The sequence below is a fragment of the Brachyistius frenatus genome, unplaced genomic scaffold, assembly GCF_029030835.1.
Source record: "Brachyistius frenatus isolate BFR_SWC_R1_liver_20210118 unplaced genomic scaffold, ASM2903083v1 Contig_32, whole genome shotgun sequence".
In the NCBI taxonomy this organism is placed as follows: Eukaryota; Metazoa; Chordata; class Actinopteri; family Embiotocidae; genus Brachyistius; species Brachyistius frenatus.
The window spans coordinates 440,943-729,300 of NW_027210631.1; the positions used below are offsets into that span (position 1 = coordinate 440,943).

The 288,358-nt window shown below is 42.0% G+C and overlaps 11 protein-coding genes, 1 long non-coding RNA gene and 1 pseudogene across 30 annotated transcripts in view; 10 read left to right on the forward strand and 3 right to left on the reverse strand.

The window, feature by feature from the left end:
• Nucleotides 1-6,570: 6,570 nt before the first annotated feature.
• Nucleotides 6,571-21,696, forward strand: nudt4b (nudix (nucleoside diphosphate linked moiety X)-type motif 4b). Its single transcript, XM_069699961.1, has 5 exons — nt 6,571-6,998; nt 15,671-15,781; nt 17,119-17,163; nt 17,418-17,505; nt 18,451-21,696. The coding sequence occupies exons 1-5, from the start codon at nt 6,903-6,905 to the stop codon at nt 18,669-18,671; spliced, it is 561 nt and encodes a 186-aa protein (XP_069556062.1). The 5' UTR covers nt 6,571-6,902; the 3' UTR covers nt 18,672-21,696.
• A 1,982-nt stretch (nt 21,697-23,678) lies between these two features.
• On the forward strand, nt 23,679-35,013 carry pkp2 (plakophilin 2). Its single transcript, XM_069699930.1, has 13 exons — nt 23,679-23,871; nt 25,189-25,259; nt 26,792-27,411; nt 27,520-27,658; nt 28,271-28,478; nt 28,648-28,825; nt 29,875-29,992; nt 30,288-30,440; nt 31,100-31,276; nt 31,925-32,078; nt 32,241-32,433; nt 32,863-32,938; nt 34,201-35,013. Exons 1-13 carry the CDS (start codon nt 23,679-23,681, stop codon nt 34,261-34,263), a joined length of 2,343 nt encoding a protein of 780 aa, XP_069556031.1. The 3' UTR covers nt 34,264-35,013.
• A 9,957-nt stretch (nt 35,014-44,970) lies between these two features.
• LOC138621726 (major histocompatibility complex class I-related gene protein-like) lies at nt 44,971-47,038 on the forward strand (annotated as a pseudogene).
• A 2,311-nt stretch (nt 47,039-49,349) lies between these two features.
• On the forward strand, nt 49,350-68,241 carry rassf8b (Ras association domain family member 8b). Its single transcript, XM_069699965.1, is given in 10 exon segments — nt 49,350-49,764; nt 59,002-59,172; nt 61,058-61,408; nt 61,557-61,762; nt 61,889-62,092; nt 62,274-62,348; nt 63,296-63,418; nt 64,216-64,249; nt 64,252-64,341; nt 64,876-68,241. Coding segments are annotated over 9 exon segments (1,311 nt in total). The 5' UTR covers nt 49,350-49,764; nt 59,002-59,060; the 3' UTR covers nt 64,992-68,241.
• Nucleotides 68,242-83,145: 14,904 nt separating this feature from the next.
• Nucleotides 83,146-133,857, forward strand: LOC138621728 (uncharacterized). Its single transcript, XR_011310957.1, has 4 exons — nt 83,146-83,273; nt 92,188-92,261; nt 129,274-129,362; nt 131,067-133,857. It is a non-coding gene; the product is annotated as an uncharacterized lncRNA (long non-coding RNA).
• A 12,466-nt stretch (nt 133,858-146,323) lies between these two features.
• Nucleotides 146,324-151,137, reverse strand: LOC138621729 (zinc finger protein 260-like). 3 transcript variants are annotated; one of them, XM_069699968.1, is made up of 8 exons: nt 150,942-151,137; nt 150,203-150,405; nt 149,799-149,891; nt 149,501-149,596; nt 149,287-149,397; nt 148,843-148,954; nt 148,269-148,577; nt 146,324-147,476 (listed from the first exon to the last, which is right to left on the reverse strand). In XM_069699968.1, the coding sequence occupies exons 1-8, from the start codon at nt 151,135-151,137 to the stop codon at nt 146,530-146,532; spliced, it is 2,067 nt and encodes a 688-aa protein (XP_069556069.1). In that variant the 3' UTR covers nt 146,324-146,529. The 3 variants fall into 3 exon arrangements, with proteins under 3 accessions (XP_069556069.1, XP_069556068.1, XP_069556067.1); XM_069699967.1 differs by having other exon boundaries at nt 148,272-148,577; nt 149,787-149,891; XM_069699966.1 differs by having other exon boundaries at nt 149,787-149,891.
• Nucleotides 151,138-152,756: 1,619 nt separating this feature from the next.
• Nucleotides 152,757-154,548, forward strand: LOC138621730 (transcription factor Adf-1-like). The gene is made up of 2 exons (XM_069699969.1): nt 152,757-153,075; nt 153,927-154,548. Exons 1-2 carry the CDS (start codon nt 152,761-152,763, stop codon nt 154,392-154,394), a joined length of 783 nt encoding a protein of 260 aa, XP_069556070.1. The 5' UTR covers nt 152,757-152,760; the 3' UTR covers nt 154,395-154,548.
• Nucleotides 154,549-157,183: 2,635 nt separating this feature from the next.
• Nucleotides 157,184-179,226, forward strand: LOC138621731 (uncharacterized). 4 transcript variants are annotated; one of them, XM_069699971.1, is made up of 24 exons: nt 157,184-157,494; nt 159,861-160,063; nt 160,373-160,477; nt 160,630-160,725; nt 164,048-164,158; nt 165,244-165,367; nt 165,721-166,159; nt 167,545-167,612; nt 167,700-167,946; nt 168,111-168,289; nt 169,280-169,502; nt 169,595-169,743; nt 170,707-170,798; nt 171,458-171,615; nt 171,704-171,849; nt 172,732-172,978; nt 173,068-173,183; nt 173,288-173,522; nt 173,594-173,733; nt 173,825-174,077; nt 174,631-174,761; nt 175,446-175,689; nt 175,881-175,987; nt 177,174-179,226. In XM_069699971.1, the coding sequence occupies exons 1-24, from the start codon at nt 157,455-157,457 to the stop codon at nt 177,179-177,181; spliced, it is 3,861 nt and encodes a 1,286-aa protein (XP_069556072.1). In that variant the 5' UTR covers nt 157,184-157,454; the 3' UTR covers nt 177,182-179,226. The 4 variants fall into 4 exon arrangements, with proteins under 4 accessions (XP_069556072.1, XP_069556073.1, XP_069556075.1 ...); XM_069699972.1 differs by having other exon boundaries at nt 173,828-174,077; XM_069699974.1 differs by having other exon boundaries at nt 173,597-173,733.
• A 333-nt stretch (nt 179,227-179,559) lies between these two features.
• Nucleotides 179,560-184,161, reverse strand: LOC138621734 (uncharacterized). Of its 4 annotated transcripts, XM_069699975.1 has the most exons (10): nt 183,848-184,160; nt 183,595-183,678; nt 183,097-183,219; nt 182,912-182,989; nt 181,845-181,973; nt 181,535-181,627; nt 180,832-180,864; nt 180,593-180,664; nt 180,267-180,338; nt 179,560-180,163 (listed from the first exon to the last, which is right to left on the reverse strand). In XM_069699975.1, the coding sequence occupies exons 1-10, from the start codon at nt 183,926-183,928 to the stop codon at nt 179,624-179,626; spliced, it is 1,305 nt and encodes a 434-aa protein (XP_069556076.1). In that variant the 5' UTR covers nt 183,929-184,160; the 3' UTR covers nt 179,560-179,623. The 4 variants fall into 4 exon arrangements, with proteins under 4 accessions (XP_069556076.1, XP_069556078.1, XP_069556079.1 ...); XM_069699977.1 differs by lacking the exon at nt 183,595-183,678 and having other exon boundaries at nt 183,848-184,161; XM_069699978.1 differs by lacking the exon at nt 183,097-183,219 and having other exon boundaries at nt 183,848-184,161.
• Nucleotides 184,162-194,572: 10,411 nt separating this feature from the next.
• Nucleotides 194,573-239,647, forward strand: ptpn12 (protein tyrosine phosphatase non-receptor type 12). 4 transcript variants are annotated; one of them, XM_069699993.1, is made up of 18 exons: nt 194,573-194,702; nt 212,060-212,168; nt 213,778-213,854; nt 213,974-214,069; nt 215,787-215,825; nt 216,418-216,489; nt 216,635-216,694; nt 216,956-217,098; nt 218,373-218,439; nt 218,591-218,668; nt 219,894-219,992; nt 222,501-222,586; nt 228,361-228,550; nt 229,455-230,424; nt 235,089-235,160; nt 236,204-236,257; nt 237,860-237,947; nt 238,346-239,647. In XM_069699993.1, exons 1-18 carry the CDS (start codon nt 194,601-194,603, stop codon nt 238,353-238,355), a joined length of 2,412 nt encoding a protein of 803 aa, XP_069556094.1. In that variant the 5' UTR covers nt 194,573-194,600; the 3' UTR covers nt 238,356-239,647. The 4 variants fall into 4 exon arrangements, with proteins under 4 accessions (XP_069556094.1, XP_069556093.1, XP_069556095.1 ...); XM_069699992.1 differs by having other exon boundaries at nt 237,860-237,943; XM_069699994.1 differs by lacking the exons at nt 237,860-237,947; nt 238,346-239,647 and adding an exon at nt 236,383-236,746.
• A 5,276-nt stretch (nt 239,648-244,923) lies between these two features.
• On the forward strand, nt 244,924-279,591 carry LOC138621739 (lysine-specific demethylase RSBN1L-like). Of its 2 annotated transcripts, XM_069699984.1 has the most exons (9): nt 244,924-245,635; nt 254,337-254,471; nt 259,109-259,716; nt 259,956-260,114; nt 267,508-267,645; nt 268,511-268,653; nt 273,507-273,677; nt 273,848-273,956; nt 275,011-279,591. In XM_069699984.1, the coding sequence occupies exons 1-9, from the start codon at nt 244,981-244,983 to the stop codon at nt 276,820-276,822; spliced, it is 3,930 nt and encodes a 1,309-aa protein (XP_069556085.1). In that variant the 5' UTR covers nt 244,924-244,980; the 3' UTR covers nt 276,823-279,591. The 2 variants fall into 2 exon arrangements, with proteins under 2 accessions (XP_069556085.1, XP_069556086.1); XM_069699985.1 differs by lacking the exon at nt 254,337-254,471.
• Nucleotides 279,592-281,848: 2,257 nt separating this feature from the next.
• LOC138621755 (transmembrane protein 60-like) lies at nt 281,849-283,541 on the reverse strand. Its single transcript, XM_069700030.1, has 2 exons — nt 283,458-283,541; nt 281,849-283,300 (listed from the first exon to the last, which is right to left on the reverse strand). Exons 1-2 carry the CDS (start codon nt 283,539-283,541, stop codon nt 282,983-282,985), a joined length of 402 nt encoding a protein of 133 aa, XP_069556131.1. The 3' UTR covers nt 281,849-282,982.
• Nucleotides 283,536-288,358, forward strand: part of LOC138621743 (protein PHTF2-like) — a 45,449-nt gene continuing 40,626 nt past the window's right edge. For all 7 annotated transcript variants that reach the window (XM_069700001.1, XM_069699997.1, XM_069699999.1 and 4 more), the window contains exons 1-2: nt 283,536-283,595; nt 284,452-284,630. The gene's annotated coding sequence lies outside the window, so the exon portion shown is untranslated. The remainder of the gene's footprint in view (nt 283,596-284,451; nt 284,631-288,358) is intronic.

Sequence of the window (288,358 nt, forward strand, 5' to 3'; positions counted from 1 at the left end):
TGCAGTTACTAACTTCATAGTTGCCACCGGTCATGCCAGAAATCCTAATGCTCCCCTTTCGGTTCCAGCTGCATGAGGCAGCTGTGGTCAGCAGAAAAGCCACCATGCGCACCTGCCCTGCACCAACAGTTAAACAGATCAAATGAATGACTCTTCATCTGCTGACAAGTCTGATCATTTCTTCATGATTGGTGGAGACCAAAAAAAACAGAGCTAAAAATGACGTGAATATTGGACTTACTGGCTAAAACTACAACTCCAAATGACAGTTTATGTGGTACTGTCTTTTCTGGACATGTAAATTAGTCAATTTTTGCCAACACATTTGTCATATCAATCTTTTTTTATAGTTTGATTTTGCCCCCAGGTGACCAAAAACACAAGAGTATAACTGTAATTTCTAAAGATATCACAGTGAAGCTCTTTACTGAGAAACTGAAGGCTGAAGGCTGTCGGCGGGGCATAGTGTCCTCGGGTTCACAATCAGACCAACTGCTCGTTCCTCCCAGCTCGTCCAAATATGGTCACTTCTGGCTCCAAAATAGAAAGATGTTGACGTCAAGGATTCATAACGGCAGTTCACAAACTAACGGGTGACATCACTGTTGGTTTTTGCTTGGTCTGACCACCACAAAGATAGTTTAATGATCATTTACTATTAGGGAGGCTAACAATGAGGGAGTCAAGTTGGTACACTAACAGATGTTAAAAACTGAGGTTTTGACGAAGCTAACATTAGGATCAGATTCTCTGACTTCTCTGTTGCTATCTTGTTTCAGAAACATCTTAGTAGAGGGCATGGATTCATTAACAGAGGCGTCACAGGCTCTATATCCAACAGCCGACAGCAGCTCACATCCATCTTAGCAGCCTTGGCTAGTTGCCTGGAGCTCACTTCATCATCAGATGAGCCTCCATCCCCTGAAAACATTTACCTCAACCCTCAGTGCCTGCAAACAGTTGTCCCACCTTTGCTTGTAGTGGTGAATAAATAGGGGAGTGATGCTCAAGCTTAGGTTTAAACTGAAGTGTCTAATAATGGAGACCGTAGGGGGAAAGCAGATGGCCCAATCTAATATTAGCCTGATGGCTTCAGTTCATGATCATCCACGAGCTAAATTTAGGAGGGGGATAAATTATGCCTCATTGTCCTGATCTTGACGAGGACATTTACATCTTTTATGTTATAAGACATCAGCGTTGTGACTCAAATGTTTCCTGTCTGGCCAGTAGCCATTCCCTCACATAGCTCATGTCTGAAGGCTCAGCGCTGAGGTCAAAGAAGAGACTTATGGGCGAGCTAATAGGCTCAGGATTTTATACGCATAATCGGAGTTGGCTGCAAACACAGACTGGATCACAGGCAAATGAAAAGACAGATTAGATGTTCATGTGGGAGAGTGTATATGTCTGTCTGAGAGTGTGTCCATAGATGTGACCAAACACCAGATCTCGGCGCTCAAATCGTACTAAATATGTGTCACATATATTCATGTGTACATTTCCTGGCCAAGGATGTCTACTTTGCCAGAAAGCAGACGTCATCCGATTTTCCTAAAAAAAAAAAAAAAGGGAAGACAGCGACAGGCAGACGTTCAGCTCTGTCTCCTCCGTCCCTCCATCTGTCTCCGTGTGATCCAGGAGGAACCGGATCCTTCTATTCCCCTCACACCTCGGCTAAAAGGAGTCTTCTTAATTGCCTTCCTTTGCTATACAAGACGGTGATCATAAACCACTTCAAGTATATGATGACGGAAAGATTTATTTTCCTCTGAGGTGACTGATGCCAGTGAGATTACCACATCTGTTGTTATATTTGGGAGCATGCAGGATTGGGATCAGCAAGTTAGTCTTTAATTTCAGTCCATTAAAAATGACTTATTATATATCATTATGCAAACAACTTAACCACTCTATAAATACATAGATTTTCCAACATATCACCCTAACCCTACAGTAATGATCTGAGGTTAGAATATTAATTACTAATCCATCAAACATACAGTTGTCTTGACTGTAAATAGCAATCTACATGTTTACTACAATGTGGGGTTTGTTTTTGCCTACAGCCATTATTTCAAGAAATGAATACCAAGAAATTGTTTTTCATTCTTTATTCATCACTTGACATTAAGTGGAAAATGTGCTGCAGTTATGACTCCAGTAATCAGATCAGTGCAGAGGCAGTATAACCTTGCTAAAATGGCATAATGATGCTGTTTGACTTCCAGTGACGCGATCATCTGGAGGCTCGTTGTATTTACATCACAGCCAAGTGATAACCACTGCGGTCAACAGCAGGACTTGTGTGAGTAGTGACTTTTTCTTTTTTTTTTTGCCACATCGAGAAGTTTCTGGATCATCTGGAGAGAAATGTCCTCAACGTTGAAGATTTTGTATGTGTGCAACACAGGGGAACGCGTGTGAGGAAAAAAGGGGGCGATTCATGTTAAGGTGTGTTTGAGTAACTGTTAGTCCCACGACACCAGTGAGCTCGTCAGTTCGCTCTGCAACCAGTCCCACTGACTTTCAGTAACTTTACATCACTAAAAAAACAACATTAGGAGTCTGGACGTGCTGGTTACTCTGAGCTAAATGCTAACTCCACATGTTCACACGGGCAGTGCCAACAGGTATAAGGTTCACTCTGTTCATAGTTTAGACAGGGACAGGTTTCAGCATGATAACTTTCATTGATTATTCCAAACTAAGTCTCATATTAAAAGTCACTGGATCGCCAGTTCTTACAATTCAACCAAAGAGGTACATAAATGTTTGAACCATATTTTATTGTAGTGCCTCTAATGGTTCTTGAGACATTTCCCACGAAACCACAAATCCCGTTCCGTTGGTGGCACTTTCGAGAAAAGTCAGGAGAATCTGTGATGGTCTGGTCTAGTGTACCCTATCTTCACCCAAAGGCTGCTGGGATAGGCGCCGCCCCCTGTGACCCTCTATGGGACAAATATATGTATACATACATATATATACATAATGTATGGACAGTTCCTTTTACTATTTACATCAACAATATTGTTTCATCTTTGGTCAATTGTCATTCACATCTGTACGTGGACGACACAGTGATGTACCACGTTGCCGATTCTGTACAAGTGGCAGTGGAAAACTTACAATGCTCTTTTATTGCTCTCCAGCAAGCTCTTAAATATGTAAGACTTCTATTAAATGCAAGCAAAACAAAGTTAATGTTATTTTCCAGAAGCAGATCCATAGATTACAATAATCTCAATATTTCTACCTTGAATGGATTTACAATTGAAAGAGTCGCAGAATATCTCGGCATTTGGGTTTGATGAAAAACTCACATTCAAATTTCACATCGATAATCTTGTGTGCAGACTCAGACAAAAGGTTGGCTACCTCTACAGAAACAAAACCATGTTTCCCATGTTTTGCAGGAAAAGGGTTGTCGAGGCAGTCTTCATGTCAATCTTAGACTGTGGAGTTGTGATTTATAGACATGCATCAGCCTCAACACTTAAATCTCTGGATTGTGCCTCCCATTCCACTCTCAGATTTATTACAGGTAACGGCTACAATACCTGTCACTGCCTTTTATATGATGTGGTTGGATGGTCCTGTCTTCACCAGAGACGTGACATCTCTTTATTTATAAAGCCCTGATTGGAAAACTGCCCCGTTACCGGTCTGATGCTCGTATACACAGACGGGCCTCATCAGAAACGTTCCACCGACCGGCTCTTATTACGTGTTGCACACGTTAGGACTCATCTGGGAAAGTCTGCTTTTAACTTTAGTGCACCTGACTCCTGGAAGAAAATACACAATCTCCTTAAAATCAATTCACTTGCTCCTTTCACACATTTCCGAAGCGTGATCTTAAATCTCTAAAACTGTACTTGTAGTTGTTTTATATAACTGCATTTAACTCCGTTTTGTCTACTCAAACTACCTAACTTATATTTGTGTATTTTGTTGATTTTAATTCATCTTTCAGGTTAATCTTCCTTTATCTGACAGTAAATGGTTAACTATGAGATCAACTGTGGTACAAACTCTCATTGTTCATTGCTTTTTATTGTACAGTGACTTCATACTTTTCATTTACTCTGTCATAATTTTGTTATTAATTTGCACATACAGTATATATTAAAAAAAATTGTCCACATTTCAGATTCCACAATGTTGAAAACATTATCACAATATTTTTAAGTAAAGCTTGTGATTTCTAATGGTGAATACAAAACAAAAGGAAATCAACCCACTCCTGCATTTTGCAAAAGTAAAAAGAAATACATTCATAATGACCACAGAAGTCAAAATTTCACAAATAACTGTTAGAAAGAAAACGTGGTCAGTTGTTCTGAAAAGTTGCTCTGTCAGCTTGTCTTATTGCTGTGATCACTGCCATTGTTTTTATTTGGTCTTTGCTCGGTAAATGATTCGATGTCATTGTAAATGAGAGTCACCCTCAATGATTTTTCGAGTATAAATTAATGTTGAATGAATGAATGAATGTATGGGTGGAAGTTGTTGTAATATTTCAATCTGGACCAAAGTCATGGGCCTCCTGAATAAAGATACACACTGTATTTTATTTTGTTCATCCATATACTGTAAACACAGAACCAGCTTCCTCCATATGTTATGACAGCTGAGAGTCAGATGGAGTTAAATTGGCACATTTCGTCAACCTGAAAGACACTCAGATAAGATAAAAAATCACTTGATTACACAAGTGGATTGTCTGATTCTCTACGGCCCGCTCAGTAAGTTGTTGATCTTTGTCTCCCGAGGATCACTTGGCTTTTGATATTATCTAGGGAGTTACAACATGTGGGTTACAGCCTGCAGGTCAAAGGTGAACTCAGGCTGAAGGAGGGTGTTACAGCATCTGGAGACAGATTTCCCCTCAACCAAAATGTGTCATCAACACTCCACTCTGTCACCATTAAAAAAAACAATTTGATTATCCACTGCAGTTTGACTTGACATCATTGAAACACTGACCACATTTACTCAGTTAATAAGTTACAGCGCTTTCTGAAATCCCACCTGTTGATCGAAGGAAGCTTATCTCTGATTCACTTTATGAGTTGAATATGAACGCAGCCATAATATGGGAGCGCCATGGTATATATATATATTTCTAAATAGCTCTGAATTGAATGTGCTTGGCAATAAGAGGGAGTCGTTAGGCGTGGTGCTTATTCACAAAGACAACCTCCCTCACGAAAAACAAGTGTCGCATAACTGTGACCTCTGATCCTAAAAAAATATGTTTAATAGCAGGTGATAAAATGATTGTGTAAATCACTCCTCCGTATTGTTTTCAATTGATTGACACGGTCATAAAATGACCTCAGTAATTCAATAAAGTCAGGAGTCGCTGACTGATTTCCCAACACTGGACTGAGCATGTCGTACGTGATTAATTTGGCCAAAAACTCCCTCGAAGCGGAATCTAGGAGGCGTTAATCACTTTGAACATAGAGAAATGGTTAGTATATTATCTGATTGTATAAAAGGTGGAACCTTTAATGTGGACCTTTCAAAACATAAATTCAATAAATAGTGCAATAAAACAGTCATGGTTGACTCTATCATGACAAATGTGATATTACGCCCCGGGTGGGTTTTATTTGTTGGATCTGAGCTGAGCCCTAATAATTTGAGAGGAAGTGAAACTGCAGGCCTGTTGTGGTATGATTAATATGATTAACAGATTTTGTGGACTTTAAAGCTTTGATTTCAGAATTGTAATGTTTCATGTAACATGGAGATGGATGAAGACAGGGTAAGGATGTGATCTGTTCACATCCTTTGAGTCTCACTGATAACAATAAGACTTTTCATAGAAGGAAAAGAACAGTAATAACAACATTAGTAAATCATGGGAGGGTGACCGTGAGCCAAATGCCATGACCCTGAAGCTGAAGTGGTTCGATATAATCCATTTTGGGTCGCAACCCACCATTTGAGAACCACTGGTCTCGAGTGACCAACGATGTTTTTCAAACAATACTAACATTTCTCGCCCGGATTGAAAAGCTGTCGTGGTAACATAGATCGTGTTGCATTAAAAGATTACAGTGGCTGGTAGCCGTTGTGGAAGCTGAGTGGATTTAGGGGTTGCAGCACATGGGGGAGATGCCTTTTCATCGTCTTTTTCCAATGCACTCAATTTGATAGTTTTCATATAGCAAAGAGAGAAAGATCAAAATCAGATGTCTACTTGTGGTAAGTGTGAAGAAGGCTATGAAACAGAATTTAGATGTCCATGTTGTTACACAAAACATTTGAGGTCAGGGTTGTACCAGAGGACTACAATGGACTAAAGTGTGTACAAGCTGTCAAATAGTCCCACTGCTGAAAATAGGCCCAGGCATATGTTTATTATCATTGTTTTTTAGCAGAAAGTTAAGCTCCACCCATTTCGACAGGCCCAACCAATTAGCTCATCGCTGCCTCAGAGGAGTGATCTGTATATGTTAAACTCCGCTGTGCGTGTTCATCGCACTGAGTCTGCGGCCATGCGCAAATGGTTTCGGGGGAGGGCTGTGCTGTGTAGGCTGTAGTCTACATAAGATCTCTCCCTGCACACACACACACACACACCGCCGACTGGAGATCACAGGTAGCATCTGGACCTTTGGCTTGTGTCTATCGTCCAGATTGTATGAGGAAAAGACAAGTCCAGGATCGCGTAACGGGATCTCCGCTGTCCCCCCCTCTCCCCACCCTCTGAGGACCGACCGTCTCGGACCACGGACGCAGAGAGCAGCAACGATGCGGCGGCTCTGCTGTTAACTCGCCGGACCTTCCTCCCCCTCCTCCTCCTCCTCTCTCTCTCTCTCTCTCTCTCTCTCCCTCTCCACCTCTCTTGTTTTGTTGCCGGCTTTATCTGAAGGAGATCCACAATGAAGCTCAAACCGAACCAGACCAGGACATACGATGGCGATGGTTTCAAGAAAAGAGCTGCATGTCTGTGCTTCAAGAATGAACGTGAAGAAGAGGTAGGAGACCCTGCAGCGCAGCGTGTAGACGATATGTTGTGTTGTGACTTCGTGGCCTAGTCATCCCCTGTCTGTCTTGCACCCAGTCATTCAGGAGACAACAGGGGTGCTCATGGGTAAAATAGACTAGATCCCCTTCATAAAACACGTGGGCTTTGATTTATGGAGTCTACTCCTAGGTGTAGCTGCATCCGTGTAGTTTTGTGCGCTTCCCTCGGGGGCCCCGCTGGTTTGATTTGTGTCTCCGGTGCTGCTGTGTCTGCTGTTGTTGATGCGCCTCGGGCCATCCAGTTTAGGCTAGTTTGAGGAGCACGTAGAGAAAAGAGAAGAAAAAAAAAAAAAAAAAAAGCGTTGTTGTCAAGTAGGTTTTACTCGTCAACATACAACCGACAATCGTGACTTTCAGAATAATACCCACGTCCTTAAACCCCTGCTTTAAAACGGCAGTCAGTCAAAGCAGCGCTCTTACTTTGAAGGCGATTAAAGCTCTACTTCCGGTTAGTTTCCGGCGAGCTTGAAGGAGCCGCAAGAGGGGGGCGAGGCGCACTCTTGCACGTTTCTTTTAATAGCGGGGTTTTAACGTCGGCTTGTGTCGGAGTGAGGGGATGCGAATATAGGCCACACATCTATCGCTAAATATATCTCGTCAAATGTCGCGTCACTTGAGCACATCTAATACCACGACAGCGTCCGGAGCCAAAGCAGCGGGCATTCACGAAAACGCTGCTGCATCCCGCCGGCCTCCAGCGGGCAGCTGCGTAGCAATGCTGTGGATGAGAATTTAAAGGGACCTTTACTGTGTAAATAATGAATGTTAGGTGACGGACACTTATTGTTGTTGTGTCTTCCAAGATCCCCCCCGTGAAGCTCAACACTTTAGACCCTCTTCATGTGTTTTCCCACCCAAATTAACAGAGCTGCGAATGATTATTTTCATGATTGAATTTTTATTATTATTATTTTTTTTTTTTTCTTCCATTTAATCAATTAGCCGTTTGGTCTTTAAAATTTTCAACCAGTGTCTCCCAAAGCCCAAGATGCAGCTTTAAATCCCAACCAGCAGTCGACAACCAAAAGATATGCAGTTTATTATGCTACTAAAAGAGCTGACCGATGGATCTTGGATTTTTTTGGACATAATGTATTTCTTTTCACTGTTTTGTTACCCTTATCAAATACTATACATATATAAATGTATACAAATAAAGATGCAGAAGATAAACGAACAAAATAAATGGATAAACTTTGGAAAAAGATTAGTTTGAAGTCAGTCTTGGTACTTTATCAAAACAGTACGATCAAAAGCACAGACAGACAAAGTGAGCCATTTGTTGTTTATTAGGCAGTGGAGATGATACAATCTGTTAAATGAACATCTGTATTTTCAAGTCCTTATGAGTACAGTATAGGCTGATTAAGCTTATAACCGGCAGGCAAATCTCTGAGTAAACCTGGTGTTTGGTACCTGCATTTCCGTGCTGGCCAGGTGAATGCAAACGGTGTATTCTTTAAGTTTAAGTACTTTGGGTTTTGCTTATACTATTTTTATTGCATATTTTTTGTTGTTGTCGTAATTCACTGTTTTAGATTCACTGACATTTCCCTCGTTAGTCGTACTTATGTCCAAAAATCAGTCCTACTTCCATATTGTCGCTTGTCTAAATTTAGGCTCCAGTTTGAGTGAGGTGTAATCAAACTGTTACACAGTATACAGTAAACAGCCCAGTCTGGTACAAAGAGATCTGCCCGTGTTTGGCTGCGCAACACTTATCTACAAATTTACACAAATACACACAGCATAACTGCTCACTGAGTCATGATGTTATGTCATCATTATGTATGAGCTCCAAAAAGATTTAGATTTTTTTTAATAAAATTTCTGATATAGAATTAGAGATTTGCATTTCCGTGTTATATTTATTATAACACTTGTACCTTCAGACCCTAGATATGGCCTCAGAACTGGTTTGATCACCAGGATTCTTCTCTTATGACTAGTAATTACACGGAAGGACAGTCAGAGAATATTATGGTAACAACAGAAGTGTGTAGGTGTGACCACCACCCTCAGGATTTTCAGGCTTTGACAGGCATGTCTACTCATGCAATCACAAATATGACACTGTTTGAAGTAAGAGAACCAATCTGCTGCTCTGATTGTAATTAGAGGTCTGAGATATTGGGCTTCGTGATGTCTACGCTTTCCTTAAACTCATGCCAACACACGCATTTACAGTCAGTTCCTGGACACAGGACACTCAACTGTGATGAAATAGGAGCTGTATATGCTGCTCAGCTGTTTTGTTTTGGAGAGGAAAGGAGAAAGCAGAGCCCTCAGGACAAGGTACAGCAATTAAACTCCCAACAAGGGCAAATGGGAACCTGACAGTGCAGAGGGACAGTAGTGATAGCTGAGTAGGCCACCTGAGTTCAGCAGCAAGTGGAGTCTGTGTGCCAAGACAGCCTCTTTAATTATTTTACATTACAATAATGCAGTGATATGCTGTAGAAACCCATAATTATGCAAGAGGTCAGAGTGTTTTTCTTATAAATATTTAAACTGAACGTCTTCTAAGAACTTGTGAAGCGCAGAGTGAAAGCCACAAGTTTATGGGTGTGTTAGCTGTATATTTTCAGTAAAAAAATGGACTTGGGTTCATCAGAAGGTCAGAAATATGACTCCATATGAATGCAAAATTGTTCCGTGTTGTTCCTGAATGTGTGAATGGGCAACTGTTTGCTAAGAATTTCATGTCCATCTGTATTTAGTAATAATTTAATGTGTCACTCTTGTCAACATAAATGGGTCTATTTCCAACAACTCCCAAAACAACATACGTGTAGAGGTACAGCAGGACCGACACCTCGTTTGCCAAAGCAACATGTGTATATATATATATATAACTGATGGACAGTGCCAAGGACAGGCATACTGGACCTTTTGTTGTGATGGTAATAGTAATAAACACATGGTTAATGTTGTGAATCGGTCACAGTTTGGATAGATTGAAGCACCGTGACTACTTGGCTGGGTTTAGGAAAAGATTATGGTTTGGCTTTTAAAAGGTGACATAAATTAAATATGTTACGCAAATGAACTTGTCTTCATACTATTTCACCTGAATTCCTCCTTTTCTCCCGACACAGATACCACGGCCACTACGTAAACATTGTTCATTCTGATCCCCTTAAACAATCGACCAGTGTTGCTGTTTTCTGCTGAAGTCAGACTGCTTTTATTGTAGGTTTAAATTAACCATTACAATGTTCATATCTGATTTTAAGTTTTAAATTTGTAGCAATGAAATCATTCCGTTTGTTTCATGATTGAGAAGCAACCTAATATGTACCGAACTCTTGTGGAGTCAGCGTTTGGCAGGGGCTTTCATCAGAGTGATGCCATTAATTCATAGACCCTTATAGGGAAACTCTACCTCTGACCGAGGCAGCAGTTTCAGCAGTAACCTCCATGTTCATCTGATTTATAACGCAGAGGCTACGTATTGAAAGTACTGCAGCAGACCGTAAATAAAGTCAGGCAGGGGGAGCGTCATCAAGAAATCAGAACCATAAGTATTCAGCCTCTCTGTCTTCACTCCTCTATTAGATGTTGTATAATGCAGCGACCATATTACTGTCTTAGCACTATTGATTCGGCCTGTGCACTCGTGTATGTGAGCGTCTGTGACTTTCCATCATGCTCTCCTCCCGGCATGGCCTGGCATTTGGAGCTTTCTTTATTTGACAGCTCCAGGCGTTGCTCCTTGGGGGGAGGAGGAGGAGGAGGAGGAGGGAGGAGGAGGAAGAGGTGTTTATGTCCTCCAGAATATTCCTGCCTGCTGTCCCCATTTGAGGCCATGCCAGCGGAGTCTTTATCAGAGCCTGTGTTTTACTGCCAGTGAAAGATCCGCTATCTCAAATCCGAGAAGGACGTTTTTGTTTTAAGTAAATAGTGACTTTACAGCTGATTGCATGTCATTTTGTTCCAGGAGTTGAAGCTTATTCTTGTGTAGCTTTGCATCGTTTGATTGCTTTTTGGATAAGAGAGAGGTCGGCTAATTGCGGATTAGTGTGACATTTGTCTGTAATGTTTTTCATCTGCCAGAGGAGATTTACTGTATGTATGCTGTGTGGCCTTTTTCACAGTGGGTGGGGGGCTGGGAAGTGGCTTGAGTTACAAAATAGTAAAATGTCTCTGGCAAACAGCAGAGCTCCCTCTGAAGTTTCTCCTTCACCCTGACCCTCTTTCCAAACAAAAGTGGGTTTTCTGTGCTCGGAGTTTAGCTGTCAGCTGACCGTTGACCTGTATGTCATGATGGTGAGAGTTATTTTGTTTCAGGTTTTTTTTTAGTTTTTTTTTTTTTTTTTTTTTAGCCCGCTTTAAATAGTTGCCTGTGTAAGGCAGTGCTGTTTTTGATCCTTGTCAAAAGTTATTTGCAACCTTTTAAAGTGCACGCTATACTGGAGATTATGTATCAATCATGTCAACTAAGTTGGCAAAATGGAAGTCACAAAAAAATACAGTACAGTGAACCCTCGCTATAACGCGGTTCACCTTTCACGGTCTCGCTGCTTCACGGATTTGCATCGTGCATTGTGTTCTGCATTCTGATTGGCTAAACAGTCTCTCCGCTTCTTCTCTACCTGTTTGTCAATAACGTTGCGGTTTAATATGTACACGTACGTAAAACAGCTTGCCAAATTAAAAATAATCGATGGTGGCATGTCGGTTTATAAGAATCTTTTTGCCCAGAAGAAAAAAGAGCGACAACAACTACCGATAACTATGTTCTTCTCTCGAAAAACCACACCTGCACCGCCGGCTTTAGAAGAAAGAACCGCTGCAGAGCGGAGTCAGGATGCAGCGGCTCAGTCAGAAGAGCAGTGAAATACACGAGTCACTATTTGTCCTACTGTACTTTGTATTTGTTTTCATAATCATTTTTCATTTCCTCCCGTTCTAATCCAATGACTCGGGTCGCAGTGGGGTGGTGCCGATCTCAGCAATTTGAAGCCTTCAGTTCGTATTGATGATTAAAATGATTATTTTACAGTACAGTAGTTATTTGTAAAAAAAAAAACATTTATACAGTACTTTTATTTGTTAAACAAATGCTTGGGCCTGTAAAAAGGTTTTGTTCTTTGGTTTCAATGTATTATGGAGTATTTCATTGTATAATAATTGTAAAAAAAAAAAAAAGGTTACTACTTCACGGATTTCACCTATCACGGTCTCTATTTGGAACGTAACCCCCGCGATAAACGAGGGTTCACTGTATTGCAAAAAATTAAATCATCGCTTCCAGCTTGAAATGTAGCCAAAGGTGCAAGTAGGTAAAGCTAAACAATTAGATCAATTAGAAAAGGCTCAGAACAGTCATCTAAAAGTAATGAATAAAGAATTCATACATTGTAATTATGTAATGGATGATATGATAATTAGTTAAAAAGTGATAAATGCATTTTTGATGGCTCTTCAGTCTAAAAAGGTCGGGAACCACCGTCCTCATCGTTGAGTTCTCACTGATGACCACTTGATAATCTTGAAATGCTTGCATTGAAGTGAAGTTCCATGTAGAGATAAATGGAAGCTGGCAGGCTTGATGTTGCTATGATGACTAAATGTTTCTTCTCGCAGGTCTCAAAGGCAGCACCTCACCACTGCTGCTGCTCCCTGTTATGAAACGTGTAGCTGTGTTCATCTCAGAACCACATGTGAAGCAACACGTTTTTAATTAAACACCGTTTGTAATATGTAGATTCAACGCTCTACATTCCTAAATCCATTACAAAAAGCTAAATGAAGGCGGGCCGTATGTTAGGAGCATCAAGCAAAAGATGAAATCCATCTTGTCCTTGCTGACCCGGAGTACATGTGGCTTTTGTTTTGTATACATCCCACACTGTCGGTTTAGGATGCGTCAACACCAGTGATCTCCCCTTTAAGCCTTGCTGGCTGCAGCTCCACACACACACACACACACGCACACACACACACACGCGCGCACGCACACACACACACACGCACACACGCACGCACGCACACACACACACACACACACACACACACACACACACACACACACACACACACACACACACACACACACACACACACACACACACACACACTTAGACAGGGAGGGCCAGAGGTTGGATGGCTCTGAAATATTTTAACACACCCAGAGCATAAAAAAAAAGAAAGAAAGAATGAATCTTTTATTATGTCACCTCCCTGAAATAGCCGATCCGACGTGGAACTGCACAATTATGAAAACAGACTTCTGGAAGGTCACATTCACTTTCAAAGAGAGCGAATAAATTCACTGCTGCGTATGACACTTCTGAATCTTTCAAACAAAACTTATCACCACTGTTATTTTTCTTAGTTTTTTCTTTGCTCAACAGCCGTCAGAGCTCACTGAGGCAGGTTACCAGGCTCAGCTTGGCACATTTCTTCCAGTTTGCACTCTCCTGAGAAGACGTCATGCCCTGCACTAACCGTGTAAATGGCCCCATATGTCATTTACTGTACACCAAATAAGACATGCACCTGCCATATAGCGTAAAAACCTGTTTTGTGTTTCTTTCTTGAACCTTTTCATCGGAGGGAAATGTTTACTGAGCGTGCACACACCTAATCCACATCCTCATAGTTGCCATTCAAGCCTCCGTACCCCCCACACCCCCACCCCCACCCGCCCGTCGGCAACTTGTATCGTCTGGGTAAAAGCAGGTGGCTTGAGTTGGATGAGGGTGGCACGTGAGGGCATGTGGCGTACAATCGGTTTGGCCCTCAGTCCCGGCCCAATTAGAGGAGCCTCAGAAGGCCTTCGGTGGCTGCATCCGCAATCCCATTAGAGAACGTAAGGAAAGCTCTACAGAAGCTGAGTTAAGATTTAGTGACAGACTGACTCCTGTGGCAGATTACTGGATATGCTGATCAGATGGGTGGCGGAGCTGGACGTCACCATTTGCCGCACGGGCTGCTTAACACACGTCTCTCCTTTTTAATGCACGTATGTTTACATTCACTGCCTGAGGTGTGTTAAAGAATAATTCCTGCACTGACAAAGCTTATGGCGAGTTGATAGCTTATCAGATTTCCTTGAGCATGACCCTGCTGCTTTTAGGATGTCCCGTTAACTTGACCCCACTGGTGAAACAGATGCTACGTGTTCCCGTTTCTTTTGGATTGGCTGCTAATATATTACGACCTTTGTCCCGTCACAGACCGTGTGCGCTAATGATGAGTGAATTGCTCCATGCAAATGTGATAACGTTTTCAGCAGGTGTGATCGTCTCTGTTTTCATTGCCATATGGGTCCTGCCAGAAATCGTGGACACAGGCTCATCTGATCTGTGCATATCAGTGTACATTGCAACTGCGCTGTAATTCAAACCCTCGCAGGCCGCTCAGGGGAGCACTGGCTGAATTTCAGTGGCTCATGCTGGGTGTACATGCATTGTTTGCGGGGTTGTGTTTGTGTTGGAACCGCGGCGACGACACAGACTTCAATCGAATCCAAAATATGTTATTTTTCAGAAATGTCTTTTCACTGATATTTCTACACCTTTTTCCACTGTGTGAGGTTTGACTGGCGCTCATGAGTGGAGAATTAGCGCCACCAGTTAACCACCAATGACCATCTATTGACAGTGACCTTATGGATTTAGTTTGAAAGCCAGACGTCGCAGCCAACAAATTTGTATGTGTATTATCAAACTATGATTAACTTTATTATTTATTAAATAAACAGAAAAATCATTTGTAGCAATTATTTAAATGACAACTAATCCTCTACTAAAACTTGTGACAACCCTGGGTTTGATGAAATTTGAAAAGTCTAGAAGACTTTTCAAATGAATTGAATTTTTATTTTTTTTTAATCTCCATTCAAGTTAGCATAGTTGCAGAGTTAGCTGACTCAGCTGATGGACATGCTCTGTCCATTGAGAATACCCAGTTTGCATTCTTCCAGCCAGAGCAGGAATGTCTCACCAGACACCAGATTTAAAGACTCTGCATACTGTGAAATACAGACAGATTTACCTGGCAGTGATTTGGCTTAATCAGCACTTTGTGAACTTAAGAATTGGTAAAGGCTCGAATTCAATGGATGTTAATTTACATGTCAGAGCAGCGTTACCTAAATACACTTCATGTCATATTTGATAAGAATTAAGAAGTGAAGTTTGGATGGAATAAATTCAAAGATATCAGTGTGAATCGTTTAGCGCCCATTTTCCATCACTTAAATGTACTTGTTGCACTCGGAACACAAAATGAAATGGTTACTGCGAATGTGTGGGTGCTGTGGTAGACTTCGTATCCTGTAAGCAACAGCAGAGAATAAATAGAAGAGCCATCACCAATCATCACTCGTCGTGTCCTTGGTTCCCGAGTCCACAGGGTCATGGGTCATGTCAGGTCCTCAGTACGTGTCATGCGCGAAAATCAGTCAAGTCAAGGACACTGAGAATGAATACAGCCTCTGAAGTCCATCTGAATGTGCTACTGTGAAAGTTTCCATCAAAACTAAATCATATCAGTTAAAGGAAAAAATGCGAGAGCTCATCCTGTCTGTGTCATTACGCCTGCATTCAAAGACGCACATCCTCATTGAGTCGGTGAAATACAAAGACGACCAACATGTTGTTTTGTCCGACAGGTTCTGCTGGTCAGCAGCAGTCGGCACCCGGACCAGTGGATCGTCCCCGGAGGAGGGATGGAGCCAGAAGAGGAGCCATGCGGTGCTGCCATGCGAGAGGTGTTCGAGGAGGTGAGTAAATCTTTGTTTTAATATCACATGAAGTAAGTCTGGACTCCGAAGTGAGGTCATTCGGTGCGATCATAAAATGAGCAAATGCAGAGACAAAGCGAAGTCTTCAGAAATGGTGATACACACCAGTTTCCAGCCCAAAAAAACTGTTTTGATGGATCATTTTGTGTTTTACTATGTTTTGTGTTGATCTACATCTAAGAGCCTCCTGCTCATAGTAGCAGGTAAAAAAAAAGAAAAGAAGAGAGGACTTGATATTTAAAGAAAAATGCAGTAAGGGTTGCAGGAAACATCATAGCTGTGGTGTTTTGAATATTACAAATCCTGTAAAATGTCTCAAATAAACACCCCTCTGACTCTTTCACACCATTACCAGTGGTCATTTCCAGTAAGAAAAAAACCCCTGAAATGAAGCGGTATGCATGCCAAGGGTGAGGTTTGTGAAGGGCCACGATGTCAGTATCCAGGTGACCGAGGAGTTCGCTGGTATTTCTGAGGTCCCACTGGTGTGGGAACCTTGTGTTCTTGTCCACGTCATCGGTCTAAACTTGGCTCCTCGCTGGATTCCTGTGCATTCACAGAGCCGGCAGCCTCTCCTGCTCCGCACATCAGTGGGACAGTGACACCTGTGAAGTATGCTGAGCCGGAGAAATGACAGACGTCATACGTCTTGACAGTAATTTGATTCCCCGAGGAGCACATCTGAATTAGTGAAACAACTGTTGTGAAAGGGACATAATTACATTTCTGTTCTAACACTCGTTGAAGATTGATGCCAGGCTTTTTCCAGGCTCGTATTGTATAATGTCCTGAAGTCAATTTTAAAGACTTTATGTCATACAGCCATTACACCTTGAGGAGAAACGACGGTTGGGGTTTGGTTTTCTACAAAACACACCACAGACATCGAACACATACTTTATTCTGTAGTTTAGGCCTCATTTGTTTGTCGTTGAAGAAACTGATTGTCAAACATTTCTATATCGAAACAAAGCCTGCAAGGTCACAGTCAGGTTCAGCACTCAGACGTTCTTGAAAACATTGAAATGTAATACACAATTTCCATTGTTCTGACACAGAATATAATCGGGTTGGATCACTGCTCTTCTATTGTGGTCATCTTCTATTCATTGTGTGAGCGACTCTTTTGTGAGGCCATAAAAACCTCACCCCAAAAAAAAAAAATCACATACAAGACTCCTTCTGCTGCGTGTCTGTACACACAGAAGAAGACACTCCCGTATGTGATTTTTTTATTTTTTATTTTATTTATTTATTTATTTTTTACAAATAAAAGCCAAAAGAAATAAAAACAAAGTTTTTGTTTTCATCCTCAGGCCGGTGTGAAGGGCAAGCTGGGGCGTCTGCTCGGTGTATTTGAGGTGAGATTTTCACGTATGTATTTTAAAGTGAAAGGTTTAAAATGCACGTATAATCATATAAAATTTGCACCTTTTCCAATTCAAATTCCCTGCACGTGTCAGGGAAATAGGCCATAAAACTTGACTGTGATTCTAATATATATTTTTCACATAACACACGGCTTTGTTGACTCACAGTATTACTGTATTGACTTGTGTTTATTTCAGTGTATCATAGTTCAATATTCTGTTTCCTTTCCTTCTGTTCCTTAAAGCAAAACCAAGATCGGAAGCACCGGACGTACGTGTACGTGTTGACTGTCACGGAAACACTGGAGGCCTGGGAAGACTCGGTCAACATAGGTACAGTTTCCCTTCCCCCTCCCGTGAATGTTTGCAGCCGCCCTCTGCAATATACTGCATCTTGTTTTTTTGATTTATGTGAAGGCCGGTACACTGCATGCAGACTGTACTGGCACCGGGGTATGCAGTGACAGCAGGTGCCTGTAAATCAGAGCCGCTGATGTTAGCTGCAGTATATTACAGCTGTCAGTACTGTGGACGCCAGTATCCTGCCTCACTTTGTTTGGTGCTCTGTAATCCAGAGCCCGATGCAGCCACGCTTAACATCTTTACAGCACACGTCCTGTCTGTTTTAATGTATCTATGCACATTTATATATTTATTTATATTTATATATTACATTTATATATTTATATTTACAACGAGATGAATTAAAGCGAGCTGAAGCTGGATAGTGTGTCTTAAGGACCACACACACCAATACATGCTTACATATATAAACATTTAAAACATGATATGTATATATATATATGCAGCACCTAAGTCTAACAAGGACAAACATGATATGTGTGTGTATGTATGTGTGTATGTATGTATATATATATATATATATATATATATATATATATATATATATATATATATATATATATAGCTTCAGCTCGCTTTAATTCATCTCGTTAACCAGACAAACCTGTTCGGTGCAGATAAAATGTGAACATACACGTCCTCTTATTGGGGACTCGCTGCAGAATATTTCACATTATTGTCACATTATTACAGTAATATTTCTTAGTGTGGTGAAGACAGAGTTACTGAAGCTACAACAAATAGCTGTAATTCAATGTAAAATCAACATGTGGAAAAAGGGTTGAGTTCCTTTATCTCAGGCTGTATTATATGAATCCACCCCGTGTAATAACACAAAACGAGGTGTTTTGTATGTGTTTGTGAACCTGAGAGTGACAGCTCCTCTCACCTCCTCTTCTCTGTCTCCACCTGCAGGCCGTAAGCGGGAGTGGTTCACCGTGGATGAGGCCATCAAAGTGCTGCAGAGCCACAAGCCCGTTCACGCCGAGTACCTGCGGAGGCTCCAGGTCAGCTGCTCCCCCACCAACGGCAACTCCATCCTCCCGAGCCCGCCGCCCAACGACAACTACCCCCACTACAGCGCCACCGCCACCACGCCGTCGACGGGCAGCGTGCTGGGCTCCTCCCGCAGATAGGACTGCACCTCCAACACCTCCCCCTTTCCTCCGACCGTCCTGTCCGGCTCGGACAGTTCACTGAAAGTCTGTACAGTCTCTTTGCATGAATCTAATGACTTTTCAGAGTCGTGGCGCTCTTGTATGTATCGTGTCTGATCTTAGCCGCGGGACAGATCAAAGCCGTCACCAGAACTGCGTGAAAAGGACCGAGCAGGAGAAGCTGGTGACGCTCCGACAGGACAAACTGTGGATACGTCTAACTCCAGAACACATTTTCTTTTGCTGGAAAACACCAGACTGATGAGCTGACGTTTGGGAAGCTGCAGACTCTGCTGGCGTCAACGACACTAGTGAAGGAATGCCTTACAGAAACTTTGTATTAATGTTGTATTTCGCTTGTTTTATTTCACTAACGGTCTTTTTCACTTTCTCTTAGCAGAATATGGTGAGTAGTCAATAAAAGGGGAATGACCCCAAAGCACATCAACGTGGGGAATGTTTCCAGACTTAATAATGTCATGGATGAGAACAGCAAATACATGGATATTCATTTTAAAAAAAAGACAAATAATAATTAACAGATTAACCGAAATCTGTAGATCCACTTCCTAACATTCAAAATTATGGTGACTTCAAAATAAAAGTGGGTGAAGTGAAAGTAGTAGAATATTATCAACACTACATATAAAACATAAATACAAAGTTTCCATGATAGAACTTATGTGAGTTGCTACCTCAGTAAACTGAAAACTGGACTTGATTAACCTGTGTGTCGACGAGCTTTCACACAGCACCGCTTTTAGTGTGTTTAGGTAAACTTTAGCCAAAAGCCACGGTCATGAATCATCTCACCTCGACTGATCCAACAAGTCACTGTTGACTGTTTAACACCACACACCTTTTCATCGACTGCTTTTCCCTGTGAAAGTATTTCATGGTGCAAAGTGGATTTGTATCGTTTACACTGAATGAAACGATAGTGATCGCCTGCTCTTTCTTTAAGCTGCAGCAATTCTATCATGTCTCATGGTGCTGCAGTGCAATCTGGTAAAACTGTCAACTAATGACATCATTTCCGTGTACAATATGATTGTTTTTGCAAGTAACTGAGGTTTCTTGCACCCAGGGCTGAAACTAATGCAACAAATGAATCTGCCAACACTATTATTAGTGATTAATCTAATAATGTTGTAGTTTTTAAAATGCAGGAAAATAGTGAAAAATGTCCACAAAAGTCAACTTAACAGGTTTGAAGAGTCACTTATCATAGTTTGATGAAAAAAAGAAAAAAGTAATACTGTTAAGTTTTGTAATATTTCTCCCTGTTTGCCCCCACCTTCACCCAAATATGAAACAGAAGACTGTAATCCAAAGAAAATGGCTCACAGTAGCTGTTGATTATCACATTTCAAATTCATATTTTTTTTGTTTACTCATCCAATGATGAAAACTCTCTCCTGCTTTGACCGCTGAATGACGACAAAGAACCACACAGAGATTTGTAAATAGCTTTGAGGAGAAACCGTTGAAAATGTGTTTTTAACCTGAATGAACCTGTACATTTTTCTCTTTAATATTTTATATATTTTTTAACAATGTACAAATGTCAGAAAAAGACATGTAAAAACTCCCCTCCCCCCTCACTGAGTATGTACAGTACAGGATGTTTGTATCACATATGACGACGTGCCACAGGTTGAGGATGTGACGGCTGGTTTGTATGGAGGGAATGCATCTTCAAAATCAGGAGTAATTTCATGCTGTTAAAGGATCAAGAGTTACATTTCCGACCTGAGACGTCCAGTGAAATGTTGTCTTATTAAAACGACTGACAGCACAGAATGAACATAGTTGATAACCTGAAACCATAAAGTTTTAGAGAAATGGGGAAAATGTAAAGCTATTTTCTTTGACTTTAAACAAAATGTATTCAGCATTTTGCTAACAAACTTGTGTTTGTTATGGCCCACCAGGCACACAAGTATTAAGACATATAAATGAGGAAATGTTTTTTTTTTTTTTTAAATACAAATATATAACATTTTGAAAAACTGCAGTTTTAGAAAGAATAGTCAAAATCAGAGGAACATTTTGGAAATTAAAAATGTATTTTATTCTTAAAGTTTTGTGAGAGTTAACAGATATTTCCTCTTTTAAAAGTGAAACAGACTTTATCTGTTGCTTCAAAACTTTGGGATCCCTTTAACTTCTCTATTGTCGCTGCTTTGTTACAAAATCTTATCCGCAGTATCACAAACTGAATCACCGGTTCAGCTATCATGAAGTTTTGGCCTTGTCTGACAGGTGTGTGTGTGTGTGTGTGTGTGTGTGTGTGTGTGTGTGTGTGTGTGTGTGTGTGTGTGTGTGTGTGTGTGTGTGTGTGTGTGTGTGTGTGTGTGTGTGTGTGTGTGTGTGTGTGTGTGTGTGTGTGTGTGTTACAGGTTGATGAATGTGAACTCTAATGTGCCAAATTAAAAAAAAAATTGTTTGTGTTCAGATGGAAAAAAAAAATCTTGATGTCAACATTTTACAGATCTATATGTCAACATCTTTGTGAAAAAAAAAAGATCTTAAACTTTGCTTGATTAAGTCTGTTAATGTTATTTCAGAATATAATCATTTATAATGTGAAAATAATGTGTTTCTCGAGATTGACTGCATCCTCCAATGTTCAAATTATGACTCGACACTACTCGTTCTTTACCCCACACCATTAATTTACTATTTTAAGACTATTTCAGACTCTAATTCGACCATGAATTCAGCTTTAAGCTGTTAACCCGGATGTTTTGCAGCTTCATGTCAGCCTGGTGCTCTCTGAAACACCTTGTTCGTCCACTTGCTGAAACGCTGTTTGATGCTCGGGTGTTTGTTGATCTTCTCCTGTTAACGTCTCCAGAGCATTTTAATCAAGGCAATCTAAAGATTTGTCACTGTTAATTTGAAAATTATGCAAGTTTAATGTGAAAGTGATTTAAAGAATTGGACTGGAAAGTTTGTTTTTGAGAAAAAGTTGCATTAAAGGGGAAAAATCTTATTGCAACTGCTGTTGAATATTCATTTATGTGACGGTAACGTTACTGTGTTTGAGGCTAAACGTCATGTCCATGTTTTGAAGTTATTTCTGGAAAAAAAGATCATGTTTAATTTAAAAGAAAACATATTGAAGGTTTAGTGTGTTATGACCAGATTAATCATCTGTTGGGCCTGAAGGCAAAGAAACAGACTAATAATTCCCACCCCCGCCCTCCACTCTCAGCAGGGATTAGCATCTGTAATGCAAAACATGTTTTGGCTGGCATATTAAGGTTAGACAGTTTGCGCAGTATGAGATGACGGGGGAAGTAAAACTTTGACTCCGAGTCAAGACTCAAGACCAGGATGCAGGTGACCCTCCGAATACCCCCATAGTATCACTGATCATTCTCAAAGTCAGTCTTTGTCAAAGTAACCCTCAGGACAGCTTTAACTCATAGCAGCTTTGTTTGGAAGGAAGCTAATTTGAGCGTATTATCTTATCAATAGAATAGAAGTTTGGACTTTGTTCTCATCTGACATTAAAACATGCTGAGCTGCCACCTTTTGCACACAGTTAACATCATCATGCAGAGCCGGGGAGGTTTTTATCACGAGTGTTTGGCGGTTATTAACTGTAGCTCATCTCTGGAAAGACACCTGGTGGGATCTATCTCTTGTGTCTGGCAGCGGTTTCCTCTTACAATTCAAAGTGTGGGAAATGGATCACAGAGACAACTACCGCTGACTCCTAAAGTAGTCCATGACTTCCTGATCTCTGTTCCAAACACCTGCGGATGAACACTGAGTCATTGTTTGGCATTTACTGCAGATTAAATATTAATAGATAAAAGTAATTAAATGTTTGGCTCGGTGTCCCTAAGGCAGGTTAGGTATGATTATGATAAGCAGTGTAACCCTAGTGGAAGAAGTATTCAGATCCTAAATAGTAAAAATGCCTTGGTTTAATACTCGTATCATCCTATTTTCAAACTTCACTGAGGCAAAAAGCACCGTAATTATTGGTATTACTTAATAATACGTAATTATTAGAATACCATAACTGATGCATTTTTTTGTTGAGCTATTTTTAAGAAATAGTTTGATATTTTGACCCTCCTGCCTCCATTAAATGTTAAAGGTTAAAGGTAACAGCCAGCAGCCGGCTAGTTTAGCTTAGCATAAAGACTGGAAGAAAGGGGAAACAACTTGGTATGGCTCTCAAATGGTAAAAAGAAATCCACCTACCAGCTCCTCTAAAGCTCATTATTTAGAGCTGTGACGATTAGTTGATCAGCAGATTAACAGGAAATAAATAGTCAACTATTTTAATAATCTATTAATCCTTTTTTGGATATTTTCACTGTTCATTTCTGAGGTGATCCTCCAGAAAATGTAACATATCGAGATATAAAAGTCTAACAGCGTTTTGGAAACACAAAAAGGTCCAAATTAATAACTTGTGTATCTGGTTGCTGATAGTGCGGATTTTTAGGGTACCTGTACAAGTATACAGATTAGAGCTGCAGCAATTTGTTTATTCGTCGATTAGTTGATCGGCAGAAAATTACTATTTGAATAGCAAATTAAAAAAAATAAAAAATTATCGTTTTTTTTAATGTTGGAAGTGAGTTCACAACAATGCATCATTTATCAACAATTTTAAACCTTTAAAAAGCGGAGTTAAAAAGTGTCTCCCTGAAGGAGTGAAATAGCCGAAATTTGAAATTCTTAAATTCGGCAACATGGCAAAATTAATAACAGTATTTGAGTAACTGTACGTAGTTACATTGATAATCGAAGTAAGGTGAACCGATACCTCCCGGCGGAGACACCTGACACCTCAGGTGCGCCTCTAGCCCCGCCCTCCTCTCTGTCTCGACGCTGGTCGACCCACCTGAGCGAGTGACAACAAAGCAGGACGGACTGTCCACCCGGGACCCGTTCCTTTCTGGTTAAATGAAGAGACCGAGCTAGACTCTGTGTGTTTGTATTTTTTTTTCCCCCACGATGGAAGAGGTGTTTTTTAAATCCGCTTTACCTGCGCGGGGCCCGATCGTGCTGGACGACACCAGTCTGGCTCTGCCGGCCGAGCAGAGTCTCAGGTCGTCGCTGAAACCTGCTTCAAACGAGCGGAGCCTGCGCGTCCACCAGCAAGTTCAGCTGACACTGTCACGGAAGACAAAGAAGCCTGTGTCAAACGGTAATGCCCAGTTTATAGTACGCTTTATACGCGGTTTATATAAAGTGACGTTATTATTTTTTTTTTTTGATCCACTATCGGGCTGTTTCCACCTGAAGGGAGAATTTTTCAGTGAAAACTGGAAATGACTGAGGGTGATACTCTGAGGGGAGCAAGAGCTCTCGTCCTCCTCCCACTGCTCCTACTGCAATCCCACCGTACAGTATATCTAAGTTTTAAACAGTAGTCTATGTAAAGTGCTGTATTGGACCATTGAAACACACTATTAAGCTGTAGTTTCTAACATTTCTGACTTTTAACAGCGCCGTCCTGCAGTTGAATTTGTGTTTATTTGCCAACAAACCTTCTAAAGAGATAAACTATCCAGTAATGTACTAGAGAAGCTATCTAAATTAGAAAAGCAGAACAATATGTTTTGTCTTTCTTGATATGATCCCTCTTCAAGGGAATCATCTTGGGAACCATTTCTATACTCTTGACAAACCCTACCAGGGGCCCTCCCTGTCCAGAGGATCTGCAGTGCAGCCCACTGGAGTGATTTAGGCTGAATGCAGGCATTTTTTTTGGTGACTGGAAGTCACGACTGCTCAGTCGTTCCCTGGTCCAACAGGTTCCTGCAGTTTCGTCTGTCTGCCGAAAGGCTGATGGAAGTGATAGCTGGTAGAACCTCAGTTTTAATATCTCACCTACAGACCTGCATTCCAGATGCTTATGGTCTCATTCATTATATTCTGGTAGCCAAAATAAAGACGAAGGCCGGGCAGCTGGGAAGCCTGTTCATCAGTTTGTAAGAAAAATAATAACAATAATAACAACAAGGACAGCATTCATTTCATAAAACATCGGTTGGTCACTGCTTATTATATGTAAATGTACAGGGGGATTTGCATGTCGTTTTACACTTTGGGAAGTAAAAATGAAATAATTGATGAAAAATAAACTCCTGCAATAAACCGGGAACAAAAAGATTTTCAGACTTAATGCTTTCATCCTTAAAGCTGACCAACCAAAAGTTGCACGAGAGTGTAGTATGATGAACACAGTAGATAGTTGTTCTGTAAGTAGCAGCCAGGGTTTGATACCGCTTTGATCTTTGCTCTTCCTCTCCCTTTATCTTGCCACTCCTTCTTCATGTAAATAATCTCAACATTTGGTTAGCAGCTCACAAGTCGCTCGAATCCCTGTGTGTCTGTACTTCTACTGCTGAGGCAGCCAGGGTGGGATTCACACCCCTGACACGAGAAAGTGTTGCCATGAGTTTAGATAATTACCACGTGCAACAATATACTCTGATAAAACCTCTTTGGCTTGTTTCAGGTGGTGTCCACTTACAGAAAAACACCGCGAGGAGCTTTGATGTTACAGATGGATTTTTGGCAAACATGAAGGTGAGGCACGATTTTACCTTTGTCAACTTTTACCTGTGTATGTACCAACACACAAACTAACAATTTATTGACATCTTAATCTGCCACTGTCTGTCTGTCATTTTTACATGCAAGCTCTCTTGCCAACGTCCACCATAAGAAAATAAACTCACTGGAGTTTGGCCTCATATAATGCTGCACATTGAATGCTGTACTCCGTCGTATGAATCTAATCAAATGAGATTGTCTGTGGTCTGCTGCTGCTTTACTGAATCTTCACAGCCTCCAAGGCCATCACATTAATCACTGTGTTCTTACCTTCAGCCTGACTTTGTAGATAATCTGTGACTATTAAGCAGTGTTTGCTGTTGTTGTATACAGTCCTGAAAGTGACAAAACAAAATAAGTGAAATTTTAATTTACAAATGGAGTGTTTTTTTTTTTTTTTAATTTTTTTTTTTAAATGAAGTATTATTTCCAACCACTTATTAGTTGTTTGGAAAATCCATCCAATCCATCCATCCATCCATCCATCCATCCATCCATTTTCTGCCTTTTATCCGGGGTTGGGTCACGTTGGTAGCAGGTCGAGCTGGTGAGCCCTGCAACATGTTCAAGCTTCTCCTTGAGGATCCCGAGGCGTTCCCAGACCAGGTGGGATATATAATTCCTCCAGCGTGTTGACGGTCTACCCTGGCGGTCTCCTACCAGTTGGACCTGCCTGGAGAACACCTAATGTATGCGCCCAGGAGGAATCCTGATCAGATGCCCAAACCGCATCAGCTTGTTCCTTTCGACATGAAGGAGTAGCAGATCTAATCCGATCTCTCTCCAGATGTCGGAGGTCCTCACCCTACGTCTACGGCTGAGACCGGACACTTTGCGGAGGAAACTCATTTCAGCCTCGTATTTACAATCAGGACCCTCGTCTTTCTGTCACTACCCAAAGCTCGTAACCGTATGTGAGGGTTGGAACGGAGGTCAACTTGTGAATTTAAAAGCTTTGCCTTGACGAGCTCCTTCTTTACCAAAATGGCCTGGTACAACAACTGCTTCACTGCCGATGCCTCACTGTTCCGCCATCCTACCCTCACTTTAAACAAGACCTCGACACACTTAACCTCCTTAAATGGGCCAGGAACTCCGCCCAAATCCAGTGGGAGCAAATCTGCTGTTTTCTGGCAGAGATCCATGACCTCAGACTTGGAGGTGCTGACTGTTATCCCAGCTGCTTCACACTCATCAACTGAATCACATCATCTGCAAACATGGTGATGTAAATCATCATTTAAGACAGTTTAATCATATAATTTAAGATGCACCTTTATTCCTTTGTACTGAAGTTTGTTCTGTATACTGGTGCTCTATGCATGCATTGGAATTGGGCTTCCTTTGCCCTTATCCTAATGACCTTTTACACATTTAATTAGTTTGTAATACGGAGCATCTGGGGCTATTATGGCTTGTAAATTTAAAGTCAACTAAAAGAGAGAGTAGAATAAATAGGTCACAATCTATTTAAGTGTAATTGTCTTTTTTTTTTTTTTTTACAGGTAAAAGAATTGGGCTTCACCAACCCTTACCTCTCCAGCAACCATGTGCAGAGACCATCCAGAAGGGTGGAGGTGTCTCCACCACTGAGCCCCGAGTTGCCTCGCGGCCGGTTTAATTACAGCGCCTACCACCATAGGATGCACAGCCTCCCAGGATCCAACCAGTCACACATGGTGGGCACTCTGCTGTACCGCTCACCAAGGTCCAATTCATTTCAGCGCTACGCTTTCTCAGAAGCGCCTCGTGGCACGCAGATGCACGCCTCCACATCTGCACGTGGGACATTGCGCCTGAGGTCACTCAGACACACAACAGGACCACAATCTATGTTTGCCAACTCAACCTTTCAGCGGAGCAATGATTGGGGCTCAATGAGGAGCCATGAACCAAATATTGTGAACCAGGAGAAATGCACCGTGCAGGGACACGATGCTGACATGATGCTTAGTCCCGTCCAGCCTGATGGAGGCATGTCCTGGCTGACTCAGGTCAGGAGGGGGGCTCAGCGGTCCCTCAAACTGAACTCCCACCCGCCCTCTGTCACCAGCTCCGAGGTGGTCGTGGGGAGGCAGGTGGACGTAGAAATCCCCATCCAGCAGATAAAGACTGTCATGACAGTGTAAGATCTGCGTGTTCCCTTTTAGCTTTTAATAATTCAACATATTGCTGCCGGTTCTTGATTCACGCCACGGACTGTATTTTGAATCATTTGTGTTTTCTCACGCAGGAAGTCGGAGAACAAGCCTCCAGAGATGACGTTGGAGAGGGCCGTGAACCTTTTGACTCAGGATAATGAGGAAACACTGATCTGTGCAGCCAGGTTCATACAAAGTCAATGTTTCGAGAGTGCCAACGCTAAAAAGATGGTAGGTTTAATCGTGTGCACTGAGTGGGATCATTGTACAGTGACTCAGCGTGGAATTTGTTGGAGTTAAAGATGCAAAACAGAACTGAGGATGTGAAAGAAATAATAAATCTGGATACAGTTTGACTCAGTCTTCATTAATATGCAAACAGATAGACAGAATATTTTCCTGTGCCAGGTTTGCAGACATGCTAATCTGATGCATTTATGGTTTTGCAAATAATCCCTAGAGGAAAGAAAACAACACATGAGCTTCCCATGTTTTCCACATTGAACACAAGTGATTACATGTATGATACACGTTTACCACATGTTGCAACATATAGTAACGTGGGAAAAATATGTCAAAAGGTTTTCAAATGGGAGTCTACAATGAGCTTCACACATTAAACCATGAAAATGTTCCAAAAACCACGTTTCCCCCAATACATGTTTCACGTGCACAATCACAGTCACTTGTGATCACATGAGTTTTTGCATGTGAAATTCATGTAAATCTTCTGTAAGGGGATATCGGTTCTTTCGTGTTGATGAATGTCTGTTTATTTATTATTTCATGTCTGAATCTGTTGGTTTATTAATCCCTCAGTCAACAATCCTCTCGTGTTTTCAGGTGTATTATCTCCGCGGGATCGGAAAGCTCCTGCAGCTCCTCAACAACGACAGCGAGGAGGTGCAGCGCGTCTCTGCCGGGGCGCTGCGCAATGTCATTTACCAGAGCAGCAAAAATAAGATGGAAGTGAAGGAAAATGATGGTTTGGCTCCTATTTTGCATACACTGCGGAGCAGCCGTGACATGGAGACCAGACGGCAGCTCACTGGTCAGTTTTTATTATTTATTTATATAAATAGAAACTCTGATGTATGATAACCAGGCAGATTTCAATCCCTGTCACCCAAACAGGCTTTAATACCTATGAGATCTTACTTTAGCTATAAATGTCCTTGCAAATTGACATTGACAAGTACATTTCCACATGTCACTCCCAGGGCTTCTGTGGAACCTCTCCTCTCATGACATGTTGAAGGAGCATCTGTCCAGAGAGGCCATATCTGTCCTCACACACTCAGTCCTGGTGCCCAGCTCGGGCATTTCTGAGGGCGAGAACCCAAAAGACGAGCTCCTCGCTGATGATATTGCTTTCCACAATGCAACCGGCTGCCTGCGGTAGGCGTTTTTTAGATTATACATCACAGGTTTGATCACCTCCACCCCAAAAAAAATCCTACTTTCTGATCAGTTTGGATCAGAGTGGAAAAGTTCTTCATCAGCAGTGAAAAGAAGCTCAGTAGTGCCTGTATTTGGTCATTGCGCAACACAAGGCAATCGTTTTCTGAGTTAACAGATGGCAGAACCACAATATACAGTATCAGTCTGTACCAAGCAGAGTTATGAGGAAGCAGTGTTTCCACTTGGTAAACTGAAATCATCCTTCCTCCGAATCCTTCTGTACAAAACAAAAGGAAATACTTTTGTGTACAGAGCCGTCACCCTTTTGAATTTAAGAAGACAACAAAGAGCAGAACATCCTGCCAGCAGCTCTGTGAAGCTGTTAAGCTTAATCACCAGAATTGATAAGCAATCGCGATCCTAATTTTACTTGTAGTTTCTACACAATCATGTCGTGGTTTGACAATATGCATCATATTGTTGCCCTCTACTTGTTTCGACACACATCATCTCTCTGTTTACGAAGCAGGAGCTATCAGACGCTCTGCTCCCCTGGCAACTACAGCCAGATGAAAAGAGTGAAAGACTGAATTATTCATCAGGCTCCCTCTCTTGTCTCCTCTCTCAACTGAAATCATTCAGTTCCCGGTCGGACAAATGTTATCAAGTTCTCCTCATCATGCTCTGAAACCTTTTTGAGCTCCCAGGGGATGAAAACAAAATTATGAGTTCCTCTTCCTCGTGTGTTCCAACACTGCACAAAAGGGCCTGTTGTGTGGATGTAGAATGTTAATTGTAGTATTTATTTTCCTGGAAAGGTCAGGCTACATGAAAACGGTTTAGTGGTATGTGAGATCATCTGTTGTGATTGCTACTAATGATGGGAAGGTACAAAACAGTGCATCCATTAACAGTTATATGGTTGACAGGAGGATTAGCATTGCTAATGATTAGCATTTAAAATGGATTAATATGAAACAGAACTGACTGAAACACACACACACACACACACACACGATATTTGTTTTGCCTGTTTTTGTTTCCAGAAATCTGAGCTCTGCTGGCCCGGATGTCAGGAGAGCAATGAGGGAGTGTGAGATTCTCATCGACTCTCTGGTCTACTATGTCCGAGGAACCGTAGCTAACTATAAGACAGATGACAAGGTGAAATGAAAATGAAAAGCAGTCCAGAGAAAACATTTGTCTTCATAATTGTTCAGGTTAAAAAGTAGGAATCTCTAAGTCTGCACATTTTTTTAAGAGTCAGATATTGTGTATATATATATATAAAAAAAAAAAAAAAAAAAAAAATCGAATTTCAAACATACATAAATGGTTTATGGTCGTTTGGGTTTTAAAGTTTACTATACTCACGGTCATAACTCCTATTTAAATTCCAGTATGTTTGCCACACATGCTTTTGATAAATTTTTTATCTGCATCTCCATCTCCTCTAAAGTCCACAGAGAACTGCGTCTGTATCCTACACAACCTGTCTTATCAGATGGAGTCGGAGCATTACACCCAAGATCTCAGAGAGTCTCAACAAAACCTGGCTCCCAAGCCCACCATCCTCGCCTGTTTCGGTTACCGCAGCGCTGAGATCACAGAGGTAATCCCCCGAACGGTAATCTACTCTGACAATACAGTAGATGTCCTGGTGGTTTGAGAGTCTTTAATCATCCGTAAAGGAACTTCTTAGAAGGCAATCATATTTCCTAATCTCTTATGTTAGATGAGAGAAACTTCTGAGTTAATGACACATTTTTACATTATTGCTTCGTCAGATGTGTCTGTGTGCAGTTCCCCTCAGCTCTACGGAGGCATTTTATCTTCTTTAAGTCCCAAGTTCACCCTCACTGTCACATGCTTGAATATATTTACCGGCCTACAAATGTGGAATATTGAGTATGTCTTTCCACACCGATGGGCAGTAATATGCTGCTGAAACAACCTCCATTGTTTGAATCCTGGCTGCAGGGATTTGGTCCCATTAAGCCACAGCAGCATTAGTGAGGTCCAACACTGATGGTGGGTGATGAGGCCTAGCTGTGCTCAAATCCATCCCTAGTGTTGTTTGACCCGGTTTGTGTCAGGGCTCGGTAGCAGGCCAGTCAAGATCAGGCACACAAAACAAAACAGGATGTTGAACTTACAGTATGATGGTGCGGCATGACGTCTTCCCTGGTTCAGTAAACGTCAGATGTCTCTCGTTATCATCGTGAACCCACTGACCTGAAATCTGCAGCTCACCTACTGTTTTTTTCTCAGCATCTGGAGCGTCGGCGCCCCTTGCTGGAGGAGAAGGCCAACCCGAAGGGCGCTGAGTGGCTGCGCAGCCCCATCACCGTCCGGATGTACCTGTCACTGCTGGCCTGCAGTGTGCTGCCCTACACCCAGGAGGCTGCGGTCGGGGCGCTGCAGAACATCACAGCTGGAAACGGAGCGGTAAAATGGAACAGAGGTCGGCTCGGTGTCTTTTTATAGTTTCACAGGTTCACTGTGTACGAAGAAAAGAAGCACAGAGATGGAATTGTTATGGATTTGTACAGTGACTATTTATATACACTCTATTAGACACATATTTAGTTGTGGGTCAGAAGAAGTTTATAATTTAGATTATATTAGTATAAAGTAGGAGCTTCTGCTTCTGCTTCTGTTTGCATTAAAATAGCTCTCCAGAATTGTGGCAGAATTATTTTTGTATCAGTTAATTCATCAAATATTATGATAAATAATACTGAGGTCTCAAAATAACTTTTCTTATGATTCACATTTAATTCATATTAATCATTTCGGTTTAATATTTAGCCAATAAAGTGATCCATATAAACAGGAAGTATTGAATATAAGTTTAATGTTTTCACAAATGCTGTCACTAAATTATCCTTCTTTTTTCTATTTTAAAGTCAGAATGAATATTTTTTTGACAATATGTACCGGTATTCACACAATGAATTGATTTCTACAGGACAAACAAGCACTTCTGTTTTTTCACCCATATCATGATCTTTTTAGTTTTGTTTGGCTTCAGAAAACAATGGTAGAAATGCAGTACAGCCAACATATTTAATAGATTTTTTTGTGGCCTGCCAGACGACTGAAGCTATCGCCTTCACCATTGTTCAGCGGGAAAATGGTCTGCAGCATGTCAAGAAGATTTTAAAGGAGGGAGAGAGTGACGCGAAGAGAACGGCCATATCTCTAATAAGAAACCTCTCTCGCTACCAGGAGCTGCTCCCCGCAATCGGTAACTTTACAGTCAACCTTTAGAAACTTTATTTTTTCTCTTCTAAGCATTTGCTTGCTTCTTATTTTGTTTCCCTCCTGACCTCAAACGGCACCTTCAATTTTGCACAACCACATTTACACACATTCAACACATTTTATATCTGTTTTTTTCCTCTTGAAGCGAACCAGGTGTTGCCGGAGGTGGTGAAGATGCTGCCCAACGACGACACGGGCACCGACATGCGCAGCGAGGTGACGACTTCTCTGTGTCAAATCCTGAATAACTTGAGTCATAGCGACATCAAGAACGTCAAAGCCATCGTCAACCACCAAGCCCTCCCAAAGATTATCAACATCAGCAACTCAGACAATTGGTGAGTCAGCGCTCACACTATCACTGCTCATAAAGTGTTCTTGTGTAAAGCTTAGTAATTCCCTGTTTGATGATGAGCAGTTCGTCAAGAATGAAGACACTCTTATTAATGAGACCAGAAAATACAAACCACAATTTAAAACAGTATTTGTACTGTATTTAATATCTGGTGTCCCTAAATATATTGCTCTAATATAACGTTACGCATACCTACTGTATCGTATTCAAGTACTTTAGTCACATAAAAGTGGCAATAACATAAAGGACGTGCACCAGGATCAAAGTACTTCTTGTAAAATTGCCTCATTCAACATCAGACTCGAGAAAAAAACTGTGTTATAAGCAAACTTCACTTTACGCAACAAAAGCAAAAGTGTGTCATGATGAAGAAAAATGTTACCTGACCTAATTTCACCTCCGTTTCCTCAAGCCGAACTAGTCAGGTGGCATGCATCCTGTTGCACACAATGTGGAAACACAGCGATCTCCACGGGGCCCTTAAGAAGGTGAGTTCCTGCTCACATCACACTGCATCACATCACATGGTGTCTTGAAGGATAGTGACATTGTGTCTGTCATCTGTGTTTCGACAAGTGTGTGCTCGTGTTTTGCCTGCATACAATCAACATCGGAGACAACATTTTGGGGACACTGCTGCCTGCATGTGTTCTTGCAACCTATTAAATATACTGCATTGTTTGATGAGGCCCCTATTTGAGGCTTTAATAAGCATTTTCAGTTTTTTTGTTGCAGCACAGATAGTAAGGGTGAAATTATTTATTATAGGTGTAGGGAATTGAATTGGTGACTTGCTGCTGGTCATTTTTATACAACACAACACAGACATCACATACATTGGTGCAGGGTGCATTGAATGTTTGGTTCTGACTAACTACTATCACAAAGAATGACTCCACTCCAAACTAATCAACCTGTTGCAGATGCTACGTTTGCTTACAAGGGTTTTCTATGATAAGAAGATATACTACACATTTTTTTCATTGATTTATTCTGACGGAGCTCACCCTTTAATTAATCGTTGTATTTGTCTATTGTGGTCAAATGTGACAAATAAAGTAATAAATAAAGCTATTTAAAACAACCTTATGCTACTTTTGCTGAGATATAGCAACAGCGGCCTCACGTGGCCACAAGTAGTAATCACACAAAAATAGAAGTTACTGGACGTAACTCCAGCTCTATGAGTATGTGCATAACCCGTTAGAGGGCGAAGTACATCCAAAATAGAATCATAATTTTAATATGAGCCATACACTCACGTCAGCTCAAAGAACAGCTACTCAATTAAATAAACCTCACAAAACCTGGATTCCTCTGATACAAAGGCTAGCTAGCCAAAATAGCTGGACAGTATCGGAGGCAGTACTTAATGATGTGTGACGTAGTGGCGTAAAGTGTTACGCACTTTCATTGGAGATTGTACCCAGTTATATAAATGCTAGAACAGATGTTTGGGGTGAAACTAAAAGAGGTGCCCTTCTAACTATTACAAGTCAGAGTACCATCGGAATGATTTTGAAGCCTTTGAAGAAGTTACTTAAAGGCAAAATAGTTGCATAATGTTGCATTAGTTCATACATTTTGCCATCTTATAGCTGCTAGTATTTGATGTCTGCTGGTGTCATTTTTGACGTTACCACCAGAAGGCACCAAAGATTCAAACAAAATATAAATTAGCTTTAAGAACTGCAATGCGGCATGCTGTAAATAAATGGTTCTTAATTAAGACTTTCTTCTTTCTCAACAGAATGGGTTCAAGAAATCTGACTTCATCAACACAAGGACAACAAAGCTTGTGAACTCTAGATGAGACTTAGAAGAAGATACAAAACCAGAGACACAAAGTGTCGGCACAAATCACTCGAAGCAGTGTTTCCCTGTAGTACAGCATCTACGTAGATGTACTGATTTCTCAGATTTTTCATTAAGCATGATATAAACAGAATATTGGAACACCTACATTTCCTTTAATGATCCTTTTCTTTGGTTTGTGTTGGGATACGTTTCCAGTGCTGCTTAAGGACAAAATGTCAAAAAAATATATGCAATAATGTTTTATTAAAATAGAGGTAATAGATGTTAGGACCACAAACCCACTGATGACGGAAGTACATTAGTGGACCTTTAAAGCACCTTTTAGATTTGCTGACATTCCTCATTATGATATATAAGATACTTCTGGCCGCTTTTGTTGCGCCGTACAGTCAGAATAACTGACAAATGAATGTAGAAGCTTTTGAAAACACGATGTGTCTCTAGCAAAGACAATGAATTCTGTCTGTTTTGTGGCAGCTAAACAGTTAATAATACTGCTCATTATTTTTTTGAGCACTTAAGGTGATACATTAATTATGTAGAAAACCACAATGAAAATATAAATATTCACAGCAAAGAAATTGTGACAGATGAAAGCTGCATTAATATTTTGACAAACTGAACATGTTGGTATACATGAAATGTATACAAAATATATTTTAAACTGTAGTTTCCAAAAACAAGCAGATATCTTGTCCTCTGATTTGAGTTGTTTCCAGAAACTAATAAAACTGTTTTGATTGAACTTGTTCTGGGAAAGTTTGCCAATTATTTAAGGAAATGTCTGATTACAACAGCTCACAAAATTGCTGGGTAGATAACTTTAATCTACAGTAAACCATTCCCCTCTAGTAAATCACTTTTTCCTTTTTAATGATTGCTACAAACTAAACTATGCATTGTTGAGAAAGGTCAGTCATTGCTTGGCATTACCGAATGACAAATGACTCCAGTCTAATTTGTGTAACCCCTTATACGACCATTTCTCTAAATTAATCTGTTAGCTGAGAAAAGGTTCACTCATTTATCAAAATAGCAATTCAAAAGATCAATATAGAGTATGTATGTTTAGGTTTGAAAATGAGTTTTGATGATTATATTTTGGAAAACCCGACAGTGCTCAAACCAAGATTTTAAAAATTCTCTCGATCATTTGGAAAAAAAGGTGAGGAAGAGGATGTCCGTGCTTGTGGGAAAAATATCTCAGAGATTTGGCTTCTCTGTTCATTTGTCGGGCCTCCCAATGACTTTGACACCTCGAGGCAGTGTTAACCTTGTGAGGCCTGGCAGGTCGAGCTGCACTGCAGTACAGATAAAGAGTAGAGGGAGGAGTCGGGAGGCTGTGTGCCAGTAAACATCACCCCTCCCGGATAACATTTTTAAGATCAGATTTTTTTTGGAGAAATCAACATAAAATTTTTGACTGATACTACCAAAAGACGTTGTAATTTACAAAAAAAGGGATATGACAGGAAATACATTTGAGCAAGTCACAACTCTGATATGAAGAAAAACTGTGCCAAACTCATTTTCTGAGCGCGGGTGGTCCTACTCAGACACTTTTTTATTTTTTTATTTAAAACAGCCAAATTCCCCCGGAGAGTCACTTCGGCTAATGAAGCTGGTGACAACTGGGAAATCTGTCAAGGCCTCACTTGATTTCAGGAGGTGGTTAAATTCTCTGAATCAAATTAACAGTATCCCACAAAGCAATTACAGCTTTGAGCCAGAGATCCTCCTTGTATCATGCACAGCCATCCTGCACAGTGTCAGGACATGTTCTGGGTGCACAGTGTGTTTCTGCCATTACACAGGACATAAACTAGCATGACATAACAGAAAAGTGCTTTCGAAACTGATATGATTTTCTTTTTCCCTCTAAAAGCAGAGGAGACTGGATTAAAAGTACATTTCTTATGATCCAAGTTTATGTACTATAAGACGGAAAATTCAACATAATTCTCAGAGGACACTGAATAATTTAATTAATCCACTTCTCAGCTGTAAATATGCTTCCATAAAAGATGCAGAACCCCTTTTCAAGTCAGGAAATAAAATACTTAACTTAAAGAAAAATATAATATGATGTTGGTATATCCTGCAGAGGGCAGTGGTGTAGCATCAATAGCACTGCAGCATGCATTTTTACTGCTCATCAGTCAGAGAAAAGATTCAGTTTTGATCTAGGAAACTGTCCCCAACTGCTCTTTGTCCTCTAATAACATTTTTCATATTCATAAAATCTTTATCCTTCATGTTTCCAAGTGGTTTAGCTCCCCGATTAAACCCTAAGCATTTCTATTTGAAGAACTAAACCCTGCACTTTCTTCTTTTTTCACTAATAATCTCTAATTCACCCGCTTTGTGAACTATTTTGGCGACAAAGGCAGTGATTTCCAAGTCCTGGTTTTGGCTGAAGGAGAGAAAAGCTAAGAAGGAGCCAAATCCTTTTAACAATAGATTACTTGTCTCTCCACAGCTTATGCTGCTCTGAGAATTGGTCCGATTTCTTATTTTACAAGAATTGCTTCATCTTGTCGTAACAAAATAAGGTGGCAAGACTTAAACAAAAGCAGCAGGGGATTAGTCGATAGAACTAAATTATGTATTCAGGCTTAATTTTCCCTCAAAACTCTAAGATATGTTACTCTCCTGGTCAGGGTGAGGAATAAAGTGAAGTCAGAAGCCCAAAGAATATTTATAGACCAACACAGAAATAATATGTCAGAAATACCAAAATAGCCGATGGTAACAGGTGTGGAGAAACACGAGAGTAGGTTTGTTTGCTACTGGATCAGGGTAGTGAAGATGGCCATGCTGAAGTTATCACATATCCACTGAGCATGTTTAATACAGAGACAGAAAGAGAGAAAGGATTCATTCAGAGATCTCTTGCAGTGAAAAAAAAAAAGGCAGAAGTGAAGCCAGATTTTACTTTACACTGAGGCCATTGTCAGGAGTGTCAGCAATCAGGGCAAATTGCTACCCACTGACATGATCACTCAAGAACATGTGCAATCTAAACTGAAGTAGGCCTAATAACAAAAAAAAAAAGTCGGCTCAGATTTTCATGGTTTCCTGAGACGAGAAGTGTCTCGACCTCTCAGATCTTTGAAGAATGTCTGGAATGAAGAACCGAGTTTTAATGTCCCAAAGTAGGATAGACTGTGTTTCTGGGAACAGTCCAGCCGAAGCTTGCAGGTGTTTAGTCATAAACCAATGCTGTGTTCAAATGAAACTTGTTGCGCCGTATGTTTGGCGTTCAAGTGGTTAAGTTTTAAAAAGGCAACGGCAACATGGACAGCGTCTAGAAGCCTCAGAGACTAACAATTTAGCAAGCTAACAGGGATTTGAAAGATGAAGCCGTTGGGAAGATCAACATTTTCCTCAGACGCACACTATTATCTCCATGAATAAAATTACAATATGTTAGCCTAACATCCAGCAAAAAAAATTACTTGCATGGCCTCTGCCATTTCCATTAATGTCAGCAAACACGTCACAACTTGTGAACTCGGGGCTGATATAAAATCTTTGAGTTTCGGCGTCACGAAAACCACGAGTTCATATGGACTGTTCTCGCGTACGCGATGAATACGACCCCATCTGAACGCAACAACAGCACAGCTGAAGCTTGCAGGTGTATTGGACAACTTGAAATGTCACACTCAACCACCTAAAAGACAATAACATGAATGTTCAGCAAGTTTATTATATTATGCCTGTCTGCCGAGTAACAAAGCATCCTGTTTGAGCTGCTTTAAAAAGCACACTTTTAAATGATTAAAAGTTTGATTCATGTTCATTTTTTTAACCACCCATCGCTAACGAGCTGAGCTGCAGGCACTGCTCGCTTGTTAGGAGGAAATCACCTACAGCTGTGCTTCGTTTTTAAAGCTCCTCAGCCTGCTGAAGCAGCCGGTCACTTGTTCTGGGGCTCGGAGGCTGTGATGGGTGCGGAGGCGCGCCATGAGAGAGGAGGCAGAACAGAGGGATCTTCTTAGGAAAGTGGGACAAAGGTTGGTTTTTTTTGTTTTTTTTTTACCAGAGAGACCCTCCTCAGAGTTTGTCAAGTCTGTGCAGTCTCAAGCATGCTAATACAACTGCCTGAACTGAAGCAAGAAATGAAAAGACATAAAACAGAAATGCTGATAAAAAAAAACAACACTGAGGGGGAGGAAAGCAGAAAAACAGTAAAGCAACACAAAGTTGGACTATAAAATTTCAGATTTTCCTCTCGTCGTTTTTCTTGTGGAAAAACTGGATCATTTTAATGCCGTTACAGCAAAGAAAATCCCGCTTACAACCACTAGAGTTGAACTGGTGATAGAAGAAAGGCGTTTGCTTCATTTTTAGTGATCAGGAGCAGAAAAGGCTTTGGGACACAAGTCTCCACCTAAAAGCTGCCTTAGTGTCCAGAAAGATCATTTTCACACAGATGGCTGTAAGATACGCTTTCATGTTGAGTGCACATGATAAGCATAAAATACAAAAGAATGAGTGATTAAAAAATGTTTTATCGGGGTGAGTTCAAATTTCTCAGGCACACATTTAAATGAGCACAACTTGAGCATTACAACAAAATCTGTAATCACAAATCCGAGTACTGAAAGTTTTAAAGTGTTTTTGTCGTTATAGGGAAGAAAAATCTTTTCGTAGCACCACAATTTAATTTGATCTGCCAGGCTCAGTTTCAGATATATCATGTCAGGTTGGTACTCTGAGCACAGAAACTCTAGATCACATGTGAGGACTCAGATCTGGATTTAGGTCAGAGGGAAGGAGAATCTGTCTGAACATTTTCAGCCTGAGACATAAAAGGAAATTTTACCTGAGAGGGAAAGATCAATTGAGTACTTGGAAAGCAAGGCAAGGAGGGAGCCAAAGACTGAGTAGTTGAAGGATCCCAGCAATAAAACCTGATCAATGCGATCAGTCAGGTAGAAAGAGACCATATTCTTTTGAATCGTCACATCTCGAGGTCTTCAGTCAGACACCAGAACAAGGCTGGCTTTGCCAAACACGGCGAAACAGGTCAACAGGGATGAGGACCATGAAAAGGGGGAAGCAGCGTGAGAAGTGTGGAGGGCTTTTGAAATTCTGAGAGGGACCGTGCTTGCTTGACTCGTGACTGATTGGGGTCGGGGAGGTCGTGTTGTGACTGGTACAGAGCAACCTGGTTAGAGAGGGCCGGCTGAAGAGTTTGAGAAAAGAGATAGATTTTGGTGCGTAGGTCCCGACAACAGAGGGATCAGGAGGTGGCCTGTTGACCTGACTGCAAAAAGCACACAGCCACACGGACATAAGAAAGAACAGAAGGTCAGCAGCGGTCTGAAAAACGGGATGCTGTCAGTGGAGAAATTGTTTGGTTCTGCCAGACACAAATTTCAAGAATTTATCAGGCTGGTGAAGAAAAATGATAAAAGTAGAGCCCAATTTACCCTTAACCTTCTCAAAGTCAGATGAAATCTGAGCAATATGTGGAGGATTTAAGAACTGAAAAGAGAGCAGAGAAGAGTTATAGAGATGATTTGATAACTGAGAGAAAACAAAGAGGTCAGACAAGCTGTTATTACATTTCCTCCTCTAGCTACCAGAGGCTTTGTTTGTTCAACCATGTAAACAGGAAGTTGTTGTCGCATCATTGGCTGTATATAAACTTAAAGTGATAATCTCTGTCTGTAATGTCTGTAAAGTTAGAGTAAACACAATAGTGTTACTGGCCATGGCATTTTTGGTATTATGAATTGAACAGGCGTCATGTCAGTGGTAACTTTCCTGGGAAAAGTCACAAGTGGTGCAACAGTCTCACCTGTCAGCCTACTTGTGACTTCAGTGGTGCACTGGGATGAAGAAGAAGAAGAAGAACCGCTGTACTGTTTTTCTGGTCTCCTCTAGTGTTGCTAATAAACGGTTGCTGTGGCCGAATACACGAAGAAAAAAAATAATCAATTATTACAGAATGAAACTTCAAAAACAAGAGCAAATCCAAAGACAAAGAAATGACGTCACACAGGCGGCTCTGTTTGGATCTCTGGGAAGTCCAAAAACACAGCTGCAATCACAGCTTAGTGAGAGTTGTGCCACCAAAGAAAACAAAACCGAATTTTGAGATTGTAACTTTAACTGCCAGAAAAGGAAGAGCAAAAAAAGGAGGAGGAGCAAACTATAATCTTAAAAAAACTCTAATGAAATTAAACACATAATCCACACTGAAAGCAGCACATCTGCCGCTGTTAAATGATGGAAGGATGTGCAAAAAAATAGCCAGCTGCGTGAATGTGTTGGTGGGGTTGAAAGATTTAGCCTATAATATCACCATACCATAATGTGCACAGGAAGATCGGAATATGACATGTGCATATTTTTGTCTCACTCCTCAGAGGACTGTTTCACTCCACGTACCGAGCTCCACTGGATCTTCTCCGATTGGTGATGACAATTTTCAGGGAGAATTGATTGGTCAGTAGGCGGTACTTTCTTACGTTTTGATCCGATATCTCCAACATAACCTGCTCCGGACCAGGTTAAGTTTGCAGCATCAGTTACCATGGTGATCTAGTCAGTTTCAAAGAGAGCCAGCTTCGTGACAGAGTAAGTCTAAGCTTTGGTCTGCTTTTAAATCAAAAACATGACACCATCACCAGCTGGTTGGAGACGGGCTTTAAATCCTGAACGCATCTGTCAAATGTTAGCACCACTGCCTGCAAGAAGACATCAATCATGCATGACTTGATTGTCACCACGGCTGAAGCATATGCTGAGGATTAATTGCAAGAGTTTGGTTCTAAATGGATATACAGGCCCACAACACTGGAACAAATGGCTGCTATTAAATATTAGAGCTGGCAAGAAAAAGAACCATATCATTGGTTTTATCAAATTTATTACTCAAGTAAGGACATTTGCTCACAAAGTGGATTTATGAGAGACTTCCCAGTTGAGCAACAAGGAACAGATTAAATGATGCAGCAACTATTGTGTGCAAGTATTAAACTTTTTGACAGATGAGAACAAAAATACTTCTCTTTTAGTGGGAACAGTTAACAACGCAGCAGCACTGAAATTACAGTATATTGAAAAGATGAAGGTCATCTGTGATTCTGCCTGATCAGCACAACAGGCAGCTGTCATGATTAATGATCTGAGACATGAAGATGTGAGGGGTGGCTGGAATTTAAAGTGAGGACAAATGCAGAGACGTCGAGTAAAAATGCTCTGAAATGAAACATGTTGCAAATAAATCCCTGCATGTAAAATTAAAAGTGACAAGACATAGAATATAAATCCACATTTTCTTCTCAAAAGGAAACAAAACACTCGCTGTTTTTATGATTTAGCTTCCTAATCTGTCCTGAAACTGTCAGTGAGTCGGTCTAACTTCATGCTGCGCACCGAAGCATCGCTCAAACCCACAGACGTGTCTTTAAATTCTAGTGGAGATCCCAAAAGTTTCCAAGGATACCAATTACAGTGTGTCAGCCTGTATTTTGGGGACCTGTGTGAGAAATAATGCACTAGACATCTGGATTATTTTCATTTGATGGCAGGGTGCAGTCAGAGAAGACACTGTGTGTTGGCTCGAACATTTCACTCAGTTTAGAGACGCCTCTCATACATTTTCAGGGAATTACTCAAACACAAAGATATGCAGTGTTTTTAGGGCCCGAGCACCTAGCATCGGTGCGAAAGCCCTAAAGAGGTGCCCCGGCGGCCACATTTACCTAAATCCACCAAATCCGGTGGACACGTGTATCACACCTGGACGCACAAAAAAGTTACATTGCACCATTACGTCAACTCGACAGGAAGTCCACCATTTTGAATTTAGTCGCCATTTTGGGCGATTCTGACACGCTGTACTTTGTCGAACTCCTCCGAGGGATTTTGTCAGACCGATTTGAATTTAGGTTCTACGGATAGAAAACATGTTTGGGATTAAATCTTCTTAAAATAATTTGTTTTCATCGATGTGTCTGCCCGTAAAGAGGCGGCCATTTTGAGCGTCTCGCCATGAAACTACGAGTTGCTTTAAATCTTATGTACATGGACCGACCTTCTCCAAACATCACAGGTATGATAACAGCCCCGCCCTGAAGACCCCTGTGGGGTAATATTCGCTCATAGTCATAGCGCCTCCTGGTGGACACTGGAAATGACACTTTTCATACTTTCACGTTCTACGTCGAGCTGGTTGATCACATGAACGTAAAGTCGGGTCACAATAACCTAAACATGTAGTTGATGATATATTGAGACATTCGTTCGACTTTGTCAACGGGCGTCGCCGTGACAATGCGGCAAAGTTTGACGTCTCGCCGTGACACAGGAAGTTGATGTTTAAGGTCAAAGGATGCTTGAAACCCCATGAAACGTGTCACATACATCTGGCGTGGTGAGACGAAACATCTGATGTGTTTTGCGAGTGGGCGTGGCCAAACGGCTCGCCAGCGCCCCCTGCTGGAGACAGGAAACGAGACAAAAATAGCAACTTTAAGTGGGGATACACGGTCCCCTCGCGCGCTGCACGTCGGGGAGGCGGCTTCGGGGAGGCGGCGCGCTAGAGTGCGAGGGCCCGTACATCACTGCTTGCAGTTTTAATTGTTGATGTTTTGGATCACAACTGTTGTCATTTGGTTTTTTTAAACTTGATGTAAATATGAATTTAAGGTCCGTTTGATGCTTCTGATGTTTAGTTTCAGGACTTACTTGACTGATTACTGATTTCTAATATTTTTAAACAACGACAACCTGAAGTCTGTTTCTGAAAAGTTTTTTTGTGTGTGTGTCTTATAGTTTTGAAAAATTCCGAGCTGGTTTCATTTAGCGTGGCGGCATAATTACGCAGCACAACATAAATAAATGAAGAAAAAGACCCAAAAAAAACACCTAAATGAGAGATTAAATTAAACCGTGTTGGTCCACCACTGTGTATTGTTCACTGAACATTGTTTGTATAGTATAAATTTGTGTGCTGTCACTGTTTAAGAGAAATCACATGCTCGGTGAGAAGTCCTTAATATATTGATATCGGTCATGTATGTTATTAAAAAAAAAAACTGTTTAAAAATAGTAGCCTCATTTTCATCAAGTGTAATTAAAAAAAATGGAGTATCAAAACAGTTGATCAAAATGGACATAAAGGCTAAAAAAGCTAACTGACTTCCTGCTTTGTTGGTGCATCCAATAGCCCATCATTCACTAAAGCTGTGTGAAAAGCCTATTTTCTGTTTGTCAGTATGTGCACACACACATTCACGATGGATAACAACCTCCTGAACTTGAATAGTAGTTTATTGTTTCAGCGCTGAGTTTTTTTTTTTTAATGAGGCTAAATTATAAAATATTTGAATCTATTCCCCAGAGAAGTTTAGAGTTTCTTTTATTAGTTTGGTTATTACGTTGACTTTATGTACAGTGGTGTGAAAAAGTATTTGCCCCCTTCCTGATTTCTTTGCATGTTTGTCACACTTAAATGTTTCAGATCATCAAACAAATTTAAATATTAGTCAAAGATAACACAAGTAAACACAAAATGCAGTTTTTAAATGAAGGTTTTTATATTAAGGGAGAAAAAAAAATCCAAACCCACGTGGCCCTGTGTGAAAAAGTGTTTGCCCCCTAAACCTAATAACTGGTTGGGCCACCCTTAGCAGCAACAACTGCAATCAAGAGTTTGTGATAACTTGCAATGAGTCTTTTACAGCTGTGGAGGAATTTTGGCCGACTCATCTTTGCAGAGTTGTTGTAATTCAGCCACATTGGAGTTTTTTGTTTTTTCCAGCACCATGAGAGTGCTGGGGAAAAAAAAAAATATATATATATATATATATATTTTTTTAATCAAATATGAACATTTTCTCCTTTTAACTGTTTTCTGACTGTGGTGGCAGGGTGTGGTTAGCTCAGGAAAAAAACGTTTGCACAGAGACATTGTTGTGTGGGCCAGGCAAATAAAGGCATTTTACACCCGAACGTCTGACTGAGCACGTCATCTGTGTCCAGGAGAAACCCCGGTAGCACAAACACTGACATTTTTAAAATAGTTAATTATTGATTAACTAATAAAGAATAAATATATGAATTGATACTGATGAGAATAATGTGTTCCAGTCCTAAATATAGTCGGACTGGAAATGAGATGAGGACACAGACTGCCTCCCTGTCTCCACAGTGGTCCTGCTGGTCTCTGGTTTATTGTGAGCAGTTGTAGTAACACACTGCTGAACAGGACTCACTGTCCTGGCTGAGCAGGTGGAGTCTAGTGATTCATCCTGGACTCAAACTCTCCTTCAGTGGAAGCTTGTAGAAAAACGTCAGGAGCATCTGGTCTGTGGTATCTCACAGGAAGAGGACGTTGTTGGACTGATCCACTGGCTGCAGACTTTCAGAGGATGTGATGTGAAATCCAAGATCAGGTTTAATCTGCCTGTGTGTGTGTGTGTGTGTGTGTGTGTGTGTGTGTGAGAGTGATTGTGTGTGTGTCTGTGTGTTGTGTGTGTTTGTGTGTGTGTGTGTGTGTGTGTGTGTGTGTGTGTGTGTGTGTGTGTGTGTGTGTGTGTGTGTGTGTGTGTGTGTGTGTGTGTGTGTGTGTGTGTGTGTGTGTGTGTGTGTGTGTGTGTGTGTGTGTGTGTGTGTGTGTGTGTGCTGTGTTTGTGTGCTGTGATCTCACTCTGGTTTAATGCTGTCTATGTCTCTGTCTCTGTCTCTGTCTCAGGTGTCCACATTTACCAGTGGATGTACGGCTGTGAATGGGATGATGAGACTGGAGAGGTTAATGGATATCATCAGCACGGTTATGATGGAGAAGACTTCGTAATATTTGACATGAAGACACAGACATGGATCGCTCCACAACAACAGGCTGTCATTACCAAACTCAAGTGGGAGAATGACAAAGCTTTGATCGCATAGAAGAAGAAATACTTCACCCAGATTTGTCCTGAGTGGCTGAAGAAGTATGTGAACTATGGAAGAAGCTCTCTGATGAGAACAGGTAGAATCACATGACCTGCTGCAGCTTCATGAACACAACAGTCTTCATTTGCCTCTGTATGTTTCTAACCAGCAGTAACATCACAGTAAACATGAACCAACATACAAAGACCCTCTGTGTCTCTGTTTACATCCATTTACTCTTCCTGTGGTTTCCTCTCTCTCCTCTTTGCCTCGCTCTCCTTTTCACCACATTTTCTCTGTCACTCTCTTTCATATTTATGACCACTGTTTTCCTCCAGTTGTGTCTTTCTGTCTGTCCTTTCTAACCTGTCTCACTCCCTCCTCATGTCTCTTTCTATGTCTTTCCTTTTCTTCTGTATCATCATTCCCTTTTATTTGGTACATTATGTGTAATAATATGTGTAACTACAGTCTTCAAACTACATTAAATCAAACAGAAACAGTAACATTAATATTTACTTCGTAATAATATAACTATAAACTGTCTTGTTATCTCTGCAGAGCTTCCCTCAGTGTCTCTCCTCCAGAAGACTTCCTCCTCTCCAGTCACCTGCCACGCTACAGGTTTCCACCCTGACATAGCCATGATGTTCTGGAGGAAAGACGGAGAGGAGTTTCATGAGGGCGTCGACGAGGGAGAGATCCTCCACAACAACGATGGCACCTTCCAGAAGAGTGTCGACCTGGATCTCACATCTGTCCCACCTGAAGACTGGAAGAGGTACGAGTGTGTGTTTCAGCTCTCTGGAGTCAATGAGGACCAAATCATCATCCTGGACAAAGCAGTGATCAGGACCAATGAAGGTAAGACTTCAATCAGAAGGGATGAATGTGGGAAACACATTTAGTTTACTGTTACAGTTTTATTTTAAATTCAATTTTAAGGCCTAAATCCTTTGTTTGCCAGTTTGGGATCATTATGTGACACATTCCTGTCTTTAATCACATTTAATTGATACAGAACAATGCCAATAATGAAAACTAAATTAAGTGCTTTTAAACACAAATTGTAGGACTTTTTTCAGACCATGTTTCAACACAATTAAAGAATTGTATCTTGTGTATTTAGCTAACTGTTAAATAGTGCTGGAAGATGGGTAGAAGGAGTTATACATATAAATGGGTGAACAAATGTACTGTATGATTAAATACATCAGTCTGAATCACATATATTGGCCAAGTGCAGCATACTGACACTTCAACAGGAATTCAAATATTGTTAGCAGCTCTCATTGTGCTTGTACACGGTTCACAAATGAGGTCCAACAAAACTAATCGAGGAGACGTCGGCACAGACGCAGGAATTATGTTCAGATAAATGAAATCAAGCAGGACAAACATGTTGTTCCCTGATTATCACATGAAGGTTCCTTTCTTGTAACCTGCTTTGTTTCTTCCGGTGGTGATTTGTTTGTTGTTGTTTTATCAGCAGGGAATCACCATGTTTTATCAGCAGGGAATCCCATCATCATGATCACCGTCATCACAGCGATTGTTCTCGTTGTTGTTCTCGCTGCGATTGGATTCCTTGTTTACAAGATGATGACAGGTGAGAGACCAAAACAGAAACTGTGTCTCATATTATTTTTATGTAAAAGTGAAACAAACCTTTATTCCCAACACACTTAAAATAGTTTCAACCAACATTAAGCGATGTAATCCTCAGCTCTACGGTTTTAATGATAACAGGACGATGCAAGGGAGAAGTGAAAGGAAATAAAAATAATGTACAACTATTAACAACTGAAATTATTTTTCTTGTCATTTCAGACAGGCGCCCTCTATCCCATAATTAAAACCTGTTTGGATTTAGTTTTCTCTTATCTCACATGTATTATAGCTTAAAAAAACCAAAATGTTTCTGACCTTCCAGCTGTGGAGAACCGTGAGGTCCAGCAGCAAATGCTTCCAACGGCCTAAATGACAAACACAACCCTGCACACAGGTGAGTTGCTTCATATGTTGAAGAAAGTGTCCTTGTAAAATGTGTAGAGGAACCGTACGAGTGTTTCACTGTCAAAACCTCGCTGACATGTTGGAGTTAAATATCTGTAGTGAACAAAATCTCTCCGTCAATTATATTTTCACAACAAACGCGAAGCTGTTTTATGTTAAGTGAGAAAAGGTTCGATAAATAATAACTTTTAATATCAAGATTTAGAAATCTGGTTGAACCAATTTATCAAAATGTTTCAACCAAAATAAAACAAATAATTGTGCCTCAAAAGCAAAACAGTTAAATACTTATATGGATCTTTCATATTTTAGTTCTTAATGATACAACAAATACTCGGTTTTGTGCAATAAAATTCTCTTTTAGCTATTATTTTCTGTTATATATCATCTTTTTTTTCTTTTTGTGTCTTTAGGTTTATGGACAAATCTTGGCCTGAAACGAGGAGCGATGTCGCCACGTTCTTCTCCATAAACTGGGAATTTATTGGTTCTTTGTCATTCGAATTGTAAACTGAGTGAATAAAGTGGTGTGATTCTAGTTATAGAAATTCAGAGGAAATAAAACCAAAACATGAATTGACAAGGTATTTCTCAAACTCATAAATGGTGACAAAAATTATTTTGATGACATATTGAAAGGTGGATTTTCTTCTGGTAAAATATTTCAACATTGATAAATCAATTAAGGATGATGAAGTAAAACACTATCAAACATGTTCAATATAATGATAAAGCTGCGACTGACTCCAGTCCTCTTTAACTCCGCTGAACAACAGCACAGGAAATGGATGAAGGGAGTTTTGCATCACTGTGGTGCTTGATGCTAATTAGTCGGTTAATTTAATACCCAGAATATAACGCATGAAGTAAAAACATGAAATTACAATATGAGGTTGCATCAATGCGTACAGACACAAAATTTAAGCATCAGTTAAAATGTTGTTTTCTAGTTAGGGCCCGAGCATCGGTGCGAAAGCCCTATTGTATTTCGTAAAAATGTTCTTGGTCGTTCTTTTTATCCTTACGTAAGGTGATTTTCCTTTTTGGAATCTTTATCATATTCATAAACTCATGAAAGTGGATACACACATGTCTCCCGGCGAAAAACTTCGTATTCTAGTGGAGTCGCGAGTGGGCGTGGCCAAATGGCTCGCCAGCGCCCCCTACAGAGATGCCCCGGTGGCCACATTTACCTAAATCCACCAAATCCAGTGGACACGTGTATCACACCTAGACGCACAAAAAAGTTACATTGCACCATTGTGTCAACTCGACAGGAAGTCCACCATTTTGAATTTAGTCGCCATTTTGGGCGATTCTGACACGTTGTACTTTGTCGAACTCCTCCGAGGGATTTTGTCGGACCGACTTGAATTTAGGTTCTACGGATAGAAAACATGTTTGGGATTAAAAGTTATCAAAATAATTCGTTTTCGTCGATGTGTGTGCCCGTAAAAAGGCGGCCATTTTGAGCGTCTCACCATGAAACTGGGAGTTGCTTTAAATCTTATGTACGTGGACCGACCTTCTCCAAACATCACAGGTATGATAACAGCCCCGCCCTGAAGACACCTGTGGGGTAATATTCGCTCATAGTCATAGCGCCCCCTGTTGGCCACTGGAAATGACACTTTTCATACTTTCTCATTCTACGTCAAGCTGGTTGATCCCATGAACGTAAAGTCGGGTCACAATAACCTAAACATGCAGTTGATGATATATTGAGACATTCGTTCGACTTTGTCAACGGGCGTCGCCGTCACGATGCGGCAAAGTTTGACGTCTCGCCGTGACACAGGAAGTTGATGTTTAAGGTCAAAGGATGCTTGAAACCTCACGAAACGTGTCACATACACCCGGTGTGGTGAGACCATACATCTGATGTGTTTTTGCGAGTGGGCGTGGCCAAACGGCTCGCCAGCGCCCCCTGCTGGAGACAGGAAACGAGACAAAAATAGCAAACTTTAATTTTCTTTTCTTTCTTAGTTTCACTAAATGTCTCGTGACAAAGGTGAAATCACTAAACTCAAACCAATAAAATCCTTATTACTTATAAATAAATCACAGTGTAACTTAGGATGTAACGCCAACATGTTTTCTTACTCTTCCTATCCAAACACTCAGCCTCGCTGTGTCTGCATGGGGAGCACAGCGGATAACTCGGTCCATTTGCGTCGCCAGTGCATTGCGGCTTTAACTGGTCCATAATGCCTTGCGGTGTCCCAGTTCTGTTCCGATGTAATTTACAAGTGAGGTCTCCGCCACTGATGGGGCAGAGCGGCAGGCTAACTGGCAGAGCAGCAGATGCTGAAAGCCCCGCGTCGGATGTCCGATGACCGGACGGACTCGTGTTTACAATCCACGCGGGTTTATAGAGGCGGAGATGCACGCCGAGCGTTTACTCTGATGCGGGCGCGGAACGGCGCGGACTAAACCAGGGATCTCCCCGCCAGTGGCCCGCATTACACGCCGCGGAAAGTACCGGATTTTTTTTTTTTTATTCCAGAGAGAGACACCGGGGCCACAAAACAACAGGAGATTTCCACATGCTCCTCACACGGTGAGCTGCGGCTGTAAAGAGGTATGTTGTTGCGCCTGTCACGCGGCTGAAACGCTGAGGCGTCAATCACTGCAGCTTTTCAAAGCGGTTGCCATTTAAACAAGGCTGTAAGCTATTTAAATGATCTGTTACATTACACACACTGCGAAATGCTTTTGGTTTGCTTATATGTGTGGCAGACAAACATTTAGGAGACTGATTGGCTGTAGCTGCATAACTTTATTTAGCAGATTAATTCATGTTCCTCCTCCTTTTTTATTTAAAAAAAAAAATGTTTTTTTTTATCATGAGTACCTCAGCACATCCTCAATTTGTGCTCATGACGGAACATACCAGATCAATGAGCCAGCAGGAAGTGAGGGAGTGTATGAGTGAGTGGTCAGTGTGTGCGAGTTGATCTGCTGAGCCCTGCTATGATGAATCTCTTAATAGACTTGGGCTATAAGCACTCACTCAGCAGTGGTTTTAATCAGAGTTCCTTCAACTGTGTCATAAAGATACAGCAGAGAGCAAAAAGTCACTGAAGCACATGTGTGATGGAAGCAAGGGCAAAACTCATGGCGTGTGTTTGTAGTAGAAATACTTTGATTTACAAAAACACAATGAAAACTTTTCCTGTCCCGTTCAGCTTAACTATTATGTTACCCAATCGACACTTGCATGATTAAATCACAAAATTTGACATGTGCACCTATTTGCTATGACACTCTACTTCCTCTGAAAACAACCGTCTACTTAAAGAATAATTTACCATCACTTTTATATAGATGAGGAATCATTTTAAAATCTCGTCTGTGCCTTATACTCCATGTTTTCATCTTTTTAGTTTATGTCCTACAGATGTTGAAAGACTGTTTTTTAATTAAAAAAAACAAACATGTGATTTGACAAGATAATGTTGTTTGAAACTGTGCACACAAGATTAGAGAGAAATATTTACATTATCGAGGAATCTGCTGATCATTTTCAAACTATTGTATTGCTCTTTTGGTCTATAAAATATTAAAATATAAAAACAAAATACACATCGAACACCCTTTTAACCCACAGTGCACCATTTTCAAGTCCAAATATATTCAGGTTATTATTATGAAGCAAAGAAAAGCAGCAAACCCTCACAAGCGAGAGGCAGGAACTCATTAAAGTTGCCAGTTAACTTTTGGTTGATTTAATTATTTCAGCTGTGAGACATCAATAAAACAGAACAAATGATTTTCTATTTTCACCTTCGTCCTTAAAATGAGTTATAATATAATTGCAAGTGCACTGACTTTATTAAACGTCCCATCTGTTTGGGTTTGTTTGTCAAAAACTGAACATCCTACCCATACTGTTCTTTTTTTTCTTCCCTTCAGCCATATTCATTATTCAAATGATTGATTTCACCAGGCAGTTGTTGTCTATACTCGCAGACACATCACTCCACGTGGTCAATATTTGCCTCAAAGATCAGGCCTGTGCTACCGAGTTGGAAAACTCTTAACAGACTTTACAGGATAAATCCAGTCCAGTTGATCTTTCAGCAGCCTCCCCCTCCCACCAGCTAAGCTGCGAGTCTTACAGGGTTAAAGGCTTATTGTCTCCACCAAGCTGATTAGTTTTAACTTTTGAGACTGCAAGGTGGCTGTTTGGTCACTTAATTCCAATATTGTTTGCTGCACCAAATAAAACATACGATGCTGTGTGGGATTTTGAGCACGGTTTTCCCTCCCATAATGAAGGAGATGGTTACAAACACCTGCCCACTGCCCTTCAAGATGTTTGCAGTAGTTTGGATTAAAGTGTCGACCGAGTGCTGCATGGTGCATCCATGTGAACTCGGCTGCTTGTTTGTTCTCAGGGAGCATTGTTTCTTCGATGACTGACAGCACCTGAATGCAAAGCTGCTCCATCCGATTACTCCCTCCGAAACTTTTCACTTAGCCTATTCCATCTTTTGTTAAACCTGCAGACACCTCTCTGCCTTCAGCTGACAAAGTTGACGTGGAGGTAATCTCTAAAAGACACTGAGCAGCACTCGACTGCATCGGTCTGAGCCAGAGGTGGAAAAATACAAAGACCACAGGAGGCTGAAAGGTGCAGGATTCAGTTCAAGATTGCAGTACTTTCTCACAGAATCTATTCGCATTATTAGTGTAATAGTATGAGTCTGGAGAAAAAGGGAGGATGAGTGCGATACTGCTGAATAATATGTAGTCTGTGTGCCAGTTCAAAAGCTCAGTCATGAGTATATTGCTGCACATGCGAGGGCTGCTGAGCTGCCAGGATACTTCATCAAGGAAAGTGACATCTTGTCTGAGGACAGAGGTCAAAATCTAATTTCATTAGCTTTTTGTATTTGAAATACCTGCTGACATCAGCATGTCTTGTTTTAGCCATGTTAGCTGCATGGCCTTGGAGAGGACAATGTCAGTCAGACTGAAGTGTCCCAACAGATGCAGTATTGGACAGGTTGCCATTGACTTTCTTTTTTCTCGTACAGCCAATCATGGTACCCGGGGGATTAATCCTTTAGTGTCACCATGAGGTTAACGTCTGTGGTTTTGAATGAGTCACACCCGTTGGATGGATTTTCATTGATTTTGTTTTGAACATACTTGTTTCCCTGAGAAGGAATCCCTAACGATCAGATTTTTCATCCCGTGTGTCAAAAGTTTTCTAGTACTTTGGTAAAAGATGACACACCATCAAGTGTGCTGATACTGGTTAGCATTTAGCTCCAAGTTCCACTGTGCCTAAATATAACCTCACAGAGCTGCTAGCTTCACTGTGCTCGTTTTGTTACCTCATTTATGCAGAGAAGAACTTGTTTCAGAGTCATTAGAGTGCACTTTTATGACTTCTATTAAATGCTAAACAGCTGACTTTTGTTCGTAGGTCTGGCAAGCAATGAAAGTTGAAAGCCCCCCCTCCACTAAAAGCTGTGTTTTGGTTATTGTTTGATCACAGTTGTAGAGTGACACGTGTTCAGATTTTGAGATTAGAGGACTGTTTGACTGTTGGAAAATTGCTCTGAGCTTGAAGTTCTTTATAGGAAAATCACTTTGTTGTCCCTCAAAGCATGCATCTCTAAAAATGTCTCCAGGCGAATAGCCTTATTATATACAGAGGACTTAACATTGGATTTTTTTTTTTTTTTTTTTAATGTGAACCAGATGTTGTTATTTTGCGTTTAAGTCGGACTCTTGGAGGTCATCTACTCGCTCCAGTTGCTCCAGCTGAAACTTGTTCATCTTCAGCAGACGGCCAACTTTCCAGGAGCACCCCTGTTACTCCTGAGTTTGAGGAGCCCCGCTGTGTTACACACCTCTCTGTTTTCTCGCGGCCCACATTCAGAGGAGACAAAGAGGAAGTGACAGGAAAGCACGGGTTTGCTTCTTAATTGTTGCTGATTGTTTGGTCTCCTTTCCCAGAACGTACCCTCCAATCAATCCAGTCATCTGTGCGAGGCTCGGACAAAGCCAGAGCTGTGTTGCCATGGCGAGGGATTGTTTGCATCCAGTCATGCTGCTTGCCATGTGGGCCCGCGCGCGCACGCACACACACACACACACACACACACACACACACACACACACACACACACACACACACACACACACACACACGCGCGCGCACGCGCACGCTTTTGTTTGTGCACCACTTGTTGCAGTGGACCCCCTTCCTGCTTCCACAACCTCCTTTTAAAGCAGCTTTTGATTGCATCATCGTCTGTTGTTGAACTGCTTTCTACTTCCGCTTGAAAAAGTCACGCGTAATACCAAGTTTCCATATTATATTTTTGGACTGAGAGTATTGATTTAAAAAATTTGCAGCAATACGGTGTTCGTGTCTTTGGTCAGAGATCAGAGTCTTGATGGAGACGGTGTTGCGTTGGCTGTTGGCAGAGTAATAAGGGTTCAAATGTAGTCAATGGGTTTGTGAGAGTTTAACTTAGCATTGGATTCGGAGAGCAACGAGCTGAACGAGGCAGGAAATGAACCCAAACTTTGAGTTTGTGTGAAATTTAGAGGCATTTATTTTACAAATTGTCCATCGTAATATCTTCGTAGCTTCAGTTCTGATGTCTGTGACATTGAAGGAGCTTTCAGTGGCACTTTCGTTCTGACCCGTCTCATGAGTTGCATCTGTGTCTGAGGAAATTCAAATAGGACTCTCTGACTTCTCGCACTGCGTCCCCTCCCAAGCTCTGCCTTCCTGTGGCATCCTGAGAATGAAACTTCAGGGGAGGCAGACTGAAGTCACGACTAAGTTTAGCTCAACGCTTCACAGCCCAGACGACACAATATTCTTCATGTCTGAAACCAAATGGCTGCGGCAAAGGTTGTCTTGACTGCAAGGATTTGTACAGATGGCAGCAACCTTTTCCCTCCCTCAGCAGAGTCATTCTCCATATTTTCAGCTATTTCCTCTTATGACGACCAAAATGAACGCTGCTGCGTCTCCTCTACTGAAGACGTTCTGTGTCTGTAGTCCCCCGTTTTCCTCTCTCTTCTGTTCATTGCCCTGTTCTGTTATTTATTTGTGTGTATTCGGTGTTGTTCCACTTCCTGCAGGAAACTTCATGAATATGTGACTAAATACAAATCCTGGAAGCTCAAATAACGCAAAACCATATCTATTTTATAGCGTAAATTACTGTCATGATTAAGACAAATAAAATGTAGTACACTGTGCTACATACAGGCATTCTGTTTGTAGCATCTTGTAGTTTCACAGTCTCAAAAATGAAGAACAACACACCAGTTTTCTTTTTTTTTTTTTATTTTTGGTCATGTAGCAAGACAAATAAATACAATAAACACACATCGTACTGTGAGCTGAATGCTATCGGTGCGTTTATGAACAGCTGTTGAACTGAAATATCCGAGAAAGAAAGTCTGAGGTTTTTTGACAGCTCTGAAAAGTAACTTTAATGTCACAGCGTTTGTGTTGAAAGGAAGAAATGTGCCTGCTTTGAAAATGAGGTGAAAATAGCCAGAATTTGTTCGCTCAGCCTACCTAGTTTGCCTGGCTGCGTTAAATGTTAAAACTAGCAGTCCATGAAAATATAATGTGGTAATAATATTGACATCCTTGCTCCCTTTGTTGGTTTACATGGACGATGACGAGGTTGTATGTCACTTTTCTTTTATTCTGACTGCGGATGCAAAGCAGATTTTCTTGAGGCGACCACGTTGTCTGTTTGTGAACGCTCTCGACTTAAAAGTACGATGTTATACGGTGTTATGCGGTTCCCAGCTGCCTGAACGAGAAATAGTCGTTACTGGATTTAACTCCAGTTCTATGAATACTCTCTGCAGTCGCAAGGACGACTACGTAGCACGACCACTTCACCACACACCTCCTGAGATACCTAACCCTAACTGTAACCCGAGCTGTCATGTAGTAGGCGTGCCGTGTGCTGTGCATCTGCAGAAGGACATATTTGGCCCAAACACGCAATGACGTCATTATGCTAAAAAAATAATCACAGCGAGAATGCGAACGTGTTGATGTTTAGCAAGTGTACAGTTCACAGTGTAAACAGGGCATCGGCGTTGCAAAGTAAAAGTTGTCCAGTACAGAGGCTGGAGGGACTGTCATTAGTTTTATTGGTGTTTTTTCTAAATATGATAATCGAACAAACTGACAACACTCGACCAAAAGGTAAGGGAATCACAACACGACACAAATGTCTAAATTTCCCGGGAATTCATCCAATATTAATGGAAATATAATTTTTATAAGTTTGAATCCATTCATTCATTCATTTAACTTTTATTTAAATTCTCAGGGAAACATTGAGGATAACCCTAATTTTCAATAATGCCGAGATTACGTTGATCAGCAAATAAAAGATTAAACTAATAAAATATGTAATAAGCGTAAAGGAACTTGACAATAAAACAAAATGGGCAAAATGAAAATAATAAAATACAGATAAGATTTACGTAAGTTAGATAAAACAACATCAGCGAGCACAACAAAACCTACAGACAAGGCACCAACAAAGTCTGTTAAAACAGTGGCAAGTGTGAGCAATTAAAATTTAGAACAAAATGTAAAGATATTTCCACCTGATTCTACAGAAATGTAACATGGTCACATTCTTCTGTTCTTTATGCTGAAGGTGGTGGATGCCCATCCTGAATTAAGTAGCCTGGGTGCTCTGCGAATGGATTACTACGTGAAGCAGGAATGTGGTCCTTCAGTTTATTAAACTGTGACTAATGGAAAAGGAAATTCCAGCAGCACCTTTCCCACAGGTTCTGACTAACATGAGCGGGCCTAAATATGGAAGTTTACATTTAAAATGAACCAAAGTAGAAACCTAATACTAATTTGTGCATACTCGCCTCTGTATGATTTATTTATTCACACGCCGGCATCAAAGTAGCTGTAATTTAGACATTGAAGGGGAACTAGTGTGATGAAAATTTGCGACAGTAATGGCGATGGATGGAGAGGGAGCGTGTGGCGGAGGGCGCTGAGGCGTAGCAGGCCTCCATAGTGGTTCAAGAGTTGGATCTTGGCAGCAGCGTGGAAAAAAGAATCGAAGCTAATTTCCACCAGGAAACAAGCTTCAGTGGTCGTGTTGTTGGAGCAAAGAGTTCAGTTTCTCTGACACTGATGAGTCTGCAGAGCGCTGTGGTGCGACACCTTGACCTTCAGGTTTCCAGGTCAGAGCTTCTGTAAACTGTGTACCTCAGCTCACAGTCGCAATGATTCTCTTTGGATTCACAGCGTCTGAGCTGATTAAGGATCAAAGCTATAGAGCCTATAGCCCGCTCAGTTTGACCAACGAGCTCCTGAACATCTGCTCCTACAGCTGCCTGCTCCTATGGTACTGTATATGAGCTGCTTCAGGTAAAAGTAAACACCTGCCAGCATATGGCCATATGCCTCTGAGTCGAGGAATGAAAGTAATTTTACCTTCAACACAAGAAACATGCTACTGCAGTCAGTTTTAATGCAACGTTTTCTCGTTTCCGTGGTCATGTTTGATATTTTAATTGACCGCATCCTGTCTGGTCTCGTAGCCAAAAAGTCTCTCCAAGTATATGAATCATCTTTTATTCCAATATAACTGCTGGCTTGGTGGAAAAGATGACTTGGAGTCCCGAAAAGATGCTCCAGCCTGTTTTTAGGAAAGCACTCTGTCCTGCCAGACTTATGTTTCATGTGAACATGTTTAAATTTGACCATATTTACCAGTGAATTCTCTCAGTACTGATTTGTACTTGAATTTTCTGTCTCTTCTTTTGCTCTGCTTCGATAGTAGAGTTATGATCATTGTATCACAGAGGAGTGAATGACTTCAGTACGCCTTTCTCACATAGACGTGCCCGTAGACCGTGTGTGTATGCATACGGCGTGCGACTGCATTTTCATAAGTGTGTGTGGGAGAGACAGAGGGACAGTCCACGTTCACAGGTTTGTGTAAACTGGCGTTTCCTCCGAGGTAAGACCTCAGTGTGATTTGGATATCACTCATCACAACAAGCAGTGCAGTTACAACATTTCAGCTGCAGTTGTGAAAATGTAAAGGTGCCTGCACGTCATTTAGGATACGGTGTGTCAATGGTTTTACTCAGTAAATTCTTTGTACATATTGGCTCTCTCTCTGATAAAATAATACGACGGTAATTATGGATTTTTCTGCATAAACAATCTAATGAGTCGTCTTGTTTTGGGCCTCATTCATCCGTAAAGTGTTTTCACTCTTTCTTCGGGCCACCCCGACTTCTTCCCCTTCTTTTCATCCACCTGCTTTGTTTTGTTTTGTTTTATTTATCAATCTGTCCCTCCACTCTTTCACCGTTTTTCTCTCTTGTCATTGTCCCTCCTCTATTCCCCAACCCACCGAGCTATTTTCACGGGAATAGTCTCATTTATCAGGCTGTGAAAGGGCGTCTGAATTTAAATGCGTCCTGCAGCATCTGCCTGAAGTAACAAATCAGGCCGCTTCCCGCCAAATGCAGGCCTTGCCCTTACCAGATGCCTTCAGCGCAGAGGGGTGTGCAGCATAGTGCAGTCTCAGTAGGAGACGGCCTCGAGGGGGACCGGTAGTTAAATTGCAGGAGGGATGGGAGCCCCATTCCAGCTGTGATGAAGATGGAAGGCGCCTACATTGTTAAGGGAGGCCTCAAGCGATATGGAAGTCAAGGATCGAAGCAAAGCTGATGGCCCAGTCAGGAGGGAGGGAGCGCTGCTGCCCAGTAAGGCTGCGAAACTGAGCATTAGGCACCTGCTACTTCACTGCTCTGTTGCTCTGGCTCGCTGTCGTGGCCTTGCCAGGTTCATAATGACTGCCTCGCTGCTGAGGTGCTTGTGTCAGCAGTTTGAAATGGCTCTCATTCTGCGTGCATGTAAGCTTTCCTGCGCTGAACACCAGCAAATGAAAAATATATTGGAGGGAGTCGGTTACGCGGTCACAGTCGCTGCACCGCAGGGGTGTTCTCGCTGCAATTTATCAGCAGTATTACATGAAACCACTTCAAGAGAACAAGTGTTGTGTGATGTTGTGAGTTGACAACAGGTTCGAGCTGTTTCTGTCCACATTGTAGTGTGCTCTTTAGTGGTGGTCAAGTCATTTAGGACATCACCAACTTAACCCTATTGTGTTGTTTAAAAAAAAACAACCCTCTGGTGGCCACTTTAAGTATTATATTAAAATTTAAGCCAAAAAAAAGCTTTATGAAGAAAATTCCACCCAAATCTACCAGTAGAAATGTTTGAAGGTCATATTTTTTGTGTGTATTTTTTGGCTGCTGCTCCTAAATTAGTAGTTTATTTGCACATCAGGCAGACACGGAGCGACACTCGTGTGAATTCTAAGTCACGTTTGTTTCCACCTGATACAGTATATGTCATGAGTGTTGGTCTCCACAAACTCCTTAGGGAGATATATGGCTCTTTACCTGCTAAATGCTCCACTATGTTCAGCTGGTAGCTCACGGTTCACTTCTTAGAGCTGTTTCATTGATTATTGACTGTTCTGAACCTGAATAGTAAAACTGTGGGCTGTAAAACCAAAACAATCAGCTGAAAGACATTAAAACGCTCCATAGATTTGAAGGGAACTGTAGAGATGGTTTGTCACTTTGAACGACATTTTTCATTTGATTTTACACCTAGTAATTAGATTAATACTAAAATATGAACGGCTGCTTTTAGGATTATTTTTGTTTCACAAACGTGACCAATTTTTCTGATGCTTAACTTTTGGACACAATTTATTACACTGAACATTGTTTTGTGTATTTTTTCTTCAAGGATGGAAAATAACCCCGTACTAGCACCGCCTTGTGGTGTGGAGGAATGAGGGTCTCTGGATGAGGGCGATGGAGCTGAAAGTGTGGGTGGACGGAGTGCAGCGCATTGTGTGCGGGGTCACGGAGTTCACCACATGCCAGGAAGTGGTCATTGCTTTGGCTCAAGCCATTGGTAAGCTCAAAACTACTTATTAAATGTGAGAGAAAAGTACTTTACTCTCATGTCTCCTGTTCACAGGTGCTTGAAGAAGAAAATCCAATATCGGTAGAGTGTAAAATAGTATTATATAATGTGAAAAAAGCAGCCTAACACGAGTCTAGGAAAAGTGATGTAAATTATATTTTGTCCTAACTCCCCATAGGGATATTCAGTGATGTGGGCTGGGTCCGATATTGGCCAGGCAGGATGTCAGACATACTGGAGGTGATAAATTGCATGAAAATGAAAAGTGACTCGAGGGCACAAAGAGATTTTCACCATAAATGGGCTTCACAACACAAGATGAGTCATGCTGCAGTCCTTGCTGTATTGACATGTGCTGTACAGTTGCAGAAAAAGAAGTTGACTCTCTGCCTCTGTGGGACATTATGTGACTCGTACCGTACATGTTTTCTACAAATTGAGACACGGGTGGTGTTAAGACGGACAGATTTGTTACTTGATTTTTTTCAATAACAACATAAACAGTTTAGAGTTGAAACGTGTGTGTCTTTCCCAGTGACAGCAGGAGTTATGACATTCACTGTTCTTTGTGTTGGCTGTGCCTTTTGTCTTGGTCGGAGCACTTTGATGTCAACGGCTGTAGTGATGAATGCACCTCTTTTTTTAAAAGGACCCTTGCTGTGTGAGAATTGGGGGGCGTAGGGGGCTGAGGGTGCAATGGTCAGCGCTCTGCTCTTATCTATATGTGTACAGACGAGAACACAGGAGTACACAGATGCACACAAAAAAGCCGTGAACCACTGAACCTCGTCCTTTAAGCCAACACAATCGCTGTTTGTTGAGTTGGACTGTAAAGCTCTTTCACCAAACACGGTGCTGAAGTTCTTTGAATGTGCTAGCGGTGCACGAGTGTGGGAGAGCTGCGAAAGAATTCAACAGATTGGTTTTGTTCTTTTGTCTGCGTTTAATCTGTTTTCACTGCAACACACGCTGAACTGTGTTTTGATCATTTTCAGAGGTCGCTTCGCACCTGCCGCACTGTGACAACATACATTAATGTGGCGTCTCTTGATGTAAATGTTTACTATAAGTAGTACTAATGCTTTCTTAAATGCGCCTCAGAAGTCCTCACTGGCCGCAAGAGATATTTTTACTGCACTTGTGTGAGCTGAATCCGTCTGAGGCAGTATCCCTGATGAAACTCTTCTTCTGAGCAACTATATTAAAGTGAGGGATCATACAGGTCAAATGCAAAGCAAGTCAAATTTACAGGTCGACACTTCTGATTCCCAAATTTAGCATCTCCCTGTTTCTCTGTTATGCCCCAGCCATGGAGAAACCTGAGCATAACATGAAGAGAATTCCCGCTTTCCCAATTCCCAAAGATGAACAGCCACAACGGATTCAGTCTAAAAGAAAAGATATTTATTATTTTCAACTAAAGCAAATTATGTGTCAGGGTGGGCACAGGCAAAACAAAAAAAAACAATCCCGCTCCAATATTATTAATTTAGCTTGACTAAGTAAAAAAATAAAATAAAAATGCAGGGGCCTGCGCTACCTCAACAAATCAAAAACAGGAGAAAACGATTCAACAAAGCTGCTTCTCACCACTACAGTACCCGGACTGCTTATTAAAATACTTGTTAAACTCTTAAAGAGAAATCTGTATCAATTATTAAGAGCTGAACATTTGGCTAATCTGTTTCATCAGGACTGTGAAGGGAGCGGTTTGATCACATTTGCCTCCCAGCATGAGAAAACAACCCTACAGCTGTCTGTTCCCACAGTTTAATAAAACCTGATTAGTGCACAACATCAACTTTTTCCTATTTGAGCACCCTTTGGCTTCTTTCAATATGAGTATGAGTCTGAGTTTTGGTTTTTGTTCCAGGACGGACTGGCAGATACACTTTGATCGAGAAATGGCGGGAGACAGAACGTCACCTGGCTCCGAATGAGAACCCCGTGGTGTCCCTTAACAAGTGGGGTCAGTATGCCAGCGACGTGCAGCTCATCCTCCAACGAACCGGCCCGTCCGTCAGCGAGCGGCCGACCTCCGACGGGCTGGCTCGTGTCCCCGAGCGGGGCCTCTACCGTCAGAGCCTCCCACCTCTGGCCAAGCTCCGCCCATCTGGGACGGACCGCTCGCTCAAACGAAAGGAGCCCAAACGCAAGTCTCTGACCTTCACTGGAGGAGCAAAGGGTCTGCGGGACCTATTTGGGAAAAGCAGAGATGCTGAAGGTAGCATGTTTAGTCTGTATATTTAGTATGTTTACACTTATTTGTGCCAATGACAGTTTTTTTTAATTTTTTTTTTATTTTTTTTTACTTCCAACCTCTATTTATCTTCTATTCATCTCCCACCTACCATCCTCATCTCTACATGCAGCCAAACAGCCGCCGCAGCACGGTGTGAGCCTGAACCTGAGCAGAGTCGGAGGAGGTGGAATAGCATCTGTACCTGGGAGTCCGTCCAGAGAGCTGGGCCGACTGGTGCAGCTGCAGAGAGACAAACTCCAGGCCCTGGAGAGCCGTGTGCTGGGCTGCGAGGCTGAGCTGCGAGACTGGGAGGACGCCACGGGCGAGCCCGGTGAAGTGAGTTTATCCGGGAGCTGTCAGCAGTTCAAAATTAGATATGTGCAGATCTTCAGATCATCTGATGTCTTTAAATCCATTTATTTCCTACAGCATCTTTTAACCCAATCATTTTCCACTTAAAAGGAAGGAAACCTGGAGGAGGAGCTGCTGCTGTTAGAGCAGCAGGTGAGGAGGAACGATGCTGAGATGGAGGAGGAGGAATTCTGGCAAAACGAGCTGCAGATCGAGCAGGAAAGCGAACGCCAACTGAGGCAGCAGCTAGCCGAGCTGCAGGCCCGTGTACGCGACTGCGAGGCCAAACTTTCAGAGTACCTAGCACGCGTACAGGTGAGCTGGGCATCATAGAGAAGGCTGTTTTTATTGGGTTTATGAACAGCATGAACACTTGTAGGATTTTTCTTACCAGGAAAAGCTCGCTGTGGCTCTTTAGCTGCAAATGCTTGTAGAACAAAAACAATCTGTGGTATTTGTAGAATGAAACTGAGTTGATATCTGCTGCATTACATAGAGCATGGAGGCAGGCCTGGAGCAGGAGCGACTGCAGAAGGAAGCAGAGCTCAACCAGAGAGTCAATGAGGAGGAGGTACAACCCAGTCTGTCTCGGTTTCCAAAGCACGCACACGCAACAGTAGAGTTTCCTTAAGTTTATGAAAGACTTAGGCGCATGTATTTAGTGCAAGGTTTTAAGGGTCACTCCCCAAGAAAATGTTATGTTTTTCATCTAAAAACATGCAATTTCAGATCATTTTGGACCACAATTAGTACCACATCTGTGTAAAATGTTCCCAATGAAGCAGATAATAAATACACAACAGCTGAAAAAGACAAAACTTTTTAAAGAAGTCCACTTGGGAACAGCTGCAACATAAAATCTGGGAAATGCCTCTTAGCTTGTTTTTATGTTCTCCACAATGATTCGGTGTAGTTGGTACCCAAAGCAGCTTGTATGCTGCACCTAAGTCTTTTAATGGGTGGGAAAACCCTTCGCCAGCATGCAAACACAGAATAATGTGTTCTGTTGAACTGCTCAGATCTCAGTCAGGTCTCTGCAGCCAAAGACCCTCGCTGTCATACAAAATTTACATTAGATTTGACATTGTTGTGCCTTATGGTACAGTTTATGTATCATGCTATGAAAATATACTCTATTGAAAGCCCACAAACCAAGCAGAGGATACAGCTTCATAGCCAGAGGTTGATTGCTTGCTTTCAGTCTCTCCAGTTACAGCCTTAACAGTGATTGCAGCACTCTCAAACCTATTTAATAAAAGACAAAAAAAAAACCAACTCTTCTTTTATTAGAACGTAATAAAAACATTTCAAAACTCTGTTGATAAAGTCCAAGATGAATACTGCATGATTTTTTTTTTTGGACAGCAGATGAGCAGAAGTTTAAGTTCTAATCACATTAAAGCATGAAGGAGACCTCCTCCATGTTTCTCTGTGAGGATGACTTTATTTTGGCAAGTCCTCCTGAAGAGTTGTGATGAGCGTTAGCTTTTCTCTCTTCGCTTCAACTCTGGATTTCAGGTGCAGATCCAGCTGCAGAAAGTGAGGGTAGAGTTGGAGATGCAGAGCCAACAAACGGCTCGGCTGGAGAGCAGCTGCAGGGCGTTGGAACGCTCACTCGGCCAGTCAGGCAAGAGATTACAGGTCAGCTCTCAGTATACTGCTTAGTATTTTGATGTTTTTGTTTTTTTAACACCATAGCCTCAAAATTGACAAGGTCTTGAAGCACCTCTGGCATTTCGCTAACAAATATGGTGCCCCTAGTATGTTCGCAAGATGAAGAAGTTTTGATTCCAGAATTTTTTTTAAAAATTCGTATTAAAACTTTGGCAAAGCGAAGTGTGTGAAAATTCACTCCTGCACACAGGTTGGAACCACAGAAATCTAAGCTCATTAAGTTGTGGGCAGCGAAGCGAAGTTTTATCTGTGGCCTGCAGGGATGTGCAGTGGATCCTCCCTGCGTGTGTCCTAGTATGAACTGTAGGTCTGTATGTACAGGCGAGGACCAGAAGGGTGTGGGAAGCATGAAGTAATGAGAAGGGAAAGGGAGGGAGGGAGGGTATTAACAGCATTCTTTGCCTGATTAGAGAATAAGTACACAATCCGTTGCCTGCAGTTGTGTAACCATCTGGGAGCTAACTCTTTTCTTTAGCTGTCTCAGCCCGGGTTATGACTTCTGTAAAAACTCCGGAGCAGAGCACGATCCCTCTTGCGTGTTCGCCTATTAAATTCAGCTCAGTTGAAGCTGAGCGAATGTGGTAAAAGGTGCAAATTATTGTGCAGCAACTGAAATCATATATTATCTTTTACTTTCAGTGAATTCACTTTCTGTAACTCCAAATTTACCTGTGATTTTTGGAAGGTGGTAGAGTCCATTATTATATTTACACTCCTTTTTTTAACACTTCATTTTGTTGTCATGGTGTTTCTCTCCGTCACAGGAGAAGGAGCAGGAGCTGGAGCAGCTGACTAAAGAGCTCGACAGGTCAACCTGCAGCAGTTCATTCAGCAGACTGGTACCAAGGTCACTGTGCTGCCTGCTCAACCCACAGGAGAGAACAGCAACGGTATACATGGCATACAAATACATGTACACACCAACAAAATTTCTCTGACCAACACAATATTACCGCCCTTTAAAAAAAAGTGCCGTTTCATAGCAGACCTCAGTTTGTCTGAGGTATTTTGTATACAGTGTTGTTGGTACATGTGTAGGGACACAGTGCCACCTTTTGGTCAGTCCGAGAACAACACGTGAGACGGCAGGGTGGTGAGGCAAGACTGTTGTGCCGTGACAGCTTAAGTCTGTAACCCCATTACATAGACCAAATCACTAGCAGCTTTGAAATGCTTCAGAAAGTCAAAAGGAAAATCCTCCATTCTCAATCTCAAAAGAAAAAAAAAAATCCCCAGAATGTTTTTTGTCACGTAGTAAACTCTCTCGGTTCGAGTTCACTTTGATGTCCTATCGTTGTTTAAATGGGCAACTTTGTGACGGATTCAGTAACGAGCCACATCTGGAAAGTGATTCATAAAAAGCTAAATATCGCAACATTACTAAACAACAGAATAACACATGCTCTCCTTTCTTCGTGCCACAGAGGACGAGTGTGGCTCTCTGAAACGACTTGGCTCCGCTCGTCTCTTACCCAGTGACCTTCGCGCTCTTCAGAGCACCGTTTCCTCCAGCCTCAACCCTGAAGGCATCTACGTTTGACCTCCAAGCTGTCCAAGAGACTATTTTGGGAGGGAGGGGGCAGCAGCAGGGCAGCCCGATGTTACTGGGACAGATTTTACTCCTGGAATTGGCCCAATAAATGAACTACAAACTGCTGAAAGGTACTGGAGCGGCGCCTCAGTGTGGAGGTTGGTGGCGAAAAAGGTTTGAGGAGAAAACATATCATCCGTTTTGCATCTTTTCCTGCACTGCCTCCTCTTCCATGTCACCGGGACTCAAACTGATGTCAATATCCATTTTCATTCTGACATTTAATGTACTGTCTGAACTCTCTCTGAGTTTAAAATGAACTACAAGCCAGCATATTTTTTTTCGGGAGGCCAGAGGACACCAGTGCAGTGCTGTAAATCATGACAGAAATGACATTTACACATATGCATACACTAAAAATAAGAAATGCATGAGCATGCACAAAACGACAACACCACACCTGTGCTATAACCATAGCCATATCTGATTGCCTTACTCTGGTAAGTTAAAACCAGATGTCAATAAATGTAATGTTAAAGCAGAACTCAAGGTAGCTACTGAACACTATGCGCCATGGTAACGTGATAAAATGCTTAGCACCAATTCAGGTGACTCTTAGTCATGGTAACTGATGTCAGTATTAATCAACATTCAATCAGTCCTTTCTTTTATACACGAGTTTGAACTTTTTGTATTGCTTTGAATAGGAAATAAATTAGCCTCATATTTCTTGTGTTTAGACAATAAATGGAAAAACTATCATAAAGTAAATGATATAAGTGACAGAGTTGAAAGCAGATTTTAAAGGGCCCCTGGAGTAACATCATCAACTATGTGACAAAAAGCTCAGACAGGCATTTTGAGTCCGCAGTGTACATCCAGCCTGCAACATTGTGACCACTGGGTGGCGACAAAACATATATTATTCAGACGGGTGAAAGTTAACTGTGTGAAAGTTACTCCAGGAGCTCAGCAGATATGACGAGTCTGTATTCATTTACATCGGTCATATATGCATATTGTTTTATAACAAAGCCTCAGCACTTTAGCTTTCGGAGTATTAAGGTGCCACTTAAAATATTGTGTTTGACATGTTTCACTGTGTTTATTAAGCAGGGATGTACACACACTTTAAGGCTGTATTCATTTATCTCATCTTATTTTTTTAACATTTTAACAAACTAAAGATGTCTCATATGAACCAAAGCTAGAGTAAAGAAAAGGGTTAGATGAATGTACTTTTTTATGTGTGTGCAACTCATGTCCATGAAGTGTTCCAGTGTGAGTCAAACAGCAAATACATACATTGTATTGTTCACAGTTTTCTGTCACTGGGTGCCAGCGGGTTTAGCTCTGTCACACAGGAGGACATAGTTTCTGACAGAGTTTCACAGCAAAGGAAAATATTGTAAACTTGAAATGCAGAAAATAATCGACAGTATAATTCAGACACCAGTCAGTCTAATCTGAGAAACCCAAACTGCATACGAATACTGTGTATGGTCTGAAAAAACTCAGATTATGAATGTTTAAAAATAGATTTAAAGTTAGACTTTTTTTTTTTTTTTTTTTTTTAACTTTTATCTAATTTTCTAGGTTGAATTTTGGCCCCTATTTTTCTCAGGCCTAAGATGTGGGCCAAAATTTCACACTTGCAACTTAAATGCGTGCGGGTTGGTGTAACTTCAGTGTGATGCACACAGTTTTCTGCTTTGAATCACAGAGGCACTTCTCTTGTTCCAGAATTGATTTAATTTGTGCAACTACAAATCTTTTCTTCTCATTCACAAACTTGAATTGCCATCGCAGTATTTTTTTTTTCAGGGTCTTGGTACAATCACAGCTTTCATTTTACACAACCTGGAAATCTTATCGGCTTACTCGAGCCCATTCGAGGAAGCTCATGTTTGTGCTGTGAATGTACAACAACAAAGTGAGTTCCTCCCTCCAGCATGAAGGGAGTTGTTTGCTTTGCAGTGCAAAGGTAACCAGAAAAATTCACATTGCAACTTTTCAAAGTCCTATCTGATACTGTTCAGTGACAGCTACAGAGTATTGCAGTATTATCGTCATGGCAACAACTTCAGCTGTGACACGGAGAGTGTAACTCGCTAACAAAGGAATCACAGCCCTTGTTGGCTGAAAAGTTTGAATAATGGCATGCCTTACTAAGAAATAAAATGTAAATATCTACATATCACATCAGTCTTTTGGCTATTTTTTAAAGTAGATTGAAGTCTGAAATATGCAGAGTGCTAAAGAGGTTAGATTTTAATGCTGCCGGTCAATTGGCAGCGTGTGCATGCAATAATGTGTGATTGGTTTATTTGGACTCCCAGTTAGTGGCTACCAAGGATGCAACAATTCATCCGAGGCTCATTTTTTTCCTGTTGTTCTTTGTTTTTGTCCTTTTTTGCCTTGTTGACATGGACAATGATAGATGAGCTTGTTAGAAAAATGGCAAAACCTCCACATTATTTTCATGCTTTTTAATTTAATTTTGGCAAAGATAATAATAAAAAAAAAAAAAGAGATCCATGTTGCATTGATACCTGGCAGTAGTTCACCGACTTCCCTGGTTGTATCTCTTTTTCTTTTTTTTTTCTTTTTTTCCCCCCCTGTTTCCTTCTTGGAGAAATTACTAATAATTGGCTTCTGTTGTGCCATCAATGCCACTTTTCAGTAAAAGTGCATATACAAATGAGATGATGGAGCCATTATGGAAACAGCCATCAAGTGGTTTTGAAAGCTATTTTAGAAAGCCTGTGGCTCAGGGATATTTCAAGACACAGAATTATCCAGACAAGAGTGGACAGAAAGTAATTATGGATAAATGCTGTTTGCAGCGTCTCGAGCCATTTGACAAGTTAAAGTGCGTTTGCTCTCATGGGGACTTCAACAGCTGTCTGACGAGTTCAACATGTCGCACTGAGTCCAGACAAAACAAATATAACCGAAGTAATGATTCTATGCTGAAGGAGATACTTTACTGTATGCTAATGAATTATGCTTAGATAACATCAATGCATAAATTCTGCTATTGTGTATTCAAAATGTTATAATTTTGCATTGTTTACCTACAAATTGCCGTGCTGCATTTTTTATGTCAGATTCTATCAAAATATCCTCTTTTTGGGTCATCGTTCGGCCACAATGTATAAAAGACATTAAAATCAGTTTCAAGAATGATGTAAAATATACAAATAAATGATTAAATATATTTAAAAACATGCCAGAAATCAATAAACTGCTATATAGTGCTGAATAGTGTTCTTTTGGTTTTTATATCTAATTGTGCTTCTCAGAATATACCGGATTGGCTTGACATGTAACCTATAAGGGGGCCCTTGAAAGAAAATTTGCCATTGGATCCTCTATATCACACACTGCAAACTAAACTTTATAAAATACAATTATAAGGTCTTTAAATTTTGCTTTTGATTTTAAATCCTAAAATAAATACAATTAAAACTGTTGCTAGCAGGCTAACGGTGCCAAGCTGCCTGATCAAACCAACGTTCGCTCCATGAGTTTCAAATTCCTCCTTCAACTTATTTTTAGTGTTTCCAGCTGACTTCTTTAAAAATGTAAGTCGTATATATGAACAAGTATGTTGCATGTCCCTCGACGTACTTGTGTTACATACCACTGGCATTGCAAGTATTGACTACTCTGTAGTACCTTTGCTGGTTAAGCTCAACGTGCTCACTTTTGAAGACAAACACACAGCTGAATCTGTTCCTTTCACTTTTTCTGTATTTTTGGTTTTGGAGAGGGTAAAAAAAAAAAAAAAAAAAAAAAGAAACCAACGATCAAAATCTTTTGATAAGAAGTGCTGCTCATAACAGCCTCAACATGTGACGAAATCCAAAGCTTGCAGAGGTGCTGCAACTGCAGTCATGACTGGACAACTACTGGGGAGATTTCGCTAACGGTCAATTACCAAAAACCCAAGAGACACACAGCAAAGCTGCAGCTTTAGGGGCCCCTACGGTCTGAGGCAGTTGCCCACTTTTGCCTGGGCGGGAAATCCACCATTGGATGGACGGAGAAGAAATGAGAGAGAGAAAAGAATGTGTGTGGGCTGCCAGTCCTGCAGTGTACAACAAAAAACAAATACTACCACCATTTCAAATGCTGGCAATATAAACGGGAAACGTCGGTGTAACATTCATTGCACAAGAGAAGGCAGATTTATCTTTCGGCGTGCGTCTTTTGAAGGCCTTACAGCCGAAAGCTGCCCCCTGAACACGCCGGGGACGTGTGTTACTTTCGCAGTTGCCTAAACGAGATAAAAGTACGGATGACCTTCTCCAAATCTCCGAAGGATAAGAACAAATACATTTTTCATATGTTTCTGAATTGCAGGAAGCTGAGCATCAGCAGCCTCTTTACTTGCTCTTCAGAAGTCAAGTAACTGTCAGAATCACTCCCAAGTCTCTGGCCTGCCGGCTTTGTTTTGGAAGACGGACAGATGGGCTATTGCCAAGATCGAGTGGTATAAAAGTTTCTCCAAAAATACCCAATTTCAGATTCATTTACAACTTTGGAGGAACACTTTTGATACTTTACAGAGTTGGAGAACTTCGGTTATCACACTGGGTGTTTTTAGTGAGAAAAGTCATTTGTCCCCCCAGTTTCTCCCCGGTGTATTCCAGCTTTAAATGGAGCTCAACAGCTGGGTCAGAGGGGCTCTGATTACATCTGTGACCCTCTCACACCAGAAGATTCTTGAAGATTTGTGGCCTTAAATGCTATTAACTTTATCCAACCTGTCCTTTTTTCTTTTTTTTTAAACTGCAGTTGTCTCGTTGTTTATCAGGTGCCATGATTAGATTTCCTAATTTGTTATTTTTAGCAGGTGTCACTTTTGCTGATGGATTCATACTGTACATCTCATTAGGGAATACAACTCTTGAGTGACAGCTGCTCTCAGCAAGCTGGCATCAGCCGAGCCTCCAGCTATTAAAACTGTGTGTTGTACTAGAGGATTCCACTGGAGGACACACCATAGAACGAAGGACATGTATAGACTTCCAGATGTGCATGATATAAACAATGAACAAGGTGACATTACACTATTATTTTGTAGAAAATTAGTCTCCGTAGACCGGTGATGGATTACATTGCTTAGTTAGTTCAGACTTCTCGTCATGACTGGGGGACAAAACACGCCCACTTTGACTTTCAAAATGGTCTCATGCTTGTCTCTCTTATTTTTGCCGTTTTTCACGTCAGCTTCTAAAATGTTACTGTTCCCACGCCAGTTATTCTAATTTTAGTCGAGTTATTTGTCTCTGTGAAGCCACGATGACTTGTCGTACAGATACAACTCGTGACACACCGCCCCCTACCGTTCATGGGCTTGTTGTATCTTGCAGACACATAGTGTTCATTTTCTGAAGATGTGCAACGTTGCCAAACAGAACAAACAAACAAAATATGACGGGTCATAAAAGCTACTCTAGGTTGTTCCCCAATGTCTTTTTTTTTTTTTTTTATTGATAGATTGATGCCATAACCAAGAATATAATTTTTAAGCATATCATAATTTTGAAATAAATAATAATCAACAGTATTCCCGTTTTCTTAATATTTCTCGTCTTGTTGCCCAGTAATACTATTACTAATATCATATAAGATCACGTAAGAAAATATTTAAAGTCTTTCAAATTTTGTAAAAGAGGGAAAATACAGATTCTTATCGCTCACAGGAAAAGTCAGATGTGGTTCCTTATTGACTTCTTTATGACTAAAATGTTTTGTTGGAGGAGAGTTTATCCCTGATTCATACAACAAATCCTCTTCCCATATCAGCATCTTTCTCTACCCCGAGCTCTCCGGATTCAATCAATTGCACAGCAGTCCCAGGGCTCGCAATAACATCAAAGTAGTTTGATTTTATCAGAATAAAATCTGCACAATGCCGGAGTGCAACAAGACTTTTGTGAAAAAACTGTCTGGATGGAGAGCAGAGATTTTATGAGAGTCGTGAGTTGAATGAGAGTCTTCTAAAGGCACCGTGTGATCAGGATGAGAAATAGTGCTACATTTAGGAAGCCTAATTGGTTAACCTCAGTTTGTAAATTATGATGCAAATTTTTGCACCTTAGATGGATTAAACAATTGTGTTTAGAATGAATTATCGTTCATGCCGGAAGATTGATGAGACTATGTTGGGTGCGCGTGGTGTGTGTGTGTTCCCTGCCATGTGTATGTGTGGATATTTGCACAAGCCATGGCTGATGCTGTCATTAAATAGCCCCTTGGCCCCTCTCCTGAATTTGTTTATTCTGCACTGGGCATGGGAGTAGGTGGCAAACAGATGGGCACCCATGAATTATGGAAATTATAGGCTTTGATTAAGCACCACACACTCTGCTGGATAAAAGTAACTCCAGGGTTGCCAAGTTATGTGGTGCAGTGGGCTGTGCCGTCAGTCACTCAGCAGCGTGATGGACCTGATGCTTGATTGATGTTGTTTACTGTTCTGTCTTTAAATAAACAAAGAAGAAAACTGCTGCATTTTTAATGCTGCGTTTCCTGTTCGGTTTGGTCCAGGAGAAAGAGCGCCGTGGTTGGTCCCGTCGTTTTATTTGTAATTCTTGTCTGACTTCTTGATAGAACCGTGTTGAACATGGTTTCTTGCTGAGAGTCACAGGAAAAGATTGATACCAATTTTATATCTGAGAGTGGTATCGATCTTCTCATGTAACTCCTGGCGTGAAAGCGGAAAAAGCATAATTCCCCAAAATGTTGAACTGCTCCTTTGAATGGAATCTCTAACCATCTTAAATTCTCTGGTGGATCCTGATTTACTATGTGGTCAAATTATATTGATTTATTCTGATCATTAATTGTCCAACAAGCTCAGTTTTGAAAATATACCATAAATACAAGAAGTATTTGGCTCCTCGGCTCTCTTTAGCGCCGTAATTCGTCCTTTAAGGATGAGTGTTTGATGCAATTCTGGGCAAATTCGTTCAGGAGCTGGCTGCCAGATAGTTAATCATGTCGCCCATACAATAATCATTGAATTCTTCAGTTATTTTCATCAAATAAAGTCACATTTGTGGTGTTTAATCAAAGCTCTTTTAAAAAGTATTTGATTTGTTTAAAACAGCTCCCAATTATCTCAGCCTTCCCTGCAACACTCCTGCTTCAGCATCTGATACCCCCAGCCCCTCACACACACACACACACACACACACACACACACACACACACACACACACACACACACACACACACACACACACACACACACACACACACACACACACACACACACACACACACACACACACACACATCATCATCATCATCAGCTGTCCACACACACACACACACACACACACACACACACACACACACACACACACACACACACACACACACACACACACACACACACACACACACACCACTGTCCCCATCTCTCTGCTTTCATAAATGAAGAGAGACAGCCTTATCCCGGAACCAACACGGAAAAGCAATTAAAAAGGAATTAAGGGTGTGCAGGGAGAAATTGGATATGTTATCCAACGCCTATTGTAAATGTCAACATTATTACTGTGTTGTTGTTTCCCGGTCCTTTGGCCGCCTTGCCCGTTTTCAGGAGTGACAGTCCATCGTCTGGTGGGCTTAATGAAGCCGTCTCAGCAGCCAGGGTCTCGGTATGTAAGGTGAAGAGTGCTGCTTATCCTCTTCTGCATGCAGCTCTCATTAAGATCCATTTTGCTGGTGAATACAAACACCCCCCCCCACCACTCTTCTCTGTCCCTGTCCTCGAGCAAAATGTCTGTTAAACTTATTTAACACTGCTGCCCTAATACTATGTGAGTTGATACAGTGCTGTAGATTTATCCAGTGGTGTTTTCAGCTCAGATGACACCACCGGGGAGTCGAGATCGTTTCAGCGACGGGTGTTTCTGATAAATCAAAGTCAGATAAATACACAGACAACATCGTTTTTACACTTCACGCTGACATTATTGTGGTAAATTTAAAAAAAAAAATAAGCAGTGGACATGGATTAGAAAATCAAATCTACCTGTTGGTATCATTACGTGAAAGGTGCAAATTCATTTATCTTTCCACCCTTTTCTTTGCCTTGAGATGGTTTTCTATAGTACTTAGAGATGTTAAATCAGATCTGTTTTAGTCTTGGTTATTCAGAGACACAGAGTTTCTCATATGGCCACCAACAAATGTTAGGGTGAATCATCGATGTAGCAGATTCTACTTGTTTTTAAAAAGAAAATGTGACATGAAATAAATGTGTTTCTACACAGTTAGATAAAAAGTATTTCAGGTAATTGAGGTTTTCTCTCAACTCCCTGTCTTAACATATTTATAATATATATAGTTATCATTTACCATGAATATGAATTAACATTGTATGATGTAAATGTGTCAACTTTTCATCTTCTGTCCTCTTTTGTTCTTCTTCTAAGTGGATTTTGGAAATGAATGAAAGTGGAGTTGGAGTTTTTGGAAAAAGTTCTATATGTTCGAGACAGAGTTCAAAGGTCAGTCCAACTAACATTGTAGGTGTTTACTATCTTGACAAAGAACCCTCAAGCATATTTCTAACATGGCAGCTCATATTTGCTCTGATATTTGCTCTGATATACAACTAATTAATAGTTAGTATATTTCATATTTTGATTAAACTCGTTATAAATTAATCACAGCACAGTGTAGAACAGCAAGGACGCCATAATTTTTTGTATATTGGTGAGTGAAAGTGCCATTTACTCAGTGAGAAGGAAATTTACCTGTAAATGAGAGTTTGGAGACAGCGAAAAAGCAATTTCAGTTCCCGTCGGTTCCTGTTGACTGCTGTCCGAGCCGTCAGTGAAAGCAGAAGATGTGACTGTGATGGCAGAGAGAGGAGGAATTACACCGGGATCGAGGCTATCCGAGGTGAACACGGCTCGCTGTATTACTGTAATATGGGAATGTCCTGTTTTATCACACTTTAATTTCCCTAAGGGACTTTTTATTCCACTCCTTGGAGATTTGGTTTCACTGAATTGCTGTTCCTCTGGGTTATGCCTGCTTCTTTTTAGCCTCGTTCTTCAAATTCATGCAGACACTCAGTCAGTACAGCCACAGTCTGCTGCTGTTGGCCACTGAGCAGCTCCACTGGAGCGGGTTGGGGTTTAAGTGGCTTCCTCAAGGGCACCACAGTGGTGTTTGTTGAGAGAGCTCAGTGTTGCTCATTCATTTTCCACACCCAGACATCCCCGGAATTATCTGCCCTGAAATCTTATACCGCAGGTTCAAGTAAGAAGAATAATTCCTTCCTGTGTCTGTGATTATGACACATCCGAGCAGACCACGAAGGTGTGTCTGTCTGTGTGTGTGTGTGGTGTGTGTGTGTGTGTGTGTGTGTGTGTGTGGGTGTGTGGGTGTGTGTGTGGGGGTGTGTGTGTTTTCTTGGCTTCCTTTGTTCTCGCACTCCTGTCTTACAGTCTGTCTTGTGTGTCCCACTTCATCCTGCTGTATAATGGAAGTGGATGACAGCCACATCTGAAGTCATGAGATGAAAGACATCATTTACAAGTTGGTGTCTGGTCTCCCTCTGTGCACCTTTTTCACACGCACGCACGCACGCACACACACACACACACACACACACACACACACACACACACACACACACACACACACACACACACACACACACACACACACACACACACACACACACACACACACACACACACAGACCACTGCTTCACTGATACAAAAAAAACACCAATGAAAGCTTCGTTTCTTTATGAACCTTCTGCATATACAGTGGTCATTTCTATCATATTTTACATTGTACTTCACTGTCACACAAGCTAAATGTATAAATTATAATGTTATGTAAATGTAAATTGGACCAATTGCTCCAAATGATGTCAGTAATTTAAGACAGCACATGCTGAATTACCACATCTTGGAAGTCATCACGTCCCCTGCAGAGCGTTTCTAAATGTACACTGCACTGATGCAACCTTTGACGATAGATTCATCGGTTAGTTTAGAGATGACATTTAACTTTTCAGCTCATTAATAGGAAGGTTGTATATGATGAAATAAAATAAAATTCTACCTTTAGATTGGTAATATAATAGTAAAGCCTTTTCTGTGGGCCATTAACATCTGAAACTTGTTATGGGTATGGACTTTCTGCCACTCTGTTTTTTTCCCGTTTCACTCCTGCCTACAAGGTAGTGCTACATGTGGAAAATGTTGTAATAAATCCTTCAATAGCTCCAGCGGGAGTTGTGTGAAGCAGAATGAACTGCCTCGAGCGATGTCACTTAGTGGGATGAGTCTCAAGACAACAAGTTTGTTTATCTTATCATCTATATCTTGTGTTTCTTCTGGGGAGACGCCCGCTCGGGGCTACATTACCCACCACTACCACGAACTGAATCCTAAACCAAAATGTCAATGGTTTGGTTGCATTGTGGGTAATGTATGCACCAGATTTAGAAAAAAAAAATGGTTCTGTTGCATTACTTTGGATTCTTAACAAAAAAAAAAAAAAAAAAAAAAACGTTCACTGTGAGTCTGAAAACGTTACAAAAGGGAAACGTTAATACTTCTCGGGGTTCGTCAGTCTCAGGTTTCCAAACAAAGCTCATGTCAGTTCGTCAGCTCAACAGGAAAGATGTGAGATTGTGTTCCAAATGTTGTACTTTCGTACTAACACTCACTATATTGAGTGCATAAGTGTGTTCACATTGTCAAGTACGGAAATATGAGTGTGAAACTCTGGACACTTTCCACAAGTAACAATCACCATTTTGGCAAAGTGGCGAGAAGGAACTGCTTGCGATTGCCAACTTGTAAGAGTACTATATCTTCTTATTTTAAGGGAAGAATGGCATGTTAAACAGAGCCATTGGCCTAAGGGCCAGCACACAATTCAACTATGTGTATGAAGAATTTTCTACTAATAACAGTGTTTATTTGGGTTTAGATTAAGCTTTTCATTTAAGCAAATATCTATTTTTCCTGTAATTAGTATCAATTTACATTTACATTGGTCTTTCCTAGGAGCCTACAAGGATATTATTAAGAATTGATGGACTTGTGAAGCCTCACCAGGGTAATTAAATATGAAACAAGTGATCCTGAGCTCCTATACGGCCATAATAAATAATTAGACCTGTTGGCAGCTTAAAGGCTGCACAATGGAAAAAAAAAAAAAATGTTGGAGGGGAGATAATCTTGTTTTTAGTAGATACATGCAATAACTGACAATGACACATGGTTGTTATTCACCTCCTACTTCTTCCTTTGTGTCTGCAGCTTGAGAGTGAAACCTTGAAACAGTCTTTTTCTTCCAATTACGAGAGACATAACCTGCCAGGTCTCATTGTGTTACCGTAATATCTGTTGCTCCTTTTCTCTGCATCCTACTGTACCCTCTGGCATACACAAACGCCACGAGGGGTTAAAGTACAACCTGCACCGGCGTCAACCCTCTGCACCTTGTCTTGATGCCCTTGAGCGGTAATTGGTTGAATCCCCGCAGAATCTGACTTGAGGGCACAGAAATCCACAGCTCCCCAATCAGCCGGCTGTCAATCATTCTGCCAACTAAACTTAAAGCCAGGGATAACTAACAGGCTGAGATTGGAATTTAGAGTTAGAGAGACATAAATCTTTCCGACAAGTTTGTGCTTGGCCAGGTAGTACTCTTATAGGCACGGCTATCACCAAATTGGATGATGGTGATGCTGCCGATATGTCGGTTAGAGGGAAGCCCAACATCTAATTTGTCTTTCACAGCCAGAGAGGATGTGGAATTTTCTTGTTTCAAATATGTAAAAGTGACAACAGCGAGACAGCTCGAATAAAAACACTGAATGGATGTTTTGGCTCTGAATCACAGACAAATCAAAATATATGGGCTTCAGATTGAAATCTCAGTCTTCTTACAGTATTTGTACCAGAAGATGCACACAAACATGTACCATGTGTCAATATATAAATCTAATCTATTGTGTGTTCTTTGCATGAATATTGGGTGATATCGCTAATGCTGCTAAGGCTATTAAACAAAGCCAGTGATACTATGGACGTTTTTTGTTACACATTTATGAATTCAGGAAATGGGTAATTTGACAGTAACTGCCAGAAAGGTGGCCGGTTCAATTACTCAGACCAGCAAGGAAAACAACATCCACGGCTGAGGTGCCCTTGAGCAAAGCATCTAGCCTCAACTACTCCCCAGCTGCAGCAGCTTCCCACTTCTCCATGTGTGTGTGTTTACTTCTCAACAATGGGTTGAATGGAGGTCAAAATCTTGTGTAAAAAAAAAAAAAAAAAATCGTACGATGTAACATCGTGACAAAACGATTCTTCTGCTGAATCCCAATGTCCACTCTCTGGACTTGCAATTTGATCCCTTGTGGACATAATTCACACGTACTGTGATTTGTTCACCATCATTATGTCATGTTTTTGAGGCTACGATAGGCTGTATAGTTTCCTGATAGACGTGCCTTAAGAATACAACAATAACAGGTGTTTTGATTACCTCGATAGACTTTTCCATACTTCTGCATCATAATGTGGTTGAATAGTGTTTCTTGCCAACACGTTTCAAGTTAATTAAGCAGCTTTTTTACACATTCATTTTAAAGTCTTTATTTTTGATTTTTTGTCAACAATTGGAAAGACTACAAAGTCACGTCTGTATTGCTATGAATTGTGGGTTATTAAATCAGTGGCATCTATTGAAGTCAGCATCCCAGGCAGACTCTCTGAAGTCTGCAGAAAGTCTGCTTGAGGCCCCTCGTGGGCTGAATGAATTGTGGGTTTGGACGGCCCTCAGCACTCTGCATCGTCTTTCATGCATTGGATTCAGCCTTCGTCTTTCCTTCCTCCTCCTCTTCTCTCATGGTTTTGGTCTGTGTGCTTGCTTTTAAGTTTTGGTTGTTCTCTGTACTACTTCCTTTGTCTCTCGATTTTTCCCACCAGACGTCTCCTGTGTGTCTCATCGATCTTTGGCTGCATTCCAAAATGTAAAAAGAAAAAGGAGATGATTTGGAACAAATATGTTCCCTTTTAATGCTTCTTCTCTTCTTCCTTTTTGCTAATTGCAACCGGGCGGAGCATTAGCGCCACCAACTCTCTCGACGGCTCAGTCGATGTGACATATCTTATGCTGCACAGAGGATTGTGGGTCAGAACAGTCTGAGTAGCATGCTGGCCTGCAGACTGTAAAAAATATGACCGGATGCAGTTGGACATCCTGGTACTTTTTGGCATACTACCTTTCACATACTATGTATTGGGACATACTAAATCTTTTCCTGGCATGCTAAATAGTATAGTACTATTGATATTGGAACGAACAGCATCCCTTTAAGTATGTTCTCCTGCCTGCCACACCCACCTCACCTGCTCCCAGTTCCCCAGTCTGCCCCACCTGCTTTAACTTGACAATCACCAAGTCAGTATTATAGCGTTCACTTCAGCAGCATGCCTTTGCCTGTGTTCCTCGTGTTTTTGGTGTAATCTTGTTTTGTTCTGGCTTTTCATTTGTTGTGTTTATTTTAATTTTGCCTGGACTTTTTGGTTTCCCAGGAAAGTAAGTAAAGTTATTTTGTTGCTTTAAATGCTTGTGTCTCAGTCATAGGCCCAATCCCAATGTCCACCCTCACAGACTCACAGACTTTGGGGCGTATTCCCGGCCAGTCCGCAAGGGTTTAGGGCTGTCCCACTGTCAAATCACTGAGTCCATGAGGGCTCCCTGGCGGACATTTTGAGCCCTTTAAGCCTTTCCGTAAGTATGCATTTCTGCAGATTTTGCCTAACAGTTCACAGCCCACAGTTCACAGCAAATTTTGCGACATATTAAACGTGATCGTCTTCTCTCTAATAAGGTCCGGCTGCAGCTGGAGCCTTCTCGTTGTCCTGCCCATTGTCTGCTGCCCACAGAATGTAAACAAACTAAGCATGGAGGGTGTTAAAAGTGACAGCGCTTGCTGCTGTGGTTACTTATTGCACGTTTGTAAGTTAAATGTCTGCATTTGATTTACCAATGTTAATGCCTTTTCTGGTAATTAGCTAAAATGAATAAACATTATACAGGCCTAAATATAGCCAACGTATGGGCATCTATCTATCTATCTATCTATCTATCTATCTATCTATCTATCTATCTATCTATCTATCTATCTATCTATCTATCTATCTATCTATCTATCTATCTATGTACCTATGTACCTATGTATTTATCTATCTATCTATCTATCTATCTATCTATCTATCTATCTATCTATCTATCTATCTATCTATCTATCTATCTATCTATCTATCTATCTATCTATCTATCTATATTTTTCATTATTCATTTAATCATTCTTTTTTTGGGGGGGAGGAGGGTTCTTTTCTAATGGCAGTACAAGCAGGATGTGATGTCACAATGGAGTGTCTCATTTTGCTTTTTCTTTTGTCCCCTCATGAACTCAAACACTACAGCTGTGACATCAGCTAATTCAGTGAGGGTTTAGGGTGGACATTGGGATCGGGCCATTCATTTGGGTCCTTCCTCCTGCTCAATCATGGCATCTTCTGCTGTAGTAGCCATTCCAGAGGAAGAATTTGGTTTCCAAGGTCTGTTTATCTGTAAATATAAGTGGAACACAATGTTTGATGATTATGTGTACAATATTTGTATTTCTCCAGTTTGACATTTTGTTCTTTTGCATTTAAAAAGATTTCAAATAAAATGTAAAAATAAATCTGACCAAGTTATGCAAATTACTGACAATGTATATATATTGGGTAATGGTGCATTGGGAAAAAACAACAACTGTGAAATGCAAAAATAACACAACTGTTATTGCTTTATTCTGGTTGGGACCACTAATACCAAAAGATGATATTCTCTGAAGTGGTGGCATAAAAACAATTCTGCTTTTCAAAGCAGTATTAAAGAGCAATTTATTTCCTCTCGGTGTTGTGTACGTTTTCCTTGAGGGCAACAACAGCGGAAGAGCCTTGTGGTCAGAAAAGGCGTCCTCCGCCTCATGTTCGAGCCCTATAACCCTCACATTGTCCCTGCAGAAGCGTCCTTGTAATCATGACTCTAAATCTGTACGGGGTCCATGAGTGGCTGACCCTGCCGGCAGTAACGCAGCAGCTCGGGAATCGATAGAAAATTTGAAGTTTCACAGGCCATACTGCTGCTGATCGTTGATCACAGGAAGGACAGCAGCTGACAGTAATCCCATTCAATAGTGACGAATGCCACAAAGGATTATCTGCTCCTACACTCGGGGGCACTCCATGCTATTTCTAAAGTAAACAGTTGTAACTTAAGAAACATATTACCCTTTATTTGTCCAAATTTGTTGAGCATGTATTTACTACTCCTGTCCTTGCAACATTAAGTACTTTTAATCATGTTGATGTTTCTTCAAGGGTTTGTCGCTAGCAAGCGAAGAGCACAACCAATTGAAAACTAGAATAATCGCCTTGCGGTTGTTCACCTCCTCCAACCAGTTGCAATGTATATCCATTCTGTGCAGACTCCTATTATATGCAGTGAAGACGTTGAAGGAATGTTTTGGCTGATAAAGCGGATTCTGATCGAACACGGCCTTGTAGCCATGATACATTGTGTAGTGTCGCTTCAAATATGTATGTTGCAGCAAAGAAGCTGCACATTCGGGAACATGAAGGCTTCACACACATCTTCAACTCATGACTGACACTCAAGATTATTGTCACTAATTCCATTTCCAATTTAGTATTGGCCCTTCTCTTACTAAGTCATGTTTTTTTTTTTAAATAAAAAATAATGATGTCACAGGGAAGTTGAACTTTTCAATATATAATGTTATCACTGCATCATCTTATACACTTAGACATGCATCTGAAATATTGCCATAATAAGCACATGAATTCTTGAGTTATGGCCACAAACACCATTGAAAGTCGAAATCAAATCAAAACAATTGAGCCAAATTTGAAGAAATTCCTTTAAGATGTTTCTCCTCTACTTTGACAAAATGAAAGTGTCTGAGAGCTACTCGTGTTCGGTTGAAGACCCCTGCTTTAGACCAAGTGAATGTTTGTACCAAATGTGAAGGAATTTCCTCTTGGCAAAATTGCCTTCACGAGCGTGAAACAAACATCCTGCATCCATTCTGCCAACTGGATAATGCTGGCGTCTGTGAAATTCAATGGCCGGCTGTTTGTAATTGGTCCAGGCAGGAGGAGGGACTTTGATACCACATGACCTACCAGCTCTGGTTGCAAATAATCACCCGTGCAAGATATGAGTGCCCAACTTTAGGCAGAGTCTGTGATCGAGTGCATAGGTATCTTACAAGATTCAACTGGTATGCAATAGTAGATGAAAAGTTATGACCAGCCTTTACTAATTTCAAGGGAATCCATCCGATAGCTGTTGACACATTTGACTGAAAACCAAACATGTCTTCATGTTGGAATTCAGAGTCAGTGGCTCACCACGCTTGGTCGGATTCATCATCGCAGGGACATGAATGTGAGCAAAAAAAAAAAGATTGGATATCCATCACAAAGAGTGATGGACCAACCAGCAGACAGACCCACGCTGCTGTGTGGCTGAAACATCGCAGAAGAATGACTGGTGCTGCCACATTTACTCAAAATGTTGTGCACATTTTTATTCCAGCATTCGAAGAGGTCTGCGCCATCTCCGCCTGCCTCGTGCAGCAAACCCACGCTGAGCACCGCTCCCATTAACATTCAGATTGATCAACTCTCTCCCATAATTCATTTCTGCTCTGGTGGGAGCATTGTCACAAAGCACAAGTGGCCATCCAGTTGTTTGATGAGCATGATAATTATTTTTGCCATATGCCAAGGCTTTCTGAAGCACCTGATCTGAACCCGGCATGAGACAGAGATGGGCGGAAGCCAGGCGACACTGTTTGCCGCCGACAAACCATCTTTATTGACAATCTCTTTATTCATTATTTACTCCTTTATCTTTCACTGTTTGCCCCTTTTTTTTTTTTTTAAACAACAAAAAAAAAATCGTTCTCGTCTTGGCCATTCCTTCAACTGCCCTCCCTCCCTCCCCTCTTTTCACTCTCTCACCCCCAGCCCCCACCCCCCATCCCGTTCACTTGATTATGTCGAGCCAGAGTCAGGGAAAGTGTCACTATGGAAACAGGGGCAGAGGCAGTGGAGGGCTGTCTATGGGAGAGGGGGGTGTGTGTGTGTGTGGGGGGGGGGGGGCGGTTTGGGGGTGGTGATGAAAAGGAAGAAAAAGGCTGAGAACAGGCCAGCGCTAAGGAACCAACGAGGGGTCATCTTACGCAGATCTTATTAAAAAAAAAAAAAAAAAACGGGCAGGAAACAAATTAATTTTATTCACCAGTGAGAGGAAAGTGGAAACGCACAGCTGGGTGATATGTTCTTATCAAAAAAACCTGACTGTGCCTTAAGTGAATCTCTTTTATCCCAGCATCTGTCAGCCCGCTCTCAACACACTGTATTCTGAATGACCAGAAACCTTAAAGTCCTTCATCATCCCCTGGTTAGTGTCTTCCAGTTGCAGGTCTTTAAATGCATCTTATATGAAAGCAAACTAAATATCTTTGGGGTTTCGGTCTGTTGACCGAATGTAGAAATACCTCAAGTTGAATAAAGGAGAATCTTATCACAGCCATTTTTAACCATTTTTGGGATATTATAGAGACAAAACAATTCGTCAATCTTCTGAAAAACAACCAGATTATGAAAATAATTGTTACTAGAAGCCTGAGCCACATGTCATATTGCAATATGTACTGTCATCTTCCAGAGTTTGTATTGTTCTGAACCACAGAGTGCAGAAAACTCACCTTTAATGGGATGAGTTTTTGATTTAATTTTTAGCAACACATCAGCCCTACTTTGTAGAAAAAGTCACGATAAAAGCTCCGATTTCCTTTGTCACCCCTGAGTTCGAGGAGCAGGCTGGTGTAGGAGAAAAGGAAAAGACAGGAAGGAGCAGGTTAGAGAAGGGGAGGAGTAGAAAGAGGAGGGGAAAAGAGGAGGAGAGGCAGCATGGGAGGGAGGGAGGGAGGGAGGGAGGTATGTTAGTGAGAGGGGCTGAGACAGTGGCAGAGCGAACCAGAGGCAGGAGGGAGGCGCAGAAGGAGCAGTTCTCCTCCCGAGTCCCCATCCCAGAGAAGACAGAGAGGGAGAAGACAGAGAGAAGTCGACAGTCCCGCCTCGCCGGTGCATCCCCTGCAGCTCCTGAAGTTCAAAACCAAGATGTCCTTTACAGAGGTACGTTACCTCTCACTGTCTCCTCTCCACCTTTTCATCTCTCCTCGTCAGGGGTGTCAAGTAGTGTGTACAAAGATCCTGCCAAGTACAAGGCTTTTTTTTTCAGCAGCAGGTTGCTCTGTGTGTGTGTGTGTGTGTGTGTGTGTGTGTGTGTGTGTGTGTGTGTGTGTGTGTGTGTGTGTGTGTGTGTGTGTGTGTGTGTGTGTGTGTGTGTGTGTGTGTGTGTGTGTGTGTGTGTGTGTGTGTGTGTGTGTGACTAGATGGAGCAAAATGGGGTTGGATTTATCAAAATGTCAGGAGCGATTCTGCTGAGATGTAGTTTCTTTGACATTTGAAGACTAAAAACATTTCCTGCAATCAGAGTCGTCCTCAGCGCAGTGTGACCTGGTGTTACAAAGGACAGTCAGTCAGTTCACAAACTTGATTCTCAGGGTGTTGCTGTTCTCTCATCTTCTCATCCTTTTTTTTGACAAATAACTGACCGAGAACTACAAAAAGGAGCTTGTTTGGTCTCTTTCTTACTTGCATGTGCTCAAATAAAGCTATCATATTTTTGTTTTTGTACATTCTTGGTTTAAAGTAGTCATACTGATAATGTTGCACTTATTTTAAATGATTCCCTGATAGATTTCTGCTCAGTAATAGCACACAATAGTCACTGAAACCTCAGTTCTCAGCCACATTTCATCTGATGAAGTGTATTTGCAGCTAACAGACTGCTCCTCTGACCTAAGTCTCCCTCAGTATCTGTCAACCACTCTCTTCATTAGTGCCATTAAGGTCAGTCTAATGTTATCAGACACGTTGGTGATATTGATCTCTCCTCGGCTGTTCCCGGGGGAGCTATAGCCCAGACGAGCTCCTGTAGTCTTAATTTTTTTTAAACTATGCTTCTCGTGCAGCGGATACCGTTCCAGAGGGGAGTGGAGGATTATTGAGTGCAATAGCGCAGGGTTTGTCTTTGTGCAGATGTCATGATGTCATACTAACTGGACCCTCATGGCTGCACAGCAGATTTTTTTTTTTTACATGATAGAGGGGAAGCAATTTATCCTGTGATGAAGATGTGGTGTTAATGTCATGGTTAAGTGAGATGATGCCAGTGTTTTCTTTTTATTAAAGGTTTGTGGAGCAGATAGAGCATGATATGATCCTGTGTTTTTTGACATTGTGATGTTGCAGGAATTGTGCGACAGCCTCATGTAGTAGTATGATGTCATTTTGGCTGCTTCAACTCATCTTAAAGCAAATTACTGTCTCACAGCTAGAAGGCGGATTATCCTTTGAAATACATGTCAGAAACAGAATACATTAGACTGTTGATTATTTGTGGAAAATGTTCCTCGTTTCAGCAAATAATTCTGTAATTACCATAATTTCCACGGCCTCACAGAAGCAAATAAGAGCTTTTTACAGAGCTTTTTGCTGCTTTGTTCCAGTTTGCTGTATAATTTAGTGGCTTAGCATTCCTATCTTGTTATAGAAAATACCTCATTATTAATTTTCAGTGAGCATCCTAATGTTCTCTGTGTAATCTCAGCTCAACCGCTGTTTATTTACTTATGTCTTCTATGAAAAATGAAGGGACCGTTTGTTTTGCATAATACCTGTTGGTGAGAACATAAAGGACAAGGTTATCCCACTAAATAAATACATTTTTTATTTTTGATTAACCTGGGGATGACTTCCCTCTTTAATCAATTATTTGTTTTGTCTATAAAATGTAAGAAAATAGTGAAAAATATGCATCATAGGTTTCCAGATCCCAATATGAAATCTTCACAGTGCTTCAGTCCAACAATTTAGACCTAAAAGATATTCAGTTTATCAGCTGAACTTAAACAGTTAATCATTTATCAGAATTAGTGCTGAAACAGAAAACTATTCTGTGTCTTGACTTATCGATGAATCTACTAACTATATTTTCTACACTGTGAAGTGGTTGTGAGACTGATATGCTGGTAGTGTTGTGGCCAGACTGTACTAACTGTAGTCCTACAGTAGATGCATGTATTCATGTGCCTGTGGGCAGCATCTGTGGATGTGTGGACGTGTGTGCGGATGGCAAAGAAAGTATATGGAGATCAATGCAAGCAGCTGTTCTCTCTATACTTCAAACGGCGCTCTGTTGTTGGCGCGGCAACGCTCCGACAGGCCTTGCGCGAGGGGATCAAAGGCTAATGAGACAGCCATCGCACAAACGCACCCGGCAGACCCATGAATATTGATTCGGCTCAGGAGAGAGATGGAGGCAGGGTGTCTTCACTCGCTCAACAGCAGCCGGATAAATTAAAGAGGGGGAGGGGGCGAAGCTGGATGTCGGAAGGACTTTGGGGTTTAAAACGTGCTGAAATACTGTATGTGGTCAAGAGCTGAACGTGCTCGTGGAAGATCTCATTTAAACTGGTTAAAGGTGCTGAAAATGTCGATTTTACTTCATCTATAGTCCACGTCGGAGCTGCTGGGAGTACTGCAGCTGCCACTATTACTTGCATCAACTTAAAGTACAGTGAGTGCAGTACTGAAATACGTCCAAACTCCTACAGCAACTCCTACACTACAAACAACAAACTAATAAATATATAGCCAGATTAATCAATAATATTAAATAAATTATTAGTTTCAGACCTTTCATCAAATAAGACAGTATTTTATTGTGTTGTGAAGGAAGTGTCTGAAGGACAATGCAATTTATCTTCTTTCTATCTTTGCTGTAAAATATTTATCCTTATTTGAAATTAGTTGTGAATGAGGACTAAATCCGCATCTAAAAAGGCGACTGCAATGGGACACTAAGGCGTGTTGATTCTGCAACCATCAGAATGAAGACCATAACCTAACTTTTGCTACAACACTGCGTTGTGCAACATATGATCGCCTGAAGGTGAAATTCTCCCAATAAAACAATGCTTCTTACTGCAGGGTGGCTGTTTTATCTTGCAGCGCCTCCTGAGTGTCAGCCCTTTCTTTCCGCCAGTGATCGACAGCTACATGACGTGTTAGAATTATCTCCTTCTCTAAACATCGGCAAGCATCTTCCCCCCTTTGGCTAAGTTTGTAAAACAAATGAGTAAAACAAGGTGACATTTAGGATTTCACCATCCACTACCCGGCTGAAGGTAAAGAACACAATGAAATGTTTCTCAGCCCATTCCTGCTGTCAGCAGGCAGGCAAATAGACACTGGAAGGAGGACAAGTGGAGAGGCAGGCAGGCAGGGAGAGGAAGACTGATGTTGCAGGAAGGCCGTCTACAGCATGTGGGCGACCGTGCTTCTATCTTGACTCTGGGTCGTAAATCAAGCCTCCCCTGCGGGCCCTATCTTCCATGCTCAGACCTTCACAACAGCTTGTTCTCCAGCCTGTGACGAGAAGGGCTGTTGTCACAGCAGCTATCGATCGTGTGGGATGAGTTTGTCGGACCGGGGGATTTCACCCATCTGAGCGTGGCCACTGAAGTGTCCCGTCTTGTCTGTGGGCTACATAGTCTGCTGAATGCCAAGCCGCCACGAGCGACTGTCAGCTGTAGCTCACACAGTTTCAGTCCAAAGAAAAGGTCTCTGTGAGTCAGAATAAACTAAGAAGAAGGACTGTAGTCTGTTTAGATGGTAAGTTTGTAATATTTTATACTTTAGTAGACTGGCAACACAGTCTGTTTTCCTTTCATTTAGTGCATGCTGGGACTGCTTCCAAACCAAAATGGCCCCAAAAAGAGAAATAATCTGGTGTAGAAATGTTGAACATTTAAAGGACAATTTGACATTTAATGAAAATGGGAGCTGAGTGGATTCATAACCGCTTTCATGTTTGCTCGGTATGAAGCCTCAGCCAGTTAGCTTAACTTAGCATATAGAGTAGAAACGTTGTGAAACAGCAAACCTGCGTGTTTCCTTCAGCCCCTTTAAAGCTCACAAATGAAGAAATTTGATCTTGTTTGTTAATCCGAGGTAAACCAAAGTGTAAAAAACATCAAGTTGTGGTTTAATGGAGAGTTACATGCTGAACTATGTCTTGGCCAGGCGCAGTGGAAGCTGGTGGCAGTTTTTGGTTTTTGGAATTTTTAGCGTGGGCAGTTTTTGTTGGACGCCGTTGCCAAAAGAGAGACGTATGCGAGTTATGCAGGAAAGTGTGATGCCTTACCTCGACAAAGGTGTACTGGAGACCTTTAAAATGCAGATAAACCGGGAAAGACAATTAAAACCAGCAGGGCTGAGCGGGCAGATGCCCTTCAAGTGTCACGTAATACTACATTTAGACCTATAAAAAGCAGCTTAGGGGCGTGATACACGGCTTTCTCAACTTGTGTTGTTGGTGTTTTTAATAGCTGCTAACGTTACGGCTAGAATTGTGTCTGCAAACGATAATGTCTGGCAGTTTATAGTTTTTGGTTGAGTTCAGGAGAAACTTTGCAAAGGGAACCAAAGAATTTGGAGGCGTCAGAAGCTCACGTGCAATGCATTCTGGTACATGTGGGCACTGCTGACACGCCTCTGGGGCTATGGTGAATATAGCACACACTGACGAATTTATTGCTTCAGCTGACTACATTTACCATCAACACTGAGTGGACAGCCACATAAAAAGTGCCGAATTTTTCCTTTGAGACAAAGCATTCAATGTACCCTCGGCGACGCCACAGTGTTGTGGAGGCTACATCCGTACACTTTATCATCCACTCAGTCGCTCCTGCTTGGTTCATACATGACCAGACTGACAATATGTTTTAATGAGTACTTGGTGAAAAACTGAAATTAAATCAAAGCCAATGCAACTTTAATTTCAGAATAGTGCTCCTTAAAAAAAACAAAAAAAAACCTGTGCAGTAATGGATTTCCAATGGCATGCTCACCAAAATCAGCCTACTTTAAAACTAAGTGGGTGAATTATTCACTATTGCTCGCGCCACTCTTTAAAAGCCAATTAGGTGAAAGTTTCATGGAAATCAGGGAAAGTATTTGATCTCTTGATGTCATTTTGAATTCAAGGGGGAATAAATTACACAAATTTGACAGTTCCAAAATTAAAGAGCCCATCCCTCTGACACTTCTGTCAGGTGAATACTTAACAAGCTAAATTATGGGATTTTATTTTATTTTCCACCACTTTGGCTTGTTTGATACATGCGTGCACCGATCTTCTGTTTCATTTAGCAACGCATATTTTGAAAGATTTTCTGATTTATGAGACAATAAAGGTGTCGTTTATTCACGGAAGTCCATTTTAAAGAAAGGTTTAAATGTCCAAGCAAAAACATCTTTGACATCGGCGCCTAAACTCCTTTCATCGCAGAGAGGCACCAAAAAAAATTAGTAATTTCTGAAACAGAAAATTAATTTCATTTAACTGGTCTCAGAAGTGGCATGCAAATGTATTGAAAGTGATAAAAGCAGTAATATTGCGCCACCATGTCACCAGTGCCTCAACGTTCTTTGTCCTCAGGCAGTTTCAAAGCATTTCTTCATCTTGTTTCCTCAGCCTGAAAGCCGAGTTTGTGAAACTCCACCGGCGCTGCACACACCCACTCAACCTCCCAGCCTGCTGAGAGCACTTGAAAGCAATTTTCTTTTAATCAAGTTCACTATAAAGGCCCCTATGATGCCAACCTCGGCAACACTACCATTTTGTTTTTTTCACCTCCATCTTTCTGCATTATATTGATTTCTTTATGAGCGGCATGAAATACTGTTTACTGACGGAGTGAGAATTCCCTGGGTTTATTGGTCTTTCAGGACACATACAAATACCGGTGCACTCGTAAGTGAATTATTTCAAATATTTACATAGGGCTACACCTAACAATTATTTCCATCATTAAGTAATCTGATGTAGGTATTGAAATGCCTGAAAGATAGAAAAATATAGGGCCCAATAAAAACAATTCGCTTTGATTTGCCTGATCATCAGTCCAAAACTCTAAATTAACTAACAAACACTAGAAAAAGGAAAACAATGCTGTTGTTTGTTTGTAAGGGACAAAGCATAAAGGTGCAATGATAAAAGTGTAAAAAGGTTAAATTTCTGATTTTTATTTCAAGACAAAATTGTTAACAAATGGCAAAGTCTAAAAAAATTGAAATACACCAAAAGAATCTCCACTGAACAAAAAGTTGCAAAGACTTGAGGATAACTCAACAGACCTAACCTGGCAAATGACACAGCAGGGGGGTAAACACACAAACCTAAAGCTATCCCCAAAATAAATAACTATCAAAACAACTATCATTACAAACCAGGAATAATTCTTAATTTAATTACAGAGGACAGAATAAACATCTTCTTTAAGATGTTCCACCGGTGGCCCCCCCCCTTCTCTCATTTAAATATTGGACTCTTCCATTTCCTGTCTGCTGGTGTAAGAGGCCATCTTTCCCTTCAATTAGGCTTTTTGTTTGTAAGAGGAGCGCGGCAAGAAGAAAAAATGTAAGTACTAGCTGTAAATTAAAGACACATAAAGCAGCACGTTAATTAAAATGTGTGCACCCAAATTAGAAAACAAACTGTCCACGGAATGAAGCCTGTAATGAAATGGGCAGTGTGACTTAATTGTGTTTGTTCATTTCATACTTTATTAGTTGGATACAATATAAGCTGGCAGTATAGGGACACGCATTGAATCAATGTCAGATATTTAGTGTGATCGATAACTTTCAAAAAAAATTATTTAGTGTTTGAGGAAGAATAGCAGCAAATGTTCGACACAAGCTTAAAAAAGTGACTGAAATATTTAATCTATCATCAGAATAGTTGCCAATTTATTTTCTATTTGGTCAACTGCTCGATTAATCAGTGCAGTTGTATTCATTTTACAGGTGGCCGAGGTGGAGCTACTGTTAAATCGATCCCAAACCAGGCTTTGGATAAATCTCAACTAAATATTGAGTGATATAGGCCTGGAAAATTTATATTAAACCATCTGAGATGTGACAGCGGAAATCACTCTTTGGTGAAACTGTAAAAATAACAACTCACAGATGCTTGAAATGTGCCCCAACCAAAAATTTTAATCATTCAAGATCTTAATCTGTAATATAACAAGTATATATAACTGCTAGATAAATGCAGTGAATTAAAAGGCACAATGTTTCCCTCTGAATTGTACATTGAAATATTAAAGTATGGTAATACGTGGTTTTGTTGGCTCAGTATGAGCACATCTCGTGCTCCTCCACTTCTTCCATCCCTCCTGATGTCCTCAGGGAGAGAAGTTTGCTGTATCATATAAGTGGAGAGCACATCTTACAACCACTTAATAGTCACTGACCTTGAGAGTAAAGTGAGTGTTGCCCTGCTGCATTGTTAATTCAGGTGAGTGTTTAGACAAGAGCACCTTCTTTGACACATTAAGACTGCAGCCGTGTACTTTATCTCGCAGCTTCAGAAAGGCCTCTAGTGATAAGTGACAGAACAGCAAACAAGAAAATAGACTTCTAAAGAAGGATTTATGCACCTTTTAGTACAGCAAAGGCATCATTTGCCAGATTTATGGCCTGTTGTGATGAAAAATCTAAGCTTCCTTCCTCCAAGTTTGAAGTTGTCCCTTAATTTACACTCTCATCAGTCAAAAAGGAATGATTTTCTCTACCCTAATGAACAAACTGCCAAAATGTGACGGTAATTATTATGACAAACAGCCGTCTGACAAAGCGTTTAAAATGTTCTGACCTGAATGTTGATGACTTTTAGACTGACCCACTGACACAATTTGCCTCTTAAAGCTACAGTGAATTTTTTGCTCACATGGGGGAAGCTAAAACAAGCTGTAAACACAATATTTCTGTTAATCTTCATGACTAACGTGTTAAAAAAAAAAGCACCTATTTACACATCCAGCAGGTACAGAGCAAAATTATTTTTCATTTAGAGTAGTGTTCCTGCCCATCTGGTGATTCTCTCTTTTTAGCTCTAGTTTTGGTCTAGTCCAACTTCTGAAAAAATATTTCTAAAACCATTACTCTGCTAACCGAGTCTGTTTGCTGTTTCCTTCTGCCAGATAATTTGCAGTGGGAGCTGTTTCAGAGAGACAGCTACGTACTGCAACCATAGACTATATAAAAGTGGACGTAGTTTTCAGGCCTGAGTGATGCCGATGCGAAAGTGCCTTAAACTACGATGCCACTGAGGTTCACAAGAGGCTGGCTCCAAAAAGGCCCTGGCTCCATTTAACTTCTCTCCATATCATCTGAACATAATTTCATCATTAATTCGATATTAGACCTAAAAAAAAAAAAAAAGCAGAATGTTTGGGTGCGTGTCGGTTTGATTGACAAGCCTGTGGTGCAGTCAGGTTTCCACCATAGGTGGGCGTGGTGTAGTGTCTTCAGAGATATGGTCACTTTTGGCATCCAAAATACCAAGATGGCAATGGCCAAAATGTCAAAATCGAGGCTTCAGAACGGCAGTTCACAAACCAAAGGGTGACGTCGCTGTTGGTGCAGCTTGGCTGTTATCAGGCTAGGATGCGCATGCTGAAAATTCACTACGCGCAACACCCTGCACGTTACAGTCATTTGATCTTTTCATGTCGTAAAAACCTTCATTATGTTTCTTCTCTTTAAGATGTTGCACATAATATATACAGTTTTAGTGTTTGTACACAATTTGGTATCCTTTATGTTTGGATGTTTGAAAGCAGATGTAATTCCTTGATAAGTTTTGGTCGACTCTGTGTACGTACTAGATGTATATGGGCACAGATGAAATGCAACACAAGTCTAACTCATAGTCTGCCCTATTATCATGTGGCACAAATGTTTGTTCAAACTCTAAAAAATTATTGAACTGAAATGTCAGCCTTGCAAAGATTTCTACATCCAGGCTTAAAAAATGTGCCGAAAATCATTTAGTGTGACAAGAATGAGACGAGCGTCTCCAATTGTACCGATTTATTTTTTTTATTTTTTTTTACACATCTTGCAGGTCAAGAGAACATGATGTACTGAAAATGTTGGCTGTGAGTGAACCTGAAGAGACTGACTGTCCTGAACACACAGGTGAGTCTCTACTCTTACCATCTCCTCGCAAAGAGTAATGACTAAAATCCTTGAAATGATGGATGGCAGCTCAGAGTTAAGATCAGACATTATGAAGTGTGAGCAGTGCATGATGTGTCAGGATGTTGAGTCAAGTGATCCCTCAATGTATCTGTAGTGTTTTATAATAGGAGTCATCTATTAATTACAGAATGGTTTAATTTGTATATAATCTACTGCAACAAAAAACAATGAAATATCAATATGAATGATGCATTTTCCATTTGCTGATTTATGTACAGACTCCAAAGTACATCAAGCTTGTAAAAAAAGAAGAATCTCAGATCAATACTGTAATCCTCGACTCTCGTTTCTATGATTTTTAAAGTGGTACACATGGCACCATCAGAGAAGCTGCACATTTCACCTGCATCTCAACCTCTCCTGCTGCCAATGAATTCAATTCAATTTTATTCATATAGCCCCAAATCACAATGCAGGTTATTTCATGGTACTTAACACTTTAAAGTCCTTACAGCAGAACTTTACAACATTATACAGAGAAACCCAACAATTCAACAATTCCCACATAAGCTAGGAGGGAAAAACTTCTCTTTAAGGGAGAAAAAAACATTCATTCCCAAGAGGAAAAACCTGTTGTGCCCATACAGACTACAACACTGAGAGCTTCAGCAATGTGGCTTCAGCCTGCAGAGACACACACACACACACACACACACATTCCCAGGAATAATGACCATTGCCTACACTATAAAGCTTTTACAAACAAAGCGCACACTTCCATTGAATGCATAAAAAATGAGCTTCCCTGCTCAGACTCACTCAAACAACACTGAGACTTAAACTGAAAAAATGAATCGATAGAAATTAAAAGTTGCTTAATCAAATGTGCAAAACCATATTAAAGTAAATTAAACCCCTCCATGACCATCTAATAAGAAAAACTATTTTCAGGAAATACTGAAAAATATAATGGTTAAAAGCGCTGAAGCCAAAGCAAAGCAATTTATAACCTACTAATCAGGAGGTAACAGCATAAGCGGAACTATTGTCACATAGATCAAGTATGAAAATTACATCCTTCCCAGCTGCCTGCTTAATGTGTTTTAATGAAACTCCAAAAAGAACCACTTTAAACTTTAAAAGGTTCTTTAACCAGTGAAATGAGAAATGAATACAGCCCTGCAATATCTTTATATTGGTTATTAAAGTGTGCCGCTTGCGCTGCAGAACTTTGGTGAGAATGTGAATTCAAGTGAAAAACAGAATCAAAGCTACATTTCCTCGACTTGGGCTCTCATCCTCCGTATCAGTTTTCCATTTTCCGTGGCTCCATTTATTTTCAGGGGGAAAACTGCACCACTGCAAAACACCCAAGGTGATTATTTTCAGTATCTGTTTGTAGCTACCAATAATGGTGACGATACGCTGAGCTTTAGTTGCGCAGGAATAATGCAGAGTTGGCCCTCCAGTGTGTGTGTTAATGAGGCGACTCCTGTGTCCGCATGTTGCCGTTTCATTTATGGAAAGCTGCACACGGGCTATATGAAGACTACTAATGAAATCATTGTGTCGATTCAGGTAGGATATGAAATACCTGCACGCATAGAGCTGTAGTTCATGTCCAGCTGTGCACATCCTCCCTGAGGTAGTTATACAGGAACGGATGATGTGAGTGGGGTAAAATATCTGCTCTATAGAGCACAAGTTGTTACGGTTTTAATGATGGTCCCCTCACTAAGCTCAGGTTTGCATCGTATCAGCGCTGACCCTCGTGGGCTGAGCTCTGGTGACACCTTCCAATCTGTGTTAATGAGATGACTCCACTCCGTCTGCGGGTCACGGTGATATTTACGGAGACCGTTGTAGCGGCAGAGATCCAGGCCTCCCTGTGGCGCACCCTCGCCTCATTTGCATAGCTTTCAGACTTCCCTCTCTCGCTCTCCCTGTTCCATCGCTCGCGCCGTGCTCCTCCATGATCGACAGGCTCCTTCACACTTCTCTCCAGTTTGTGTCGCACATGTTAATTAAAGCCTCTAATTAGCTTTCCCCACTAAAAGGCCGCATTAAATCAGAGTTGGAATGGCAAATGATTCCTGGCATTAGCATAATTGTGTTTTTGAAGTGTAAAGATTCGGGCATTAGGGATGCTAGCACGCGTTTTTGTTTCAGTGATTTGTTGTGTTTGTGACTCGGGGCCCGAGGGGCCACCGGAGGTTGGCTGGTTGGGCCCCGGTAACCTACAGGGGCCACACGCTAATGAGCCCTGCTACTCTCTGATGGAGCAGATACAGGAAAAACAAACCTGCGATGTGGTACCCTCAGGTGGTCAAGAGAGTCCGTCAGAGCGGAACAAGACACTTCTGGTGTGTGTGTGTGTGTGTGTGTGTGTGTGTGTGTGTGTGTGTGTGTGTGTGTGTGTGTGTGTGTGTGTGTGTGTGTGTGTGTGTGTGTGTGTGTGTGTGTGTGTGTGTGTGTGTGTGTGTTACAGAGAGTAACGGATAGGAGACACAATAGAAAACACAATAACTCGTATTATTTTTATTCCTAGAGCGACTGGCTGACTTTTTACCCCCGACTTGTCGTTGCCGCTGACTACTTGGTTCATTTACTTTTTTCTAAAGTAGGTAGTTGGGTCATCGTTCAAATGTATAACAGTCAGGGAACACATCACCATATTAAGACCTCAAGGTTTTTAACATTGTTAACATGTCCAAGTGGTGTTTTGTTTTTTATACGCTTGAGAAGACATGAGGGAAATCTAACAATCCACACCACGGCAGAGTATTTCTGTTTTGGAGCCGACAGTCTCAACAAATACACATGTTCAGCCAGCCAGGGTTTCTCACGTCACACAACTAAGGAGGCAATCCCATCAACTCGCAGGGTGGTTCTTATCATGTCATCAAGCTGCAGGCTTGAGTGTCAGGAAAGCGATGGAGGGGTCGGTGAAGAAAGACTTTTTACAATAAAACACCCTGTGCAGACTCACCTTGGCATACCACGTCACTCACCCTGTCGTCTTTCATGTAAAGGAGAAGAAATGCCATCTCCTCCTGCTAACGGGCTTTATGTGAAATATAGAAATGAAATAGTTACAAGGATGAAGGTTTAAACAACTAAAACAGACAATGCTATCAACTCTGTCAGTAGGTTGCAGCACAAAATAGGAAATAACAAAGTAGGTAGTTGGGTCAAAAAACAGAAAACGAACATAAGAGTAAACTTACAAATAAGTAATTTTGATGACCAACTATGCTGGCACTGATTAAAGCCCGAAATACTCAGAGAAACTTTGTAGTTTTTTTTTAGTATGTACAACAGCGGGGGATCTCCACTCATCTACTAATTTGATCAGTATTTTCAGTTCACTTAAAAAAAAAAGGTTGATAAAGATTTGTTTGTACGTGGACTGATCACCTGTTTATTATGTAAGCCCATCAAAAGTTTAGCAGGTTGAAGCAAAGTCAGACTGTCTGTTCAGGGTGGTGCTGTTGTGCCAAGTTATTACATCGAGCTTGAACTCATGAAATGTTGTTGTAGCATCTTTCGATTTATTCGTATGGATTCAATCACTGGCTGCCACCATGTAGACAGGAGCTCACTAAAACCACTTTAATTCCACATACAGTGGCTTTACAGTGAAAGCGAAAAAGTAGAAAAACTTTTAAAGTCATTTCGGATGAAATCGCAAACAGCAGCGGTTTGTTTTCACGGTAACGCAAAGCTGCATCTCGTTTTTTTTTCTTCTTTTTTTGTTTCAAACGTGCATCCTGAGAGCGGGATCTTCTAATTAGCTTCTTCATGTTCAGGTCTGCAGGGTGTGTTGTTAAAATTAAAGTGCGAGTCCCCTGCAAACTGCTGCAACTTTCAGTGACCCATAAAAGTCTCCTCTGCGTAGACCCACAGAGATGTTTGTGTATATCTTTGGAGAATTCCCCCCTAATATGAGACCATATACAACATGTATCCATCAGCTGTACTTTGACAGTCCTGTCCGGGGAGAGTGATGATTTCAGAGTCCACTTTCTTATTAGTGTTGGTGAATGCACAGAAACTCTCACGCTCCAGGTCATGTCCTCTATTACAGCGTGACATATCTAGATTTACTAGTGATTAGTGCTGTGCACGTCCCCACCTATCAAACATGACTGAAGCTGTCACCGGCCCATGAATCGGGCCTCAGGGCAGACATGATGTACTTTTCAGGAGCTTCCTCTGGGCGAACTTGCTCACTGCCACTGTGGTGAAATTATTCAGGGTGAACTTTTCTACCCAACGGCGCAATGACAGTTCGGGGGTTGTGTGATAGCTGAGAGTGTTGTCATACGAGTTATTATTGAACCAGCCAGATATACCACAATGCAGCAGATTCCTGCTCCGGCCTTGAATATGCTCCAGGCACGAAAACCCATTAAGATGCATTGCAGGAAGCAGAGAAAGAGTTGAAGACATGATGTAAGGAGGAAAAGAAGGCTGCAGAAAGAATTATCCGCACTTCTATACAAGGCTGCCTTTAATTTCAGAGATTCTAATTAAAAGATTTGTGTGTCACTAATTAAATAATTTGTTTCTCCAAAAGACCACAGTTGATTACACGAGGACATGTTCCTTAGGTGACAAATGTTTTTGAATTATTTAATAGCATAACATTTTCTTGTTCAGTTTTGTTTTTTTTAAATGTGAGAGGGAGAATTGGACAACACATTTTAAAAACACAGAAGGCATGAGTTATGGAGACTGCGTGCAATGCCAGACTCTGTTGGGAAGTCTAACATTCATTATGTCTGTTTTACTAGTGCTGGTATATTCAGAGCTCAGTAGGAGATCGCAGCCAGCCAGCCAGCAGAAGAACCAAGGGCACTGCCAGAGGCTTGATTTACACAGCAAAAAGACATTTCACCCTATGTGACCAGGATGGGACTTTTGTTTTTGTTGTTTCTCCAAATTTTGCCAAGTTTATGTACTTGCAGCTGCCAAACGGAAATATTCCCATTGCATGAGTTGTGAATGTTGGCCGCTGTGCCCCCTCTATCTGTCCGGCTTGCTGCATCAGCGCTGATTGCAGATCAAACTAATGCCAACATGTGTAAAGTTTAGACTTTACTGAAGATGAGCCAACCAAGAGATGTTGGTTGGCGTTGTGCGAAGCAGAAAATCACAGCAAGTTCAACTACTTGCTTTTACAAACGCCAGTATGCCACTTTATGTCAGGCAGAACAGCAGCATACAGTCGGCAAAGCAGTGAAGTAATCACATTATTGAGGTTAGGATGTGGCTTCTTCTCTTATTCCATTGCTCCACTTAAATCTAAATTTGTTTTGTTGGCCTTAATCGTTACAGATCATCCTGTAATAAAACATATTTACATTTGTTGTAACCTGTCGGGGTAATCCTGACGGCAGCAAAGAGGAAGTCAGTTGAAGGAGTATAAAGAATTACAAAGTGCAGGTAGGAGGGAGGAGGTTCGGGTTGGTTGGATGAAGTAATCGCAGCACTTTCACACTGCTCTTCATGTCCCGTTGACTTAACTATCGTATGCAAGTTAACTTGTGTGACGTATTTAACTGACATCACGTATTTAAAGTGATTTCTGTAACTAACATACTTTTTTTTAAACTGAGATCGTGACTTTATTTAATAACCGAACCAAACTGCGACCATGTCACATGTTTATTACTATTATCATGACAAAAAAGGGCCTGTGTGCTTGTTTCTAGTATTGTCCAATGGTTATATACAGTGCATTGTATGAGGACGTGTAGGTGCTATAGAGGGAGCTGAAAACACTCATGCTGTCTGCTATATATACGATACTATATTGTATATTATAATATTTGCAACCTTGTGACAGAACTGTCCATTTCAAATTTTAATTTTGATAAATAAACCTCAGTGTCATGAATACATTTCAAAATGGCTAAGAGGCTAGGGCTAACATGTTGCTGCAATTAATGTTTTTATTCCTTAAAGGGAGTCGGAAAGACATCAGAAAAGTTTTTACCCGAGGTGTTTTATTTGTTGCTAAATGCAGTTTTTCCTCCTCGTAATCCTCTCATATTCTGCTCCACCTCTCTGACAGATGGGTCGTGGTTTAAAGCGTCACAAGTCTGTGTTTCTTGTTAGATTTGAACTGAACCATGATGTGATTACAGGTGTGTGTTCATTATACATTTTATAGCAGCTTCAAAAATGACTCCGCTAACCACAACTGAGGATAAAAGCATTTTGTTCAGTCGCCATAGCAGAAATGATGGTATGATTTATAACTTCAGGCATCACCGGTTTGAGTCTTCGCTCTTTTAGAGAAATCAAATCTATTGGACAAAAGAGAAAACTCATTGTATTAGTTCACCATTTAGATTTCAAGGACTAGTGGACTTTAAAGGTTTTCTGCTAGTCCTCTATTAAGTGAAGGAGACCTATTTTCCAGTTTAAATTGAGTACTGACTTCACAGAAGATGAAAAGATAACATGTACATATTTCAAAGGTGAATGTGTGTGTTCACCTTTAAGAGGCAGTGACAGACAAGCTAGATCAAAACAAGCCGATGGCAAGATGACAGGAGAAAGAATAAACTGATCATTTCATTCAAGAAAAGACCAGTGCCTCATTTGAGTCGGGTGGGGCTCCAAATATCACGCCAGAAATATGGCAGGTAAACAAACACACACACACACACACACACACACACACACACACACACACACACTCTGCAGCAGCCCTGATTGAGTGTAAGTGTCTGTGTTGGCGGTCAAGGTCAGCTGATAATGGGAGAGATTGAGGACAGGGTGAGGCGGCAGGGGGGGGTCGGCAGCAGTCTCAGGTAATGAGATTTACGACCCTGAGCTCTCACTGCCACCCCCCCCACCTCCCCAACACACCCACACACACACAGACACACACACACACCCTCCTCCACCGCCCCCGCCCCACCCCACCCCTGAGCTAACATGATTTATAGATCTAATAGACGTCAGCACTCCCGCCTAAGATAGAGGCTTCACATTATCACGGAAAGTCATCCATTCAACAGGGCAAGAATACCGAGACGACTCTACCAAGATGTCTCCGGGCATGTGTGGGTATGTGGCATGTTAATGCTCCTGGGCATGCCATGGAGACATCAGTGTGTGCGTGTGTTGGCCCTGGAGATACTTTATTCAGATTTATTGCAATATTTTGTTTCAGTATCGGTAAAAGGTATTTTAAAGTAAATTAAGACAAAGGTCAATTATGCTGCTTTTCCACTGCATGGTACGGCTCGATTCGATTTTACTCGCTTTTGGTGTTCTTGGGGTATTTTTCTGGATTTAGTTTTCCTTAGATAGTAAGGTGTAGCTGGTCGTCATAGTGACACCACTTGAAACTACTGTGATGCCATCGTAAGTGTGACACATAAACTCGCTGAATCCTTCCGTCAGCAGCTCAAAAGAGGAACATCTGCTCCTGAATCGACCACGGCGGCGTTTTGTGGTTTTCTATCAATTGTTTAGTCCACTGAATAAATACTGACTTGGCACCAGGGTTTGTGCAGGATGTTGCGCACAATGACGCAGCAATATCTCTGACCAGTGCAGTGGTTTTACGTCAGTTTCGGTGACGCTCTTCTGCACCTCAACACAAAAAAACGACCTGGTACGAGTTACTATACACACATTTTGCTTGATGGAAAACCCCAAAAAGGTGTTTTGAGTCAAGTTGAGCTGTACCATGAGGTGGATACGCAGCTTCCAAGGAAAGTACCAGTCTCATCCCCATTACCTTTAAAGCTACACTAATTCATGTTTTTATATTTACAATAAAACGCATGATTATGTGTGAAAGGGTTCACTGAAATGAACCCACAGATCATTTTTACCCAACTTTGCTTCCCTCGGTTCAGTGGTTTAGTATTTTGCAGCGTTTTGTTTTTCTGGTTCACCATTGTGAGGAATTAAAAAAAAAAAGTTTATTTGTCTCTGCTCAATGTTTAATTAGAAAGCTGATAGCTAGAAAATGTGCTAACATGCACAGTATGGCAAAAGTCGTGTTTTCAGGTTGTTCAGCCAAAAAAAAAAAATATTCTGCAGTTATAAGTACAGAGCCTTCACCAGCAGCAACAAATTAAAATTCAATAAATTAACAAGGTGTTGTTATATGTGCTGCCCAGTATGTAAGACCATCACCACAATTTTAAAATTGTTGCCCCAAATATGCCGACAAGAATCCATATAAGAAATGTAACCACCAGCCAAACTCAATGAGAAAGTTATATTTTAATTGTGTTTTAATTGTTCACGTACGTTATCTTTACGTTGTAGTCTGCTGTTGGTAATGTAAACTCTGGTAGCTAATCTTACGTTTTTGGTTTAATTGAATTGACTTTGCACCTAAAAAGTCACAATGTAATGTTTTAATTTAGTGTGGTGAACAATAACTAAAGATGAGTTGTCTGAGTTGATCGAAATTACAATATATTTAATTTCTGCCACCAGTCTTTGGATGCCCTCTTTAATACTGAACAAAGTCTCTGAATAATACTATTTGTTTCCTCGACATAATAAATGGAAGCAATGTAGAAGCAATAAGAGTGCAATTTAAAGATATTGCTATGAAGAGATTACTGAAAATAGAAAGCAAACATAGGAGCTGACTTACTGCCACCCAGAAGTAATGGGATTACTCTGACATACCCCCCCCCCCCACACACACACACACACACACACACACTCACACACTCACACTCTTCTGCTCCTGTGGTAACACTCTAAACAAAATGACATTCAACTGAAACAACGCACAAACAATGCTATTGTTCCAGGACGCTGCACAAGCCAGCTGAGGCACAGCGGCAGCAAGGATGGAAGCTGTTGAACTTACTGCTCATTACCAATACAACCTCTCCTGGAGCAGCAAAACAACAGAGGCAACATCCAGTGTCTGCTCAGCCCTGTTTACTGACTCCTCTGCACAACAATATGGTGACAGCCAGATTGCTTCCCAATAGATGCAGCACTAATATTTGCACTAGGCCTGCTGTACGTGTTGGAAAATATGGTAGATTGGATTTCGAGCACACCCTCCCGCACATAAACACCCCCTTCAGCTGTTTGTTCTTATGCAGACTCCCGTCTTGGTGTATTTTGAGAATTAAACCAATAAGCCCCCCTGCTAAGCCCAGCCTAGCACTTATTGATGTGCTGCCTTTTTATTGTGTGGAATTTATTCTGTTCATATTCACTGTCTGCCTTTGTGCCACCAAGCAGCTACTTCCAACAGACTGACAGTGAGCGGCTCAGAGACACACAAGCAGCTGTGGAATTTCAGGCAAAAAATATGTTGCAGAAATCACATTAATGCTCTGAAGTCTGTTTGGGAAAAGTATTCTCCAAAATCCTTCTTTTGTTTTACAAGTTTGGACATGAATTTTTATTATGAAGTTAGATACACGGGCATTTCACACTCTAAAGGAACATTAGAGCGAGTTACTGACTGGTGTTTGAAGCTAAAAGTAACTTGAAACCAGTTTATAGGATGTATATATGTGTATATATATATATGGCTGCACCCATATGTAACTAACTCTAACACACACTTAGTATATTCTCTACATCTTACATAAATCAGCTAGAGAAATATTTGGAGCCTATTCAGCTAAAAAGAGATACCAAATCACAGAGAAATGACTACCAGCGAAGAAAATCCAATTTAAAACTGCCTGCTTCTGTTTTATCATCTAATTTCTAAATCATAGGCTGTATTTGACTTTTTGTCTGAATATGAGTCGCATTTTTCAAGTCGCAAACCAGAATGTCATTCATTGTGATTCTCAGACGCCTCTCTATTTATTTATCTTCAGCCTCCACGCACGGCTTCATTTCTAATTTCTCCCAACAAAAACAATTGGCCAACACAGCGGTGCATAAGCAAACGGTGTGGATGTTTTCAATTAAAAGAAATTAGATTATTTTGTGTGAATGCAAATATTGTAAATGTAACGCTTCTGCAACCCTGTTTACCGAAGTAAGATTGCATTGTATTACACAGCAAACTGTCTTTAAGCTGATTTGATGTGTGCAGCCGTAAATAAAAGCAGGTTGTTTTGAGTGGTTGTTCACAGCCTTAAACCTACCAGCTGGTCTTATCTCAGACACACATTTTATTGTGATAGAGGCCCCTTGCATGTGAGTTTTTTTGTTTTATTTCATTGACTTACACTAAATATCAAGCTTAATTGTTATTGTATAGTTTGTCCTCCTGCTTCTAATATTCACCGAAGCACCATATCCGCGCATGAAAATAGTTCCAAACAAATCCATAATTTACCTGTTTGAGTAACAGTTGCTAAAAACTACAGTTCCCAGATCTTTTAGGATATGTAGTCTTTTGCATAGTGCGCACGTGACGGCTGCAGGAATTTTATTTCCACAAATATTTGTGTTTGTGACGCGCGTGCAGCCCTCTGCTGTCATTTCACAAATTCAACGCAAATGCAGTTTTATTCAGGTAATTCACTTTGTTGTTGTATTTCCTTTTAGCCCTTGTCTTGATATGTAAAAGTATTTTCCTTATATTATTGAAAATGTACTTTATTAGTTGCTCTGGAGGAAGTTTAAGGGCACACAACCTTTCTAGGAAACGGCCTTGCGAGAGAAAAAGCCAAAGTAACGGCAAACCTTTTCGCTCGTAAGACTTTGCATGAACACACCTCGTCCGGCCCTGCACGCCTCAGAAATCCTGCTGCATCATCTCTCCTGTATCATTTTATTTCATCAGCGTCTCTGTGTGGGTTGCTACTCAAGTTCACGGGGACGTTTTTTCCGTTTGATAACGGGTTGAATTAGAGGTGTAGCCAGGCGAAAAGACAAAACACATTTTTGTTGTAGGTGCTTCGAAACCAGATTTAAAAAGGAACTCTTTCATTTCGTCTGAGATTCCAATAAAAAATGTTATTTAAAACGGCACACACAGAAAGGGCTCCGATGCTCTTATTAATTTTGTTTGTTTCTCGGCTGCGAGGGCAATAAATAGTGCTGTTCAAGTGCCTTGACAATTTTCAGCTCAATAGAGGAAAGGCACTGTTAATTTCTCAGCGGTGTCTCAGCTGCTTTATTACCGCAGAACTAAAGGCGTGTGCGTTTCCTTCTGTTTATTCATCTGCCGGTGAAGAAAACAGCCTCCTGAGCTCTGTACAAACTGTGAACATCTAGAGGTTTCAAAAGTAATCAACATGCAGTCCAAATAATAAAACTTTATGGTGATGCAGAGGACAGCTTTCTCTTTTGGTTGGATAATAGAGTATAATACTGTTGTCTGCCTTTTCTGATCCCATCTCTCTCTTACATCAGCTAACATGTACGTTTCAATGAGCCAAAAATCTTTTGTAAACGTGACGCTGCTTTCCTCTCAGATGCCTGACTTTGAACACTCAGATAAAGAGACCCACGTTAACTAAAAACAACAGCCAGCCACTTTGAGCACATGAATTCTGACAAGTACAGTAGCAACACTTAAAGGCACAAACATTAAAGCGTTGTCTCATCACAGAGGAGGGCGAGTGTTGCCAGAGAGAGAGCTTAAAATGGCTGCTGAAAGTCAGGATACTGGAGCTGAACCAAGCCCAGCAGACGGTGGACAGGCTTGCGGTTGGATGGCTGGGTTCGAAGGCAGCAGCTTGTTAGGATGGAAATGGATTAGCGAGCGGCACAATGGGAGTCTTAGGCGTGTCTGTGGTGGTGTGTTAAAGCCCAGCCTACGTTGCCCGGGCTGCGAGACTCATTTATGCCCAGCGGTGCATGCAGCAGCCAACTCTCACACACACAGGGCTTTTTCTAATTGCCATGGTTTCTTCTGCGCTCGCAGCGACAGCCTTGATTCAGCATCCATCAAAGCCGTGAATTAACCTGCGGCGCCGCACAATTGTTCTGTTTGTCACATGTAGCTGGAAGTGGAATTATTTCTCAAACACTGTCACATTGTGGGATACAGACACTGCAGTGAGTTTTACAGAGGGATGGAGAATTTCTGAACAAGGAGCTGGTCGACTTAACATAAAAATCAAAACGTACAGATGAGCTAAAAGGTTCTGAACTGATCAAATTCCCATTAATGATTTATTTCTAACAACACATTCAAAGGATAATCCTGGCTTATTTCAACCTGTCATATATGGCTGTTGTGGCTCCGGCTAGGTTTGCATTCTCCACGTCTGATGTAGAAATTCTGGGATACACTGAGTCACACAAAACCGAGTATATCGGGTAAAAAGTCAATACAGAAACCTTGGACAACCAATTTGCTTAACTGCATGAGACATCTCCATTCTGGGAAGTGTGAACTACTCACCCTGCATTTCTTTTGTAATTATCCTTGAAAAGCGGTCAGTGTAATGAGCTATTTTAAAAAAGGAGGTGCTAATTATGATAGTGGTTGATTTTAGTTTTCTGAATCATCAGAATCAGTTCATTAAAAATGTTTGTTCAGTCAGTTGGACTATGTAGTCGGAGCTCCGGTTAAACGCCGAATGATTCTGTGAACTGAAACACGATGTTATTCAAGATCTTTGGTTTACGGAACCTAAATTTCTCCTCGCATTGACCAATACACCAAACTCTGTTTCAATTTTCTAATATTTCAAGGTTTCCTTGCAGAGTATCGGGGATGAAGGCTGGTCTTTTGAAATGATCTACAGTTCGGCTCTTGAACTCGGTGGGCCTGATTCCGGCAGTTCGAGCTGCTAACAGCCACTCAAGGCTCGACGCTGTCTTTGTGCTACGTTCAGTAAACAAACCTGAACATGCAGAGTTCTCGCAGTGAAAGTGTCTGAGCTGCAGCAGCATCAGTGACTCTACATCCTCCTCCTATATGGGCATGTGCACATTTGAAGTGTACCTATAAGGGAATTAAAACAACTAGACATTTGAGGGTGTGTGCTCTTGCGGCTTTGTAAGTGTAACCTCGTGAAGACTTGTGCTATTGATTCGGCCATTGATTATGTTGCGCCAATTCTCAGCTACAGTAGCCGTTAACGCGGAGAGAGTGTGAGTGTATTCCTGCGAACGTGGGACATGAAGCCCGGCGGGTTCGCTCGCAACTGACCGAGAGCTCACTGAGAAATGAAGGGATTGCTTCAGGAAGTCATTCAGTTCAATTCATTCAGAAAAAAGATTTCTTCTTCTTATCGAATTGTTCTCCGGATTCTAGGTCGCCAGTAGTGCCGTTGCTCTAGAGGTAGTGACATCAGTTAGTCCTCCACTTTGGCCCATGCAGACCAAAATGTTAGCACACTAATATACTTGACCAAGATGTGTTAGCATTTAGCTCACAGTGAGTTTGTAGACTACTGCCTCACAGACTCTAACTACCGTCTTTGTGACTTGCAACACAATGCTGATTCAACTTATAACCACATTTTTCACAACTATTTCTATTGGACCTGACACATTATCCATGGCGGCAATTTTCCAATATATTTGAATAAAAAAAAATCCCTGCACTATATTTACCCCCCTGACATTTTGTACAAGGGAATATTTGTCCAACACATGGTGCCCTAAAAATCCCTTAATTCAATGAACTAGGTTGTAGGATTTTTACAGTACAAAGAGATGAACTAAGTAAAGACTACTGAGTGATTTGTTTTTGTCATGGAGGTATTTTTAAATAGCAGTCAGCAGGGATAACAAAGAAAAGTGTTACATAAACTTATTATTATTATTAAAGGAAATAAAGGGGGGCAGGGATGAAGAAGAACTTACAATCAAGCCCTTTCTGTCTGAAACACAAACTCCAACAGTTCCAGCCCACATAAAATCATCAAAGTTTCTACCGTATGGATTATCTACGCTTTGTACTGCTGAACAGGAACACAGAGTTCACATCAAGCGAAAAGTTTACCATAACTTGGATGACTCCCCAGTCTGTCGCAGGACTGATGAGCATCAGTAGGCAGTTTTAGACTGGTCACAGTTGTAAAAGTACAGATGTAAATAATGAATGATGGCTGAGTTCAGTTTGAAAATCTTCTTTTTGTGCATGTTGGCTCTCTGTCATGGTTTACTGTGACAATTAAAAATAATGAAACCCTTAATATTATTAGAAAAAAACACCTGTGCTCATCTTCCTGTGACAAAAAACTCACATTCACACTGGCAGGCTTAAAAGTATCCAATTAACCCAGCCTGCATGCCGATGGGAACACCCGGAGGAAACCAGTGCTGGAACAAACTCCACACAGAAAGTTCATCAAAGCAAAACCCAAAGAAACACAACGCTGTAGTGAAGGCACGGTTTGACTGACAGGTGATCTCTGGGAGGTGCAGTGAAAAAACAACACAGGAAGCACTTTGTTAGAACAAAAGGTAAAACGCTGAATGTTGCTAAGCTAATGGTCTCAAAAATATCCTCGTCAGTCTTTTTTTAACTAATGTCAGCAATTGTAATCTATATTTGTGTGATAAAGGGTATTTCTTACTCTATTCTATATTTGTCTTTTTGGCAATAAATAAACCAAACAAACCAAAGCCGTAGTGAATTAATCCTACTAACTACCATTTCTTGACATCAGTTTGGTCCATAAACTTCCAGTGTTGTCCACAAACCAAAGGAAATCCTATCAGTTGTGACACTTGGTGACCTGTTCCTGTATTATAATGAATATGGGCACTCAGTTTATTTTAAGTCAATTCCTTGTTGGGGTGGACATTTGTAAATTTTGAATGACGATAAGAATTTTTTTTTTTAAATAGCACCGGCTCTATCCTTTCAATCAATGAAGAAGAACACCTTGTGGAAAAGGACGGGAAAAGTCCAAATTGTTCTGTTTGAAGAAATCACACGAGCCGACACGTCTAGATGTGGTTTACGCGTGTGGTTCGGAGCTAAAAGTAGCAACGCCAAATGTGTTTGTGGTTGTGGCTCTCGTGTCGTGCGAGTGTAGCCTGAGTAAATGAGGACTGACAGGCCCCTAATGCCCTCTGCAGCGAATAAATGGATAATCGAGAATCCTGTTGTGACGCCCCCTGTCCTGTGTCTGAGATGAGACACACAGCCATCTGAGCACTCCAGTGACACAGGCAGAGATTGATTTTGTGTGTGTGTGTGTGTGTGTGTGTGTGTGTGTGTGTGTGTGTGTGTGTGTGTGTGTGTGTGTGTGTGTGTGTGTGTGTGTGTGTGTTTGTGACGGAATGACGGTAAGACGAATTTATTCTCTGAGTTTCATAGCATCAGTCACACTATTTACATATTCATTTTTCATATTATAATGCAGTGACAGTGATGTTATTCTGTTGCTCCCTCCATGGTGTCAGTTTTGCATTTGTGCTTTTGCATTTACCGTGGACCTCTGAGGGACAGGCGGGGACGCACGTCAGGAGATTTGAATCCATCTTAAACTCTTCAAGCTGTTATCTGTTAACCACTCAGAAATAAACTGACATGATGAGAAGGACAGACGTGAATAGACCTCAAAACTAATGATTATTAGCTGCTAATGCTCTCCTCGAGGCCTCAGAAAAATGGACATCTCAGCATTAGCAGTTCCAATCTGAGCACATCTGCTGAAGAAGATTGCGCAATATGATCAAAAGGTTCAGAACAGCTACTGAATAGACATCATGGTGACATACAGAATAACAATTAATTCAAAAAAATGCCCAAAATAGTGAAAAATGTAACACGTGGCATCTTCAAAGTGCTTGTTTTTGTCCAACAATCCCAAAATATTCAATTTACAGGCAGAAAAAGAGGCTGAAATGTTTAGATCTAAAATAACATTAGTGAGTGGTTCAATAGACTAATTGTTCAGTTTTGAACTTGTAAAAACAGAGTTCAACTAATCTGAGCTGTTTGAGTATCCACAGTCTGTATTGTACTTCATTCAAAGTGTTTGGATATAATAGAGGTGATTGGGAAGAATAAATAAGAACACATAAAGAAGACAAAAGCATTCATGTATAAATACTATGCAGCACAGATATTGAACTCTTAAGGCTGAGAGTGAGCTTGTTCTTAAACATTTAAAACAGTAGCTGTAGTTTGGTCCCAGAGTTTTAACATCAAACCAGATGTGGCTGTTTCTACAGATCCAAACATCCCTCAGTCTAGCTGATAATCAGCCGTTTAGATCTCCTCAGGATCCATGTAGTAAAATAACAAATGTTTGTCCTTCAGAGCTGAATACAGAGCTTCAAGTGGAAGAGTACTTGATATAGCAGAGCAGCCATTGACTCAAAGAAGGAGCTTTATCTGTAACCCAGTGTAGATTTTCAGGAAAAATGCAGCCCAATATGCAATAAAAAAAAATATTTTTTAAATAACTTATCATTAATACATCACAGAGTTGTTAGATGTACTATTCACTTTTTAAGCTGTATCCATTTTTCCAGCCGATAAATTGCACAAGACTCTTCAGTTAGATCTTTGACAGATTTAACAGTTTGGGCTTGCTGAATCAAAAACGGGTATTTGCAACAAAAGAAAAGTGTCCGTTTTGAAATCAAGAAAAAGGATGTTGGGCATGTGATTGAGAACGATAGAGAAGTGTAATGAAATAAAAGCCAGGCAGAGCAGATAGACTGCTGGGCGAGTCACGTCCGTCTGCAATGCACTTATCAGGTGGGGATTTTCTGGAAGTGTCAGCCGGTATAGGAAGCCTTCAAGGCTCTCGGGGAAAGGGGATGCTGCGGTAGTGACAGGGCTATCTGCCTCTGACAGCCCAAAGACCTAAAACCGGATGGCTGGGAGAGATAAGGCTCTGTCGGGCACTGGACACACACAAACAGACAAAACAGGCGCACACACACACACACACACACACACACACACACACACACACACACACACACACACACACACACACACACACACACACACACACACACACACACACACACACACAAGCAGGATGCAGGCGCACACATACAAACACGCTAGTGCACAAATACACAGCCACAACACTGGCATTCACTTTGCATGAACAAATTCCCCATTGCCTGACCACTCGCTCATTCATTCACCCATGTGCACTGACACACACACACACACACACACACACACACACACACACACACACACACACACACACACACACACACACACACACACACACACACACACACACACACACACACTGGCTCCCTGTCTGCCAGCCAGCGAGGCTTCCCATTAGCTGTGGTGCAGTGTGCTGGGTGAGGAGCGCTGGGGCGAGAGACATCAATTTGCTTCCTCTAATGCGCTCGCTGCCCCCACAAGACATATTGATTATTTCTTCCCCGCAAAGCGACAAATAGCAATTTCGGAGGCATAATGGAGATAGATGGTTGGTTTATAAGAAGCCCCCAAAGAAAAGTTGTAAGGGGGTGGAGGAAGGGGGAGGGAGGATGCACCCCCTCCTCCTCCCACCCTCTCCATCCCCCGTCTCTCTGTCTGTCTCTTTAACTTTCTACCTTTTCCCTGCCGCTGCCACTTTCACACGAGAAAATGCAGTTGAAAGCAAACAGAATAAAGGAGTCGGGTGTGGTTCCAACAAAGAAAGTGTAGTCACAGACGGGTGTATCTCCGAGACGGTGGAGGCACGGCGGGTCTTCTGGGGTGCGCAGATGCTGAGGCGCGCCACCAATGCACATTCATTACGCGCCTCTTCCCGTCTTAATGCTCGTACTGCAGAGAGCAGCTGCTGCCGCAGTGTTTGCTGCGCCTCACCTTCCGTCTGCTACATCCACTTCATATCCCCCTTGTTAGCATCAGCGTGATTGATCCATAGGTCGCTGTTACAGGGAGATAATGAATACCTGATTCTCGGCGCGCTGCAGGTCGACTGTGGGAAAAGTTGGAAGTTCATTTAAAGTTCTGGGATGAGTTTCTGTTTTGGGATTGTTATTGACATTTGTGGTTAAAGAGGTGGCTGTATTATCTCTGCGGCCCCTCCGGCTGTTTTCATCACATCAGCTGGTCAGATAAACTCCAGAGGTGAAGTCGATTCAGAGTTGACAAGAAGGCATTTGCTTTTAAATCTTTTTGGTAACAACTGAGACGGAAAGCTTTTGAAAAAGTGGACTTCTTTTGGGCTTTTTTAAAAAAAAAAAAATTAGAATTGACAAGAGATTGCCCGTTGTTGTTTGGGTGAAACACATTTCCATATCTTCCGTTATTTATTTACAGAAATGTTCTGAAACTTTACGCTGAAGTCTGCACAGACCTCCACAGTAACCTCGAACACTTCTCCAGACACCTAATAGTGCGCACATTGTTATACAGCGTGCTGGCTGATAACTTCCAGCTGTAGCAATCATTGTTGCTGCAGACTTCGGGCAATAAATGAGGTAATACGTGTGTGCTGCTCATCACTTGATGGGCTGATGGGGAAATGTTGCTCAATAGCTCAGCTGCCAACAACTTTTTCTCTCCCAAAAGATGATGTCTGCACTTGATAAGTATAGAAAAAAAAAAGATCCACGATGTCGATGGGAGAAGAATTAATGGATATTTCAGTCTGCCAGAAAACCATATCGCCGATCTGACACATGGGTGCGTGTTGGCTGGCGGATTGTGTCACCTAAAATTGGCTGAAGCACACAGAGATCCAGTGAGCGACGTTCTGAACGGCTTGCAGAGTGAACAGATGGTTTAAGTTGAACCCTGAGGGACGAAGTGAGTAAATATTTGACTGTCGGTGCTCAAAATTAAAATTTCAACTTATTCACTTTGCACTGGCAAATTCATATGTGGATATAATATTGGTTAACTAAGTGTGGTGTAGTTTCCAGCATAATTATCCAATCAGCAATTAGCATATGTTTCACAGGGAGTCCCATTTTTCCAAGAGAACTACAGATGTGGGAGCAGCTCTATCGGGCTCCATTTGGTTTCAAGCTGCTACTAGGCTCGCAATGATAATACAATCTTAACATGTTGGTGTTTACAGCATGCTCACATGATATTGTTCAGACTATAATTATAAGCAGAAGAGTTGGGGAACACATTTACATGAGCCTTTTAGTTTTATATCACAGCATGAGATATGGGAAAGCTTCAGTATCTCCCAGCTGAGTCCCAATTAAGAGTTTCATGCTGTGTTCAAATGAAAGTCATGAGCTCGTGGTTACAAAATGGGAAGTCGCGTATGTTTGGCGTTCAAGTGGATCAGTCGTAAAAAAAAAAAAAATACAGTTGCTAGGCAACAGCAACGTGGACGCCATCAACATTTTCCTCAGTCGTAGGCTATTATCTAAGTTTTGAGGACAAACTGTGCATGACTAAAATGACAAGAAATTAGCTTAACATCCAACGAAAAATGAACTTCCATGGCCTCTGCCATTTCTGTAAACGTCAGCAAACATGTCACAAGTCGTGAACTCGAGGCTTCATAGAAAATTTCGAGTTCCAATGTCGCGAATACGACACGATGTTCATGGACTCTTCTCATGCATATGATAAATACAACCCCGTTTGAATGCAGCAACAGTCTCAGTAAATCATGACTGAGTTTTTAATGTAATCGATTACACCTCTTCCTGCTATGAAGTGCTTCAGTGTCTTCTGTGAAAAAGGACTGTTGTCGTGGCGGGGACACCGTCTCGCTGTCATGACTTACTGGGACACTTGGTCAAATTTACAGAAAAAAATATTTTATCTTCCTAGTGCCACAAAATGAGGTTAAATCTGTTCATTTTAAACACCGAGTAAAAAAAAATTAAAAAAAACACGTATCGGGGATTCAGTCATCTAGATTCCAGCCACATAATTATTACAATTATTAATGTGAGAATGACATTTACTTTAACGGTCCCAGACATTTGCTAACGTGTCACCTCATATCTTATTCATCTCTTCTCTATTTTGTGCTGAACAGTACAACAACTTCTGCAAACGTATTATGTTTGGTGAGCAAAGATTTTTGATTCAGGCCACAGGAATGTTTTGTACCCTGACTGTGAGAGATGATGCAGGGGAGGTTCAAGGTCTTTGATCTTTTGATTTTCACAGAGAGCTGTCATCCTCCTCACTTTATCACAGCTCCCTTGAATATTTCATGCACTTTTTTTTCCCCCTCCTTCTCAAACCGCTGTCATTGTTTAGTCATCCGAATATGTTGTAAATCACAACTTGTGTCCTTGTTTAAAGCTTAATTATGAATTATAGCATATTTTTCAGCATGTGGTACGACCTAGAGAAAAGTGAAGTTTCCTGCTGAGAATGATACACAAGTGAGCACTTTCATAGTTTGTATTAGTTTATAATGCATCTATAATACCGCTGTCATGTTAAAATTACACTTCCTTGTGGTTTGAAGTTCAAAATTTTAGTTTACTCGCTGTTTAAGGCAACATCATTGTATTTGAGCCGTTGAAACGTGTTATAAAGTTGCTAAGTGTGTTTAAAAAAAAGTCAAATTTATTTCTTCCCTCCTATTTACAGTTCACACATTGTACTCCATCAATGAAGACCACAAGGCTCAGCTCGAACTTGTCTCGCTCTCATGAATGTGAATAAAGCAAGCATGAAAAGGCTATTTTGTTGTTTTTATAGCAATAATGGCTCTCAGCTTTAATTGTATGCTGCAAGCCTGCAGTGGGTCATTAACCACAATAAATAATTTCTAAAGCTAGTTTGAAGAATTGCAAAAACTTTGACCAATCCAGCAGTTTCATTCCCCCTCCTCCAGCAGCGTTCATCAATTTGCTTTAAGTAAAGGTAACGCAGCCATTACGTGTAAAAGTGTAACAGCGGCAACTTCTCGGCTCGCATGTAAACCGGCGACACCCTTAACCAAATGGAATTTTTAAACACCCCAGACAATCCTCGGCTGACTAATAACACCTCCTTCCCCAGAGATGCAGCAGACCTAAATTATAGGAAACGGCCCAGACAGACAGAAAGTGACACAGAACAGCATGCAAAATGAGCTTATTATCCCTGTTACTGTCAATGCAGCACGGCCAAGCTGTCAGTGATCACAACAGACATGTTATATACGACGGCGGTATTACAGCCGCCGCGCCTGATAAGAGGAATGATCCGCAGCAGTGATAAAAACAGACAGGTTAGATGGAGAGGGAAGAGGAGGAGGGGGAGGAGGGGGATGGATGGAGGGAAAAGAAGGTACTGGTAGTTAGTGAGAGGATGGGGATGTTATTAGGTCGGACGGGGTTAGTAGAAAGGTTGGCCGAAGAAAGAGAATTGAAACGGAAAGACCTGTGGATGGATGTTGGTAAAGAGAGAGGAAGGATGGAGGCATCGTTGGATGGAGGGGGAGTGGGGGAGAGGTTGAATTGATGGAGGGGCGGGGGCGCTGGCTATTATCCTGCATCGATTTACTCCCGTCAGGGATGGCTGGACGCGTAATGAAGTGTGGGATCTAGGGGTGGCGGCGTGCGCTCGTCTGCGCCTTATAGCTTTTTGGATGTGTCGTGGGCTGACGTGTCACCTGTGTGTGTTACATGCAGATGGCGAGCTCCAATCTGCTGTGGTTAAACACAACATTATGTCCTTGTTTGAGATACAACTGTCTGAACACAAGCCATTGTTTGATTGTGACGAACGTCTCGATTATACGAAATGATAAGGCTTAGGCAGATACACTTGTTTGCCTTTAATTCGAAGATTTTCATAATACTTCAAACTTCAAAGCTGTTTCAATTAAATTTGATTGACGAACACGACAAAGAAACCCCAAAAAAACAAAATGGCCTCTGTTGAATTCAGATTGAAAACTCCATTTTGCAAAAAGAAAAAGAAAACTGCTCATTTCAAAGTCAGGGTGGACGTTAAAAAGAATTCCTGAACATGCAGTCATTATCTGTCTGGTGTTGCGTCAGCTTCAGGCACTTATGGTCAGTGCAAGAGCTGAATTATCTCAGGTTTATGAATTTGTAAAAGTAGTGGCAGTAAATGTCGTGAGGGCTGAAACAATTAGTCGATTAATCAACAAACTTATTGAGAATTGGCAACCTCTATATGATGATTAGCTGTTAACGTCTGTTTTGAGCTGAATGCCAAAAATTCCCCGGCTACAGCTCCAGTAAAGATATTCATCCTCAGTTGGCACAAATCCAGACAACAGAATTAAAATAAATGTATAAAATGCAAATATTTTGATATGAACAAATGGGATTTTGTTTATTTAAAGCAGGAATTACATCAGGTAAATATAGACAAAGGATATCAGAGGGGGGACTTGACGTTAAAGCTGTGGAAGAAAGAGTTACACCTTTCTGTCTGCTTCCTTTCTCTCACCTCACTCCCTTGTTCATCTTTTCCATCCCTGACGGTTTTCCCTCCTTTCGCATCCCCCTTTTTCCTTGATTTCCTTCCCCTGAAGCCAAGCACTCCTTCTCCCAGTCTAATCCGCTGCTCGACATGCTCCTTCTTTGTTCTGCGACCCTGACAAGTTGTCTCGTTCCCCGGCGCTCCGGAGGACAGCCCCGGTGTGCTCGGGATAATGGAATGAAATGCAGGAGTGATAAACCCCCGAGGATGCTGGGAGAAAACACAGGAGTGTGTCAGCCGGGGCGATAACACTCTATTCTCCCGCGTGTCTGTCGGAGGAGCAGGGATTAGGGTTTTACAGGCAGGCTTTGCTGATTTGCAGCCCCCTTTTCTGCAGGCTGGGATGTTTACACTGGAAGGTATCACGGGTGTCACGGAGCACCGGAGGAATAGTCTCACATCTGTCTCGCATAAAGGTCTTCATTAGTTCTGAGCTTTTGCTTCACATTGTGCCATCATATCTTAGTGGACAGGTAATTTAAAGTCACCCTATCAAAGTTTGACTACACTCCGAGGATATTATAATTCCTGGAGAAATGCCATCGTACTCAAGGATGCAGTCAGAGTTCGTTTTGTCCGGTTAGTCTGACGTGTCACATCACAGTCAAAGTTAGAAACACTACAGTCTGTAAACGCTGCACCGCTGGTGCAGTTTGCTTCAGTGACGTTGGTGCGGTGACATTTAAAGTCTTCCGATTTTCTATATTTTCCTTGATGTCACCAAATCCCATGGAAGGACCAACATTAAATGGATCTAATTATGAGCAGCCACAGCCTGATATAGTTTAATCTTCTCTGCCATAGAGCTCCACTGTTACCTAAAAACACATCAGCGAGCCACATTGTTGCACTGCATATGTTACTTCATTATGATGAACACGGACACTGTAGTTTATTTAGTTTATTCACTATAATGCTGCTGTAAATACTTATAGAGCAGCAAATGTGTATTAATCCGCAGCAGAAAATAGTCCTCAACAAATTCACAGTTCACTCCTGTTTGTTGCAAACTGCAGTGCCCAGCTGAAGATTTTTAGCTAAGAGAATATATTTACTTGTTGACAAAACAAATATCGAATGCCAGCCAACATAATCTTTAAACAGCTTTTTACAATTTGAACTCAGACTGAGCACACATGGAAGGAAACTGAATCTTATAACCTACAAGAAATTCAATTTTGCTTAAAGTTTTTCATCAAACAACATACAAATTCTTCCCTTCTACAATACGTTATCTGCACATGGCAAAGATGTTGATGTTAGGGAAGGACTGTGGTCATAGAAAATAAATGATATGGCTGAGGTACTGTATCGTTTGGAGTAAACCAAAATAGATGGTATACAATTGGAGAGATCAGAATTACAGGTGATAAAAAGGTGAACTTTTATTGACATGTCCGTCAACCAACCGAACCCCCACACCTTCATTTTCCGCCTCGCCACAGACATTATACACCACACTACTTCCTCCATTTGAATGTTTGCATTAGATGTAAATAGTGAAGTGTGGATTGATCCAGTCTGCAGGTCATTTCTAGAGATTCTAAGAGTCTAAATTATTTTTTTGTTGAAGTGCTGTCATCGTTTAGGATTGTTGAGCAACTGTTGTATATATAGAGTTACAGTGATATACAGCATCAGCCTTGCATGTCTAAAATAGGCATCTGACTTCCATGGGATTTTGAGATGGATTTAAAATCTTAAATGGTATATAATGAAGTTAAGGACCAGTCAAATCTGGATTCCAGTTAGAAACATAAAAATGGTGCAACGACTGCACTTCTCTGGAGTTTTGAGTTGAAGCACAAGTTTAATATTTTTTATTAATTATTTAATTTTTGTAACCTTTTACTGGCGTTGTGGGCTCCCAGTCTAGTTATGACTTTAACTTTTACGTTCTGATTTCACACTTTATAATTCTTAAACATTTCCCTGCCTGAAATCTGGGCAGTCCAACCACCTTCACTGGCCATCCTGTCTGCCTCTCTGCTGAATAAATACCTCGAGCCCTGATTCTGACTTGAATGAAGTATATTTTACATTTTAGACCCTGGACACTGCTGAGAGAACGTCTTTGCTGGAGGCGACGGCTCTGGTCCAGTCAATCTGAAGATTCACAACATGTCCCAGCTTTTTGAGTTTGGATTTTCGTTGCAGTGAGACAATGACAAAAAGAATCAATAAAAACTGATTGGTAAGCCTGCTTTGTTGCAGCAAAACAATTACCAGAGTTTGAGGCTCTTGGTAAAGTTCAATAGATGAAACTAGCAAACGTTCGGTCTTCTGCTATTACACCGCCATCCACCTACTCTTGACCTCAATCTCCCACATATCCACACAGGCAGGAAGAGGGAAGGGGGGGGGGGGGGGGTTACGTTCCCCCCTTCTCAATCTAACCCGCCACATAACACAGTGATTTAACCTCAGCCCGCCTGACAATTCAACATGCTTTAATCTGACCTTGACCACGCAGAAAAGAAAAAAAAATGGAGGGTGGGAGGGGAGTGTGTGTGTGTGTGTGTGGTGGTGGTGGTGGTGGTGGTAGGGGGAGGGGGGGCAAGGGAGGCTCATAAGAAAACCTCCCGCCCTAAAAATAGAAAAGGTAGCAATTAAGTGCCAATCTAATCATCCCTCTGGTAAACGAGCCCTGAAGATTCCGCCCTCATATCCCCAAGGCTTTTTTTTTTCACACCACTTCCTCATCATCGCTGGCTATCGCCTTAATTACGCCCCCACCATCCCCAGATAAGAGAGTGATAGCCTTATCACCACGGCTCATTTCCAAATCCATGAAATTAATAAAGTCTACCTCCCCGTCTCAGTTCTGGGGCCAAACTTATATTAGCTGTCACATACGAGAACTCGGTGAAGTAGTACTTCTCCAATTCACACAGCCGGCAGAGAAAAGCTACAGGAAGTCATCCTCAAGGAGATTAAAGATGACAAGGGGAGAGCGTTTTTTTGTTTTGTTTTAGGCAGACTATATCTGGGCTGTAGTTTTTCACCCTGATGAGGGTTATGTCCGTGTGTTAGTTTTATGATCCCCGTGGCTTCATTTATCATTCGCACAGTGGTCGGATTGTCCATTTGGTTTCGTTGACTACTTAATTTTCTTTAATCTCCACCTTGGGAGAACCGCTAAATTGCACAGCTTTGTTTCCAACTGGATTGGACTGTAAAAACATGGTGTGTGAAACATCAATTAGTAGGAATGTGGTGGGATACAAGCACTGCCTGTCGACAGCCCATAAAACTCCCCGCTTGTTAAAACCGATAGCTTCTTTATCTGTAGATCATCGATAAGCCTCTAATCGAGTAAAGTGTAGCTTTGAGCTGCCGCTTTCCAGTTGGATCCACCTCGAGTCTGAGTTCTCCAGCTCTCCATGTTGGCTGCTGTAATCAGTGGGGAGACAGCTGGCTTCACCACGCTGTTCCACCTGCCCGCTCCCCTGAGTAAAGGGCTGTGCTTCACCGACCAAATCCACTCCAAGTCTCTCTCCGAGGCACGCTCCGGCATGACTGGCAGGGGTCTCACACATCGATTTCAGGGAGAAGGGAAGGTTGGGCGGACCCGTCACCGCACCGGCGCTGGCAGTGGAATGAGACGGGCTCCCACTAGGTTTGGGCCTGTCATTTATTTCTAAACGACGGCAGATGGTGGGTTTGGCGCCCGCGCCATCCTCTCAATCTCCCAAGGTGCACTTCTGTGATGGATGTGGCGAATGGGAGCGCTGCAGAGAGGGCTGAGGCACATCTGCGCGGGCCGATAACGGGGGGCAAAGTATGTCTGGGCTCTTTCGCCGTTGACACGCTTTCACATATTACTCATTCCCACACAGACCTCTCGAGGGCTCAAATCTTTGAGTTTATTTGCCTCTCACTTTCATTGCTTTGCTTTTTACAGCTCTTATCAGCAGGACACCTTTCTGTTTACTGTGCAGGTGGACGTTCAAGTTTGACATTGTTACCCAGCTGCAAAAATCTATTCAAACTTTCTTTGCAATGTGAGACGCGCCACATTTGGAAAATGACGGCTGGTAGGATAGTTAATCATCACCGAATTATGTTGGCTGTAGCCATTTTGAAGACTTTAGTCTTTGAATCACACTGAACAGCCCAATAACTCTTGAACATAATGGCATTTTGTGAAGGAATATAACCTTTCATTACTGTCTGTCATTCCTTTTGCATGTCGTAGAAAGAATTTCATCACCACTACATGAGCAAACTCATGGCGGCCAAGCTAAATAAACAACTAATGTCTTTGTAACTAATTACAGTTACTTGGGTTCCAGCTATTTTATGTGGGTACTTTTAAAAATCAGTAATGTGCTTTTAACTTGAATTCTGGGTAAAGTGCTTTGCCACATCACAGCTATTGACATCAAGCATCGAGTAAAACCAAAAACCCACGACAAACTGCACAAATCAGCAGCCAACATATCATGGAAAATGAGGATCAAGTTAGCAGCTGCTTCAGTCAGGAAAGAGTACACATGCCAACACTTATGAAAAAGATGAGGTAAACAACTTGAAACTAAATGAATTTGTGTGTGGGTAATTGTGCTTTGAGCCAGTAATATGTTTGAAGGCTGTTTCTGTTGTGCTAGTTTTGCTATCTGGCAGAAGTAGCCGTATGTTCAAAACTCCCAAATGTCATCTGCTGAAAATGTTTATTAGTACGTTTGTGGAGAATTTTGTTTACATAAACACGCGAAATATATAACGTATGTAGATATGTAATTTTAATGAAACCTCTCTGCACATTGCTTTATTAAATCACTCACAATGGGAGGGCAACCTGCAAATTATCGTTTCCATCATTAATTACTGTGTCAATTAGGTTCTGAGTTTATGGATTAATCATTTGATCTATGAGAAAATAGTGAAAATCAGCATCACAATTTTCCCAGAGCCCAAACCAACCACAAGTCCAAACTCTAAAAATATTCGGTTTATTACAGTTTAAGACGAATAAAAGCGGCAAATTGTCAGACCAGAGTAGCTTAAATCGGGAAACATTTGGCATTTTTGCATGAAATATGTTTTAAAAGATTGAACAGTTATCATAACAATTGCCGATTCAATTTTGTCCATCTTTCCACAGCGGTTTCGTTAACGATCCACTGAATCTCAACTGTTTATGAACACACACCCTTCACCCACACACCATCTGACACAGCAGATCCAAGGACACATTAAAGTGAGCAATCACCGCCTAACAACACCCTTGCAAAGGTCACGTCAGCTTCATCATCCTAATCATTGAAAGCCATCACTTTCCATGATTTAGGGTTGCAGTAAAAGCATCATAACCCGCCCAACCGCATCCCTGCCCGTAAACGTATCCATGGCAACAGAGACATTGCGCTGCCCTCCGTCGATGCATCTTTGGGATTCTCCGCGCGTCGCTGCAGGGTGACAAGTCAGGCGTAAAGAGTCGATTTAGCTGCGGCATTGGGGAGGCTCGCACATTAGCAGAGAGGAAATAGGAGCCAGCAAATACTTAGTGGGTGATTGGCTCCGCAATAACAGAACACCCCCTTTGGCAGCTCGTCAAGCGGTGCTATACGGATGCCATTACAAACAGGGGGCCATTAGCAGGCACCAAGGCTTTGTGAGGCATGTCGCTGCTCCATGCCTTTAACACCCCCCCCCCCCTCTCCTCCCCCCGGCTGTTTTAAGATGTATGATCAACTGTGTGCTGCTCATCTCAGGTCTTCTTTACCTTTTGGATACATGGATATTCAGACAGGTAGATGGCGGATCAAACTGTTCTCATCAGCAAATTCAAGGAGTGTTGTCACTTAGGAAACACCTGTTTTCATCCAACAGACAAAATCCACCTCTTAAATAAAATTCCATGTCGCGAGCTGAAACACCTTGCGCCGATCCCTCCGAAGGCCTCGTTACACCAGTCCCTTTTGCAATGTGCAGCAATTTGGGTCAAAACACGGCTCGGTGTATACACAACGCCTCAGAGGATCAGACCCAGATCTGCCTGAGAAACAAAACCTCTCTGTTTGCTTTTTGTAAAAAGAGAACTTTTGACTGCTCTCTTTCCTATTACGGTTTAATATCACCTGATGGCAGCTATTTTGTGCATATTTTGACCCCCAGATAAAAATATTTAAACGGATACACGCATCCTAAAAGCTTCTCTCGGCTGTAGGCAGCACCAGAGACTACAGCAGCATAACAATGACTTCCTCACTGTAGGAAAATGTGCTTTGTGATTCATATGCCTCATGCAGTGTTGAGGAACGGTGCAATGCTGTATGTAAGATCTGCACCGAAGGTCTATTAATATGCAGTTCAAACTTAACCAGTGGTAGGGTAGATATTTTATCACTGCTGATGTTTCTTTGTATTGTGGGGGAATTTTTTTGTTGTTGAAATACCACCTAGTTGTTATAATTTTTAACTCTGCGTTGACACTTAGACAAACAAAGGAACAGCAACAGCATTTTTAACTCCGTGGTCACGTTACAGGCTGTAGAGTTTTCCAAAGTAGTGATAAATCGGGCACTATACAAAATGTGGGCACAATCTTTCTAATAAAGGACTCTTATTGGTACCAGTAGTGACAGAAACAATACTCGGATATCTGGACTTTAAGACTTTGATGGTTTGCTAATTTGTCCACAAACATACAAATAACAATACCAATAAAATGTATCAATATGAAGGATAAGAAACGATCTTCGAGAACATCTAGTTTCTTTGAGGAAAAACTCCCTAGGTTCAATTCGGCAAAAAAGGATTCAATCACTGAGCTAAAAGGATGTATAGAAAAATTGGTCAATTTCCCTTTTTGATTGTGTCAATTTGATTCGTTTTTTTCTCTCCATTGCAACAGCAGCAAAAGGCTCATGGGTATTGCAGTATTTAGACCCGTCCACCTATGCCAAAATGACATGATTTCTCAGAACCCATGATGAAAGAATTACAACATATATAGCATTACAAATATAATACTTTCATTAATCAATAGACCTGTGTGTTTCTGTTCAAAATTTCAAATGGGAATTCAGTGTGGTGAAATACAGCCCCTGCATCCTCAAAACAGTTTTCCCCCCTCCAGTAATGTCGTTGTTGATAAAGCTTCAAAGTAAAGGTTGGGGCAACAAACCTCTCTGAGGCTGCCCATGCTAAAAAGCCATGCCTTCATGGAGGAGTACCACGATTTAAATGAAAGCGTCCACCAAATAGTGTGTGTTATGTAAAATTAGCCGCCCGCCCGATCCAGTCCAGCTGTGTACACTTCAATAGTCTCCTCTCCCACCCATGAGATGGTGCACAAACACCCCGGGAGGTTTTTTCTTTTTCCTCATTTATTTATTTATTTCACTTTCACAGTCCCGCAGGCATTCTCACTGACTGGCATCTCATTAGGAGAGCAGAGCGCCGTGCTCGTGTGTTCGCCGCCAGACAGGCCACGCCACAGGCTGCATGCTAATTGCAGAGGCGTAGCCAGCGTGAGACGACCTTGCATGGTGCAAGAGGAAGGAGGCAGTGAAGTGGTATTGTTTAGCGTCTGGTAGGCAGAGGGGGCTCCTCTCCTCCGCGGACCGCTATCGTCCTGACCTTGGCCAGCAAAGTCAGCCAAGTCTGACCACTCGCTGGATCATAAAGTAGGAGTCTCATTAAAAAAATAAAATAAAAAAAAAACAGGCAACGCAGTGTGAAATATAGGTAGTAAGCATTTAACATATCACACTGTGTTATGTAACGGCATGTAATGAGCAGAGCATCTTAGTGAGTGACGTTATTCTGACATTAATTTGCTGCTTATCATAACTTTACTACGATTTCAAAGCACCGACTTTTGCTTGACAACTCATTAGGTTCAAGCCTTCAAGCAAAAGTCACATTCGAAACGCATTCTGACAGTTTTAGCATATCTTGGCATTAATATATACTTTCACCTTCCGTGACATTAATTTACAACATGTCTTTGCTGCATTTCACTTTTGAGGTTTAGGTCATCTCAGCAAAGAGCGTGTAGTTTCCACTGAACATGAAAAGCAGCATTATAAACCCTGAATATCAATATGCTTTGATACAGAGGACGGACCTTTTTTTTTTTTTTTTTTTTTGCCCTCTTCAGCTAGTACACATGAATGTCTCATGACTTGCTTTATTTCGAATGCTGAACCCTGTCTGGCTCTATCTGTAATTTCATCATAACCTCTCCAGTCCAATAACACAACCTTTTGTCACCGCGATCAATCTCAGGCACTCATATCTGATAGGTTTTCTCAAGCAGCTAAACTGCCAAGTCCTCCCGATTAAAGTCCGATCAATGACATAACACGTAAACACTTGGACCAAAAGTGAGATGGAGAGAGAGGAGTGTGTGGAGCCCACCAAAAAGAAAAGGTCAAATATGACCACATACAGCATTCCTAGTAAAGTAAAAGTTAACTGTGCCTTCATATCTTTTTAATACTTGAATTCCGGCGAAATTTAATTTAGTTCCTGCAAATAGTGTGTGTGTGTGTGTGTGTGTGTGTGTGTGTGTGTGTGTGTGTGTGTGTGTGTGTGTGTGTGTGTGTGTGTGTGTGTGTGTGTGTGTGTGTGTGTGTGTGAGAGATAAAGACACAAAGAGAGAGAGACAAGGCGGCCTCCCTGCTTTAGTGCCATTAGTTTTTCCCTGCCATTCATTGATAAAGAGGCGCTGCCATCAGCCAAACCAGCCATCTCCTTCAGTCCTCATTAAAATGTCGTCATATTAAAAAATCATTTCAGGCCTTCGTTGATGAGCGTTTTATTGCCTTCATGAAAATGTTCTCACTTCGGAGTCCACGGGAGAGAAAACCTTCAGTGAGTAATGAAAACGCGGAGGGAGACGGGCGAGAAAAAGAGGAGCGACAGAGCAGATAAGGGTGATTTGTTGCATACTTCGGAGGACGGCTTCGATTTTCAGACCATTCATAATTTCTTCATTTAGCTGCCCTACATAAACATCCTGTACAGTAATGTCTGTACACTGGAAAGAAGAAAAAAAAAGTGAGACTTTAAAAGTGAGTTCAAAACTAATGTGGAGACGATTCAATTTCCTCAGAGTGCAAAGAAAATAGTCTCCATCGACACGTTTTCATCACGACAGAAGCTAATTTCAAGTTTTTATTAGTTTTAATAACACACACAGTATGTCTCGTGTTTTTCATGGTCACTATCATTACTATACTCTTGTGATATTTTCTCTGCAGTAAGATTGTAATTTGGTTTTACAGCCATAGTGCTCGTTGGTGAGCATGTGTGCCACTGTAAAGGCTTATGTGCCAGTGTTAGCCAGAATGAAAATTTGCACCAATGGTCCCTTGACCAGATGTTAAATTGGCCATGAAAACAACAATAAAATAAACATCTATCACCATAAAAGCGGGAAACATGAGCTCAACAGGGAATGAAAAGCTAAAAGGAGCAAATGAGCGACAAGCAGAGCAAGAAATGTTGAGTAAACAGTCACTGCAACCTGTTAAAACCTAAAATCACAGAAGAAATTGGTTGAAACATCAGACAAAGTTAACAGGTAGACCCACAAGCTCTGAGCTTGTTAAATGTAATACAACAGAACGAAATCTTCATGCTTGATGCATTCATGAATCTTTAATTCAAAGTCTCTTTTACTATCATTTTACACACAAGGCTGTTTGTGGAGGTGAGGATGATGGTGGTGCAACTTTCTTCCTCAAGGAACTTTTGGATGGATCTGTTACAGCAGATACAGTGTCCTTTTTAAACCCCCTGAAAAGCAGCTGCTCAAATACATTACATTAAAATACCCGTGATGGCAACCAGGTGAATCCTCTCTCAGCTTTGACCAACTGTCATACTGTCTGTTTATGTAAAGTGCGTTAACAATGCAACTGTTGCTGACTTTGTAACAAGAGCGAATACAAAAGAAAGAATTACTGCCACCTGATTGTATGTCTTCACCAACCAGACAAGTTGTAGTTTACATCCATGTATAGATTGTGTGTAAAAGTGGACATAGCTTCTGGGTCAAACAACTGAGGCCAACCCAGAAGTGTCATGAATTGCAATACTACTGAGGGCCAATAGGGGTTGGCTCCATAAAAGCTCTGTCTCCATTGACTCCCATTTAACTTCTCATGAAATACAAAGTCAATCTTTTTTTTTTTTACCCAAATTATCATTGTGTCGTTCGCTAAAGTCACTCCTTACTCGTTTTCTGGCGGTCCATCCGAAAATAATCCCTTCATTATCCTCGGGTTTCCAATCAGATTGAGTCCAAACGGTCACTTCTGGCTCAAAATTACTAGTTGTCGAGAAATATCCTGAGTTTTACAATCCAAAATGTTGTTATTACAAGGACAATTGGCAGCTTATCCATCGTTTAGTTTTTCCCGTGCTGTGTGTTGTCTTCACGCTTTGCTGCGTGATGCTTCCTGTTGGTGCTAGGGGCGACAGTTGACTCTGCGCCTGTGTGTTTTCGGCTGTGGACATAAGTATGTCGTGTTTTGTGAGATCTCAATGACCTTTGACAATCAAATTCTTATCAGTTCAGCTGTGAATTGAACGCTTGTACCAAATATGAAGAAATTCCCTCGAGGCGTTCCTGAGATGTCGTATTCAGCATTGCAGAATTGTATTTTGCCACATTTAACCCTCGACATAACAGTGTAATTGTGACATTTTTGATTGTACAGTCCAAAGACTTTTCTTTTTAAAAGGGACCTCAAACACAAGTACAAGAACAGTAACCGATTTCTGGCTTGAGCACAAAATATGATTGACTCTAATGTATCTTCACAGTAATTCTGAGCCATTTTAATAACACTTTAATACTGCATTCTTGCCTTCAACTTATGGGGTCTATACTCCCTTGATTTTTTTACTCTACCTTCTCATTAAAGCGCATCTTGCACTGTAGTGCGACACATATCAGCAGGGAACAAAAATATCGGCTGGTGTTACCAACACCTTTCAACTTTTCAGGTCAGTCAGATGTTGCAGGGAGTCGGGGAGTTAATCTTCTACTCGCTTACAAAATGCTTCCACAAGCACTTTTTATTGTAGAGACATGTGAAATAGAAAAAGCAATCTTCTAATACGTCTGCAGTGGAACAACAGCGGCAGCAGAAACTTAAGAGACTATTAGCCATATAGTGTAAAGGTCACTAACGAGGGAATTTCACACATGCACACTTTAACAATGACCTAATGAAAGACCTGGTCTCTTAATGACACCAGGACTTGTGGTTGTATTTGTTGCACATGAAGCTCAATGCCTGTTGTCACAGTAGGTTCTATAATGAAAGTCCTTGTGACTGAAAAATCAAAGGCACAGTAAAAGAATGGGTTTACATGGCCGCAATCTTACAGCTATTCATTTGCATGGGCTTATTATTCGAGGTAGCTGCTATTGTTTGGGCTCATTCTCAGCTTTTCAACCGTTTTATCGCTCGGATAATGAAAAGCCTGCATGCATATCCTGCAAAGGCCGAGCAGAAAACTGATGGGTTGAAATATGATGCCACATCACTCCCTAGATGTAAATTTAATACCGCTGCATGTTGATGTTTGCATGCTCTATAGTCTTGATAAAATGCTTTGCTTCTTATCTGATGAAGAAGTAACATTTTGTACACTGTTGTGTTTGCAGCATGTCGCCCCCTGATAATCACATTTCTGTTCAAAGTGGAGCAAAACACAACAGCAGATACTGCATCCTCTTCTCCTTCTGCCGTGTGCTTTGTTTGACTTTTTTTTTTTTATTGTGAATTGTGACTAGAAACAAGAGTGCACGGCGCAATTTATTAATGCGGGAAACCATAAATTATGAGAGGAAATTAAACCAAATCCGTTCTCAAAGAAACAACAAAGACGCACACACACTGAGCACACAGTATATTAGTGTCCCAGCAGAATATACACATAACTACTTGATTGGCCTCAAGGGATGCAATATCTACACACACACACACACACACACACACACACACACACACACACACACACACACACACACACACACACACACACACACACACACACACACACACACACACACACACACACACACACACACACACACACACACACACACACACACACACACACACACACACACACACACACACACACACACACACACGCTTTAATTTCAGATAGCAAGTAAGCATATCCTGTTACAAGCCATTACAAGGGTTTAATGCCAGACGCCGTGTTTACTGTGCTCTCATTTAAAGTCCTCACTTCTTAGGAATCCAGCTCTGTTTGAAATGCGATGAAAATTATTTCTGCTATTTGGGTTACAGCGAGACTTTTCTTGTCTTGCAGAATTTACTCGCAATAATGGGAAAAAAAAAAAAAAAAAAAAAGTATGCAGTTGGAAATAACTTTAGTGCAAGGCGGAATCAGAGTTAGTAGTAAAAAAAAAAAAGTTAGAGACATAAAGTAGATGTAACTAATTGCCTTCCCCTCCCCTCTGGGTGTGGAGTGTAATATGCTATTTTGGATGATTTTTTTTTTTAGGACGTACGCTCCACCGTGGCTGCTGGACAGAAACATTTGTTTCTTCCTTTGGCTCTGGGCTCATGTTCATATACTCTCGCCAGTTAGAGAGTTGCTTGTGGTTCGAGTTTGTTGGTTGTAATACCGACAGAAGATGCCAAAACAATGTTAGGTCATTACTCATCTCACAACCTAGTGAGTTCTGGGCAGCAGCAGAACATGAGCTGAAATGTGCCAGTCAACACGCATACCTGGCTGAAAAATAAACGTAGTCGAGTGCAAATTATTCCCTCTGGATTGCAGTGGAGTTAAAGTATAACAAAAAAAAAAAAACAGGCACTCAGACTAAGCATCGCAAGATTGTACTTGTTACAGGTACTTGTACCAAGTACAGGACTTGTGCAGATGCACCTGGTGGCTTCCTACGACTAATATTTCAGTAAAATTGCACCGGTGCTGGAAAATTAGCCTCAAGAGCAGAAAAAGGCGAAAACAGCCCGTCGCTTGCTAAAAGCATGCTTTTGGTGTCAATATCGGCTGATAAATACCGCGTTCAGGGGCAATCATGTTCACTCCTGACATCCTCATTTCATATTCTCGCCAGTTGGGCATGCCTCCGTTTTTTTTTAGTTTTTTTTTTAGGTATAATATAGGCCTGCCAAATCAGCGGTAGCCCCATTATTCATCCCCCTCTGCGCTGTCTCCTGGCTTGTGCTCCGGCGCTAATGCAGATTACAGGGATATATGAGGGCTATTTTGTTCGCTGCAGGGTGGAAACGATCACAGGCAACCCCATCCCTCTCTGATGCACAACTCTACATCTGTTCACCCCCCCCCCTCACCCCCTCCCCCTCCTAACACCCCCCCCTCCCCCCTCACACACACACACACACACAAAAGCCTATCTGGAGATCCATCAGAGCCAAGCCCTTATCAGATCTGAGCCATGCTACATCTATTGCACATCAATTATAGATGCTGTGTGCAAAAAAAATTGGGTCACTCTATCAACACTCGCGCTCGATCCTCAGAGACATTGTTTAGTTAAGTGATTAGTGGCTTGACTTTAGATACAGTTTGTGCATGCTCTAAGTGTTAAATGGCCCATTTATGATACATGAGTATGTAGACTCAAGGGCCTCCAGTGAAGGAGAATAATGGGCAACTAATAATGTGTCTCAAACTTTCTTTGTGCGCCGAGTCACGTTAAAAGTAGAGGAAATGTATCACATGAATCCGTACCGTTTTCCCTGATCTTTCAGCTCCTCGGTGGTCTGTTGTTTGTGGGATTTGTTACAGGTGGAAATCCACACAGGTGTGAAAGCGCACGCCTCATAATCAATAAACCCATTTCTCTCTTGCTGTAAGACAACCCGACGTGATGAATGAGCCGACCCGCATTATTCGTAGGCGGAAAAAATTGGCTGGCAACTTAAATTCATTTCCAACTTGCCCTGTGACAGAGGACACAGTCGTATTATTCAAATTTCGATCTATTCTCTGTCCGGTACAAAAAGCACACGTTTCATATTTATGCAAGTTTCTCCTCATCTGTTGGGCAAATAGACCATTCATCATATTATTGGGCTTTTACAGCTTGACTGTTTGAGTGATCTGTCTCTCAAACAGCCCCTCTGCCTGGCACACCAATCAATCATTTTTCAATGAAGATGTCACAGCTCATTGTGTGGTGAGTTATCCCAAACAATTCCCAAAGCCTTTTAAATGATGAATTAAAAGCTCAACTCTTTTTTTTTTTTCCCTGTTTGTTAATGAGGACGTTTAGTCCTCCCTTCAAAATGTGTAGGCACAGTGTCCTTATGGTTTTATTGCCGAATTCACCTACTGTCAACAATTTTCACCTCAGTGGAGACGTCAGCAGGTGCAGAAATGCCTGTGTGCTCGCTATTAACTTTTCATTAGGCGTCGTAAACTGCACAAGTCATCAACAAGTAGCTGCTGCTCAACGTAATTGGTTTGTGGTTAATGGCTGCTTGAAGCTCCAAGTGTCAGTGTGTCTGTGAAATCACAGTTTGAGCCCATTGAGACTTCCAACTTTCTCAGGAAGAAGCACTTTTTACAGACCGAAACTACACACGTCACTCAGGGAGCTTTATTCCAGGGTGTGCGTCGTGGTTCAAGCTCCACACCGTGACCCTTCATTCAGTATCAAAGACATAAGATCGATTTATTGAATAAACGGCGGTAATGAGGATTCACGCTCTTCAGGTTGAGTTTACATCTCAACTCTTCTTTCTCTTCTGTTTTTTCTCGCAGGATCCTTCGGGAGTTGATGCAGAGACCAACGACAACAGGATCCCAAACGACGACGTTCACCAAAGTGTTTCACACAACACAGACCTACAGTACGATCCCACACACACTAACACAAACCCTTCCTCATCACGTTCTTCTTTTTCAGTAAACTAATGAAAATCTTTTCCATTACTACTATCTGTGACAAGACTGCACTTCATTTAAAGATAAAAGACTTCTAAATTGAATCGTGCAGGTCAGATTACTAAATAAACCTGTTGTATGAATATATATTGTTTAAAGGCAGTGTTGCTGTGGGTGATGCTATTATACTACAAGCTCGACTTGTATGGAACTACTGTATACTACAGTATAAAATGCAGTAACATTTTGTTGCTATAACGGGTTGAGGTCAATAACATTTTAGCTACTCTGTATATGTTATACATGTAATATAATGTTTTAATCTCGAAAAGAACTGTTAATGACAATGCGATGCCATAAATTACAATATTTCCATCAGAGATGTAGTGAAATATATGATAATAAACTTTATTTATACAGCACTTTTCAAAACAAAATTACAAAGTACTTTATCGTATTCCCAGGACTACAACATCACAGTAACAATTAACAATGAAACAGGGAAGAAATATTAGAGGCAAAAGAGAAAAAAGTTGTACTTGGAATTTATAAAAAGCTGTTTTATAATGTAGGGAAATTTAGTGAAAGTTGCGTCCATTGAAAGTAAAGTCAATTGTACCTCAAAAATGTACTTAAGTTTGGTACTTGGTTGCTTTCCATCAAAGATGAACTAGATGACAGTTTTACTATCATCAGTCTGATTCTTCATTTGATGGTTCATTTTGCTGCTAAAAATCAAGCAAATATGCAGCAGATTACACAGAAATCACCACAATCCATTGAATTTTTTTATCTATAATTTGAGCAGCACCACTGATGGCCATTAAAACCATGTCTACTCACATTATGGCCTTTATGATCAGTCACCATGGATAGTCAAACTCTTTCTGCAGTCTTATTAGTAAGATTAAATGTAATGGTTTACCTCACCGGTAAACCTCGCTCATCGGTGCGTCAGCCCTCCTCCGCCTCCCACCCAGCCCCGCCGCACCTACATCGCATTATTAAACTTGAATAAGCTCATCAGCATACAAAGCAGGAAACCTACCACGGCGGAATCATACATATTTATCTGGATGTGCGTGCACTCATACTGTAACCCCCTTGTGTTGCACATGAGCCTGACTGGCTTCCTGCTGCAGGAAGAGCCGCGACCACGGTGCTTGCAAGTGGATATTAACAGTAGCATGTCTCGCTTTAAGAAGCAGATATTTATTTGCGAAACATCTGAAGAAACACGAGCTTTCATTTGAACCGCACATTAAAACATGCGCGCCTCGCCTGTAAAAAAAAAAAAAAAAAAAGGGTTTGTTTGGAAACAGAGCAGATGGAGTTTGGTTAGGTTCATCAGAGCAGTTTTGCTTCCAGCATATCGAATATAGTTTGTACACACAGAGGAATTTCTGAATCTGGTAATGCCTGCAATACATATTCATCTGCTGCACTAGGAAGCACATAATCAAACAGAGGGGAAGACAAAGACAGAGCATGGCCTTGTGAATACTTGTATCACCTGTGGGTTACCCTCTGCCTTCTCACTGATTTTATTTTTTCTCTCTCTCTCCTTTCCTTCTATCAAAACCAACTTTCTCCTCAACAACAAAACTCCCTGTTTGCTGCCCGTTTGGGGATGATTTCCTACACTTTCCTTTGTTTCCTCAACCTTCCAGCTGAGAGATCAAACCCCTCTTTCTTTTTTCTTTTTTTTTTTGCCAACATGGAGTCCGCTGTTGATATTCCTTCCCTCCTTCCTTTTTTCTCCTTCCTCCTGTGAGATTGCTGTTGTGTCTTATGGCTTTTTATTCCTACGTGATGTTAGATGGGTTCATGTAGGAGTAGAAGCCACTAAACACGCGGTGAGTGCTCGGCGCGCTGGCCAACACATGCAGTGAGCGTCCTGTGGATGTGACAGCTGCCATGTTCATGTCAGGATCCGGCCCCTGATCAAGAAAGCACACAAATAGTTCAGATTGGGTTTTTTTGTTCAGAATAATCTTTGTAGACCGGAGTTGTAATGGGAAAAGTCTTCATTGAAGAATTGGTTATAAGACAATGGAGCAGAATGCACAGTGAGTTTGGGCTGATAAAATCCATCTGACCAAATCTTTGGTTGTGAACAGACCTACTTTTCCCACCTGCATGCTGCCTGCATGTGGCCTGAATTTCAAACTCCTTCCTCCCTTCCTCTGCCTCGGGGTCATTGCACAAAACTGGAGCTGGAAAGTTCTCAAAATAGAGATCAGGAGTAAAGGATAGCTACCACAATTCAAATTAAACAACTTGCAGAGGTAGGTCATCAGTGGTGTTTGAAAATATAGACACAATCCATTTGTATATTATTATTATTATTATTATTATTATATATATGATGCTGAAGGTGAGGACATACTGTGCACAGAAACCTGTCACAGGCTACTGTAACACTTAAAATTATCAGTGTGTAAAAGACCTTTTATACAAATCCTGCAACACATTAAAGTCACATTTTGGACTTAAAATAAATGTGAAACTATCAATATCAAAGCTGTACTCAGTCACAGTAGTGCTTTAAGTCAAATGCTAATATCGTCATGCATATAAAAATGACTTTTCTAAAAGTTTAACAGTTATTGCAGATGAGTTTATAATGGAACTCTATGAGGGGAAATGCCATTTTGCCCACATAATATATTTTTAGTTGCAATACTTGAGTGGCCAACAGGACAAACCAATAAATAAATCCATTGTCTTAGTTTAGTGGGTTTATCTTAGTTTGCTGAAACATTTCACTGTTATCAGCAAGGTAAATCCAGGTGCTATGAGAATGTCATTACTCCCAAAAACTACTGGAAAATTTTTAATTTTGACCAAGCGATGAAGCTCAATGAAAAGTTGGAGGAACAACAAAATATTTACTGTTCAACTTGAGGACACATATGTGGGTACCAAATTTCAAGGTAATCTGTCCACTAGTTGTTGAGATATTTAACTTAAAACCATAAAAGTTAACTTTGCCCTGGAGGTAAAGTCTTACAATCAATTAATTATGTTTTTATTGTTCATTCAGCATTTTCTGTGGAAAAAAAAAATCAATGCATTCAGATAAGTTCCATTTTTGGCCATTTTATATCACAGATGCTCTTCTGTAAAGATGTTTTTTTTTTCTTTGGACTGATTAAACTGATTTTTACCTTGTTATTCCGTCATCGTAAATCCTTAAGCTCCCGCCTGGAAACTTTAACTCGTCTCTGAAAGTTTTGTCTGCTCACAAATTAGGTCAAAATTTTTGGCCAGTTCCAAATGGCTAACATTTATCAGCGGTAACTTTCTGCCTGAGCTGAACTTGGTGTCAACCAATTAAAGCAAGAAATTCAAATTATGCTGCCGTTGGGTCCTGTGGGGGTTCGGGGTTTAAATGTCAACCTTCTCCTGCTTGTATTTCCTGTAAAATAAGTGTCTCCTTCTCCCTCCTGAACTGACTCTGAACAAAAGCCTAAATGGTTTGTTGTTGAAAACCAAAAACTGCATTATTAATCCCTGGATATTACACGAATTTTGACACATGCTTGCAATTGTGTGACATTACTTCTGCACCGATTTGAGGTGGATAATTATTCAAGATGAAATTGTAATAGATGAGGGCTGCTGAGATTTAATGATTCATTTAAGGCTGTAAGTTGTTGTGATCTAATATTCAGTGGGTGGGTTGGGAAGTTTCTTTTGCTTGCATTATCAGATTAATGTATTTTTTAGGTTCCCACTCCTACGTACGTTTTCGCCCCCTTTTTTTTTTTTTTTATCTAGACATGAGGAGGTCTGAAAGAATAGTAGAGCAAGGGAGACCCATTAGAGGAGGCTGAAAGAGGATTCAATCCTCGACCGGCGGGGGTCCATGGGAATCTAAAGGTGGGAATCAACCATCGTGGCATCTATGGAAAAGAGCCTGCATTATTTAAACCAGCCCTGGCATATGAAGGGGAAGTTGTATTTGAATAGATTGCTGCCATCCGCTCTTTCGCCCGAGGGTGTGTACGCCTATTGCTGCGTTCCTCGGTTATGATCTGACTGCGCTGCAAACCTCACATTTCCAAAATGTCAGAATGATCAGTGAAATAAGACAAAACAGCCTCATTTTCATTTTGACAGCTGTGCATTTTTTTTTTTTAATTTTTTAATTATGCAATGTCTTTCATGAGTCCTCGAGTTATGAACAAGGTCATAATCCTCAAGTTCGGGTAAAAACACAAAAATCATCACCATTGGTAAAATGGGATTTTCATCTGACAGCTGCAATAATGTACTGTGTTTGTGTACAGTAGGTTTAATGTATGAGCGCTGTGCTACTTTATGTACACCCCCCCCCCCCTCAGGCCACACTTTGATTTTCCTGTAATAAATAATGCTCTTTTGTGTTCTGTGCTTCATTTGTTTCCTGTTTTAACTTCAGTGCTGCTCAATAAATTATGAATCCTTACAGTTCAACCTGCTGCATATCTCGTTTCATTTGTCTGTTAAACTCTTCTCTTTTTTTTTCTCTTTTTTTTTTTTTGGAGGGGGGGGATTAGGTTGTTGTTTTTCAAACGTCACACACATGCACACTCCAAATCTACACACAAACGCACATCAGATCACCACAGCCCAGTTTTGGGGTCTTTTCTTTCAAGATATGCAGTTGAAGTCGGATCTCTAACTGGATTTGATTAAAAAACTCGGGGCAAAGTTGACACAAGGGGCAGACTGCTTTACTGTATGTGCACAACAAATAAATAAATAATGAGCAGCAGGAATACAGCATTAAAGACATGAAATTATTGATAACATCACATTTAACTGTGTATGCTTCAATAATTGGCTTATAAGGAAGATGTTTATAGACACAAGGTACTGAAATAGCAATTACAGAACCAATAAATGTAACTAAATCACCTAAGTACAATTTAATTACTGTCATATGTTACTCGGTGTATGTTAAAGCTGCTTTAAGCCTTGAAATTGTCATACATAACGCCACAATTGCACAGAGATTCATTAAAGAATAAGAATGTCATTCTTGCTGCACGGTGTTATCCCACAAGGTTATCTAACAGCAGGTGAGCTAAAACATTGTTTAGGGGTAACTGATGCAGAGGATGAATTGCAGAGACACAGCGTGATTCTTTCACTTTCCTTTCACAGAGATTTTGGGCAGCAAAGCTCGCCTACACACACCAGCTGGCTGTTGTCTGGGGGAATCGCCTCAGCCATCTCTTTTCTGATGAAATCAGAGGAAATCCATGAGCAGCCCAAGGCAGACCACACATCCCTGTTTTGTTTTTTTTACTCCTTCTCTATTCAATAATTCTCAGTGATAGGCCTCTCCTCTGAGCTCTGGCTCCACTCCTCATTCCAATTAGTGAAAGGCAAAGAGTCCCCCTTGTTTGTCGGCACGCAAGCAGTAATTGGATAATCCCTGAAATTTGGGAGAGTGCACAAAAGGGAATCTGTAATTAAACCAGAAAGTCTGTCAAATATTGACACAGATGAGTCCTGCAAAGCACAGATACAGAAGATGAGTCAACATTATTGGGCAAGTTTTTAGACTTCGGCAGCTTTATGCACAAGGGCAAAATATGACATTTTGTCAAAGTTTTGCTGCTAAAATAAATCGGATGAAAAATCAAATCCATCCTAATTTAAAGATGAAAAAAACCTATGCATAATCCCTTTGTCTAATTAGCTTTAAATCCACGTCTAACGTGTCTCGTCATGTTCTCTGACACATCCTGTCATGAGCTCGGTAGATTTAGCTGGTGAGCTCATGAGGGAGGCTGATTGCAGCTTTCAGCCGGCTGTAGTTGTTTCATGAAAAGATCAACTGTTGCAGCGTGTAACACATCTGCAGGTAAACACAGTCAAATTTCCAAAGTGGTGAAATGTGACAGCTGCTCCGAGAAAACACAAATCACTGTAGTAACAAGTCATTTTCCAAGAACCAGGACTGTCAGCCAGACTCGTGGTGGTACGAGGCTGCACTGACGATGCTAATGAGCTGATGTTTAACCGATATTAAATTTAACACGCTTTAACAATGTTAGCATGCGAAGATTTGCTAATTAGCGCTAAACCCAAAGTGGATCTGAGGATGATGTCATTAACATTAAAGGCATTTAGGCATAAGCCAATGTGTTGAACAAATTAAGCATTGTTTCAACCAGGGATCAGTGTTACAATTAATCTTGAGGAGAGCAGAAATGAGTGCCACAAATTCCAGAAATCTCTGATACTTTAGATATTTCGCTCGCATCTGCAAGAAAACAGCCTAATGGTGATACTGGAGGAAAGCACCAGAGGCAGGTACATCTTCTGGGTGCCATAGATGTCTTTACTAAGTCCAGTTAGTATTGTACTAAGTTTCATGGCAGTCTGACCAATAGTTGTCATCACACGTTACCCTGCAGGTTAGTGGATTATAGGTCAGTAGGATCATAGACCGTATATAAAAATGGACATCGTCTTTGGGTCTGAAGCGTGAAGCCAATGTGGCAGTGCCCTACAGTACAATACCACTAAGGACCACAAGGGCAGGGCTCTGAAAACTTCTGGCTCCAATAGACTCCCTTTCAGAAAGCGTCAAATCCTCTCACGAAACACTTCGTCCGTACATTTTTTTCCTAGTAGTCATCATGGTGTCGTTCGCTAGATTCTCTCCTTCTGATCAGTGTTCTGGTGGTCTTTCTGAAAATAAGTCAGTAATTAGTTGGGTATGAGGCCTATGATTTAGGTGTTTTTGGTTTGATTGACATTTCTGAGGTTTCTGGTTTAGGTAGGCGGGTAGATTGTCCTCAATTCTCAGTCAGATCCACTCCTCACTCTTCCCCAGCTCAAACAAATATCGTCACTTCTGGCTCCAAACATAAAACAAGACGAAATGCCAATGGCACGGCAACGGCCAAAATGGTAGACGCGAGGCTTCAAAATGGCAGTTGAAAAACCCACGGGTGATGTCACGATGGGTTGCCATGAGTAGGTTTTGTCCTTTGGGGAAAAATGTCTGTAAAAAAAAAAAACGTCATGGCAACTCATCCGTTTGGTTCATTGAGATATTTCCAGTTGTCTACTTACCAGCTGACCAACATCCATGGAGCCGCACCGCTAGCATGGCTGGAATCCTGTGAAGTTCCCAAGAAATATGAGCCCTTGTTTTGCAACCTCTGAACAATGAAAGTTGGGTGGCTTTCACAAGCCCACATGGCATTTTGGAAACGATTTCTGCACAGTGTGACCGTCCCATTGTGACAACAGCGTGCTGAGTTGCACAGATTTTTCTCAATATCTCACTAAAACCCATCACAACGAGACGTCTCTACTCGGAGTCCACTTAATGAGAGTGTAGCGTCAGCGTTCTGGCTGCAATTACAGTGCTTAGGACTCTTTAATGATATGTTAATGGCTTGGCTGTATTACCTCTCAGCTGCCCAAACAACATTAAATACCCTGCGGCTGATTAATCCTGCGTCCACAAAAACACCCAATTAGAGGGAAAATGTTTGAATCAAGTACTTCCAACAGCATCAGAGCAGAATAGATACGCACCAAAAGAAAGCCTAAAGATATTTTTTAACAAAAACACAATAAATAGAGACGATAACTGAAGCTTTAAGATCAACTTATTCATGTCTTACCCTGAAAACTATTTTAGATGTTGGGATGGTGATCTAATCCAGAAGGACTTTAGAAGAGTTAGGGATACTTTACTCAAGGGCACAACACCAACACACACAGCTGTTCACGGACACTTGGTGTGACGCGGGTCAAACCTGCGGCCCCGCGGTTACATAACGCTCTGTCTAACCAGCAAGCCGCCCTGCCTACTCACTGCTGCCGCTGGGTCGGCATCAAAGTCACAGAGAGAGAGAGAGAGAGGCTGGTAAAACAACTAGCTCGGCATGTGCGAAGGAAGTGTTAAATGTTAAAACCACTAGAAGGCTCTTAAAATAATTGTAAGTTACAGCCAAATTAGCAAGACACGGTTTGGAGGGAAACTTGAAAGAAAATATCAAAGCAACAACATCCTCCTTTGATTTCTAGAAACCAGTCCTCTGGATTTGTTTTTTTTATAACGAGACACCTTTCACTCCTCAGCATTTGCATTGTGTCAGATACAATTAATCCGTGGTACGTTTCCAGCAGCTCCCAACACAGCTTCACTCTCGTCAACTCGTGATTGCTGTCAGCGTCGAAACTCACAGGGCAATAGTGATAATTAATGTAGAACATCTGATGTCTAACTCATGAGGGGGGGGGATTCAATTTCCAGGAGTTCCTTTTGCAACGTACACGCAGCGGTGACAAAGCACCTTCGAGTCCACAGAGGAGAGGAGATCCCAACGCCATCGACAAAACAACACACAAACACCAGCAGTGTAGGAGGAGAGACAACAGATAGGTGGTGCATTATGTCTTGTAGTTTCTGACACTTGGGTATTTTCTCCTCCAGTATATATTGGTAGGTGATAAAATGAATATAAATTTAAGCATGGTGCATTGTATGGATGTAGAAGTCTGTCAAACTTTGCTGGACCAATAAAACATGATTCTTTCAAAAGATATTCCCACACTTGGGTGTTTTATGGTGTTGATGGAGAACGCTGTGGATCCAAAATGTCTCGTAGGTCTTCATTTAGGTCTGAAATCTGGTGACTACAAAGGCAGTGATTCACACAGCGTCTCATTACCGTGCCTGTTCATAGAGTTGTTTAGTGTTCCCTGGTATTGTTTTTATAACGTTGTTTGACTCTGTCTTTCCTGCTATGACTAGTCAAAAGGCCGACTGGCTGCACCAGAGATAGGTATAGGAGATTAGGTGAATATTTATGGTCGATAGTATTTTTAATTCATATTCATTTTGATTAGTTTGTGAACATCTGATTTGATCTTAACACTAAAGCAATAAAATGTCAGATTTGCTGGACAGAGGCAACAGCAGCTAGCCTGGTGGTCTGGCAGACCAAAATTACCTGCCTGAATATGTGAATATGTGGGTCTGGCTTTTGGGGCCAACTGGAAATCCATTGCTCAGAGTCCTGTTTTAGTTGAATGGTCATCCATCCTTGGATTTGGTGAACGGGGTCATTGTCACACTGGAGGAAACAACTTCCATCAGGTTTTTCCTGCATTTTGTCATCTGTCATTTGTTATCTAAATGACATTTCAGCTGGAGTTTTTTCCTCTTTTACCCAAATGTGTCTGACTCCTGTTACAAAACCTAATTCTTGCAGTCTGTTGAATAATGTATGTTCAAGTTATCATTTTATTCTGTTTTTTTTTTCTTTGTGTTATTGCTGTGTTTTTGTCAATGAATAACTAAAGTAAAGGTCTATTTTTGGTCTTTGTAGCGGATGTTCCAGTGTACTAGCAGATATAAGTGGCGTCGAAGATGCAGTCGTGTCTTTGACTATAATATGGTAACCTTTTTGACTACTAATACTTGTAGTAGTGCTAACAATCATCATTTCCTCCATCGTGAAAGCCTCTTTCAGGGGGTCAGACAGGTCTGTGCTTTTACCTCCATCTCGTCTGTCTCTTATCACCTCTCATCAGCAGGGGAGGAGAAAGAGGTTGGAAGGAGGGGGGGTCTGCTCATCCGAGGCGAAGAGGAGAGCCAAAAGAAGGCAGCATCCTTATCAAAGGCCTGGGTGCTGAGCCTCAGTTAAAAATAGAAACCGAGGGAGATTGGCATCGATTTCTGCAGGCGTTGACGGCCCGATTGACAGCAGCACCGCGGCGTCGGGCTGTTGAGCCATCGAGGGAATCCGCCAGACTGCGTATGATGAGATGAGATGGGAAGATAACTTCTGACAAGCCCTCCACCCGCCACCCATCTCTAATCACCCCGTCTGCACACACACACACACACACACACACACACACACACACACACACACACACACACACACACACACACACACACACACACACACAAACATGCACACATGGAGAGAAAAAGTAATTACCACTTCCATGCACGCACACACACACTCTCAGGGACACGTACACACTTTCTGCCCCCTGAGCAAGTAATGGGACTTTGGCTGGCTGAGCGTCCACCTGTCCGGTGTCTCCTGCCAAGTCAAAGCTCATGTGCTCGCACACATACAAAATACCCCTGGAAGTCCCTCCACAGCCGCCAGCTCCCGTCCTTAAGGGTTATCGCACTAAATTATCTTCCGTCAGTAAATACTGCCTAATATCCATGAGACATCCCGAACGGCGATGTCAGTGACCTTTGTTTTACTGCTATAATTGAACCCCACTAAGTGATTACTGTTATTGCACCGTCCGCTTCACTGTGCCTCAAACTTCGACATCTCCCCGCGGTGTTAGTAGCCATTCAGTCAAGGCAATGCACTCAGCGGCCTTTCATCAATATTTTTGTAACGTGAAAATAAATAAAGCAAATATTTTCCCAACACTACTGACTCTGCCTTTTAACATGCAGTTCAACATTATCTTCTTCAACTTTGAAGTGTTTCAGTCCAGTTTCCCATCAGGGCTGCAGTTAAGATTTTAATAGTCAAGTCATGAGTCAAAGTTTGAAGAAGCAGTTATTCCCTACAACTACAGCAAAATTACAATAAGTTATTTTTTTAAAGAGTTATTAGACAAAATGTAGACGTGTAAAATAAAATATTTTATTCCTTTTTTCTTTTTTTTACTGGATTCTTTTGTTTAAAAAAATAAAGGCTCTAAAGACTTTAATCAACCTTTGAAAAAAGCCTTTTTTTCCAATCTTTGCTAAAATCCCCCAAATTCTCAGAAAAAATACTGAGGACATGTGGTAGCTGCATATGATCTTGTTTACATTTTAACATCAACAGACTCCAGTCGGATTTAGAAACGGAGTCTCTCCATTGTTAGAAATTTATTTTGGACTTACACAGTGTGCTGAACAGAAGAACATAAAGACTTGCATATATTTCACAAACCGCCTCTGTGATAGAGTATATTTAAAGTCCTCTTCCACTCTCAACTGTGTTTTGTTACTTTTATAGGTTGTTTTAGCTTCACTGTGCAGAGTGATGTATATTCAGAGTTTGACATTACAACGGTTGTTTCCAAATTCATCTGCTGAAAGTGGAAAGAGTTGAAAGCGTGCACCTGCGTGTAGGATTTCTGACATCACAACTAGTTTGGGATCGTTAAAAAAAATTGAAGCCATCATCAATGAAAAATATGGCCTAATTTGTTAGTTTTCCTGCAAATATTTGATCAACTTTTCACTTTAAACACAAAAATATGTAGTTTCAAAACCGCCAAGGCAGAAATACAAACATCGATTTTAACTTTCTAAATTAAAAAGTAAATTATGTGTTTTGATCTGTGACCTTCATCTCTCACGCTCTCTGCAACCCTTCCTTTCTCTGTTGAATGTGAAATGATCCAGTACAGGCAAAATAATCATCATTAAATGGCAAAAGTTTGACTTCTTATAATTAGATGATTTGCACCAATCTGCCACAAGGACTCTGTCAATCTGTCAGCATGCTCCTCCTCCTGTTAAAAACCGCCGGAGAGACAATTACCCTGGGCTGCTCCTAATTAGAAACTCATTGAAATTTATGAATGCCTGTTATGAATTATTGAGTTCTGTTTCCTGTGAGGGATGCCATTAGGGATGTTTCAGCAAGTGAGTTTACAAGTCCCTTCACTGGTGTGTCACGTTTAGCTGTAATATAGGAGGGTATGTGTCTCCCTCTAGTGGTGGAAAAACTCCACATTTAAAGTAGTGATTGTAGAAGATGGAGTCAAACCTGACACCCGCCTCTGTATGGTTTTTATGCTCCATCTTCCCAGCAGGTGTGTTTGGTAGAAATCACTGACGAGAGGTCTTTTGTCCTCCTGCTGAATGGGAAGAAGATGTCAGCTGTGCCCCGTGTAGATCGCTGGATCACAGCTCCTTTCTCAGATCGAGATGTTTGTCCATTTGTGTCATTGAGCTTTCTGTGTTTGCTGGAAGGTGCCGTTCACCAGCTGCTTCTGTCAATGGGAAACAGTCTGGGTTGCACTCATTTAACAGGAACGCCAAGAGTAGACTCTGTCCCTGCTACTTTTCACTCAACCGAAATCAACGGTTATGACAACTGATGCCAGATATTTTCTGGCTCCAATTTGGGAAATGTGCAGATTTACTGCTTTTCTGTTTTAAGTCAGTGTAAAAAATGAATTGCTTTCAGAGTTGGACAGTTGGACAGCAAAACCAGCAACTTTAAAACATCACTACGGGCATTTTTCATAGTATTTTCTGACATCTTATTGACCAAAATATTAAAATGAACTGTTAATTGTGGCTCCATTAATGTAACCTCACAGTGTAACGAAGAGGCTTATGTTGTATTCATGTCATATTTTGTTATGTTAGTTTGTTAGTGACCGGTTTCCCAAGAGCAAAGGTATTCACATCATTAAAATCATAATTATGCTCCAGAAACTTTAAAACTAAACAGATATGTATTCATAAACTATCCCCCTAGGAAATTAACACCAAATAAATTGTGTTTTATTGATAGTTCTGGGGCTGCAACCAGTGATCGTTTAGCAGACAAATTAATACTTTATTTATCAAAATTGCTGCAGATAAATTTTCAGGCAAATGACTAATCAATTAACCAAAGAATCATTGCAGCTCTCTTCAAATTACAGGATTTTATCCTTCCCAGAAGCAACCTAGAAATCATAGTCATCTCGTCTGATTTTATGAACTCAGGTCTTTTATATGTTTCTTTCACAAAAGAGAATTTCTCTAACCCTCTTTAAAGTAGCTGTATTTGCACTTTATATTTGTTCTTTTTCCCTATAGATTATTTTGTTTTATAACCTTGAATAAAACGAAGAATGGGTCATGATTGTACATCAGCCCATGGTCATATCCGTGAAACGTCCCTCCTTGTACATGTGGCCACATCATTTGTTTAAAGTTGTACAAGTTTAAACAGACATGCACAACATGTATGTATACATGCCAACTGTCAGCAATAATACAAATACAATTATAAAACATATTATAATTCTTTCTGGTTTAACTGACACAAGGCGAACATAAATAATTCCCCCCATCCCTAAAGATTTTATTCTATCCCTTATTTTTACAAGTATATAGTTGATGTCATTTCCTAACCTTTGAACAAGTATTTTTCTAAACATTTTCCTTTTACCGGTGTCTCTGATCTCTCTTTTAGTTTATTTTCCTCACTGTCTGTTTCTGCTGCTCTGCATTATGTGGATTATCGTTATCATTTGTTAAGGGAGAAAGTACGAGCGCTTGTTTTGATGCAGCTGATATCCCTCATGAAAATGCAACAATCATTGTCATTTTGAAATGAGATTGCGATTGAAATACGATTAATCACGCAGCCCTCTTTCAAAATTAACCCGATGTAACGACTGGAAAGAATCCTCAATGCAGCACAGCCAGACCCATATATTCACACAGTAAGTTTGGGTCTGTTAATACCAGGCTACAAAGGAGCAGCCAATAGTACAAAAGGCTCCGTAAGGCACCGAGAGGTGAGGACTAAGTTTTACTGATGACTCCACACATCTGACGCTGGTGTTGGTGTGTAGCTCTAATTTCATGCAACAGGATTATAAGAGCTTTGAGCTCATTAACAAAGTAAAAATCTAAATAGATTTAATTTTGCATTAATCTACACATCCAAATCAAAAAAATGATAAGAAGAGATAACATCAGAAATGACATCAGTGGAACTTGTAACCTGCAGATTTGAAGTAGTGAAATTGGTATCTGCTTTAAAAGGGCAGCAGCTAATTCTGCAATCAGCAACTTGAACTGTGATCTGGTGCATTGTGGGAAGGGACAAGAGCTAAAAAAAAAAGCTGTGATTCCGAACAGATTCCTTTCCCATCCTTGCTAATCTGTGTCTCTGTAACATGTCTCTCTTCTCCCGAGGCTACAAACTACTAACTGGATACTCACCGCTGTCACCTGCCATGCCAGCCTCCACAGTACACGGAGAGAAAGAGAGGGGTGACAGTCCACTCACCTGAAACCGTGAGTTTGATTGATCAAGTTCAACAGAGCTGTCCTCAGTCTTTTCATCCCTGCTGTCCCCGCCTTTCCCGTCCTCTCTCCTATCACTCTCATCTTCTGATGCAACTATCGTCTGTTTAAATGCAAGCGTGGACAAGATGGTGTTCGACATGAAGGAGAATTCTCCTGCAAGATAAAACATTAACATAAAGCGTTGTGCTGACTGAAACTGTTGGATACAAACTCATTTCTGTGCAGTGACTCTAAACTTTGTGTGGAAGTCTATAACACTAAAGATAAAAAAAAAATTAAAAAAAAGAAGGGTTAAGCTAAAGCATTATATTAACAGTATTGTCAAATTATTACAATAGCCCTTTACAAAATGCCAAATATAAACAGGTCTTTACTTTTAGTCATGTTTTGCCTCTGTTTTTTATGCAGCAGAATCTTCCTCAGATCTTCCCGATCAGAGATAAACTGCTCAAACATGAAGGATACCTGGAAAAGTGAAAAAGAGTGGAGTGATGTTCGATTGAAAAATCTCCTACGTTTAGATTCTATTTTCAACATTGCTCTTGACATGGGGCAATATTTTGAACCGGAGTGGACAATAACAGCAACGTCCAAGAACTTTACGTACACTTGATGTACCTTTGAGAAACTCTTCTAGTGGGTAGAAGAACTCCCACACGAGGATGTGCAGCACTGTGCTGGGAACACTTCCTTGGAGAGGAAAAGGGCAATGGTGTTAAATTGTTCTCATCAAACCAAGGTATAAACCTCTGAGCTACTTTAAGACATCTGTAAGCAAGCAGGAGTGTGCAGCTTTATTTATAGACTATCTGTTTGGGTAACCTTGGCAGCATGGGGACTGACAGGATTGGGGAAACCCTGTGTGCGCGCGCGCGCGCGCGTGTGTGTGTGTGTGTGTCTTGATCCTGCCAAGAAGCGCAAGAGAGGTTAATTTTCGTAATGCATAGTCAAGCCAGCGTGTCCTTATGTCAAACACCGAGGCACAGATCTTTCCCACCTCGCCCTCCTTGCAGTTTGTTGTCCTCTTTTGGAAAATGTTGAGGTGTTCCTGGTCGGCACCACAGTCAACAGGATCCACCTTCTGTAGAAATTCCAACATTGATCTAAAAATAAAATCCAAATTTTAATATATTATTACATATATGTTTACGTTACGTTTTTCACTTTAACATGCCCAGTCTTTAGTTAATAAAGTTAATTAAAAAAAAAAATCAAAAGATGCCCACAAATAGATTTAATACCCACATTCACTCACCCGAGCTCTCAGTCCCCAGAATAAACTGAGTCCTCTGTTTGTAGTTAAGAAGCTCTGGGACCATCTCTGTCACCAGTGTGATGAATTCCACCAGTGTGTCATACTGGTCCACATGTCGCTTCAGGGCCACCTGCCACAGACAGGCAGACATCAGCCTCGGAGGAGGAACCAGGAGGCGCAGCGATGACAGGGAGAGATGAGGATCTGACAGCAAGGAATAAGTTAAAAAAAAAATAATAATAATAACTCATAAAGTTACATAGGAACACAAATAAAATTCCCACACAGCCCGTAGCAGCTTTGACTGTCCGATTATATCAATAAGGCACTCAGTGAAATGGCAAACATTGCCACGAGAGGTCTCCTTAAATCTGAAATTTGTTTCAAAACATAAGAATCTTATTAACTTCTTATACTGTCTTATATGAGCTAAATCTTTTCCTCACTAACAGACGCGTCCCGTTACATGATTGTCATGTAATTCTCGTACCCGACCAGGCTTAAGTATAAATGCGTAGAGACAATAACAACTGCCCACAAAATATCTCATATTTCTCCCATAAATTGATGCATACAGAAGGAGACCGATATCTGGCCTTGCTTGGAGAGAGAGAGAGAGAGAGAGAGTCGCTACGCTTTGCCAACTATTGCAGCCTACGTAGTTTAACGCAGCGGATTTGGACGTTAGAGCCAATCTTTACTTTAATTTCAGTAGATACTAATACTAGTATTATCGCCCATGCATATACTGTCCGACGAGAGCGGCCGACCTAATACATATTTTTGACAGATTGCATTCGACTAGTGACAACAATAATAACACTTCCAAGTGATATGGCCAAAAATGATAAATGAGAACCAAAGACGACTTCAACTGTAAGTCAAAAATGCTCCTCCGAGCCTGTATCTAATTCCTTACATGATATAATATATATAGATATATACTGTACTGTATATACTGTGCATTTTATATTTAATATTTTTTTTACTGCTATTTTATTGCTTTTTATTATTCTATTATTATCTTATTGCTTCCTGTATGCTGCTGTAGCGAAAAAAAAATTCCCTTTGGGGATTAATAAAGTAACTACCTAACCTAACCTAACCTAACCTAACCTAACCGTATGGTAACGTATGCTGTCTGTTAGTTGATACATACCAAATTATTGCAAGTTAAAACAACCTAATAAAAGAATGTTTTCAAATTGACACCATTTATTCTGATGGTGCCAGGAATACCGGAAGTGTCGCAAGTCACCAGAATTGCACCATTGCTGAATATTTGCATCTTATTTGCTTCTCATTTCTCTCATGAGATGTGCTTCATGTAACAGTTTGGATAGCACAGTGTTTTGCTCAAATTAGTCATCCATAACATTAGATAACGAAGATAAATTGCATCAATAGCCTTTTGGAAATGTGCAGTCCTCTGATAATGATTTTTACAAATGCTGGTGATTATTTTGAGGTGGCGATGTCTTTTGAACCCTAAGAAAACTGTTTATCATTTGGGATTTGAAAAGATTTTTGCTTTGTTCAGCAGATATGACCATGTATCAAACATGTCTGTGACACCATCTGGGTGCGTTGTAAACCTGCAACAGTTAAAGCAGTAAAAATCTTTGGCACACACCTTTATTAGGCTCATACAATACACATTTGTTTGAACAGAAATTCCTCTTAAGTAACATGATGTAAGAAATTAGCATCTTAGTCTATATTCACATAAAGTACGTGTTTAATACACATGAATGGTTACTGAAATGAAAATGCACCAAAACAACTTATTTTGTCATAAGGAATGAACCAGGCTTTCATTTATTTAATATAGTGTACATTCTCACATCTTGTCTCCGCGATCTCCCACAACAGCTTTTTCCATGTTCTTGTGAACTTTGAGGTGTATTTTCATTTTGGATTTTTGCGAAAATGTCTTGTGACAAATCAAACACTCGTGAGGTTTCTCCACCGTGTGCGTCGTCATGTGTTCCTTCAGTCCTGAACTGCTCTGGAACGATTTGTCGCACTGCGAGCAAGGATACGGCCTCTCTGCCGCGTGGAACCTCCGGTGTAGCGCCAGCTTTACGGCTGAGGCGAAACCTTTTTTGCAGGATTCGCACTGATAAGGCCGCTCGCCTGTGTGAGCGTGTGAATGATCCAGCAAGGCCTCGGAGCTACAGAAGGACATACAGCATGTGCTGCACCCGTACGGTTTCTCTTTCATATGCATCCGGAGGTGCACGGTGCGTCTCAGTTTCTTGTTGCACAAAGTGCTGGCGTACGGGCCCTTACCAGCGTGAATGCGCACGTGGGACTTAAAGAGTGAATTTGTCGGGAACCTCTTGCCGCAGTACGAACAGGGAAACGGCTTCTCTCCTCTGTGACGTCGAAGATGAACCTTGAGCAAAGACTGAGAACTAAATCTCTTCTCGCAACGACTGCAAGCAAAAGCAGGATTAGAGTGAAGGAGGAGATGCTGTTTCAGGTCGATGCCGCTCCCATATTTCTTGTCACACCGAGTGCACTTGAATGGCCGTGTAAACGAGTGATTGTGGTTTTCCAAGGAGGAACGGGATGCAAACGTTTTGCCGCACTCCAGGCAGGTGTTCTCTCTGGCTCTCGCAGTGGTTTTGCTGAATGGGAGAGAGACGTCGGCTCTGCTTCCCGTCGAGGGCCGGATGGGGCTCTCTTCCTCCTCGTTTCTTCTCAGATCCAGATGTTCCTTCGCTCCTTCCACTGAGCTGTCAGAGCATGTGGGTGGCTGGAGGGACGATTCGCTGGCCGTCTCTGCCGACATCAAAAAAGAAGGGTTAGGCATAAAGTTACGGTGCTTTTGGTAAATGATTAAGGGTGATATCACGCTTTCCTTGTTTGTTTTAGACCTTCTGACTTTTCAGTTTTGGTCCGAACCAAAATAACAGGTGTGAAAAGTGCCTCGGACCACAGCCTGGATCAAAGGAACCAAATTTTATCCGACTAAAAAAAGATGATCTCGTAAAATATTTTCTGGACAATTCAGACTTTCGGACCAAATACAGGAAATTGAGGCAGCGCACCATCACTCATTAAACAATAGAAGAAGAAAAAGAAGTAAAAAAAATTAGCCACAGTAGCACATGGGGAGAAGAGGGGGGAAATTTAACTGGAATTTGGTCCGACAAAGAAACAACACAGAAACTTACAACCTTTTTTTCTGAGAGCAAAACAGGTGCTGGTTGTAACGCCATAAAAATAACAATATAGTGGCAATAAAATGAATCTGTTTGTACATTTTTCTCCAACTAAATTGAAACAGCTACCGGTTGAATTGACAGCACGTCGACGTCAGATGCACGACGTCTAAAAAACAATGAATGTCAAGTATTGGTGCGTCGTGACGTCATGCAAAGTTCTTCAGTGCGCTCGCAAAATTGCGGTGTGAAACCAAAATGAACCAGATCAAATGTTTACAATGTAATAAAAAGCTTGGTTCAGACCTCCATGCAGACTCTGTGGTGTGAAAGTGTCCTAAGAAGTGTCTGAAAGCCAACCGTTGAACCTCGGCAAGAATATCTCGCGTACAACACGAGACGTGCTCACCACTGTCACCAGCGTCCTCGGAACCCGGAGACGAACTGAGCGGTGACTGTCCATACGTCTCACTTTCAACAGAACTGTCGTCCGTCTCTTCACCGTCCTCACAAGTGACTTCTACTTCACAGCTGTTTCCTTGCAGCAGTGTCTTGTGTTCGGACTCTTCTTGATTTCGTCCCTGTGGCTCATCCGTGCAGTGTTTTACGTCTACGCTTCCCTCGTCTATTCTTGGATCGAGCTCATCTTCAGAAGCCACTAAAGTTTTTTTAGTTGCGAGCGTGGAGAGGATGGTGTCTGACGTGAAGGTGAATTCACCTGAGAAAAAGACAATATTCATGTTAATGAAAGGGTGAAAATCCTTTTAAATGACCACCTAGTTCCTGCCATTGAACTTCACTATCTTCTCTTTCCTCATAGGAAATAAACACAGATAACCAAATCTTCACTCAGTTCAAATAACTCCAGTAAAAATGGGAGTTTCCAGTTAAGCTTACTATTATTATTTTTTTATGTATCAGTGAAATTTCAAAGATTAAAAAGGAGCATCTATCAAAATACTAAATCTAAACACATTTTTTACTTTTGGGTAACTTCTGCCGCTCCTGTTGATGCTGCAAAATTCTCTTCAGATCTTCAGAGACAAACTGCTCAAACTTGTAGTCGAGGGTGGAAAGATTAAACGTGGAGAATACCTAAAAAAGAAATCATGTGATTTTTATATTTTAAGTCTCAAAACTCCTGTTTCTTCTTCCCAGACCATTCTTTACTATAAGAATCTACATTAATCATTGATGTTGGTCAAAGAAAAATGTCAATAAACAACAGGTTTTTCTCCGATTTTCCAACGTTTGAATTACAAATCCCAAATTTTAAGAACCTGACAATTGCCACAGTAAATTTCAGTATTTTTCCTGTCTTAAATGCTGCTGAAGGACTGGACAGCAGCCAAAAGTAAACGGCATTTGTCCATCAAGTGGCTGATAAATTAGTTCAATCGTTAGCTTTTCTTGACTCTCCTGTATACCTGTGAAAAACTCGGCACTGGTAGGAACTCCTCCAGTCGGTAGAAGAACTCCCACACCAGGATCTGCAGCGCTGTATCAAAATTAGGTCCATACAGGGCTGGGAAGACCTCCTTCGACAGGAACAACATCCAACATGATTATACACCGGTCAAACAGGAGATTATTCATTTTAACAAATAGATGTAGATGCCATTTTAAAAACTTACAACTGACCTTGAAAAATTTGTCTCTTTCCAATTCATCTCTCAACAATATTTGAACCAGCTCCACAAATGCTGACTTTGAAATCTCCACCTCTGCATCTTGGTCCTGTCATGAAGTCAAGGAAAAGATTACTTACTTAAACAAAAACATGATGGATTTCTGCATTTAAATATGATTTTTTTTTTTAAAAAGATAAATATTTCAGAGTAAGCAAAATCAGCACTTTGTCTGAGATCTAAAGCTATTTAAACACATCCTACATTGTGTAAAGCATCTTATTGTAAACACTGCCTACCTCTTCACACACGTGGTTTGTTGTCCTCTGCTGGAAACTGTTAAGATGATTCTGAAAAGCTTTAACGCCAACCTTATCCATCTTCTTTAACAGTTCAAGAATGAGCTGAAAAAGCACAAATTGATACATATATATTTATTTAGACTTAATATTGCATCCAAATGCTGTACAATTTCAAAAAACACTGCAGCAAAACAAACTTATGAACAAGGCTGCCCTCGATATACTGTTTTAGGCTTTTACATGCCAATAATGTTTTTTCTTGCATGAAAATCGTGACCCAATACTGTAAAATTGAACCAAAATAATAAAAAATAAAAAATCCAACTCATGAATGCAATGACAGAACGTCCTGAAGATATGACAAAACGTGGAAAAACACCCACAAATGGGTCTCAACTCCCACATTCACTCACCCGAGCTCTCAGTCCGAGGACCAGCTGAGTCCTCTGTTTGTAGCTCAGAAGGTCCGGGACCATCTCTGTCACCAGCGTGATGAATTGTGCCAGCGTTTCATACCGGTCTACGATCCTCTCCTGCGCAACCTGCCACATGCAGGCTGACATCAGCCGCAGCGGAGGAACCAGGAGGCGCAGGGACGACAGAGGAAGATGAGGCTCTGAAGGCAGATGACACAAATAAACACGACATTTAACTTACGCTCAGACTTAACCCACACAGCTGCCCAAAGTTGATATTGAACACATCCCTCAGTAGCACCTGTGACGTGTTCAACCACACCATAAAAAGGTTGAGGTTGCAGTACAGTACATTTCTCATTTAGTTGACAATAATTTATTTAACATCAGAAAATAAGTCAAATATGCCCATTTCAATGTTATAGTTCTGTTATACTAACAATCCAAAACGAATTCAATGCACAATTTAATGATATTGAAGCAGTCATGTCGAGAAAAGAAAAATTTTGTCTTGCACATTATTGCTCTTTAACGCTGTGATTAAATATGATGGACAGCTGGTGTCCTGGAATATAAATATAAAACTGTTTTTAAAAATGTATTGGGCACAATTGACACAGTATTGTTGACGGTTTGTCAACTTGTGCACTTTATAATAATAAATTTTTTTTAAACATTTTTTTTTAAATTAAACTGATCTGATGTGCATCTTTAATCTCATAACTGCGGATCAGACCTGCACAATGTTCAAGAGGAATTTGTAACCATCCTTCCTTTCTCCTCGTGTCTTGCACCAGTGTGCTATAGTCCCCGTCCTGGGTACCACTCCCTCCATGTTGTCGCTCACTCCTATTTCTTTTATTGACTATTTCTTGCTCTGACAAAAACAGCAAACACAGCAGCTCCTCTTCTTGCTGTTGGACAGTCGCCATTTCCGTTCCTGATGCGCGTGCTTGTGTTTCTTCTTCTTCTTCTTCTTCTTCTTCTTCTTCTTCTTCTTCTTCTTCTTCTTCTTCTTCTTCTTCTTCTTCTTCTTCTTCTTCTTCTTCTTCTTCTTCTTCTTCTTCTTCTTCTTCTTCTTCTTCTTCTTCTTTTTTTTTTTTTTTTTTTACAGCGATTATTAATCCAGCCTCTTTAGTACTTCAGCGCCACCTTCTGCTCTGGAGGGTGAATAAAACAATAGACTTGCACTCTAATCATTTCATCCAAAGCTATATTTTATCCTTCATGCTTTACATTGCTTTTATATTGTTTTATCTTGGTTGTTTGTATATAATATATATATATAATATATATAGATATATATACTGTACTGTATATACTGTATATACTGTGCATTTTATATTTTTTTTACTGCTATTTTATTGCTTTTTATTATTCTATTATTATCTTGTTGCTTCTGTATGCTGTTGTAGCGAAAAAATGTCCCCTCGGGGATTAATAAAGTAACTACCTAACCTAACCTAACCTATAAAATCCTTGCCGCCACCTGAAGTAATCCTATACGTCACCTTTACACCTATACATATAGTAAACATCACACCAACACTACAGCTTCACAGATAATATATGCTGGTGCATAGGTATGCATTGTATCAAACAAGACAACCTAAAATACCATGAAAATATATTTAAGTATCTTTAAAAGTTAAATTGAATGTCTAACTCGTGAGATCATCTGCTGCTGGTTTATTGGAGGTTCCCAGCAACAGACGAAAGAAAATTGGGGATTCAGCTTTTGTCGGCTCCGCTCCAAAGCTGTGGAACAAACTACCTGTTAGATATCAGAGAAACGAGCTCAGTAAATACTTTTAAAAGAAAGCTCACAACATATGTCTTTACATTAGCCCTTAACAGCAACTCTTGAAGCTCTGTTGCACCTGTCATTCACTTGAACTGCTGTACCTTTTGAAATGCATATTGCTCATTTTATATTTTAACTATATATTTTGGTAAAACTTAAAAAGACTGATATGAAAGTGAATTTTAGTAGTGCACCAACGGTTTGGACCCGCAGCAGAAAATGTTCCTTTATATCTGTTTTCATGTGAAACACTGCATGTAATTCTAGAAATAATAAATTAAATAAAGTTTATCATTATTATTATTATTATTAATACACGCCTAACCTACATTTCCTGTGTCTCAAGAAAGCTCAATATGATCTCTCCACGTTTCCACGAGGGGGCATCTGACTTTTTTTTGTATGCAACCTCGCGCCTGTAGAGGTAAACCCATTGTCCACCACTCTGGAGATAATAATGTGCCATAGTGAGCTCCATTATATATCATATAGTACATCTTTCATCCTCTGCTCGAGACACCCAGCAAAACTCATAAATATTGTTGGACCTTCTAACTTAAACAAAAAATAATCCATCTAACTATATAGAAATACTTAAATAATATCCTTACTCTCTGTAGTCTATACGTTTTTAAATACACTCTGTATCTGCAGAGTACCAAATACCATGTCAGGCGAATTTATTTATTTATTTATTTATTTTTTGGCACCTGCGTGGCCAGCCGCTTTGCGCATGCGCCAGGAAAACAAAATGGAGGATTGTTTTGAGGAAAGGCTGTGCGAAGAGATTCGCCGTCATCCGCACCTGTACGACTCTTCATTAAGAGAGCACAGGGACACGCTGTTGATATTAAAAACCTGGCGAGCGATTTCCAGGGCCCTGGGGAGAGATGAGAACACCTGCAGGTACAAGTGGAAGTACATGCGAGACAAATACGTCAAGGCGAAGCGAAAGATGAAAGAAAAACCCGGCGAGGCGGCTCCGTTCACTCCGACCATCGTTTCGATGCTCGACTGGCTGTCGGATTTCATAAGACATCGAGAAACAGAGTCGTTCCCAGAAGAGGTAAGTATGAACGGTGAAATCATTTAAACTACGGAAAGCCTGTGGTCACGATCAACACGAGCTACTTAGCAACGCAGCTCCATCCCATAATGGACCTGGCTGTTGAGGCTCTTTTTTATTTTTTTATTTTTATTTTTTATTTTAAATCACTATTTAAGGGTTTGTAGAGGGCTGAATAGTTGGGCTTTGTATGGTAGCATTTATAAAGGCAGCAAGTAAAGGTTTGTTGTTGTTAAATTTACTCGTGTGGAGCTCAAATTTAGGGAAGATCACAAAAAGATGAATGATGTAGTACTGTTTCTGTTCAATCTGCTGAAATCAATAAAACCAAACAGCATATCTTTATAATATATATATATACACACACAGTAATGGCCAAAGTCTTTCCAAATAACAATAACAGTACATGGACAGCTCTAAAACAAGTGTGTTTGTTTCCATATCACATCATCTGAAAGAGCAATTCATATCAATGTCCTTTGTTATTTTGCTGCAAATATTGATTTGATTGACGGCATCAATGTAGAAGTTAAAAAAAAAACAGACATCTCGAAGTTTGTAATCAAGTATCTTAAAGATGAGGTGCATGTTTTTTTTTTTTTTTAAACTTTTCCCCAGTAATGGATTATGAGACGGTGACGACGTCATTCTGAAAGAGTGATCTGATCCGGCTGTTCGGGGTTGAAGGGCTGGATGAAAACTGCGGAGTATCTTAATTAACTTTCAAAAAGTGTATCCAGCGGGTGCATGAACATGAATAGTTTGGCATGACATCGTCCTGCGTCTTTAAGTTGTCGCAACACGCACGTTCAGGGTCTTTACGTAATGAAGATGTTCCCTATGTGTTTTAGAGCGAAGCGTCCAGTGAACCTGTGGTGCTGCAGGTCGAGTGCATCAGCGCTGGCCCTGCAGCTGATCAGACCTCTCTCTGTGCAGCAGGGAGCGTCACTCTCGCCGGTCCGTCTTTGGAGCCGCTGCCGCCCTCCGCTTCCCCTTCGTCTTCCTCGTGTGGACTCCGTCTGTCTGCGGCAGCTTCGCCCGCGGCGCCGACCTCGTCGGCACCAACGTCATCGGTGACTCCTGCAAAGTCGAGGAAGAGGAGGGAGCGCCCAACGTCGCTTCAGGACGTAATACTGGACAGGCTGAAGAGGCTGGACAGAGATCGAAAGGAGGACAGTGAAGAGGCATCGTTCGGTCGGATGGTGGCAGGGATGCTGATGAAGCTCCCACCACAGAAAAGACTGGATGCCAAATTTGAGATTCACCACATGCTTTACCGCATGCAGAAAGAATTCTGCCAGATTCAGCCAAACCAGTAGATTTCTCTTCTCGTGGTTTTGTAGCATTTAGTCTCTTTTGAGACGTTGTGTGTATTTTGTAGATATTTCCTGTATTTATTATGTTCTAGGTTTAAAAGGTCATGCTATACTGTTATAGATCATAGCCCTGATTAATTATTAAAAAAAAGAATAGAAAAAAAAATAGACCGTCTTTGTTCTTTTTCCTCTTTGGTTCAGAAAAGGTTTCCCAATAAGTACATTTATAAAATCTGACAAGTCTTTAGATCACGTGTGTCAAACTCATTTTAGTTAAGGGGCCACATACTGCCCACTTTGATCTCAAGTGGGCCAGACCAGTAAATTCATAGCATAGTAACGCATACATAACGACAATATTTCTCTATGTCTAAATCATTGGTGAAGGTTTTTGGATGATAAACCCTATTTTAAGGTCTTTCTACAATAAACTAGAAACATAAAGACCAAAAACTCAGCTACTGTTTATCTGCCTTGGCTCTCCTCTGCAGATTCCCCAGCAGCGAGCGCTGCTGCCTCCGGAGCAGATGTCGCATTTACGCTGTTTTTGAAGCAATTACTGGATCGATTAAAAAAAAAAATTACAAAACATTTGTACTCATAAACCTCCATATTCTCATAGAAATGCAATTTATGTCTTTCTGTAATTTTCACACTTAGCAAAGTCATCCGGCGGGCCGAGCTGGACCCCCTGGCGGGTCGGATCCGGCCCACGGGCCGCATGTTTGACACCTCTGCTTTAGATGCTTCGTTAAACCAGGATCATCCAACTTTAACTGAGTTTCTGCCGGCAGACGGCCGCACTGACACCCTGAAGATGCCTCTACGAGTTAATTTTCCCCTAGACAATGACGAGCTGTCCGGATCCAGAGGCAGTAAAGCCACAATGTTCCCTCCACTCGACTTCACCTTTGGGTTGCCGTCTTCATGTTGGTACGCAGTGCCCTTTTTTGCACCATAACACAGTTCTACCTGTTCTTCCCCAAATAATTAGACCCTAGTTTGATCAGTGCACAGAACTTCTCTCCCAGTTGTGTTCTTGAATGTCATTGTGGTCGTGCAATGTGTCTCGTTAGGAGCAGCTTCCAACATGGTCCAATGAGCCACCATAATTTGTGCGCGGTAGACCGATGAACAGAGATGTTAACCAGCTCCAACCTTCAGCTATCACTTCTCTACAGCATACTGCGTTGTGTGTTTGAGGTATTCTAGCTGGGCAGCTTCTAGTGTGACTAGAATATTAAACCATAGACTGTCTAACTGGACTAATCGGTATCTTCCCAGCTTTATGGAACTCAATAATTCTTGATAATGAGTCTTCTAAGATCTCTTAATGTGTGAGGCATATCTCACTTCAGCATATTACAGATGTTTAAGGAATTTTTCTAAGTCCGAGTAGCTCCGACCTCCAATTATTTTTCCATTAGACTGCAGGTTTTTCTAATTCCGTGTAGCTTTTGTTGATGTCATTAGCTGAGCGATTCCCATACTTTTTACAAACTGTTGCAAATGTATGATGCAGTCCAATAAGTACTAGAACCAAGATTTGTCTAATTCCTAATTATAACCTAAATGAAGATTTGACCATATTTCAAGACAAATTTATACATAAATGCAGTTCATTCCAGCATAATTCCTTCCTTTTCCTTCTTTATTTTTGAGGGTAAATATGCTCAGTCCTTAACGCAGAAACTCTCATGTGCTACATAATCCAACTTCACTATTTGTCCTCCATATGGTCCAATAAGGTTAAGGAGGAGAAATGAACTAGGCAAAAGGTAGCTAGTAGAAGTCTACAATTTTAGGAGACATAAACAATAACAGGCCAGCAGTTGAACTTTATATATATTTGTTTGACGTGTATTGAGCTTTATTATATCTATAGTATTGAGTCACATTTAGGATTCAGATTTTTTTTTTGTTCTAAAAAGAACTAACAGTTTAAAATAAATGAACATATAAGACAAGGGAGTTAAGTTTACGACTCTACTGAGGATAAAGAGAAATACATCAAAGTGTCGATTAAAGGAGCTTGTGCAATTAATACTATTAACTACTATTATTAATAATGCATTGCTCTTCTTCTTCTAATGAATTTCCAGCAGGCTGTTCACTGTAAAGCGTAATGCTGCCCTCCTCAGACTAGGATTTGATGTTTTTCTTCCTATATTTTTATATATTGTAAATTCATTTTAGCTGAAAAAAATAGACTTGAAAGAGATACTGAAGAGCCAGAGCTCCCTAAATGACAGTTTCCTTTCACCTCTGTATTTGTTGCATGAGAGTACAAAGTCCACCTGGATGATTGCCTATGACTTTCAAACAGCTGCCTGGACTACAATGTTTTAATGCTATTGTATAGAATAGTATATAAAGTTAAAGGCTCCACTTTGACAACCTAAAACATTAAAGTACCAATTAGTTATAGCAACGCATCAGTAACAATAATCCAGTTTTTAATACAGGCCTTAATAATAATGTATTACTTTTATAGGAACCATTCTGCATAATAAGTTACTTTTACTTCTGTATCTTTAAGTATATTTGGCTTTTAAGAAGTACAATTTTGAATACAAGACTTTTATTTGTCTATGTTTGTTGTTTATGTGGTAATGCTAGTTTTACGAAATGAAAGGATCTGAGAAATTGTTTCCCCCACAGTTTGCAGCCCCATAAACACACCCTATTGGTTGATACCTGGTCTGACCTGATGGCCTTCTGGCGCCCTCTACTGTTCCAACCTGAATTTCCTGGTTGATCCGGTCTTCGTCAACCAACCAGGAAAGAGGGCTTGCCGTGATCTGGACTGAAGCGGATGAGACCAGAAACCTTTGTTCTGTCTCTCCTCCCAATGCGAGATTAAAAAGCGAGTGCTGGTCCATGCGTCCAAACAAATTGCGCTCACATTTTGTGGGTTGGCGATCGCAGGTGTCTTTTTTATGAATCATAAATTAGCAGAATTCATTGATTTAGGTAGTATATAGGCTATTTTTTTTTTTTTTCCCTGATCGCTCCAACCCGAGGGGGACGTCTGGCCGTTTTTTCTTTTCTGTCAGCTGCTAAATGGAAATAAAAGGCGGAACTGAAAGTGGAAGCAACCGAGGTGCGTGCATCATAACAAACAAAATCATCCTGATGTGATCCCCGATCTTTGTGTTTGCATCAGTGAGTTTACAGTGACCTTAACACGGATACATGGATGATGGAAATGAACTGCTTTTATTCTTTACAAATACCCCTGCAGTGGTTCTATAACTTGATCCACGGTGATCTTATTAGAAAGTGCAGCTTGTTCGCCATCGCTCCATCAGCGTGTCAGCGGTTTGGTTAAATATCTGTGACCTATAACTGATCAGAGCCTGTTTCACATCTGTCAGGAATCCAATAGCTACGTGCAGCCTACAGTTTAAAGGTCAGCAATAACTTGCGTAAGTCCTGTGGTGAGTTTGTTGTGAGTTTGATGGGTGCTTCTGTCGGTGCACCCGAGAGCAGCACCCTCGTGTCATTATTTTACGCAGCACTTTGCCACTATAAATCATCTCCACTCGCGCATACTGTGCACTCGGCGAGCATATGAAGTGTCAGGTGGAGGTTGTTGACTCAGGGTGGTTGTAGAAGACGCAAACTGCCGCTGCTGCTTTGCATAGATGGAAGTTGGATTTAGATACTTTTGTTCTTCTCTTTCTAAACAACAAAACAAACGACACCAGCCTGTCTCCTTTCAGACAGACTGGTGAAGAATAATTTCAGATGTACCTACCTGACACACACACACACACACACACACACACACACACACACACACACACACACACACACACACACACACACACACACACACACACACACACACACACAGGCACACAGACATCAGAAAGAAATTCAAAGTCTTCCTCCACCATACCATTAATCAAGACCCTCTTGCATGTTTAACTGTAGGCCTTTATGGACAGGCGACATCCTGAAACAGTTTTCTTCTTCCACAGAAAAACATTGTAATTCAGAGAAGCAACGTTACGCATCAGCTTTTTTTGTAATGACTATTCAAAATAATACAAGCCTGTTTCCAAAAAACTAGGGACCCTGTGTAAAATGTAAATGAAAACAGGATGTAATGATTTGCCAATCAGGTAGACCCATATGTAATTGAAAATAAACCACATATCAAATGTTGAAACTGAGAAATGTTATTGTTTTCTGAAAAAATATATGCTTATTTTGAATTTGATGCCAGCAACATGTTTTCAAAAAAGTTAAGACAGGAGTATGTTTGCATCACCTCTTATTTTAACAACACTCTGTAAACGTTTGGGAACTGAGGAAACCAGTTGCTGGAGTTTTAAAAGTGAAATGTCCCATTCTTGCCTGATATAGGATTTCAGCTGCTCAGCAGTTCGGGGTCTCCTTTGTCATATTTTTCACTAAATGTTGGCCAAATGTTTTCAATGGGTGACAGGTTTGTACTGCAGGAGGCCAATTTAGCACCGAGACTTTTCTACTACGGAGGAATGCTGTTGGAATACAAGCAGAATGCAGTTTGTCATTGTTTTGTTGAAATAAGTCAGAGATGTTGTCTGGGTGGCGGCATATGTTGCTCCAAAACTTGTATATATCGTTCACCATTCATTGTTCCTTCCCAGATGTGCAAGCTACCCATGCCATGTGCACTAATGCATCTCTGTACCATCACAGTTTGCTGGCTTTTGAACTGTGCGCTGATAGGAAGCTGGGTGGTCCCACTGCTCTTCAGCCCCGAGGACACGGCGTCCATCAATTCCAGAAAGAATTTCTAATTTTAATTTGTCAGACTACAGGACAGTTTTCCGGTTTGCCTCCGTCCATCTTAAATGCGCTCGGGGCCCCAGAGAAATATATATAGAACTGTCTTCCGCAATATTGTGAACATTATATTGCAATATTGGTGTCGTGGTATGAAGAAAGTCAGCTGAGAAGCTTTCTTTGGAAGCTCTAACAATTTTCTCCGCAGATAAATACGTAATTGTTTACTTTGTTTTCATCCTGGGACCAAAATACCTGAACAAAACTCCAGTATTTCATAAAGCTGTGCAGCTTATGGATGTGCAAAATTGCCTAGAAAGGTCTAATACAACTAGATATAGTGAATACACACCTGTCTTGATGTAAATGGTGTGCCAATATCAATAAACAAATGTATATAATCTGCATACATCTGGTAAGCAGTGTGAAATAAGAAAAACACTTGTGCAGCCGGCACTCATGTAACCTGCTTATTTATTTAGAGGTGAAACATTTTGTTTACACTTGTTTTCTATCAGGGTGTGGGTAATTGTGGGAATATGAAACACTCACTGCTGCCTGTTGATGCACAGTAATTCTCTCTAGATAGTGGGCTGGAACAAAATAGTCTGTTTCATAAAATATTAATAATTTATTTGTTTGCTTCTTCATTTATTTCCTCTTCTTCCTCCTCCTCCTCCTCCACTTCAGGTAATGATCTTCCAGTCCGTTATCTCCGGCTCCTCGCCCCACCCCTGCAGCTTTTATCAGCTGCAGTGTGGCAAATTGTGCAGCAGGGACTTGTGGACCACTATGGGATGCTGGAAGAGTTTGTTACCATGGTGACAGAGCTGGTCCCAGAGCTGATGAGCTACAGTCAGAGAGCTCAGCTCATCCTGGGCCTCAGGGCCAGGGTCAGTAGTATTTATGGTTTGATCTTACTGAAAGGAGGAAAACTGAAGTGATTTTTAACAGGCTAATCCAAAAACCACATGAAGCAGCTGTGATGACTTTGCAAATACAGTACTGTTTTGGACTTATGAACTCTCTTATATCTGTATTTATTTAATTTCATCCTCTGTAATCAGGTGGGCAGAGTAGAAACAGTCAAACATCAGTAACTGTCAGCAATTTGTAATGAAAAAAAATAAAACAGAAAAGAAACCAGATTAAAGTTCCTCTGTAGCTGCAGTCCAAATGTGACATATTTGATTTTTGTCTAGTTGGTGCTGGAGATGTGTCAAGGGGAGCACCCAGTGGACATGCAGACCATCCAGCCACACCTGGACAGGATAAAAGCTCCCGTCAGCACATCCAAGGATCACCATGTAAGTCACCTTTAGCTGGAAGATGCATAACTGTTTCTTTCTGGTGTCAGGACTGTTTGGTCGTTCAAACCTGCTGAAAATCTCAGTTTAATGTCAAGATGTGTTTGTTTTCACCTGATTTGAACTTTTTTGTGTTTGTGTCTGTTTATCAGGGAACTATTAACCAGGTGGAGGAGTCGGAGGTGAACTTCGTTGAGCTGGTCCATTCATTACTGGAGGATCCCTCTGAAAGAAACTATTTTTTCCAGGTGAGACATTCCGCAGTGCTGTGTGTGTGTGTGTGTGTGTGTGTGTGTGTGTGTGTGTGTGTGTGTGTGTGTGTGTGTGTGTGTGTGTGTGTGTGTGTGTGTGTGTGTGTGTGTGAGTGAGTGAGTGAGTGAGTGAGTGAGTGAGTGAGTGAGTGAGTGAGTGAGTGAGTGAGTGAGTGTGAGTGAGTGAGTGAGTGAGTGGCCCGACTGATTATAGCTAACAGAGATGGTTGTCTTTACAACTGTGCTGATCAGAAAAGCATCTCAGGATTTATACCACGTCCCACCTTGAGGTGGAAATCTGATTCTGCAGTTGGCACAGGATGACCAAAACTGGACTGGGAAAATGTTGCCCAGTCGGATGAGTGTCACTTTCTGCTGAGGCTGCAGATGGTCGGGTCAGAATTTGGCGTTCACAGCGGGCCAACTGTCCAGGCTGGTGGTGGTGGTGGTGGTGGTGGGGGTGACGACATCGTCATCGTCTGGGGAAGGTTTTCTTGCTACACTTCAGGCCCCTTAATACCAATCAATCAGGGTTTGAATGTCACGTATTGCGTATATGGCTGCAGTTTACCATCTTCTAATGTTTACTACTAGCACGGTTCCCATCGTGTCACGAAGCAAAAGTCGTCTCAGACTGGTTTCATGAGTTCAGTGGACTCACTGGCCTCTGGTCACCAGCCCTGAACCCAACATAAGGATGTGGCTGGTTCACAGCATGTATGTGTAGCGGACACGATGCAGTCATATTAACATGGACAAGACTCTCAAAGGAGAATCCATGGCACAAAGAGTTGAGGCTGCGTTGAGAGCAAAAGGGCGCCGGTTTTAGAAAGGTATTCACTACATATTGGACTCGATACTAAATTAAAAGACAATTGCAAGTTTTGAAAGAGAAGCCTTTTTCACACAGAGCCTTTCTGGTCTAAACCCAAAGCAGTTGATGTACATTGAAGCTGGAAACCTCCTCTCGACGGACTCGGGCGTCGTCTTTCCCTGATGTTCGGTTGCCAGACACCAGGTTCTACCAGGAATCTGTCAGTTGTTGCTCTTTGAGGATCTGCCAGCAGACTCTCTTTGTTGTCACAGTTGGTGATACCTGAGTAGACAGACGTGGGCTGATGTACAGGCTGAGTGGAGCTCGTGCAGGTTGATGACTTACTATTCCTTTGAAAGAGCTGGCTGCACAGAATTGTTCAAAAGGTCTCTAAAGCGAAGTGGCGGTAAAAATGCGCAGATTGTCACTAAAGGCACTTTGATTCTCCTGCTTCAGTCTCAGGGCATTTACCTGGGTGGTTAAATAAAGAAGAGCAAAAGTCACAGGTTGTAGACGATGAAAAGTTGCTTTGGGAGCATTTGACACAATAAAGAACAAAGGCAGAACGTGAGAGCACAAAAACAAAAATAAAAGAGTGTGCATCCAGTGGGTTCAGCTGTTTGTATTTGCTGTGGAAAATTATTTTTCCTTAAAACTTGAGATGTTTACTATTAACATGAATGATCAGAGACGTACAGATAAATATATACTGAAGAAAAAAGGGGCAATACCAGCCTGCAGTTCATGGCTGTGCCTCATTCAAACTTTAACCATAATATGAATGATTTATTAAAGAAGAGAATATATTCTTTTCTCATGCCGTAAACAATTCAATAATCCTTAAATCAATACAAATAATGTGCCATACTAAGTCAATATTGAATATACACTGGTTTTGTGGAAGCTCATGTATGCATTGTCTCCAGAAATACAAGTCACTGTGGTGTGTTTTTGAGAGCTTCCTTATCCCCTGGGCCTCTCCACAAAGAGAAGGGGGGCAGCAGCAGGAGACCAGCTGTAGGTGTGTTTGTCCAGAGTCACACTGAGACGAAGAGTTCATACGTTGGTGCTAATTGCAGTTCTTTTCTCTGTTGGTCCATGTTAATTAGAGATGAGGTCTCACTGCATTGTTGAGAGAGAGTGGACTTTTCACTCTGTGGAGCTCTTGATTGAGTATTTTGTTTGGTCTCCCTGTTGTGCTAAAAGAATGTGGTTTTTTTTTCTGGTTAACATCAATGTGATGAGTTTTATGTGAGCGTGAAAGCTGGTCTGGGGGTCAAAAACATGTATCTACATATGTACTGGTGCCAGTTGATGGTGAACCATGATCTCAGCTGTAGTTCCGATGGTAATGTGGGTTCTATTCCCGGCTCCTCTTGTCCACTTGCCGAAGAGTCCTTCGGCAAGGCATTGAACCCGATGGCATTCGAGCATGTTGAAAGGCAGCTCTGTCGTCATTTATGTACATGACAAGGTGAATGATAGACGCTTTGTAAACCGCTAAGTTACGAAGTTTTCTGCAGCTCTGTTTTCTTTCCTGCCTCAGACTCGGGTCAAAGATGTGTTGCGGGATACCAGACAGCCGGGTAGCTCAGGACTTTAGGACCCCGATACGATCAGGGCACGCAGCCTTGCCTTGTTGTTTTCTAGCCAGGCTGATCATCACAGTTGTGTGGAAGTGTGGTCAACTCTGTTGAAGTTGGGGAATTGTAATCAGGAGTGCTCAGCAAGGGGGTTGATTCGGGTGCGAGTTTGGTCCAGCGTGGGAAGGCCCGGCTGGGGGTTGTCTACTGAACCTGTTAAAAAACACTTTCCGCTCGCTGTCTCTTTCAAGGCAGCACCCTGCTGGCAGTCTTTGATGTTGAAGCCTGTAATCTGCCTCGTGCCCGTCCACACGTCCCTCATGTTGTTTTACTCTCCAGCTTATTATTGGGAAATCGGCGTACAGTACAGGTTGGGATGGCTGTATCCTCCTCACAGAAGTTGGTGCAGTCGGCGATGCAGTCGGCGATGTTATTTATATCAGCCTCGTGCAGTTTGCAGAGCACATCCCAATCCGTAGTTTCAAAGCCATCCTGCGGGGCCTCGCTGGCCTCCTGAGTCCACCTCCTCACAGTCCTTGTGGAGACGGGCTGCCTTTGAACCGCAGGAATGGGGAGGGAGGAGGTGGGGGGGCATCGCTCTTCAGAGGCTCTGTATGCGTCTTTAGCATTTGCATACAGAAAGTCTAGTGTTTAATTTGACCGTGTCGTGCAGTCAGCAAACTGGTAGAAAGTTGGGACAGTGGAGTCCAGAGTAACGTGGTTCAAGCCTCCAGTAATGGTCACAGAAGCCTCAGTGTGTTGAGATTAACTGCACATGCTGCGGCCTCGTCAGCTGACTCTGGAATGTAAACTCCCATCAGCACGGCGGAGGAGAATTCCCATTGCCAATATTGTGGACGCATACCAAGCAAAGATGTTCCTCAGCTTCCTTTTTTAACTCGGCTGTCTTTCTCTCTTGCAGGAAGTCTTTCCGGTATATTTTGGCTCCAAGTACGATGCAGCACTTGAGATGCTGGTGTGGGAGTTCATATCAAGGCTGGACGAGCTGCTGCCTGTTCCAGACTTCACACAGGTGCCATGTCTCTCTGAGGGCATTATCTGCCTGTTGCTTAACAATAATCACGATCATTTGTGTAACACCTTTCTTAAAACAGGGTTGTGTCTTAATGCTCCCATTCACTCATTTAAAGTAAAAGTCATATTGTGCATTTTCATATTTAATATTTTTTTCTCTGTTATTTGTATTTCTTTACCTGTGTCTATAATGCTGCTGTTGCGAAAAACTTTCCCCTTGTGGGATAAATAAAGTATCTATCTATCTATCTATCTATCTATCTATCTATCTATCTATCTATCTATCTATCTATCTATCTATCTATCTGTCTGTCTGTCTGTCTGTCTGTCTGTCTGTCTGTCTGTCTGTCTGTCTGTCTGTCTGTCTGTCTGTCTGTCTATCTATCTATCTATCAACATATCTGATAAACTAATGGCTGGATTTGCATTAATTTATCAGATTATCAGAGAGTTTAAAACAAGCACATGACTATGTTTTATTTACAGATATTCACGCTTATTTCAGTTATTATCATTATATTATTATTATTATTATTACTATTATAATATTTACCTGGGAATTTACTGGGCACTATTTGTTTTCCAAACTGAACAGCCTCTTAAAGCCGACCCAGTCTAGGGCTCAGCTGTCTGCAGCACTGATGAAGAAAGGATGGTTAACTGGCTGCAGGTCCACCACAGTGTCCCAATAGACAGCTCCCTCCTCTCTGGCCTCTTTAGTACTGAGCTATTGGAGAGAAACGCTACAAGAAAGCGAGTTTAGTAGCAATCACACACATTAGGGAAGGTGTTTTAAATGGATAGGACACACTAAAGACATTAAATAAACCAGGTTTACAGGAAGTATTTCTCATGTGGATCACATGATGCTTTGATTTTAATGACATTTCTAGTATTAACACAAATTTCTAGAAACACAAAACACATTATATGCATGGTAAGGAAACACATGACCTCCCACCAAATCAACTAATTCAATATTTAACCACAATGTAGGTCATTTGGAAGGAAAAAGGATAAATTACCAGCATAAGAAATGACTGCAGAATTACTTAAACTTGTAAATGTTCTCTCTCTCCTTAGTTGGCAGCTTTGCTGGGAGACGCGCCGTCGTTCCTCGACGACTGTTTACAATCCTTTTCCCCTCCGGAGGACATGAAGGCTGTACTTGAACACCACAGAAACCTCGGTCATTTTGAAGAGAAAGGTACTCCAGGCTCATGGTGGTGGGAGATATTTGTAGTCCACATCGTAGCGTGTCAACACAGAAACATGTCCAAGCAAACAGAAAGAAAAATCCTTCTCCTCTCATTGCAGAAAACCAGTGTGCAACACAGGTCTGTCAGTAACGTTTTAATCTTTTTTTTGCTACTTAATTCGCATATTTTTCTAAATTATGAGTCCACGAGCAAAGATTGCTCGCTGAGAACAACAAGTCACTTTGTCTTTCTATGTAGGCGAGTGAGAGTTTGGACATGTTCGACATTGTTGTTTGTTTCTCAGTGGTTTATGTTTGAACCAACCCAGGGCCTATTTAACCATCCTTACTCTCCGTTGTAGATCCCAGGTTATTACCGATGGATGACTGCATCCTCTCCTCCCTGTCGCTGCCTCCTGGGACCAAACCTGCCATGGACACAGCCTCCTGCTCGCCTGCTCTCAAAGACTCAGACCCTCCAGAACACAAAGGACTCCTCAGCACTCCCGTCAACACGAGCAGCCTGGAGAGGTCGAGCACGAGGAGCTCGGAGACGAGCAGACAAAGACTTGAGGACCGCGGCAGGAACCTTTCTCAGGAGAGGAAAGCACAAAACTCAGTTAGCACACGGCCATACAATGAAACCATAGACCTCACTGCACCTAACGAGACCGCGGACACGGACTCAGAAGCCAGCGAGAACAACCAAAGCTTGAGGCCAGCGCGGGGTCTCAGGAAGAGAAAGCGGAGCGGAGGTGTGGACGTTCCCACAAAGCAGCCCGTGGAGGCGGCAGCTTTCTTGTAAGATCACCAGAAACATTTTGTTCCTCTGTTACACACACAAACATTTGGGTTTTTTGTTGGTTCAGAGGTCGGGAGTCACTTTTGTCTTCATGTTTTATTTACATTTTATTTTTATGTTTGTGTAGCCTGGTGCCATTTAAATGGCAGAGCATACAAAACTAAAAATCAGGCCTCTTTATTTCTTGACTGCTCTCAGAATATGAGTAGTGTTAAGGAGATTTGGAGTATTCAAGTGGATTTAGCTTTTTCACAAAGATTATAATCCCAAAATAAACTCAAAAGTGCCTGAACACTTCCAAATCAGTAAAATAAGCTGATGCATGAACAGAGTACATAAACACAATACACACTCAGCTCATAAGCTCAGTGTATAAACCCAACACATTAATTCTGACAGGGCAGAGATAGACGCAATACATAAATGTAGTGCAAAAACAATGCATAAGAAAATTCATAAACAAGCGCATAAGCTACTGCACAGACAACTGTAGTGTTAGCTCTTCTGTTGACAATAAAATAAAATAAAATGTAAAAAGAAAACAGTGAGTCCAAATAGAACATGTGACATTTGGTACATTAATATCAAATGAAATTGAGCAGTGAATCTCCATATTTGTATTTCTATACTGTACATCTTAAGATATTTTTGTACAGAGCTAACAATTTAATCATAATTACCTACTTGAGGACACAGATGAATCAGTCGCCAGGGAAAGCTCTGCACTTCCTGTTTTGTTCTGACGTCTTCACCTCCATAACACCTCTCATCTTGGGGACACAATGGCCTCCGCCATGTAGGGATGGGTTTTTAAAGGTTGTTAAATTGTTACTATTTGTAAGTGGTACTTGGGAAAATGTAGTTTGGTACGTAGCGATGTGGTTTTCAAAGTCTGGGATCCTCTGCTCATAAACCGACAGCAGGTCAAAATGTTCACTTATCCAGTGAAATGTCTCAACCTCAACTAAAACAATTTAACATTAAAGTAGTGTACAGACAAGCAAGGCTGACAACTTTTGACTTCTCTTATGAGGTCATGAGGTCAACGTTTATAATTCAAGTGAAACGTCCGGACAATTATCTGATGTATTGCCATAAAATGTGGTACAGACATTCATGTCCAACTCTTTCATCTAGCACAGACATCAGATCAAAATGTGACAGTACTTTGGTCAATGAGCACATAGTTCCACAACAAATGTCATTCCTAACACTCCGTTTAATCCATAAAATGCCCATTTCTCTCGTGTCTGTAAATCAGTGTAATTCTCTTTAATCTTTCCTCCCCTTTTCTCACTCATATAACATATTTTCGCTGAAATTACTTCGATCTGATTAGAAAATAGTTTGTGAGTTGACGTGATGTCAATTCTGACTTTTACAGGGATTCCTCAGTGGATGAAGAGAATTCAGGTGAATCTCCTCTAATCTCGATATGGGGAGAATATACAGGTTTGTGCAGATTATGTTTGGATCTGTCAATATTTGGTTCTACATGCTGAATCATAGCTTTAACTAACTGTTCGTATCTCATTTCAGACTCTCAGGAAAGTTCTTTTCCAATTGTAACGGACACAAAGGTTCCCTGGTCGGACGAGGAGACGCTGCATCTGCTCGATATTTGGGGGAAGGACTCTGTGCAGCGGGCTTTGAAGGGCTGCTTGAAAAACCGCCACATATTCACCCAAATAGCGCAAAAGATGACAGAGAGGGGCTACATGAGAACAGTGGAGCAGTGCCAGACGAGGATCAAACGACTGAAGAAAGGCTTCCGCCAGAACAACAAGTGAGCATCAAACGACGCCGTCTGTCTTCACGTCTTTCTGTCCTCTCACTGACACGTTCTCAGATGATTCACAAACGTGACCTGTTAATTTGTGAAACGGTAGGAAAAATGTCAACCAAGCTAAGAGAAAATTCCTTTTTGTCTTCTCTCTGATCTACCACCAGAGGGAACTCCAGGCTAGAGCATAAATTTTACACACGGCTGGGGCAGGTCCTCGACTCCACGGCTGCCTCGGCTGTTCCTGAGCTCACCTACGATGTTGAGGAAATCCTTGACGAAGATGAGTCCCAAAACGGCGATGAAGACTTGCAGTTTATCAGCCATGCAGGCCAACTGGAAATCGGTACAATGTCACGTCTTTTTTAAGAAAACAATTAAAACCACTGCTGGTTAGTGTAGTTCATTATAAATTCAATATCAGCAGGTAGTGCAATGTTTTTTACACTAAAATGGATCTAAATCTTAAATATTAAAAAGATGTATACTCTTTTAAATCAAACAAATGATCTAAATTATTGAATGTACAGTACATGCAGTGTATTAATTGTATACCAAACACAGTTTAGATAAGGAGAAAGAATACAGTTACAGAAAAATGCAGCAAAACTTATCTTCAAACTACATCGGAATAAATCTGGTTTGATTCAAACTGACTCTGAAACAATCTTAAGGTGCCCCTTCACTCAAAAATATGTTTTTCTTCTTGTTACTAAAGTTGAATGTTTGAGCTTCACTGCCGTTTAAAATGTTTTCACATTTATCTGCTGAAGAGGGAAAGTTTTTCTGTGCTCATTAAAGAGATGATGTTAAGGGGCGGGCCTATGAGCATGATTTGTGACATCACAAATTCTTTTGGTAGTCAATCCTGGTCCAATATTAAACTTGCATAAGTTTGACGTGCACACACCTGTGAATGGACTTTACAGTGAAGTACTAGAGACATTTTGTGTCCAGCAGATAAAATTAATACTTCTTACTCTTAAAAAAAAAAAATCAAATAAACTATAAATATGCAAATACTTTTCATTCCTAAACTTATTTTTACAAAGTAATTCAGTATTTTTAGTGGAAAAACTGTGTCAGACGTGGACTAATATTCAAAGTAGAGCGTTTTAAATACATTTTGAAACATGTCTGGAGGGGATCTCAAACAGAAATATAACATTAGTGGTTGTTGCAGGTCTGGTGTATTGGATTTTATAACAGGTACATTAGAAAGTGTTTCTATTTTGTTGATTTAAAATCTACCAAAAATACATGGTTTATTAAAATGATAGATTCCAGTGAAATTATTCTTTCTGACAGAAAAATGTGTTTCTTGTTTTCATTAAAGGAACGAGAAGCGTTCCATGGACGGACTTGGAGACGTTGACCCTCATCAACACCTGGGGTGACGACAAGATACAACAAGAGCTGCGAGGAATGCACAGAACCGGACACGTGTTTTCCATCCTATCCAACAAGATAGCCGCGCATGGCTTCTCCCGAACGCCGGAGCAGTGCCAGACAAGGCTGAAAAGGCTGAAGTCGAATTTCAGGCAGTGCTACCAAAACAAGTATGTATGCTGACGGGAGAAGGAAATCAAGGAAAGTCTCAGACTATGATTTTAATTTATATTTCAACTCTTCTCTTATTCCTTCATTTTAGCTTAAAAGGGCAAGAGCAAGTTGAGTGCAAGTTTTATAACGAGCTGGGAAGAATTTTAGTGAAGGACTTCCCTTCAGTGCCGCAGTTGGACGAAATGCCAGGAGAGCCGGAAGACAACGACTTTCCCGCCATTAGTCATCAGGACATCGGTAAACTCAAACATTCTCCGCTGATCTCCTCTCATTAGGAGAGTGTCGATAACCAGCTGAAGTGTTTTAATCACCCTGCTGACATGTGCAGATAAAGAATTTTGTTTAATTAGTGATCTTCCAAAAAAACAAAATATGTGGAATTAAATAGGAGCCAATAGACATGTTTGATGTGGTTCGGTCTCATGTTACATTTGGAGCCTTTAATGAAAATCAGTTTTTAGATTTTTTTTTTTTTGTTGTTGTTGTTTTTTTGTAATTTAGTTTTATTGCTAAACAGAATGATGTTGTGACGCAAACTACAGGAATTAACATGCAGTGTTCAATAAAGTATAAATAAAGGGAAGCCCAGACTTTATTATGTATTTTAAGTTCATTCTGCCAAATCCAGTTAAAGTACTGAAGTCTTTTTAGCCTCCTCATGCTTCTTTATGTTCTAAATTATGCACCCACATTTTCCATGTCTTATAATAATTTGTAAAACTTCATGTGTACATTTTAAAGTCAGTTGTGTTCGTCATCTCTGGTTCGTTTCTTTATTAACTGTTGTATTAATTAATGGTGCAAAACCGTAAGCAAATATTCACATTGTGGCCAATAATGTTTGTAACTCGCTGACTAAGATGGGATGCGAACATTTAATGGTCTTTTAAAAGGCAGTACAGTTGTTGTTTCAGAGCACAGCAATTAATAGCAAACATACTGTCATGAAAATGATCACTTTAAAGGATTTATTTGAACTTTAATGCTACATACAGTATACTTAAATTCAACTTCACTGTTCTTAAACTCTTAGACTCGGTAGTGTCGTGGCAGCCAGAGCAGCATACTCAGTAAAGTGCTGGATCAACAGAAGAAGAGTTGATGGCAGAATCAGCTTCAATCAAGTTATCAGAAGTCTAAACTTAGTTATTATTTATTTGGAATTTTCATTTTTCCTTTTTTTTGTGTGTGTGTCTACAGAGTCTGTGGTGGGAGTTCAGGAGGACAGGAAGAAAGTTCCCTGGTCGGACAAAGAGACCATCATCCTTCTGGAGCTCTGGGGAGACACACAGGTAGAGCACAAGTAGAGCAGTGCCACATTCACAATAGTATCTGTAAAAATTTGTATTTAATTTTTACAAAATTCATATTTATAATGACCATATTTCAACTTTGTTGACATAATGATGTCATAGAGTTACACGGTGTAACGTGATGTATTTTACATGCGTAACTTACACAGCAACAACAAGTGTGTCTGAATTTGGCGTCATGTTGGAGGAGTTGGGGAGCGACCTCAGTGGTGTGGACGTGGTTTGGTTACAGAAGATTAAATTTAAACCATGATAATATGTTTGTGTTTACTCAATATTAGAAGGCAAATGATTACATTTATGCTGGCATATTTTGTTGCCATTCTATATTCATGAAATGAATTACATATTATCAAGAAAATTGGGATTGCTGAAAAACCCTGAAATAGTTTAAGGTCATATCGCCAACCCTTAACCACAATATAACAATACAAATCCTCCATTTTAACAGTGATTTATTAATGCCCTTAAGTTGCCTGATAATCACACTGCATTTCCATTTGATTACACTTTATTATTTCACTTCCCAGTTTAAATCCTCAAACCAGGCTTACTTTAACTTCAACATCTCTTTTAGATGAGTTTTTAAAGTCATTTTCAGTGTTGCCACCTTTACTGTGAATTTGGCCTCCATGTAGATCCAGCAGTGCCTGAGACGCTACCCTCACAACGGTCACATTTTCACGGAAATATCGGAGAAGCTCAGCGCTAACGGCTTCTCCCGCAGCCCGGAGCAGTGCCACACCAGGATCAAGCGGCTGAAAGCCAACTACCGCCAGTGTCAGGAAAACATGAGGTGAAAAAAACTGCGCATGAGTGTTCACTTTGAATTCTGCAACGCTGAGGTTACCGTGCGTTAATACACCCGTCTTTACTACGTGCAGCTCGTCCGGGACCGATCGAGTAGACTTTAAGTTCTATGATCTGCTGGAACAAATTCTGGAGAAGCAGCCATCAACATCGTCCACTGTGGTCACAGACTCCATTGAAATATCGGAAGATTCCAATGGTGAATCGGTGACTGAAAGAGGTAAAAAAACAACAAAAAAAAACAATCCCACATCATCTCAGCAACTCAAGATTACACTCTTTACTGATTGTGGGTACAACAGTATAACTTAACACCACAGTCATCAACGTTTAGTGTTTGAAATGTTTTCTTAGAGGTAGTCTAAATACATATTAACATCTAAAACCAGAAAATAAATTTCTACTGAACCTAAAGTGACGGAGTTTACAGGAAACTTGGTCAACTTCTGAGAGTTTCGCTGCTAATCGTCACACTTCACTGCATCATTTTAGTCTTACAGGTTTTTAAATGACATAAGTTTTATATACCCATAATATCTATAAAAGACAACTTTGTTTGTTTTTGCAAACAGTATGTTTGGATTAATATGATTTAAAAAGCATTTACAGCACAATTTTTTTTTACAAAAGATAAAGGATATGTGTTCTATATTACAATCACAGACTGTCTGATTTGTAAAGTTACGCCACTTTTAAGACTCAGGAATTTTTTTGTAACTTTGAGCCCCATGGTTCTATAAGTTCAGAAAAAACAAACATGAGAACTAAATTATTTTTGTGATATGCAGTGTATTCATTGGATGTGAGTACATATTTCTTTATCAGGCCCTTGTTAAAAAAAACAAGTTTTTTCTTGACTTATAATTTTTGTTAATCACTGCAATTTTCCAGCAAATTTTTTTTTTTTTTTTTTTTTTTAAATCACAAAACGTTATGCATTGAAGTTTTTAAGAAAATCGAAAATATTCTATCTCACAAGTTGCATCTTCTGGAGATGCAATAACTCGCACAAATCTACTTTCTTGGCTGAAGCTGCTACGAAATAATCCATTCATATTAAAACCAGTGCTGACACCGAAGTGCTGTGTGTCTCCGATGTAAGATGGAGAAATGAGTGCGGAAAAACCAGCACCCAGCTACTGGTCTGATGAGGAGACGCTGGCGCTCATCACCGTCTGGGGAGACGAGGACGTCCAGAAGGCGCTCAGGGGTTTCGTCCACAATGGGCATGTTTACGCTGAGATCTCGGAGAGACTGCACGACCTCGGCTTCTCCAAAACCTCGGAGCAGTGCCGCTGGAAAGTCAAGTCACTCAGGATCAACTTTCGGCAGTGCTACGACAGGAAGAAGTGAGATCAGCTTTTCTTGTCTGTCTGTATAATCCAGTATGGACTCAACACTTGTAAATAATGCATCCATGTCTTTTCACTCTTTGTAGATGTGGAAGAAAAGTAGATTATAAGTTCTACAACGAGCTGGAACAAATACTGGGACAGGAGGCCATTTCACTCGACGAGTACGATGACAGAGACGATCAGGCGGACCAGGATCAAGGTACACTCGGCGTTTTTTCACAGCAGCTGAAGAGGACATGCCCCGATAGACAATCATTCAGTCGCAGGTCCCATATCTTTGTCGGCTGATGTGTTTTCCTGCAGCAGGTGCAGATGGTTTGAACACAGCGTGGACGGAGCAGGAGACACTGGCTCTCATCGAGGTGTGGGCCGCCGATGACGTGCAGCACAGCCTGAAAACTTGCGTCCGCAATGGCCACATATTCGCCGAGATATCGGAGAAACTGGCCATCTTCGGCTACCTGAAGACGCCAGAGCAGTGCCACACTCGGATCAAGAGGTTGAAGAAGACGTACAGGCGGTGCCGCAACAGCTATCGGTAGGTCGATTTATTGATCGAGTGATTTCAGCGTGCCGCTCCCTTGCTGACCTCGGATTTGTGTTTTCCAGAAGTGGAGGGCGACCCACGGTGTTTCGATACTTCCTCCTGCTCGCCCCGGTGCTCGGCGACGACTCTGTGTTTGCTGACAGGGACAGCTCTGCTGCTGATGCCACCTTACAGCCTCTTATGGACAGCGATCCTGTCTTATGTAGGTTTAAGTACGATCAGGGTGTTACTGTGCAGACATCATGCAAATGTCATGGATTAATTCCCAACAGTAAAGCTGTCGTTCCTCCTAGCAGACGACCAGCCCTCGACCAGCCACCCCGTGGCCGACCTGAGCAGGAAGATGCCCTGGTCGGACCAGGAGACTCGCACCCTGCTGGAGATCTGGGGCGAAGACGACGTCCAGCTCACCTTGAGGGGCTGCCTGAAGAATCGACACGTGTTCAAATACGTCTCGGAGAAGATGAGCGACCAAGGATTTATAAGGACCTCAGAGCAGTGCTACACCCGCATTAAGCGCCTTAAACACGGCTTCCTCCATGAAAAGTCAGTGAGCACCCAACCTTTTTTGTTGTTAATAGCTTCACGTTCCAATTTTGGTTGGATAAATGTCAAACAAACTCTACATAGATGTACAAATAATGTCCTTAATCGAGCAGCATTCTGTAAATACAACAAAGTTAACCTTATATTTCTGTGAAGATTTATAGTTGAAGCCTTTTGTTATTGAACGGTTTTGAATGGAGATCAAAAAATGTTTGTAAAATTGGAACATTTTATGGATATCCCTCAGCTTTTCCTTTGTAACAACAGGGTGTGTTGTTGTGTGTTGAGTATTCATTTGTTATCGTTCACATAAAAGAAGCTTTTTCAGATGGTTTGGTGGAGCTCAGCTATGTGAATAAATGTTACAGCGCCCGAGAGGTACAGGAGTCGATCTCGGACACTTTCATTTTGTCAAAGGAGCTCTCAGAGGAAAAAAAAAGTTGGAGACCCCTGTGTAATTAATGTAATCATCTTTTCCTGCTAATAACTGGCAACAAACTGCAATGTGAGGCGTCTGGTTTGAACTTGAATTTTTGTTTTCCTTCAAATTCAGAGAGGAATATAAATTCTTCAGTGAGATGGAGAACATCTTCAGGAAGGAGCTGAAAGTGGACGACGCCGTGGTTGACGCATCAGTCTCGGATGAACCAGATGACTGTGTACCTGAAGTGGGACAAAAGAAAGGTGAAACAAAAGGGAGAACAAAAAGAAAATTCTCAACAGCGAGGAAGACCATTTTTTTTTAAATATATGAGCTATAAACAGGGTTCCCACGTCTGACGAAAGTCAGGGAATTTGACATTAGAACTAGAGTGGGAACACTGTACAAAGAAGCATCATTGGTTGCCCGAGAAAATACTGGATCAAACTTGTATTTATAAATGTATAAACGGTTATCACACAGGATCGACACATTTGGAGTGCTTTTTCTCGTTAACTCGTGCAATCAATCATCAGAGAAATAGAGAAATGGGCTGATATGTTAAAACAAATTAAGCTTATGAGCGCCCAATGAATAAATCCAGTAAAAATAAAAGCTGTCCATTTAGTAACCAAAATCTCTGCGATAAAGACCCTTTTTAGACATTGTACTGTACACATTATGTTGCATCTAAGGTTTTTTAGGGCATTTTTCGAACAGCTTTTTGTGCTTTCAACCATTTTCTTGGCCTGAACCAATTCTGTAAAAAGGGTTACCCATAAATACAAGTGAAACAAGTGTCTCTCATTAAAGTCACAGTTTATTCTTTTAACTAAACATTACAGCATACCCCAGATAAGTGATGTGCTTTTCTACCAATCAGATAGATCTACAAGGGTGTGTACTTGTCAGTACAGCTTATTATTGTTATATTATCATTATATCAGGTAACCAGTGGGTGGCTGACAGCTCCAAGCTGCCCTGGAGTGACGGGGAGACCGAGGCCCTCCTGGACATTTGGGGCAGCGAGGAAATCCAGGAGAACTTGAAGGGCTGCACCAAGAACAAACACATCTTCATCCAGATCTCTCAGGTCATGTCCAGCCAGGGCTACATGCGCACTCCTGAACAATGTCAGACCAGGATCAAGAGGCTGAGAGCCAATTTCAGACACTTCCTAGAAGGCAAAAAGTAAGCCCGTTTGTTCATTGCCGGCGGTGACCAGGCATCACCCGCAGATCATCCGCATTTGTATTCATGTTGTAAATACAGTTTTATTCTCAAAACATGTTTAAACCTCATAATAGCCACATTTCATTTTAGGTATAATTTCCTGTCTCGTTCTAACAATCTTCTAACTAAATTTTGTGTCATCTTTTCAGAGGGGAGAAACAGGAGTGCAAGTTCTTTGAACAGCTGGTGCGGATATTTGGCACCAAGTACGTAACGAACTTTGACCCCCTGGCAGACGACACGGCTGAAGTCATAGGTAAGACTGGTGTCCATCCTGTTGTTGATTTTCCGTTGTGTTAGCATTACACAGTAGCTTTAACTTTGGATGATTGTGGTGACCAGTAAGCTTTGAAAGTTTTACTTAAGTTGTTGCTGTCTCTCAGGAACCACAATAGTGGCTACTTTACATTATAAAGTTAACAATATAATCCTGCTGTTTTCAGCAGTTGTTCTGGATTATTCATTTAAAGTCTGATTGTCCGATTTCAATCACAACAGTTTCTTAGAAATGTTTCATAATAAAAGCCATGTTAAGAAATGAAAGGCTTCTGTCTACTGAAATGCTTTTAATTTGAAACAAGTGCAGGAAGTGTTGAGTTTGTATTAACGCATAAAGCAGGCATTTTAAGAGGGCAAACGGTGCCGGATCCAAATGAAGCTTTGAGTTGACATTGATTTAATCAATACACCTTGAATGTCAATATGCCAACTTTGATCATTCCATTTGTTTTTATTTGCTCTGTTGCAAGATACAAATGATTGGATTTTGAAGCACTTCGAAAACTTTAATGAATTTCAACTGGATCAAGAGAACTGTGAACATGTCAATTGCTCACTAGAGGAATAAAGTGGCAGAGCGTCGTTACGGTGCGCTCTGGCAGGACTACGCCTTTGCAATATTGGGGCAACAACCTTTCAAGGGATACTCAACATTTTGTCAATTACGCTTATTCGCTTTCTTGCCGAGAGCTATTTGAGATCAATATCACTCAAACAGTAATAAGCGAACGTGGGTGTCTGCGTCACCGTCTGGATGAAAACGTAATTCCACAGTTTTAAAACTAAAACGGGGTCTGCAGCACTTTCAAAAGTCGCTGTTTTTCAGGTTTTAAAAACCCTGGAGTAGTGCGGACACTAGAAGGAAAACGTACTCGTGGATGTCGCCCTAGTTGTTCTGGTTTCTCGTCTTTATGCCGAGCTAAGTTTAGCTAACTGTCTCCTGGCTCTATCCTGCAAAGTTAAAGCACAGACATAAGAGTGGTATCAGTCCTCTTAACTCTCAGTAAGAGAGGGAATAAATATATTTCCCAAAGCCTCTAACTAGTCCTTTGAAGTGTTACTTACAGTGTTTACTGTTGAAATAATACATGAGCATGCAGTGAAAAAACAGCTTTTTTATCTTTGCTATACAAACTGTTAACTATAACATTTGTCTCATCCAGAGTCATGAAATGAAGATAACACAGGAGAAGAGGAACATCCAGAGAAGAAATAACAAAGACATTAATGCAGAAACTGTGATACTTGTGGTTGTTTTATTGTTTACATACTACAGATGAAGGCCTGTCCAGGATCACCCAAACTTTGTATATACTTAGTCGGTTTACATTCTTTAGACACAGAGACCTACGTCAGGCTGAAATGTAGTGAGTGTGTGTGCGTGCATGGTTGTGTGTCCCTCGGCTAGAGTGTCTTGTGATTTATCAATAACAGAGCCATGACATTTAAACAAGGATGCTCAGGGTTCAAGGGGACAAAAATGTCTCCTTGGCCAGGTGGGAGTTCCACAAAATGCTGTGACCCGCCAAAAGACGTGTTTTTTTTTCTAGTATTTAATTATTTTATACTTGAACTTAAAGTGAGTGAGTCAAAGCACATGAAAAAGAAATATGTACCTGCAAGGCCTCTTTGTGTAACCACAGCCTCGTATTCTGGTCTTAATTTGCGTGTCACTTGTTAAATCGTCTTTCCACTTGATTATATTTGAAATCTTCGTGGTGAAAGATTAATTATTTAAGTAAATTCTCATTCTGTACTCGGTAAGTGTTGATCTTGTCCAGAATTGTATTTATTTAAATTATTTCCATATGTATTTCAAAGTTTTACAGTTTATTTTAAATGTGTTACACTTCAAACCTTAACGGAGCACAGATGTGCCACGGACGTGTAGAGGTTTTTTTCATATCCATTAAAAAAAAAACTTGAAATGTGTGATTGGGGATTTATGTCTCATTTACTGTTTGAAAAGACAGAACAATAATGAAAACAAAACATAATTAGGAAATAATGAACAACCACAAACAGCAACTCTCTACAGCAGATACAATTCCGTGACAGATAAGAGGAAAATGTGCCTGTTATCTTTAATGAGCAATGCCAATAAAAACCTCTACAATTCATGTATATCTAAAAAGTACATTGAATTCAAGCACAATGAACAAAAACAAAAAAAAGGGTGAGGTCAAATAAAGCAACGCTTGAAACCAGTTGCAACTTAGTCAAAGTTTTGACAGTTTTAAAATGGAGTTTACAGCAGCAAGTAGGGAGCATCTGGGTGCTCTCTTGTGAAAGTTTGCACACTTAACACAGCATTTATCTGACACCCGTTACAAGGTACTGTGTCGGTTTAGATTTTACATTCATAACACAGTGACCAAACAAAAGTCACACATAACAATGACTTTAAAGACCTAAAAAAGGGATAAAATCACCAAAATAAGCTCAATTTCATCCGGCTATTAAGTTGAAATGGCACTTGTACGTTAATGCATCAAAAATATTCCAACAATATATGTAACAAGATCCTGGCTGGCTTTTTAGCTACTCTTAAGCTTGATTATATGTTCACCGGCTAGTTACCCACTCTGTCTGTCCGCTGACTGGTGCTAACCAGGTGGATACGAGCTATGAGAGCGGGGAGAATGAACCTGTGAGGTTAAGGAAAGCTGCAGATTTAGATGATGGTTCTTTGTTGGGCTGTCACTGTAAGTTACCCATTACATACTTTCATATTATTTTCACACCGTCATCAGCAAAATATGGAATATAGCCACTTTAAGTAAAGAATTTGTGGTCTTAAAACTTGGCATAAAATGTGTCTTTTTGATAGGAAAAATTCTGTTGCACACAGCGAGGAATTATTGATTATCTCTCTACCTAACCCACAAAGACTCGGATGATTTACAGCTGTTTATATCAGTCATAAGTTCAGAGGAAATGAGCTGGCGATCGCTGGGTAACGACTTACACACAGAGCGTTTCCCGGAACAGAGTCATCAATTTAAGATAATGTTATTGCGGAGAAATGACAAGTCCCCCGCTCAGGAGCCAGCGGGAGGCCATAAAGCTTGTTGTTACAGTGATGGTCTGCAGATTCAACCAGCACAGACCTGGAAAACAAAAGACGCCGTGGTCGATCCAGACTGAAAAATCTCAACTCTGTAGTTGATAGTTCCTTAATAGATGGATTGCTATGAAATTAGTGGCACTTTTTACAATTCAGTTTATCATTTTACCATAAGCCAAATTAAAGGACTTTGATCCACAAATAATTAAAATCGAATTGTCTTTTTTTTTTTTCTATCAAAATAACTGTTATGCTTTTGTCAAACATGTTCTATTGAGTGACGGATTAAACAGGTGACATGGCCAATAGTAGAAGACAATTGTAAACCCAAAGGATGTTTTATACATGTTTCCCCTTGACAATTAATTACAAAGGAAGGAAGTATCAACTGGGAAATAAAAAATATATAAATTGAACTTTATTTACTCCCAGATCTGAATTAAATTAGAGATAATTTGGTTGTAGCTGTTTGCAGCAAATAATAGCAATAATACCATGTCACACTTTTGATGTTACATTATTTGACATCATCACAAATAGATAACACTATGATGGGTGGGGTTTTTTTAGCAGTTTGTGTTTTGGCCAAACAATGTCACTAAAGTCATACAAATAGTGCCCCTCCTTCCAAAAACATCTTTTGGTGGGTTTGTTTGGATCGACCAAAACGGCGTTCTTGGGTAGAAGCGGGGAACCTTCCTCTATCAGGACTGTATAGAAATCTATGGTTTTGTTATCGTATTGTAGCAAACAATAACATTTCTCCTTGTTCACCAGGTGATAGACAGGGGGCGGGTCCAGCTCCTTCTGCAGCCTCCTCAGCGCTGACAGGCAAATCAATTTCACCGGGTTGTCATCCCTGTCCTCCTCTGCAGCGTCCCGTCCCTCTCCCTCCACATTTGTGGCATCTTCCATGTCTAAGACTACTCTGTCATCCCCGACGCTTTCTTTTTCCTCCTCGTCTTCCATGTTTTCCTCCTCTGTTTGGTTATTGTTGTTCTTTCGGATGAACACCACCGGAACCCTACTTTTACATATTCGGACTAACTCAGAGCACGATTCTTCCCAGCAACTAAAGACGCAATACTGAGAACACAAGGAAAGCACGTTTTATGTTCTTTACAGAAATCATGTTGTTATATTGTTATTACAGGTTGGTCTACTTTCACTGTCACATCTTTATACTTACAAACATTCCGAAGATAATAATAGCCATTACACACAGCCCAGCGAAGGCGAAAGGAACACAAACGATGGTGAGCTAGAGACAGCAGAAAATAAAAGATTTTTAGGGCAAATGATGTGATTCATCTACATCTCATCCTTTCTAGGTGGCCCTAAATGCCTTAGGACAACTACTGAAATACTAAAAAGAAAACATCATTAGTGAAGACAGGATGGCATTTCAGAGGACACAGTCAGGCCAGGAAAAGCTACAAGTATGTGGCATTTTAATCTGCCTGTGATGGTAAAGTATTTCAACAAAAATAATAATTTTGACATAATACTTCTTACCCAAACTGTCATGACGATCCAAAACGTGGAGCTGCGTTTTTCTACAAGCGATAAGACTATAGGAAGACAAGGCTACAAACGCAAACAATAATGTTTTTCATCAACAGATTTTTTTTTTTTTTTTTCACAAGAGAGCATAACAAAACAAATTCATAGACAATCTTAGGACAGCACGTACAGTAAAAAGATGATTGAAAAAATATGTTATCGGGGTCTTGAATAAAGCAGCTGCATTTTACCTTCTCATAAACAAGGCTGCCTCTAACTTCAACCTGAAACAGAATGTAAAATATGTGTTTATTTCAAACAGAAAAGTAAATATGTGTCTATTTCAAACACACTCAACTTTAGAATGTGTATTTTTTTATCACACAACACAATGCCAAAGATGTCACAAGTTTTGAGAGAGTGTGCCGTTGGCATGCTGACAGCAGAAATGTCCACCAGAGCTGTTTTGCTTGGGAATATAATGATTTCACTACCGTACGCCATGTTCACCGTCATTTCTGCGCCCGCAGACCATATGTAACCACGCCAGACCAGGACCACTACATCTAGTATTTGCCCACTCACCAGTAGATGTGGTGGTCCTGCGTAGTTACAGGTGGTCTGCGGTTGTGAGGCAGGTTGGACGTATAACCAAATTCTCGGAAAGACGGCTTATGGTAGTGCAGTGAACTTTCAATTAATGTTTAACCAGGATTATTATTGTGCCACACCTATCAGGATTATCTTGGAAAAGGTGAAGTGCACACTAACACAGCTTTTAGCAAATTTGTGAGCAAAATTTAAGACAATAAAAGAAGTCTTACACCTTTTACTTAAGCTCATGTAAAGTGGGAGTTAAAACAATAAATACTGTATTATGAAATCCACATAAATTGTTTTATACTTCTGTCAGCCATTGCATCAATTTCTGTGTAAGAAAGGTGAATGACTCACACATCCAGATTTCTCATCCTCTCCCGCACATAAGCAGGAGTCTGGAATCGGAGCCTGCCAGTCTTGGTAGCTTTCAAGCCCGCAACACTTAAACTGGAGTGAGCACACAAACCAGAGGAGATTTAGAGACATTTAAAAATACTTTCTGTATGACAGACAGGAATACAGACCAAGGTAGCCGACTGCATGAAACATCAGCATGTTTATTGTAAGTCGCTTTGGATAAAAGCGTTAGCTAAATGAAATGTAATGTAATGTAATGTTTATTCACAGCAAATTTTACCTCCTCAAAGTTTTTTGTTTTTTTTACCTCAGTTTGCCAGTGGTTTATGCTGGTGGGTATTTGACAGTTTCTGTCAGTGAACTGGTTTTGTACGTTTCCTTGTGCATCTGTGAGAGGGCGCAGAGCCAAGTAGCGCTCCTCAAATTTTTTTATATCCTAAAGGAAAATAGACAAACACCTGCAGTCATTTTCCTGGAGAAGTTCTGTTTGACAAAAGAAAAATCTGAACTCAAGGGCAAATCAGTAACGGTTTCCTACCACATTTTCAACCTGGTATCACGGTAAAGCATGAAATAGACACACCGGTCCACTACAGCAAACTTAAGATAGCTACACTTTGCGTTGTCTTGGCGTGAAAGTTTCCACATTTGCCTGTAGTGGATGAAAATGAAACCTACTGCATACTTACAATCATGTGATTTACAGGAAAATAAAACTTTAAGCAAAACTACCTGGTTGGGGTTGGGTGACAAAAAACATGGCTGTGGTTAGGAGAAACAAGATGGTTGGGGTCGTCATGGCAGTCTTTGATTGATACAACCAAGGCACCCTTCCTTCCCCCTAATATGGCCAAAAACCTTCCTTTGTACTTGGTCTCAAATGACTTAAAATCCCATGACATTTACATGTGTGTAAGTTTCACGCTTTCAAAACATGTAACTTTCCCGCCTAGACAGCGCAAAGCGTGGTTATCTCACGTTCAGCTGTCGTGGTCTATGTCTATTTCACGCTTTGACGTGCTACCGGGTTACAACCTTTCAATGGTCTTCCTCAGTGAAGTGGACATGGTCATGGCTGTCTCAGGTCAAAGATTGTCTCTGGAAAGTGAGTAAGCTAACAGGCTGCTGACTGTAGCCTCGTAATTAAAGGACACACACGAGAGAGGTGTCCATGTTTTTATCCAGTGAAGAGATCAATTACCCTGAATATCAATGTGATGTCAGCTGAGCTATCTCCATCCACTGAACGAGACCCTAAAACATGGTTGAAAGCCCCAGAAAACAAAACTAGTGCTGTACAAAGACCTTCCATAACCAAAAACCTCCTTAACATTTACAGCATTCAACTATACAAACAAGAAGTGATTAACCCACCTGGATCTCCTTTTCCTTGAGATTAACAAAAAAAATAATCATGAGTATTACCAGCATGGGTCCAGTTATAATCAAGATCTGAGAGAGAGAGAAAGCAAAGAGATGGGAAAAGATTTATGCGTTTTTCCTAGGTGAGTATATTCATATTTATATATATCGCATCTCACGCACAAACAACCACATACCAATTTTATGTAGAAGACTTTCACTCTACAAAAAATGTCCAGCAGAAGCGCGATGCAGATGAGCAGATTCAACCCTCCCCACAAATACACCAGCTCTGCCTCGTTCTTCAGCATGGACTCAATCTACACCAAATCAAAGGTCAGGTTTATGGTTCCATTATTTTGTTTGTTTTGTATCTGTTAGTTAAAATGAAACTTATATCAGTATCACAACTGGCAAATAACAAGTAGCACTATGAGTGTCTACTGCTTACCAAGCAGTTACTGTTATGTCTTATTTCAGCATTTCAAACACTTGATCAGCCTTCTTTGACCATATATGGTCACATGTGAATTTATCCTGTAAACTACATAATAAACAGTACAACCATAAACAATGACGTCTGTTATTCTCATCAAATATGCACAACAATTCTTCAACCTGACATGATAGCTTTGTGGGTTTTTTTTTTTTTTTTTTTCTATTGTTGCTGATTTGAGTGAATGACTTTGTTTTACCTCAACAGTGTGCCCACAGTCAAAGCTCAGAGAGTTCAGAAGGTGTCCTGTAGTGGTCAAGATGAGCACCACAACACACCAGACCTGGGGAGCGACATCAGCGTTACAGTGCTGCTGTAGACGTCACTCTTTTATAGAGGCAACATGTGATGAAAGGTAACAAAGTCTATCTATCTATCTATCTGTCTATCTGTCTAATTTAATTTAATTTAATCTAATCTAATCTAATTAATAATAAAGTGAATAGATTTACCACATATATTATTAACGCTAATGCTGCAGCCAACAGTGTGCTGCTGGGCTTCCTGAAAGCGATGATCTTGCTGTTATCCATCCCAGTTTACACAACGTTAATGCTCCAGCAGCTTCAGAAGGAAAACCACCACAGACTCAACCTGGAGCGCTGTTTTCGTCGGGAGATGAGAGAGGAGGAAGAAAACCAGCTGTGTGTTGCTGTATGACGGTATGTCCAGTGGCAACAGGTCCGCTGCGTAAAACTACGACTCTCACTTCCTTTTCTTCTCATTTCCATCTCTTCCCTGCCTCTTATCAGCCCCTCCCAGTGAGGAGGTTCCCTGTAAACAGCAGAGTAGCCGGACTGTCATCTGAAGCAGGGGACAGCTCTGCTATGTGGCGACCTCTGTTGGTTAACTGTTTGTACTTGCACACATAATAAGGACCCTTTCCATATTCTTTTTCTCTACGTTTTGGATATGTTTAACATCTGCACATTTATTAGAAGCCTGCAGTCTGTTTTTACACTTTAACTTCATGTCAGTCAAACCAGTGTGTAAATCACTGCTCAGGATGCCTTAAGGCGGTTTTTAAATGGACTTCAAATGAAATAAAAATTTGCATCTGGATTTACTGATTAAATATTTTAGACAAACTATATTTCTACCAGATGCTGACTGTATATAAATGACAACAGTAGTGGTGGACAGTAACTTAGTGCATTTACTCAAGTACTGCACGTGTAGCCTACTTGTAGCTGCAGTAAGAGGGCTGTTTTTTGTTTGTTTGTTTGTTTTTTGTTTGTATGTTCGTTTTTACTTTTTCAGAAAACTGGCTACCCCAAATTTAACCATTACAAGGAGGTTGAGTTCCATTTACTCCATTTCATGTACTCGTAACTTTTTCAGAATTTTTTTTTTTTTTTACTCAATGCAGTAGTTTCAATACAGCATGCTTTTTATTAGTAGATTCTTAGAAAAACAGTTATTGATATAATATAATATATCATATAATATAATATAATAACAAGCAAACGATGCAATAAAAAGGTCTATATAGAGTTCTTGTAATATGAATGTAAAAGTCACGAGATCATACTTGAGAAATCCAAATTGTTTGTCTGTGTAAAATTTTATATATTAAGGAGAAAATGTGATATTTAATTACAAACAGAGCAGAAACACATGTATGTGTTTGCCTCTGAAATTTAAACTGAGCAGGATCTCTTTCTGCGTCAAAGGAAAGGAAAGAAAACCCACCCAAAGTTTGTTTTTTCAGGCATTTCTTTTGTCCTCTAACTCAATCAGCTACTGTGTTGATGACTACTTTTACTACCTGGAAACACGTTTTTACAAAGCGGCTCTACTTTTACTGTTTCAGTTTTTGGCTTTCTACATCTGGCTGTAAACTGTTCCTGGTTAGGTCTGCTTTGAACTGAGCTGGACACAACAGCTTCAACAGGAAACCTACTAATTGTTCAGTATGGACACCAAAGGCCTTTCTTATAGGAAAACATGGATTGGCTCATAATAACTATTTGGTTAAAGCTGGGAATCCTTCTCTTCTGGTTATGGCGAGACGATTTGTTGGCTATAAATAAACCAATCATGAAGCAGTGACTGTTGGAAGCTGCTTCCGGTTTCGACATTTGACATTTTGTTGACCTCTAGAAAAAGATTGATCTAGTAGTTATCTGCCATGTGTGGTAATTTATCTAAATTTATTCAGATAATGTTAAATATTCTATAATACATCAAGTGAGTTATATGAGCGATATTTGAAGATGACGAGAGAAGTTGGTTTATTGTTCTTTTTCAGCCCACAGCATGTTTGCAGTTAGGGGCAGCTGGAGGTTCTTGTCCCGCACCTCTGTCCTCTTTGAGCACCTCACTGGACCTGCCCTGATCTCAGGCAGTTTGTGGAAGTTGTTCAGGTCTATGGCGGGCCAAGCGGTTTCAGGATGGCTCTTATTTTTAAGTGAGGGCAGACATACAGGCGGCTTCTTTCGTTTCAGCTGACTGCCCACCTTGTTGCTGTAGTCTTGTTTGAATGCTGCTCGAGAGTTAAGACAAAATAAGTCGGAAAAAGTGCAAAGGTTTGACTGAAAAGCAGCACGTGACCAGGTCCAGGTTGTACTGTGTTAGACCCTGAATAGATCCTCCTGACTATGTGAGAGAAACTACAGGTTACTCTTGCTCCATCAAAATTCAAGAACAATGAATACTTGATCAGAAAACTCCAACTAAGATGCCCAAGTAGAATTACTGATCTTCTGATTTAAAAGTATGCTCCTTCATTTTATCAATCTGTTTATAATTTATGTGTTTTTAACCCTGGTGTGAGCTTGATGAGCACAAAGGAGCTGCATTTTGTCTGGTTCAGATATGATTAGACAGCTTTTCTAAACAGATCTCACCTGCAGGTAACAGTTTTTCAAAGCCACACTGGTACTGCTCTGAATGCTGCCAGTCCAACCAGAGGCTGGAGGTGGAGGAGCGTTTGGCCGACGGCTTGAACTGCTGCCAGGCAACTGCTGCAGCGGGTGGTAGGGGAAAGTGGATTGGACCAACTTTGCCACTAGCTGCATGCTATTTCATACAGAAGAAGAAGAAGAAGAAAAGGGAGAGGAGTGAGGGACAACTTGCAAAACATGTTCACCGAATATTAGTAAGTAACCCTCTTTTTCTTGCTCGAATAATAATGAAAACAATGTTATTACTAATCAAAGAAAAATAATACCATAGCTAAGCAGTACAAAAAGAAGTGATGTGTAGTTGTTTAGGTAGACAGACTTACCACAGTGCAGCCTCCTTGTTCAGTCATCAGCTGGCCGTTGTTAATTTCCGGCAGGTTGAATCCACGTGCAATACGCTTGGACTTACGTGATGTCAGAAGTTCATGGACGTCTTCTGTATGAACCTGGGATTTGTAAAAAAAAACAGAAAATACCTTAAAGTGAGATTTGAAGATTATAGAATACTTAATTCAAAAGATACTATGAGTTATTACACTGCTTGTTCTATTTCAATTTTCCCAATTTAAATCCACACTGCAGACCGAAAGTAATATGACAGCAACGTTGAGTCTAAACACTAAAGAACATCATTGTGATGAGATGTTGAACATATTTTGTTGAATAGTGCCCCTTTCTAAAAGGTGGTTAAATAATAACCACAATAAGTAACTCTCTTTGATAAGACATATTATTTGCATGTGTTTCTTAGAAGCATGAAACAACCAACTGAGTTTCTATGTGGAATTTTTTTTTTTTTTGTCTAATTATGGATTTTAGGCCAAATATCCAAATCAAATTAAAATGAGATTTCAAGAACCGGAAACAAATAAAGTAAAAACAAAACAAAATCAGAAAAAGATACAGAATACAGAATAAAAGGCGCATTCATAGAATTGTATTTCCAGTGAGTGGCGTAAAATCCTGTGCAAACCTTTTTGTTCGAGTTCACAAAACGTCCATCTATCTTCTTCCATTTATTTTCGATTTTAGGCCTGGTGAGAAAGTTTGGACATATTCAAGATTAACCAGTGTTACTATAATACAAAAAAAACCCTCTGAATCAAAGAAGACCTGCTATATTCACCCCTGAATTTCTCACCTTTGCATTTTTGTCGTTCCAGGTACAGCGAACTAAAATAGTTGAAGTCTCCAAATATGAGGATTAATATGCAGTTTTAGATAGTGGTTGTGAATGTGAAACATGGAACACGTGCAGCAACAGCTGTTCATTCTATGACATCACACTTCTACCTGGACATTCCATTTGTACACGCCACAGACTTACACACTGGAAAACCCCAAACAGGCCGATATTTAAAATATAGTTGAATGATATCAATCACACTCGCCAACCAAATTTGAGCTTATTTTGTACCACAAATTAAACTAGGTGGGCCTTATATTACTTTTAACACTTAATTCCAATCTGTTTTTCGAGCGGTTTTAAAGCGTGAGCGTGTTACTACAGCCACCGCGGAGGTTGTTTGTCTGTTTGTCAGCACAACTACGATACGACACGACAGGATATACTTTGTTGTCCCGTTGGGGACATTTTCTTTAGCCAAGTGTTGTTGCATTTGATACAATTCTGCATTACATAACATGATTCAAAAAAACAACAACATACATTATGTTCCACAAAGAGCCTAATTCACGTAAAATAGTCTGCCAATTTAGAAGGGTTCCACTTTCCTTGGTTCCATTTTTCCACATCCGTTTGAATGTAAACAAACAAACAAACAAACAAAACAAAAAATGGGGTGATGGAGAAATAATTCTGAAAACCTGTATGGGTCCAGCATGTAAAAATATGTAAAAAAAAAAAAAAAATACATAAATAAAAAAACCCGGTTATGTTTTTGCATGGGACAAAATCTTTGTTAATCAATAGTATTAATGGTAAACTTGTAATCATTAGGAAAAAAATTTATCAGTCTAATTTTAATTTTTTTTATAGATTTTTTTTTCTTTCGAACAGTTTAAAGTGACATTTTAAAAGTTTTATTTCAAAGTAGTTAATTTTCTAAATAGAGTATGTCATCGTGCCACTTTTTATAACAGTTCCTCCGACACACGTGTTGCACATGTTGTCCGCTTGGTGCCGCCAGTGGACAAGAAACGTTACCTCACGATTACTAAAATTGACTTTTAAGTGTATCTCTTAGCCATTTAGGCTAAATCAATATTTTAGGTGCTTAATTTGAAAAAAGGCACCATTAAATATAAAAATGATTGATTAGTTTCATTTCTGTTATATTTGCATTTTAAATAAACAGCATTTGTCGGTAGACTACTGTCTCGTCTCAAAACCACTGCATATAAAACACATAGTATATTTAGATAGACTGGTTCACACAGACACAGAGACAAACACTTATACACACACAGATACACAGCTCTCAAAAGTTAGGACAGTAATTACATGTCTAAATCTGACAGAGCATCCAACCACCAGTGCCTGGATGCCTGCCAATATATGTGTGTGTGTGTGTGTGTGTGTGTGTGTGTGTGTGTGTGTGTGTGTGTGTGTGTGTGTGTGTGTGTGTGTGTGTGTGTGTGTGTGTGTGTGTGTGTGTGTGTGTGTGTGTGTGTGTGTGTGTGCGTGTGTGCGTGTACTTGTGTTACTCATGTTGTGGGGACATAAATCTGTTTACACCGTCACATTGCCCACACCGTCCAATTTTAGTGTGAATAGTTGTTTTGAGTTAAGGTAAAGGTTAGTTTTAGGTTAAGGTTAGGAAGCTAAGAGTTTATGGTAGTGGTTAAATGAATGTAAGTCAATGTAATGTCCTCTGAAGTCATGTAAATATGACTGTGTGTGTGTGTGTGTGTGTGTGTGTGTGTGTGTGTGTGTGTGTGTGTGTGTGTGTGTGTGTGTGTGTGTGTGTGTGTGTGTGTGTGTGTGTGTGTGTGTGTGTGTGTGTGTGTGTGTGTGTGTGTGTGTGTGTCTGTCTGTCTCATCGGTGAAGACAGAGACAGGCTGGCTGGAATCTCTTGAGGGAAGGGCTATACTGAGGGTGTTGCTGCACTCAAGAACACACACACACACACACACACACACACACACACACACACACACACACACACACACACACACACACACACACACACACACACACTCACACACGCGAGGGAGGGCTGAGCAGTGCCACATCACCCACCAACACCACCCTCGTCCACTTTTGCACACACAGACACGCACATCTCCCACACAAATCCACTGAGTCCCAGACCCTGTGTCCTACAGCTGAATTCCTCCCACTAACTCCCGTTTAGTGCTTTTTTTTTAAATGTCGTTTTGTCCACCACTTTGGTCCAGACTGAAACATCTCAACAACTATTGGATGGATACAAATTTTCCTCAGATGGTTATATACCCTGCAGGATGAATTCGATTTACTTTCATCCCTTAACTTTTCATCTCGTGCCACCGTCAGGTCAACATTTTAATCTGTTTTATATTTATTAGTAAATATTAGCAAAAGTAATGCAATCTGCTGTACTTTGTGTTAATTGCTAATTAGCTCATGTTAGCCATGCTAACAGATTACTGAGATAGTAAATATAGAGATATCTATTTTTTGGGGGGACACAGATTAGATGTATTAAGTTTCTTCTTACTATGTCTCTCTGTGTTTTGCAATCAGTCGGATCCAGATGCAGACGGGTCACAAACTGAAGGTCGAACAGTGCTCTTTGTCATAGAACTCGGTGGATCCCTAACATCATTAATCCAACAGATATTTTCTCATTAGGTGTTTTGATGAACTGGGTGACGCTTGTAATGGTTGTGAAGCCGCCCCCCCCCCACCCCTCCCTTCAACTAAAAGTGACCACTCATGCCCTGTAGCTGTGATCCTGTCAATGTGGGGACAGATCTCATCACAGAGCATTGTATTAATGAGACATGTCGGAAATATCTTCTCTTTTATTCGCGTGTTTCGCCTTTTCATTTGTAACCCTTTTGCATCAAAGTGATTTTTGAAGCACATATCAGAGGCGTGCATGGTGCGGTTGTGTAACATGCCACTGAGTCATTCCTCTTGCCCGAGGGCAGACATTTTCACCCTGCTTCATTACAGCAACAGGCAGGCTCACGTTCTCCTTCTCTCTGGTTCTGTGTGCATGTGTGCAGCGCCCAGACCTGATGTCCTCATCCTGCCATGTTCTCAAACATGCATCTTCTTCACGCTCTCAGTGGAGGAACATGTGTGTGTGTGTGTGTGTGTGTGTGTGTGTGTGTGTGTGTGTGTGTGTGTGTGTGTGTGTGTGTGTGTGTGTGTGTGTGTGTGTGTGTGTGTGTGTGTGTGTGTGTGTGTGTGTGTGTGTGTGTGTGTGTGTGTGTGTGTGGAGCCTCCCCACCCAGGGGTTGTGTATGGGCTTGTTACAGCAACATTCCTCCACTCAGCTGCTTCTGAACAGCACATTCCAGAAAGAGAGGGAGAAAGGAAAACGAGGATCAGTTAAAGGAGGAGAAATGAAAAGAGAGAGAAGTTTAGGAGGGGAGTGGGTGTAAAAAGGGGGGAAAATTGAGAGAGTAAGACATACTGTGGTAACGGGGGGGGGGGGGCAGAGTCAAGATGGAAGGGCAGAGGAAGTTGGTGAAGGAAGGAAAGGGTAATAATAGTATGATGTGTAATTGATCCCTGCTGGGAAATTTTGACTCCCCACTTCTCCACTGGGAGGTCAAAGGTCAGGGTCAGTTACAGTACAGAGCAACCAGAGCAAAGGCTGAGAAAAGGAAGTGACAGGGAGAAGGCCACAAGGTCCTGTCTTGAAAATATTATTCCCCATACAACCATAAAACAAGTCTCTCTCACACACACAGCTATTCTTTCCAGGCCATTGCATTGACTTTCATTCATTGTGGGCTACCGAACCCGAACCTTCACCAAAACTTTCACTATAACCAATTCATGCTAACCTCAACCAGGACCTCAGAAATGACGTTTTGCCCTCATTAGGACTGAGCTTTGGTCCCCACGAGGACCACTGGTCCGAAAAAGGTCCTGAAGACATAACAAAAGCAAGTACACACACACTCTCTCACACACACACACACACACACACACACACACACACACACACACACACACACACACACACACACACACACACACACACACACACACACACACACACACACACACACACACACACACACTTTACAGTAGACCAAGTACTCTTTAGTGTGTGTTCATCTCCTCAGTCTGCTTGACCTGTTTCTAATGAACTGTGGAAGGAGGAAACAAATCACGCCACAGCTATTCAATCGCACTCCTCTCCACAGACGGAGCAGAAAAACACAGACATGGCACAGAGACAGAGCATGTCATGAGAATACGTTTATAGCACATCTCGTACAAAAAGATGTAATAAAAGAAAGTGAATAGTGAATTAATAGTCATTTCCTGCCAGGTATGATTCATTTCTAAATAACTCATGATGATGTAGACGTACACGTCAGTGTGACATATGCAAGCACAGGCCTCGTCCAGGTGGCGTATGACTTCTTCATCCTCAGTTCATTATCAATACAGGGTTTACTGTTTGTACAATGATGAGGAATTTATTCGGGATTAAGGTCACTCTGACACACAAACATATTGTAGAATCAGTCGATTTATGATTTAATCCATCAGTAGAAGCTTGACAGAAATGCCAAACATTTCCTAGTTTCAGCTTCCATGTGAGGATTTGCTGCTTTCTTTTTACTTTGTTTTTTTGTTTTTTGGAGCTGAATATCTTTAAGTTTTACTATTTAATCACCAATAATGGACAAAACTAAATCACAGAAAATGAGAAAACAACTTGCTGATTGATGAAAACAATTGTTTGTTGCAGCCACAGATTCCACTCAGAGCACAGCTAAGAGCTGTTGAGTTTGATTCAGTGAAGAAAAGAGAGGCGAAAACAAAATAGGAAAGTGAGAAGTAGCTCAACGGCTGGACCGAAGATTTTGTCATCGGACATGAAACGACAGAACAGAAACAGGGGGAGCGATGGGGAAAAGGAAGCAGAGAAAAGATGGAATATTTACTGGAATAACAAGCAAATAGGTTTAAAGACAAGAGCAACAACAAGCAGTTTGTGTGAGTAAAAAGCTTGTTGGCTCTGTGACAGCGTCCCCTCTCCTTCTCCTTCTTCCTCAGACTGAATAGATGGGTTTGTTTGTTGTCACTGGTGGAACTAAAGGAAAACAAAGTGACTCGATTCCCCTCTCTCTCCGTGTGTGTCTGTGTGTGTTTATTGGAAGACAGTTCATCATGCATAAGTGTCTATTGAGTTCCCAGTCCCCCGACAGCTCTATCTGGAATACCAATTTGCTTTCCCCGTTCTTCTTTTCATCGTTTTCGCTGTCTTTCTCTTCACTTTGTCAGTTATGGGAAGTTTCAATGAAGTGGATGCTCAAATTAGCACACCTAAACACATTATGTAACATGTATATAATAATAATCTTTTGCTGCTCCTATGACTTGGACTTCTATAACAATAACTACAACTTTTTTATTTTACTACTGTAATAATGACAATAAGAATTTCACTCTTGCTCTAATTTCAGGTTTAATGTCAAACCTGCTTTAATTGAATTGGCATTGCAAAAGTGAGTATGTGATGCAGCATGTTACCTAAACACACATACACACATGCACAGAGGAGAATTACACTGTATACCCATGTGACCATTAGAGGGGAGGTTATTCGATAAAAAAATTGTTTTTCTATTTCTGGCAATATTTTAATCCAGATTATATATTTGACCCATTAATCTGTTGTCTGTTGGCTTCTTCTTCTTCTTATCTATTTATCCGGTGTATGTTGTGTGTGTGTGATGTAGATTAAATGGAGAAACAGCTGTATGACAGGATTGTCAGAGCTATTCACTCTGATTTTAGACCATGGATGATAGACCATTGACAGCAGGTATGTATGATATAAAAATTACCATATATCCTTATCCCTGCAATATAATTCCCTGGATGGTAAGTAGATAGATAGATAGATAGATAGATAGATAGATAGATAGATAGATAGATAGATAGATAGATAGATAGATAGATAGATAGATAGATAGATAGATAGATAGATAGATAGATAGATAGATAGATAGATAGATAGATAGATAGATAGATAGATGATAGATAGATGGATAGATAGATGATAGATGGATGGATGAATTTTTTTCCCGCTACAGCAGCATTATAGGTCCAGGAAAGCAATAAAACAACAGTAAAATATAAAAATGCACAGTAGTATGTTATTTAGCAGAGCCCCTACCCTATAATGGACATTACAGGTAAATAAAAGCATGCTGTCAAATTTGCAAAACGTTTATACCTGTGTTGTGTGTAATGATTTTCAGATCATCATTAATATAGGTTAGAACAGTTTAGTGTCCACAAATGAGGAACGTTTCTTTTAAATATGGACAGTACGAGTTTATTAAATATGATGCAATTCACAACATTAAAAAAAAAAGATGATTATATATGTTAAGTAACAAGTAATTAAATGGAAAAAAAATACATATAAAAAAAAACAACTGAAAAAGACAGTACAGCATGAAGCAAAGACAAAGACAGGCACACGTTCTATCCAATCAGGCCTGGTTATTTGGTTAGAGCAACATTCACGTTAGCCAATGAAATTTCAATTCCTGGTCACCAACGTCCAATCAGAGACAGGTTTATCCTGGAAGGGGAGGGCCTATTTCTTCCTTGGCTTTGCCCAGTCCGGATGTTCCCCAGTAGCGAATAACGAGCAGCAGTGTGTGAATGTGGCAACCGAGGTAGACAGGGAGGGGTAGATACACTGACCAGACCAAGCTTTTTGCCTTTTTTCTTTTTTTTCTTCTTTATTTTCCCTTTCCTGCGGAACCAAGGGACTACAGTTTACCTCACGCCACGGTTGTAAAGTTGTTGGTGGAGCAGAAAACGCGGCCGTCGCTGCGTTTCTTTTGGACCAACGGCTGTCGTTGTGAAAACAGTTCAGAAAGAAGAAAGAAGGAAAAGGGAGAGACAACATGGGGCGATAATAAAAAAGAAAGGTGTGCTGTGAACCGACGATGAGTCTCTGGGAGGACCCGTGAAGCTTATTTATTTGTATTTATGCCCCCCTCCCCTCTTCCCTGTCCCTTGTGTTTTATTTTTGAAAAATTTCTCCTTCCCTTGCCAGGTTTTTTTTTTTTTATTTTTTTTTTTTTAATTTTTTTTTTTTTTTTATAAAGGAAAAGGATACGTTACGAGAGGACTGAAGGATGGACCAAGCCGGCATCCTGAGAAAGTTTATCCAGGGGGTGAAGGCCATGAGCGAGGGGGACGAGGAGAGGGGAGAGGACAACTTCGGCAGCGACTTTATGGTGGGTCAAAATTACCAGCAGTCTACACCTAGCTTCCTTTAGCTTCTGTCTACATCACCTAGACCTCTGTCCCATTCACAACCTCCACCTTTTTTTTTTTTTTTTTCCTTCATACTGACCCTCCATATTCCCACCCCTCCCCTCTCCTGTCTCCCGGCTCCCTGTATCCCCCAGGAGGTGAGGCAGGGGCGGCCACACTGCCCTCTTCCTCTTCCTCCCATTTACAGGCTTTACATGGCGGCCTAGCATTGTCTCCTAAACCACACAGAAACACCACCGGCTCTCTGTTTCTTTAAAAAAAAAAAAAAAAAGAAAAAAGAAAAGCCAAGCAACAAAACAAGACACAATCACGTCACTTTGAAACCCCTGGGCGAAATTTTACATGACATTGCTGGAGCGGCTTAGCTCGTACGGCTACCAGTGCAGTGTTATTGTGGCTTACCGTCGGTTAACCATGTCTGATAACTGCAATGATTCATGATTCATTGTCCTCTCCCGTACACAGTAAGCAGGTAACATCCACCAAACTGACCTTAAGGGCATCTGTTATCTCCTGTGATATTCCCGTACACAGCTGTTTTAATGCCAGAAAGCTCTATGAAATATTTATAGGAGGACTGTATTTACTTTAGTTTAAAGCAGATACGTGCCATAGGGCTGAATTTAATGGTTATTTTCATTATTGATCAGTCCGTTTGATTTATTTTCTCAACCGCTCAGCTGTTTGGTCTTTAAAATGACAGAAAATTGTGAAATAATAGCTTTTCTTAAACCCCCAGGGTGCAGCCTAAAATGTCTTGTTTTGTCCCAACTAAAAGTCCTCTCTGATAACAGATTGAATGAGGGGAACCAAAAATATCTGCATATTAAGTGGCTGGATTCAGAGAATTTTAATATTTCTTAAAATAAAAATAACTCAAAACGATTATCAAACCAAAGGGCAAATTTCAGCCAGTCTAATTCATCGATGAATTGTCGCAGCTCGAACGTATTGCAGTTGATGATAAATCCACCCACACGCAAACCTTTTACGTTTACAGTTTTCAACGTATTAGAGAAACGCTATAATGTAATCAAAAAAGCGACACAAACCTCACACCCCGAAAACGACCATGAAGTTGAATTCATGTCTAAAATCATGTCTAAAATCAGGATGTCATGACCTTCACAGAAGTAGGATTTAATGCAGACCACATTCGTTTTGGCGAGGTGTGCCTAATAAACTCGAGTGTAAATCCACCTTGGATTATGCCGTCTTTCCCGTCCGGTGTTGCTTCTGTCCTGTTCGGTATTGTGATTCATTCTTTCAGCCCGTGTTGGAAGTATGCAGTATAACACGGTGTCCTTTTGTTATGCTTTGATTCACGTGACCAGGATCTTTTGGGGGGTTGTTTCTCAAGTAAAGTCATTTTGATAACGTATTTTGTTTGCTTTATGATAACCGCTGACCCGCAGTCATAAGTTTGCCCTCACGACATCACTGAATGTGTTTGCGTTGCAACTCTGGACTCAAAATAGGACGTCTCCCAGCCAGTCTTGTGAAATAGCTGAAATAGCCACAACTGGAACGACACTTCTGTAATATAATTTGTGTCATCAAGTGGCCATTTTAACGTGATGGCTTTGATTTGGGTACGTTTATAAATGTTGGGTCAACAACAGGAAACGAGTATGTTTACTTTATTATCTGTATTTGTAACAATGTAAGTTTAAATTCATGTACACTTCTGGATTCAGATAAAAGACGTCCTGGTTGCAGGTTAACTTGCAGCAGTAGATGGGAGGTTAGATTTGGGTTTTTATTTATTACCCAAATGATGTTTCAGCTTTGTTAAATATTTGTAATTAGTTTTGGTGTTTGATTGTCTGGGAAAGGAACTAATCAGTGTCAGAACGGTTAACTTTTTCTCCTCTTGCCTACAGTTGCAAACAAACACAGACACACACTCCTTCCTTCCCTACCTCATGCAAGCTGCTTGCTGGAGCTTGCAACATTCTTTCTTGGCCCATTTCATAACATTTTGTTCTGGCTTTAAAAGTGGAACTTTGTCAACTCTTTGGATAAAGGCTGCACAATTTGACATGGTCCCTCGCTGAAATTAGTACGTAACAAATTCTGAAATAAACAGAACTCTGCGTCTACGTTCAATTATGCGCTGATGACTCGGCCTGTCCTGCTTTTCGAGCGTTGGTGTTAGAAAACGGGGAGTTGGGAGATGTTGCGCAAAAAAAACCCCGACTACCGTGGGTGCTGGGCTGTGCGAGAGGCTTTGAGGAAGTCTTTATGGACGAGAGCAATGAGCTGGGGCTAGCCTGCCGTTAGTTTTCATGATACATGTCATCATCACAGATAAAACCTTTTTCTTACAATGCAGACATGCAGCTGGCATATTAGTGCGTCTAGTGTAACATAAGACCGAGTATATTGTTCATGGGTTTATACAGTCTTCAGTCAGAGTGCATTTTTATTATCTTTCTCTTGAGCTTAAATTCTCCCTCAAGACTTAACTGGGTAAATGTACTTTCCTCTTGCAGCACCACCGTACTTTTCTTCCATAACTTGACAAAAATCCACGCCTTATCAAACTGCCTCCTGTAACCACACCGTGTAGGGATTAAAGGGATCTAATCTTCGTCCATGCCGACCCACCTGAAAACAAACCCCACGTCCACTTACACTGGGCGTACCACCCGAAACCGGTGATCCTCAGTATTTGTTGACCCATCTGATTCTGTGATGGGGCGTCAAGACAGGTCACAGAATCTGATGGGTCACCAAATACAATGCAACACCGGCGCTGCATGTCAGGCTGGTTATGTCATTGGATACGAGAATCGTCACAAATCGCTCGAATTATAACTTCCCATTTGAGCATTTAGGCAGTTGTAGCGTTATAAAATGCAGAATTTAATTGCACAACAGCTGCTGGCGTACACATCAAAGTCAGCAACGCCTGTAAGTCATTATACGTGCGGATTTAACCACAGGTACACAAAGCTGATGTCTCACGCTTTCTTACAGTAAAGGGCCACATGATATGGGCGTGACGATTCAGGGAAGACACATCGTGGCTGAGAAGACCCAATTAGGAAGCGAAAATAGGTGTCCCTGTCATCGTCCAGACTAAAATGCATTTCTGGAGTTTTCAAATTAATAACAGGTCGACAGAGTTTACAACAATCTCTGCTTTAGGGGTTAAAACCCCCCCCGCCAAAGTAGTTTGAACACTAGCGCTATACGCAGCAAACGTAATATGTTTTAAAATGAAAACGTATCTGCGTGTGAGTAGCCGTAGACAAAAGTGTCCTTTTATCAGTTTTCCCAGCAAAACATCCTTCCAGCCTTTGTGGCTACTAAAACTGACGTCATTTTAATCAGATACTCCCTTTATTCAAACACACAGGACACCATTGACAGCCTGTCGTGCTCTTGATTATTTGTGTGATGTCCCTCTTAAATGAGCTTCATAGGCATGACTGAGAATAATTCGTTTTTACAGTGAAACGTACCCTGAAACGTTTCCTGTTAGCCTCTAGGCGATCACGCATTTCTCCAGACAGAAACTCGACTGTCAAACGGCTCTTATAAAATTCGTCTTTGGGTCATGCAAGTGCTTAAATTTAAAATATGTTTTTTTTAATTTTTTTATATCGTCAGTCAAGTAATTTGATACGGTTTATATGATTGGGGCTTTGAGCTAAATTTTCTCAAGCTGGCAACATCAGCTTGAGAGTGTTGAGTTTCACCTAAATTATTTAGCGAACACACTAGCTCGCGGACATGAAAAGTTGTCCTGAATGAGTACATGCGGGCTGCGAGCCAGCCCACCGAGCACAGCTAGGACTCGTCACCGCCGACATGTAGGTAAGCGCTTTGGCTAGTTGCTACTAGTCTGTTTTTTACCAATCTCAAGCTTTGTGGAAGCTTTTGGCCGCTTTAAGAGTCAAACTCACCACAGCACAAGCGTGAGGGGTGTGCTCCTCTGCGTAGTGAGTCACCAGAACACCCTGACATAACACCCACTTTAACTGCCTATTGTTGTTTATATATAGAATGTGTTTTATAGACATAATTACAGGCTCTGGTGGGGCAAGAAGTCAGAGATTATACGCTTTGTTCAGTACTCTTTTTCAGCTGTTTGATAGAACTGCTGTTTTGTTTTGTTTTTCTCTTCCCCCCCCCCCCCCCCAACCTGGCACCAAAATGTGAGAATTGTCTTGTAGTGTTCAGTTGTTATCTTGTCATGTTTGACCCCCATTTTACAGAGAGTTAACGGAGAGTTGTTTATTCCGGTGGCTTCCATGTAGAGGCTAATTACACGGCCATCCTGGTGCACGTGCTGTGAGTACGTCAGGGCCTCCGGTGAAGTGTAAAGAAGAAGGAGCAAAGTATGCTGAACACAGTTAAAGATGTAAGTTAGACACATGTTTGGTGCTAATCCTGGTGCTATAATGATTTTTACGAGCTTTTAGATTTTCGGAGCCGGTATGGGACGGTAATTTCTTCCCTGACCATCCTCCTTTTTCTGGCGAGTATTTGACAGATTGCGTGTTTAAGTTAGACTGAACTGTGCTGCTTGTGGGTAATACAGATGGCAGTCAGAAGTTCAGGAGCAATTCGAAAGATTTACAGTTCAGCTATGATCCCTTGCCACATATCGCCAGTAAAAGGCGCATGCTGTGATTATTTTTAACCTATCGGGTCTGGTGATGATGGCTTAATCCAAAAAATACCAATTGGCTATAAGGTCTAATACGTACTTTTAGGTCCTGGAGTCTGTCCCATGACGCAGGTTCTGCAAAATTGGTCCATCTGTGCAGTTGCTGGTCCCGCAGAACCAAACAATGGCAATTTTACTTGTTCCACAAGGGTGGTTATCAACTGGCCCCCATCAGCCCACGACTTTCCAAACCAGCCATTAGTGCACTTATGTAAGAGAGAGGTGTTTTTTTTAATTTTTTTTTAACAAATAGCCAGTTATAGAAGCAAGTACGGACACTTTCAGAGAGGAGGATTTAAGATAATAGAAACATGCTTGACGTAGGGAAAATATGAAATAATACAGGATAAAGTAGATATAATTCAGCTGGTGAAAAGAGGTTAAATGCAGGCACACCGGGTAGAACGCAAAACATAGAGTAAGCTGTCTTAGAAGTAAAATATAGCAGTAAAAAGAAGAAATATTTTCAAATCTGAAGTCATGTAAATGTACCTAGGGGTAATTTATGTGGGCATCTATTGTGATTTAAAGGAAACCAATATATTAATTCAAAATGTTACCTGTTATCTGTACATGTTTGTAATGTGTAAAATATGACTGTGGGAAGGCTGGAGAAGAATAACCAGAATATCTACTGATTCCTGTAGGACCAAGGACCATAATCCATTTTGCAGAGTTTTACCGTTTTTATTTCCTATGGGTGGACCGGCACCATGACAATGTGGATTCGGGTATTAAAGTGGAACTTGATGTGAAAACTCAGCATCTGCTGCCCCGAGCTTATCATTTTATCGTGATGATTTTACATACAGGCGCACTGAATTGGATGTCAAATTTCACGAGTGCTGCCGTGACCGAGCTCGTCCCAAGCTATGTTGCTGACTCACAAATCTGGCTTTGGGAAACGAGCTTGACTGTTGTGTGGGGAGAGCGCTCGCTGCTTGCTGTCTTGGAGACGGTATTTTGCTCTCTAGTTTTGATGCGTCACTTCCTGTTGGCAGAGAAAGAGTTTGTACATCGCAAACATTTTCTCTGGTTCGGAAATCTGGAGGCGCTGTTCCTTGTTACAACGCCCTTTACACATTTATTTATGTACTGAGGCGACAGTCATACTTTCAGTACAGTGAGTGAGGTGGTTGGAGGATAGAGTTTAGCTCAAGGCCAGGTTGATTGAACACACAGCTGTTGATAGACATACAAGCTGCAGGGATTGAGCTTGTGACCTCAGCGTTATGGGAAACGTGTAACTGGTGGGCCACCAAGCTGCCTGATAGAAACATTTAGGGAACACTTCAATCCAAAATGCCTCACAGCGTTTTGCTCACATGGATTTTTTTTTTCAGGGTCGTCTCCTATAGTGGCTCCAAACACCGCCAGACAGGAACTAATCAAATCTGATCTACTTACACTACTGAAATGCAATGTGAAATATAAGAGGCAGTTGAGCTAAGTTGTCATGATGAAGGTCACTTTATCTCCAGGCGGGGACATACAAAGACAAGGGAGGCTGCTTTTTTTTTAGTTAAAAAAGTTAACTGTTTTAAGCTGAAAGTATGTTAGCCCTCTGTCATAATGATAATACGTCCATATGTGAGATCTGGTGCTGATATTGTTTCTAAATACGCCGTTATAAACTGACATGTACCTGCTTCTGGGTCTCAATAACGAAGTCTAGACAGAGTTTAGACAGAAGTTCAGCGTGTGTGTGTGTGTGTGTGTGTGTGTGTGTGTGTGTGTGTGTGTGTGTGTGTGTGTGTGTGTGTGTGTGTGTGTGTGTGTGTGTGTGTGTGTGTGTGTTCCTGCCACACCTTTGCAAGCAGATTACTGTCAAGCAGCACATCAAAGACAGCGAAAAAATGCAACCACACACGCTTCTCTAAAGTGCTGTGGCAGGCAAAAAAAAAAAAGCTGTGACAATGCCAAATGTGTGTGTGTGTGTGTGTGTGTGTGTGTGTGTGTGTGTGTGTGTGTGTGTGTGTGTGTGTGTGTGTGTGTGTGTGTGTGTGCGCGCGCGTGTGTGTGTATACGATCTTGTGACTATATATGATGTTGTGTGTGTGTATATGTATGTATATATATATATATGATGTGAGTGTTTGTGTGTAATAACAATTCCAGCTGTCACCAGGGGGCCTTCCCCTTATTCTTTTTGAGGTGGAGGCCTTTTTGCCCAACTATCACCCACACAAACACACTCAGGGATGCAGGACACCAGTCGTATGGAACAGCATGGGGGTGGTGGGGTGTTTGTGGCAGCACTGTGTGTGTTTTCAAGAAAAGGATGGCATGTTTTACTGTAATTTATCAAAGCGGTCCCAGCGAACCTCGTCGCTGTGATCAGATAGATTATGAAAATAATTGCAAACATGATCACATTATAACCCAAGGTTTAAGAGTGTTTTGGAAGTGAGCACGTTATGAAGTCTCTCTTTTCGTACAATAATCCTCCACCTGCAGAATGTACGGCATGCCGGGTGTTCGTTTCCAGACTCATCAGTCAGGTGTGTTGAAAACGAGCTGGAGGGGCTCTGAGGAGCAGAACTCAGCTGTTTGTTTGGCAAAATTGGAATGATTCTTTAATTTTGTCTCAATAATAAACAAAAGAAAATAATGCAAATCTTTCTTCACGGCCTTTAAGTTGCGGCAGAGGGGAATGAGTGAGACAGTTGTTTCTCTTCATCACATGCTGAGGTCCTGCATGGTGTGTTCTTTGTCCTGTTTTCTTGTCTTCAACCTGCACAAGTTTCAAGATAAATCTTGCCCAGGTTTTGTCGGAAAATGTTTCAACAACCACTGAGAATAGCGATATGACGTGCAGCTGGTGGACTCTGCCTCGATGGTTGCCTTCGCCGCCGTTTCCCACCGCCGGTTAAAATATGAGACGCTGGGTATGTTTGTGCGTCTTGTGGTTTTATTAGCTTGTTAGTGTGCGGGGACGTGGAGGGGCACGCTGCAGGGGTCGGCTGCTGCTGTGTGTGTGTGTGTGTGTGTGTGTGTGTGTGTGTGTGTGTGTGTGTGTGTGTGTGTGTGTGTGTGTGTGTGTGTGTGTGTGTGTGTGTGTGTGTGTGTGTGTGTGTGTGTGTGTGGCAACCACTATCAGCCTGCCTCATGTTACTACAACACGATGCAAGACTTCCCAGTTTCGTCTGGTGTCACAAGCTTCGTTCTCACCCGCCCCTTCCCACGGCTTAACCCAGAAACCAGCCTCTTGCCTCTAAGCCGGGTGTTTCTCAGAAGAGAAGCAGCACAATATTTCCACTCCAGAGTTAGTGTGTGTGCGTGCGTGCGTGCGTGCGTGCGTGCGTGCGTGCGTGTGTGTGTGTGTGTGTGTGTGTGTGTGTGTGTGTGTGTGTGTGTGTGTGAGGCCTTACAGGATGAAAGCTTGCTGACCCACCAACAAGGCAGAAGAACTTAATTGATCAAGATAAGGAGACCACACATTCAGGAAATTATTCAGTAATACCCTGTGTGTGTAACCCTAATCCTAACCGTGTGTGTGTGTGTGTGTGTGTGTGTGTGTGTGTGTGTGTGTGTGTGTGTGTGTGTGTGTGTGTGTGTGTGTGTGTGTGTGTGTGTGTGAAAGGAAGTAGATTCATGGTCCAGTCATATCGTCCGTGGCAGCTCCCACACTGACCTGCATTCACGCTTAACCAACAGCATTCACTCCGCTGAGGTGTCCTTGGGGAACATGGTGTCCCACAGAAGACAAGAATCTCCGCGTGTATTATTTTAATATCAGTAAACAAACACAAAAATATCAAATGAATGCACAGAAAGTCCAAATTTGGCCGAGTCGTGTAAAATCCCAGACGCAGATTAAATTGACAGAATCAGGTCGGCGCGGGCACCTGTTCGACCCTCGATAGCGACAGTGAATATCTGGGCAGGGAAGTGATTAACAGATGCACACAAACAGCGAGCATGCACTCAACACACAATGAGCCCCTGTCCCAGATGATTGGGATTAGATGAGGTTTGTCCACATCTGCTTCCTGCTGCAGGCCCAGATCCAGAGCGGGAAATTACCACCGAGCCTCAGACCGCTCAAAGTTAACCCTGTTTGCTCGAGTATTACGGCGAAGTCCACGATTTATAATGAAATTCAAAACGCGTCAAACTGCTTACGGTTGCGTGTCGGGGCTCCTGAAGCGTGACTGCTCTCAGTGCTTTTCAGTATTTTACATTTTCCCTGACGATGGCATCCACAGGGCACTTCACGAATGAATGAAAGCCTCATTTCTAAGACAGTTAGAATTCTTGCGTTTTTCCTTCCTCTAGATGTCCCCATGGTGGGCCGCCGTATTGAATTTTAAAAAAATGTTACGTCAAACCTCATATTGTGGTATGTTATTGCTGCTTGACTCTTTGAACGTTCCACATTGTCCATTTTTTTGGTCTCCAATGCAACAGAAGCTGTTGTGATGTTAAAGTCACGTACTTTATTTGCGTCATGACTTGTTTGTTAAGTCTGCTTCTACTTCCCACGCAGTTTGTATTTCTTCTCTTGTCACTTCTGTGATAATTTGACTTTATTTTGATTTCAGTTTTTTTTTTGTGTGAATTGAAATGTGCATAAAAGTGTGTGGACGGAGACAAACTTTTCACAAACTCGCACAGAAATTGAGTTACTTTCACAAAGATGGGCTATCGTGCTATTTCATTTTCCACTTCCCACACTTCATCTGTTTCTCCGACTGTCCCTCAGTCTCTCTCTCTTATCCCTCCACATCCTTCCGCCTTCCGTCGTATTTTCTTTGTCCACTTTGTTTTGTCTTTTGACATTACGAAGGCACAAACACAGTGACTCATTCGTCAGAGGAAGCAGTGTGAGCAGGTTTGTTTCTGTGTTTATCTGTCGGGGTCTATACGACACCGTAGACTGTACATGTATGGTCTCGGAGGATGTGGGCACCCAGAAGCGACGGTGGCTTTAAATGGTGGTCTGAGTTCAGCAGAGCTGCTTCCCACGGCCGGAGGGAGTGTATCGCCGACCGCGAGATGCATGCGCAGTCATAAACACGTGTACAGAATTGGGTGTGACATAGTGGCACTCGCAGTTCTTGAGTAACCGCTTATTGGATGTGGAGAATAATCCCGGTTTTTCTTTTTAAGTTTCCGTCGTTAACATCCTGCTTGCTGGTCGTCACGCCGCGCCTCTGACTTGCATAAGAGCGTTTTGTGTGCAGTGATTCCGCCAGATGGTTTAGAATTGAAAATGAAAGAGTGACAGACAGAGAGGAAGGGAAGCCTGATGGTTATTAAAAGAAAATCATATTCCGCTTCGTGCCAGTGAATGTCAAGCTGTTCTACCCCCTCTCTCTCTCTCTCTCTCTCTCTCTCTCTCTCTCTCTCTCTCTCTCTCTCTCTCTCTCTCTCTCTCTCTCTCTCTCTCTCTCTCTCTCTCTCTCTCTCTCTCTCTCTCTCTCTGTGTGTGTGTGTGTGTGTGTGTGTGTGTGTGTGTGTGTGTGTGTGTGTGTGTGTGTGTGTGTGTGTTCATACCCTCTCATGCTATCAGTGCTCCACTGACCTATATTGGCCAGTAGCCATTAAATGGAAAGGACTGCACAATGTAAAAGTGTGTGTGCATACAGCTCGGTAAGCGCCGCTGGTTGTTGGATATTATCTTTATACAAGATCTTTAGCTAATGAGGAGGTCTGACCCACAAAGTCCAGACCCCTGACTCATGGGAGCGGTCAGGGTGCGGTTTGATCTTACTTCCTGAGTTAATGAGCCTGATTTAAACGAACAGCAGACACCTGACGTGGTGATCTGCTCTCTGAACACCGCTGCTCTCTTTACCTTGTCATCCCAACGCTGATGAGAAGAGTTTTACAGTTTGGTAAGTTCACTTACCTGCTTTTTTTTTTTTTTTTTGTCACGAGGTAGATGAGTAGTACGATATGATTCCTTAATTTGTGCGCACAATTGATTTGGAGTAGGGCAGCAACTAACGATTATTTAAATTTATTTGACGCTTATTTTCTCGATGAATTGCTGTTTTGTCTGACGGTTAAAACTCAAAAGACATTCAATTTATCGTGATCTAAAACGGAGAAAAGCAGCAAACCATTACATTAAACAAAACAGCCAGAAACATTATTAAAATGCTGAATGGATAATCAAAACAAATAGATGGTTACAAAAAAATAGGCCAATTTTTATGTTGATTGACTCCATTAAGGGACTAATTGTTGCAGCTTTATATACTTTATTGACCATTTGAAAATCATCACCCATCCAACACAAATCTTCTCATCTAACTCTGACCAAGAAAAATGGGAAAGTGTATTTCCTGAAATGTCAAAACTATTACTTTGAGACTTCTGCTGGTTATTTCACAACACTTGATTCATTTATCCATGAAATCATTTGCCTCCGTCTTTCCACACACCGAAAATATGACTCTGCACTTTTTCCAGCTTTTTCTCTGATCAGGGGCGTTAAGGCCACAGAGAGAGAGAGAGAGAGAGAGAACACCAATCATGCTTATTGAATTGTTGGAGGGAGAGAAGCAGAGCAACGAGCTCACAGCGACCCTCTTAGTCTCTGTGCTGTAGCGCTGCATCTTTTGCCCGCTCGCTGTGCGGGAGATGGATTTTTCTGAGAGCATTGTAAGGGGTGACCTATTTTAGCTTTGTGTGTGTGTGTGTGTGTGTGTGTGTGTGTGTGTGTGTGTGTGTGTGTGTGTGTGTGTGTGTGTGTGTGTGTGTGTGTGTGTGTGTGTGTGTGTGTGTGTGTGTGTGTGTGTGTGTGTGTGTCTCTCTCTCTCTGCATGGAAGGTGACCGTCAGTAGATCCTCTGTGCCACTAGCGCTAAACAACCCCACATCCTGGCCACACACATATTCAAAAACCTTCTCCCCACCACCGCTGCCGGAAGAACATGTTTTCTGTCAACCAGTGCTCACTGCTGAGTTCAAGAAACAGAATGTGTTTCTCTCTGTGTGTGTGTGTGTGTGTGTGTGTGTGTGTGTGTGTGTGTGTGTGTGTGTGTGTGTGTGTGTGTGTGTGTGTGTGTGTGTGTGTGTGTGTGTGTGTGTGTGTGTGTGTGTGCGTGTGTGCGTGTGAATTATTCAGTGTGCCAGGGAAGTACAGCGATGCTGACTTATTCAGCCAGGAGGCAGAAAGTAGGCTAGATCCACCAACAACTACAGCGCTACCTCTGTTGCACTCATTCAGTCTCGACCAGGTTCTCTCCTGGCATTTTTCTTTTTTTTTTTTTTTTTTTATTTCCCTGTCTTTCTAATATGTTTCTAACCTTTTTCTTTCATCCCTTCCATCTGTCTCTGTCTGCCCAGTAACTGCCCTGGCATCCCCAAGTCATTTTAGTCCAAGTCAAGTCATTGGGAAAAAATGTGTATGTGAGTACACGTGACTCCCGTCACACCCTGAAGGGGGTCTGTGAAGTCGGCACTGGGCTTTCGGGGGTGGCACCGCCCTGCTTATGTGTGTGTGGCAGTGGAAGTCAAGCGTTCACAGGAAACTGGCCAACTCAGTCATGCTGTTTAACTCCTCAGACTGGCAGGAAGTGAGAAAGTAATAAAGAAAAGGAACCAGAAAGGTAGAACAAGAGTGGAAGAGAGAAACAGTTAAACTTCTGATAAAAGTGAACAACATCTCCAAACATCTATCCATCAGCTGTTATAAGTTCGTAATCATCTGCGTAGATTTTGAAGACATTACAGTGACAGCACTGCGTACGTGATTCTGGTGCACTCCTGTTTTTAAAGGCGTGAAAACCATCGCCCACTTTTCTCTTCCGAGAGGTTTCTCTGTTTTGGTTACTCTTCTTTTCTGAGAACAGGAGCGTTTCCTGTGGTGTTTTGTACCTATGCCTTGTTTCATCATGGTAAAATGTTTTGCAGCAATTTTATTTGATCTTTATAGAATTAGCACCAGTGATTATGATGATCATTTTATGCATGTAGTTGTCAGGAAGTTTATCTGAAGCCTTTTTGATTACCAACTCATTAAGCCATGTATCAAGTGGGGCTGAAATGATGTGCTTATCTTCCAATAGTTTCTATTATTACTTTTAAGTATTCAATATTACAATTGTGATTTTTGTTGACTTTTTTTTTTACCACTAGACTGTGGGAGAAGTTGAATTGTACGTTTCCAGTGACATGAGTAATATTTCCAAAGACAATGCACATCAAATGTCAGTCAATTAAAGAAAGTCCTGTCATAACAAATTTAAATGAATTACTGTTTAAAGTAATCAAAGCAGAAGCATTGGTGCTTTGTTGTTAGCAGAAAATTAAACTTAGTCAGTTATTGGTGCTGTTAAACTTGAGGATTTAATCACGGGTAGCAGGAAAGTGGCAACTTTCAGCTGTCATTCACGCACCCTGCTACCAGGGCAACAGATCAATGATTGAAATATTATTACATTATCACTGCATGTAGATGAATCACTATTATATAGCTGTGTAGAAATGGAGAGCAAAGGGTGTCCTGCTATAATCAGTCTCCCCATCCTCTCTTTCTTTTCCAATTCCACTGTTGTTCCAGTCCAGAGTTGCTCAATTGTTTGTCTCAACTCCTACCCTGATAACTGTTGAGTAACAAACAGGAATTGATTAGAGGACTGCACAAGAGAAAGCGATATTTACTTTTCGTTTGGCCCTGTTTTCTCTGCTTCCACCTTCTCCATTCAGAAGAGACGCTAGTGTGAAGTGACAGACTGTGTAAAGGGAGCGTGTGAATGAACGACAGAAACAACCAATAAAAGAACACATTAGCTCAGTAACCAAGAGCCTCTTAAGAGCCTCCAGTCTCCCCTCGTCCTTCGCTTCCCCTTCCTCTCTCTCCGTCTTTCTATTTTCCCCCAAATAATCCCCTTTTTCTCCTCCTTTATCTAAAATACACATATTCTCCTCCCCTCTACTTTTTTTTCCTCCCTCTTTTTCTTATGCTCCACCTCTCTTGTTACTTTGTTTTGTGAAAGTACAGAGCAGCAGGCAACTACTCTGTCTCCCTTTTTCTTTCCTTTCCACTGTTTCAAGCTGTAACCATCATTTTTGAGAGCATGCACACATGCACACATGCTTGTGTGAGTTTGTCAACATGCGTGTCTTTTTTTTTTTTTTTTTTCTCTCGGTGTTTTATGTAACAGACAAAGTGAGAACAAGTCGAGGCTTTGTCTGTGGGACAGTGGATAGTAGAGAGAAAAGAGGCTCTTACACTTGTGTCAAGTACTTTTTTTTTTATCATCTATAATGACTCGGTGGAGACAAATGATATTTAAATGACATGAAAAGCATATTCTTAGCTCAATCAACCAAACGAAAGGTTGACTTTAACAGTAAACAGCAGGTCAAGGATAGTTATGGATGTTTTGAAATGTTGTGTGTTATCTGGTCACCACAACCTCTCAGAAGTGTCACATTCATAATGTATGTTACTCATTAAACTTTTAAGTAACATCCCAGGAGAATTTTCGCACTTTTACATCCAACTCTCACTTAGTTATGTATTTATTGAAATGTTTGCACACAACTTGCTTGTAATTTTGCAAGTGCAATTAGAGGTGTAAAACACCTTCAGCTTTTCATTCATGTGATTTGTCTTTTTCTTTTTTTTTTTCATTTTCATGAATTGGGTTACAGAACATCTGTTGCCCATTTAACAAGCCGGTGGCATCCTCACACACATGTCAACTGCTCTTCCAGCAACAAAACACAAGTGATTGTCACTGATAACTGCTTGTTTACGTTGATATCGAAGGATGTGGAGACAGTATGGTCCATGTAGGAGCATCGTTTATCTTTATACCGAAGCACTGATGTGGTGCGGTGGAAGTCAAAGCTTTGGACTGTTTGGCATCACAGTTTATAACATCAGTGACACATTCTTTACAAGTGACTGTATAAAACATGCTCAGTGAAACCAACAGTATCTAAACACGAGAATAAAACATATCCAAAAAGCTTATTCGAGTTATGAACCGTATTTTATTATCAGTTGTAAATCTCAGAATGATTAGTGTCAGTGACCGGATAGCAGAAAGTAGCTGTCATCTGAGCAAGTTCAGAGAAGAACACTTTGAACTACAAGTTTGAATTGGAGCTAGATTTGCTGAAATGCTTTTAACCAACCGAAGTTGTTATTTTGTAGGTGTTTTTTTTTGTTGTAAAATGTCAAAATTCCTGAGTTTTAATGGGAAAATGAACTTCTTTCCCCCAGTTTGCTGTAGATGAAGTGATTTGGGCCACAAAGGGAAGTTACTTATCATCATTACTGCCCGCCCTGTCTGCTCATTGTGTGTATATGTGCATTACAGTATACTGTATGTGTGTTTGCGTGTGCTCCCAGGCTCCAGCCCAACACAGAAGCAGACCTCTGTTGCAAATGTAATTCACATGAGGCCAGAGGAGCTCTAATGCTATTACCACACACACACACACACACACACACACACACACACACACACACACACACACACACACACACACACACACACACACACACACACACACACACACACACACACACACACACACACACACACACACACACACACACACACACAAATGAACACGCACACACAGCTGTGTTGCCGCCCACGGTCTCTGTGTGTACCTCACTTTTCTCTCCCTTGCTTACTGATAGTTTGTTGTTGTGGTTTATAAAAGGAGATGCAAAATGAAAGGTGTTAGTATCATGTAGTCATCATGTTTTTAAGGCACCCCCGTGCTGCTAGCCTGCACTGATAGTGTGTGAAAACCTAAATGAAATAGGAGCTGGAAGTTGAATTCATTTGTTTGGTAAATGTTTTTTGTAATTTTAAAGGATTTGTATGTCAAGAAAAACTAAGTAGTTTTAGTTTAGCAAGTTCTGAATAATCAGATGTATCTGTTGCTGTCTGTCTGTCTGTCTGTCTGCAGTTATAACAAAAGTGAAACAAGAACAGGAAGAGACTGTAAGGTTTGAGGAACTCAGGAACTCAGGATGTACAGTGCATGTCCATGTTACAATAACAGGAGCAAAGCCTGCAGCAGAGAGAGGAGGTTTCGCTCCAGAAGCCTGAACACCCACACTGGCTTTCTCAGACTCAGAGAGAGAGAGGAGAGAGAGAGAGAGACAGGAGAGAGAGGGAGAGAGAGACAGGAGAGGAGGGAGAGAGACAGGGAGAGGGAGAAAGTAGAGGAGGGAGAGAGGAAGGAGAGAGAAGAGAGATAAAGGAGAGGAGAGGGAGAGGGAGAGAGAGACAGGAGGGGAGAGAGAGACACAGGAGAGAGTGAGAGAGAGAGAGTGGGGAGAGAGAGAAAGGAGAGAGAGAGAGAGAGAGGAGAGGAGGGAGAGGAGAGAGAAAACAAACAGTGGAGAGATGTGTAATTTCTTCATTGTTGCAGAAAGAAAGAGGAAAGTGATTGAACCAACTGAGAGAATGAAAGAGGACACTTGAGAGTGATTGAGATGTGAACTATCAGAGCTGAGCAGCAGGAGTTTTTTTTATAGAGCAAAAGTTTCACTGTTCTTTTTGAAGTTTCTTTAATGGTTCACTCTTCGGGCCACAGCGAAGTCTTTAATGGAAGAGTTGCACGTTTAAATTCAACGAAGGTTTCTTGGAAATTGAGTTGCCGATTCTACAGAATTTAGTGAACACAATGATCTCATACACAGGAGGTGGAGCACAGCAGCAGCTCCAGTCATCTGTTGTAGGTCACCTTCATTGTGGCAGCACCAGATACATGTGGGTATGTGCGTAAAAAGAAGGAAATATAACCTGTATAGACAGCTGGATTGAAAAGAATTGGAGCACATGATCCCGCCAAACCTCTGCATTAATGAGTTTTCCTGTTTTATAACTCGGTTTTTAGTGACGTTCTCCTTCTGTGGAGAAATCTCATCCTTTTTGTCTTTTTGAAAATGTTCTATTCTGGGCTACAGCATTCAAGGACAATGAAGCTTTGGCCTGCTGTCAGACCAGAGTTAATGTCATTGTTCTCTGCCCATTAACTGAATGTGTCTTCATCAGTGTCAGCTACTATTAGATTTGGCCACAGTTAACTTCATGCACTGCCACACAAAGAGGAAAGACTGTGTGTGTGTGTGTGTGTGTGTGTGTGTGTGTGTGTGTGTGTGTGTGTGTGTGTGTGTGTGTGTGTGTGTGTGTGTGTGTGTGTGTGTGTGAGAGGCTGACTAGGTATTGGTTGCTGTGGTATTACTAGCAATGTCAATGTTATAGGAAGGGTAATATGTGTACTGTAGCAGAGCTTGATCGCTGTAACCTGTTTGTATATAGAGTAAGTGAATACATGGCGAACAAAGGGTTAACTGAAACACAGTCACAATAATCATTATTATGTGTAAAGGCACCACATGTTTGATTTGTAATACTGCTTCCTGAAGCGGTCATAAGAGTGATTTTGATGCTGATAAACTGACTCATGTCTCTGGTTGACTGCGCTCTGTTGTCATTTATCTGTTTCCTGTGCACCCTCTGGGAAAAATACACCAACCACAAGTGCAACCAATGCTGCTCGTCTTCTGTTTGTAGACCAGTTTATACCTACAAACAAACCACATGTAATCTTTGTAAGCAACATGACTTATTACTGTCGACTCATTTTTTTTTTTTTTTTATTATTATTTTTTTTTTTTTAACTCCTGTTGTCTTGTTCCTTTCAGCGGTTACGGCGGTTATCAACCAAGTACCGGACGGAGAAGATTTACCCCACCAATGTCGGAGAGAGGGAGGAGAATGTCAAGAAGAACAGATATAAAGATATACTGCCATGTAAGTCCAAATTAATGATCCCTCCCTGGAGTTTGACTGCCGTTTGACACTCGCTTGCTCACTGATATGATGTACTGGCCTCCTTAGATTTATCGTGAAAATGGGAGAAAAGTCGGGGACACTACGCCAACTCACCGTAATGTAACGTCCAATCTTAGGCAGGCAACGGAGTACTTTGCGTGATAAATTCTACATGAAACCAGGTAGTACGAGATGAGTTTATATTTGGTTAGATGTCGCAGTCATTTTAAACCTGATCCAGTTCTTATAAAAAAAAATAGCACCAGGTAGCAGGTACTAGCCTCAATTTTTGACAAGTGGAAACAGCCCCCCCCCCCCGCCCTCCACCAAAAAAAAACCCTGCGAGTAGAGTCGAGCTGATGGTGACCGCGGAAAAAGGGCCTTCAGCTTCTATGCTGCTCATTAGAACTCCCACCACTCCACTACAATACTGTCGGAAACAAGATATCCTCATAGACCTTAATGGAGCTTACTGCTCTTCCAGCCTGACAGGGGGACGTGCGACAGATCCGTACGGGTGAACAATCTCGCATTGCACGGCGTGATATTGAAAACGGCTGTGAAATACCATCGAGCGTGTTCAACTTCGCCACTCGCCGTCTGCCAGCGAAGCTCTGGCTGATTTTGTTTCACTCCTACTTTCTCTTCAGCCTTTTACGCTGCAGTGTTTTGACCTCGTCCCCCACCAACAAACGAACCTCGAACACGATGGACACGTTTAGATCGAGGGCCAGATGTTAGCGCACCGTGGCTATCTGCTGGTTCAGCGCTCTCTCTCTGTGTGTGTGTGTGTGTGTGTGTGTGTGTGTGTGTGTGTGTGTGTGTGTGTGTGTGTGTGTGTGTGCAGCTGATTCCAAAGAGATAAGCCCTCTGTAATGCCATTAATGACCATTTCATCTATGCGAAACCCTGTTTCCTGTGTGGCTCGCAGCTTTTAAATATCATGTGTCTATCCGCTCTGCTTTAAACGTCATCGTCGGCTGAGGAATGGTGGGACGGAAGTGGAGATCGGCAAGAGAAAGATTTACGACATAAATTCAGTCTAACGTCATGTTTTGTGGAGTTATTAACGCCTGCAGGAACACAGCTACTGGTGTACTGCAGTTGGTCTTGTATTGGTCTCCGTCTCACAGACGCACACAGTTCTCGCTGGACTTATTGACCTCAGGGGAAGCTCACATGACCCAACATCTGTCCTACTTTTTTTTTTTAAATTTTTTTTTATGCCTTTATCCTATTTTTCTCCTCGGTCCATCCCCTCATCTATTCATTCATTAAGGCTTTTAGTGAATGAGCTGCTGACACGGCGAAAGGAGAAACTCGTTCATCCGTAACAGATGTGTGCGCTCGTACACACACACACTGTATAGAAATGAGGATATTGCTCTGCATCCATTTCCTCTGTACATCACATATACTTGTAGTCATTATTACTAGTGTCCTCATTTTCCCTTTCATTTTCTCTAGGTCTGTAAACGTGTCTTGATTTTTGTTTGCTTTTGTGTGCTGTTCTTTGCCTTTCTACTTATGAGAAGAAAATATCGATAACGATTGCATAAGTAAATATTTCTCTATTCCCCCTCCCCAGTTGATCACAGTCGGGTGAAGCTGACATTAAAAACAACCAATCAGGACACAGATTACATCAATGCCAACTTCATCAAGGTAAATATCAAGTTACTTTGCTTCGTTTCTCTGACATGTTGCGATTACCGCGTGTTATATATGTGATTTTATTTGGCGTCACATTTTCTTGGTCTCTGTCTGCTCATCTTTCTCTTCAGGGTATGGATGGCCCGGAGGCCTATATTGCAACTCAGGGCCCGCTGCCGAACACTGTCATCGACTTCTGGAGGATGAACTGGGAGTACAATGTAGCTGTGAGTATGGCTGGCTGGATGGTGGGAAAGCAGATGTGGGGAAATATTTTCTGAAGCTGTGTGCGAGCCGCACTCTCAACTGTGCAGGCGTTGTTGTTGCTCGTCGATGCTGGGACGTTGGTTATCTGAGCTCTGGGTTTTTGTTTTACTTGCAGTGACTGGGTCATGGATGCAAATCACGATTGTATTAAGGAGAACTTGATGCTTCAGCCGTATGAAGTATTAAGTCAAAGATATTTTCTAGTTTCCATTTTCCGTGTCGACTCAATATTGTGATGATGTCATGCACATAAAAGTCCATTTTTGAGGCGTTGAGGAGATTTTTTTTTTTTTTTTTTTTTTTTTTTTTTACAAATATGAAACCTCTTCTATTAAGACTTCTTAACAGAAAAAAATAAAAGTGGGAATGGTTTGCGGTTCAAAGTGTCTTGTTTTACACACATCTCTTATAGTTGTGGTCTGCCGGAAATTTATTTTTTGGGCTGCAGCGTATTTTTTTGTTGCAATACTGCGAGTGGCCACAGGGGAACAAAATAAGCTGCAAGGCCGCGTGATTGCTAAATATTTCCAGCTCTTTTAATGCATCTGTGATTTGGACGGCTCAATGAGCCAATCACCTCCAAGGACCCGCTTGCAATGAGAGCTGTTATGGCCTGAACATAAATAATAGCAGGGATCATAAATTTTTTTTTTAGGCGTGTGCTTGCCTACATACCGGCTTCAAATACTTAATCATGTGGGTGTTTGCCGCGTCAGTCACAAAAAGAATGTAGCCCACATGAAATAGAAGTTACAGCAGGAGGCTGTTAACATGACAACGTCCCTCAGTTTACATGGTTACTGGATACAGACAGGCAGCTGTTACCTGATGCAGTTTAAAAAATGGGTGCTGAAAGGATTAGCTATGTTTCTCTTGCCTATTTAGCATAATGTTTTTAAGACACAGAAAAGACTTGGCTCTATTTGTGCAGTTATGCTTCAAGTAAGATTTAAATACTCTCAAGATATGCTGGAGTCACACCTCTCCCCGTTTCTCAGTTATACCTGGGCGGTGATTTGGTAGCCAACTAGGGACGAGTTCAGCCGCGTCCGTAGATTGTAATGATCAGAAAAGGCACTGTGAACCCTTTTACTTTATTTGAATGAATGTTCATGTTGTCACTTTTCAGCAAGAAGGGAAGCGTGTGTTTGCAGAGGTGGTGTAGAAAAGTTCACTCTGCCACGGTTGAATAACAGTTTAATAACAGTAGGAAGTGAAACTGTAATAATTAAGATAGTGAAAATAAATATTTAATGTGCTTGTCAGGAATTAAGAGGCAGATGGGGAGTGCTTATGTTAGAAGCAGATGGACAAATATGAGAGGAGGGAGGGGGCTGTGATGAGGTTTAACTGGCGCCCTGAGAAGCTTGAGATTGCTGCTGTGATCATTATTCCTGCAGCATCGAAGGGAACGACCTGAGATACGGCTGTAAAGGGGAAATGTATGATTAAAAATGATGCAGGGTCTCCTCGGCCTCTCTACAAGGAGAAAAATATCGAAGTTTTCTCGTTCTGCGGTGGTCTCCTAAATCTCTGGCGCTCACTCCTTTTAGAAACTAAAAACATGACATAAATAGAGCATGTAGGAATTGACAAAACCGTATTTTAGGAAATGGTAGGATTTATCTCTGAGAGAGTAAATATTGATTGTCATTCTTCCTCTTTGTGTTTCCGCAGGTTATTGTGATGGCCTGTCGAGAATTTGAGATGGGAAGGGTAAGGCGGTTATTTGTGTCCGTCCATGTAAGCCGTACGTGTGTGTATGTTGATGTGTTCATCTGTACACGCGTCTGCGTTTTATTGTCTCCACCGAGGCTGCAGTTGGTTTTCTGCCCCATCGGCCTGTAAGAATATCGCACAAATATATTTAGCTCAGTGAGATGTGGAAGTAAAAGGATTTTTAGTGCAGCACATAAAATAATCTTGAGGGCTGTTTAGCCTTGGTGGAAGTAGTTCTCGTATTTGATGTGTTTTTCTCGCCTGTCTGCTTGTGTATTTGTAAATAGAGAGACAGAGCAACCATTTGTTACCAAAGCTTTGAGTCGATTTGCATTGATTCACACTTGTTATAGTTTAGTACACTCCATTGATAATAAAGTGCTACTGGTAGTTCACATAAGTTGTATATACCTACTGATTATATATGTGGTTTTCATTTTTAGGGATATGTATATTTTGTCACTCTTTTAATTATCATTGTTGCATTCATGGTTTATTTCAAACCAGAATGTGTGTGCAGGAAGCGGTGGTATCTGTCTGGGATTTTGTTCTCAGTCAAAGCTAATCTCTCTTCTTCTTGCCTGGTTAGAAAAAGTGCGAGCGGTACTTCCCGCTGCTCGGGGAGGAGCCTATGAGTTTTGGCCCGTTCAGAATCTCCTGTGTAAGTAGCCAAATCTGGAATATTACAGCTGTGTGTGTGTAATGAGTGTCTAAAAAAAAACAGAGGCGTTTAGGGGGGGTCTTTCGGACTGATGCCAGTTCCAGTCAAGGATTGTGTAAACGTTCTCCTCGTCTTTGTTTTCTAGGAATCGGAGCAGACCAGAACAGACTACTTTATCAGGACTCTGATGGTGCAGCATGAAAATGTACGTTCTCTCAGTTACCTTTCGCTCTGTCCTATATTCTTGCATTAAAGCTTCATTTTTAACACTGCTGGCCTAAAATAACCATTGGAATATCAATAGTGGTATTTTCAGATCATAAGATGTTTTTTTTTGTGTTTTTTTTTTACATCACAAATATTCATACGTGTTCAAAAAGAACTTCAATAGCTGTTCTTTGTTGGTTTTCTTGTAAAAGCACAAAAGCATAAAATGTCAAAGTTCTCCACGTATGTTGTCCTGCAGGAAACTCGGAGGATAACTCAGTTCCATTATATGAACTGGCCCGATCACGACGTCCCCTCATCGTTCGACTCCATCCTGGATATGATCGGACTCATGAGAGAATACCAAGAGAATGACGACGTCCCTATATGTGTGCACTGCAGGTAGGTTTATATATATATATATACATACATATATATATATCACCATTGATACACCTGTAGGATCATGCTGTAACTAAGGAAACATAAAAAAAAAAAAGAGAGACATATAACAGATGAGCAAGTAAAGGAATGAAAGAGGCAAGGTGTTGTACGTAAGGTATTATACATACGTATAGTCACACCCCACATTGGAATGAATATTTCCTACTTGTGCTCTCCAGTAGATTTGGATGAATGAGAGGAGGCAGGGCGAGACTCCTGGTAGAAGCAACATTGAGGCTTAAAATTCAATCGATATAAACCGTAGATTTAATGTCGCTTTTTTTAATTTGGCATTTCATTGTTTCACTTGACATATTTGAAAATCGATAAATGCAGAACAGCTACCTGTAAGTACTGACTCTTTCTCTAAATGCTACCGCGACTATATGAATCCCAAACACCAGCGAACTGATGCAACACAGTAGCTTTAAAAGACGTAATCACCAGATTGATTTCAGAGAGGATATCTAACTGTATGTTAGTTTTCAAGCAGCGCAGGCCAATGTTGATGTAACTTTTGCCTGAAGGCTTATACTCGATCTCCATACTGGGTGTACTCATCTCTCTGCGCGTTTGATCTGATTGCTTTAGGCCCAAAAATGTAAATATGATCAGTTTGGGCAATAACAGTGAATTGTTAAATGGTGGACGAGAATGAAAATATAAAAACACACTGAACTACAAGGCTACACCATTCAAGTTCTCCGCGGCACACATGCACGGCTACATGTGCCCAGCACACACACACTTCTCGTCTCCATGTGTGTGTAATCAGCTATAATGAGCGGCCCGAGGACATTTCCCGGTTCCTCTGTTGCACAGCAGGACTTAAAGCTGCGTCTCTGTGTCTGTAAAGCTCCTTTGTGTGGGTTGATGAGCGCTGTATGTGTGTGTGGGGACACTGTGCTCTCAGGGTAGCAGCATGAGATCAAGTTTTATGATTTTCTGCGTCAGACATGACCAGCTTCCGTGTAGCTCCTGTCTCCTTCCTGTCTGGCTGAGGTGCTGTTACATGCAAACATACAGTACATGTGTTGTTTTTCTTTCTGTCGCCAGTTGCTTTAATAATAGGAAGTCCTAGTTTATATTTGCGAACGTGTTCCCTGGTGGATTTCAGCTTTGCAGTAAAACAGCAGAAGCTCAAGTGTGTGTGCGTGTGCGTGCGTCTGTGTGCGCGTGTCTCTTTACGTGAACACTTCTTTAATCTAATGTGTGTAACTGTGTCCGTACAGTGCCGGCTGTGGGAGGACGGGTGCTATCTGTGCTATTGACTACACATGGAACCTCCTCAAAGCTGGGGTACGTGAGCACTCGCACGAGTACAAATATACACTCTTTCTGCACTCTAAATGTTTTGATTTGAAGGACACTAAGCAGTGACTTCTCCTGCTGTACATTATTTAACTAAAAATGACAATTAACTTTTATATTTTCTCGCATCCGCTTCAAGAAAATTCCAGAAGCTTTTAATGTTTTCCGGTTGATCCAAGAGATGAGGATGCAGCGACACTCTGCTGTTCAAACCAAGGTTTGTTCTCACAGCTCTCATTCGTTTTGACCTTTACACACACAATGTTATTATATATTCATATAAATCTATTAAATAGTGTCATTTAATTCAGTACTTACAGAAATGTTAAAGTCTGCACACACAAAACAGACATCTGAGGTCAATATTGTGTGATATTTATCCAGTTGTCAAATGAATAGATATTCACCAGCTGTTGAACTGGTTGTTTGAAACAGAATCAGTTTCTTTTTATGAAAACCATTTTATTTCTGACACCATTGGTCTTAAAATCATTTTGTTTAATTCTCCTCTTACCTGCCAAAATACCTCTTATAGTTATATTTATTTACTGGTCTAAATACACTGCATGAATATAATTTTACAACCGACTACATTTCAGTAATTTCAGCTTTTTAAAAATGGATTGAAATCTATTTCACAACAGTGACTTAAGTGGCAAATTATATTTCTCGTGAATCAACAGTATTAAATGATTCATGACTAACTTGTTGCCGTTTTAATGTTTTAATTATTCTTAATTTGTTAGAGTGACAGTGATGCAGCCTGCCGCACTCCTCTCCCTTCATTCTCGTGCTACTTTCTTACACCTGGTTGAAAATGGATCTTCCCTGCACGCTCATTTCCAGTATTATTTGTAACTGGTTTAGGTGGTTTTGCGCCAATTTTGACATGGGTGTGTTTTTTTGGAGAGCTTCCTGCCGCGAGCACGCGATTCTCAGCTGGACATATTTCACATTTTACTGTCACATTTGTGCATATATTTTCAGTCATTGTAATTAATGGCTGTTTTTCAACTCACTAAAGCCGCTAGCATTCCTGCTGTTTTGTTCTCTTCCTGACATAGAGACTGAAAAAGACCCCTGTCAGTTGAATTGTTCAACAGCCACTGACACGGGTTTAAATTCCAAGTCTCATACCAGCACTTTGCAGGAAGCCTGTAACTGTAATGTAGTTTCTGAAAATGTAGTTAAATACACTCACTTCCACAGCAGGGAATAATAATGGAATTAAGTGAGTGTGCATATTGTTTTCATACAGGTTGTATGACAAGGAGAAACGTGTTTGCTTTGGTATTGATTTGCTGAAAACCTTCATTTGCTTCCTCTCGCTCCTCCATCTCCCATCACCCCATCTCTCCTCCATCTGTTTGGCTCCGTTTGCGCATCACTTTTTTCCCCTTCCCTGCCTCATGATGTCTTTGTCGCTTTCTTTTTCTCTCCAGGAGCAGTACGAGTTAGTTCATCGAGCAATCGCTCAGCTCTTTGAGAAACAACTGCAGCAACTGGAGAGTCCCACCAACACGCAGCTACACGATGGCATGGTAGGACTCTCACACACACATTGGGCATGCTGTTAGAGAAAGACAGGATGTTGCAGAGTAACACACTCAGAGTGGGAAAAAAACCCACAAATAATTAGTCACAGGGGGAAAGAGGGTTGGAGGAGTAGCTGAGAGTGAGGAGAGGCCTTCCGAAAAACTTTGCTCTTTACACGGCCAGAAAAAGAAGATTTGCAGTGATTGTGCCAAAAAGAAAGAGACCTCTCCTCCTCAGGGTAGTCTCTGAGGACTGCAAACAGTTAGACCTATTTAAAAGAGCTCGAGAAAAAAAAGCTTTTCCCTGTCAGTCACCGCTGTCCTCCGTTGCCCCCAAACACACATACAAACACATGCACTCTATTCAAAGTGTCCTTAATTGTCCCTGAACCTCCTCTTGTTGCAGCAGAAGTCCAGCCAAGCCAAAAAGTTCACTCATACGACCAAAACAACACAGTAAGAAAGCATAAGTAGCGTTACACACTCACACTTGTACACATCAAGTGTTACAAGTAGCAGATATTCTTAAAATAATAAGAATATTTAAGATATTCTTAAATAATAAACCGTTAACTAATAATACATTTGTTGTGTTGTAGCCAATTGTAGCCAATCATAGAGGGTCACTGATGTCAATGCACCTCAAAGACACAGACACAAAGCAGCTTGTTCTTGGTGGAGCTCCAGGGAAAAGCTTAAGAGAGGAGATATAAAAATATTTAGATGGTTTTTGGTTCTTAAAACCATAAAAATATCATCTTGTGAACTTTAAGACTGAAAATAAAATGAACAAACAAAAAAAATGGTCAATATCGGTCCTTCTAAAAGTAACTACTCTGCATGATAGTACCAGTATTCTCCATCTACGCTGTTATGCGATGTAGAGTGTTGAACATTTACAAATCTAAAGACGGAGGACACAGAGATGATGAGCTAGAGCACTGGCAGCTGTCCAGGAGCTGACTTCCTGCTTAGGAAGCTCTGATGACATCACCCCTCTCCCATAATGCACTTTGAGTCTCAGAATAGCCAGGCATCCGTTGGGAAAGGGGGCACCCTTGCAAGACACAGTCACACGAACACACACAACCATTTTTTTTCCATTAGAAAAGACTCGCTGTATAAACTGAAGGCCAAGATCCCAACACATCTCCCAGTAGCTCTAAAATGAGGCCAAGCTTCTCCACTGTACTAAACTTTTAGAAACTAACTCACAAGTTTGTTCCATTAATCATGTGAAGAGAAGGTGTGGCATCCTCCAAGGAGAGGACATCAACTCCAGTACGAGTGTGTTGCTACCGAATATAACCATGTCGTTATCTTACAAAAGTCCAAGAAGGATAATACACACGGCAAACCATTATCAGTGCGCTTTACTGAGTCAGTCCACACACACACACACACACACACACACACACACACACACACACACACACACACACACACACACACACACACACACACACACACACACACACACACACACGCGTTGACTCATGTCCAGTCAGCCACTGTTAGTGACTAAAACACCCACATAGGTGCTCTCAATGGCAGTACGAACAATAAGCCTTCACATACACGCATCCCACACACGTTTCTCCGCCTCGCCTGCAGCCACCATTGTTTGCCTGAAACATTCCAACCAAATTGATTCTCACAACATACATGGAGCCAAAGGAACCGCATTCAGAGGCCCTGTTATTTATTTTTTAATTTTTTTTTACATCCTGTACCTTGAACGTACAGAAGTCTGTTCTTTTGACACACCGGCACACAGAGCCGAAGTGGCCCGATGTGCCCCACTGTCATCAGTTTCTGACGGCTGAAGTCGTCCTGTCATCTTCTGATTATGAGAGCGGAGAGAGAGTCAGATTAATGAGTCACGGGGGAAGAGAGGAGGAGGAGGAAGACGACAGCAGAGAATAAGGGAGAAAGGATGAGGAGGATGAGGAGGAGGAAGAGGAGGAGCGGCAGCAGAAACAATTTTGATCCCTTAGTGAAGCAGTTGTGTAGCCACTCGCTACCTCTGCTCCAGAAACATCTAGGAGAGAAGAGAGTTAGGAAAGAGGAAGCGCTTTGCATTTCAACAGCATGTCCTTAACTATGGAAGCAAAATGTACTTGTGTGTTCTAAAATCAGTGACAGGAGGAGGACTGCACTTAAATCAAAGTGACCAGGAAATCTCAAACTGCAAAGTATTCATTAGCGTCAGCTGCCAGATAAATGTAGTGCAGTTAAAGTAAAATCCTTTGGTCCGTTGCTTGAGGAAATGTGTGAACTTAACTTTCCACCACCAGCTAGAACCAGTTCTGTGACGCGTTTTTACCAGCTGTAGACAACAGTATGTTCAGGGAACAGCAACGTAAATCAGTTGCTCTAGCAATTTGCTTCTCATTGTGAAGAGATCAAAGTCAAGTCTAGTGCAACTTTGAGGTAATAAAAAAGGAATTTAACCCACGTAAACATGTAAAGCTTCATATTCTGGTGTCTTTTCTTTTGTTCGTGTCTCTCCAGGATGAAAGCAGTCCTGATAAAGCAAGCCACCAATCAGACGAAGAGACGTGGGACACGCCGCCTCCAAAACCGCCGCGCATACGCAGGTAAGACACCTTCTGTGTTCGGCCCGAGACGTCCTTCCTGCCGTTTGTCAATCTGCCGCTGTCGTTAAATTGCTCGAGCCCGCTCTGCTTTATTTAAGTTTCGAAATGGATGTAGCATAAAGAATAAACTGCCTCTCACTCATCCTGCTAGGTGTGAGGTGATCTGTCACTGAACATGGCGGGTTAAAAAAAAAAAAAAGGCACAAAACAACAGTTCACGTGGAGCTCAAAATAAAAACATATTAAAGTGACCAAACAAAAGCAGCAGGCGGTTTATTCATCTCACACGAACCAGAGTTTTCTGACACTTCAGTTCCCCGTCAGCCCACAGACGCAGCCGGCATCCACTTTCCCAAAGTTAACTTCTGTTTGGCTGTTAACAGCTGCCTGAGGACGAGCTGTATTTATAGATCATTTTGCAACACTTTGCAATACTCTGCAACACTAACGTAGAGTTGAACGCACCACAACTCCAGGCTAGTTAAACTATAACTGCGATATCTTTCATCTTCCCCTGCTTTCAGAACAAATACAGATTGTTATGCACGTGCGGGCGTATTATATATTGTATACAAATATACACACAGATGCTTTCTCTCTTTTACTCTGTAACTCACGCTTTGACAGATTTTCTGTCTTTTATTTTGTTTGTTTGTTTGTTTTCCTCTTCATTCCTCTTTGCTTCCCTCTGCTCCCTTTCCTCCCTCTCCACTCATTTTTAATTTTGCCATACAGTACGTGCCCAGCAGGGGTTATGCTCCACTTTCTCTCCGCCAGTCATCTTCATCTTCAGTCATCTTCATCTTCAGTCCGTCTTCCCTTCCTCTTGTGATTTATCCACAGAAGGCAACACTTCACCAGCCGTTAATGCAACATTACATTCTCTTTGCAACTTTTTAACAAGGCTGATGAGTGCTTCACAGTACTGACGCTTTAATGTCACAAGGGGACATCTTGTTGCTCAGCAACACTGTCTCACTTAATTACCTGCTGCTTGAGACATTGTCTAAAAATGCCCAGTTTGACAGCGTTTTGTGTGAATAGGCTGCCTCTCTGATTACATTTGCAGTGAAAGAAAACGTTAGCAAACCTGGGAATGATCCGCGTTTATGTATTAAAGTGGCCGTAACATATGATCGGATCTTTAACGTGATTATGTGTATCAGCCAACACGTATGATTGTATTATTGTCTGTTAAGAATACATCGTTTAAAACATTTCAAGCGAGTGTTGGAAAAAGTTTGTGAACCTTTAGGCTCATGATATCAGCAATACATCGAGCTAATTGGGAGTCCAGAATCAACGATAAATGATTGGAGGTGAGCTTGACTTACAAAAAAAACCACTTACATATTTTGGGTCTGCTGTTCACAAGAAGCATCTTCTGATGAGATCTCTGCCTCGCAAAAAAACAAAACAAAACAAAAAAATCTTGAGAGGACTCACCATCAACAACTGTCGATTTGCCGAAAGATAGAAAATGCTGCAAAGTAATCTCGGAGAGTGAATTGAAATATTCACGAGTTCACAGTCAGATTAACTGTCTACAAGTGATGATTTAGTACGCTGTGTACTCTGCCTAGAAGTGAGCGCCCAGCTAACATGACTCCAAAAGCACAACACAGAATGATCTAAAAAAACAAAAACAATCGGGGGGGTAATCGTCGGGATCTTACAGGGTAACGTCAGGGTGCTTGTTCAGCTGAAGCTCTGTAGAAGCCGGATGATGTAACAGAACAATGACCATAAACATTAAAGTACATCTACGACGGGATGACTTTGAAGTTGATCGTCCTTTTCTTGCATCGCTTGCCGCACTAAAAGGATCTCGCTCTTGCTTTTTCTTAATTTCTCTATTGTACCAGCCGGTTTGTTGGGAAAGCAAACATTCTTTCAGAGGTCCTAATTTTAGCCTGTAGCTGCAAGTGATCTGTTTACTGAATAGTTTCTTTCCTGTTCCTAGTAAAACATACAAATTTAAACTTGCAGCCAAAATTGGATACTTTCCTGGAAGTGGGACAGAGCAGACTGTCAGGGATATACGAGTGCGTCTCTCTCGCCATTTGAATCTCACTCTTTCTCCTTCTCAGTTGGTGTCTTTCTTTCTCTACATCGTCCCTCTGTTCCCTGCCTTGCTTAAGCTCGGGAGTATTCTGTTGATGGTAAAAGCTATTTTTACCAGCATAGTCCACATTTTGCCGGCCACACTCCCGATGGGTCACTTCAGTGGTGTAAATGTGTGGAGTAGATTGTGGTGGAGGCAGATAACTGCAGGAACTCCGGGGAGGCTGGAATCAAGGTCATAGATACTAGTCATGGCTTTTATAGTGAAATATTTGACTTTTATAGCTGCTTATCAAACCTCAGTACCTCTCAAGTTCAGATTACAATGTGCCTGTAGCAGCTTGATTATGTAAATGATCAAGTATTATTAGAGAACAGGATACATAATTCCACATTAAAAACATGTTGGGAAAACATTTGCCAAAAGTTAGCTTGGCTTTGCTGTGATTGTAGTCTGGAAACCCTGATCACATTAAGGTTTGCACGGTGTTGTAAGTGTGATGACATTGAAGTAGTTCCCACACTGGCACAACAGTGGGAGAGTTTTGGCGCACAACATACAGGAGGTGGTGGGCGATGCTTATTGGCTAAAAGCTGCTCCAATAGTTTCAGAGTTATTATTCTGAGGTCTATGTCCAGTAGGATGCAGCGACTGGCAACAACCCTCAATGGAGCGAGGCCAGATTCATATATTCATATGTAGACTCTGGTAATACCAGGCTAGTTAAAATAACCATTCAAGAAAAAGCATGAAAAATATAGGATTTTGTTGGACTGCAGTTTCCCCAGTGGAATGAAAGAGACTGTCGCTACACCCAAAAAGACAGTTCCTACTGTCCCAATGCAGTTGATCCCACAATGCAGCTTCCACCTAAACGTAAACTGAATCAATGTGATTGCCATTGATAAGGCTATTAACAAAATAAGGCTTGTTAGTCATGCGTTAATACATTCTAGAGGTGCTTTTTGATCCTGGGCTGATACCCAGACATTTTCCTGAGGCCCTAATGTTGGTAAACTGCAGCAACTTTGCCGGTTACGTTTAATTCTTATCTTTGCTAAACAGTCAAAAAGATAATCATCATCTAATCCCGCAGGCAGAAGCTCACATTCGCTCAAGCAGTGATTTCAATCTTGGAGCGCGCATTCGGCTACTTTTCTCGGTTGTCTGTGTGAATCTACCGTGATACACAACCTGAAACCAGGAAGTGTCTCTTTAGGCTTCCCCTTGAACGCATCCCGCCTCCTATGAATGCATGCAGCTGCTGCTGTGACACCGATTCAAAATGCAGAACCCTACCTCCCTTCACCCTCCCTCCACCCCACCCCCACCACCCAGGAGTCCATATGTGGAGGGCAGAGTGCACTTGTGTATGTTAGAGTTTGTGCCTGATGTTATTACATAGAATTCAAGTTCCAGTGAAGGCGTGTATGCGTGTGGGAGTGCAGCTCGTACGTGCGAGGCTGCTGGATGTTTGTGTGTTCACGGTTAGCCCTTAACTGTGTCACAAGATGGTACGGTTGACGTTTCAGCCCGTGCATCAAAAGATGTTCCTCTTATTCTGTTGAAGAGGTGCAGTCGTGTTATGAAGAAGATAACAAACCTGATGCAGTTTCTCACTTTCTACCACTAAACCATTGAATGCGCTGAGCTTTTTAGTTCATCATTGTTTTTTCTCGTCGAGGAAAAGTACTCCTCGCAGTACGTTGTTCAGTCCCCTACTGTTGTAATACACATTTACATTTCATCATACGTGTCGTAGCGCTGCAGTTGTTAGTGTGCCCGCAGCCTCCTTTTCCTTTGCTCCCGTTGATACTGCTTGCTTGTTTTGCTGTGACTTATTAGTGTTTGCTCCTCTAAGAGCTCAGCCTCCCCCTTAGGAATCATTAAAGTTTCATCTTATCTCGTCCTATAGGCTCTAAACAATCTCTGGAAACAATCAGCACCGCCGGGATTCATCTGTGTTATTGGTAAAAGTATCTTTTGCTTGCTCAGGCAACAAAGATGATATAGAAGGAGAAAGTCTTATGGGTAATTCATGTTTTCATTAAAGAAAACAAAGGAGTAATGGTGTTCTTGTTTTAGTAATGTTGAGTCTGGAGGCCGGAAATATCCAATATGAGACAATTGAAGCTTCTGGTGGAACGAGCTGGATTCAGGCTTCATGTCAACAGCAGCACCGTTCTCCAGTAAATCCTGACCTGTGACCTCCCAGCTGAGAATCACAGCAAAAGTTATCAACAAACAGTTCTTTATTTATCCATGAAATCTAATTTCTTAGGACATATTCAAAGAAAATCCTGGCATGACAGCCTGTTATTATTAAATTCAGAGTGCCTTTGACACATTTCATTAACGTGACTATAAAAAAACAAAACAAAGGATAAATGGTTATCGACATTTTTTAAATACACAGCAGATCGCAGCGTCCGTCATCGAGGAGCGTCGGCCGACAGCAGCTACGCTGCAGGCTTGATGAAGAAGACTGCGACGCCAAAGTTACTTAAGAAAAGGAAATCCCCGTGCTTCTAACTTGCAATTTCTCTGTGTCTGACTCTCTGTCTGTCTGCCTTTGATGTGTACACACGCGCGCATACACACACACACACACACACACACACACACACACACACACACACACACACACACACACACACACACACACACACACACACACACACACACACACACACACACACACACACACACACACACACACAGACAGCATCATGTGCATCAGCATCGTTAGCTCCCGCCTCAGTCATGTGCTCTTGAATTAGCACACCACCACATCCTTTCACTGGCTCTGTCTCTGCATGCATACAGCATGTAAATGTATGTTTTTTTTGTGGAGTGGAACAACATCTTAATGTATAACTTTCCATCTGTGCGTGGCTGGCTTCGTCATAATGTCACAACCTCAGCATCCTGTGTGCAATGCACACACACTGCATGCATCTGTAGATATATTTACAAATGCTGAAATACACACAGTACTGTTCACATGGTAGACGGTATTGAACTAATCATCAATTGCTGCAGTATACAAAAAAAAAAAAAAAAAATTCACATGGCAACGCATTATATTACTTGTTTACATTTTGGTAACAATAGAATCACGTCAATGCTTTAATATCCTCTTTATTACATGTGTGCAGAGAAATTTAACTTTTAAAATAAAAAAAATAAAAAATTTGTCCAGAACCTGAATTGTTGTACTTATTCTGAATGTGTTTTGTTTTTACATCAACAGATCATTTCAACTTTCAATCCATGAAATATGTGTTAAAGGTGTCTGACAGTAGAAACCTAAAATCTCAGGAGGACTTTGAGCTTATTGCTTAACTTTTTTTCAATTCTGCCATCTAGTGGTGAAAAAAACATACTTTCATTTGATTCGCGTATGACATAAATTTTATATAGGTTCATTTCATCATCCTAGTTTTGCATTTCCCTTTTTAGACAGAATAATTTCAACCTCGATGTCTGAATTTCTTCAAGATGACTGAACAGTGTGATGAAATTCTTTTCATTTTTCTTTTACCTGAACCAAAGTTTTTAAAAGTTGTATTTAAGCATCTGTTACATTAGAAGTGAGACGTCTTCATTAAAGAACATGAAAAGGGTTGGTCACATTCATTCATAACAAGCTTGTCCGGGTTTCCTTCTGCATCGACTCAGCTCGTTCTCGGTCTCTTGTTCTGTCCAGTTCCCAGGCAGAAGGTGACGTTAAGGAGGAGATTCTGCAGCCCCCGGAGCCTCACCCCGTACCCCCCATCCTGACCCCGTCTCCCCCCTCGGCCTTCCCCACTGTCACCAACGTACGGCAGGACAACGACCGCTACCATCCTAAACCTGTCATCCACGTCCTGGCTACCGCACAGCAAAACGTGACACGGGTGAGCTGCCTAATACGCAAACAAATACCCAAAGAAAAAGTACTTGTATGTTTATAAATATATGCAAGCTATTGTGAACATATATATTTCTCTTGACGGTACTGTGGTGCTTTTATGTTTCTGTACATGGAAAGTTTGACATGGATGCACGGTGCAGTAAAACCTGTTGTAAATATTTCACCTTATGCTCGAGGCCTTTTATAGACGCTGTTATGCAGAGTGACCTGAAGAGCTGCTCTGTGTTCAGAATATATTCGAGAACTAGATGAGGTGATTCTTTCTTTAGCTGTCATAAGAGTTTTGTCCATTAAACATACACGGTGGAACATGTTCATCACAGTTTCTCGGTGCCCAAACAGTTCACATCTAAAAGGGATTGAGTCTTTTTACCCCGTAAGACCAAAAAAAAAGCAAATTCTCACATATTGAGATGCTTTAAAAAAAACAATATTTTGCCTCTTGGCCTGAAATAGACGTTAAGTATCAGAGTAGTTGCTTAGGATTTTTCCAAAAATCTATTATTTAACTAATTGTTTCCGCCCTAAACTAAACCACAGCATTTTAAAGGATCTGTTCTGAATGTTTTCTAACCCACAAGAACTTCTGTTCTGCATGTCTCTTCTGTAAGAGGAGATATGATTATCTTCTTCCTCTTTTCTGTGCAGTTTTCCAAAGTCAAATATGATCAATGTTCATTTCACGTAGACTGTTTTCACTGTTTATTTTATTGCTGAAAGGTATAAGGCCGTCACAAGTTCACGTGTTTTTGTGTCGGCAGCTGCTTGATCAGCGTTTCTTGAACTCTTAAACATTCTGCAACAATAAAGATATCAAAGACTTCTGGTGGAATGTGGATGCTGCGCTTCTCGGAAAGAGGATCACATGTTCTCTTCTTCCATTTCAGAAAAAAGACGCGGACCAGCAGCAGAACCAATCAGAACCCAGTCTGAACAAGCAGACCAGCCCCTCAGAGCAAAAAGATCAAGATCTACTGAGCCGGAAACAGCAGACTCAAGTCTCCAATCTAGATCTCAACGACAACTACAACAACAAATTGTCTTCGACGTCGACAAAGTCAGAATCGGGCCAAAGCCAAACTCAGACCCCGTCGTCGCCCCTCTCCCCGGCCGTTGAATGTTCTGGTGCTCCTCGGATCGAGAGGAAGCTCAGCATCGAGATTAAAAAGGTGCCGTTGCAGGAAGGACCTCGTAGCTTTGACACGTCCTCCTCCGTGGGAGTAGCCGTCGGACTCGGCACCAGCTCGACTAACAACAGCGCATGCGCGCTGCAAAGAGGCCACGCCTTCAAAGCTCGCTCGGGTCAGTGCCTGCTGACGTCGAGCTCCTCGCTGTCAGAGGACTCGGGCACAGAGGGAGGAGCCGGCGGATGTGGGGAGAGCCGTGTGGACGGAGCTGTCCTCGCCAGACCGAACCACCTTCCCGTGAAGAGCGGAGAGAAGGGGGAGTCGCAGGGAGGGGACAGAGCGGACCTGAAGGCTGGCCACGCAGCGTGGACGCAGTCCTGCAACAGCCCGGACAAGCTGTTCCCCAAAACCTCCTCCTCCTCTTCCTCCTCAGACCGCGTCGCCCCATCCTCGTCCTCCTCCTCCCACCTCTCCTCCTCCTCCTCCTCCTCCTCCTCCACCCCCGTTAGGACTGCCCTGAGTTTCACCAACCCGCTGCACTCCGATAACTCGGACGAGGAGGGGAATGGAGAGATGTCCGGGGGAAAGGACGGCTATCGTACAAATGTATCCACGGCGACAGCCATGGTAACCACATCCCCTAACCATGGAGACCAACCGCCGGTCAGAAAGGTGTTGCCCATGTCGATTGCAGGCCACAACACGCCGTCACCTTCTTCAACCCCAGCAAGTATGTCAGTCTAATTCCTTCGACTGTCTGGCTGCTTTTCTGACAGAATCAGTCACGAGGAACTTAAATGAACCCAGAAATGATCAGTGACGCTGAAACATCTGAAGTTTAGTTCAGCTAATTTCTAAGTAGTTTAGACAGAATTGTCTCCCTTATAAAGGCACTGAGTAACTCTGACAACCTGTCTTTATCATCCACACTCACATAAGCTCAGGGAAACCACACGGGCGAGTCATTTTCTGGGTCAGTAGGGAGACGGAGGTCTCAGACAGACCACATGCTAAAGACACATTGTGTCGGTCAGCACACACACACACACACACACACACACACACACACACACACACACACACACACACACACACACACACACACACACACACACACACACACACAGTCTTATACTGTCCTTTCTGCTGGGGAGAGTCAGAGGTAGAAAAAAAAAACAGGAGACATGGAAGAAAGGAAGAAGAAGAAATAGCAGCAACGACACAGAGCCAGTGAGATAGTTTCCAGTGAGTCTCACATAAAGCATGACTGTTGACTAATCGGTCGGTTCGCCAGGAATGCTGCAAAAGTTAACAGTCCAGCATCTGTCAAAACAACTCCACTCTTCCTCCTTCAGCTTGTGTGTGTTTGTCTAAGTGAGTGAATTTGTGAATGGGAGCGCGAATCAAAAGAAATTGTATTTTTGTTTCCGTGCGGTTGCGTGTGCGTGTGCGTGTGTGTGTGTGTGTGTGTGTGTGTGTGTGTGTGTGTGTGTGTGTGTGTGTGTGTGAGCAGAGAGCTGCGTGTGCATGTTGGATGGCAAGGGATCAACACTGCATGATACTGATAAATGACACTTCTGTGCATGTTGGGTTGAACAGAGCAGCGTCTCACTGTTTGCTGTTTGTGCCTCCGGTTTGGCCTGACTGTCTTGATCTGCACCAACAAGATGTGGTTTTAATCTTCTGGGGGTGTGAGGACTGAGAATGCTCCTGCTCCTCGTTTTGATTTCAAAATCGCCAGATTCTGAAATCGGATTCTTGTTTTGATCGGAGCTGATTAGAAATGAAGTGGTTTGATTTGGATGTTGGAATCGTTGGAAGAATCAACTGCATTTTTAAATATTGGATTCGACTGTGAAGGAGCATTATTTGAGTCCGTTTGCTGTCAGTGCACTTACTTCATATATATATATATATATATCTATATATCTATATCTATATCTATATATCTATATAGATATATATATATATATATATATGTATTATTGCATTGTGTATGACAAACTTTAAGCTTCAAATATGTGAAGTTTTGTCTTTTTTTTTTTTACAATTATAAAAGACAGTTTTTAGAGCAATTTTTTTTACAGAATATATCTATATGGATATGAATAAAATTGATTAGGAACAGATTATCTCCAACAGTTTTATTGGTTTCAGTCACACACTTTAAATTTGTGCTTATTAAACCAGCCTCCTTTTTTGTGTGTCAACAAAAAGTTGTTCATTTGGAATCAGGCAGCTTTGGTCTTTCAGGAGAGACTTTAGTCTCGTCCGTCAAAGTTTTTCACTCACAACCAAAGATTTTTGTGACCGCCTAAAGAGGCTGTTTTCATAAGAAAGATTCTGTCTGAAATTGATTCCCAACAAAACTGCAAGGAATATTATTATTTTTTTTTTAAATACAGAGCGGCCTGTGTTAAAGCTGTTATAGTAGAATATGTTGTTTATTGTAGAGTTATGATGTCAAAGAAAGGGCAAAGTTACACAGCAGTACCTAAATGCATTTTAATTTTTAATGTTAACATTCCTCTTTTAAGCTGACGAACCATGAGACAAAATTCGTTAATTCTTGTCAGAAAAGAGCTTCTATTAAATACCCAAACAAAAAAAAACAACAACAACGTCACGACTTCATATTCTGCATTATGCTCCTCTCACGTATTTCCAATATTTAAGTCCAAATGCAGAAACGTCCGCCTCGCGCGGTCCCGAGGCGGACTGTGTTGTGCGTTTTTGGTCTGCTTGGCTTTCTGGCACACTTCTGTGTTTGGGCTGCGGCGGCGCTTCAGATCCGAAAAAGCTTAACGGTTGCTGTTCGATCGGTTGCAAGAATCTACTTACTGCTTGTCGACGAGTTGCGCTGAGCAAACTGCTGCTTTGTGGTGAAGAGAAGGCTGGTGGCTGCTCGCTGTGCTGGCTGCGTTATTACCAAATGAAGCTCTCAAACCTCATTCAGTTACACTAGGCGCAGACGTTAGTGGTGTTCAAAGTGCGAAAAAAAAAAAAGAGTACTGCGACATATAAATGAGACTCGAGTAGTACGAGTTATCGGGTTGGAATCAAATATGTAAAACAGTACAAATATACACACAGCAGGTGTTATCTTAAAATCTTAAAACATTAAAATAGAGATGGGAGAAAGCAATTACAACACACTGAGGGAAAAGCTATGATTTGCTGTCAATGTGATACTAAAGTATTGCCAGCAACTGACTGTTGTTTATTTATTATTTTAATAAAACTTCAGACTTGTCAACGTTACTCTAATTATATGAAATTATATTGACTTAATTGGCTCATTCCCTTGTTTACAGTGACACCAACCTGCTGGATGACCTCATGTGTTCCTGCAAAGCAAGCATCTGACTCATGTTCACTAATGTTACACTAATCTAAACTATTTCATTTAAACGCAGCAAGAGAAGCAGATCGCTTTCAATGAGTAATAATCGACGCGTTGGACAAGAGAATTAAAAATGGGTTTGTGAAGAGGAGACGGGCATGGAGATAGAAACATGATGCCGTAGAGTTCAGTTAAAATAAGACAAAACGATGGTTACAACCACCACAGCCAGCATTAATGACTTTAAATGAAAAGATAACACCTAAGTAATCGGCAGGCGGGAAACCTGAGGCGTTAACAGCAGCTGTAAGACAGGTGAGAAAAAAAAAATACAATATAATAAAATAACAAGAAGATAAGAATATGACAATCAGCCAAAAAAGCAGTGAATAAACAAGTGTACCTCTAGTGTAAAAATGTCTTTGTTAAAAAAAACAACAACAACAAAAAAAAACATCCATCGTTAAAAACAACAAGCGTTAGCATCAATGGATTGTGAAGAGCAGGAAATGAGGTTAATATTTTATAATAGTGACATTTAGAAACTCCCCAAAGGTAATATCTCAACCCTTCAGAGTGTCTTGAGTCCATTTTCAGCACGGATGATTGGGGAGCAAATGTAATTAAGTGACTTCAGTGAGAGTTCAACCAGGTCTCGGTAAGAAAGAGACAGTCAATCTCCCGGTCAGTAAGAGGGGCATTAGTACAGAAGGTCTCCCTGGATATTGGCCTTCCATTAAGAAGAGTCAGCTGCAAATGATTATTGTGAAACCCTATGAAGAAAGCACAGGAGATTAAAAGCTTTCAATTGGTCATTAGGGGTTTCTAAACAGGGCCGAGTTTGGGTGACGCAGTTTTATCCGCACTCGGTCCGTGTTGAACCGTATCGAACTCGCAACAAGATCATCTCCTCCTCATCGCACGTCTCCCTCGAGCTGCCGCCGCCGCAGCTCATCATGGAAGTTAATGATCCGTGGGTAATTTTCCAGAGTAACCCTCAGAAATATTAGATTGCCCCTCGAGAGACGGAGGTCGTCAAATCACGCTCGGTCTGGACAGGAGGAGGAAAACATCGGATGTTTTGAGCTGCAACGAGAAATTTAACCAGATTGTGCATTTATTCAGCAATGGAAAAACATTTTTTTTTAAATAAAATAGAAACAAGAATTTGTCGGTTTATATCAATATTGTTTAAAGAGCGCGTGAAACTGGCAGATCAATCAATCAATCAATCAATCACTTATCAATCACGTCCTTTGACGGCAGGTTACGTGTCAGTCGTGATGCTAACAGAGGTGAACCGCTGGAATTAACTCCAGTAGAATAGCTAATAAGTTCCCAGTATTCAACATCTGGAAATCTATTTGTGTCTCTTACAAAAACCCTGTGATACTTTTTACGAAGATGAAACTACTTGGACTATCTTTGGTCTTGTAAATGCTTCAGAGTCAGTGAAAAATAAATAATAATAATAAAAAAGATGCACATAAAAATGCAGGATGCAGGTGGTCATACCAAGTTGCAAGAGAGCATCTTTTAAGATTCAAAGGGTCAAAATCCGACGCGGTATTGCGGAGCGCAGTATTAATTATAACTTATAATAATGTCTCGAACCGAACAGAAAGTCACAAAAACAGTTTATCTGTGTCAATATTTAACAGTTTAGAAAGGAGGTAAAGTGCACAATAGACCTAATTACGACGGTAGATTATATATTCTTTCAAACGTCGGCACAAATTTGCATTAGAAGATGAACCATTAACATGTCGGAATGTAGTTGTGTGTTTGGTGGATATTTACGGTGTGTTTATTCAACACAAACAAAGCAACGATAATAATAATTTAAAAAAAAAATACAACAAAATCATATTCAAGTAATAACACAAATAAAAAGGAAGGATTGTGTTCGAGACACTGAATTCTGACAGATGATTTCCTCTTGACCCTTTTTGTGTGTCTCTCTCTCTCTCTCTCTCTCTCTCTCTCTCTCTCTCTCTCTCTCTCTCTCTCTCGGCCAGCCGTTAACTTTGCTTCTGACCTTTTTAACCCAGACTGCTGGGACAGCGACGACTCCCCTCCCCCCCTCCCCGAGAGAACCCCCGAGTCCTTCATACTGGCCACAGGTGCGTTTGCATTGGTCAAGATCCCCGGGTGTCGTTCCGGTGGTGGGTGGATCCAACCGGGTCCACGCCGTCGGTCGGTGTTTTTAAAGAGGTTGGATGGAGTCTTGGTATGAAAACGTAAAGATCCGAGCGGTCCGTCGCAGCTTCGTGTCTGCAGGTGTTGCAGCGGTTCTTTGACAGTCGGCGGTTTCTGATGCGAGCTGAAACAGAAGGAACGAGCTTTGCTGTTTCCTTTATTTATTTATTTATTTATTTCCTGCTTCCTTTACCTGATACTTTCACAGTGTAAGAACAGGTAGGGCTCCGGTCTCTAAACGCCCTCGCTTCAAACACGCAGGTGGACGCGCGTGTTGCAGGTATGGAGGCCTCTCTTTCACAGGATGGACTTCTTCTTTTTTTTTTTTTACTAACTCGACCGCCCTGTCTGTCCGCTGTGTTCATCGGCGTCTGATATGCGAAGGAGAAAGAGTTGCAAAATATTCAACCGCACTGGAGCGCAGGAGATGGAAAACCTTTGTGTTAAATGTGGATTTATTCCTTTCGAGAGAGGCTTTATTGGGTTTCCAACACTAGATGTCAGCATTGGTCATTTCAGCCACGCAGTGCAAAAAGTGTTTCTGTGAAGCTCATTGTTGAAATAAGGTCGCTTGGTCATATAGTTTATTGCTTTTTTTGGGGTGGGGGACTTAAAGGTGAAAGGAGAGACGGTTTGAATAAATGACGCCGTAACGCATGTTCCACAGGCTTTAATGTCCCCTGTTAATCCGTGAGAGATCACAGAAGTCGCTTGTGTTCGGCGGGGCTCGTTTATGTTTCCCAGAATTATTCGTCGTTCTAAAGTGAACACGAGGAGTCGGTTCAAAGGCTGGAAGACTGAAGCGGTGCGCCGTGTGATCCGTAGAGGAGCAGGAGTGTGTGGGAATGTGTTTTGTATTTGTGCTTTTTAATGTGTGTGTGTGTGTGTGTGCGCGCGCGTCTGTCTCGGCGTGTTGTTGGTGTACCTCCGGCGTGAAACTCAACTCCCCCTCTTGCTCTCCCGTCAGACCCTCTGGAGTTGAAAACGTCGGCCTCGGCCGGATGGAGCAGCTCACATAAAGGTACGGACACGCAACGCACGAGCGCGCTCTGATTCCCTCCTCCATTGTTTACCTCTGACCGCCCGTTTGTTTGTTTGTTTTGTTTTGTTTTGTTTGTTTGTTTGTTTATTTATTTATTTATTAAGGCTCCGCATCTGCCCGACCTCCGTGTCCCCCACCTTGTCCCCGTTTACGCGTTGACGTTAGCTAGTCGACAGAGCAGAGCAGGGAACCGACCCGCCGAGCGCTTTAGGAATTAGCCCGCGCGCGGCGAGACTCGACGAGCGCGCGTCGCGAGGCGCAGCCGCACGAAGAGAAGCGAGCGGCGGGGAAAAGATCGAAACGGTGGTTTTTAGAGAGGCGGCGTGGAAATGGGAGCTTATCTGTGCGACGAGGGGTTGCGTGACAATGGTTACTGCCAATTTATCGCCTCGGTAGTTCTGGTGCGGGTGTGACAGCTTAATCAAAAGGGAACGAGTGTTTGACTCATTCTGTGGAGAGTTTTTTTTTTTTTTTCCTTTTTCTTTTTTCCTTTGGCTTTGTGTGATTATTACTCAGTGGGAGCGTTTAGAAAGAAGAAGATGGCTGCAGTTTCATTTAAGTTCCTGCTGAAGTCAGTTTTAAATGTCGCGATACCCCGTCAAACTGTTCTTGGCAGAATCCCCCCCCCCCTCCCCCCCAGAGACTTTAACACTACATGTGTTCGACAGTATGTCAGCCAGCCGTCGAAATCTACATTCACACATAAAAAAAAAAAAAAAAAGATTTCAAACGGGATCTAATTGACCGCAGCGTCAGTATTTTCAGTGCGAAGCAAACCAGAGCCGATAACAATTCAAATTTAAACACATTTACGACCTCCCTCGAGAAAACAGTTAAAAAAGTGTCTCGAGGTCTTCGCGCACCGGCGGCGAGACAAATAAACAACGCGCAAATCAAAGCCGTTCATACCGACGCATCTGCGACAGTCGCAAGAAAGCCGAAACGGATTCACCGCGGCTCATTCTCCAGAAAAAGAGAAGAAAAACAAACCGATGGATTCTAAACGGCAAAAACAAATCTTTAAAAATCAGGCCGGCTCGTTACCGGAGGAGGGAAAAAAAACAACTGCAAATCTGTAATAAACGCGCGCGTCTTCACGCGCTTCGGCTTTTAGCGTAACGTATCGTAGTGAGCTTCGGCGAGTCCAGATCCGGCAGCTCATCTCGAGGGGAGTCAAAGCTTGGACATATTTTCGGTTTAGGTCTGATGATGCCGGTGAGCCGACCGACAACGGACTAAGTTGCGGGGCTGTTCTGCAGCGTCTGACTGAATATTCACCGCAGCAGAAAGTCGGGATGTCGCGATACCTGAAAAGCACAACGTCTTTATTTGTGGTGCAAAAGCTAAAAAAAAAAAAAAGTATTTCCACTTTTTCACTGCGCAATATTAAAACGGTGAAAGTACTCAAAGATGTACAGACGTGTGAATTAATCACGCGAAATAAAACGCGTCCCCCCCCCCGGTGTGCAAAAGGCCGTAACGTCACTAAGATATTACAGGACACCTCACGAGCGCTCGCATCACTGTCAACCCACCACACCGTCTCCACCTCGTTGACCCCGCGTGTTTGTCTTCGTGCAGACGTGTCAGACTGTCTTCAGAAGACGTCTCCAGCTGACCCCGCACCTGCTGGCACCGCGGCGACAGACGGCAAGCCAGACTTGGGTGGGTAAGTCTGCCGTCTTTCCTCTTTTATCAAAGCGTTCTGACATCGCTCGCTTTCAGCTTTTCTACGACTGCGTGCTGTCGTCGGTCGGACCTCCGCCGGCCCGTTCCTCTGAAGGACGACAAATATTTTTTTGGCCATTTCTGTGCAGAAAACTCGGCTGACAAACGTGGTTTCTATTAATACCGTCATTATTATTATTTTTTTTTTTTTTTAAATTTGTGGTGTTGCTATTGCCGATTTGGAAAACTGGCTTTGGACTGCGTGCGCGCAAAACGTTTGATGGTTTTGAGACCAGGCCACAATGGAAACCACATTTTACTCTGGAGAATAAACTCCCGGATATATTTCATTCAGCTCAAAGCTGCAGTAAACCAAGCTAAGGACCTCTCTCCTTTCAGGGTTCGGTAACCGCTGCATTCAGCCCAAAGGTGCTCGAGAACCCCCCCAGGAGTGGACATGATGGAACAGTCCGTCTGCCCGCCCGCCCACCAACGACGTCCTCCCCCGTCAGGAGATGGACTTGACCGAACTCACCTGGCTGGTCCAAAAAAAAAAACAACAACAACACGTTGATAGATGCTACACAGACAGACAGCACATTTTGACATAGAAACACCTGTGTAACTCTGTGCCAACACCCTCTTAAGACCGATCTACCCCTCCTCTTCCTCTCCCTTCCCCTCTTCCTCCCCACTCCTTCTTTTAACGTGCCACTGTGCAAAGCAGAACAATTACTGTTTCAGGAGATTTATTTTAGAACAATTTCCTCCTCAGCTTGCTGATGTTTGAGGGTTTGACTTCTTTTGATGCTGACTTGGCACCAGTCTGGTTATTTCCTTGTTAAAGGGTAATTCCTGTTTTTTTTTTAATTTTCCCAGTTTGTGGTGACTTGAGAGTAGACGATTAAAAGGCCTCGTTTTTCTCCCCCGAGCTGAAAACACTTCATAGAAATCTGTCCCTTCTCGGGCTAAACGAAGAGGGATGCAGGAGCGACTAAACATAAAGTGTTTCAGGCCGAAAGAGAAGAAAGTAAGCTTCTTTTTTTTTTTTCTTCTTTTTGTTCTAAATCAGGAATTATCTTTTAATCAGAAAAGCTACTGCGGGAGGCGGATTCCTGAGGTTTTACTAAACTCCCAGAGGTTGTCCGCTGCCTCCTACTGAATGAACAACAATCTTCAAAGCGAACTTAGATAATCTGTTACCCATGATGCAACCTTCGCTGTCGGGTGTGCACAGGTTGCCAGGGTGCTCTCTCTCTCTCTCTCTCTCTCTCTCTCTCTTTCTCTCTCTCTCCGTCTCTCTCTCTCGCCCTCTTTCGATTGTGCTGGTGCTACATTGCAAAGGATCAGCATAGAAACAGAAGCGCTCCAGCTGACTTGCCACCACTCACCTGTTTCTCACCTCTGTTTCCTGTGTTAGCTGAAGTAATACCAGCTCCAGTGTTTTATATTTCTATGCTCTTTTGCCAGAGTCCCAGGCGGACATAGTTTGGTCATTGCGGTGTTCAATAAATACGCTCGCCCACTTTCTTGCCGAGAGTCAGACGGGAAGTCATGAGCTTTTCCACGTTACGCGGCAGCGTGCTGTTAAAGGAGCAGTGTGTAGGATTTAGGGGGGGATTTATTGGCAGAAATGGAAATATGATATTCATTATTGCGTCTTCACCACGTAGCGCTGCCAAGTTTCTACAGTAGCCCAGGAGGCTCTTATCGGGAGACCTTATGTGCTTTTTGTGGCCACCGTAGATTCTCTTAGAGGCTTGGAAATGGTGAGGTGAGGTGAGGTGAGGTGAGGTGAGGTGAGGTGAGGTGAGGTGAGGGGTGTTCAGTTGGTTGCAACCTAACTACAAGATGCCACTAAAGCCTACTCACTGCTCCTTTAAATTGCACAGCCGAGAGCAGGACCGAGACAGACGGTAATTGACGGTGAGGAGTCCTGGATACGTCCGCGAGTTGCAAGCAGCTTGACCAAAGAGAAGTGTTCCCCCTCGAATCAATTCATTGGAATAGTTCAAAAAAAATTTTTTTTAAAAAGGGCCGAAAATGTAAAACGAGTGCGAAAAATGAACGCAAACATCATTTGTGTAGCAGAAAAGTGTGTTGTTTTGTTCTTATTTCACACAACAAGCTGTTTGAAAGGGCCCAGAGCCTCGTCGCTGAGAATCTCCCAACTGCGGGCCCCAAAGTTTCTGCTCCTTCGCGGCCCGTAGTCGCATCACATCGGATTTAGAACGACATTGAACACACGAGCAAATGGCCAAACTCGTCAGCAGCTCCGTGACTCTGGCTCTCACTGCTGGGACCATGAGCCTGCCTTAGTCCGCCTCAGAGAAGACAGCCAATGACAGTCCTCCTAAACTGGTCTTCTCCTTCGTTTCTCTCTCGTGTTTCATCTCTTGGTCTTTACCCACGACTCATATTTGCTGTTTTTATTTCCTTTTCTTCCGGTGTTATATATTTTTTTGTTGTTGTTGTCCTCCCGCCTTTCTGATCTCACTCCCCTCCTGCAGGCGAGGCCCTCAGATGAGCGACCATGGACGTTTATTTTATTTTTATTTTTTTATTTTTTACTTTAGTTGCCAGTTTGCGCACAACAAACCTCAGAGTTTCGGAGTATGAATGTTACACATCACCTGAAACGCTTGAAACCTCAAACTTCACAGATTGATATTAAACTTCCAGCCCCGCCTCCTCAAATCCAATTTGGTTTGGTTTCTCATCTGACGGCTTGTTGTTCTTTACCTGCTTCTGTACGTGTGAGACCAACACCCAATAAGACAACAGCAGCTAGGGACCCAGGACTACTGTTTTCTTCTCATTGTTAACTTCTCCTTCATTAGCTACCGTAACTATACAGTATATGCATCGTTTTATAAAGATAAAGATCTGTACAGGGCAGTTTAGGTATATAATATTTCAGATTTTTGTTTCTTTTGTTATCTCTTAAATGTTCCTATTAACAGAAGATGTAAGAAAGTCAGTGCATGATAATGATAATGATGATGATGATGATGATGATGATGATGATTCCTTCCCCTCCACATTGTTTTCCCTCAAACTGTAAATTATTCTGCTACCCTTTTGTTTTTTGCTTCTGGCAAATATTTCAGGGTTGTTTTTTATTTTTATTTTTTTATGTTGGAATCATACGCTAAACAGATTGAAAACACATTTGTTTGAATCGGTTGGCGGAGGAGAAGCATCGGCTGCCAGCCGGCCCCCTTTCAGATAACTACAACGGGCTCTGAATGAGATTGTAATAATAATATTAATGATGATGATGATGATGATGATGATAATAATAATGGTCGTTTTTTTTTGTAAATGGTATTTCAAAGTTATTTTTGTATACGCGGTCGTTTGTTGCGTCACAGGTCCACTGCCCCCCCCCCCGACCCCCGTTCCCTCCCCTCCACCGCCCCCCACCCTCCCCCACCTCACGAATCCTCTCTTGTCTCTCCACCTTCTGCATTTTTACTCCTTTTTTTTTTTAACACTTTTTGAGCCGTGTTTTTTTTCTTTTCTTTTTTCTTCCCTATCTCTGTTTGAGATGGACGTCCTGCTCCGGTCACGGAGTAACTTTCTCTCCTCTTGCTTCCTTCCCTCCTTGTTTTCCTTCTTTCACTGACCCCCTCCTCCTTTCAGCCTTTTAAAAAAAAAAAAGATTTCAACAGCCTGTCATTCTCCAACACGTCAATGTGCCAACAGATCGGTTCACTTTAGTTGAAGCACTTCGAACCTGCCGGTGGTTCAACAACAAAACACGCCCACAAAAGAGGAGACAAGTCCCCCTTTAACTTGATCTCATTAGTTTTGTTTCATTTGTCCTCTTCCTGCTCATCCACCCCATGTCCCTCTAACTCCCCCCCCCTTCACCCCCCGCTCCCTGCCCCTCCCTCCTCAAAGTCACACTAGCCTCCATCTCAGAAAAGAGCCCACTTGTGCCTTTAAAGAGAGAGCCCCCTCCCCCTCTTACCCCCCCATCCCAACACTCCCCGCCCCCCCTCTTCCCCCCTGTCCACCAGTCATCATTAGTGGCATGAGCGTGAGCGATATGATTCGCTGCTGCTTGCTCATCCCCTCCTGTGGGACTCTCATTCAGCCACACACCCCCCCCCCGCTCCCCACACATGCACAACACACACACACACACACACACACACACACACACACACACACGCCCACACAATGTTTGTATGTTGCAGAAATCAATCAGTAAAAATGAACATTAAGTAAAGACGTGGCTATTTTTTTTGTCTTTATTTGGATGTGATGTGTGTAAGTGTGTGTTTACATACAGGAGGCATTCATTTATAATGTGGACAAATCAAATGGTTAATAAATCACTGACGTGTCTCTGAATCAACAAAAAACAAGCGAATTTCACCGCGTCTCCCACTGACCTACAATCGGATGGTGGCATCGTAACTGATTTCAAACTGGATTTCTGAACCTCTACTCAGTGTGAGTGTCATAAGTGTGTGTGGTTGTGTGTGTGTGTGGTTGTGCGTGTGGTTGTGTGTGTGTGTGTGTGGTTGTGCGTGTGGTTTTGTGTGCGCCAATAGGAAATCCTCTCTCGCACCTGGAGGATCTGCCGGGACGACCGCACGCATGCACACACACTAATATGACAAGTAATCACAGCAGGTGGTATAAACACACACACACACACACACACACAGGCTCGCAGTCTGACACGGAGAGGATTTCACATTTGTATTCCCCTCACACACACACACACACGCTGGCACAGCAGGACGACTCTCGTACGGTAATTATTTTCCGGCGCTCACATGTAGCAAATGCTCATTTTCAAATTAATTATACAAACGTGGTCAACGCAACCTCTCGTGCGTGACTACTACAGCCGAGGCTTGTTTTTGTTTGTTTTCTCGAACCCCGAACCTGCAGGTTTGGGGAACGTTTGAGATACAAATGATTTAAATTCAGTGACACATATTTCTGCCCATGTGCACCCTTTTAACTCCACAACTGGACCAAATGTAGATGTATAGCATAATAAAGCAGAACAATGTGAAATAAGCCTCTCACCACTGATTTTCTTTTCTCATTTCTTTACTTTATCATGCACCTTTTCTAACTTCCTCCCGTTTCTTTTACTCCTGCCTGATTATCTCTGCAGTTTTCTCACAATATGAATGTACAGTCTGTTCCTCTCTCTCTCTCTCTCTGAGTAAATTAAGCCAGGTTGCTTTCTTAACTGGGTCACCTCAGTTTTTCCCAATGAGCAGTTTAACATGTTACGTAATGGCTTATAAATATAGCCAGTCAGTGTTGAGTGTACGCGAGCAGCTTGCTGCACTGCCGTCTGAAGAAACTGTGTCAGCTCTATTTTAAAGCCTGTCATATGAAATGTGTTCAAGTAGATTCATTTTAGGGATATTAGATACATACGGTCGATGTAAGACTTAATCGACACGCACGCTTATCAGCTGTTTACTGCACACACACACACACACACACACACACGTAGACATCAGTTTTCCACTTCTGACTTGCGTCATACAATAATCTTGACACATTTTTTTACGACCTGCTGTAACTTTACGATGCGCCTTGTGCAGCTGCTAATCATGTTTAGCGTTTGTGGTTTGGCTGTCACGCTGACAGGCATCGTACAAGGAACTCAAAGTGTAAACAGTGACACTGTGTTACAGTGAGTGTGAGTGAGAGAGACAGTGATAAGCTTATCTAGTTGTAAAGATTACACAAAAGAAAGCAAGATTATTCCTGGATAAACTGGGAAAATTTCCATTTCAGCAATCGCATGCACAACATCTATCAAAACACACACACTTTCCTCTACGTGATCTGTCAAATCAGTTGTGTCCCGTCTGCCAAATATTAGTTCACCCCCGTTGACTGTACACCCTGGAAGGAAAAAAGCAGCAGGGCGGAGATGGACTAAAGTGAAGCACCTCCTGTGTCAGCGTGTTGGTTTAATGCAGCAGCAGTACGTCTTCAACAGCACTCTGCCTGCTCTTTTGTGCCAACAGCTGTCGAACCAAAGAGTAATGAGGTCAAGTGTCAAAATCCAGTCAGAGGAAGTGTGGGTGAGTACGACCTGAAACAAAGTCCTTTCAATAAAACACAGTTGTCAATGCCATTTTGATTTATCATATGTGGACAAAATTCTTTTTTTTTTTTTAATTTGTTCATAACTTGCTGTCTTTTATTGTATTATATATGCTATGGTTCATGCAGTCTTAAATATGGTTTTCAGCAAGTAATAGTGTGCCAACAGACAAGTTTTCATCTGATTGGTTGATTGGTACAAAATGCATAAGATAATGCATAAAAATAAATATTCGATAGATTATTGATCCCCAAAAGAAAAAAAATGGCAAAACTTATTTAGATTTTCCATATTATTCAGAAACACCACAAAACCAATGTTTGTTTTGCATCTTTCACTTTGAAACACATATTTAACTGCACATCAAACACGACCTTTAATGCAATTATGTTAATGATGAAATAATTGAAACATGAAATTACTCAAGTTATTTTGATTGTCAATTAATCACCACTGATCGAGCAAAAAGCCCCCCCCCTCCTCTTCACACACACACACATATTTCATATCTCTATTGAATAAATATCTAAAAAAACAACAAATCAAAACGATGATACCGGATTAGATAATGAGTGAATGAGTTATAATTTTTAAACAGTACTGTCAACCACAACTGTTCAGGAAATTTAGGATGTTGAATAACAGTGGAAACCTTTAATTTGGTGTGGTGGTCATTAGTTTTGACTGAGTCCTCATTTCCTTTACAATATGCAGTATGTCAACAGAGATCATATGACCCGCCTCTTTTTTTTGTTTTTGTTCCCTCTTTACCTGTCAGTCACTTTAACTCCACCTCCTCTTTGCCTGCCTGTCAATCAAAGCCCGACTCCGCCCCCTTCGTACTGCTCGCACGTCGAGCAAAAAAAAAAAAAAAAAAAAAAGCAGCAGCGGCGCGCGGCCGTTGGGGAAGAGAGTAAATAGAGAGCGAAGCCTCAAGATGGCTGACTCGCAGGGCTCTGTTCACCTCTCCGGAGCTGCTGCTGCTGCTGCTCCTACTACTACTACTCCCGCCGTAGACTCCGCCAAATGCGCGCTCGGAAAACCGACGGAGGCGAAGGGAGCCCCCGACAACCGCTCCCAGTCTTCCCGGGATTTCAACCCGCCGCCGCCGCCGCCCAAGAAGGTCCGAGTCGAGGAGAGGAGCGTTAAAACCAAGAAACTCAGCAGGGAAGGAGGAGTGGGAGGCAGCGGCAGAGAGAAACTCCAGCAGCAGCAGCAGCAGCAGCAGAGTTACGGCAGCAGCGCGGGTCTGTGGGGCTCCAGCCCGGCGAAGACGGGCAGCGACGCCGGTCCGGTGCCGCCCGCCGCCGTTGGATCCCAACCGCCGATAAGCGCGCACAAAGTCTTCAAGCGGAGCGATTTCTTCCTCCACAAGGCGCCTCCTGCCTCCTCCTCCTCCTCCAAACCCAAGAAACCGAGCAAAGAGAAAGACCGGGAGAAGGGCAAAGGAGGCGGAGAAGAGAAGAAGAAACATAAACTGTTGTTGACCTCCGGGAGTAACGTTAGTAACAACAACAACAACAACAACGACAGAGTTCACAACATTTCTGCGGCGAAGAGAGAAAATGGAGAGGTCATGCTGCCACCCAAAGGTAGGCCATCACAAGGGGTTTCTATCTTTATTTGGTGCAAATTCATAAAGTTTGGGTTATGTTGTTTTATAAATAGGCTTTTTTTTTTAATAGTTTGTATTCAGCCACTCGGGATACGAACATGCGTCCCGGAGCGCGCGGTTGTCCGCCTCCTAATTTGTCTGGGCAGTCCCGTTTTCGGACGAGCTAACTGTTTTCAAAATGCGCGACTTAATATTGTACAATTTTTTTTTTTTTAAAAAACCGCTCGAGATTTACCCTCATCGATATTTGTCAGGGGAAAAAAAAAAAAGAAGTGTTTTCACGGAGTTTCGTGGCCGTAAAGACCGGTCCGGTCCACGTTTCACGGTCTCGTTCACCCGCTCGTGAACCCTCGAGCTCCACGAGAGCAGCGACCCAGGCAGGAGTCGCGCGACCTGGCAGTTATATTGTAACCAGCTGCTCTCGTGCTGCTGCGGAATGGTTACGTAGTTGTTGTACGTCGTATTAAATAAATAAATAATAAATAAATAAACCCGTTTTTTTTTTTATCCACTTACGTTGAACTGTAATCTAATAACTAGGATATTTCACAAACGGCAATTTTTTTTATTAAAAAAAAAAAAAATTTCATATCGGCGTTGATAGCCGAGGTAAATTGTGATACTGTGGCACCTCAGGGTATGCTATTATTTTTTTATTTTATTTTATTTTGAGCTGCGTGTGTATTAAACTACACGTTGCTGTCATAACAATATGACAGCCGCCCGCCATTATAGGGTAAGTGTTGTTTTGGTAGAGCACCACGCCCCCCTCTGTAACCCCAGGCTGTATGGGAAACGGACACGGAGCTCCGTGGCTTGTTGACACTGCATCATTTACGGTTGTGCATTAATTCTTTTTTTTATTCTTTTTCTATTTTTTTTTATTATTATTATTGGTCTTAATTTTTCTAAAGAAATGCAAACATTATACTGATGGAAATACAAGTCAGTTCGTACTGGCTGTAGATGGGGGGGGGGGGAGTTTAAAACAGCAAAGTATCACAATATTTTGTGTGAAAATATTGTATTGAACCCAGATGCCAAGCATCAATATTGCATTATATAAATAACAACAATAGTGACAGTGACTGTCTGCTTGACAGACCTGTTCTCCTGCAATAAAAAAAATGATTGCAGAGAAAAGAACAGACTGAAAACTTTATTTAATAAGGTAAACCAGATTTTGACAAAATTATTCTTTGGACACATAATTAGCAGTTAAAAAAATAAATAAAGGTAGTAAATCACAGTATATTGAAATATCTGCTATCGCAAAATGTTTAAAGTCACAATAATATCAGTGTCACCCAAGAATTGTGATGATATTGTACTGTGATTCACACTCCCAGTAACGGCCCATATTCATCTCATGGGGACACCAACTCACTTCATTTATTCCAGTATTGCAAGAATGTCTCATTCCAGAAATTTTGTGAGTGGTTTATTCTCTCCGTAGTCGTAATATCTACTCGGTCAGTTTCTGTTGGAGGTTCGGTGTGTGACCGTTTTTGTGTTACAGCTCTCTTGCTGGCTGCTAATAATATCTTTTTTTAAATTTTATTTTCTTTTAATAGATACTCGTCTCGAATTGGAAAGTGAGCTGCAATATTGTCCAAATAGATTGTAGGGGAGGAAATCCTATCTCCAAAAAGGTTTTGTATCACCCCGTGTTACTGGGGAGTTCCAAGATATCTGGAAATAATCTGCCCGCTGGTCTCCACAGTTCCTCCGACAGAGACTCCTTCCCATGTCAGCTGTCTGTACAGTTTAAATTGGAGTTATGAAATATCTAATCACAATCTAGCAGCAGAATTCTGTTTAAAAGCTCGAACTGGTAGAAGTAGATTGAACAGAGGACATTTCTCTGAGACCGGATTCTTTCTCCCATTTTAATTATTATTTGTTGAATGTTAACGGACTGCGTAACCGAGTATAATATTGAGACAAGTTTCCTCTTATACTTTTTTCCTTACATTTCAATAAGTACGTAAATTTAATTTGGCGTTGCAGTTCTCCTCGTAATCAAAATCAGCCCTGGTTTGTAAATGCCTGAAAATATCCAAATTTACTCGGCCGTACGTACCCTTGGTTTTCTGAAAGCTCTCCAGGACACTCTTTGACGAAGATGATGATGCCAATTCTATAGCGATGAGTAGATCTTCTGTCAATCATACCTGGCTCGAAGTGCGGATCAAAAGCGACCGCTCTCGGCTGTCTGCATTGTAGTGATGACTTACGTTCCTGAAATTGGATTCTCGGAGGAACTTTAATCTATTGATTTCAACTATTACTGTGCTGCTCATACAAAGTGTTACTGCCCAATAGAGATTGCAACGGTATATGTAAAAAAAAATTACGCTTTGATGTAATCTTTGAGTTACATCATCATGCAAACAGCCTTAAATGTGCTGACTTACAGCAGTCTGTGAAACACGGTACTGATCTACTGCCCTTTCGCTTTAGACAGTTGTAGAGTTTTTAATTGATGCAGAAAGTCTGGTATTCATTCAACCACTCCACCATTAGTTGTGTAACAACTGAAACCTTCGCATATTACACAGTCCCATTATTTTATTAGTTCCAGAGGAGCAATCATTATATTCTATTGATTTTATTGGATCCTAATGCTGAAGCCACTAATTTCTGTTTAATGATTTTCTCATTCGTGGGCTGTGTGTGTGTGTGTGTGTGTGTGTGTGTGTGTGTGTGTGTGTGTGTGTGTGTGTGTGTGTGAGGGTTGTTTTTTTTTCTTCTTTTTCCTTCGTCTTGGTTTTTTTCAGCGTTTTATCATTGTCAATAAGGCTGCAACTAACAATTATTTTCATTATCAAGTAATCGATTTGCTGTCTGGTCCTTCAAATGTCAGAAAGCGGTGAAAAATGTTTTCCAAAGTCAAAGTTGCAGCATGAAATATCACGTTTTGTTGCGACAAAAACAAATCCACAACCGTAAGATATTCTGCTTATTCTCATGGAGGATTTAGGGAATCTGAGCGTTTTAGCATTAATTTTTTTTTTCTTCATAAAAAATAAAATGATTAGTCAATTATCAAAACATTTGGGGATCATTTTCCTATTGATCACCTAATCGCTCCAGCTCTAACTGTCACACCAAAGCAGCGTTTAAAAAAAAAAAAATCCTTGCGTTTGTGCTCTGTGTGTGTGTGTGTGTGTGTGTGTGTGTGTGTGTGTGTGTGTGTGTGTGTGTGTGTGTGTGTGTGTGTGTGTGTGTGTGTGTGTGTACACGTTATTGTGTGTCAGTGTTTAGACACTAGCGGGAGGACCGGCTGGGGACATGTTGTGCATGATGTCACCCTTTTCGAGCTGGGTAGTTTAAGAGGTCATGACATACTCTGAGCAGTCGGTTAGATACCAGGACGAGATGTGTTGGTGGCCCAGAAACACAGTGCTGTAAACAGACTGTGTTGAATGTCACTTTTAATTTCTTCAAGTAGATCAGTGGCAGGCAATGCTTTGTAGGGATTTCAGAGCAGATGGATGCTGATGTTAATCCTGACACCGAAACAGCACGCAGTTTACTTTAAAATAATGTGATTGTCAAATACATTCAGTTTTTTTTTTTTTTTTTTTTTTTTTTTTTCTAGTCACTGAGAAAGCATAAAACTAAAAGTCAATTCGTGTTGATTTTTAAATTGTTTGTATGTTTGTTTTCTTAAGAATCATTTTCAAAACATTTCTCCAGGGCTATCATTTTAGGTTGCAGGATTTTTATCGCTGGAACTGACTTGGCAAAATTGGTCTGAAGCCAAAAGTACTGACAACAAATACCACTCCTCCAACAGTTTCACCGAGGCGTTCTTGAGTAAAGCACTGAACCTCTAATTGCTTTAGTGAGCAGTTCGATGGCCAACTTTAGGAGACTGTAATTATACTGAATAGCTTCAATTGTGAAGCTGAGGAAGTATTTAAACGTGGAACACAAAATGCACATTAATCCTGGACAAAGTGTTTCAAGGATTAAAACTGACTCTCTCGCGAGGCGATGCAGCAAAAGCGGCATTTGAGTCGGTGTGTGTGTGATGAATGGTGGACGGGCCCAGCGGTGAGACGGGCACGAGTTGGACACCAGCGCCGGGAGGTGTCCTTCAGCCTCGGACTGAATCTCAGAATCGTGCTCTGACCTTCCGGCAGGGAAAGAATTTTCCTACGGAGATCCGAAGAGTATCACATCATCACAGGAATATTATTAGTGGCGGCGTCGCTGCCGGAGCGAGGCTGAAGGCGGGTGCCGGGGGAGCAGTGAACCCTCGTTACAGTCGGTGCTGAAACGGGAGCCACGAGTGCAACGAACAAGTGGACGGAGACGAGGAAAACGTAGAGTTGACAAATTAACGCACACGTGAAATAAATTGGACCAAGCAGAAAGCAGGTTCAGCTTGTATTCAAGGTATGGTGTTGTTGTGGGGTTTTTCTTTTCAGCTGTGACCTGTTGTTGACACTCGGGTTATTTGCATGCAGTCTGGTATTATAATTATAACCACACGCAGCCTTACAAATTAATACAGCCGTGAACTAATTACATGGATTATCCTACTCACATTTGGATTGAATTGAAACAAATCTCAATGAACATGGCGGGAACACCGGAGTATACTTGAATAATTCTTTTTGTGCACATGCCTTCGCGTGGCCCCTCAGGATGGTTTGATCCGGCACGTATGTTGCGGAATTTGCAGATTAAATCTGATGCAACTGATCACGCTTTAAAAATGTGTAATAGGACAAGTGCTTTGTTGTTTTGGATGCAGCTTTAGACCGTCGCGTGTTTAACGTAAAAGAGATTTAATGAACTACGTAATTGGTTTATTTCCATAGATATGAATGTGCCATGCTTAACAGAACCCCTGAACGTGTTTGGGACTTGCACGTCTGTGGCCGATTTTAAAGTGGAAGAAGAAGCTTAGCTGCCGTCGTGTTCTCGCCCAAAAACGACAAGATACTTAACTCTGCATGGGCAATATCAGTTCAATAGAATATGAAAGAAACGCCGTATGAATCTAAATCATTTTTTGGTTGGTCAAGCATGGATTCGCCACACCAGCAGGGGATGGACTGACCATCTGGCCCGGCAGGATTTCCCCAAGTAGCGGGTGTACCTGTCGCCCTACAGTGAGTCAGACGACGCGGATTCCCAACGATCTGGAAATATCCGGTCTCTAGATTTTCTGGGTGGCGTCACGCGTACGTGTCAGACCGATAGCAGAAGTGATGAACGTCCCGTCATGGCATTCTAGCTGTTTGTGCTTCACACGCTCTAAAATATGCACGTGCGCGTGGCCCGACGTGGCTTTTACGTCTTTTCTTTCATCCCGGTTTTCCACAGGATGCCACAGTGATTCGGTTTACTGCAGAAACGATGTGCTTGTTAGTGTCCAGCATTTTTTTCCTCACATGAAAAACCGCTCTGTGATTTTCACAGCGGTCCCTCACTGTGTCTAATCTTTGAAGCCTCCTTCCACAAAAACAAAATTTGCATGATTCCATCTCATTACGCACACACGCAGGAAATTTCCATGGAAATATGTCAACAGATTAAAAGAAACAGTCTGGCAGTATTCAAATCAGATAGTGAGAACAAAGAAATAAATGTTATGTTACAGATGTTATGTAAATCCAGTGAGAGCTTTTGAAACCTTTGTATGATTCAAATGGAGGTTTCTGTTTACTTCAATTCTTTCATACATTTAAAAAAAATATTTTTTTTTTGCCCAGATTATCCTGCTGAGGGTCACAAAGTGTTGGCGCACATCTGCGTATTGTTTTTGGCGAGAGACGGAGAACACCTTGGACGGGTTTACAGTCTTATCAAATCGCTAGCACGTATCGAAACCTGGCCGCGCTGCAGTGTTCAGCACGGTGCCGCTGCCCCGGGTTAACAAGTTAAAACGCCGACTAAAACAAATGAATCTCACGAGCGGATAATTTGGAGGAAGCTGGTTTTCAGTTAGAATTTTTGATTATCCTCCCAAACTATAAAAAGTTAGATGCCAGTGAGCCGAGGTGTAGTCGAAGTTAACAAACCGCCTGCCTCTGGGCCCCCATCCTTCAAAGTGTTGTCTCCCCTGTGATCATCCAAACACTGAAAACCGCCTGCTGTGTTCCCCTTCAAAACTGCAGGTTGCAAGAAAGTCGGGGAACAAAAACAGAACAACCCCCCCCCCCCCCCCCGATCCCCTTCACTTCTGACTCATTATTAGCTCTAGTCTTGTGCCCTTTTGTCCTCACAACATCAACTCTGTTTAACATTTTAGTTTCTTATCGGTTTGAACTCGTGACCCCCCCCCCCCCAAAAAAAAACAACTTTGCGATGTTCTCTCAGATTGTGGGATCATTGTTTTCGCCCTCGCGGTTCTCATGACAGTTCCTCTGTGTGTGAAGGGGAAGACCCCTCTCTCCAGCTTGTGACAACGCAGCGTGTCCTCCACTGTATTTCAGGGCATTTCAGACACCTGAGCTAATTTATTGCCCGTTTGCCTCTGAATTAAGGTTTATGAATGTTACCAGTCTGGCATGGTCTGACATGTTTTTATAAATTTGGCAGCAGATCTGAGTGAGCTCTCCTTTTGTAGCCTTCTTCCTGTGGAACTAAATTGATGTTTTGAAAGGTGCTGTTTTTTTTTGTTTGTTTTTTATCCCCCAGCAGGCAGCTTACAGTGTCTGGTAATTTTTTTAGCATTAATTTTGCATCGTTCTTAAACTGGTTTAACATTCTTGGCGTTCCTCATATTTAACACTGGGTATGAGGGGCAGGACCACCTGCACGTCGAGCAGAAACGCAAAACTATCGTCTAAAGTTCAAACTACTGAGGTATTTATTTGAATACGGTCATCGCAGAAGTGTATCAATGTACCTCTAGTACTTCTTCGGCTTCTTTAAGCCTTTTTACTTACAAAGTATTTCCTCCTTTGATCCCGCAAACAGCAACTCCAACCACACTGTGTTCACTTTCCCACTCCCCACGTCCACAGGAGAGTGAAGTCTGAAAACACAGCTTCCTTCTCAGAGGACGGATCCGACTGAGTTCAAAGATGAACGTTCTTTGGGAAGGAAAAGAAAGAAAAGAATTGGCAAAAAAAAAAAAATACCCCACTATGAACAAAATAAAGGATTTTTTTTTTTTTCCCCTTTGTGGTGATGTGAAAGGAAACAAAGAATCAAAGGAGGAGAGGAATAAAAGATGTGATCAAATGGAAGTTATTTTAAGAAAGGTGAGGGTTTCTTAGCTCAGCTGGAAGGAAGAGATGTTGACTTGCAGAATAAATTGTGTGTTTGTTGTCAGTGCGCACACACTCGCATGCCTTTCAGAGAGCCCTCCAGCAACCGAAGAGGTGTGTGACGGTGTGATGTTTACATGTCGAACTGACGCTCTTGTCCGCAGCGATTCGCAATGAGTGTTGCATTAAAGTGCGCTCCAACCCCTCCGTCTGCAGTACTCCCTCCACACTCAAATCATTGTGTCAGATGGAGGGGTGCCGGAAGAGGAAATGAAGCAAGTTGACACACAAGGGAGGATTTTTACGAGTTATAAGATCAGAGCATATTGAAGATGGAAGAGGGAGGAGTTTTTGGTTGGAAAAAAAAACCGTGAAGTGTGTCTTCAAGTGAAGCAGTTTGACTCGCCGGATGTAAAATGTTGGCGTGAACCCCATAAAAGTGGACGTCGCTTCTGGCTCTGACAAACGAGGCCAATGCAAAAGTGCAATACCACCGAGGGCCACAAGGGGCTGGCTCCAAAAAGTCAATACATTTTCTTCCACAGGGCGTTACGCCGCCGTTCAAAAAAAAAAAAGTCACTCCTTCTTGTTCGAGTTCTGGCCGTCCATCTGAAAATATTTCGATTGTTAATTAGATATTCGGCCTCAAAAAGTGCCCAAAATGTCAAAACTCGAGGCTTCGGTCACTGTTGTTGGCCCCCGACATAAACATAGCCAACTATTTTACTCCACACTCTCACTCTCCTCTACTTTTGTCATCTTTATGTTGCCGTTTTCAAGATCCCCAAAAAGAGAGACACTTAACAACTTCCAGGTAGCAACCTACAGGCCTAGAAGGAAGTTTTGACAAAGATTTGCAGTAAGGCAGGCCTGCTTGGTTTACTGGGATTTACCCCCCTCCCGCCCCTTCACTCCCCCACCCCCTGACACTATTTTGCTAAACCATCGTCCTGGCCTTAGTGCTGCCCAAGACGATTGTGATTGATTTAAAGAAATGCAAACAAGTCGGAGCGTTTTGTTTTTTTTTTTTTTTTCTCCCCGCCGTGCCAGAATGATAAATGGCTGCAGCTCGACCGTTCTCCAGCGCTGGCACAGCGCAGTGAAGACAGGTCTGGCTAAAGGAGACGGAGTGAAGTCTCAGAGTGACCGCCGCAGTCTTAAAGGGAATTGGAAGGTCATTACAGTGCTGAGAAAACACATTAACGAAAGAAAAAAAAAACCATTTTTAAATAAAGCAAAACATTTTACGGAAGGGAGATCAGCGAGATTATAAGTTAAGGGTGACGGCCAAGGTGAAGCAGCTGACAAGCGGACAGTTCAGGGCTCAGAGAAGCAAACTTAAAACCGATGAAGTGCGCACAGCAAATGTGTGCTTTTGCGAGAGAGTCGAGTGGAGTGTTTCTACCATTTGAGGTCTGAGATGTTCCTTCCCCGTTTCCACAGAGCACCCCGCCAAGGAGGGAGAGAGGGAGGACAAGAAGGTCAAAGAACGCGAGAGAGAAAAGGAGGAGAAGAAGAAGCACAAAGTGATGAACGAGATCAAGAGGGAGAACGGAGGAGTCAAGCAGCCGATTAAAGGTTGGTGGAGACGCTCGCACGTGCATACCAAGCGACTTTTGCGGGGATGAAGTCAAATGAAAGATTTCGAAAGTTGCACGTCGAAAAGGCCCGGCATGATCTGGAAACATTTAAGGCCATTTTCATCTGAAGTATGACGGCAGTTATTCTCTTTAAAAAAAAAAAAAAAATGGATAACAGCTGTTATGTCCATTGGCAGCTAATCTGATTGTTTGCTTGTTCTGGTTATTTTAAATGATCCATCAGTTATTCATTGGGTCTATTGCAAATGAGAAAATAGTACAAAATGTTCCTCGGATTAATGCCAAAACTTTAGATGTGTTATGTGGGATGGAAGTGAGCAAAAACCAAACCCCTGAGAAACCAGCTATTAGTGAACATCACACACTGGAGGCCAGATTGAACGCATCACACGTGTTGCACTAAATTGTACTTGGAGTCGCAGATGATGTTTTCACATGTTTAAGAGCACCGTGTCGATAAAACTCTGCTGCTAAGGTAACCGCACATAACCCGCTTCCACAGAGCGCCGGACAGTAAATCATCATTAAGTCGTCAACGTACAGGCAGCCAGTACAAAAAAAACATGTTAATGGTGTGCTGCAGCCATAAAAAAAGGCCCAATATAGCTGTGTGCCGGTGGGAACAGCGGTTGTAACTATTTTATTTCTTTTCTCTGAGAACCTGATCCCTGGTATTAAGTTGACCTCGTGCTGCTAATTGTTTATTTAAACTGACCTTCTGACTTTGTTTGCTGCCCGTGTTGCCAACTTTCTCTGTCGCCGCCTCGCAAGTGTTTTATCCCGCTCTTGTTCCCCGGCGCTCAGTCTTGTTATCTTCCTGCGTCGGCCAGCCTCTTGTCTGTTTGCCTCTTGTCCCTTTGTCTCCCGTCTCTTTGTGTTCTCGCGTCGCTTCACCGAAGTGTCCCCAACGGATTTTATTTTTACCGAAACGTATGTGTGAGCCTCGACAGTAGATGGAAATAAAACACTGAATTGGCAGAAAATCAATCGATAAAATGGGTCTAAATTGATTAAATATTTTTCCAAACAGTTCTTGTATTTTACACAGGAAATAAATGACGACACAGCTGTAAGCGTGGTCGTACTTGCATTACTCACCACCTGATTTCCTTTCAGCTCGTTTCTTTTGTCCCGTCGTCCTTCGTGTTTGAACATGATTGCTGCAAAAATCACTTCACAAAAACAGTTTTTGAAAATAAACCTAAATTACAGAGACTATAAGGATATGTTGTCAAGTAAACGACACTGGGAGTAAAACCTCCTAAAAATACAGCATGGAAATGCAGTTAATTTCAATCTGCACGACTGCCAAATTAACAGGAGTACCGATGGACATGTGAAAATCCAGAGTCATGTGTTCACTCTCTGAATGCAGTGGCCACTTTCATCGTTAACCTTTCAGACACTAGTGAATTATTTGCAGAGCAGTGACCGTAATCTGAGCTCAGCCATTTGTCAACAGCGGCTGTTTTCTTAAGACTTTAAAGAGCTTTTTTTTTTGTTTTTAAAGACTGACACAACCACCGCTGTATACGTGGATGCCAATTTTCTTATCACCGATATGATTGGCTCTAAAGCTCCGGTCAGGGTGACAGTGACTCGTGCTGGTATGTCACGGCCACTGCTGTGACATTTCAAGGACTTAGTAACGCTTTAGCCACACACCGTGACCGGCGGCTGCAGATGAGAATTACAGAGATCATTTGGTGCACTATTTCAATCTTCCCACTTTCTGTAGAACGTTGATTCATCTTCTCATCATGAGGGTTAGAGTTAGGAGAGCGGCTGGACTCAAGAGAGACTCGGAGAAAGAGACCGTGTGTCTCAATGCCGCGGACATCCCGAGAGAGAGAGAGAGAGAGAGAGAGAGAGAGAGAGACTTCCCTATTTAATCATGTGTGTTTACGATAATAGACTCACTGAAATCCTCAGCGAGATTTTGGGTCGTGAGCTAAACGAGGTGCGGGGGCTGGGGCTCTCCCCACCGGAGAGACGGTTTTTCAGTGAAAGTGAGAGCAGCATTTAATTCAGAGTATTACATTTGCACATGTTGGGAGTGACAGAGCGACGCGGAGGGAAAGTTAAGAATTTAATCAGTGGGAGAGTGTGAAGTTTACAATTGAAGAGGACGACAGGGAGGGAGGGAGGCAGTGGAAGCATGAAGAGGAAATCAATAAGCAGCAAACGACCACTCTGGCTGTGAGGCTGCTTTACTACCACTGAGCCTGTTTGTTTTGTATGCGTGTGGCTGTGTAGTGTGTGTGTGTGTGTTTATTTGACTGGGAATTTATCTGACCTTAAACTGATCATGACCGCCCAGCCACCTAGTGTGTGTGTGTGTGTGTGTGTGTGTGTGCGTGTGTGCGTGCGTGCGTGCGTGTGTGCGTCGGATATTGTTTCCTAAATGTGATAGTTTTCTAAATATGTCCATATGATCTTTTCCAAGTATTAATTTGACATGTCTTTCAAGCAGCTGCCGGTGACTGATTGATTTACTGTCTTGGGTGCTTCAACGAGACAGATTATAACTGATAAAATCAAAATCGGCTTCAGTTAAACACTTATTAGATTGAAATTGAGTCAAATGTCAACGTTTGTTGTGTTGCGACTGTCGTCTGATACACAGGCTGATACCGACACCTTTGTTGGAGAAATTTCCGATGATATATTGCTAAATTCAAAACGGTAAGCAAACATCTTTGTGCAGACCGGCACATTTGAGTGTTTTTTTTTTTTTTGAAGGACCAACTGTGTAGTCGTGGCCTTTAGATAACCGGCTGGGCTCGGCTCAGCATTGCAAGAGCTGAGATTGAAGAACAGCCGACACCAAAATGCAGTAGTTCCTGTTTCCTCTTTGAGAGCTGAAGTTAACGCGGTGTTTCATACTCGTCCCGACACAAATCTGGCTAATTATGTACAATTACAGATTCAGACCATTTCAGACCGATGGAGGAGGAATCGCTCTTTGGCAAACACTTCCGAGCATGATCTACTCTCAACTTTGCGGAAATATGTTTTGCAGAGTGCACGAACACAAACATGTAAAAAAAACAAAAACGTGAGAGACAACGTCTCTATTGTTTTGTTGCAATAAATAATGTGGGAGAAGATCGGGAGGTTCGTTGCCTCCGTGTCATCTGTTACTGTCGGGGAACTCGGAGGGTCATTATCCCACCGAGGCCTCATGCTTACAAAATGCACATCTGTAATCCAACTACAAATATCTCATTTATTTACACGTATAACCCTCTCAAGTGTAGCTCACTTTCTTCCTGTAAACACGATAAAAGATAGTTTGTAAGCCTTTTGGTTGTTTGCGTTGCTCGGCAACATCTAGCCGAAGTCACCCCGAGAAGCTTTTGAAGCTGAGAGAGAAAGATTTTCACCGACTCGAGCTCAAGAACCGTGCGTTGTTAGTTAGTGCTCTTTAGTCTGTGGATCAGAACAATAGTTGATGAATGGCAGACATGTAGAATATTGTTAATGTTGTAACGCAAAAATCATTCTGCAATTTATCAGCTTGAAACACTGAAATTGCAAACTTACAAACAGTTATTTGTATTTCATATTATCATTGCAATATCCATCAAATCTGATCATGTGGCATGTATTTATATCTGTATCATGTGTGTGTGTGTGTGTGTGTGTGTGTGTGTGTGTGTGTGTGTGTGTGTGTGTGTGTGTGTGTGTTGGGGGAGGGTTGGCTAAAGAGCTTTTGGATTAGTAGCTTGGGTATTGTACTGCAAATACCTTCTCTCTCTCTCTCTCTCTCTCTCTCTCTCTCTCTCCTGCATGAGTGTGTGTAAGCGAACGAGGTGACAGCTGATGCTTGAATTATGCTGAGGCAGCACCACCTCTCTCGGGCGGGACGCGTGTGCGCGGACATATCCAGGAGATGTACACATGTCCACTTGTTCACACAAAAACTGGGCCGGGATGTTTGCAACGCGCATATAAATACAAACACGAGCACTGTGCATAAATTTGCATGTTGTACTTAGTCGCTCCCGGGGCGTTTTAAGAGATGGACTCCCATGTACAGTATTATCTCTTCTCAGATAGGCCAGTGGAAAGCGTGTTTTCTGGCTTAGTCATATCGGCTTTTCTCAAGCGATTCCATTTCAGGGCTCTTCAATTTATTTTATGTGGCATGTGGCGGGCATGTGCACGCCGCAGGAGATGCACACCGTCTGGGTGAAGCTGTGAGTCGCCTGTCTCCACTTGCTTGAAAATAGTTCATATTCATTTTCAGTTTTATTGTTTGTTTGTTTTTTAAATCGGTACTTTATCAGCTGTCTAGTTATTTTGATTATTAAAAAAAAAAAAAAAAACTAATAATAAATCTTCTGGTATCATGTTGTTTTTTTTAACCTGCTGTGGAGCATCACCAGCACCTGTTATTTTATTTTGTACAACATTTTTTTCGGAGCTGTCAGTATAGCAAAAGGATCTCATTTACCGAGTCGGTGAAAAATCTTTTCTCTGAAGAAAGACTTGATCGATTCTTACAAAGCTCTCCGAGCAGTTTCAAAATGACATGTTTTCATATTTTACGTTGATATTTTCGAATGCGCTCCCCTCTAATAAAGTCTATCCCTCTCTGTCTTTGTCCAGATGAAAAAGAGAAAACCAAGATCAACTCGGAGGAGCTGCAAATCAAAAAAGTGAAGAAGAAAAAGAAGAAGAAACACAAAGAAGGGGAGAAGCATAAACGAGTGAAGATGTACCACCGCTCCTCCCAAACCATTTGCGCGGGCCTGCTTCTCCTCCCGACTTCCTCTTTGTCCCCCACCTCCTCCTGTTCCTCTTCCTCCTCCTCCTCCTCCTCCTCCGAACTAACCCACAACTCCTCCCTGTCTCCGTTCAAGTCCCCTCTGCCTGTTTACCCTCCGCCTAACAACAAGACCTCCCACCTCCCGCCGTCCCCGCACCCTCTTACCCCCAAATCCCTCTTCGACTCCCCTCTCCACAACTCTCTCAACTCCCCGCCGTCCTCCACCAAGACCCCTCTCCCTTCCCCGACCAAACACCACCCACGGTGCACCTATCCCGGGATGGCGGGTCTGGAGTTCGCCCCGTACATTCACATAGAGAACCAGCCTAACGGAGGGGCCCGGGTGGCTCACGCCTACACGTCGCAGCTCTCCTCTCTGTCCACGGACCAGAGGCAGCGATTCGCCCAGGAGTTTGTCACCTTGGCGTTCAGCGAGGACTCTTCCCAGGTGCAGCATACGTCCACGTTGATCACATCGATCCACAGATTTGTTGGGTCGCAGCCGCAGTACCTGCACCTGCTGCTGGAAAACTCGATTACTTGACTCGCCTCCTGTAAAGCTGTAATTTAGCGCATTAGCTTACAGACTGTTATTTGTCTGCGAGCGCTCCTCGTGAAAAAAAAAAACGTTTTCTCCCACTATTTGAAGCATTAATCTAAATTGTATTACTGATTGTGCTTTTGCAGGCGGCCCATTATGTCATGGGAATTATTCACGGAGCAGCCAACTACCTGCCCGACTTCTTGGATTACTTCTCAACCAAGTTCCCGTCAGCTCCGGTCAAAATGGAAATAATAGGAAAGAAGGACATAGAAACCACCACGATGGCTAATTTCTACTCTCAGGTCAGTCAGACAAAATCACAGAGTAAATGTACTGTGTGTGTGCGTGTGTGTGTGTGTGTGTGTGTGTGTGTGTGTGTGTGTGTGTGTGTTGTGGGAGAGACTGCAGTGGAACAGATGTACACAATTGTACAACGATGTTGACAAATGAGTCATCTGAACAACAGATTTACAGTTTTTTTTTCGCCTTCGCTTGTTCAGTTCTGGCGTTGCAGAGCCAGAGAGCACCGAGCAGATGGTGAGCTATCAGACATGAAAAAAAAGAAAAGAAAAAAAAAAAAAGGTCTGAAGTCCAAAATAGCAAGAGCTTCCAAGCTCCCGTCTGTCCTTTGTATCAGGCTGAGTATCACAACTGTCCACAGACACAGGCGCTATTAGGGAAGTTGAAACTGAGATTTGCTTTGAAGTGATGTGCAACGGGAGTTTGTCCGGTGCCACCGTGGCCAGAAAAAGTACCAAAACTGTGTTCATAAGATAACTTGATGAAGTCACGTGATGCGGTAGCCGCATGGCAAAAAAAAAAAGAAAAAGATGAAGGGGCGTTTTGTAGCCAGAAGAGACGATGACGTGATGCAGGCGGCATTGTCTGCACTGTTTTCGGAGGCGTGCGAGACGCAGGAGAAGGCGGAGGCTCGGAAATCAAAGCCTGTCATCTTCCGTCGTGCGCGTAAAGACGGACGCACGGACGGGCGAAGCTTTCGCTTCTCGGTAAAATGTTTCATGTTGGTGAAACGGCTGCCAGTTAGTAAATGAAGTTTGGCCGGAGATGCTACAGCTGCGTCCGCCGGGTGCTTTTTACAGACTCGGTTATGTAATGGTGCACCCGTGAGCGTGTGACTTTAGAGTAAACAAATGTCTCGCCACAAAGTTTCGTGTCAAACAAACGTGTGCTGGTTTGTGAAAACAAGGACGGTTTCAATATTTTGTGCACGTGAGCAAAGTTACTATAATGAATATTAGTGGATGTACAATAGTGCGCTAAGTTGTACTCACCTAAATGAAGGTTAGGTTGCAAGTCAAAATAATGCCATGAGGGGTTTTTATTCATCAGTTCACTTATTGCGGTACTAAAATAGCAGTAAATAGAAACCCAATCAGTATTTGGTGCAACCACCGTTGGCCTTTTCAAACAGCCTCGGTTCTCTTTGGTACATTTGCGCACAGTTTTTCTAGGTGGGATGTTTTCAAACATGCCGGGGAACTTGTCACAGTTGTTCTGTGGATTTAAGCCGTCTCAGAGTCTCCGGTCTCCTGATGTAATCCCAGACTGACACCGGGACGCCGAGACCGGAGCTCTGTGGGGACACACCGTCTTCTGCAGAGCTCCCCGGTTATGAGTCTGTTGATGGGTAAGTCTTGTAACCAGCACTTTTTTTTTTATCCTCTTAAGAATTCAGATTAATGAAGAGGGAAGGCTGATGGCAGGACAAATCGAAGGAAACGTTTACCGTTGTGATGGTAGGCAGGGATGTCGGGATGCTAGAAATTGCAATATTTGGTACCAGTACCCTTGAATTCCCATTGCGAGGTGTAAAAGACTAGATTACTGCTGTGTGGCAGAACAAGTTGTAGTGTTGTTGCTTTAACCATCTGGTCGGAGCATCTGCCTCCATCTGTTCAGCATTAAACAGCTTTTGGCATTTCTACCGATTCCTTCGACTAAATGACAACATTATCAACGACATTTTGGGTATGTCGTCGGGTATTGCTCTCCCTTCGGTGCTGCTTCATGTTAAGACGGCAAAGTTTTAGTGCGAGCAAGAAAAGAAATAGAAAGCTTGAGGACATAGTTATTCAAGACTGAAAAGAAGATGCCAACAAAAGGAAGCAAGAGGGTGAGAAAAACAGATGTGGAGCTCCAGACTGAGAGATATGACTGCTGTCAGGCAGGTGGCAGCTTCACAGCGAGTCAGGTTAGATAGTCGAAACCAACACAAAGAGGTGTTTTATTCTTTCCTTTTTAAAAGCACAAGTACAGGAGCAGCTGCAAACTGAACCCTCTCACTCACTCCTTAATATACTACACAACCGTTTGAGGACAACTGGAAAAACGAGGTGTGTGTGTGTGTGTGTGTGTGTGTGTGTTACTGGAGGTGCTGGCCTGGATTGTCTCCTCTGAGCACAGCGTGACCTCTTCATTTAGAGTTGTCCGATGTCTACAGTTCTCTCATGAAAAGCCGTTTTGTTGCCTCAAACCTCTTGAGTGTCTTTGTATTGAGGTACTGCCTGCTCTTTTTCAATTTGAGAGCAGACAGTATCAGCTCCCATACTGTGTGTGTGTGTGTGTGTGTGTGTGTGTGTGTGTGTGTGTGTGTGTGTGTGTGTGTGTGTGTGTGTGTGTGTGTGTGTGTGTGTGTGTGTGGTACTGCAGGGGGTCGAAGAGTTTATGCTCTCCAGCGCTCACCTTCTGGCCATTTTCTTCTTTTTTTTAATGAAATATTCAGAATAATTCTTCGGTGTATTCACTTCTGTTTCGGACGGTTTTGCTTCCACAAACAACATCCTCGATCTCGGCCCGATTTCGAATAAATTAAATCCAGACAACGAACAAATGAAACATCTAAATGAACCGTTATTTCGATTTTGTCCAAACTTTCCCCGCAGACGTGTGTCCCTTTAAGAGTAATGTTGCTTGCAGGGCTCACGTCATTGTCCACTGGTCTTGTTAATTTTTTCCTCCCTCCTCGCTCTCGGCAGTGACCTTGGGAAGTAGACATACAGTACACACACACACACACACACACACACACACACACACACACACACACACACACACACACACACACACACACACACACACACACACACACACACACACACACACACACACACACACACACAGATGTGGGCATGCATACTGATGATACATACACAGGCACAGGTATACACAGATTAATGGGGTATCATCCACATTTTTCCTCTCCCTTGCTTTCACTTTAGCTCTCTGTGTGTGTGTGTTTCCCTTCTGTGTTGGTCTGTCACTCACTCTCTCTCTTTTATTCTTATTATTTATGTTTCTGCTCTGTTGCTTGGCTCCGTGTTCCAGCCACAAATGACTGGACTGCTGCTTCGTACATGGTGTGTGTGTGTGTGTGTGTGTGTGTGTGTGTGTGTGTGTGTGTGTGTGTGTGTGTGTGTGTGTGTGTGTGTGTGTGTGTGTGTGTGTGTGTGTGTGTGTGTGTGTGTGTGTGTGTGTGTGTCTAGGTAAAAAGGAAAGGAAATTGCAGTTGCGTGTGATTTTGTTGTTGTTTCTGCTCAAATTTGATGTGACATCTCCTGGAGGATGAGACACACTCACACACGCACGAACGCACACACACACACACATCACGAGTAACTAACATGCAGTACCAGATAATGAAGAGTGTGTGACACGGTATGTTTGTTGATGTTTCGCGGGCAACAAAGTTGCTTTGCTGCAGCTCAGGCTGTGTGCCTGTATTTTGTATTCAGTACCTGTCTGAAGCCATTTTCACTGCTGGTAAGGATTATGGGAGATTACAGCACTCTATTTTCTCAGGGCAACTACAGTCCAGCAGTCAATACATGATGTGCTTGGATAGTGAGGTAATTTGGTCTGTCTCTTTTGGTCACAGAGTGCGATAATGTAGGTTCAACAACAGACGATTATTACAAAAGAAAAGAACCAATGTGAGCCAACAGTTCTCTTCTTTAGGGTGTTTGCTGCAAAGCGGGATTGGGTCTGTTACTCTCTTTACGTGATAAATTTGAGAACGTAAAACAAAAAGCAACAAAAGAGCTTTAAAACCTTCAAAGAAATGTACCTTTTCAACAAAATCTTGCATTTAATTGGGATATTATTGCCTGTGGATTCTGTGAGAAAGGTTTCAAGACTGTACAACTTATTTTTACATTTTAAATTTGTGGTAAATAATTCCACAGAGTTGGGTGAACACTTGATTAATAGTGTTAATTATGTTAATTATGTTGAGGTTAAGCCCCATAATGAACAAAAGGAAGCACGTGCATGCAAAATACCAGCAACCATGCTGATTTGATCAGGCCTGCAGGGATTTCCCTGCCGTTATAACAGCTGCAGCACCCGAGCATTTTAAGACACTTTACTATGAGCTTTATTTTACCCATGTTTGGTGATTATTATTTTTATGACAGACAGTGCCTTTTCATATAAAGATTGTAATGATTATGGTCCAAAATGATATCAAATTTGCATAGTTTTAGTCAAATAACTGCTCGCCACCCCTGCCGCTACGACAGCACTGAAGCTCTCCAGAAACCCGTGAAAACGTCATGCGAGACTGAAGCTATGTTCTCTGGAAAATCCCTTTTGACCTCATGGCGCTCTCCATTCGACACAACACGTTTACACCGTGAGACCAGTTGCGCGTGTCTGTTTCACTGTTTAGTTTAAGTCACAGCTTACGTAGTTTGTTTGCCTCCTCCAGCCGCGGTTGTGCCGCTCCAGCACCTCGATGCGCACTAACCTGGTGGGAAGTCCTGCACGTGGCCTCCGAACCATCTCCAACGCCGTTTTTTTTTTTTTTTTTTTTTTTTACAAAACAAGCCGAGACGCCAGCGGCACATCAGTCCGGTGAAAGTGTGTTTGTGCATTCACATGCCGCTCTGTGTAGCTGAGCCGAGGGAGAGACTATGAAAGTGAAGTGTGTCCGATTGTGTCGGAGGCAGCAGTCAGCCGCCCGCAGCGTTGTTGTGACGCAGGCACAGTGATAGACTATAAGAGATTCAGTTCTCCACAGTCAGACTGGACATAATGACTCGGAGAAAGAGACACCGGGAAAGCTGGCAAAGCGGGGGGTGACGCAGACAGCGGCGGAGAGGTCAGGGAGAGGTCAGGGAGAGGTCAGATGGAGTGGCGAGCTGACGGCGGGACGTGAACGCAGCAGGAGAGGGTTAAGGATGAGTCGGTGAGATAAAGGGGAAAGTTGTTAGAGAATTAATAAGTGGGTGAACCAGAGACGGGAAGGAGAGAGAGGATTGATCTAATAGACTTCCCACCAGGGACGTGAATGTGACGAAGGAAAGAGTCAGAGGAGGACGTGGAGAGAGAAAAATAGAGTAAAACAGCAAGTGGCGAGTGTGTTTACACGCACGTCCATGAGCCAGCGCTCAGAGGAAGTCTGTCACATTTCCTGTTTCCTTCTGTTTGCCTTTACTTAATTTAGACGAGCTGTGTGCGTGAGTGCGTGTGTGTGTGTGTGTGTGTGTGTGTGTGTGTGTGTGTGTGTGTGTGTGTGTGTGTGTGTGTGTGTGTGTGTGTGTGTATTTCAGTGTGTGAGCGACCCACTGGCTGTTTGCATGTATCCGTTTAGGCACAGGTAAAGTTTCCTAAAGCTCCTACTGAAGACCTTTCTCTTTGCAAACAACATTGGTGGGGACGGTGGGTGGGGGGGGGGGTGGGGAGTCAGCTGTTAAATTATGCACACGTAGACACTCATGAGCACAAACATTTGCGATCACGCAGAAAGACAAACACTCACACTGTGGAAACAAACACGTTCCCCTTCTCAGTATCTAGGTCGGTGACTCAGCGCGACTATTTAAAGCTGTGTTTATGTGTGCGGAGCGAGCGTCTCCAGCCGCTAGTCATCGGCGTCTTCCGAGGGTATCCACCGGCGTCGGCGCGCGGACGCGGCGACACCGCAGGGAACGCACACGGCGAGCGGCGGCGTGCCTCGCCGCGACGGACCCGCTCGTGCAGTTCGTTCAGCGCAGATGAAACACGCCGAGGGTGAACACGCGGTAGTTTAGTGGTTTACTGAAAGGCGCCCGCAGCACCGACAGGTCGCTTCATCCATTGCGTAACAACAACACGTTCTGCATCTCCGAGCCGCCCCCCTTCCCGCCCCGTCAGGATTGGCCTCGGAGTAGCGGTTTGGGGATCGAGTACCTCGTTCCACGACGCACCTGGGAGTCGCCAAGTGCCGTCCCCTCCAGTCGTTTTCCGATTTATTGTCTCCATCACCATTACTCCTCCTTCACTTCCCTCCTCCCATCTTCTCTAACCGGTCCTCATCGCTCTTCTTCCCGCCTTGTCATATCCGTCCCACCGCCTCCCTTATTTTTTTGTTTTTTTTGTTGTCTGTTTAGCATCTCTACCTTTTTACTCAGCCGTCTCTCCTTCAGCCCGATTTCAGGTGCTTTAAAAAACTGCAACCGCGCCGTCTTCATTTTACCTGCTTACCCTTCTTTGCTCCTTATTTCCATCCTGCCCTCCATCCCCCCCTCCTCCTCCTCATCCTGTCCTCATCTGTCTCCCCTGCATTTGTTACATCTCTCTCACAGCTAGTATCCCTAAACTTTCCCTCCTTCCTCTTCTCACCACTTCCCTCCATCTGTCTCTCCTCCCCTCATTCTCTCTCTCTCTCCTATGTATCCTCGCTCTACGCCCTCTGCTCTCTCTCTTCCCTTCTCTCGCTCCCTTTATCTCTGCCTCGTTGTCAAGTGGTGACTCACTAGAGGCAGCAGCCAAGGATTTGGCCAATGCGCACGCACACACACACACGCGCACACACACACACACACACACACACACACACACACACACACACACACACACACACACACACACACACACACACACACACACACGCCCTTGATCAGCCAAGAGTTACAGCATGCAGGCCACATGCTGCACGTACTGCACGCACACACACGCACACACAAAGACACTGTTGAGGGCCAAGGGTGTGTGAGACGGGTTACACACACACACACACACACACACACACACACACACACACACACACACACACACACGCACACACGATGCTCACGATGCTCCGTCGGCCAAGTGAAAAGCAGCAAACAGTCTGTTGAGTCACACCGGTGGAGCAGAGACATCAAATGAAACCGCCAACACACACACACACACACACACACACACACACACACACACACACACACACACACACACACACACACACACACACACACACACACACACACACACACACACACTGTCTATTTTAAAACCTAGTAATGATTTCCACCTTCCATGTAGATTTTTTTGTAAAACATTTTTTAATATTATTGTATATTTTCAAAATAAAGCGATGCTTTGTTTTCTCTTGTGGTCCTTGTTAGGGAGAATATTAGTTTCTTTACATTTATCATGTATCTGAGCTGCACTGCGCTTATGTTGGATGTTTCCTAATATAGTAAAGATTTAGAATTATTGGTGTTTGTACGCTCTCAGCTGAATTTTATATGACAATTTAGCTCCTATGTTTTCATTCAGGTGCACTTTTTTTTTTATCTGCCTCCTTTTTCACCCAATGCAAAAAAATATGCATTTAAAAAAATTATTAATGCTGTCTGATTGAACGTAGTGATCGACCTCGTATGCTGTAAGTAACACTGTCTTGATATTGTGTATTTCTTGTGGTTTGCGCAGGTGAAGAAGACGTACAGTCATGGGACATACAGAGCCGGTGCAATGAGACAGATCAGCCTGGTGGGAGCCGTGGACGAGGAGGTCGGGGATTATTTCCCAGAATTCCTCAACATGCTAGAGGAGTCACCTTTCCTGAAGGTGAGCGTGGACGGGCTGAATTTCATCATGTGCTGCTGTTTGTTTCTAGAAATCTGAAGAAAGCTCCGATTGTTATAGTAACATCGTTGGAGGATTAGTTAGCCGACACCTTCGCTCTGAAATCTAAAGTAGACTTTTGTTGCTCCAGTTACAATTTGAATTGCTTATACCTGAGTATAAGCAGTATGTTTATTGTAGGTGCTTGGTAATGCATCCATTCACTAGAACCAGGCCAAATATTAGGACACGTTTACACCACTGATCATTTGGAAATAACGTAAACTGAACAGATGGAGAATCCTGCCAGACACAAACATCAACAACACACCTAATAATCTCAGCGGTGGCTGGCAGACAAGAGGCGTTAAGTGGCGTGTCAAGTGATTTGATGCAGCTCCTAGTTTCTGTTCGGGGAGTTGCTTCTCTTTTCTGAAATGTCTCTGCAGGAACAGACCACCGAAATAGTGTTTACCCCGAAACGCAGGAGTGACAAGCTTGTCTTCTGTTTGCTATTCTGTGTTGACACTTCAAATCTCCTGCATGCAGTGTGGAGGAGTGGCGTCGTACGCTGAATATCAAAAGCCACACATCCTCTGGCACTTCCGATCTATCAGCGGCGTTGGCTCCGATTCGACTGCCTCTGAGGCATCCCGGGTGCCAGTGACACGTTTTGCCCGGGGAGCAGTTTCTGCACATAACGTTTTGTTTTTGGGCGTCTCCGGAGTAAATAAAACGCTCGATGAGCTGGTTAACACCTGAGAGAGGGAGGGATGTACCAACACGTTGCTTTGATTCTCGTCCCTCATGTCCTCGTCCTCTCTCTTTCCCCTCCTCCCTGTCTCTCTCCGTGGCTGTCCGCCCGCAGAGGACTCTTCCGTGGGGAACGTTCTCCAGTCTCAGGCTGATGAGTCCCACGGAGAGCGACGACGGCCCCATAATGTGGGTCAGGCCAGGGGAGCAGATGATACCTGTAGCTGATATACCAAAGTCTCCTTTCAAAAGAAAACGGTGAGTCGGCTGCAATTGGTGCACCAGAGTTCACGACACATAAATACACTCACAAATGAGACTCTGAATGTTGTTTGTACTGATTACAAGTGCTGTGTGTGCGCGTGTCTGTGTGTGTGTGTGTGTGTGTGTGTGCGTGTGCGTGGGCGTGTACCTGTTTTTGCCAGCTTGCCACGCTGCCTGTGAGGACCGATTATCAAAGTAAAAAAAAAATAAAAGATGGACACACACACTCGCCAATTTGAAGCGGCAGCCGCGTTAGCAGCATGAAGCTTTGTTGTAGCCGAGCAGCGGCGGACGAGGCAATTACCCGCTCACTGTTTGTGTCACAGCGTCACTGTTGTTCACACGCAGGCTCGGACACACAAACACACGATCTCGGTGAGCGAGACCATGAGGGTGTGTGTGTGTGTGTGTGTGTGTGTGTGTGTGTGTGTGTGTGTGTGTGTGTGTGTGTGTGTGTGTGTGTGTGTGTGTGTGTGTGTGTGTGTGTGTGTGTGTGTGTGTGTGTGTGTGTGAGGGGGGTGTTGCGAACGGTATGCGGCTCACCAGCTCAGATGAGATCATCGTTACATCAGACGCTACTTCACACGGCAGCCATCCAAACAAACACGGGACAATGCACACCACACACATTCCTCGCTTGCTTCACTGATTTGTCTCTGGTGTCTCTGGTGATTCGTAGTCACAGCGCTTGTGATGGTTTTTAATGGTAGTTGATTTTTTTTTTTTTTTTTTTTTGAGCTGAAGAGATTTAGCATATCGATGTATTTATTCTTTATCGATTAATGCAATTTTTACAGGCAAAAATACAAATAATTTCCTAATTTCTGTTTTGTTTTTATGTCACCATAAATTTAATATCTGTTTTTTTTGACTGTCGTTAGATAAAAAACAAAAACGTTTGAACGCCTCGCCTCGGTCTTCATGAAGTTGAGATGGTCCTTTTTCATACTTTTTTTTTTTCTAATATTTTAGAAAAACAACTTCAATGAAATAATTGACAGATAAGTTTATAAAATAAGTTTATTTGTAGCTGTCGTTTAATTTTCTTTCAGTCCTTCGCGGGAACTTTACTGTGCCGGATCTTTTTCTTTTTGATGGTGGAAAGAGGAAGTGAGAAAGGAAATATGTCTGCACCTCAGCATGTTGCATACATGTCCATGTGTTGCTCTGGTCGGTGGAGGGTTTCTAGGCAGCGCTTGTGAAGGAAGTGTGTGTGTGTGTGTGTGTGTGTGTGTGTGTGTGTGTGTGTGTGTGTGTGTGTGTGTGTGTGTGTGTGTGTGTGTGTGTGTACACGTGTACGTCTGGCTGTCAGAAACACTTGTGTAACAGCTGAGGCCGAGCGACTCTGTTCTCAGAGATGCAGATGGACGGAGAGACAAAAGGATGTTTCGGGTGTTACTGCCTTTTCTTTTCTGCTCTCGTCCCATCACTCGATGATTATTAATGATATCTACGTGCCGAGCTGTACTTTTCTTATAATTTCCTCCTTTTGTCTCCTACGTCCCTGCCCTCTTGTCTTTCACCTCCAGACTGTTCTTTCTTTTATTTCCTCCGCTCTGCCTCTTTTGTCTCGTCTCTGTCCTCCCGCTACCTCTTAATATCTGCCCCGTCTGTGTCTCCTCCGTCCTCCCGACCTCTCCTTCCCGCTTTAAGTTGATTTATTGTCGCGTTGCAACGCTGTTTGTTTTTTCGGCAGCGCGTGTGTCGAAGAAAGCACAAATATGAAAAATGTCACAGCAGTGCGAGTGCTGCTGTTTCCGTCTCTCCGTGCGTATAAAAAAGAAAGACATAATAAAACAACAACAACGGCGTGTTGGCACGAGCTACATTGAAAGAGAAGAGGACGTGATCTTGTTTGAGTTTGCAGCTTGACAGCAACAACTGTTTTGAAGGGAAGGAAGGCTGCTTCGACATCTCTTCACAGCATCACTTCTTCCTTTATTTTTTATTTATTTATTTTTTTTTTTTCCCATCGGTGGTTTCGGGGGAAAGGTCAAGCTGTTGTGCATTTTCTGACAGCGCTGAGCCTCTCAGTCTGAGAATTCAGCATGATTATAGTGGTCAGACCATGAAAATAAAAAAAATAAAAAAAAAAAAACCCAACGTGGAGCACCGCGCTTCCAGGGATTTACAATAATTGCATAGTAACGTCAGCGGGCCGCAGCAGGAAAGAGGCTCCGTGAACAACGCGACGCTCCTCTGCAGACGTATACTGTACCGCGAATGACTGCCGAGGTGAGCTGACCGGGGAGAGCCGGGTGCTGACGTCCCGCTCCGCTCGACACATTTCTTTGGGGGGGGGCTTCGGTGTTTTTTTCCAGTGCGTTTTTACTTGTGTTGTTGCACCGCTTGTGACCGTTCTGTAGCAGTTAGTGTAACTCTGTCCAGTTACACACACGGAGCGTACCGTTATAACATTCGCAGCTGTCATTTGAAAAGGAAAGTTTCTGCATTGGGCTGACCGTCGGCGTAACTGGGATCTCCCCCTCCGGCGTTGCAGCGAAAACAATATCGCGTTTATGTTATTGAGCTAATTTATGAGCGCCTGTTTCTTTTTCAGTTCAGTGTGAGAAGATCTGCTGCGTTTTGCAGGCATTTGATGCTCGCTGCTGGGTTTTCCCTGTCCTCTGATCTCGGTGTTTGATGAAGGGCGTAGCTCGACCTCTGCTGCACCGACACAGGTGAAGGGAGCGAGGGGAGACTGTCCACTCGTTAATTAACCGCGTTGGACAGGTTAAAAAAAAAAAAAGAAAAAAAAAAAGATATTGCGAAATGGTTCGGTAACTTTATGTGTTTCATTTGCCATCATTACATCTGGGTGACGAGTAAAGTCTGTGTGTGGCAAAACACTGAGGTTACAGGGAGCTGGAATAATTCTGAAATACAGAAAGTGATTCCAGCTTTGTTATTGTGAATATTTGCAGCACTGTCGGGGGCAAACTTGAATGGATGTTCGTGTGCAGGGCGGTGAGCAGTATGTCCCACAGAGAAGCTAATGAGGACGCTTTGGACGGGTACGGACGGTGGCGGTGTTTTCTAACGGGGGTCTCCTCGTCGTCTGTTGTGCTCTGTTGAGATTTTCCTGTGAAGTACTATTATCAGAGCGTAGTGTTACAATCACCGCGGTAATTCACAGATGCTCCAAACGCGTAAAGCAAAATTGTCCGTGAATGTCATTGGACACATTTTGTGGGAGGCCCGTGTATCTGTGCTTTAGTTGAGTGTGTTGTAGCTTTAAAGATGCACATGAGCAGGATCTGTCCTCAGGAAAGGTGTTTCCCTCCGGCTCCCCTTTTACTGCCTTTATCCCTCGACGCCCCTCCTCTCTGCCTCTTTATCCTCTGGTCCTCCTCCATCATCCCCCCCCTTCACCCCTCATCTTCTCCTCCCTTCTCCTCCCTTCCCATTTTATCTGGCCATGAATGCACCAGAAGCTCTCCTGACAATTTGGTGCATAGACTCGCTGTACACGCTGACACATACATGGCGCCAGAACAACCGGGACCTCGCATACGGCGGATGTTTAAAGCGCCGTGGTCGATGGTCGACTTGAAATATCTCCCTCGATGTGCACGTTTAGCACTCCTCCCTTTACACTCTCCGCTTTCACTGTTTCACTTACCAGCTTTTCTGGTTTTACATTTATTACTGTCAGCCTGCAGTCAGCTCAGAAACACTGAGCTCTGTGTCTGTCTGTTTGTCTGTCTGTCTGTCTGTGTGTTTTCATCTCCCTCTCCACAGTCTGTACTATTTCCCTCTGTTTCTTTCTTCCTCTTCCACCAGCTCATGCCTCTCTCCTCTTATCGCTGAATGAATGAACGCACAATTCAGCTTTGAGCGCGGGTATCCTCGCTGCTATTCTCTCTCTCTCTGTGTGTGTGCGCGGGCACGTGCGCGCCTGCGTTACGCTCTCGAAGGAATCTCTCTCCGACTCTGTGCGTTTGTGTTTATACTGTCGTTTGAATCTGACTGCAGCTCCAGTGTGAGTCACTGATCCAGTGGTGAACTGACTGCAGTGCTTCTATTGTTTGGCAGCGCAGCTCATTTTTATGTATTTTTCTTTTTTTCCCCAGCTATTCAGTCTGTATGCACGAAGCCAAGTGTTTTTATAATATGTGTAAATACTCTGGCGTCGCTGCTGGTTTGCTATAAAATGCAACCTTTTTCTTTCTTCTTCTTTTTTTGGCCACCAAACACACAAGACGACGTTCCTGGTTTCCAATTTGTCATTCTCATATTTGACTGTGGGAGAAAGGCCCAGCAGCGATCATGAAAATATCAATTATTTGCAGCAACTCTGGTCAGGTATTACTCCGAAGCGAGAAAAAGTCCAGACATGATTTTGACATGCAGATAATGAATTTGGTTTTATAGTTAGTCAATTAATCGATTAATCAATCTGTAAACAATAATTAGCAAATATTGCGCGAATTGATTCACTTGAAATCGAGATAAGAATCGGGATAAATCAATAGCCATGTTCATTTCTGGTTGCTTCGTTGTGGTTAAATAAAGTACGCAGATGTTTCAGAACATCCGCGCTGATGCACGTTTTTCTCCTCCGCATCAAAAACCCCTCTTGACATCCTGTCTGCTTCTGATGTCACAGAGGATTTCATCAACAGGAAAGTCGACAGAGATATAAAAACAAAAAAACAACAGCGGCGGCGGCAAAAGTCTGTCTCGTGTTCTGATTTAGCAGACGGGAAACAAAGAGACTGGGAGAGCGAGCGTCCCACTCGCCTACCGTCCTCCTCGTCTTTATTTAGAACGGCGGCCAAATGAGAGCCGTGTGGGCGCCCGTGTGTGTTTTTTTCCACTTTTCACACTCCGCCGTCGTCTCTCAGCTCCACCAATGAGGTGAAGAACCTGCTGCAGTCGCTGCCCAGAACCAGCGAGCCCAGGGAGATGCTGTTTGAGGACCGGACCCGGGCCCACGCCGACCACATCGGACAGGGTTTCGAGCGTCAGACCACGGCGGCCGTCGGAGTGCTGAAGGCCGTGTGCGCCGCTGAAAGGTGGGCGGCGGGCGGGAACGCACACCTGTGGCTGTCAGACCGTTTGGCTGTTTGTCTAGGAGGGACACACACACACACGCTCAGTGTTTACACAGCTTACACACTGACAGATATTATATAATCCCTCTCTCTCTCTCTCTTTCCACCTCCCCTCCCTCCTTTGTTTTCAGCTCACAGCCTTCTCGTGTAACCAAAGATGTTGTGTGTTTCCACGCCGGTGATTTCTCGCATGTAGTTCAGAGGCTGCAGTTGGACCTATACGAACCCCCACTGTCTCAGGTGTTACATACACACACACACACACACACACACACACACACACACACACACACACACACACACACACACACACACACACACACACACACACACACACACACACACACACACACACAGAAGGCACGGCAGTACACACTTCTCACTCATTATATGAATCCCAGTAAAGTCGCCTTTATAATCTCAAATTAGATACAGAACTTTCCCTTCAGTGTTACATTAATCTGACATTAGCGTCAATCTGATGTTGGATGCTGCCACCTGGTGGACACGATTCAATGTCCACAAGTTCGAGGACTTGTCTGGAGCAGACAGGACAATTGTTTGTTGTTTTGAATTTACGATCCAACAAGTTGTACACAAACTCAATTATTCTTTGTTTTGTTTGTTCATTGTCACCAGTATCATTGGTGCTTTCCAGGGAATCCTGGATACAAAGACTATTAAGAATCAATAAGACTGTAAACATCAGAGTCGATACAGTGCCGATGTCCAGATTGCTGTTTTCCATTTGAAAGCCTGTAGACGAGTTTGTTTCAGTTTCTTGGAAAACTGAAGGCAGCTTTTGAATGCAGGGTATTTGACTGCAGAGATTGTTGTATGTTCCCGTCTCTTCACAAATCAAGGGAAGCAGCTCACACTCGGCTCTCTCTCTCACCTTTAATGCTTCCAGTATAAGATGGGTTGCACTTCTTTATTTACACAGAGACTCGGCTCTTCTTGTGCAGACGGTAAAAAGCACAAACCGCCCTGCAGGAGATGATCAGAGGGAACTTCAGACTTCTGTCTTACAAAGTCAAAATGTCAAGTGACATCAGAGCTTTTAGGGAAGGATTCAGGGTGTGTGTATATATATATATATATATACATATGCTGTAGCGTCACCACCATATATATATATATATATATATATATTTCTTAATGAAACCTTTAAATCCTTCTCGTGGTGACGCTACAGCAGTCAATCAGTTTTTATTATAGACGTCCCTGTCAGAAGACGCGTTGGACTGCACCTCTTCATTCCCTCCATCTGAAGCCTGTCCTCTTGTCTCCGTAGTGTGTCCAGTGGGTGGACGACGCCAAACTCAACCAGCTGCGGCGCGAGGGCATCCGCTACGCTCGCATCCGCCTCTGCCACGACGACATCTACTTCATCCCCCGCAACGTGGTCCACCAGTTCAAGACCGTGTCGGCCGTCTGCAGCCTGGCGTGGCACGTCCGCCTACAGCAGTACCACCGCGGAGAGGAAGAGGAGGCAGAGGAGGTGAAAGAAGAAGAAGAAGAAGAAGAGGAGGAGGAGGAGGAAGAGGAGCTGGTTGACTTGAAAGAGACGGTGATTCTGGAGGAGAGGAGGAGAGACAAGAAGGATGAGAAGCGGATGAAGGAGGAGGAAGAGGAGGTGGACGTGGCAGAAAACAGGACGTTGCCGACTCACAAAAAGGAGAAACAACCTCAGCGTCCACCTCCGTCGCCTCGGCCGGCTCCATCGGGGGACTCGGGCAGCGGCCGAGTTAAAGAGGAGGCGACGGAGAAAGAAGAAAGAAGAGCCAAACAGCAGCATCCTCCACCTGCAAAGGTGAAGGCAGAACCTCCAGCTGCTCGTCCCTCGAAGAGCAAACCTTCATCTCTCACTCTGTCCCCGCCCGCCTCTCTTCCTCTTCATCAGGACACCAAACCCAAAGCATCGACAAAACCTCATCATCATCACCACCGCCGCCACCGTCACCACTCGGACGGCAGGACGACGCCCTTCGGTTCAACTTCCTCAGCCCCTCATTCAGCTTCCAGGTCGTCGCTTTCTCCTCCGTTTTCTAAGCCGCCGACGTCTTCGCCCGTTACTCCGCGTCCGTCTTCTACCTCGTCTTCCTCCGCTGCGCCGTCCTCCTCCCCGACTCGTCCCAAGCCCGCAGCGGACCCTCGCCCGCCCGCCTCCCGCCTCCCGCCTCCCCCCTCCCGGTCCCATCCACCCAAGAACAAAGACTCGCTCCACCCGAAGCCCGACGTCCTCTCGGACACGCGGACTCAGACGGAGGTCGGACCGCCTGCCGCGGGCGTGCCGGCGCGCGTCTCCCCGGGCGACGCGTGGACGCGCGCGGCGGCCGACACGCGGACACAGACGCAAACACTCGCGGAGACGTGGGCTCGCAGTTCGGACTCCAGGATGTCCGTGGACCTGCAGATGCATCCGCCGCCGCCGGACGCCGCGAGGCAAGGACTGTACATGCAGCAATACTCCCCGCAGCATCGCCCCCCTCCTCACCTCCCCCAGATGCCTCCTCCCTCCTTCCCGCCTCTCCTCCCTCACCCCCACCTCCCTCACAGACCACCCGTCCTCCCCCCGAATCCCCTCGCCAACCCCCCGCTGTCGCAGCCTCCGAGTTTAAACCCGTTCCTCGGTCAGAAAGCAGCGCCGCACTCGGTTCACCTGAGCCAGCTGCACATGCACCCGCCGGTCCTCCCCACGCAGTCTCCCCCGTACTTCCAGCCCCCCCTCATCGCCTCCCCGTCTCAGCCCAGCGCCCCCCTCGCCGGCTCCCAGCCGCTCCCGCCCCACCTCTCTCACCCGCACCAGTTCGCCAAAGCCTTCTTCCCCCCGCAGCACCCCGGCTTCAGCCCTCCCCCCTTCCTCCCCCCTCAGTCTTTCCTCTCGCAGCCGCCCGCCTCGTACCCCCTCCCGCCGCAGTACCCGACCTCCGCGCCGGTGCAGCTCCAGCTCCCTCCGACGCAGTCCTTCCCTCGCCCCCCGCCCCCTCCTTCCTCCTCCTCGCCGCCTCCCCCTCTCCCTCCTCTTCCCCCTCCCCCTCAACCTTCACCCTCTGTCCTCTCTCCTCCCCCGAAGCATGAAGAGGAGCGGAGGCAGATTTTATAGGTTGTTATTTTGTTTTGGGGTTGTTTTGTTTGTTTTGTACATAACGATGCTGTTTTTAAATGACTGTACATGTGCAAGGTTATATTTTGGTTGTGTCGTTGTAAAACAATGTAAAAAAAAAAAAGGAGATATCGAGGAGGACAGCGGTGTCGGTGTGGACACAGTATTGTTGTTTTTATTAGCAGAGTTGGACTTAATATATCCCAGACTTCTGGACTGAACTGGCTTAGATTGTACCGACGGCTTCGGCTGTGCACAAGTTCAAAAATATTTATGTCGTTTTAGGACCCGAGTCACTGAAGGGTGAACCGGGTTAACTCTGAAGAAGAGATTACTCGGGCTCCCCCGTCTGCCAAACTGCTGTCTGGTTTTAGTTTTTTGAAGTGAGCATCAGATTATCTTGTGAGCCAGTTGGATGTCGGAAGAAAATAGGAAAGTTTCTGCAGATTTGTGTCAGCTATTTATATAAAGAGGGGGAAAAAAGCGAGGGAGAGGGGAGGGGCTTTTTTTTTTTTTTATGAAACTTGCAGCTAATTCTTCCATTTTTGTGGCTTTTTTTCTAGTATGTTCTTCGTGCCCAAGACTGTTTCTAAAATAATTATGGATCACACAGTGATATTATACAGTACAGCGGTGTATTGATGTAATATTACTACGTTTCCTCTGCTGTATTGTATCGATACACCCTAATCAATACGGTTCGTTGCAGTACTTTCCCCTAATATTGTATTTTGAGCAATAATGCTCCGCAATAACCCGCTGAATATAAAACAGCATTTCCTCATCGTCGACATGGTGAGTATCAGTGTTTCCATTCAAATTACAGAGCGGTTCGTACCGAACATTAACGAGGAGGTGATTTTTCTAATTGGATTCAGTCTCCTATCGCTGAACAAGAACGTTATTGCAGTTGTTTCAGCACCGTTGAACAAACTGGAAACTCCCCACGTCAATTACACGTCAGTGCGTTAAGCTGCAGCAGACAGACGGTAGCACTGCGTTCAATCGGTCCGTTAAAAGAGTCACGATTTAAATTACTGAAGTTGTCTTGTGCCTGTTGCCGTGAGCACCAGTGGCAGAGCTCTTACTGTAGTTACGCTGTTTTTTTGTTGTTGTTTTTTTTTTTTTTTTTTTTTTTATCAAGTGTCTTTTGAATGTGGACCAGGCTTCACTAATTTTGGAAACCAAGCTCTCGCTGGTCAGCCAAGGAAGAACCGGACCCGGGCCGGACCGGTGCGCAGACGGGCCTCAGGAAAACACGCGTAGGACGTTATGATGCCTGATTCATTGGTTTTACTCCCGAAATCTCAACCGGTCTGCAGAATAATATGAATAAATATGCAGCTACACTAACAGCTCACCATGAGTCAGATCTCACCGCATCTGGAGAGGAATAATAATAATTCAAAGAGCAATATCATGCCGATGCAGCAGGTCAAGACTTCTCAAATGTGACTCTTTCCAGCACTTTGTGATGAATATATTAACTACTGTATAAATACAATTGATATTATTGAAGAAACTTTAGGTCTGAGATCATGTCAGATTATTACAGAGGCGATTTCAGGTTCTTCCAAGACTTTTAACGCGTTCGGGCCTCAGTAGTTCTTCGATACGCTTTTACTCCGTATCGACGTGCTCTCGGGCTGCTCTGAAAAACAGATGGTACACTGCTGAGAGCTCATTCCCAAAGCACTATTTATCCGTTTACCTGAAGTCCAGTGTCTCTGCAGTGTGGAGCATCCTGTCTATAAAAATGTTTTATTTATCGACCAGGGACGGACGTTGACCTCCTGCGGTTTTCTTTTTTTTTTTTTTTTTTAAAGTACAATAAATTATTGAGAGTCCGTTTTAGCATCAACTATGAAGGAGTATATGTCGAGTCAGGCTCTTGTGTCTCAGTGCATGTCCCACAGTTGGAACTTTGTTGTCGAGAGCAACGTTTGTTCATTAGTGTCTTGAGTTTACTGTCAATATTGGAGTGGAGCCCACTTTGCTAATGTAGCCCACAACATTTCCCCAGTGCCTGTCCTTAACTGTGAACTATGAAATGGTCCGGAGGCACACGGCGGAGGAGTTCTGTCCTTTCACTTGGGACTCGTGGGAGTCTCGGTTTTAAGCTCTCACTGGAAAATGAGAGCAAAGCCTTAAATCGGTCTCCGAAAGCCGCAGAAAACTCTTCAAATATCTGCGGTCTAAGTCGGGACGGTTCAGTGGGATGACGTCCTAAAAGCAGGGTTGTGTTTTGTCATGATTAGTTTTCACCGCGGGCCCGAAAACAAAATCTCAGAAAATTAAAGATAACGCTTTAGCTTTCTTTTCTTCTTCTTCTTCTTCTTCTTCTATTCTTTTGTTTGGTCAATTTGCCTCCAAGGACTCCGTTTCAGAGACAGAACTCCTCTCTGTGTGTTTGTGGGGGAGAGCGAGGTGACGATTGAAGCACTTGATACCAGTTGTAAGGCGCTCTGCAGCTCTTTTTATGCGTTTTGGCTCTCAGAAACATGACAGGAACTTATATATATTTTTTTGTACAAATGTGACAAAAAGTGGCTGAAAACAAAAGTCTTCCGGGGCTTAGCATTGTTTTCACAGAGTTTATTTATCTCGATTTTTTTTTTTTTTTTTCCTATTTTGTTTCTGTTCTTTTTAACTGTCAGCACTGTAGTGTACATAAGACGTTTTGTAAAGAGGAAAAAAAACTTGTAGTGTGGTTTCTACTTTAAATATGAGCCGAACTAATAAAAAAAATGGTTCAATGTATGAAAAACGTCGAGATCAGAACTGATTTTCATTTGTGGTTTGAAACGTGGGGGGAAAAAAGTACATGCTGTAAAAAAAAAAAAATGCTGATGCATTTTCTTTTATTCTGGTAACTTAAAATGCCTTAGGAGATCCTCATCAAACACTTTGTGCACATGGGAAATAGGTTCAGATGCCCAAAAAAACAACAACCGGGAAGGAGCAGGTGTTCCTTTAACAGGTGGCTCCCTGTTGTGTTCATATCCTGCCATCTGTTTCAGGCTGTTCCTCTGATCAACAGCAGGTGACGGTAAACGCGCAAAGAAATGCAGCAGTGAAGAAGATGGAAAGATGGGAAACCATGAAGGTAATGTTGGATTTTAGATGCTTTAAAAAGTGACTTATAGAAAAAAAAAAAAACCTCCATAGGCCCCCTTTAAACTGTGAACACAGCACGCGCGTATCTTCACTTTTTAAAACGCTCGTGATGAAAACATTTGCAAACATTGGGACTTTTAAGAGCCTGATTTTTTTTTTTTTTTTTTTTTTTTTTGAACACCTGTTTTCACCTGCGAACCGGAAAAATAAAAAAAAAAACATGGAGCTAAAAGACAAACCGTAAAGATCCAGATTAACTGGAGCGACCCTCTTTCGCGTCCAAGCAGGTCGCGCGATCGATTGTTCGGATTAAAAAATTAAAAAAAAAAATCGATTAATAGCAGCTTTGACGTGTGGGAAATGACATCACGTGACTCCACTACGACGCGCGCCTCGTGACGCCTTGAAATTGTCCCTCTGGTTTGTAAGTGCGGCCTGTGTGACGTCACTTACACCTGCCTGGGTTTTCTCTCTCTCTCTCTCTCTCTCTCTCGCCCACTCACTGCAGTCTGCAGCAATGAGCTCAGCAGTTTCAACATGGCCAGATCTGAGCAGACAACACGCACACACACACGCACGCACATCACAATGCAGTAGCCCCCTGTAATTCAGGGCTGGTGCATGTCGGGTCAAATCTAACTCCGAGCAGGGTTGTTTTTTTTGTTTGTTTTTTTCCACCGGAGCTCAGCTGACCTCTGCAGCACGAACGAGGCAGGAAGTTTTGGAGGGAAAAACGTCACCGGGCTGTACACAAAGTCTTTGAGCATCGATGGTCCTTTTATGAGCGCGATAGTAAAGTCTTATCAACAGCACTCGTCATCAGTTCGGCTTCACTCGTTTTAAAACACTGGTCAGATGGCTGTTTAGTTTTAGTGTTCGTTGAGGCAGTTGGGTCCGTGGTTCCCAACCTAAGGCTCGGGGCCCCTTGCAAAAGGCTCACGAGATAAATGTAAAAAAAAAAAAGGATTAGATGAGTAATGAGTACAAAAGAAGAACGAAGTTTGGCCACGCAAATCTGTAGTCACATTTTGGACTTTTATTGTGTAATTTTAGATCGTTTTTTTTTTTTTTTCCTTTTTGAAGACTTTTATTATTGAATGGAAATATGTTGAGGCTGAAATTACTAATAAGTTACAGCCAAAATGATGAGAAACTACTGTTAAAATGTTTACGCTTTTCACTGTGAGGCGTATTTTCAGTTTTTTAAATGTTGTGGAGTAAAAAAAAACCACCATATTCCTCTAAAATGTGGCTTAGTAATACAAAAATAAATTTAAAAAAACTCCAGACTTTACTACAGTAAATAAAAGTCCTGTCATACCAATACATGTTTAGGGTTTGTAGTACAATACAGTTTTGGCATTATTACATGCATGTAAGTGTAAATCTGATCAAAGGACTATAAATGTTGAGTGCTTTCAGACTTTTGTAGCTCCACTTCTCCTCGGCCACCTTTTCCGGTTACCCGTCTCTGCACACCCTCACAATGTCCTCCTGATTATGACTTATAATAACTAACTTGATGTCCTTGATCTTTTCAACGAAAGGTTTCCACTTCTGCGCTTTTGGATTATGTGACTTTTGAGTTCCCTGTCGTGCACTCGTCCTGCCGCCGGGTACCGAGAACGCATTTCAAATCTGAGCGTCGTTACGTAAATCATAAATGATTTCTATGTTTTAAGACCGATATAAATGCCAGATAAACCCGAGTGTTCAGCGTCTGAAGTGTCCCTAAAAAAAACCCCACCCACTTCTGTTGATTCCTCAGGTTATCTTCCAGCAGAATGTTTTGTATTCTGATATTAATGTGATCAATACGTTTAAAAACACCCGAGTATATATTTATACTCTTATTACTACGACTAAAATGAGTTTTAGTGTTATCAAGCATGACTCAGACAAATGCCCACCAGCGTAATGTGTATCAGTCATTTATTATTACAGCATGTGTATTCATTATTTATTTTTTTTGTCAGTGTAGTGCAACATAATGTGAAGACTGAAAACAATCAATGGCACCAAAGGAAAAAAATTAAGTTCAGCCGTACCAGTAAGTTTAAATACAATAAGCAGAGACGTAAATACACCAAAAACTGCTGGTAGAAAAAGTCCTGCTGAACGTTCGATACAGTTTACAGCTCGATGATGAAACCTAATGAACAGGAATGTGATTAAATTCATTTGAACAGGGTTGTTGTTGTTTTGTGTTTTTTTGTTGTTGTTGTTGCTTTGTTCACCTTTGACTTTAGTGCAGCGTGAGAATAAGAGCTTCAATGGAACACATGATGATCTCCACAAGACAAAAGAGACCTTGTACGCGGCGGAGGGACGGGAGAGCTGAACACATGTTCGGAGATGCTTCGCAAACCATCCGAGTTATTTACTCCTTCGTGCGCCTGCAGCTGAACCCGCGGTTGTCGTTTGAAGTCACTTTATAACCGGTCAAATAATAATTGGCGAACGACCGGCGGCGCTCTGGAATGGGAAGAGAAAAAGTGTTTGTGCGTAAATGCAGCCGCACAACAGCCAAAGCATTTATAGCAAAGTTTACACTTTTGTGATTGGGTGGTCAGCACGGTAGTTGTGTTACGCTTCAATACACGAGAGCAGCTTCGTACACGGTAAAATATAAACACTATAAAATAATACTGGACTAACCAACCTCAATAAAGAGGACGTTCATGTTTAGTTTTTTTCCCCCCCAGTGTCGTCTTCACAGTAGTCTTCACAGATGCAGTTGCTCCCATCTGGTATTTAAAGAAACATTTTTAAATGAATGATTAGATTCACTAGCAGCTTTTCTTAAGACGCGTACAGCCGCCGCCGAAGCCCGAGCGCGTCCGCCGAGGTCCGAACGCCCGAGATCCCCATGATTTATTATTATTTTTACAGTCTTTTGTTCTTAAGATGAATATCATTGGCTGAGATGATCACGTGAACTTCTGTCATCCATAGAAACATAATCTGACCAGTTTAAAAAAAAACAACAACAACAACCCGTCTAGTTTTACGTAGGCGGGTCGTCATTGACTCGATGATTCATTTAAGCCTCTCTCCTTTCAGGGAAGATATTCAGGCCCAGCTCCACCAGCGCTCCCAGCAACATGGTCCACAGCGGGATGCACACGAACGTCAGCTTCACGTCGGCCAGCTTCTCCAGCTTGGCGCACAGCGTCAGGCAGAAGCCCAGCTTGAGCAGCATGGCCGTCAGGTACCAGGTGCGCAGGCGCAGGTCCGGGGAGCCGTTGCGCGGGTCGTAGCCGGGCTTGCAGCGGCCCGCCATCTTGATGGCGAGCATGAGGATGAGGATGCCGTCGAAGACCCAGACGGGGAGGAAGATGAGGAACCAGTTCCACTGCACCTGTCGGGAGAGGAGATGGAGAAGAGATGGAGAAGAGCGAGAGGACGGTCACGGGAGACAAGTCTTTTTTTTTTTTATATATCCGGGACTCTTAAAAAAAAAAAGACATACAATTACTGATCCAATTGGGTTGCCATGGGAACAATAAAAGCCTCACCTTCCCATCCAGTTTGAGCACGAGCATGATGAGGAAGACCAGGGTGAAGACCCAGGTCAGCAAAACCCTCTGAGCCAGGGACATCTCACCGACCGCAGGCACCGATCAGAGGACACGGACGGAGGCTGGGACAGACGGGTAGGGACAGACGGGTTGGAAAGACACTCGAGATGAACACGTGCTGCCGTTAGTTATTCTTCACGTGGCAGTTATTAAATTGCAATAACATCAAACAATATTTCGCTGATATTTAACTGGACTCGACCGACAACATTACGATTCATTCATTGTGAATCTATTTAGCGAATAGCTCGCTTTTTTAAAATTTATTTATTTATTTTTTTATATAGCTTAATAGCATCGAGCTAACCGGTTCGGTTCGACAGAACCGGACTTACTTCGGTGTATCTCCAGCTCGGTGTCCAGCATCTTCCTCTCCCTGCATACCACACAATAATAGTAATATTTCTTGATATAAAGTCACATAATTACGAACAGACGTGTCGGTTTACAACAACAGACGGAGGGGTGGTGGTGGTTGTTTGGGTTTTTTTTTTTGGGCCGTTATATCTGCGCCTGTTCCGCCCGTCCTGTGATCTCATTGGTCCTCGCTTAGCAACGTCACAGTCGTCGAACCGTAAAGTCCGTTGCAGAAGCGCACGTCCGCCGCGTGTAGTGAGCCGTAACGTCCACTAGAGGGGAGTGACGTCCTCCCGACGGTGTTCGTGATTGAACCACATTCATCTTGAATTAGTAGATCGGCGACATCGCAGAGTCTTTAATTTATTTGTTTTTAAAAACTTTTTCCTCCGGTGTTACATGTGAAGCCCGATCTCCTTCTTTGTCTTTACTAAAAAAAAACAACAACAACAACAACAAAAAACCGTTGGTGACGTTAATCGGCTTTGTAAAAACGAGAGTGCGTCCTTGTGTGGTGTTTTACGGTCCCCCGGTCTGGAGCAGGACTTTTTCTTTTTTCTTTTTTTTTTAACAGTCAGCGACAGAAAAAAAAAAAAAAAAAAAAAGGAGGAAAAAGCGACCCGCTTCAAACGGAGCAGCAGACAACCGAGCATCTCCTCCGGGACTAATGGACGCGGCTGGCTCCAGCTCGGTCACGGTCGGGAAGGACGCAGTTTAGCTGCCGTGTGCGGACCCGGAGCGGCCGTCGAGGAGGTAAGAGACCGAGGAGGCGGTTATATGTCCGGGCTCCGTGGATCAGATCAGGGGAGGAGGAGGAGGAGGAGGAGGGGAGGAGGACCGCCGGGGGGGAGAGGGGGGCTCTTTGTGCCCGCCGCTAACCGTGTAGCATGACATGAGCTAGCAGGAGGAGGAGGAGGAGGAGGTGGAGGAGGAATATCTCCGTGTGAACCAACTGTGTCTGTGAACGCGGACCTGTCCAACTACCTGACGGCTAACTAGCTCCCGGCAGGTCCTTTATTATCAGCACGACTTAATTAACATTAATGTGCTTTAAATCTTTTTTAATTTCCATCCTGTCCTGCTGCACTTCACTTCCCGTGTCTCGATGCTCTTCTTTCATAACATCTTGAACCCTTTTAATCCCTCCGCTCCTGTCGTATAAAGGGCTGAAACCCGACATCATTTATTATTTATTCTCAAATAAATGTCAATGTGAAAAATGAAATATTAATGGCAGCGTTGGGAATTTGAAAGATACTGCCCTCCTTCCTCCTTCCTCCTCCTCCTCCTCCTCCTCCCTCCAGTGTTTATAAATTGGGGGTATTTACAACATTTTCGGGGCATATTTTAAAAACAACAACAACAACAGTAGTTTATTTAGTGCGTAAAGTGGCTGTTTTTAATGTGAAATTGAACGTATTGAAAACAACGGTGCAGTTTGTGTGAGTGTCTGTTGGAGACGGAAATGAAAATAAACTGATGGTTGAAGGTAGGATCAGGATACCGACCTAAACTTCATTAATTATTATGATTCATTCTCCTCCATCGCCGTCTTCAGGGTCGTTCTCAGATTTCTTGGGGACATTTTTGCCCTTTTCCCGACTTGATCTCTAACAAACCACTTCAGAGTAAACAACCACATCTATTTAATGATGCAACTTTTGTGGAGGCAGCTTGTCTGTCTGTTATTTTTTGCAGAGTCTCCGTTAAGCCTTTCCAAACGAGTGTTTTGTGTGGTATTGTTTCAGGATCTGGATTCTGCTAAACAATCTCCGGGTTACTTCTTGGTCCTTGTTGGCCGTCCAGAAACCAGAAGCCCTGCGAGGCTGAGAGGTTTTCACTGACCACGTTGCTTGACTTCCAAGCAAACCTGTCAGGATCTCCAGCTGGCTTGTCAGTTCGCTTGACCACTTCCTGACTTCATGTTGACCGACTGTGAATCATTTCATCTTGAATTCCAGTTTGCTACACTAATCCCAATCGCTAACATTAATCTGATTTAATGGATGCGGGATATTGGAATATTTTATCGACATCCGATAAGCTTGCACGTATTACGTCTTTTTCGGTGGGATGCCGTTACCGATATGTGCGCGTGCTGCCAACATCGCTGTAACAACGCGTTCCTGTAGGTACATGCTGCACAACGTCAGGAGAATACGTCCTCTTCTCACTCAGAAGGCGGCGCAGGATCTGGTCCAGGTTCTGGTCCAGGATCTGGTCCAGGATCTGGTCCAGGTTCTGGTCCAGGATCTGGTCCAGGCTCTGGTCCAGGCTCTGGTCCAGGCTCTGGTCATCTCACATCTGAACTATTGTAACTCCCTCCTAGCAGGTCTACCTCTTAATGCCATTCGTCCTCTGCAGCTCATCCAGAATGCCGCAGCTCGACTGGTCTTTAATCTCCTAAATTCACTCCCACTACTCCGCTCCTCCTCCTCCTCTTCCTCCTCTTCCTCCTCCTCCTCCTCCTCCTCCTCCTCCGCTCCCTCCACTGGTTACCAGTAGCCGCCCACATCCGTTTCCAAACATTGGTACTTGCGTACCGTGCTGTGAACAGATCGGGTCCAGTCTACATCCAGGACATGGTCCAACCTTACACCCCAGCCCGCTCCCTCCGCTCTGCTTCTACCAATCAGCTTGTTGCTCCTCACTGATCTAAACACTCTACAAAATCACAACTGTTTGCCATCCTGACTCCTAAATGGTGGAACGAGCTCCCCACCGACATCAGGACAGCAGAAACTCTGAACATCTTCCACCACAAACTAAAACCACACCTCTTCAGACTTCACCTTGAACAGTAGAACTTTAGTAGAACTTAAAATGGCACTTACTTTTAGCACTTTGTAGTTTGGCTTTCTTGAAGAAATTGTATTTTCTTGATTCTTGTTGTTCTGGGTTTTGTACCCTCATGGTTGAAATGCACTTATTTTTAAGTCGCTTTGGATAAAAGCGTCAGCTAAATGAAATGTAATGTAATAATGTAATGTAACATACATTCAACAAAAATCTTGTTCACACATTTATTGAAATCCACATGACCTCTTATTGTGACCTTTCCGAGGCACACTTGTGCAATAAACATGCTGGTTAATCAGCGTCTTGATGAGCCACCCCTGCCAGGTGGATGGCTTCACCTGGCAAAGGCCGAGTGCACACTTAACAGATTTTAACACCTTTTTTTTTTTTTTTAACCAAAATAAACCTTTTGTGTTTATTAAAGGAGTCCTGGATCTTTTTCTTCAGCTCGTGCAAAATGGGAGCAAAAACAAAAGTCTTTATACTTTTGAGTGCGTTTTTTTTTTTTTTTTTTTCTTCAAAATATACACTTTCACTTGGCAAAATGAGAAAACTGCTTCAGCTTCGGCTGCCTGTGCAGATTGTAAGATCCATCCTGTTCATTGTCACCAGAAGTGACAACCTTTGGCTCTGACGTATTGTTGCGCCCCGTTAAGACACTCGAGTCAAGAGACGCGATGACGTAACACTTGAAACGTGGTTCCGAGCGCTTGGGGCGTAGTTGAAGTGTCATTTCATCGGCATGTCGTATCGGCAGAAATATTCGTCACATTTTAATACCTTTATCGGCCGATACCGACGTCGTGCCGCATCCTTCTTACTTTCTCTCGTGCGCGGTCCGTTTTGTAACCATTGTTCGTTCCCTCCTGCTTATTTTATGTCACCGAGGGCAGACTGTTGCAGTCTCCGGCGGACAGACAGGCTCACGGTTTGGCAGGCCGTCTGATTACCCAACGCGATTGCCATCGAGCCGGTCTGTCTGTTCCGGTGTCTGAATAACACCCGTCGCTCACCCGGATTTTCCTCCGCAGCCAAAACTGGACTCCTGAACGGATCTTCCTCACCGCGCCGGCCGAGTCGCCAAACGGCTTAACATCTGTAAAAATACCTTCTTCTGTCGAGCGATAGTTCTCGTCAAGAAACATGGATTTCTTTTCAATCAGAATGCGTCCGCACGAGCAGAACGAACGGATCAAATGGTATTGAATTAGTGAGTCTGGTTATGAAACGATGACGGCAGTGGAAACGACCGGCTAACTGTTCAACCGTGTTCGGGCTGCGGCCGAGAAGTTGACGTCGGTTCCACTCGCGTTCAATTGGGTTTGCCGGTTGGATTTTGAGTCACTTGTATAGCGTCATGCGGTGCCCTTGAGCAAGGCACTTCTGAGATGTCAACCAACTCGACAAAAGTTTGCAAAACGGCGGTGTGTGTTTGTTATTTGTTGACAGAAGGGTGACGAGCGATGATGCTCACAAGGCCAGTGTTGTGTAACGCCCAGCTGGTGTCCACAGACGAGGGACTCCCCGGGACGCTAACACACACACACACCTGTGTGTGTGTGTGTGTGTGTGTGTGTGTGTGTGTGTGTGTGGCTGAGACTGCACAAAGCGCATCCTTGTGAGGCAATGATTGATGGTCTGCTAGGCCAGTAGTACTTGTCAGTCAGCTGTGCAGAAGCTCT

Excerpts from the sequence above, each read along its gene's own strand:
- LOC138621734 (XM_069699975.1), bottom strand. The coding sequence starts at position 183,928 with ATGGATAACAGCAAGATCATCGCTTTCAGGAAGCCCAGCAGCACACTG. Across the intron at positions 183,220-183,594 it reads ACTGTGGGCACACTGTTGAG|ATTGAGTCCATGCTGAAGAA; the intron begins GTAAAACAAAGT and ends GATTTGGTGTAG. Across the intron at positions 180,339-180,592 it reads GGATCGTCATGACAGTTTGG|CTCACCATCGTTTGTGTTCC; the intron begins GTAAGAAGTATT and ends TGCTGTCTCTAG.
- nudt4b (XM_069699961.1), top strand. The coding sequence starts at position 6,903 with ATGAAGCTCAAACCGAACCAGACCAGGACATACGATGGCGATGGTTTC. Across the intron at positions 17,164-17,417 it reads GTCTGCTCGGTGTATTTGAG|CAAAACCAAGATCGGAAGCA; the intron begins GTGAGATTTTCA and ends TGTTCCTTAAAG. Across the intron at positions 17,506-18,450 it reads GGAAGACTCGGTCAACATAG|GCCGTAAGCGGGAGTGGTTC; the intron begins GTACAGTTTCCC and ends CTCCACCTGCAG.
- LOC138621729 (XM_069699966.1), bottom strand. The coding sequence starts at position 151,137 with ATGGCGACTGTCCAACAGCAAGAAGAGGAGCTGCTGTGTTTGCTGTTT. Across the intron at positions 150,406-150,941 it reads TCCTCTTGAACATTGTGCAG|AGCCTCATCTTCCTCTGTCG; the intron begins GTCTGATCCGCA and ends ATCTGCCTTCAG. Across the intron at positions 149,597-149,786 it reads CAAACCACGTGTGTGAAGAG|GACCAAGATGCAGAGGTGGA; the intron begins GTAGGCAGTGTT and ends ACTTCATGACAG.
- pkp2 (XM_069699930.1), top strand. The coding sequence starts at position 23,679 with ATGGAAGAGGTGTTTTTTAAATCCGCTTTACCTGCGCGGGGCCCGATC. Across the intron at positions 25,260-26,791 it reads GATTTTTGGCAAACATGAAG|GTAAAAGAATTGGGCTTCAC; the intron begins GTGAGGCACGAT and ends TTTTTTTTACAG. Across the intron at positions 28,479-28,647 it reads GACCAGACGGCAGCTCACTG|GGCTTCTGTGGAACCTCTCC; the intron begins GTCAGTTTTTAT and ends TGTCACTCCCAG.
- ptpn12 (XM_069699992.1), top strand. The coding sequence starts at position 194,601 with ATGGACCAAGCCGGCATCCTGAGAAAGTTTATCCAGGGGGTGAAGGCC. Across the intron at positions 218,669-219,893 it reads ACTCTGCTGTTCAAACCAAG|GAGCAGTACGAGTTAGTTCA; the intron begins GTTTGTTCTCAC and ends TTTTCTCTCCAG. Across the intron at positions 236,258-237,859 it reads ATGGAGCAGCTCACATAAAG|ACGTGTCAGACTGTCTTCAG; the intron begins GTACGGACACGC and ends GTCTTCGTGCAG.
- LOC138621755 (XM_069700030.1), bottom strand. The coding sequence starts at position 283,541 with ATGTCCCTGGCTCAGAGGGTTTTGCTGACCTGGGTCTTCACCCTGGTC. Across the intron at positions 283,301-283,457 it reads TGCTCAAACTGGATGGGAAG|GTGCAGTGGAACTGGTTCCT; the intron begins GTGAGGCTTTTA and ends CTCTCCCGACAG.
- LOC138621730 (XM_069699969.1), top strand. The coding sequence starts at position 152,761 with ATGGAGGATTGTTTTGAGGAAAGGCTGTGCGAAGAGATTCGCCGTCAT. Across the intron at positions 153,076-153,926 it reads CAGAGTCGTTCCCAGAAGAG|AGCGAAGCGTCCAGTGAACC; the intron begins GTAAGTATGAAC and ends TATGTGTTTTAG.
- LOC138621739 (XM_069699984.1), top strand. The coding sequence starts at position 244,981 with ATGGCTGACTCGCAGGGCTCTGTTCACCTCTCCGGAGCTGCTGCTGCT. Across the intron at positions 268,654-273,506 it reads TCTCCTTTCAAAAGAAAACG|CTCCACCAATGAGGTGAAGA; the intron begins GTGAGTCGGCTG and ends GTCGTCTCTCAG. Across the intron at positions 273,957-275,010 it reads ACGAACCCCCACTGTCTCAG|TGTGTCCAGTGGGTGGACGA; the intron begins GTGTTACATACA and ends TTGTCTCCGTAG.
- LOC138621731 (XM_069699971.1), top strand. The coding sequence starts at position 157,455 with ATGGAAATAAAAGGCGGAACTGAAAGTGGAAGCAACCGAG. Across the intron at positions 169,744-170,706 it reads CATTAGTCATCAGGACATCG|AGTCTGTGGTGGGAGTTCAG; the intron begins GTAAACTCAAAC and ends GTGTGTCTACAG. Across the intron at positions 172,979-173,067 it reads CAGTGCTACGACAGGAAGAA|ATGTGGAAGAAAAGTAGATT; the intron begins GTGAGATCAGCT and ends CACTCTTTGTAG.